Raw genomic sequence first — 227243 nt, 5'->3', positions numbered from 1 at the left:
ACCACAGTAAATCTTTTAGCAATCACCAATCATTGGCGCCGCTCTGAAGAGCGCGCCTATTATGGAATGGGAATTTATTTTAGTTAGTGGTAGGAGCGGTTTTTAAGTTGATTGACAGTTGGGTTTTACTGTTATTTTATTATGATTAAAAAATGCAAATGGATGGCGATTGCATGGGTGTTAAAAATGCTATTTGTTGTTGAATAGATTGTCTTCAATTTATCTTCAAAACATTGTATTTGAAGAACGACAAATAAGTTTAATAACTGTTCCCGTTTCGTTTACGTTTTCCGATTGGTTAACTGTAATATCATGTGCCGGAAATGTAAATATTCGGAGGAGTTCCGAATGAAATGTAAAATGTGTGGACCGGTAATTATGTGAATGGGAATAATTATGTTTTATGTTGTTTTGTTATGTTTACTGCATTAATAAACAATGAGGTAAGCTGTTTTCTTTAATTTAATCGATATTGGATTAAATGTTCACCTAACGTTATTTTTTAATGTGTTGAATGTGACATTAGTAAAATTGTATTACGATTGCCCCCGAGTTGTTTTATTTTTAGAACACTACACATATCCGGATATTGCTATTTTTAGAACCAGAAGGTATTTCCCCGCTATTCATAGGTCAATAATGGAATTTCTACATCGTCGATTAATAGTTGGAAACTCGGTTTTGTCATGAATATACGTTTAAAATAAGTAAACACTAAAAGTGCACACTGACAGTTGATTACGATACATCTAACAATTTGAGTCATTACAGTAAAACATGGATTATAAGTGAATTATACGCGTAAGAGAAGATTTTCTGTCGAAAAAACTAATGTCAACAATCAGCATGGAATTGGGATATTCCTATCAAAGGGCTATTCATGTAAGTATCCTTGAGTAGTTGTGTAAGTTTATGTGTTCAAAAATGTTTGTTTTTTAATTTCTTTGGAATTCTTAAATCATTTTTATTTGCTAAACGTTAAGACAGCGTTTTAATATTTCTACATGTACTATAAATATACATGTTACATACTTTACATCTACTTATAATGCATCAGTCAATTGTAACCAAAGCCCCACCAGGTCCGAGGAATAGCTGAGACTTTGACTTTCTGTCCAGCCAACCCCGGGTGAAATCCTCGTCCTGCGGGGACGAACTGATGGTCAAATCCTCGCCATATGCCCCGTACCCCAGGGAGCCTAGGTAAGGCATATTCCCTGCTATATCTGGCTCAAAGACAAAACCACCGTATTCACCCGGCACTGCGAGGCCACCTGAAAGTTAAAAACACAGCCCATTTCCCCGGCATATCCCCAGACCTGGAGGGCCGTGGTTACAATTGACTGTTGCATTATGTACATGTTACATATTTTTAAATGTACTTATGTACATCATTTATGTATATGATATGAGTATGTAATCTTTTATTTGATTGTTTTATCTTAGAAAAATATTAGACTTAAAAATACCCATTATTTGTTTACAAACTGCATATTTTCAAAATAAACCTGTATTAAAAGATGTACATGGTTTCGGGCTGGAAGCCACAACAGCTTGGACACAAGCGACATTCATTTGCTTGGTGTAGGTCTCGTTGAACGCCATACTGTTGTGAATCATTATCAATTATATGCACAACATCTACACATTTGTGCCTACCAACCCTTACTCTTGGCTAAAACGGATATTAGTGCAGAATGTATAATTAATACATGTGCATTTGTATTTTACGGTTGTAGTTTCTGTTGGTTGATAATCAGAAGTCTAATTTCTTTCAGGCAGGAAAAGGGCTGAATATTACTATTATATGAAGAATTCCAGCCTGCATTAAATACTTTGTTGGATCAATGAGACAGATTTGACATCCATGTCTATCCACATCTGATAGAGATGATGTGAGTATTTCATATAAAACATATTTGAGTTGGTGTTTGTTGTTTTATAAACTCACTGTTTTCAATAATCCAGTGGTTGTGGTGGTGGTGATGAATTTTATTGATAAATTTAGTAATTTTCTTTATATTATATACATGTATGTATCAGCTTATTGTTGTTGTTTTTAAATAATGTTGAGAAATATTAAACTGTTTATATTTTATTTTGTATATGTATGGCAGTATTATTATCTATACAAATTAGTTAGAAAGTACTTTTTTTCTTTTACAGCACTAAACATTCTAGATGGGTAAAGACCTGTTAAATCAGCATTGACTCAGCATTGAGTAATTTTCATCTGTGCAGACACTACAAGTACAAACGCATGAGAACAAACCAAACTTCAAATGTTGAAGAGTGAAGAATTAGTGTGAAAAGTTCTAAATGTTAGAATACCATTGACTAAATAAAACAAATATACATCGATTACCAGCAGAGACTGTTTACATGTTATAATATTAAAAAGACATTAGTTGAGAACTTTCACTCTGACATTTTTGGAGGGGCATTACCGCCTACTTAGTGTTCTTGTTTCTTTACATATTTTAATTTTAAAGTACATTCATTGTTTTTAAATCTGAATTCTGAGTTAGTATCATAAGTGAAATTCATTTATTTGAATGATTACATTTTATGAATAAGTCCAATTGAGCTTTTTACAAGAAAAAGGTTGATTTTTACCGTTAGCATTTTATTAGTTATAAAAATGTATAGTTACATGACATTATGTATATTTTCTTCAAAACTGAACGGTAAACTATCATAAATTGTCTTTTGAATTGTTCATTAGACATCATAGAAAATATTTAAATTATTTCAGCAGGTTGTCTTATTATTAACTATTTTTTATGAATTTATAAAACTGCTATATATTTTCAAACATCGAAATACTGCTCTGTTCCGAAGACTCACAAGATCAATCAAAATGATTTTTTTCCATGTGTATCAATAATATGTTCGGTTGAACATAATTTTTCTGTTAACTGAAGTTTATTTTACCAGAAACTGTTGTGTTTATTTCATAATCTCTGATAATGTGAAAAAAAATCAAATAAAGACAAAATATTTTTAATTAACAGTAAAAAATCTTCAAAATTTGGATAAAAGTCCCATAGTGTACCATGATAATAACTATGTTGTCCGTAAAAGCTTTATAAAAGTGTGTATTACTTATACCTTAATTCAGTTCAAATAATTATGGCCTTTAAGGATTTGTGTTTTCATAATATAGATTTCCTGTTATATTGAGCTTTGTCAATTTGTGTTGATGTTTTGTTTTATGTACAATTACTACTTCTATTTCCTAACTTTTGTCTCATTTGTTACATATTTAAGTGAAAAAACACACACACTATTTTTAAAGATGCACTCTTACTCCCCAATAAGACTTATGATAATTAATATTATTGTTTTCATTTTTCAAAATGGGTTGATAGATGTCAACAACAATGTTTGAGGAGTTCAATTTGCTAATAAGAATGAACTTAAAACATGGTATTTCTGCCTTGTGATACTGTAGTAGACCACAGTAAATCTTTTAGCAATCACCAATTGATCATTTAATATTTGTCATGCATTCTGCTATTATAAACAGGGCGACAAGCTTGTTATCAGTAAACGATATTTCAGTAAATGCATTATTTAGTAAGTAGTTATTGTTTTTTCACTCAATTTGATGTGTGTTATATATACAATTATATGTATTGATTTCAAATAAGAGTTTCACTTTAAAGATGCTCATTTTAAGATAATGAACAGACACACAAAACTAGACACATTTGATACTAATTATACGAATGATTATTGTTTTATATATAGGTGACCTCTGATTTGTTTTGGAGATATTCATAAATGGGTGTTATTCTTTATTGTCTTCAGTTTCTTATACATTTAAGGATTTTTATAATTGCTTTTCTGGTATATATTACAATGTAATTTAATGCAAATGAAAACACACTTTAAACTGGACACATTTGATACTAATGATATAAATGATTATTGTTTACATGTACTCTGATTTGTTATGAAGATATTCATAAAGGGGTGTTCTTCATGTTATTATACATTTTGGACTTGATTTAGTATTGCTTTTCTGGTATATATTCATTTAATGCACAAAGAAATTATTTTAAGTGTTCAGTATCACTTTCACACATTGTTTACTATTTTTTTTGCATATTTGGCCTATTTATGCTTATATGTGCATTGTTGTATTTCAAAACCTTTGTGAAAATAAAAACAGTATTATTTCTTTCATGCATAGTCTGATACATATTCAGTTTGTATGCATTATTTTTATCATATTTGAAAAATTTGCCATTGTCCTATAAGGCACATGCTATTTTTGTGTTAACATCACTATCAACTAAAGACATCCATTTTCAACTCTTCTTTTAATACCATGTAAATGGAGAAGTTAACATTATAACTCCTGTAACGTGCCGGCTGTATGTGAGTTAAACATAATCAACCAAATTATCAGGGTTCAAAGATTATGCATTGGTTTATATAAAGTTCAGTCACTTCCAAGTCGATCACTCTCATCTTTGGTTTTCCATCTTTCATTTTTATTCGCTTCCACTCTTGATAGCGCACAGTGGTATCCTGTATCTTGTCCAGAGTCTTTTCGAGTTCTTCATTGTTATGCATTTGCATAAATCTATCAGGACTGGTGATTGTTGTTACTTTATAATTCTTCAAGCACCTCAACTTTAACGCAAAGTTTTGGTGCTTTTGGCATAAACAAACGCTCCTAGATGAGAAATTCACATGTGCTATTGATCTAGGTTTCTTATTGTAGAATGCAGAAAGTGATATTTTGTATGTTGATTCAGCAAGAAATTTTGTGTGTAGATTATACATATAATCGTTTAATACACGTTTCTGTGCTTTTTCTGCCCCTACTTTGATTGCATCAGCTTTGCCTGGTAATAGTCTAGAGTTGTCATCTCTTGACAGGAATTCGTGTATTTCTCTTGTTACAGTGTTATTTATCATTGCGTTTCTTGTGCAACAGATTTTGATATGTTGTTTAGTCTTCTACGATCAAGAAGTGTACTTGTTCCAAGTGCTCTCTTCATTTTGTATTTCTTGATAATCTCGCCTGACACGACTCTCATCACTACATTTTGGTTGTTGGCTTTCTTTGCCTCCTTGATTTCTTCGCTCAAACACTCAGCAAATAATATCTTTTTTCGGATATCTGGAACATGTTTGGGTTCTAATCCAGCATCTTTCAAAAGCTTGTCGGATTTACTTCTTGGTGTTAATGGCGCCTTTTTCTGTTTGCTTTCTAATCGATTCAACCGTTTGCGCACAGTATTGAGCTTTCTCTTCAATGATTCATTTTCGTCTTGTAGTGTCTCATTTTTTCGATACTGCTTGGCCAGCGCTCTAGACACTCTTTTTCGCCCGCGTGACTGTCTACTTGATTCTTTTGGCATCCCAAAATTCATCTTGACTGTTAAAGACTGTTCATTTGCTGTACTGACAGTACTGCTTGAAACACCATTTTCATCTTCAAGTGAATCAATATTCTGACTGCTTTCTCCAACCTCCTGTGTGTTTTCCTCGTGGGCAATTATCTTACGTTTCTTTCTATACGTTTCACAATGCTTCCTGTTTAATTGTCTTTTATGAGCCTGCTTCTCTTCTGATATTGATACAAAATATCGCTTTACTCGTTGGTTTTCTCGCTTAAACCACTCTTTGCCCAATTCAGCCTTTTTTCTTGCTCGATATTCCTTCATTCTTTGGGCCTTTGACTTCGCCATTCTACAATTGAAATATATTTTTTAGTTGTCATTTGCGAACATTTTTGTTATAAATGCACAAGCTTGTAAAAATATAATGGTGTATCATTGCTATACTATTATTCTTTACCCCTTGGAATAAAAGATAACGACCAAAAACTCTTTTTTAAACCAACAATGCCCAGTAGAAACATGAATTTAAAATATGACCAGTTACGGGACGAAACGACCATTTACGGGACACAACTTAACCAGCATTCATTTCATACAGTTCATAATTTTTCTAAGTTTTTTTACTTAGTAAAAAATATTTAGAGTTTAATTTGAAAATTGTCTTATAAATTCCATAATTAAAAATAAAAAAATAAAAACATGATACAAAGAAAGACACTTACCTTTCGCTTTTTTGTTATCGTGAAAATCCACTTCCAGAAAATGGCGGATCCAAAGTTATGACATCATGCACAACTCATACATGACGTCATTACACAAAAAAACCCAAACAGAATGTTTTAAGCAGAAAGAAACAATTTAGAACCAACATAATTGTTTTACTTGACTCGTAACTGGTGGCTCGTAAATGGTTTTGAAATAACATTTAATTGCTTTAGTGGCAAATTATATAACCTAAAGATGATAAAAGTAGTATTTTTATTTAAAAACAACCCCTATTAAGTGCTATCAGTGATATGCGTTCTTGTCCAACACTAGCAAGTGTACTTGTTTCTGAATTATATGATTGTCTCGTAAATGGTTTTTGAATTGTTACGCCAATAAATTTAAAATTTGATAACAATTCTTGAATTTAAAATCAAAGTGTTATCGGAAAAGTGTTGTTATAACTTTATTGTGATATAAAAGGTTTATTTTAAATGTATCTAACAAACAATTAAAACAATCTTGCATTCATACAGGCATTCTAAACAACAGGACTCGTAACTGGTTTCAATTTTGAAGACATCCAGATATCAGCTATTTTTAGAGAACTGATGTACGCTACCTTCACAATGTTTTCTTTTCAAAGTATATCAATGCATTTACGATTTTTAAAAGGTAAGCAATCTTAAAAACCTTATATCCTTCAAAAAAATAAACGCAGTATAAGAAAACAAATTTTGGCGAAGACACACAATTTTTGTTAACATCCAAATTTCAGACTATATTTATGTAACAAGTAACAATATATACCTGTTCATGTTGCATATCGTTTTTTTCTAGTCAGTTTACTTAACCTGAATTTGCCCGTTAAAATTCGATTAGGTGCCAATATTTTAGTGTGTGCTGTTTTAAACCCTGAAGACATCAAATGTCGCACTTTAGCTGGAATGAGTGTTTAATGATGAATGGCTTTATCTTACGGGAGCTTGTTTATTGGCGATGCAAAATACCTTAACCTTTGTCAACGCGCAGACCGCAATGCTCTGTGGCCAACGCAGTTGTCAGGTATGAGGCTAATTAGAGTTTCTAGCCACCAGCTCCGTTCACCAGACCACACGCATCTGAATCATTGTTTGTCACTAAAATGTTGTTTAAAACCATTTTGGGTACATACAATGAGATAAACAACACATCTGAAGATATTTGAAGCATAAAATAACTTCAATAGGTCTGTTTTTAGTACTGTTTACACGGGGAAAATTGACGATCTGAATTTGCTTGTTTATCTAAAGACAATATAGTTATACCAACATATCGCACACCATTTTAAAGGTAATTGACTCTTCTTTCCATGTCACTTATTTAAAAATGGATTGTTTTTATGTTGGTTGAGAAATTTGCATAAAACTGGACTCTACCGTGAAATCGGGTAAGTTTGAGTTACATACCGTGTTTCTTTTTTGTATATCAAAGACACTAAATAGGTACTGTTCCGATTTACGTAGGTACTTGCCCAGTAAAGAGGCAAAGGGAGGTAATAACAATGAAAATGTAAATATTTATTACAATGATGAATTGATAGAAAACGTTCAATCTTTTAAATATCTTGGCATTGTTTTGTCAAGTGGGGGATCATTTATGAATGCTACACAGACATTAGCAGATAAAGGACTTAAGGCTATGGTAAAAATGATATAAACTCATTAAGTTCACTAGTGTTATACAGAGAACAAAATGCACTATACATATGTCATCGTATATAGATAAATTGTATAGCTATAGACTTAGGAATATTATTGCTAGATTAAGATTGTCCTCTTATATGTTAAATGTTGAAAGAGGAAGATATGTTAATATTGAAAGAAATCAACGTAAATGTGTTTTATGTGTTCATAATGATATCGAAGATGAATATCACTTTGTTTTGATTTGTCCGAAATATAATGACATTAGGAAAAAATGCATAACCAAATTTTACTATGCAAGACCAAGCATGTTTAAATTCATTCAATTATTAAACTCGGAAAATGCTGCATGTCTACGAAAACTAGCATTGTATTGCAAACATGCTTTTAAGCTACGATATACTGCTTTCAATAATAATGCTTAACTTTTAACATGTTGAAATCATTGTTATATATGTATAATGCACTCTCGCATTTATCAACTATTGCCATGCCATGTGTTATGTTATTGTAACAACGATGAACTGTATATGTTCAAGTTAACAATAAATTTTCTGTTCTGTTCTGTTCTATAATTATGGGTCATTGTCATTAACTTAATCCGCTTAATGACAAACAAGTGTGTATAAACGCTTTGATGTTGCACATTTCGGAAGGAGGTGTGATCAACAGAAACATGTCAAAATACTATCAATAATCATTGTTCAATTTTCTTAAAAACACAATTGTTTCGAAACACTAATGCACCTGTCATATGTGTTATGTAGACCGAATAAAAGTTTTTTTTTAATATTTTGGATTAAAAATTGTCATTTACGGCAACAGAAGAATGTATTTTCCCCATTTTTTTTAAAATCTTATTTTCGCGAAAAGAACTTTATTTTTGCCAAAAACTAACCACATAGTTGTCAAAAATGTTATTTTCACCAAAACTAACATCAAAATCTGATTTTCGCAAAAATAACTTTATTTTTGACCAAAACTTATTATATTTTGGTCATTTTTTTTATTTTCGCCAATACTTACTCTATTTTCATATTTCTTTCAAAATATTATTTTCGCGAAATAACTTTATTTTTGCCCAAAACTTACTATATTTTGGTCAAAAATGTTATTTTCGCCAAAACTAATTCTATTTTCATATTTCTTTCAAAATCTTATTTTCGCGAAAATAACTTTATTTTTGACCAAAACTTATTATATTTTGGTCAAAAATGTTATTTTCGCCAAAACTAACTCTATTTTCATATTTCTTTCAAATCTTATTTTCGCGAAAATAACTTTATTTTTGACCAAAACTTACTATATTTTGGTCAACATTTTTATTTTCGCCAAAACTTATTCTAATTTCATATTTCTTTCAAAATATTATTTTCGCGAAAATAACTTTATTTTTGCCCCAAACTTACTATATTTTGGTTAAAAATGTTATTTTCGCCAAAACTAACTCTATTTTCATATATCTTTCGAAATCTTATTTTCGCGAAATTAACTATTTTTACCCAAAACTTATTATATTTTTGTCAAAAATCTTATTTTCGCCAAAACTAACTCTAATATTTCTTTCAAAATCTTATTTTCATCAAAAATAACCTTATTTTCGTATTTTAGTCAAAAAAGCTATTTTCGCGAAAATATGTTATTTTCGTATTTTAGTCATACCGGCCCAGTACGCATTCGGAGCTCCTCGGCCATTTTTTTCAAAAACAGTTGTTTTTTTTAAAAATGGCCGAGGAGTTCCGAATGGCCCAGTACGATGTTCAAGTCTACCATGGTCAATATTAAAACTGTTGTCTGCTCCATATTTTTCTTATGGTTAATTTGGCTTTGGGTTTGCAGGAACATTTTACAGAGATTTTGTTTAATAAAACACCGATGTAACGGGCAAGACCAAAGACGAAGAACTTTCCGGAAAGAATTTACTTAACAAATGGCGCTTTTACATTGTTACAACAAAGGATGTGCGTCAAAATTTGATCCAGCAAACAATCCAGCAGGTAAATTTGTGTGTTGTATAGGCTCCGTTTTCTCGAAAATTCGTAAGCATAACAAGCTTAAGTAGCTTATTTCATTTGCAGGGTGATCCATTTGCAGGCGACCCATTTGCAGGCGACATGACCCACCGTATGGCCACACCCCCCTCCTTAATAAAAATCAGGCATTTTTTTTTTCAACACCAAAATTATTTTGAACATGATCATCTATCACAAAACCCTAAATATCAAACAAAACTACCAAGAAAAAAATCCCCAAAATACTAATAATTTTAATTAAACTTTGACATATTAATACCCTTGTTTGGATAATGGTGTTTACATAAAGATCCTATCTAACTTATTTTTAACCAATTGTTTTGAAACAACTCGCACTGACTCTTCATAAGAACATAATAAAGTTCCAGGAAAACCCTAGGTAATAAGGCAATATCTAATCACCATCAGAATCTGTGTTTTCAACAAAATTTGCTTGTTTCATCAAGGAGGGGGTGTGGCCATTGGGTGAGTCTTGTCAACGCAACATTCATCTGTGATTTCAGCTAAATCTTGAATTTACAAAAAAAATCCAAAAAAAACCTGATTATCATGGAGATTTAGGATTCGGGTAATCATTTTTGCGGACACAAAAAAGAAAATCAATTATTTGTGAAATAAAGCAAGTATTCGTCCATAAAAAATCATAGGCCATTGAACTCCGCGAAACTCTGCGGACACTTGATAAGAATCTACACTAAAGTTATTTTCTGTTAAAAAATTCAACCGATTATGACGGCTCCAGTAAATTGCTATTATTCTTTTTCCTCTGCCTGTTTTGCATGAAGTTAGCTTACCACAAGAATGCAGTCATATTTCAATATTTGCACATGCATCTTATAAACATGTTTTTTGCTAATGACTGCATACATTGATAAACACATTTCCTTAAATTTAGGAGTCAGAACTCACAATATACAGCAATTAACTTTATGACATGATAATTTTAACTTTATGACATGATAATTTGTGTTTTGTCATTTTGCAAGAATTCACGAAGCCACTTAAAAGATATGCAAGTGCCTTATAAAGTTCAATTCAAACCTACAGTACACTCCACGCGGAACTACCACTTTCCGTTTTCCTCGTCGGATTTTGGTCATCGCGGACACGACATCCAATTGATCATAATCCTCTTTCCTCGGCGTTTTTACTCGTTCACCCGTCGAGGCTGATCAGTGGACCGTATAATTACAATCGCCGCGTTACTTGGAGGTAAAAACACTGCGAAACTCGGAGGAAAACTGATAAGAATCTCCCACTGTATCTAATTTTGTTTAATTTATTTGATAATTTTTGCTACACCCGTAATTGTTTATAATTTTTTTTTATTTCGCGTACCTAATTTTCGGACACCCAAAGGACATCAAACGTAACTTTCACACTTACCAAGTTTCACAGACGAAGATTATTGATTTTCATCTTTTATCCTGGCTAGATTGCCTAAGCCTATGTACACCACTGTGACAAGTTAATTAGTAAATACCCATCCTAAACGATGTATTGCATGTAGAAAGAGGAAGTGTGAAATATTTATTGGAGGATTAAATAAACAACTAGGGCAATCAAGGGATTAAGAAAACAAAGACATGACATTTTTGTAAAACGATCTGCCAATAAACTTTAAAACTTGTACCACACTTATAGACTGTAAGAAGCAATTATACATGTACAGTTATACTTATTGAATCATCAATAAAAGTCAACACATTCAATGATATAGGTAACTAATTAATGTGATGAATTAAAGTTGGAAATGCAATACTTCAGTTACATTCGAAAACACCACTCAGACACATTAATCCTGCATAACAATATACATGCTCTCCATGAGATCCTCGTGGGTAAAACTGTGAGTTATGTGACGTCACACAGTGTGACTGTTTGATCTGAGCCGATAGAATGTGTTATTCATTTCAATGCATGTATAAAATGGTGTTTAATGGGATTTTTATTAACTTGATGAAGAATTTACACTTATATGCGTAATAAATAAGTTTAGAACCATTGATAAAAACAGATTAATTAATAAGTCAGGTAAAATGCAAATCAGGAAAAAAAGACCGAAAAATATTCACACTTACAAAGTTTTCAACACCTTCATTATTCCAATCTAATTAAGTTCTCAACACCTTAGTATAGTAAGAGAAAGATGACAATAACAAACACAAACACACGCTATGGTATATCTTTTAATTACAAATTGTGAAAAACAACAGTTGTTAGACGATGCTGATGAAAATTGATATGGAAATTTTCGATAATTATTTTTAAAAAGAAACTTACTGTACTTTGAAAAATTAATTATCTAATTATTCAATACTGTTTTAACAGAAGTAATGTACTGTAGTAGCTATGCACAAAACGTGGAGTTCCGCGATTAGGTCAATAAATCGATACGATTCAACTAAGACAAGTCAACAAACACAAACAATGAGAAAACTGTTGCAGCTATTTTTCTGGCATAGAGAAAGAAATAGTGTTGAGACATTTGGCCTCCTTAAAAATCACAAGGGCTGATTCTAAATCAATTTTCATAGAATTTGAAAGCCTGTTTGAGAGACTTGAACTGCCATGGGACAATCTAGTTTGTGTGCTACTGGACTCATGTAACACCATGAAGAGAAAAAAATCTGGCTTGGGGACCAGAATACGTCAAAGTCCACCATGTCCACAATGGCTACGCTGCCAAAGCATTTAAGTCCCGTTTGGATATTACTTGTAATAATATATATAATAATTAATAACATTATATTCTCATCAAATGTGCAGAAAATGGAATAAATACTTTTATGATACATAAAAATTGAATAAATAACACTTTTACAATAAACATTTGCAAGCATGATAATTGATATGTTGTTCATTATTATAAATCAAACATCCCACAGTATCGACTGTTCATACGCAGGCATTTGATCATAGCCAGTTGTGTTTTATGGAAAGTGGACAACTGAACCAAAATGTAATGTACATGTCTAATGCCTGTGACTTCAGGTAAAAAATAAGTAAATTTAACTTTGTTTAAAGACAAAGGTGTTAAACTTCTCTGCTAAGATTCCTGATAATTTTTCTGATTGTGAATGTCTCGTGTTGAACATAATTATATCTACCAAACCGAAAGGTGTACTCCTTGAACACTATTCTAAGGCAAAAAAGGGTATTAGAATCCCTGAAATATGGAAAGCTTCGGGGGCTTCACCCCCCTTGTCCCCCCACCAGGGCTTTGCCCTGGACCCATCGGGGGCTTTGAGCCGCCCCCTGAACCCCACGCAGACATTTTCAGGATTGGCAACTTGGCTCTGTTATCATCCCTGAAATATACTCTAAACTAGTATAAAAGCCCATTAATCTACAAGATAGCGGTCATAAAGCTCACTCTCTCTTCGGCTAAGTGCGACTATTCTCGTCGCTGTCGGTTGAGGTTACATACCACTATTTACCGTGACAGCTGTCACAACACTCCCCACGACTTAATTTGAAAAGCTTTGACCTTGGGGGGAAAACCTTGACTACCTTAAGACATAACCCCTTTTTAACAAAGTTACCGACATTCTAGCTATGACCAAATCTCAACCAAAGTTCAAACTAACCTTAACTTGAAGACTTTGACCTTGGGACCTTTAACCCAAACACAGTTCGAGATCAAACCAACGTTAACTTTAAGACCATGACCTTGGGACCTTTAACCCAAAAAGATACTTTTAACACCTTAAATGGTCCGTTGAATTGCCTGTTGATTAGCCCCTCAAAACAGATAAGTTTGAACTTTGGTGTCTCCTCCTCAACCTGGATCGAAACGTCCCACAATTTTCATTGAAGATAGGTCCAAACGACCATCCAAAGTTGCACTTCCATTTAGCTAACAATCCCCTTCAAGCTGATACAGCTGCTTTGAGCTTCTTCACCTTTACTGAGGACACTGAAACTGGTCCTCTGCATTCATTGCCGCCTGGTGCATCAAAATCCAATGGGTGCCGTTGGACGCACTCGCAAGCTTTCTGGTGTGTTCAGCAAAGATGAACTTGGCGATGAAGTATCGCTAAGACTGATACCCGGGTCCGCAGCCTTTGAGATCTGCAAAGGGATGTCTGGATTGTATTGAAGACGGTAGTCCCGGGTACACTTTTCTGGCTCATACACCTGTTCAGAGGTCTTGCGTTTAGGTGGAAGTTTATCAATGTGCTCTTCAATCTACCTCTCTTCTACTATTTCAATATCGTACGTGCATTTGGCCATGCGATGAAGGTATTTGGTCATCCGTTGCTTGTCCTTTCCACATGCCTTTGATATCGGCACGTTGGCCATACCTTGGAACAGGCTTTTTTGTACTTCATCATCTGCTGGCCGACACACTGCCTTGGACAACTCAATAACAAAGTCCTCTGGGGGTTGAAACAACTCCTTCTTTCTGGTCATATCCTTCACCCTCTTAACGAACTTCCCTTCTGCCATCTGAAACAACAAATAAGTATTTCACACTTATCCTTTACGTGCCCTACACCTGTATTTATCAATGTTCCAATGCATCACTAGCTGTTACATTGACACAAGAACCATGATACCACTCAGTACAGTAATCACATTGTATCATGAATCAATTGTCCCATGGCTTCCTACAGTAACAATACTCATCCGTGGTTGAGCCTGCATCCACAATCTGTATGGCTGTATCACCTTTCTTTTGGTAATCTTTAATCCAGTTTGGTTTATTCCGGTCTTTGCATGGCATGAGCCTATCATGGTTCAGCACACACACTGCATTCCTGAGTTTCACTCGATACAAATAACTTGACAATTTCTCTACAATCAAGGCCGGTCCTTTCCATGGGGAACAAAGTTTTCTACAGTTGCCTTTGATCACTGCAGTATCTAAAAGATACACCATATCACCTTTCTGGTAGGGCCGTATCAATATCTTCAGATCCTAGTCCCGTTTTGATCTTTTCAAAGAGTTCTTGAGGGTTTCTCTTGCCACTTTATGTGCATCTTGAATGCCCTTCACAAGGTTAGCCACATACTCATTTGGCTCTTGTTGTTTTCCCTGTGGCAACGGAAACATGAGCTGTGCCAGAGTACTAACTTCCCTCCCCAACATCAGCTTATTGGGTGTGAACCCTGTGCTTCTATTCACAGATGATCTTATTGCACCCGCTATCTGCTGTACATTCTTGTCCCACTGATTTTGCGATTTGTTTAAAAAACAGCGCACTGAATCCATCAAGGTCCTGTTGTACCTTTCCACTTGGCCATTAGCAGATGGCCTATATGGAGTGGTCCTCGCTTTGTGGATTTGCAATATCTCAGTCAGTGCCGTGAACAGCTTGCTCTCAAAAATTTCGCCCTGATCAGAAAATAACTGTAAGGGATACCCAAAACGGGTAAAGAACTGGTCTACATCTGTCCTAGCAGTTACTTCTGCCTTTTGAGAAGGTAATGGCACACATTCCACCCACTTTGTGAACTAGTCCACCATCATCAAGCAATACTCATTTCCATTAGCTGTTTTAGGCATTGGACCTAAGAAATCAATATGCACTCTTTCCATAGGTGCTCCAGCGTGATACTCCGTCATCGGTACCCTCCCATAAGCAGCCCTTTTCTTATTTCGGCTACACACATCACACAAGAGTATGTATCGTTCAATATCCGCACTCATACTAACCCAGACGAACTTTTCGTTTATTTCTGCTTTTGTCCTCGCCACACCTTGATGTCCAGCTGATGGTATATCATGGTGCTACAAAATTGCCTGCTCTTTTAAACTTTCCCAATCTCCAGTGTCTGTCCTTTTACGAAGCAACACCCAATCTTTTAGCACAAACAGTTCTTTGTTAACCCAAAAATGCTTAGCAGTTGGGCCCCTCAAAAATAATTCTCCCTCACTTGGTACCTGACCAGTTGCAATGTAATCAAGTATTACTTTGAAAGAATCATACTTTTCCTGTGCAGCCTTGAGATCAGCTATAGAGAAACCCCGATATAACCAGTAGAACCAGTAAAACCTTCCCGAGACAACGCATCTTAAGACCCTTCCCGACATGGCCCGCCGGTAAAACCTGCCTGGTTAATTGAACCAGTAAACCCTTCAAGATACGTAGCAACGGTAATCCCATCTTCCTTTGAATTGGATCAAATCCCCGTATTTCTGTTTGAATTACATCCAACCCCCTGATCTCTGTCTAGCCTTTCCTGAACCTTGGTTATTGTAACCCCAGTGTCTTTTTTGAACAGCTTTAATCTCTGGCAAGGTTGATAGATTAACAGCATCATCCACTGTTCTTTTGAATTCTCCCCAGCATTCATCTGCATGTGTTCAATATACGCATCCACCACATGGCAACTTTTTTGGTGATATACCAGCTACATACTCAGAAGAAAGCACCAGATTGTCCCCAGAAAGTCTTGATAATGCATCCGCATTCTGGTGTTTTCTTCCAGCTCTATGTTTCACCACCATGTGATACTGTGAAAACTCCTCAATCCATCTAGCCAGCTGCCCTTGAGGTTCTTTAAACCGTAGCAACCAGGTCAAGCTGGAGTGATCTGTTCTCACCGTAAACACTCTACCTAAAAGGTAATGTCTATATTGTCTTGTGATACGGACAATGGCTAAAAGTTCTTTTCTAGTAGTGCAGTAATTCTTTTGTTCCGTTGTTAGCGAAAAGCTACAATAAGAAATAACTTTTTCAACACTTCCCTGCACTTGACTCAACACTCTTCCTATTGCAAAGTCTGAAGCATCTGTGTCAAGAATAAAATATCCATCTTTACTTGGCAGCCCTAGTATGGGTAGTGTGGTCAGAGCTAACTTCAACTGAACATTGGTATTGTTAAACACAATATTATTTATCTCAGCATCGTCTTGAGCGTTGTCCTCTTGCAAGACATCCTCCACTTCATGTGCATTAGCGACAAATTTTCCTCTCTTGAATGTGCAGTATTTATCACCTACATTGACAAGAGACACCACTGGTTTTATTCCACTCTCTCATAAAACGCGGGGGATTTCATATTTTCAACCGGTTCAACCACATTATCACCTAACTGTTGATCTACATCACAAACCACTCTCACTACTGAATTAGGGTGTACCACAACCCTCTTAAAAATTGTAACCCGTGCAATTGTTGGCTTATCATCTTTAAACCGGGTTCTTAAAGGAATGACTTCGCCAATGTCTCTGCAGACCAGTCTACCTTTACGCCCAAATGATGTTATAAATCATGTCCAATTAATAGATCATCACTAATTGGCGCCACGTATACACGTTCCTTAAATGACTGGGTTCATATCTGCATTCAAACAGGTTGTGTTACAAACCCCTTTAGTTCAGAGTCTTTATCTGCCATCTGCATTATAGCATCTTTCACCTTCTTTGGCTTCTTCACTAATTTGTCATAAACACGTTTCGACAGAATGGTTACCGTAAATGACTGGGTATAAGACGATAGGGGGTATTAGACGCAGGGAAAAAAATCTGTGAAAAATCCGAGAAAAAAACTTTTAATCTATGTTTTGGGTTAAAAGACGCATAGAAAAAATGTCAAAATCGTCCGGCATTTTCAGCCACCATGTTTGTTGACAGTGACAAAAAATTTTTTTTCGTGAAAATGGCGATGGTTATCTTTAAAACCATACAACCATACTGTCGAGAATGAAAAGTTATGTTATGCAGAAAATATTTTGACAGTGCCTAACTTTGTTTTTTATATGTAAGTTTGATTATTGTTTAATTCAATTTATTATTCAAAATACCGTAATTCACAAGAGTTCGGACACCATAAATTAATTATTTTTTTCGCTCTCCAAATACATAGAAAATTATCATTTTTACATTTTATTTACATGTTTGTTTAACCTGCCTTTTTTCTTCATGTTTGGTTTTTACCACTTATTAATTTATCCGTAGTAATCAATGGTCATAAACTTATTTATTACGCCTATAAGTGTAAATCCTCCATGAAGTTAATTAAAACACCATTTTATACATGCACTGAACTGAATAAACACATTCTATCGGCTTCAGATCAAAGAGTCACACTGTGTGACGTCACATAACTTACAGTTATACCCACGAGGATCTCGTGGAGAGCATGGACATTGCTATGCAGGATTAATGTACGATTATTGCTTCATATAGTCTTTAAGTGTGGTACAAGTTTGAAAGCTTATTGGCAGATCGTTTTACAAACATGCCATGTCGATGTTTTCTTAATCCCTTGATTGCCCTTGTTGTTTGTTTAATCCTCAAATAAATATATCACACTTCCTTTTCAACAGGCAATAAATCGTTTAGGATGGGTAGTAACTAATTAAATTGTCACAGTGGTGTATACGGTTAGGTAATCTAGCCAGGCATTGTAAAGATAAAAATCAATAATCTTCGTCTGTGAAACTTGGTAACTATGAAAGTTATGATTGATGTATTTGGGAAATAATTATGAGTGTCCAAATATTTAGAGTGTACGAACTCTTAGGTGAATTATCGTAACTTTAATCGAAAAATATTTTTGTTGAAATTATAAACGTCTTACGATATACCGTATCCCGATCTTCAAGTGCCGTTTTAACCCGTATATACTCGATCAATATGACGCGAGTAACATCCCTTTCTACATAAATCTCAAACTCTCGGCTAGACATCAGAAAAAAAAGTTCAAAAAATTGTTACTGGGTATTATACGCAGGCATTTTTTTGCATCAAAATCTGAGGGAAAAAAGTGCGTCTAATACCCAGTCATTTACGGTATCTCGGCTCCAGATTCTAAACATGCTGTCACTTGTTCGTCACAACTTGTCATTACCACTGACAATACTCCAGCACTTACCCGAGTTATTCTACACATTCCACAGGAGCCTCCTGATCTTCCACTTTTATAGTAGATCCCTTTATGTGGTCTACTATTTTTTTGGGTCAAGGGTCCGGGGCAAAGGTCCCTGTCCCCTTGTCGTTTAAAAAACGTTCTGAAGATTTCTCTGTTGGTTGCTTCTTCTTCAACCACTGTTTTTATTTTGAACAATCTTTTTAAAGTGACCTCCTTGGTTACAAAACCAACAGCTCTTACCGCTACTATCCATTCTTCTTAATTTAAAGTCTGGTTTAGACTCTGGTACAAAACTTGTTCGACCTGAGGTTAACTGCTGCACCTGTTTGGTGAGCTCCTCTAATTTCCTTACCATTGCAGATTGTTCCGTTGCTACTAAATTTACCTGACCATCATCCCTTCTTTTATGTTTCCTACCATCAATTGATCTGGTCACATATTGAAAATCCTTCACAATATTAAGAGCTTGCTCTATTGTGGTTGGATGTTTCAAAACCATATACTTTCTGGCCTCCTTATCACTTAAGCCATGACAAAAATGCTTGACTGCCTCTTTTTGCATGTGCATTTCAGGGTAGTCGCTAAAAGCTTCAGTACCCAAGGATAAAATCCTATCAGCCCAGAGCTTCAAACTTACATTCCCACCCTGCAACGCTTGTTCAAATTGAGACCGCAGAGTATCTGGTACCTCATTATTACCGAAATGGTACTTCAGCTTTTTAAACACTCCCTGTAAGACAGCTGCTTGGTACGAGTTATAATTAGGGATGGCAACGAGTACCCGAGTACTAGAGCACTCGATCAAACATCCGAGTGCTCGAGTACCAAATCACTACTCCGAGTACTCTGAAAAAATCTATAAAAATCACAAAATACAAGATTTACAGACGAAGTAACGGATCTGGTTAGTTGCCAAGAGGACAATTAATGATCCCTCTAATCCGCACTGTGTGACACAATTGACCCTAATAAATTAGTATAGAGTTGCAAACTGTCAGCTAAGGGCCCCTATTTCCAATTAGCACTGATGTCAATTAGCGAAGTTTTGATAGCGGAACTTTCACCTACACAATTCTATTGTTTACAAATAAGAGTCATTTCACCAAACAATGTACGCTAACGAGCGAATGAGTAGCGACCGTTACGAGCATTGATTTCTTAATGGGCGTATTTTAACTATTTTTGTAATGATTATCACAATTGATTGGTTGATATCTTAAATCAAGAATTATGAATATTAATGAGATAAACAACAATAATACAGTACGAAGTAACAGGGGTCGACACTAACCATTTTTCCAAGGGATCCCGAAGGGACACCAACATTTGAAATCAGGTGTCCCTTCCTGAAATTAGGAGTCCCTTCCACTTTTTACATTTTTTTCATTGTTGAGCCTGTTTTAATATTAAATTCAACATCCTTTTACTTTTCGATTTGTAATGCATGTATACACCACCATATTATACATGTTTTCAGCAGCATGTAATGACAGGTTAGTAGCACTGAATGGCGGTGAGGTATATTTTGGTCTCTAAAGTTGGTAGATTGGGTTCAAAAGCGGGAGAATGTCTAAGTCCCTTTTGTTTTCAGTCAAAAACAGAGATGGATACAATGTAAACAAAAACTTGATGTTGTTACTATTTTTAGATTTTTGGAAAATACGCATAAAATAAATCATGGTTCAGAGTCTTGTCAAATGTCGGTGCTTTTCATTAAGAAACTGTAGGAATATTACATCTGGCTTGTGAAAACTCCAATCAATATTTAGTACAGCTGTTGATAAATCAATCAGACTGCCCAACAGACGTAGTGCATACTGGAAGAGCAGACGACCAAAAATTGTGTATACATGTTAATTTTCGCGCCAAAAAGCCATAAAATTTTATAAATTAATGAATAAAACCCTGCAAATTTTATTTCATTATTTTTTTTATCAAAGCGTAAAATATATGTCTTTAAAATTAACAAAAAATATTGATAAGTTGAATGCTGAATGTAGGATGCTGTTCTTTTGTGTCGTAAATGTTACTGTAAATACTCAAAGGTCGTATCATATTATATAAAAGGTATCACAAGAGTTGGCATCTTTTTGGGCGGTTCTGACACATGAGCAAAACAATTCCACATAAGTATTTTACCGATAATAAATCTCTGTCAGCTCTGACCTTGTTTAAAATGTAAACAACAAAACGAAAGCGTTAACCTGCATGCGCCTTGTGAAATGACCTGTTTATTTATAGATTCATGACGTAACTATAGTCAAATTAAGTCACCTATACTTTCGCTTTGATGAGTCTGATAATGATAATTAATAAGATCGTTTTGACATGTGCTGTCAAGAAATTTAGGGGAGCCCGAATTTAGGTAATAAATTAATTAAATGCTACTTATTTATTGATATTTAACGTTTATCAGTCAAAAATTTAAGTGTCCCGACGGAATACCGGACTTCGAAGTTCAGGTGTCCCTCCTGAAAAATTGGTGTCCTCGGGATCCCGGGACCCCGTTAGTGTCGAACACTGGGAGTAATTCTTTCTTTATTTTTATGTAAGCTATTAATTTACGTTTATTGTAATTCTGATTGATGTTCATTATAAATCGCGACTATCTAGACGCTGGAATAAAATCCGGGTTTAACTTTCAAGCTTTATTTTAGCTTATTTGCAGTGCATTCTTCAATGTAAAATCATTAAAGTGAAATGAAAAAAGACATGTAACAGCATTTGTTTTCCTTTTATTTGATTTTCTGTTAAAGTAAATAAAGGAAGTCTAATTAAAAGATGAAAATGACCAATAATATGACCAACGCATGATATACGCCATAGCGATACATGTATACATGATCTTGTCTTTCCCAAAAACAAATTAAATTTTCCGAGTACCCGAGTAATCGATCGAAAGATTGTCCGAGTACTCGAGTACCAATTTTACTACTTGTTGCCATCCCTAGTTATAATGGTAAAATAATCAAGAGAGCTACCCTGCAAGCTTCAAGCAAGATCGTCAAAACTTTCTTCTTCTGTCCACTTAAGAGCTCTATAATGAATGCTCTTGAAGGGCCGCTCAAATGAAGCCCATTACGTATCACCTTTGAACGTTAAGTTATTTGGCAGTTTACGAGGATCGCCCTGAACTGAACCAGAATCAGAAGAATCATTTGAAACAGATGACAACCTGTGCCGCTGTGCACGTCTTGACCTTGACCGTGAGCTAGAGGTCGCCGAACTATCTGAAGAATATTTTCTACTTTTGTGATGCTTGCTCTTCTTTTTGGAATGCTTTGACCTTCGTGTCGACCTGGACCTGGACCGCGAGTCTGAGGTAGAGCTTGAATAATGTGTCCTGTGAGACTTGTGCTTTCTTGCCTTCCCGTGTGCCGGTGACCTTGACATTGAATCCTTGTCCTTGACCTCTTTGGGTGTCGGTCCCATTGTTTGCTTATGAAAATGTGTATCAAGGTTTACCAAACCAGATGCAGATCGCACCTCTTTTTGCAGAGTCAGTTTTGGTTTAACATCCCCCGGTGGAACCGGCAACTGCTGCTCACCAAACTTTATATATTCTTTTTTTTTTCACATTCGCCTTCAGAGCCCTCACTTGCACCATCTACTGTTCATCTTCATCTGGCTCAGCAAAATCAACCAGTTTCTCCAACTTAATGGCTAACACTGTGCCTACTATTTGTTTAAAAACCCAAAAAGTAATATAACCTTCTGACTCCCTGTGCGCCACCAGTGCTCCTGCCCTAGTTTCCCCTATTCCGGGTAAAACCCTTTTAATTTCCTCTTCAGTAGCTGTATTAATCTTAAGCGCCATATCTGCAACTTAATAACACAACATCAGGAAAGAAATCAGAATACTAGCGACGTAATTGCATTTGGGATCTTTACCACAACTATAGGTGAAGCAGCCAAACCGACTTTACCTTCTCATTAATCAGATTGCTGAAACAGCACTCTACTACATTCCAAATACAGGTGCAAGGTCTTTATACATGCCTATGCTGAAACAGCACTGCATGAAGCAAATCAAAAATTCAAGCACGAATTTCTGTTTACAATACAATGTTACATTTAAATAAAATCTAAAACATTGCGCATATGCATTATTTAACCAAAAACTGGATAAAATACAGTAAAAGAAGGAATTATCTTTTAGCAATACAATGTTACATTTAGATCAAATCTAAAACATTGTGCTTATGCAGGGACCTTTACTCCAGACTCGCTTAATCATTAAAATGTGGGCATACGTGTAGATAAAGTTCTACAAATCTCTACTAATATTTATCAGGCCTTTTACTTATTTGGGACTCGAACTTCTCTTGTTGGGTCTGTTCATCTGTTGAGGTCTAACAATGTTAGCAGTCAACTGTTCATGTACACAATCTGCCAAAAACACTAAAGCTATGCAGTTCATCGGTCACGAAATCACATGACCCGATCCTTCACTTCCCTCCAAACGTATGTTCGTTTAAGATCTGACACCACTAATGTAATTTTATATATACATCATTAACTCATATACATAAATCAGCACCTTTAGTTAACCTATACACTAAATATACTCTAAACTAGTCTAAAAGCCCATTAATCTACAAGATGGCGGTCATAAAGCGCACTCTCTCTTTGGCTAAGTGCGACTATACATACCACTATTTACCGTGGCAGCAAATTATTAGACTAATATTAAAATATGACAGCGTTGGTGAATTGTTGATGTGAAATATTTAGACGTGTGGAGTAATACTCAAATGCTTGAAAAATTTATCTGTAACTCTGGATTTCAATGTCGACTACACGTTACCAACATGCTGCATCATTCAGTTTACATGCAGTGAAAATAAACTTGGGTAATCCAGTTATGGCCTGGACATGGAATTGCTAACGTTCCCCCCCATGGTGATTCTAGTGTTTGAGGTATGGACCTGGAAATTGCGCACGACACATCCTTTTAATGTAATGATGCTTTGTATAAAGTTATTTGAAAATGACTTTATTAGTGACCAAGTTGTGGTCCGGACACGGAATTGCTAACGCCCCCCAGTGAAATTAGCCTTTGAGGTACGGACCTGGAAAGCATGCTTGACAAATCCTTTTAATGTAGAGATGATTTGTATAAAGTTATTTGAAAATTGCTTTAGTAGTAACCCAGTTATGGCCTGGACATGGAATTGCTAACCTTCCCCCCCCCCCCCCCATGGTGATTCTAGTGTTTGGGGTATGGACCTGGAAATTGCGGGCAACACATCCTTTTAATGTAATGATGCTTTGTATAAAGTTATTTGAAAATGACTTTATTAGTGACCAAGTTATGGCCCGGACACGGAATTGCTAACGGACGGACAGACAGATGGACAGACGATGGAGGCCATAACATAATACGACCCTTCGGGCGTATGAAAATTGTGTCAGAGACCGGGTTCGAACCGGTGTCGCCAAAATTGCAGTCCAGCGTTGTATCCACTGTGCTACGAAACAGTTGGAATATTTAAGCTATATACCTAACTTGGTAATATCACGTGATAACATCGACTAGCCAATAACGCATAAGGAATGAATTATCACCTCAAACTGATGTCTGCATGCTATCACCGTATAGTGCGAAAACTATGAGATGACCGTGTATGAAAGAATGATAAAAAGGCGTGAAATTCCAATTTGGGACTGTTATTTTAACCTCCAAATAGCGACAGTTACAAAAAAGCGATTTCGGACTATTGATGAAATTTTAAATTAAAAAAGAAGAAATAAAATTGGGACCAAAAAGTAAATTAAATATAGCGATAATTTCGGATAAATAGTGTTCAGATTAACAGTGTTAAAATGTATTTGCATCGTTACTCCTTTGACTTTAAACATACCATACCTTTGAAATGAACCCTCTGTCAAATATGCTGTGATGGCTCTAGTTATCTAATAGAAGTTCCACCAATGTAACCATTATGATTGGTTGCATGATCAATGTAAGTGTTGTTTGTTTTGTGCAGATGGCTGCAAGTTCCATCCTGGGGTTCCTGTGTTCCACGACGCCATGAAGGGATGGTCTTGTTGTAAAAAACGTAGCACTGACTTCACTGAGTTTCTCAACACACCTGTAAGTGGACAAGTTGTTTGGACATAATTTCTTTAATTCACCTTTTGTTGTTGTAGAATTTTATACGATCATCACAATATGGACATGTACACATGTAACTATGTTTCTGATTTTTAGCTCGACTATTCGAAGAATGAGGAGAGCTATACTACTCACCCAAGTGTCGGTGTCACACCTTGGTTAAGGTTATGCATGTAAGCACCTTTATGTTATTATCTCGGCAAATGCATCATGTATTGCATTGAAACTTTAGATATGTATTCCCAACTATCCAACCTATTTAATTAATCAAGTTAGATAACACTTGGCCTGTATCATTTGACTTAAAAATTCTGGTTAAGGTTTTGCATGTAAGCGCTATAGGTTAATATCTCAGCAACTACTTGATGTATTGCATTAAGACTTAATACAGTGATCCATGCATGTTTCGCCAAAACTATTCAATTCTTACAATGAAAAGCGGCGGAATAGTTGAGCACGCTGTCTCTGTGGCAGCTTTTGTTGGAATCGGGCCAATATAATGAAGTGTGTAATATTGCCACAGTAGACAACAAGTTGCTGGACTAAAAAATAAATTAGTATGATGTTGTATACTTAACCCTTTACTTCATGTAAAACCAAGCCATATCAGGCTGCCAGTGTATGGCTTATCAGTTCATATCAGTACCCCTTCTTCATAGGAGATTATTGGTTATTATTGGAATTTTGACCCTCATGTATTTTTATAGTATTTCTTTTTGTTAAATCAATAAGTCATCAATGTAAAGTTTTTAGAGAATTTAATTTTCCAATCTAGTCATATAAATTTTATTTTGTTTTCTAAATTATTTCCGCATGATATTCATAATCAAACAGAGAAATATGTCAAATTTAATGAAAAGTAAATTTTATTACACTTTTATTTATCAATCTTAATACAAAATATTATATAAACAACATGATTTTATAATTCATTTAACGCGACCTGAATTGAAACAGATGGACAGAATTAAGAAATAATTCATAACAAAGAAACATGGCATGTTATATATGAAACAGAAGCAATAAAAATAAAAGTTGAACCACAGTCACAGTAGGTATTACAAACTACAATGAACAAATAAAGTTATTATTCAACTCCTAACTGAGGCCTAGATGTTGCTGTTTACTAAATTTATATCGTTTATTGCATTTCCAGGTATTGTCATACTTGTGTGCGTGACGCCGAGGTCTGAATTCGCCATCTCAATGTCATACTTAAACTCACTTTAATCGAAGCCAAAATATTCAGATTTGTCAAAATCACTGAAATATAAATGACATTATTCAGCAATGCTGTTTTAAAGCGAAGTAAACAAAGGCAGAAGTTATTTCTACATTGCATTCCTGTTTATTCGAAAACATGTATCAACAGCTGATCGATGTTAAATTGGGTCATGTCAAAGTTTAACAATAGGGATAGTCATTATTTTATATCATATTTGTACAAGTTTACTTTCAATTTGTAGAAGCAGATGTGCATTTTTATGACCGGATTAGCGAAACAGAAGTGACACATATGTCCCATATAATGATTTATGGCCTTTGTTTATACATTTTTTAAAGAGGTTTTCACATAGTGAAACCTGGTTATTAGAATGGCGAACGTCGTTGTTCGGGCGGGCGGGCCGGCGGCCGGGCGGCGTCAAACTCACCTATGAAACTGAATAACTTTAGTAAGGATTGACATATCTTGACCAGACTTGGCCTATAGATAGAGTGTATGGGTACCTTTCATGGGATTGCGTTTGGGGTTCCTAGGGTCAAGGTCAAGGTCACTGTTACTAAAAATAGAAAAACGGTTGAAACTTAATTACTTTAGTTAGGGATGACATTACTTGACTTAACTTGGTCTATAGGAAGAGTTTATGAGTACCTTTCATGGGATTGCGTTTGGGGTCCCTAGTTTCAAGGTCAAGGTCACTGTTACTAAAAATAGAAAAACGGTTGAAACTGAATAACTTTAGTTAGGGATGACATATCTTGACTTAACTTGGTCAATAGGAAGAGTTTATGGATACCTTTCATGGGATTGCGTTTGGGGTCCCTAGGGTCAAGGTCAAGGTCACTGTTACTAAAAATAGAAAAACGGTTGAAACTGAATAACTTTAATTAGGGATGACATATCTTGACTAAACTTGGTCTATAGGAAGAGTTTATGGAGACCTTTCATGGGATTGTGTTTGGGGTCCCTAGGGTCAAGGTCAAAGTCACTGTTACTAAAAATAGAAAAACGGTTGAAACTGAATAACTTTAGTTAGGGATGACATATCTTGACTAAACTTGGTCAATAGGAAGTGTTTATGGATACCTTTCTTGGGATTGGGTTTTGGGTCCCTAGGGTCAAGGTCAAGGTCACTGTTACTAAAAATAGAAAAACAGTTGAAACTGAATAACTTTAATTACCGTAAATGACTGGGTATAAGACGATAGGGGGTATTAGACGCAGGGAAAAAAATCTGTGAAAAATCCGAGAAAAAAACTTTTAATCTATGTTTTTGGTTAAAAGACGCATAGAAAAAATGTCAAAATCGTCCGGCATTTTCAGCCACTATGTTTGTTGACAGTGACAAAAAAATTTTTTTTCGTGAAAATGGCGATTTTATACATGCACTGAACTGAATAAACACATTCTATCGGCTTCAGATCAAAGAGTCACACTGTGTGACGTCACATAACTTACAGTTATACCCACGAGGATCTCGTGGAGAGCATGGACATTGCTATGCAGGATTAATGTACGATTATTGCTTCATATAGTCTATATAAGTGTGGTACAAGTTTGAAAGCTTATTGGCAGATCGTTTTACAAACATGCCATGTCGATGTTTTCTTAATTCCTTGATTGCCCGTGTTGTTTGTTTAATCCTCAAATAAATATATCACACTTCCTTTTCAACAGGCAATAAATCGTTTAGGATGGGTAGTAACTAATTAAATTGTCACAGTGGTGTATACGGTTAGGTAATCTAGCCAGGCATTGTAAAGATAAAAATCAATAATCTTCGTCTGTGAAACCTGGTAACTATGAAAGTTATGATTGATGTATTTGGGAAATAATTATGGGTGTCCAAATATTTAGAGTGTACGAACTCTTAGGTGAATTATCGTAACTTTAATCGAAAAATATTTTTGTTGAAATTATAAACGTCTTACGATATACCGTATCCCGATCTTCAAGTGCCGTTTTAACCCGTATATACTCGATCAATATGACGCGAGTAACATCCCTTTCTACATAAATCTAAACAAACTCTCGGCTAGAAATTGACCTCAGAAAAAAAGTTCAAAAAATTGTTACTGGGTATTATACGCAGGCATTTTTTTGCATCAAAATCTGAGGGAAAAAAGTGCGTCTAATACCCAGTCATTTACGGTAGGGATGACATATCTTGACTAAAATTGGTCTAAAATAACTTAAGTTAGGGTTGACATATCCTGACACAACTTGGTATAAAGGAAGAGTTTATGGATACCTTTCAATGGATTGCATTTGGGGTCCCTATGTTCAAGGTCACTGTTACTAAAAATAGAAAAACAGACACAGGTTGAAGTTCTTCTGTCAATCATTAAAAACCTGGTTTCGTTGCATTGCGGCGTTTCTTTTTTGTTTATCCAACATGGCCGACATTTTGACACAATTCTGAACCATGACCTGTGACGTCAGGCGCGTGATCAATAAATTATATTTGTATTATTGGTAGTTAATTATAAGTTGCAGTATTGTGTAAATTTCCACGAGGAAAACAAGACAGGAATGCCCACAAACCTGCCCAGTCAACGTTAAACGCATCTTTGATACCAATGAACTTATTTCACGATTTTTCGAAATTCTTTAAATAGTAACATAGTGTTTTTTTTAGTGCATTGTATATGGACGGATAAGTAAAATTGCTTTTCTATGAAGTAAAGGGTTAAAATGCAGTGAGTTTAACTGTGAGATTGCTGTATACTGACAGTGTTTTGCAGGGCTGTACCACAGGGCCACACAGCAATGAGAAGCCAGCAGAACCAGAGAAGATAACGCCAGTTGTTGACATACCAGACACACAGGTATGCTACGTACCATTGACTTATCATAATCATATAACGGATTATAGCACAATACCATAATTCAACCTCTTTTTTTAAGAGTGTGAGAGAGGAAAGGTAAGCTTGTTCCACTCCCCACAGCTTAGCTGTAGGTTTAAAACGTTTTTGGTAAAGTCTGGTTATTATGCCCCCCTTGAAGAAGAGGGTTATATTGCTTTGCACATGTCGGTCGGTCAGTCGGTCCGTACGTCGGTAGACCAAAGCTTGTCCGAGTAATAACTCTACAATTCCTGGACGTATGATCATCAAACTTGACATGAAGGTTGGGCCTGACCAGTAGATGACCCCTATTGATTTTAGGGCTCATCGGGTCAAAGGTCAAGTCACAGTGACCTTTAATGATAAAAGAATTTTAAAGCTTGTCCGAGTGATAACTCAACAATGCCTAGACCTATGGTCATCAAACTTGATATGGAAGTTGGGCCTGACCAGTAGATGACCCCTGTTGTTTTTGTGGGTCATCGGGCCAAAGGTCAAGGTCACAGTGACCTTGAATGGTAAAAGGTTGTCCGAGTGATAACTAGACAATGCCTGCACCAATGGCCCTCAAACTTGACTTGAAGGTTGGGCCTGACCAGTAAATGACCCCTATTGATTGATGGGGTCATTGGGCCAAAGGTCAAGGTTACAGTGACCTTGAATGATAAGAGGTTGTCCTGGTGATAACTCAACAATGCTTGCACCGATGGCCCTCAAACTTGACTCTGAGGCTGGGCCTGACCAGTAGATGACCCCTATTGATTTAGGGGTCAAATCTCAAGGTCAAAGTGACCTTGAATGCGAAAATTTGTTTGAGTGATAACTCGACAATGCCTGCACCCATGGCCCTCAAACTTGACTTAGGGTTGTGTCTGCCCTGTAGATGACCCCTTATGGCTTTAGGGGTCATTGGGTCAAAGTTTACGGTCACTGTGGTCTTGAACGAAAAAAGCTTGTTTGAGTGATAACTCAACAATGCCTGCACCCATGGCCCTCAAACTTGACTTGGAGGTTGAGCCTGACCAGTAGATGACCCCTATTGATATAGGGTTCAAAGCTCAATGTCACAGTGACCTTGAATGCGAAAATTTGTTGGAGTGATAACTCGACAATGCCGACACCTTTGGCCCTCAAACTTGACTTGGGGTTGCGTCTGACCTGTAGATGACCCCTTATGATTTTAGGGATCATTGGGTTAAAGGTCAAGGTCACAGTGACCTTGAACGAAAAAAGCTTGTCTGTGTGATAACTTGATAATGCCTGCACCGAGGGCCCTCAAACTTGACATTTAGGTTTTTGGTGACCTGCTGATGACTCCTATGGATTTTGAGGTCAAAGGTCATGGTCATAACACACTCTATCCTCACACTTTGAATGGTCATAATCTTAAACAGCCTCAACAGCATCCAATGTCAGTGACAAATCAGCTGTCATTTCGGTCCATGCATATTTCATTCTATTGTGCATATAATCCTGACAACATGGCGCTCAGGGGGGGGGGGGGGGGGGGGCATAATGTTTGACAAACATCTCTTGTTTACTTAGTAACTGAAAGTTCCATTAATATTGTCTCTAAATTTCAACATCATAATACTTCTGGATATTATCTTAGAGGAGTGCGAGTTGTTTCATCATGAACCCTAGGAGCAATTTTGTACCTCGAAAGTGCTATTCTGTCATCATAAAAAAGTTTTCAAGCACCTTTCAAGAAATAATGCTTCACTCTCCTAAGAACTATTTAAAGACCGATTTGACTATTAACAATATCTGAATCACTGCGCACATATCCATGACGACCACAAAATATTGCATATCCATTCGCAATTATTTTCACTACGCACAAAAGAGTTTAGCAAAAAATAAATATTTTTACTTAATTTTAAAAAGCATCTACCATAGCCACTCGTGTAAGATAGGTTTATCCCAACCCTATGCTCGGGTCGGAATGAACCTATCTTACACTCTCCGCCATGGAAAATACTTGTAATCTCATTCATAGACTAAATTGTTAAATTGTGGAACTGATTTATTTAGTTAAAAACAGTATATATTTTACAACGATTGTGAAGAAAGTTATGATAACTTATACTGAGTCACTTTTGTTGACACGATGTTGCACGAGAGTGTGGTCTTGTGTTGTGGGGGAAACCGGAGTGCCCGGAGAAAACCCACTTGTCGGACTTGGTGACCACAAACCAAACTCACCTGCGCCCAGGCCGGGAATCCGGAGTGCGCTAACCACTGCTCTAACCGGACAACTGATTTATTTAATGATACATAATGAAGGTGGGAAGACCAATATGAAGAAGTTTAAGCCACACCAATTTAAGTTTTGTTCTACGGATTTCAACTGAGAAAAATCGCTATATAAAGACATTTGCATTTAGTTGCGACAGGAGAGGAGATCAGCTAAACTTATATTTCTTATATGTTATAATAATTAATAATAAGAATGACAATCCTGATGAAATACAACAGTATTTACCCTTAAAGTGTAATTTAAAGGAAATACCCCACACCATATTTATTATAAACCTGTTTAAGTCTTCTGGAAGTTGTCACAGACATTATATTACATGATTGCTTTATGCAACATGACTTCAGAGGAAAAGCCTGGTTTGGCATTCTTAAACAGAACATTAATTTGTTGTGGCCTTATATTTAGATAATACAATAAAACTGTGATCGCTCAGGGACGCTGGGGTCCGAGCTGAAACCTCGAGGGAACGATGTTTCGAACGACCCGAGTTTCAATTTTCCTTTTAACTGTCATTGCAATTTTTACAACTTGCGAAAACACCTAGCATTTGTTTGTTTATTTTGGAACACATGTTTGGGATAAAGTGTGAAATTATGACCTCGAGGGAGCCATAAGGTTTTGTGCATGATTTGTGTATTTGGGACCAGCTATAGCGCTCGACTCCTCGACTTATTTATGTTTCGATGCACCGTCAGTATATTTTATCTGAAAATAGAAGGAAATATGTTCGGAACCAAGCTCGGACCTCGAGGGACCGCAGGTTCTCAAACAACCGCCTGTTCGAACTCGAACGACCACAATTTTACTGTATGATGAATAAGTTGAATAAGTAAAGTATTGCACTAAACACATTGTATAAGCAGGAAGAAAAGGAGAAAGAAGGGAAACCTCAGATGATGAAGCAGAAGATTGAGGTGGGTGAGGTGGAACGACCCCCTGTGGACGAACCAATTACACGCCTTCCTGTCTCTGTCGCACCCTCCCTGGAGAAGGCCTTCGAGAAGGCTCTTCAGCAAATGACCCTACAGGCTGCAGATACCACAAGTAGGCTACTATACAACTCACTGGCTTCTCTACAACTCACTGACTCATGTCACTGGTCTGTTTTTTAAAGAAACATGTTAACAGTGTCTATTGGCTTCAGTCAAATCTGGTGTAGGTTAAGCAAACTGGAATACTTGCATCATTTTTATCATAACACTCATCATCTTCATAACTAGACTAGCAAAGAATAGGGATGGGGAAAAATGTTATTGTGCCTAAAAGTAATATATATCTGTCTGTCCAAACTCACAAACTTTAATTTGCCTTTAAGTTTATTAATTACGTGAATATTTTGGTTGAAGATGTATGGACTGAACACTTAACTTACAGTTTTTTTCTAGCCGAAATGAGATATACTATAAAATCATTTATATTCATGGGCTTGAAATTTCGTGGTTTTTAAAAAAAAAAAAAAGACAATTTCGGGGGTATTTTAATTCGTAGATTTTCAAATTTTTGGAAAATTAGATTATCGAAACTGTCATCCTACCTAAAATCTTGTCTACAAATTCTCAATGTGCCGATCTTGTGCCATGTATCATCTATGTCATGCAATAAAGGACAAAACAATGGGATTATGTCTATTAGCGCAGATACGCATGCCAATTACAGTTTGATCGGTAATTCAAATATCATGAATAAAGATGCACCCACATCAAGGATATAAAATAGTGAAGTGGATGTCAATTAAGTATATTTGCACACTGTGAAAACACATGAGGTTGATACTCAGCTTGTTTTAATGTTCCGGCAATGTCATACAAAAACACTATAATACAAGTACTAATGGTTGACTTTAATTTGTTATCATTGAGGTTAAATAATATATAGTACAAAACATATAAATAGTAAAATAAACAATGATTAAGGTACTTATCATTGTATACCCTGACCATGTATGTTCATGTGAATACATGTATACCATTTTACATAGACATACGATTTCAGAGTTAAAGGTAAAAATTTTGTTGGGATCTTGAATTTTGTGGATAAGCTAACCCACAAAATCCACAAAAAATAAAGTCCCATGAATATTTATGATTTTACAGTATACATGTAAGAGGGAGAAAAACACATAAATCAATGAATATCAGGAGTGTTAAATTTGTCATCATTTTGAAGTCTGCAAGATTTATACAAGGTTTGTGTGCAAGGGTTGCATTGCAGTGTGCCTACATATCATTGCTGGTGTGTCAGTGTTGCATTGTTATGTTACTCTATTTTAGTCAATTACAGAGTTATTGCCCTTTGTTTCTGTTTTAAGCCTGAGCATAACCTGAAAACTAATGGATGGAATTTAAATTAACTTAATTCAATTGTGAAGCGCAATGAGAGAAAGTGCAATGTACAAGAACTATAACTCCACATCATTGTCAATTTAAGGTTGGATTTGTAAATATTTAACTGCGATTTGTTACGAGGGCAGGGTTTAGGGGTATTAATATCAATCAGTGACAGCTCTAGTTGACAATTTGATAAAGAATAGCTGTAATAATGATGCCAACTGTGTGTTTTCAGACACTGGTAATGGGGAAACAGAAGTGAAAGTTGGGACCCAATGTAAAAATACCGGCTGTCAGGCGGTAAGTAGAAATTCATGTAGCTTTTAACGCCTATTTAAAAAGTCTTACCTGTATTTTACGAGCAGTCTGGCTGAGCTGGGTCAAGTATGTCATGCCTCATTCAGATTATTACCATGTTTGGTCAGAAAGTGTATTGGCACATCTTGAATAAGTTTGATAATAATAATAATATCTTTATTTAGAAAAGGTATATACACATTATGACATAATTACAGGTTCAACCATAACAACAACATATTTAGAATGTGGCCTTTTAGGAAGAAAAACAAGCAAACAAAAACAGAATGATATTGGTAATCATAAAACATCTGCATCACACTTATACATTCGTATACAAGAACTATTGATGTTTTGAATATAATTATTCTATACAAATCATGTTTTATTAACATAACATTCTAAGTCATTTCAGTATACATCATGTACACACCGACAGACACTCAATAAAACATAATTTATAAAACAACAGTTATTTCAATCTTTAACATAATGAGCAGATAATATACCTTTTTGTAACAAATGATATGCACATTTCAAGATGTGCACTTCGTATTTATGCTTAAATGTGTTTAACTTTCTTGCATTTCATCGGGAGTAGTATATAGCTCTAGTCACTCAGTTATCACTTTTTAATTATAGAAATTATCCAAATTGGTATAAGCTCAATAACTATTTAAGCCTTTGTCCATGTGTATTGGCATAATATCTCGGACAATTCAGTAACCAGCCACATGGCTGTAGTCACTAGAGAGTTATCGCCCTGTAATAATAGAAATTACCTCGAATTGGTCTTGTCTGATCAATTACTTCTGAAGCCCATTTCGAATCATCAGCAAATTTGATCAGAATGTGTATGAGCAGAATATCTTTGTCCGCAATGATAACCAGCAATGTCACCTTAGTCACTCAATAGTTATCACCCTTGAATTGGCAAGTGTTTGCTCTCTAAATTTGGCTTAAAGTACAACCACTTATCATGAAACATTGTTTCTTTGGATGGATGTATTTTGTGACAGTTGGCGGTCTTGTTATAACTTGCTTTCTACCCAATTGACACTTCTGCAGACTCTTTCAAATGTGTATAAATAACTATTAATTTCACAATTTATTTTGCAATAGAGCTAAAAGTTTAAATGTCCAAATGTTTTATTATAATCATTTACTTATTTTGAATTTGAATTACATTGCAGATTTATAAAGCACCAGAGAGTAACTCAGAGAAGTGTGAATATCACCCTGGAACAGCCATCTTTCATGAAGGGTGAGTTTACACACACTTCTGAAATGTCACAAATCCATCACCTCTCAGAAAGCAGACTTCTGTTACTAGTTAGGCATATAAATTTGTACTGAACAAGTATTGTATTCATGCTTAAACTTTTAAGATATTATAGTTGTGGTAGACTAGTGATATTCAGCATTATGCAACAAGGGGAAATGATGTAAATGGACTTTCTCAACGTTTGCTGGCAGTTTATCAAGCATTGTTTCCCTTTTCATGTTTTACATGGTTTGTAAATATTTCAAAATTATGTGGTCATTAAATATCACCAAGAGTACCAAATTATTTGAAATTTATATTATGTACTCAGATATGTTGAATTGTTATATTTGCAAATACACTATAATAAGTATCACATAATTTTAAAATATTTACACCACATCGGTTATGAAATGAACTATTTTAAAAGAAAAATATAATACTTCTAAAAAAGTATACCGGGTAATACAAACTATTTACTGAATATGCAAGTTCCTGGAAATAATTATAAAATAATTAAAGTTTATGAATACACAAAAACAGATTTCTCAGACTTCTTCATATCCTTAAAAAGGTGAATTTTCAAAGTTGCTTAAAAACATATTTTGATTTTGCCTCTTTGTTACTATTTGAAAGCATGGTCCAATCCTTAATACTGTTGTCATAAAAGGTAGATGCTGTAAAACCATCAGCAGTTGCGGGACATAAATTTTTTAGCTAGATCTACTGCCATATGATTGAATTTCAGTACATTTGTCACAATTATCCTTCATATAACTTGGGACACTTGTCATAAAATATTTCATGAACAAGATTTAAAAATAAGTTTTCTACACCTCTGTTTGGCATTGAAAGATCTGTAAAATTTGCCATTGAGAGTGAGGACCCAATTTACTTTGCGCCACCTGAAATTGATTTTCTAACTTTAAGAAGTGGTACAACAAATGAATATACACTTATCAATGTAAAGCCTGTTGGTTGATGTGTACTCACACAATATGCATTTTTAGCTCGATTATTCGAAGAATAGGTGGGCTATACTACTCGCCCCAGCGTCGGCGTCGGAGTCTGGTTAAAGTTTTAGGGCAAGTTGGGATTTTCACTTATAAGTCCAATACCCTTCATTCAATTGACTTAATACTTCACGCAGTTGTTCAGGGCCATCACATGATGAGGTTAGATAACTCCATATTATTCTTTACACAGATTATGGCCCCTGATTGACTATGGAACTTAGGTTAAAGTTTTAGGGCAAGTTGGAATATTTATTAATAACTTCTATATCCTTTGTTCAATTGACTTAATACTTCACACAGTTGTTCAGGACCATCACACAATGAGGTTACATAACTCCATATTATCCTAAATACAAGTTATGGCCCCTGATTGACTTAGGTTAAAGTTTTAGGGCAGGTTAAAGTTTTAGGGCAAGTTGTGATTTTCACTTAAAACTCCAATACCATTCATTCAATTGACTAAATACTTCACACAGATGTTTAGAGCCATCACATAATGAGGTTAGATAACTCCATATCATTCTTTACACAGATTATGGCCCCTGATTGACTATGGAACTTAGGTTAAAGTTTTAGGGCAGGTTGGGATTTTGTTTAATAACTTCTATACCCTTCATTCAATTGATTTAATACTTCACACAATTGTTCAGGACCATCACCCAATAAGGTTACATAACTCCATATCCTTAATACAAGTTATGGCCCCTGATTGACTGAGGTTAAAGTTTTAGGCAAGTAAAAGTTAAGGGCAAGTTGGGATTTTAATAAAAAAAACTTCTATACCATTCATTAAATACACTTGATAAAATTCAAAATTATTTATGACCATATTACAACAAGAAACATAACTCCGTTTTAAGCCTAAATACAAATTATGGCCCTTGATTTTTTTATTTATTTTTTATTTCCTTTGAAAGGCATATTTTTATATTCTTAACCACATTTTCATAATGGGAAATCAAGTTATTTGAATGACTTGCGTCATTGTTTGGGCGGGCTGGTTGGAGGGCAGCATCAAAGTCACCTTATGTATCGAATAATTTTAGTTAGGTTTGACATAAAGAGACCAAACTTGGTATTATTACATCGTTATTGTATTCTAAGTCAAAGTGGCGTAGTTGAGTCGTAGTCTTACGAGGGTGATTGTTTTTTTTTGATGTTTGTCATAACTTTTTCAGAATGAAATACTGGTCGTGTTGTCAAAGGAAGACTTCAGATTTCACAAACTTTCTGGCCCAGGAAGGCTGTGCCTCGGGAAAACATCTCTGGATCAAACCAGAGGTACACAGTTTATTGCTTGTACTCACATTTAACTTAGTATTTGGTGAACATAATGAAGCCAACATTTGGTAGTCAAATGGCCACATACATTCCCAAATATAGAAAATATTGGATGGAATATAAATATACAATTTAATTTACATAAGCGCGAATGATACATCATTGCGAAGTTTTCTATATAAATACTTATTAAGAATAATACACACAAATACATATTTGCATAGATGCAAAATAAAAAATTCTAACTTATGTGATTTTTGTAACATACAAATCAAGACAATAAACCACTTCTTTTGGAACTGTCAGAAAGTTAAACCACTATGGAATACCTTAAATGACTTTATTTAACAACTATCAATAAATATCATTATAACGAAAGAAATAGCATTTTTTCGGTATCCATAATGTAAACACACATCAATATGTAATTTCTTATCTTATTAATGAAATTTTATATATTCTCAATGAAATACTGAAACACTATCCCAGCATTCAATGCATATTTACAATTATTAACTCCGAGACATGCCTCTTTAATTGACTAACTCTGTGTTTTTATGCCGACATTTACTTAATCTGTGTGGGTATTTCCTCTGTAAATTACAATTGTATTGTATTTGGTTTCACAAAGGTGAAACATTTAATTCAGGGAGAAGTTATTTTATTTTGGGGTATTTTAACATTCATCCTTTGTACACCTGTACAACTTTATAAAACATATGCATTTTTCTCTCCTTAAACCCATGGCAATTTTAGCAGGGAAAAGTTACAACGGTTTTTAGTCGTAGGCATTTTATCTCAAAACTTAAAAAAAACTTTGTTAACCCTTTAGCACATAGACAAGTGGCCAGATTACACCTCCCAGTCAATAGCCATCTTACTGATAAGCAGTCCTTATCTGTATAGGTACTTTTCAGGATATTCGAAAATGAGCAAATGAATACAGCAGTATGACCTTAAAATCAATATTACTCCAAATAATTGTTTCCAAATCTTTTTTATGTGAATACATTTTTTATAGGTATTAAAAAATTAATTTATCTAATAAATGGTGTTAATGATGAAATATAAAATTCTTTTATTTCATCTGTGAATGCATTTCCAAGATGGAATTGCAACATTTCTTTGAAATGTCATAATTGCATTAAATCAAAGGGTAATAATATGCTGGGATCGATCTAAATTTTATTACCCCTATCATAAAAAAGACACATCTGGATTAAAAAGCCGACAATTGATGTTCTTGTGTATGATACACAGAAATGTGGCAGGAATATCCGGTGTCATCCAGCTGAGAGATCCAGTCCAGAGTGTCTGTTTAACTTTATTACCCCCTCATAAAATTCTTTACAAAAAGAAAGCCGATAAATGTTTTCCAAGTAATGAATAAAAAGATCTAAATCATCAAAGCTTGCACAAATGTTGTTTACTTGACCTATTTTACGACGGAACCATGCTGGCCATTGATTAGCTCAGCAGAAAATTTACTCATTATTTTCTCAGCTACTTATTGTTTCTATTGTTTGTAACACAAAATATTATCTACAAATAATTATTATCTTTATTGATTTCAATGGTAAATCAAACTGACAATAATTTCATTGATTTACGCATCAATGTTTTGGGGGAAATTCCATACTGTACAGTACTGCCATTCCTTGAGGTTTTATTACGTCACAGTAGGATCTCACACCTGTGATTGGCAGTATAAATAATGACCTTCAAGTTTTAGCAGACGTCATTTTCGAGGGAAAATCAATACACAAAAGGTTAATCTTCAGCTTTATAAACATCCGGGATATTGTTTACAAAAAGAAAGATGCAATATTGAAGTATTGAAATGACCCTATTGAAATATGCGGGAGATGGGTTTACATCCAGTAGTGTATAGGGTCGGCCAGATGCGTTTACATCTGCTAATGAGCTATGTCGGCCTATCTCGTATACATGCGCTAAAGGGTTAATGAAAGAGTTATATGTACAATATTACAAAAGACATTTTCGTAAATTTATAAGATCAAAATAAACATCAAAGACAAATTCATGCAGCATATTAATATTTGTTAACCTAATATACACAAATGGTAATCAAAGCGTTGAATGGCTTAGTGCCTGCTACATTTTGTGAGTATAGTCATGTAATTGTAAGACAAATTAACATCAACATCTAAAGATGGTATATTCATGTTCATGAATTCCTTCGCATATACTTTTAGATTTTTATGTTGATACTCAATTAAATCAAAAGCACTGAGTATCAGTCACTTAAAATACTCATTTATTATGTAGAATATTCAAATAATTACTTAAAAGTATGGAGTAAAACTCAATAACAAATGAAACCTTTTCTGGAGCTTTGGTTTAATAAACAATGCACTGCCACAGATAAAACATTTAAGTACTTTTTAGTAAAATCTACTCAACACTTCCAGCATAACTGAGTCGTATTTAATTTAGGGTATGACAGCTAAACCAAATGCATCCAACAAAATACGTTGGACATTACGGTCTTTTTCTCCCATGACAGGATCCTCGCGCAAAATTCCTCTTGATGGATTCACCCACATACTCATTATTCCAAGTATGTATTGATGTATCTTTATATTGCCCTCAACCTATGTCACTCGTGGAAAAAATAAACAGATTTATATTAGAAATATATTATAAATATGTATATGCAACATCCTCAAGACTCTGGCTGAAATTCCTGAGACAAACTGAGAAATCTTGCCACATATTCTGTCCCATTGGGCATTAAAATAACTATACTCACAAATCTTAGCAGGTTTAAAGCCTGTCAACGCTTAAAGTGCTTTATTTTAATTTTAAAAGTGTATTATATGCATTAAGTAATGGTTCAAGGTTGTAAGTATGTACTTACATTTATAAGTTAATGGTTTGATGCGACACAGTCGCATTACCATTTATTTTGTGTATGTACACACAATCTTAGTAAAAAAATTGTCATGTAAGAGCTAATTTAGGCTATTTCAAACGTAGAAAAACACTAATGAAGTAATTAAAATCACCAAGAGAACTGATTATAGAATAAAACAACAACAAAATGGTCGACTTTTTGTGTTGCTTTAAAAAGCATCTCCTTTGAAACTACCAGTCCAAATTCAATGAAACTGTTCAGGAAGCCTCCTTGGGTGACCATCTACAAAAAACAACAAGGAGTCACGATTGATCAACAACAACAACAGCAGCAACAACAAAATGGGTGACTTCCTGTTTTGCTTTAAAAAAACATCTCCTCTGAAACTACCAGTTTAAATTCAATAAAACTTTACAGGAAGCTTCCTTGGGTGGCCCTCTACAAAAATACAACAAGGGGTCATGATTGATTAACAACAACAACAGCAACAACAACAAAATGACTGTCTTCCTGTTTTGCTTTAAAAAAACATCTCTGAAACTACCTCTCCAAATTCAATGAAACTTTACAGGAAGCTTCCTTGGGTGACCCTCTACAAAAATACAACAAGGGGTCACGATTGATCAACAGCAACAACAAGAAAATGGCCAACTTCCTGTTTTGCTTTAAAATAAAAACATCTCCTCTACAACTACTTGTCCAAATTCACTGAAACTTCACAGGAAGCTTCATAGCATGTCCCTCTACAAAAATACAACAAGAGGTCATAATTGATAAACAACAACAACAACAACATATTGGCCGACTTCCTGTTTTGCTATGAAAAAAAATGTTTTTCTACTTGTGGACAATAATGCTACAACTGTTCATATTCTTACTGCACATTGTTTTCCAATTTCTGCCTTTTCATTGAAAATGGGCATAAGGTCACTTAAAGTGATACTCAAGTTACTTCAAGTGATCAAAAGGTAGTCACTATGTACTGACTGTAGACAAAACTTTGCATATTTTTCAGACAGCTACGGTATACGCAAAGATAAATAGGTTAAAACTATTCAAAACCATTTGTACTACTCATAATGCATAAAACATGCAATAAATGCATTGACATGCATTATTTTCTTAATTGCCCTAAATGTTTTGATTATGTTTTAAATACTTTGTATGTGAGACACTTGACAACTAAGCTAAAAGTGTGTTTTGGCCCACTAAGTGTATCTTTCACCCTAGAGGTAGGGACATGGGTCTTGCACACGACATTTTGTCTTGGTATGTCGAACACATGTGGCAAGTTGTTTTAAAATCTGTCCATACAAGTGTAAGTAACAGCCTGGACACGATAACCTATACTCTATGTCCTTATATGCAGCATTCCATTGTGTGACCTTGACCTTAGAGGTAGGAACACGGGTCTTGCACATGACACATTGTCTTGGTATATTGAACACATGTTGCAAGTCAATTTAAAATTTGTCCATACAAGAGAAAGTTACAGGTACAAATTATAGACACACAAACGAACGGACAGACGGACAGTGCGATTTTAATATGGCCACCTTCGGGGGCATAATTAAAAATCATTAAATGTCAGGGTTGAATTACAGTGGGAACAAGGAACATCATTTGAAACATATATTATCTCCAGTGATCGCTCTTATCATTAAGTTTGTTCTGTTTGTATAGACTGAAGACACCAAGAAGAACTGCAGAATGGACTGGTTTCAGACAGGACCAAATATCAACATCTCCGTTTTCTCCAAACTTCCGGCCCCCGATCAGACGTATGTGGAGGTGAACCGTATCACTTGTCATATACACATCACATTTGAGGGCGGCAAGAGCATCTTCAATCAGACTCTTATTCTCAGAAATGTGAGCTTTTTTAGACATTGGTTATTCATTTATTGAGTCGTTCCTGGTTGCTCCTTTCACTACAGGTTGTCTATCTTAAACATGATGATGCACCATGATTTAAAATCTTACAAGTCTTTATCCTAAGATAAAGATCATGAATAACATTGACTAAATAAAATTCCTATAAGACCATCAGCCTATTGCATACAGAGTTACACACTGTAATTATACAACATTTTGTGGGCAACAGTAACAGCCTCATCCTGACTCATTCACACATACAAGGGAGTACACAGGAGAACATGATGAAATGAGATTGAGAAATGTGACAAACAAAATAGAGCCTCCCAACATTCCCCGATACATGTATCCATTAATTATAAGAGTTGTGTGCATTTCAGGCCATCATTCCTGGGCAGAGCAGTGTTAAGCTTCTGGGTACAAAGGTTGAAATCATGTTGCGGAAAGCTGAGGCCTTCAGCTGGCCTTCTTTGGAATACAAGGAACCCTCTAGTTGACACCTTGGCATTTGTAAAACTTCACCATGGTTTTGTCTTTCTTTTTTGTATACTACATGTTTTTGCCCGAAGATAAGCCAGACATTAGCAATACATGCCTTGTGTTACATTAATGTTTTGTCTTTCCAGTAATATTTCCATGAGTAATACCTAATAATACCTAATCACATGATTAACACCGTTACTGGAAATAAACTATCCACATTGTGCCCAGGATCACCTACAGCTGCTGTGTCTTCATATAGGCAACCAATGATGCAGTCATTCTGTCTAAATGCTTTTGATTCAGTATCTAATAGCAGCTTATGTTTCCTATAACAGTATTATATTTTGATACAAAAATAAGTGCAGGTGATCCTTGGCAAAATAAGAGTAGTTTACCTGCCAGATATCAAAAGTTTTAATCTTGTGTTTCAAGTACAATCAGTGATATACATATGTCAGAAGAACTTAGTCTCAAGTAAAATCCAGAGTATAGTGTCCTTTACCAGAAAAGTTTCAATGTTAATTTAGAAAATAATTGGACATAATTCATAGTAAATAAAATCATTGATAGATTTTTCATACAGGAATACATGATTGTATATGATTAGATACATTTTTGTCAATAAAAATGTGATGCACGAGTTATTTATATTACTTTTTTGTAAACATCCAATATTCTGACTTAAAACTCTCATATATACTTGGTGGAAAGGTCTGTACTGAAAAAAACAGAATGCATGAATTTTGTAGTTTGATTTCTTTTTGTATTATGATTGATAAATGTTTTGAAATACCAATATTTAAACGACTTGTCACAATTCTTTGCCGGGTATATTACAAACCAGTATAATAAACTTTGTCCTTTAATCTTTTTAACTAGTGAATGATATTATGAAAGAAAACATTTAATTTTATTAAACCTCATACAATGGTTTAACACAATAAGAGTGCAGTGTACATTTACCATAACTCTATCCACAGCAGTGTCAATTTTAGGCGAGTTTTTGAATGAATTTTATGAATATTAGTAGAGCAATGTGAATGTTTGTGTCAAAAAGAACCATTATTACTCAGTGACCCACTGTTAAAAAATTGCTTCTCTTGATGGCAAAAAAATGCCATAAAATAATGAAATGAAAAAAGTACAGTCAAACCTGTATTCAGTAGCCACCTTTGAGAAAAGGTCAAAGTGGATGCTTAGGACAGGTGACCACTAAACCACGTTGAACATTTTAACCACTTCAGTATCTTAACCACCACCTCACACCACCATTAGTATCAGCAGTACCATTATCATTAAAGAAGGTTAAATACAAATGTAGATAAAATAACTTTATTGCATTTATGGTCCAATCCGAGGATTTCGTACTTTTCCTTAAACTTTAGTACACAAAGCTGTGTATTTGAAAAATTTATTAGCAAAAGCGTATAGGGATTAGTGGCCGCTAATTAGTGTTTATATGGCTTCATGGGGTAAATAATTAGTGGTCGTGGAAGCATTAGCAGTTGGCCACTTAATGCATGTACTTAATATAGTTAACTCAAGAGGGCCCAGATTACCCTTAAATGCTCCCCTGAGAAGAATTTTCAAATTGTAAGATTGAAAACAAGAGGCTCATTAGGGCTTATGCTCCATGGCTCTTCTGGTCATTTTCAATTCATAGGCAACATACTGATAGTTCACAAAGGCAAGGGAGAGGACCAAAAGACAATGCTACACACCAATTATCTAAGCTTGATATTTGTTCTCAAAATTACACATGGTCCAAGATTCATTGCTGAAGTTTCGAAAAATAAGAAAGAAGGTAAAAAACTTTGAGGTCACCTGTCAATATCAATTTCTTTATTTTTAGCTCGACTATTCGAAGAATCAGGAGAGCTATCTTAGTTACCCGAGCGTCGGCATCGGCGTAGCCACTTATGTTAAAGTTTGCGTACCATCCAAATATTTTCAATGTCCATTGACATATGTCTTACAGAAGGAGGTAACTCTATCAAGATTTAGACAAAATATTGCCCCTTTTTCTACTTAGAATTTACGTTAAAGTTTGCATACCACCTCAAATATTTTCAAAGTCCATTGACATATGGCTTTGAAACTTTGCATACTTGTTCACCATCATGCCCTCAACCTATACACAGGAGGAGGTAACTCTATCAAGCATTTTGACAGAATTATGCCCCTTTTTCGACTTATAATTTACATTAAAGTTTGTGTACCACCTCAGATATTTTCAAAATCCATTGACATCCAGTTTTTGAAACTTTGTACACTTGTTCACCATCATGCCCCCAACCTGTACACAGGAGGAGGTAACTCTATCAAGCATTTTGACAGAATTATGCCCCTTTTTCGACTTATAATTTACATTAAAGTTTGTGTACCACCTCAAATATTTTCCTATTCAATTTATGTAAATATCTCAGCACATCATGTATTGCATTGAAATCTAATCTAACAGTGATCCATGCATGTTTCGCCAAAACTTTTCAATCCATACACCGAAAAGCGGCGGAATAGTCGAGCGCGCTGTCTCTGTGATAGCTCTTGTTTGCAAACCTGTACACATGGTCCAAATTTCATTGCATTAGCTTCAAACATAAGAAAGATCACGGTCAATGTCATCCGAGGGGAAATTAGATATTTGTGCACATGGTCCAAATTTCATTGCTGTAGCTTCAAAAATAAGAATGTTGGTGATAATGTCACAGCCAAGGTGACCAAAGCACAACATAGATATATGTTTTCAAAATTGTACACATGGCCAAAATTTCCTTTCGGTTGCTTGAAAAATAAGAAATAAGGTCAATAGGTCACAGTCAAGGTCAGTCAAGGAAACATTAATATTTGTTTTCAAAAATGTACACATGGTCCAAATGTCATTGCTGTAGCTTCAAAAATAAGAAAGTAGGTCAAAAGGTCAAGCCGAGGACAACATTAATATTTGTTTTCAAATCTATGTATGGTCCAAATGTCATTGCTGTAGCTTCAAAAATAAGAAAGTAGGTCAAAAGGTCAAGCCAAGGTCATCCAAGGACAACATTATTATTTGTTTTCAAAATGTGCATATGGTCCATATTTTATTGCTGTAGCTTCAAAAATAAGAAAGTAGGTCAAAAGGTCATCAAGCACAACATTGATATTTGTTTTCAAAACTGCAGACATAGTCCAAATTTCATTGCTTAAAAATTTCGAAAGTAGGTCAAAAGGGGCAGAGCCATTTTTGACCTCAGGGGCATAATTTGAACAAACTTGATAAAGGGCCGTCATATGATGCTACATGATAACTATCAAAGGTCTTTGCTTAGTGGTTTCAGACAGGAATATTAACACTGCGCCATCACAAAAGCTCTTCTTGCCTTTGGTCATTAGAGTTAATAATCAACCAACCCTCTTTAACTGTAATTATCACCTTTGTAACAAAGGCATGGGAGAGTAAAGTGAAACGACCCTCTTAAAACAGGTTGTCTCTCTTAGACTGTATTTTTTTACTTAGTTACAGAAGCAATTTTGATAATTTCAAGGGTTATTATCCAGTCATGTGGGTGGATCTGGCTCGTTTTCAAAAGGAATTGAGTTCTCATTGATATTTAACTACTGTATAAGTTTGATTAAGATACAATCAAAACTGAAGACTGTATCGCATTCACAAGCAATTGTTTACGGATGAGTGGACCAGTAGATCTAAATATCTGAAATAATAAACCTTTAGATAAACAAATCGTTAATGTGGTGATTGTGCTCAAGCTGAGCTGTTGTGATAGATCCATGTCTGTAGTCAACAATTGCTGGCCAATTTTGATGACACTTAACAGGGATGTTCTGTGGGTGGTGCCATGCAGTTACCATGAATAGAAAAATTTAAAATCTTAACACTGGCGTGTGACAAATTTCATTAATACTTATACAGAGCAATCTTTGAAAATCTTCCTGTCTGAAACCACTGGGCCCAGACCATTGATATTATGTATGTAGCATCATGTAGTAGTCCTCCACCATTTTTTTTTCAAATTATGTCCCTGGGGACAACTGGCCACGCCCTGGGCCAATTTCTTGTTTTTCTTAAAAAAAACATTTCCTCAAAAACTACCGAGTCAAACTTATTGAAATTTCACAGGAGACTTCTTTGGGTGACCATCTACAAAAATACAACAAGGTGTGAGCATGTGTACTCTGACCTTTAAATGTCTCGTGTGACCTTGGTCTTTGTGGTAGGGACCCAGGTCAAGGTCACAGAACACCATCTTGATGAGGACAACATTTGTTCCAAGTTATATGGTAATCCATCAATGCATAAGTTAGTTATAGCGCAGAGACAAGCATGTGTACTCTGACCTTTAAATGTCTCGTGTGACCTTGACCTTTGAGGTATGGACCCGGGTAATGGTCACAGAACATGTTTTCAATTAGGACAACATTTATACCAAGTTATATGGTAATCCATCAATGCATAAGTTCGTTATAGCGCAGAGACGAGCATGTGTACTCTGACCTTTAAATGTCTCGTGTGACCTTGACCTTTGAGGTATGGACCCGGGTAATGGTCACAGAACATGTTTTCAATTAGGACAACATTTGTACCAAGTTATATGGTAATCCATCCATGCATAAGTTAGTTATAGCCCGAAAACTAGCATGACTTGTGTACTCTCACCTTTAAATGTCACGTCTGACCTTGACCTTTGAGGTATGGATCCGGGTAATGGTCACAGAACATGTTTTCAATTAGGACAACATTTGTACCAAGTATATGGTAATCCAACCATGCATAAGTTAGTTATAGTCCAAAGTGCATTCCTATTATCCCCTGCCCTTTCTGTGGCGGCGGATTAACAAAGGTTGATAACTAAAAAAATACTGCAACCAGAGTTCCTGTGCAGTGCACTTCTCCTCACTGTGATCTTCCTGTCTATGAAATTTGAGGTAAATACCTCACAGGCTTTTAAAGGCACTATAATTATGCTACGGAGAAGATTGCCAAGACACACACACAGTCTACCATTATTACTATATCCCTTTTGCCTTTCGGTGGGAGATAATAAAATTACTTGTAAATACAGGAGATAATTACTGCAATATACCTTTGGAATATCAACCTGCTGGGGCCATGAAATTTTAGTGGTAGGTTGTATTGTTATTGAGGGTGTGCATTACATCAAAAGGCATGATCGGTTAATTTTGATTTGAAAACTGTCTGTAAAAGAAGTTTGACCTATAACCAGGACACTGCAGAGGTAATTTTCCCTTTACCAGTGTTTTGTTGTCAATATGACAAAGTCAAAGCCAACAATTGCTATGAAGTTGACATAATAACAGTAGATGAACAATATTGTAGTGTCAGTAGGTTATGTTCATTGTCAATGCTATCTTTCATGTTTCAAATAAAGTGGCGCTTGAGGGGACATTAAGTTCTACAAACAACTTTTGCTAACACCTCATGGAAACAAATGAAACAACCATTCAGTTTTCATTGATTAGATTTATTAAATAATATGATTTTCAGAGTATTAAAGTTGGCATTATGCAAAATGTAAAAGAAAATATATAATACTTTATCACAGAAATGATTGCCGGGTGTGTCATTGAATAAACATGTTTATAACTACATGTATGATGGCTCCAGAAAGTTTTGAGACTCACCCAATCATTATAAACTTGTCAGAATTAAAAAGTTATGTTTGTCTTTACATTATAAATAATTCACATATTTGATCATAAATATGTCTTTTATAATAGAAAATTATTGATATGACAACCTTTGTGATGGAGCAGTTTAAAATATACTCAATATTTTGACGTCATTTGATCAAAACAACTTTGAAATTGGATGGTAAAGTGGGCAGTAATATATCCTGCACAGAGCAGCCTGTGGTAATAAAACAACTGCAACATAAGAATGACATGGATGGAAACATACCTGTTTATTTCTCACAATAACTCCAGCATGTACAGGAGCATTGGTATTTCAGTTGCAAAGGCGATTAATGATAGTTGCGAGAATATTTTTGATAAAGAGCAATGCTCTATGCAAGATTTTTCTGAAGTACAGAAGGCAGACCTAGATTCAAAATAATATGTGAGTTAATGAAGGAAAACATTCTGATGAAGTTTCATGAATATTGTACCAAATATAATGTCTCAAGTGTGTTCAAAAGGTATTCCAAAGGTTTCCTAGTGACCTAGTTTTGACACCACATGACCAAATTTCAAATTAATCCTAGAGCTGATGAAGGAAATCATTGATAAATTTTCATTGATATTGGAAAAAAAATATGATGCCTCTAGTGTGTTCCAAAGATTTTCCTAAGATTTGACTTAGTGACCTAGTTTTGACCCCTTTCGACCAAAATTAACAAGCAGTCAATATTTTATCAAGGGGGGACTTTCTGGCCAAGTTTGAACATTATCTGACCAATCTGTACCAATTTATTATTCTGCACAGAAAAAAAGTGCCTCTTGACTGTTTTTCTAATATTTGAACTAGTGACCTAGTTTTTTTACCTTATGGGAACCACATTTATGCGCATTATAAGTTTTATCAAGGAAAACATTCTGATAAAGTTTTACAAATATAGGACAAGATATACTGCCTCTTGAATGGTTTTTAGATTTTTTTCTAAGATTTGATCCAGTGTCGTTGTTTTTGACACCGCACAACCTAATTTCCAATTAATCTTATAGTTCATAAAAGAAAACAAAAACATTCTGATAAAGTCTCATCAATATTGTACCAATATAATGTCTGTAGTGTGTTCAAAGAATTTCCGAAGATTTGACCAAGTGACCTAGTTTTTGACCCCATGTGACCCACATTAACAAGCGGTCAAGATTTTATCAAGGGGGACTTTCTGGCCAAGTTTGAACATTATCTAACCAATCTGTACCAATTCATTGTTCCGCACAGAAAAAAAGTGCCTCTTGACTGTTTTTCTAATATTTGACCTAGTGACCTAGTTTTTTTACCTTATGGGAATCACATTTATGCGCATTATAGGTTTTATCAAGGAAAACATTCTGATAAAGTTTCACAAATATAGAACACGACTTTTTCCGAACATTTGACCAAGTGACCTAGTTTTGACCCCATGTGACCCCATTATAACTTTGAATTATAAGATTATAAATTTATCAAGGAAAACATTCTGATTAAGTTTCATATTTATAGGACAAGACTTATTGACATGGCATTATTGACCTTAAATTTTACCCATTGACCTCAAAATCAATTGAGTTCATTTACTAGTCAATAAACAACTTTTCTACCAATTCAAAGGTTCCGGACACCGAATTTTCTTCAGTTATTGATCAGAAACAAATTTTCAACTCAAAGTCACCACAACTTTGACCCACTGCCCTAAAATTCTTAAGGGTTTATCTGGTCAAAACTAACCTGCCTACCAAGTTTCAGGTCTTGGGACCACGCCATTTCCAGATCTTGAAAGAGAAACAGATTTTCAGCTCAAGATCACCATGACCTTGAACTTTGACCTCAAAGTCAATAAGGTTCATCCACGGGTCATGACCAACCTCTCTGCCAAGTTTGAGATACCTGGGCCTGAACCTAATTCAGTTATTGATTGGAAACTGTTGGGATGGACAGACAGACAGATTGTTTGATTACTATATGCTCCACTTTGAAGGCATAACAACCACCAATACAGATGAGACAATAATCAATGGTTTGGAAACCCATCTATGCTCCTACCAGTACTGGCAAATACATGAAAATCGACATCCCCATTCATTCTTCATGGATTTCAAAGGAATGCCCTTCAACATGTCATACATGTATCCAATGCAAAAACTATCAGGAGGTAACCTCTGTTATTTAAATCAATCATAAAAGCTTTTTCTGAAAGTTTGGTTTAGATTTGTGTCTTGTTCTTACATTTTACCAATAATGTGCATGTTGCATTCAGTCTCAACGTGTGGTAGCATTATATGCACACATGTTTAATCACTAAGTCATTAATACATCCCCTTTTTTAACCGTTTGCTCCTTCATAGTATTTTATAGTTAAAACAATCAACAAACACCTAAATCTCAATGAATTTTGTTTAGTTTTCTTGTACTTTAACAGAATACACATATATGTAAACATCAAAAGCTTCAAAAGTTATTATGAAATTTTCGTATATTTTTTAATGGCCCTGATATATATATATATGAATACAATTTAGCAATTATCCTTTTAAGTTGAATGAAAATTCAAATGTAAAATACATCAGCGGTTTCAGTCTATGACATAGAAATTTTGTAGATATTAAAAACTTTTTATGCACAGTTTTTATTAACTATACATACCATATTTCTGGAAATCATTCCAGGGGATTGTGACATTTTTTTTCTAAAATTCCTGAAGGTTTTAACGTTAGACCAGGGGATTTTGATCAATCAATGCATAGCTACTGCGAGACCATCTAATTACCTTTCTGTACATCCAAAGTATTTCATTTATGCTTCTAAACCATATTCTTATGAGACTGTGATGTCATATGCAAATACTGTATACTGTTATGCATTTGTAGAACAAAATAGTTATGTCATTGAAAAAAATGTATGTAGGAGACAATTTAATTGGTTTACCTTCCTCCTAAGTCAATTAAAAAAATCTGCTTACAATCAGAAATGATGACTTAGACTAATGGGGAATGGAATAAATATTACACATATTATTTGTTTCTTGCATTTTTCAAAAAGTAATATTTGTTTGCCATTGATCAATACTCAAAAATAAATGTATCACTTCTTGTTATAGTTAATAATCATGTATCCTTTTGGCATTTATCAAAAAAAATAAATATACATTTTGATTCCTAGTAATTCCTGGAGTTGTTTGTTTGTTAAAGTTCAGTCCTGTTGTAAAATATTTGTTCATTAAAGCACACGAATAAACCCGTCTTAATTTGTTTGTTTGTGTTTAAATTCCAAGGGATATACGTCCCCCGCCAGGAGACCAGGGAAAAAATGAAAATTCTGCAGGATTTTTCCCCCGCAAGCGATTCGGCATGTATGATTAACAGTGGATACAGCATACTGGATATGCATTGGAGAAAGTGGATAGTCTTTTTACAAAATGTGAGCATGTGATGTTTTGAAATGCTGCTATTGTAACAATTACTTGCAAAATTTCAAACTTCTTTAAAAAAAAAAATTCATTTCGATATGAAAACCTGGTAAAGAACCTAAAAGTAGTTTTCCATTTATAAGCACATTCTCAAAAATATCAGACAGTCCTCTATATGCATATAAAATAAGAAGAAATAATGTAAAATATTACAAGCATATACAAAATATGAAATTGTATTATAACAAAATCTTTAAATATATCTTAGATAATCTAGTTATGAAGTTTTTGGACCTGCCAAAACAATAACGCAACAAAAACATGTCAGAACTTCTCCTGTTACCCTTCCTGGGTAAATTACAGACCAAAAGTGGTCAGATAGGATATTTTCCTTTTGTCAGAAGGAAACTTAAATGATAACTGTCATCATCTTATATCCATATCCTAGCTATAACATAGATGCACAATGTTGTTGAGTGGCAAAGAAATTAATGATAACTTTAGAAACAATACATGTACATGTAATTCAATAAACATTGAACACAGAAACTTGAGCATTAAATATTTAACATTTGGAAGACTAGATATCTATAGAACAGTATAAAACAGTATATAGCCAGAGTATTTTATATCAAAATAAACTATATGAATGACTTTCTCTCTGATATGTAGTACAGAAACCATTCTTATCATTTTAGATTTTTTTTACTTCCAGAGTGAACTTTTTCTGACATCTATTTACTCAGGGTCATAAAAGGACTGAGAAAATGAAAGTCAGTGGTTCATTAACTTTACATCATATCAAATTATATTATTTTCAGCAGTTCAAAAATGGTCAAAAAATTAATATAAATGTGGGAATAAGTAAAAGTTGATCTGTGATATCCATGTATCTAAAAGTTTTCCTTGTTGTAGTAAAACCTTGCTCCCTCTTTTGACGAGTGTTGGTTACATGCTTTATGGAGAGTACTTGAAAGAACTTTTGGCCCACAGAAAAACACTCCAATCTTTGTCCTGTAAGAAAAATAAACCCTTTTCATTACTCTGCATTTTTAAGTTAAAAAAGTTATAGATCAATTTAAGAACAACTTCTTCCTAAACTTGTAGTGTTTTACCATGGTTTTTCTTTGTTAATTCTGTTTACCAAAGTTTGTGTTGAACCGAACGGTTGTTAAGGGATAGCTGTAAAAAGTACAAGATGTCCAGTTTTTGAAGTTTATTCGAAGAAGTTAAAGGTAGCAGTATGATAAGGTTGTTGTTGAGTTTATAAAGGTTTGCCCGCGCCCTATACTGGCTGCATTATGGCTTGACCCGGTCACATCCCCAAGTGTGACTTAAACAGAATATTGAAGCCAAAGGGGGTGTTCTACTCCCATCGTTTGATGGGATATTCCACAAGATTGTTCCCTTATATACTGCTTGGTTGCCATAAAACAGTGTCCATGACACATCAACAACTGACCCATCTTGATGGTACATGTTCTGTTGCTTATGTAGTTAACATAGCAAGTTGAAACGAAAATGTCGTAAAAATCTCTTATAAATTGTATTTCAAAGGATGCTAGCCATGATTTTTTTCTTAGGTTTTATTGTAAAAACTTTAGTATTTGTTTATTACTTGACAGTGACAAAGGTAGTCTAATGTTGATTATTGATAGCTGTTTTATAACAGTTTACCTTGTATACAAACAGCTAAAGATGATATACAACAATGAAAATCGGTTACATTATCAAATTTGGTTAAAATAAAATGTGCATTAGTAATATGTACAGATATTATTGATAATCAAAGAACATATCAAATATACTAAAATGTAGTAAAACAAACAGACATAAACATGAAACAAAACTTACTCTAACCTTAAGTAAAAACACACACACATATAACTTGAAACAAATATTATGTGACAAAACCTTGTCACAGTTTATAGTTTAGTTTAAGTATAGTGTCCATGTATCATAATTAAATTGAACAGATGCATACAACCTAGAGCTGTAAAATGTAGTGTTGTGCCCATGATCGATTAAATTTGACAATTGATCGGAAAGGCCTATGTCGGCGACAATCGATAGTGAAATTTGAACAATCAATTATAGAAACAAGGGACCGTAACCGCTACCGATACCAGTAAAGATTTTGTCATAAAAATATGTTTTGGTTCTGGTTAAAGGTAGTTAATGTTGAAATGTTATGGTGTTACTATATTATCTAGTCATATTCTTATCAAGTCAGTAAGTCACTACAGCACCTTATTACAAATTTTCTTTGTAATTTAACTGCTAGAGGATTGGTTCTCAACTTCTCATGTTTGTGGTTTAAAAGTGATTTCTTAAAACATGTTACCTCATGTAAGAATTTAGTTTTCTCAGTTTTCTAAAAGAAAATGTTCTTGTAAAACATATAGAAAATTCAACTGCTTGTTGTACTTGTTACTGACTGATTATTAAAAAGAAATTGATATCTTTCTTTGTGTTAATTTTACACATGTATACAATACTAAATGTTAGACAAAAATTAGAGCCTGTGGTCTCATGTTCTGTAAAAGTAACTTTGTAAACACTAAAGGATAGTTGCGTTCTGAATGAATAATGTAATTTATACAAAGAAATGTACAAACACTATTTTAAGGGAACATTGGTGCTTAAAACTTGTGCGTGTACTGTATCTGTATGCCTTAAATATGATGACCAAAGATACTTAAATAATGATTAAATTGATTATTGGTCGGTTTCATAAACCAATTATCAATAGTAACTCTTTTGTCCCGATTGCCAACACAAGTGAAATGTTTACTATAAAACAGCAGTAGTGATGTCTGATCAAGGGGTGTCCTGTCCTATTTGTTCCTGGTTTTATGTTGGCCGCGCCAGGGCCATGGTATTAAAGGCTACATTTTCTATTTGGTATTTATTGACATCTTATTGAAAAAACTGCAACATAACTCAAAAAATTGCTATGGTCTATAATGTGGGAGACCTAGCTACTTCATCATAGGATATGGCAGCCCAGCAGGCACACAACGTTGTTTCAACGGTGAAATATAGTTGAATATTGGTCACAACGTCGATCAACAATATTTCAACGTTGAAACAACGTTGAAGCTTCAACGTTGAAAAATTGTCGACATTTCAACGTTGAAACGACGTTGAAATACGGTTGATACCTCAACATTGATGATGGTTAAAAAATGGTTGTCATATTGATGTTGTAATGACATTCGAATATAGATCGATATTCTGCTCTGATTATATTAATATTTCCACATTCAATTTTTTATAGAGAGCCATTCATGCTTGATGAGTAGACTTCTTTTTTTTAGGCTGAATGGCCATCTACCGCAATATAGAGTTATTCCGATTGGAAAGTTCGAAACGAGTTGCGCCCCTAGCGTATTGCGTAGTTCCGGTCAGTTTTCAAAAAATATCAATTGTGCAGATCATCAGTAACAGCAGAGCTTTAAAATTATCGTAAATTCCATTAGTTCAAGCTAACAACGTGTGGGAAGTGACAGTCGGTTCCATTCGAGTAAGTACGTTTGGTATTTATTTACCAAATGTCAAAAAATTATGTTTTTAAAAATTATTTGTTGAAAATCATGCATTTCGGATACGACAGGATTTCGGATACGATTTCCATTTTTCAAATTATGGTGAAAAATGTTCATATCAAGCGGTGATCTTGCATTGTTATTAACAATACTCTTCTTTGCATCTATTATGTTTATAAAGGATGGTTTATTTACATTTTTTGTTTTAATCTTTAACATTTCAGCATGGATGAAGAAGAGGTGGCACATTGCATTGTTGATGGGGCAGTTTTTAGCTCTACTGACCAAAGGCCAGAAGAGCTTATGCGATGGTAATGTGTACGTAGTATGTGCATCCGTGCGTCTGTAAACAATTGGTTGTGAACACGATACAGTCATCAGTTTTGATTGTATCTCGATGAAACTTGTACAGTATCTAGATATCCATTAGAGCTCGGTTCCTTTCGAAAACCAGCCAGATCCGCCCATAAATGCCTAGATTATGGGCCATGAAAGTTTTAAAGAAATGCTTTCTATTTTTAGCCAGGTCTGCATGAGCGAATTCTATTTTTAGCCAAGTTTACATGTACATGTAAATTCAAGTCTAGAGTTAAGGGAGACAATTTACAAGTCTAGGATTTTGAGAGACAATTTGCTTTTTGCTCCTGCAGTTGATTTTGTGAATTACTCTGCCTTGTTCTTGTTGAAAGCCCAAAGGCCATTTTTTAGCTTTAAGTTCTGTAGTTTGCGCATTCATCTTAACAAAATTGGTTGTGAATGTTTAAGTTATGCACCTGGTGTCATTACTGGCCACACCCAGGGTTCACAGGTTTGGTAAACATAAATCTGGAAAGGTTTGAAAATCTTTTTGTGTGTTTGTGCATCCATCTCAGCACAATTGATTGTGAATGTTTGTTCAAATTGATTAATGTTGTCCTAGGATGCCTTGACTTTGACATTTTGACCAACTTTTTTTAACTTTTAAAACTACGGAAATTTTTACTATGAGTACAGTTTTGAAAGCATTTTTTTTTTTGTCAGATGACTTTTACTTGGCACATATTAAAATAGTTCATGCAACTAATCTGCTTACAATACTTTCTGGGCTCAGATGTTGAACGTGCTACGTTTTCAGGTAACCCAAACACAAAACATAAACTATATGTCTGTTGCCTTTTACCCATACATACACGCTGTAGATTGATATGACCACAAAAGCCATGCCAGTAGAGCATAGGCCCTTTTGGGCCTCTTGTTACCATTAACATGTACATTCTGTATAAATGTAATCCAAACAAAACTGTGTTCTTTATAGTTTTCACCTTACCTTAACCCTTCAGCGGTTTAACTGCAACGTCTATTCAATGTTGAAACTGCAACTCTGGTTCAACCTCATTTCAACGTTGTTTCAACCTCATTTCAACGTTGTTTCAACATTAAACCACAACGTTGTTTCAACGTTGAAATCACAACGTCAATACAACTTTCAAATACAACCATATTTCAACCTTTTCAGGATGACTGTTGTTTCAACGTTGCTTCAACGTTGTTGTGCCTGCTGGGAGTCTTATTGTATATAAAAGACGGTCTATAAAACTTAATGAACATTTGGTATAAAAATTCTGATAAAGAACAATATCTTTATAACTTCAAAATCCAAACCAATATGTTTAATGGAAGTAAATAATGAACTAGATCTACCAATATATGCCAGTGTGGCTCCATGTTATTAAAACTTTTTTTCAGTCTAATGAACTGTGGTTTTTTAAAATACGGAATCCACCCTTTGACCACCAGGAAACTTTCTTTCATTATAGTGCATCAGAGGGCCTTAAACAGAATGAAATGTGGGGAGAAATAAATCAACAAATCATATCCCAGAAAAGAGTAATAGTTCAGTTACAGTTTCAAAGATACGATATATATATAGATTGGTTTTTATTCAAGTTAATTTTGTTCCCCCTGTGCATCAAGAAAATCTTTTATAATATGTTGTGTTATATTAACACTTATTTTGTAAACTATTTTGTTGATGCAAGGAGGGAAAGATACTTTAAATCTGTAAAATGGTATACATGTATCTCTACTCAGTTGCATTAACCCACTGAGTAAAAGTTAAACCAGATTGAAGACAGTTATCAAACATTGAGAATTAACAAATGCTCTTGTAGCTCTATAGCATACATGACAGACCTCTGTTATAAACAAGTAGAATGGTTAGTCAGATTTCAGCTGACTAACCCAAAGCACTTAATTACAAGGTATTGAACACAAAATTGCATGCATTTCCTGTGGCGTGATTAAGCCTTCCTAGCTCAGTTTTATTGGTCCAGGGTTGTTACAAAAAGCAGTACTGCCCATTTGCGGGCAAAGTTCCATCATCTACACAACTTGCCCTTCATATACATACCCAGGATGTTTGTCAGCAATGGTTGGCATTATCTGGTCCCAGTTAGGTCGGCCATAGTGGGTCTTCTGTTGTAAACCAGTGATGGGATCGTATATTTCCTCATCATGTAGAACAATTGTTTTTGCCTGAAATTATTGATTCAATACTTAACACAAAGTTTGATCCTTTTTGCAAATCTATTACAATTTTTGTGATTTCTTTCTGTTTAATATTTAAAAAAAAAGAGGGCCATGATGACCCTGAGTTGCTCACCTCACCTTGCTTGACAGGCCCAGACTGACTGATGTTACAACCTTCTAGAAGCCCTGCCAATTGACATGTAGTAGGTCATAAGTCTTTGTCCAAATTTAATATTGTCAAAGATATAGCTAAACTTAGTGACCAGAAAATATATTCCTGAAGAATGCTGGTGAAATTTTCCATGTTGCAAGATAAAATGTGAAAGACTGTGTGTTCTAAATGTATAACTTAACTGATAACAAAGACTAATATTATATTATATTGTTTTTTGAAAATATTAATCTGAAGACGATTTTTTGCAGATGCATTACAATTACACAAGAGATTGACAGCTGTACAATTACTGAATTCAATTTTGGCAAAACAATGTAATTCTAAGAATCTAAGAAATAAAGATAATTATTTAACCTTCAAGTCATTGAAAAGAATAATAATTACCTTAGATGTGACTTATTTGAAGAAATAAATTCATAAAGTATAAAATATATTCCCTTTTTACTAAAAGTATACAATAATTCCAATAGTAATCTACTAGTGCAAGAGAGACAATGCAGCAGGATATGCTGCCCTTGCTTGTAAAGTCAAGTTTACAAAATATTTTTTAACTATTTGAAATTTACATTCTGCATAAAAATTTTTTATAACAAAACCATAAACATCTAGTGGAAAAGATTCTCAGAATTTCTGGAAGTTTAAGCGGGAATGAAGGATTCTACTGTATCTTAAATACAGCTGGAGAAAAAGGATTTTTTCAATAGATTTTTAAAAAGTAAAACAGAAATTCTGCCTTTTTTTTGTTGATGTTGTCGGTCAATAGACACACCTTGTGGTAGATGGTCATGCAATAAAGCTTCCGGTGAAGATTCAATAAATTTGACTGTATGGTTTCAGAGATGTTTTTAAAAAAAAAAAACAACAGGAAGTCAGCCATTTTGATGTTGATGTTGTCGCTCAATGTTTAGTAGATTGTGACCCTAGAAACTTTCCTGTAAAGTTTTGGCCAGATTGTTTCAGAGAAGATGTCTTCCAAGAAATTGTTGTTGAACATACACATATTAACAGACAGATGGACGAAAGGAGGAACCAATCCTAATAGCTTAATATAAGAAAGTAGGTCAAAAAGGGTTGGGGCCAGTTTTGACCCCAGGGGGCAAATTTTGAATGAACTTGGTAGAGAGCCCAAAGGTCTAGGCCATGTGCTTTGAGAAAATTAATTTTCAATAGGAAACTTGTGAACCCTAGGGGCATAATTTGAAGACAACTTGGTGGAGAACCACTGTATGATACTTCATACAAAATATCAAGAGTCTCAGCTTTAGGCCTCACGGTTTTCGTCAAGAAGATTTTTAAAGGTTTTTCTTTTGGATGCCATAGAAACCAGAGTTCTGCATGGAACTCATTTCTTTGAACCTTTTTTAAGGGCGCCATCCATAAAACATCCCAGTGAAGGTTCATCTAAATTGGCCAGGAGGTTCAAGAGGAGATGTCGTTCGAAGCAATTGCTGACAGACAACAGATGGAAGATAGACAGAGGGACGATAGACAGAGGGACAATAGACAGTGTTTTTTTCATTATATTTTCTTAAAATGACGTAAGTGGGAACTTAGAGGTCAGTCTATGCAGTTAATCAAGCATGTCACTGTTGATATCTATAGAGTAAGGGTACAACTACACTAATTAATTCCAAATTATATGGCTTTTGCAGATTAAAAATTACATCCTTTAATGATAATGGCTCTTCATAGCAAATGTGACAATTGTTAACATGAGAAAAAACAGCGTATATATATATATATATACCGGTACCAGTTACATATATTACAATTTTTTAACTGACTTAGCCGTTTTGGACCGAAAATGAACATTAAAAATTAACAAATTTCAGACCACATTTTAAGACTTCTTCTGTTACTGAAATCAGTCTGTCAAGGTGGAAATCAGTCTGTCAAGGTGGAAATCAGTCCAGACAGGCAAATTGTCAGTCTTTAGAACGACATCTCCTCTTGAACCTCCTGGTCTTTAGAAGACCTGCACATATTTAAAGGTAAATCAGTGGGGTATGCATTTGTTGCCTCTCAACCAGTTATAAAAGGTTCATCTGAGTACCCTAAAATTGTAATTACTAATTAATAAGTGTTTCACCAGGTTTCTGTCCCAGCCTCGTGTCAGGTACACATAGTAAGTGAGGAAATCATTCATTCCAGAGTCCGCCATCTGTCGATCATAGTACTTCAACAGGTCATGGAGCCATTCAAAAGCATTCATGTCAGGGCAGATCCAGAAAAAGTAGACCTTCTTCAGCTTGAAGTCCCTTCCTGCAACCTGCTTCCGGTACCTACAAACACAAAAGGGGTGGTCTATTCTGAGGTTGCAAAGACATAAGTCTGTCCTTTATGGTGCTACCATAGCTACTGGTTGAGTTTCTAAACACTTTTATAGGCTAAACAGTTTAAAGGTTTTTAACAATTACTTTACAGAGTTTTTGGCATAGTTATATTGTTCAAATTTTGTTTGTTGACCCAAACCTTGACCTTCAACTTAATGATGCGAAATTCAATGGGGTTCATTTATTGTCATAACCAGCCTACCGTACATTCCAATCTTGATGTCCCTGGGCCCCAATGATCTTCATTTATTTATCAGAAAAAGGTTTTCAGCTCAGAGTTATCATGACCTTAAACTTTGACTCACTGACCTCTAAGCAATAGAGTTCATCTACTGAACATAATTAACCTTCCTCCCGAGGTCACTGGGCTCAAACTTTCTTTTGAATTTTAACCTCAATGTCACCACTAGTTGACTGCAAAATCTCTTGGGCATTATTGAACATGTATAGATTTGAATGTTTTACATATTGTAGAGACATTTTTGCCAGAATTTAAGTTTTTAATGAAAAAAAAAAATGTTAAAAAGAATGAAGAAACAAATAAACCAATCACTGGTTAATTCTTAAATGAATGGCTTGAGCATGTTAACTGTAAACTGGATTGTAATCATAGCATCCATTATCAATCTATTAAGGGTCAATTGAAGATAGTATTTAACCTGCTTACCACGTATGAGGTTAATAGGCCCTAGTATACAGCAGTTAATGAACTTCACCTTTGACTCACTGACCTCAAAACCAATCAGATTTATCTGCTGGTCATGATCAACCTGCCTACCAAGTTTGAGGTCCCGGGACCTATTATTGTTCACAAATTAGTGATCCGAAACCATTGGGACAGACAGTCTGATTACTATATGCCGCCCATAGGGAGCATAAAAATTAATCTAAAATGTCAGCACAATTCCAAAATCATTTTGCTAACGTTTTTATTTAGATGAAGACCCTGAAATGAAATGATATGAATTTCAATAAATAATTAATAATGACTCTTACGAAAATACAAGAACATCAAATTATGTTTATGATCATATGATTATCTTAATTTACCACATACCTGCAAAGTTATATTTTCTTTTCAAAAGTTCAAAGCTGACTTTCGAAACCCATTAATCGCAAATATAAAGAGTGATGTATATCTATAAAGTATAGTTAGGACATTTCAGCTTGGAAAAAACAATTCATTAGATTTGTAGGAAAATCCAGACAGACAGATTTCCAGGCAGGCTCAGTAAGTCTTATATGCCAAATCCTTACTAGCATAAAACCTACTGTTTGAAATAATTGTTTTCACAAAATTTTACATGTATATTAAAATGATACTACTTGTTATTTTACTTTAATTTTTATTTTTTATTTAAAAGGCTTGTTCAGGGAATTTGCACAAAAAAATAACATAAAATTACAAATTCTTTTGAAAATGTTTGTTAACCGATAAATAAAATGTTCAATGCAATCTTCATTGATGGTAGATTTTGTTTTTCAAAAGCTATCTATAGAGTTCTCTCACCCATGAAAATACACAAGCATTTGATGTTATCATATCTTGAAAATTGAAGACATCTTCAGCAATAACTTGTAAACATTTGGTTTCAGCTAAGAGAATCTGACCCCTCAATAGACCATACAATGTTTCTACTGAACAACACCCCATAATTTAGCATTGCCACTTTACAACCAAAAAGTAATGTTGAGAAGTGACATGCCACATATCTTAGCTCAAAATTATTTTGTCCAAATATGGTGTTATCATATGTAATATGGAAAGCATATATAGATGATAATTGTTTGCTTCAGTGTATGATCATAATATATTTCACCAAGTGAGCAACAAAAGGTATATTTCACGAGTTTGAAACAGTGAAATATCAATTTTATTTCACTGAAAAATCTCTATAAACTACTGGAAAGCATATTATAAAGGACCATTATTCAAACATTTTCAGTAAGATTTGTTAGTTTTATTTTTTTAACTTCCTGAACAAACCTCGACATTGTATTGTAAGTCAAGAGGTTCAAGATAAAGAAATAATTTGTAGAGTAAACAACTGAACAACTAAACATTGAGCGTAATTAAAAATGCCGCCCGCAAAGTCCACAGCGTGGAATTACTTCAAACAAGCAGCCGACAGCAAGTCGATTAAATTGCTAAGACAAATTAAAGCCTGAAACAACTTTTTTATTTTTTTATTTGGTATTCTGTTAAAGAACATAATGGAAGTTTACTTTAAAGATAACAAGAGGCACATCAGTGCCTGTGCTCCACTGGCCAAAAGGTTCAAGCAAAGACCACCTAACGAACATTTTCGTCAAGTTTCATAGAAAAAAAATCATCAATTTTTGAGGAGAGGTTATTTAAAAAATTTTTTTACTTTAATAGCTCTGGCTGCCATGTTGTGCAGTGGACCGAAATGATTTGGGCAATTTGAGTAAAGGAGCACCAAACAAACATTTCTGTCAAGTTTTATCGAAAAAAGGTCATCGGTTTCGACGACAAGTCGTATAAAGTTTTTTTTATTTTTTAGCTCTGGCAGCCATGGTGTGCAGTGGACTGGAACCATTTAACAAATTTTGGTTAATGACCACCCAAGGAACATTTCTGTCAAGTTTCATCAAAATCTGATCATCGGTTAACATTTAATCTGAATAGATTATGAAGCAAATATCTAACCTGAACAAGAACTGACGAGATAGAATCGACTTGGTGTTTCACTTACACTTTTCGGCCATTTAAGTTACTAAAAATAGCTGTTTCATAAACTTTCAGAATGTCACTTAAACGAAAATTAATGTTCAGTCTATATATACTTTCCTATGTATAAATGTAAGGTTTTTAAATTGATCTTTTTGTGAGAACTTTATGCTTATATGTTTACTCATAAATTATTATTGTTTAAAAATTATTTAAAGATGCTATACGTGAAAAATTAAAACATTATTTTTTTTTCTATTAAAGGGAGGTAATTCAGTAGTAAAATGTAATCAAAGCTATTAAAGCATGGCATTTCTTTTCTAACCATGTTGATATTATTACAGTCTATTCAAGCAAGATGCCTTTTGTTTTTACATAGTACCCATAGGTTCTGAAAAACAAGGAGCACTATTCCCAACAGAAGGATGTCACTCCCTATCACTGCATGAGCTTCATAATAAAGAAATGTTTACTCAAACTGCAAGCTGCTCAATTGAAATAGGTATTTACCTCAAGCATACAGTTTTATAATGTGGCAAAATAGTCGGACTACTAGATTGTCATTCGGACTAGTAAAATATGCCATTATGCTAGTCCAACTGTCTAGTAGGTTAAAATGTTTTTCGTGAAGACTGCGGACGAGAAGTCCTTAAAGGTTTTTCTATTTTTAACTCTCGCAGCCATGTTGTGCAGCGGACCGGAACCATTTGGGCAATTTTGGTTAAAGGGCATCCCGATGAACATTTATGTAAAGTTTCATCAAAATCTGATAATCGGTTTCTGAGAAGATGTAGTTTAACGTTTTTTTCTATTCTTAGCTCTGGTGCCCATGTTGTGCAGCAGACCAGAACTGTTTGGGGTATTTTGGTTAAGGACTACCCAAGTAACATTTCTGTCAAGTTTCATTGCAATACGATCATCGGTTTCTGAGGAGAAGTCGTTTAAAGGTTTTTCTATTTTTACCTCTGGGGGCCATCTTGTGCAGTGGACCGAAACCATTGAAGCAAATTTGATAAAGGACCATCCAAGGAACATTTCTGTTAAGTTTCATCAAAATCTGATCATCGGTTTCTGAGAAGATGTTCTTTAAAGGTTTTTCTATTTTTTTGCCCTGGCAGCCATGTTGTGCAGCGGACCGGAACCATTTGAGCAATTTTGGTTAAGGACCACCCAAGGAACAATTCTGTCAAGTTTCATCAAAATCTGCCTATCCGTTTCAGAGGAGATGTCGTTTAAAGATTTTGCTATTTTTAGCTGTGGCGGCCATATTGTGCAATGGACCAGAACCATTTGAGCAATTTTAATAAAGGACCACCCAAGGAACATTACTGTCAAGTTTCATCAAAATCTGCCGAACTGTTTCAGAGGAGATGTCGTTTAAAGATTTTGCTATTTTTAGCTCTGGCGGCCATATTGTGCAATGGACCGGAACCATTTGAGCAATTTTGGTAAAGGACCACCAAAGGAACATTCCTGTGAAGTTTTGTCAAAATCCGCTTATCAGTTTCAGAGGAGATGTCGTTTAAAGTAAAAGTTTACGCACGCACGCACGCACTCACGACGGACAATCTGTGACGACATAAGCTCCATGGCCTTCGGCCAGTGGAGCTAAAAATGACCAAAAATACGAACAACGCACAATATACGCCATGAACGGTACATGTATACATGATCTTGTCTTTCCCAACAACAAATTAAATTTTCCGAGTAATCGAGTACCCGAGTACTCGATCGAAAGATTGTCCGAGTACTCGAGTACCAATTTTACTACTCGTTGCCATCCCTAGTTTTAACAGTTTCAAATAATACACCAGTAAATAGTTCAGTTATTTCTTTGATATTTATACATGAAAACTGATCCAAGGTAAAAAAATATGCATTGAAAATAAGCACAAAAACTGAGGAATACCCCTATGGTTAGGATAATTTTCTGTAAATATAAAGTCAATACATAATAATTTTTGACATGTCGCAAGTCTTATGTCTTAAGACATACGTCTGTCTTATTTTCATGACACCTAGTTTGGTTGTTCATGGGAAAATAAAGAGAACAGACACTGTAAATACAGTTTTTGCCAATTCTAAGGTCATAACTCTAGGGTGACTAAGATGACATTGCTGGGTGTTGAACCTGACCTGATATTTTGCCCATGAATATATTGTTTAAATTTGGTGATACTTGTACAATAGATTCTAAAGTTCTTGATCTGACAAGACTGAGTTTTAGGTAATTTCTATAAAGGGCAATAAACTTTCGAGTGACTCAAGGGATATGGCTAGTTATCAAGCTAATGTCCAAGATTTTATGCCCTTACACATTCTGACCAAATTTTGTGACGATTGGACAAATGCTTCTAAAGTCTTTCATCAGACAACATACTGGGAACTGCTCCCCTGCCTGTATGCCACAAAGTCATTCATCAGACAACATACTGGGAACTGCCCCCCTGCCTGTATGCCACAAAGTCATTCATCAGACAACATAACATACTGGGAATTGCCCCCCTGCCTGTATGCCATAAAGTCATTCATCAGACAACATACTGGGAACTGCCCCCCTGCCTGTATGCCACAAAGTCATTCATCAGACAACATACTGGGAATTGCCCCCCTGCCTGTATGCCACAAAGTCATTCATCAGACAACATACTGGGAACTGCCCCCCTGCCTGTATGCCACAAAGTCATTCATCAGACAACCTACTGGGAACTTCCCCCCTGCCTGTATGCCACAGCTGAAACTATACTGGGAACTGCCCCCCCTGCCTGTATGCCACAGTTGAAACTATACTGGGAACTGCCCCCCCCTGCCTGTATGCCACAGTTGAAACTATACTGGGAACTGCCCCCTGCCTGTGTGCCACAGTTGAAACTATACTGGGAACTGCCCCACCTGCCTGTATGCCACAAAGTTATTCATCAGACAACAAACTGGGAACTGCCCCACTGCCTGTATGCCACAGTTGAAACTATACTGGGAACTGCCCCCCTGCCTGTGTGCCACAGTTGAAACTATACTGGGAACTGCCCCCCTGCCTGTATGCCACAAAGTAATTCATCAGACAAGATACTGGGAACTGCCCCTCTGCCTGTATGCCATAGTTGAAACTATACTGAGAACTGCCCCCCTGCCTGTATGCCACAGTTGAAACTATACTGGGAACTGCCCCACCTGCCTGTATGCCACAAAGTTATTCATCAGACAACAAACTGGGAACTGCCCCACTGCCTGTATGCCAAAGTTGAAACTATACTGGGAACTGCCCCCCTGCCTGTGTGCCACAGTTGAAACTATACTGGGAACTGCCCCCCTGCCTGTATGCCACAAAGTAATTCATCAGACAACATACTGGGAACTGCCCCTCTGCCTGTATGCCACAGTTGAAACTATAATTTGTCCTGTTCTATGAACAGGCGTGTAAATCCCAGCCTTTAAGATGTCGAATTCAAGAAATTTCAGTCTTAAAATACATGAGTTAATATCAACTGAAATGTTCTCATTCATTTAAAGAAAAGAATACAAGAATACCATTGAATAAAAGATCAACAGTTTCATCATATATCATTCATTCAAGACCCTGAAACAAGACAGTCACAGACAGACATAAATCCAGAGCATTTTATTCAAGCTGAAGTCTATGTTCACTTACCTGCGATTTGTCAGCCTATGCCTACATTTACATTTAAAGAAGATGAATCTATTTTTAAACAGTTTAACTTACATTTTAAATACCTGCAAACTAAAACTTCCTTTATAATTTAATTAATTACTTATAACTGCTTACATTCGTTTTATAAGGTATGCGTTCAATTACTAAATATATGATTTTGATCAATATTTTCTTACTTTCAAAATCATTAAATACAATCAGAGGAACAATAAGGCAAGTTCTATGTTAAAATTACAAGTTAAAGGATTGGTTCTCTATCTAAGTAATAGCAACTGAATTATATACAATGAGTGCAAAGTGCATGGAACATGGAATTACTGTTGTAATATATATCTGCAAGCTACTCATTGCAAACTAAGAGCTCTGCCTGCTTGTTATTGTTTTAATATGAAAATAAATGATTTAATAAAAACAAAGAAAACATTGTCCATTGTGGTCAACCAAGTCTTTGGTGGAAGTATTTTAAGGTTGAAAAAATAATCAATTATAATTTTTCTACGCTAGGTTAAGTGTTTTTGTAAAATGAAGCTACCGATGTGTGGTGTTTTATACTGTATATCTATCGGTTTAGCAATAGTTTCAATAAATTCAATGAGCGTAAATAAGCAAGGGTTGGTTTGTCAGCATTTATAGGTTTGTAATGTGTGAATGAGCAATAGTTGGTTTGTCGGCATTGATAGGTTTGTAATGTGTAAATGAGCAAGGGTTGGTTTGTCGGCATTTATAGTTATAGGTTTGTAATGCTAAATGAGCAATGGATGGTTTGTCGGCATTTTTAGGTTTGTAATGTGTAAATGAGCAAGGGATAGTTTGTTGGCACAGATAGGTTTGCCATTGCGTAAATAAGCAAGCGTTGGTTTGTTGGCACTTATAGGTTTGTAATGCGTAAATGAGCAAGGGTTGGTTTGTCAGCATTTATAGGTTTGTCATTGCGTAAATAAGCAAGCTTGGTTTGTCAGCACTTATAGGTTTGTAATGCGTTAATGAGCAAGGGTCAATTTGTCGGCATTTATAGGTTTGTCATTGCGTAAATAAGCAAGCGTTGGTTTGTCGGCACTTATAGGTTTGTAATGCGTAAATGAGCAAGGGTTGGTTTGTCAGCATTTATAGGTTTGTCATTGCGTAAATAAGCAAGCGTTGGTTTGTCGGCACTTATAGGTTTGTTATGTGTAAATGAGAAAGGGTTGGTTTGTCGGCACTGATAGGTTTGTAATGCGTAAATGAGCAAGGGTTGGTTTATCAGCATTTATAGGTTTGTCATTGCATAAATAAGCAAGCGTTGGTTTGTCGGCACTTATAGGTTTGTTATGTGTAAATGAGAAAGGGTTGGTTTGTCAGCATTTATAGGTTTGTCATTGCGTAAATGAGCAAGGGTTGGTTTGTCGGCACTTATAGGTTTGTTATGTGTAAATGAGAAAGGGTTGGTTTGTCGGCACTGATAGGTTTGTAATGCGTAAATGAGCAAGGGTTGGTTTATCAGCATTTATAGGTTTGTCATTGCGTAAATGAGCAAGGGTTGGTTTATCAGCATTTATAGGTTTGTCATTGCATAAATAAGCAAGCGTTGGTTTGTCGGCACTTATAGGTTTGTTATGTGTAAATGAGAAAGGGTTGGTTTGTCAGCATTTATAGGTTTGTCATTGCGTAAATGAGCAAGGGTTGGTTTGTCGGCACTTATAGGTTTGTTATGTGTAAATGAGAAAGGGTTGGTTTGTCGGCACTGATAGGTTTGTAATGCGTAAATGAGCAAGGGTTGGTTTATCAGCATTTATAGGTTTGCCATTGCATAAATAAGCAAGCGTTGGTTTGTCGGCACTTATAGGTTTGTAATGCGTAAATGAGCAAGGGTTGGTTTGTCAGCATTTATAGGTTTGTCATTGCGTAAATAAGCAAGCGTTGGTTTGTCGGCACTTATAGGTTTGTTATGTGTAAATGAGAAAGGGTTGGTTTGTCGGCACTGATAGGTTTGTAATGCGTTAATGAGCAAGGGTTGGTTTATCAGCATTTATAGGTTTGTCATTGCATAAATAAGCAAGCGTTGGTTTGTCGGCACTTATAGGTTTGTTATGTGTAAATGAGAAAGGGTTGGTTTGTCGGCACTGATAGGTTTGTAATGCGTAAATGAACAAGGGATGGTTTGTCAGCATTTATAGTTATAGGTTTGTAATGTGTAAATAAGCAAGGGTTGGTTTGTCGGCACTGGTATGTAATGTGTAAATGAGCAATGGATGGTTTGTCGGCATTTTTAGGTTTGTAATGTGTAAATGAGCAAGGGATGGTTTGTTGGCACAGATAGGTTTGTCATTGCGTAAATAAGCAAGCGTTGGTTTGTCGGCACTTATAGGTTTGTAATGTGTAAATGAGCAAGGGTTGGTTTGTCAGCATTTATAGGTTTGTCATTGCGTAAATAAGCAAGCTTGGTTTGTCAGCACTTATAGGTTTGTAATGCGTTAATGAGCAAGGGTCAATTTGTCGGCACTGATAGGTTTGTAATGCTTAATGAGCAAGGGTTGGTTTGTCGGCATTCATAGGTTTGTAATGTGTGAATGAGCAATGGTTGCTTTGTCGACACTGATAGGTTTGTAATGTGTAAATGAGCAAGGGTTGGTTTGTCAGCATTTATAGTTATAGGTTTGTAATGTGTAAATAAGCAAGGGTTGGTTTGTCGGCACTGGTATGTAATGTGTAAATGAGCAAGGGATGGTTTGTTGGCACAGATAGGTTTGTCACTGCGTAAATAAGCAAGCGTTGGTTTGTCGGCACTTATAGGTTTGTAATGTGTAAATGAGCAAGGGTTGGTTTATCAGCATTTATAGGTTTGTCATTGCGTAAATAAGCAAGCTTGGTTTGTCGGCACTTATAGGTTTGTAATGCGTTAATGAGCAAGGGTTGATTTGTCGGCACTGATAGGTTTGTAATACTTAATGAGCAAGGGTTGGTTTGTCAGCATTTATAGGTTTGTAATGTGTGAATGAGCAATGGTTGGTTTGTCCGCATTGATAGGTTTGTAATGTGTAAATGAGCAAGGGTTGGTTTGTCGGCATTTATAGTTATAGGTTTATAATGTGTAAATAAGCAAGGGTTGGTTTGTCGGCACTGATAGGTTTGTAATGTGTAAATGACCAATGGATGGTTTGTCGGCATTTATAAGTTTGTAATGTGTACATGAGCAAGGAATGGTTTGTTGGCACAGATAGGTTTGTCATTGTGCAAATTAGCAAGCGTTGGTTTGTCGGCACTTATAGGTTTGTAATGCGTAAATGAGCAAGCGTTGGTTTGTCGGCATTTATAGGTTTGTCATTGCGTAAATAAGCAAGCGTTGGTTTGTCTGCACTTATAGGTTTGTAATGCGTAAATGACGATGGGTTGGTTTGTTGGCATTTATAGGTTTGTAATGTGTAAATGAGCAATGGATGGTTTGTCAGCATTTAAAGATTTGTAATGTCCAAATGAGCAAGGGTTGGTTTGACGGCATTTATAGGTTTATCATCGCGTAAATAAGTAAGCGTTGGTTTGTCGGCATTTATAGGTTTGTAATGTGTAAATGAGCAATAGATGGTTTGTTGGCATTTATAGGTTTGTAATGTCCAAATGAGCAAGGGATGGTTTGTTGGCTCAGATAGGTTTGTCATTGCGTAAATAAGCAAGGGTTGGTTTGACGGCATTTATAGGTTTGTCATTGCATAAATAAGCAAGCGTTGGTTTGTCGGCACTTTTAGGTTTGTAATGCGTAAATGAGCAAGGGTTGGTTTGTTGTCCTTTTTAGGTTTGTAATGTGTAAATGACCAAGGGTTGGTTTGTCGGCACTTATAGGTTTGAAATGTGTAAATTAGCAAGGGTTGGTTTGTCAGCACTGATAGGTTTGTAATGCGTAAATGAGCAAGGGTTGGTTTGTCGGCATTTATAGGTTTGTCATTGCATTAATGAGCAAGGGTTGGGTTGTCGGCACTGATAGGTTTGTAATGTGCAGGCCGTCAACCAAGTTTTAATGAAAATATAGGAAAAAATATAGGAAGGTTTTGGACTTTTCTGGGCAAAATATAGGAATTTTAGGGTTGAAAAATCGACATTAAGAGGTATTTAAGTGGACGTTTACTTACTTGTTTATTGGCTATAATCATAAAATTGGTGTTTCACTTAACCCACATTCCTTAAAGGGACTGTACACCAGATTGAGACCAAAATAGCATTTTTCTGTAACGAATCTTAGGACAAATATTTAAAAAAAAATATTTTACTCTTTGATATCATAATTGTAAAAAAATACCAAAATGTAAAAAAAAATCTAGTCGGAAACTGGGTCCTTTTTAATGGAAAAATAAAAAAAAAACTGTGGAAAAATAAATTGATTGTAAACTATGTGGTACTTCAGTTAATAAGTTTCAATGCATTGTACACATGTTTTTTTTCGCTATTTCATCATACGGAGTACAGCCCCTTTAAACCTCTCCATAAAGGCAGACTATGGCTGCAGCAACATGACTGTGGTCATCAAAGTGGACACCTTTCAGATTTGATGTTAGGCATACTCTTCATCAAAGGTGTCCAGATGGATAACCAAGGGTGTTAAACAGCAATTCTGAATGATGGTGATGGTTTGGAGGATAAAGACAGTCTTAAACTGTAAATAAACAATATCTAAAGGCAGTATCAATTCTTTGAATGATTTGAAACATATCCCAGCACCACTTTTTTAAGAAAATATAGGAAAAAAATCCAAAATATAGGGAAATATAGGAAATATAGGTTTTGAAAAATATACGAAATTTCTCAAAACTATAGGAAAATATAGGAATTGGTTGACGGCCTGAATGTGTAAATGAGCAAGGTTTGGTTTCTCGGCATTTATAGGTTTGTAATGTGTAAATGAGCAAGGGTTGGTTTCTCGGCATTTATAGGTTTGTAATGTGTAAATGAGCATGGGTTGGTTGTCGGCACTTATAGGTTTGTAATGTGTAAATGAGAAAGGGTTGGGTTTTCGGCACTTAGGCCATACCAAATTGATATTTTGTTCCGGGGATTTACCGCTGCTATTTTTTTGAAAATGTAAAAAAAAAAAAAAAAAAAAATTGTGCGCCCCCACCTCCATTTCGATCGCCAAGCAGATTTTTTCAGGTAATAATTTATTAAAAGACTAAAAATAATCAAGTATAATTTTTCTAGGCTAGTTTTCGTGTTTTTGTAAAGGGAAGTTACCGATGCGTAGTGTGAAAGAAGGAAAGAGGAGCGAGCGAGTGAAAAAAAAGAAAAAAGTTTTTTTTTAAATTTAAGGCAATTCAGAGGCGAGTGCAAAGCGAAAAATAAAAATAAAAATTCTTTCCAAATTCATCATACAATTATGTCAAGAAATGCTTTTTAATTGCAAACATAGGTTCTCAGTTATAAATGAAAAGGTTTTGATTGTATCACATGAAAATATTTAACAAATGGCAATGAGATCCAGTGCTTTACTATTAACTTTAATTTAAACGTGGATAAATTGTAGACAACATTCATATTGAAAATAGTCGGGAATGGGCCTCACATAGGTATTCGGGGTTGCGGGGCCATTTGGCAGGGATTTTACCAGCAGTGTGTCCCTGCAGGTCGGGTATTTTACCCAAGTTTTGAGAGACCGGAAGTCAAAGTCCCCCCTATTCCGAACTTGGGGAGGGGGGGGGGGGGGGGGGGCATATACAATTGGCTGGTGCATAAAAACATCTAAATAACCAAAAAAAGTACTCTGAAAAATACCCTTGTTCTTTTTGTTTTAATAAGCACATGTCATTGCATTTCCTGTGATAATAAAAACAAAATTTAGTCTATGTTATATGGAGTCTGATGTTTGATGATGCCTGTGTAAGTGATCATTTTTTACAAATCCAAAATCAATCCTAAGTTATGTCTAAATACAGTTGCATATAATGTTAAACTGATTCAGGTAGATTTATATAAGTCGTTCAAACTTTTTACTAAAAGCAGGGTTATTTATTATTATGAATGATCGTCATATTAAAGTACGTTTTAGTTATATAAAAAATTAGATTTAACCATATAATGTTTGTACTAAACATGGATGAATAAATAGTATGTATTCCAACATTTTCCCAATGTCCATTAGAGGTTCAGTTCAAGATGGCATGAAAATGGGTTTAAGGGCAATTATTTTGAACAATCTTTCTTATTTATATTGAATATAAGGAAAAATATATTTTTCGATCTTCACTCGCTTCGGTTTTTATGAAAACTGACAAATTTTATTTATTTTTTTCGCTCGCTAGCTCCTATTTTTTTTGGCAAAAATCTGAGGAACTAAACATTAATTTGGTGTGGCCTTATAGGTTTGTAATGTGTAAATGAGCAAGGGTTGGTTGTTGGCACTGATAGGTTTGTCATTGCGTAAATAAGCAGGCTTTGGTTGTCGGCACAGCTGATAGGTTAGTCATTGTGTTAATAATGTTGCAATTTTAGATTTACCTATTATATGATTGTCTTAATTAAGTTACAAGTAAAAGACTAGTTTTAAAACTGTTAACGTATTGTTTTAGATGCTGAATTTGAAGGTTAATCTTTGTTTACTAATTTCTTCAGGTACCTTCTATATCAATTGATCATAACAGTAAAACCTGAGATTTCGGGGTACATTGCATAACTGTAACTGTATCCAGCAATTGTTTAGTAATTAGTTACATCTGTATGGAACAAATTGAAAACCAGAGGCTATATAATAATGTCTCTTGACTGACCTGAAACTTCAGGTACCTTCAGGTTCATCTCGGGTTAATCTTACATTTCCTGTTAATTATATAATACTTTAGTATATATAGTTGGGGTTCTTAAAAAGACGGGAGTGGAATTTAGGCTAAGACTGAGTAGTTCGCACCAGTATATCCTGTTGAAAGTTACATCTCATTATCATTGACTGTTTGTGTTTGCATTTCAAATACTATACTTATTCATATCTTACATTTTATTATACATTGTATTCTGGACTTTGTAAAAATGTGTGACTGTGCAGAGTGACTGTAAATAAAAACTATTATTAGAAGTAACAGGTTTTGCTTATTTTAGTACTAAATAAGTTTCCAAGTTATCTTTAATGGTGGCAGCGAATTAGTAATAAGATGTTTAAGGGCAGAAGAGATTCTACCAACTACTAGCTATATCAGGTGAAAAGAAGATCTGGTTACAATAAGCAAGCGTTAGTTTGTTGGCACTGATAGGTTTGTCATTGTGTCAATAAGCAAGGGTTGGTTTGTCGGCACAGCTGATAGGTTAGTCATTGTGTAAATAAGCAAGCGTTGGTTTGTTGGCACAGATAGGTTACTCATTGTGTAAATAAGCAAGGGTTGGTTTGAGGGCATTTATAGGTTTGTCATTGTGTAAATAAGCAAGGGTTGGTTTGTTGGCACAGATAGGTTACTCATTGTGTAAAAAAGCAAGGGTTGGTTTGTCGGCACTGATAGGTTTGTCATTGTGTAAATAAGCAAGGGTTGGTTTGTTGGCACAGATAGGTTACTCATTGTGTAAAAAAGCAAGGGTGGGTTTGTCGGCACTGATAGGTTTGTCATTGTGTAAATAAGCAAGGGTTGGTTTGTCGGCACTGATAGGTTTGTCATTGCGTAAATAAGCAAGGGTTAGTTTGTCGGCACTGATAGGTTAGTCATTGTGTTAATAAGCAAGCTTTGGTTGTCGGCACTGATAGGTTTGTCATTGTGTAAATAAGCAAGCGTTGGTTTGTTGGCAAAGATAGGTTACTGATTGTGTAAATGAGCGAGGGTTGGTTTGTCAGCACCGATAGGTTTGTCATTGTGTAAAAAGCAAAGGTTGGTTTGTCGGCATTTATAGTTATAGGTTTGTAATAAGTAAATGAGCAAGGGTTGGTTTGTTGGCACAGATAGGTTATTCATTGTGTAAATAAGCAAGCTGTTTGTTGGCACATAAAGGTTACTCATTGTGTAAATAAGCAAGCTTTGGTTTGTTGGCACAGATAGTTTTCTTATTGTGTAAATAAGAGAGGGTTGGTTTTTTAGCACTGATAGGTTTGTCATTGTGTAAATAAGCAAGCATTGGTTTCTCGGCACTTATAGGTTTGTAATTCGTAAATGAGCAATGGTTTGTTTGTGGGCACAGACACCTTTACCTCACAATTTTATCACTTCTGTTCCTACGTGTGTGTTTAGAAAAGCAATCTTCTCATTTTCATTAGATTGTTGATTATTTTGCATCAATCTGCTTTAGGAATTAATTTTGTATGAAAATACCCACCATGTATGTTTGAGGACTGAAGCAAATGGAGTGACTCCAATCCCCGCAGCAACAAAAATGTCCACCTCATATGTAAAAATGTCCTCAGTAGCTGTTCCAAATGGTCCATCAACTGCTACTCTGCAGTAAGACATTCACAATTTGTTAGGTATAATTTTAAAGTGGAACAGAAAAAAAATATATGGCAATCTTATAATTATACAAGTCATACACTGCATTGATCATTAGTGTTGTCTCATAAGATATAGAATTACCAATACATTAAAGATCATTTTAATTTAAAATACCCTCTATTTAGCACTATGATGGTAAAATTGATGCACATATTTGAAATTAACATAGTTTAGTATAAAGAAGTACATGTAGGTAACCAGTTAATTTTCCTAAAAAAAAATGGTATTGTGGTGTTTGATACATAATTATGATAAAAAAAGAAATGCCACACTGCGACGAAATGATCAATTATTGACAGAAGACCTTCAGTCTGTGTTGTGAGGATTGTAACTAAGCTGATTTGTTGCGTGTTGCCTGTAAGCTGATAACAAGGCTTTCTGAGTTACCCACCATGCAGCGTGCCTGAAGGTCGGTTTGTATCTAGACAGATAGCTGCTTATAGACAATTCAAGCAGTAAAAAATATGTTTATACTAACACGGCAATGGTCAATTTCTTGCTGATACTTCTTTTAAAATACCTGTCTTGAAAAACTACCATGCTCTGGCCCACCTTGACTTTAATTCTGATGATCTTCATTGATAGGGTTCTACTGGCAATGATCAACTTCCCAACTAAATTTGTCGGCCGTAGGCCCAAGCATATTCTAGATATCAATCGGACAAGCTTTCTATGTTCAAAGTTTTTTGATAAGTCCACAGAAAACCTCATGACATAGCAAGTTTTGACCCCAGAGGCATACTTTGATTTTCACAAGCAATAGTGTAAAACACAGGAACGATGGACAGCGCACCATCCAATAAAATATATAACTACTATAAACTATGAGGATTTGATAAAACTACTTTATGAAGAGCCTACAGTAACGTTGTCTCGATTTCAATCCAACACAACATGGCTTCCCATCTATGTATGAGAGTTACAGTCTTGTTTATATAAGGTGTATTCACTAACCACGAATAAGATAAGATTGTAAATTACATTATGGTCTACATGTAGTTCAATGGAAAAGTCTGATTATTTTATTCATCATTGGGTTAAAATGAAATTCTTCTAGAAACTAGAGATTGCTTTTTTTAAAAAGCGCTTGTCTCCCCTATTGTGTGGTCGTATCTGAGAATAAATAAATGATGGACCTGAAATTTGTAATTTTGGACTGGATACGAACAAAAACAGTGAAGTTTGGTTTATTCACCCATATTAAATAGTGAATATTTACTGCGACCTTGACCTTTGACCTAGTGACCTCAAAATCAATAGGGGTCATCTACTAGTCATGACCAACTAGCATACCAAGTATGAAGTTCCTTGGTGCAAGCGTTCTTTAATTATTGAGCGGAAACAAAGTGTGACGTACGCACTGACGGACAGGGCAAAAACAATATGTCTCCACATTAATGGGGGAGACATAAATAAAGAGATATAATATTTCCTTACATATAAACCTATGAAAAAAACAATTCTTACCTTAAAAGTGACTCAAAGAATCAAAAAATATAACATATAATTCCTTGTTGCAAAAAATATAAAAAATAAAAATTGACAATGCACTGTTCAACAGAAAGGGTGACCATAGAGCAAGATTTGCTGCCCTTGCTTCAAGAGTAAACTTTAAATAACTATCAAAATTTTAACAGAATGTATTTATAGTGAACTGGTTACCCACAAGGTGGGGCTTATTTTGACCCCAGGGGCATAATTTGAACAAACTTGGTAGACAACTACTAGACAATGTCACATACCAAGTATCTAAGCTATAGGCCTCATGGTTTTTGTCAAGAAAAGTTATGAAGTTTTTCCATAATGTTGCCATAGCAACCACTGTTCTGCATGGAATTCATTTCTTTGAACAATCTTGAAAGAGCACCAACGAAGGATCATTCCTGTAAAGTTTCATTAAGATTGTCCAAGTGGTTTAGGAGAAGTTGACATTTATAAGCAATTGTTGATGCTGGATGACGGAAGATCGATCACAATAGCTCACCTTGAGCACTATGTGCTCAGGTGAGCTAAAATGCATCATATTAATATCTTATTAATTGGTAAAGTAGCAGGACTGAAAAAAAGCCTTTGTGAACTTACATCTTTGAATTTAAAACTCAAATTCTTGTCTGTAGTGCCTTTCATATTTCTAGTAAAGTGCACCATGACTTTGACACTTTACCTATTTACCCCAAAGTCTACTGGCCAAGTGCATAAGTTAAAAGACTCAACCAAATGGTTAAAATTTTATTGATTGCAAACAAAAATGAGATGCCACTGACACCAGACAGAGTAATCTCTATTCACAGGCACCAGAACAGGGAATAATTTCTAGACAGAGAAGACATACTTGGGAAGTTTCCAGTTCTCCTTGAACTCAACCTCGTCAACGTGACACGCTTTGGCCAGTGCCTCTGTCCAGTTGCCCACACGCCGGATGTGCACCGAGAAATACTCATCCTCAGGCGCCTAAATTCATAAACACCAGAATATATCATTCATGCATCTCAAGACATATTACACCAGAAGTAGGATTAACAAGCAAATTCGTTGAATTGATATCCCCCACCTGATTAGGCAAAGTTCATGGTTTGGAATTGAAAAGTAGGTGGAATTTTCCTATATTAACATGTAATTTGGCTGCAGAGAAATGGACCGTTATGAACGTTGGATATAAGTTTGAGTTTGTTTGGAATTATTTGAAATAAAAGTTTTGTATATAGAGTAACATTTGTAATAGTTTCTATGAATTTGAATGATTTCAAAGTGGAAGTTCAAATAATGTCTTAAGTGATAACAATAAATAGTGGAAAATGTCCCCTCATCCAAGCTTTAAAGCAGGATGAAGGGCATTATTGGAATTAAGCCGGAGGCTGAGCATGTATACATAGCATATCATTCTGTACGTTCAACCAGACCGCTCTTTAAAAAGACGTTTAAAATAACCCGCCTTATCACTGCGCATATCCACAACCGGAAGACAAAACCATGCCGTGTCACTCTTAAAAGAATTAGTTTTAGTTGCATCTCCAAGGGGATGAGTATATGATAACCAATGAACGGCGGGTGCATACATGCTCAGCCTCCGGCTTAATTCCAATAATGCTCTTCATCCTGCACTAAAGCTTGGAGAGGGGACATTATTTTCATTAAGCCTTCGGCTTTCACATGTATACATAGCATCTTCAAAGGTAGCTAAAACTATAATCAACAAAGTAAACAAAAACACCTTTCAATATTTATAAAGTAAATAATGCATTACTGAATGAAATATCCTGCTTCCTTAAAGACTGTCTATAATAAAATTTTCTGAAGTTCTTACCAGATTTCAAATGAGCAGTTTTCAAAATATACTTCAATGAACAACCTCTATTAAATGCAGCAGAAGTAGCTGCACCTCTAAATGAATGTGCCTTGAACACTTCCGTGTCTATTCCTGCTAAACTTAAAGACAATTTCAACCATCTAGCTATGGTACTAGTAGTAACCTTCTTCAATGTTACATAAGAAATAAAGAGGGAATTTGACAATCTCACTTTCTTATTGGCTTCAATATAGTCAAGTAATGTGTGCATAGCACATAAAGATTCATTTCTGAAATGTTCAATCCTAACTGAAAATGAATCACCATGAGCAGTAGTCTTCAATATATCTGAAATCATAAACACTATAGCATCCTTTTCCACAATCATATTATTCAAACACAATGATATTAAACCAAGATATTCCCAAGAGCCACTAAAGCAACAGTCTTAAAAGTTAGAATTTTCAATGAAAGATCAGAGTTCTTGCCCAAAAACTCCAAAAATCTTAACACAATTGACACATCCCACATAGCAATATATCGAGGTTTCGGAGATTTACTAATGAAAACACTTCTCATAAATCTTCTCAAAATGGAAATATTATGATACACTTATCTACCTCATCTTGTATGATCATGTTTATCACTTTCCCAACAATATCAAAAGGGGGGAAAACATAGGGTGACATGTTTTGCCACGAGACAATGAAAGCATCAGTAAAGCTAGCGCCAGGTTCTGGAAACCACGAAACAAACTTGTTTAGTCTTTTGTTCAATCGAGAGGCAAATAAATCAACGTCAGGCCTGAAAAAATGCAAACATATCCTTTCAAATATGTCCATTTTTAGCATCCACTCAGTTGATGAGGAAAAAATTCTTGAATAATAATCTGCGGTATTACTTTTACCAGGTATATGAGTAGCTGACAAATGAATATTCCTTTCTATGTACCACATCCAAATGTTCTTTGGTAAAACATCCATATCAGAGGAAGCCATACCCCCAAATTCAGATATATAAGAAACTGCTGTTGTATTGTCAGACTGAATTTCTATATGTGTATTTTGTACATGATAATACAATGCTTGTAATGCATAAAATATTGCCAACAATTCCAAGTAATTTATCGATTTGTTATGCTTTTCTTCAGATGCCCATCTACCATTTGTATGTATTTCACTTGATAAATCAATACCTCCATAACCCAGAAACGATGCATCGGTTCTACAAATCACATGTACGGGCATGGGTCTTATCAATTTCCCATGCTTGGTTTCTATATTATTGAGCCACCACTTTAGTTCCTAGATACTAGAATCCGACAACTGAACCTTTTTATCAAAATCCATTGATCCTTCTAACCCTTTTATCTTGTTTCGTTCAAGATCTCTAAAGTGTAATTTTGCCTCAAACACAGCATAGAAGGCATTGACAATTAGACCAATAAAAGAGGCCAAATCTCAAATGGCAACAACCCCTTCTGATAATAATATTTTGGCCTTTATCAAAATCTTTTGAATCTTTTGTACAGTCAAATATACTTTAAATTCTACTGAATCCAGGATAAAACCAAAAGAGGATTCGTTGGCATGGTTTCAGAACAGACTTTTCTCTCTTATTTGTGTTACAAACCCCAAGGATTCTAACGTGTCTGTCATAATTTCTGTATTTCTAGAGCAGATTAACTATCTTTGTAATGGAACATCGGACACTCTGTTTCCTGAACCAGGCATAAATAGGCTTCAAAATCTTAGTGAACAGGAGTGGCGCAATAGCCAAACCAAACGGTAAACAAATAAACTTGTATAATTGACAATTCCAAGAAAATTTCAGATACTTAGTGGAATCATCATGAATAGGCACTGAAAAATAGGCTGAAAGATCCATTTTAGTGAAAAAATCATTTCTTTGCACTAAATCCAAAACAACATTAAATGTCTCCTGTTTGAAATGATTATAACAAACAAATTTGTTTAGAAATCTAAGATTAATGACAGGTCTAAATTTGTTGTTTGGTTTTGGAACAATGAATAGAGTTGCTATAAACTCTTCTGATTCATGAACAGTTTCAACAATTGCAACCTTATCTAACAGAGAATTTACCTCATCATTAACAATTTTCCATTTTTCCCCATCAAAAAGTATCTCATTTGGGACTTTTCCTTTATATTGTTGTTTGACAAAATCAATTTAATAGCCCGAAACAGCATTAATAATCCAAGGATCATTGGTGTAATTTTTCCATTGATCAACATACAATTTTAGTTTACCTACCAAACTCTCTATTGATCATTTGGGGCTGTGGCCGTAGCATTTCGGGAATGCCGCCTAGACCTCAAACCCCTCCAAGAGCCAGTGCCTCTTGGCCTGTACTGCTCATATGGCTGGTACCTTGGCTGATAAAAACTTCCATAACCACCTAGCCTTTGCTGATATCTTAAATGACCACGAGCAAAGTTACCACGCTGTGGGTATGAATCCTTCCCAATGGAAGACAAAGTTTCACAACTTTTTATCTCTAACAATATGGTCACCAAACAATTACTTTGTAACTTCTGTTGACAGATTACATAGACCAGCATATTTTTACTTCAAGGCAGGCCTAATGATGTACCTCCTTCTCATAGAAAGATTGTATTGTGTTTGGCCAAGTATAGTCTAAGTGTCTGACAAAACACCCTTAGCCTCAGTGCCTCAACTCTGATCCTTTAAAAGGTTCACCAATTTCAAAACTGAACCAATGCCAGCAGCCACCAAGTTTTGAATATCCACCATCAACTTATCATTTAGATGTCCACCTTTATTCATAATCTTCCAAATTTCCTGATTAACTGAAGGTGGTGTTGCTAAATCACAGTTGGATGGAACTTTGTATTTAGTCACCACCCCATCCATTTCACATTGCTTAGAACTAGCAACATTCACAAGTTTAGGTAATGGATCACTAACTGGCTCGCCCATCTCTGGGGCTTTCAGCTTTAGCATTCACCACCCAAATTTCGAGGAAACTTGGTTATTGTTACTGTCTGTATCAAACACACTTGTAAAATCCGGAGGAGGCAACACATTTTCTTCAGCTAGTTCCGTATCTGAAATGTCATTAGCATCAATCTGAATTTGCATCCTGGGATAATCTTGTGGAGAAAATTGTTCAAAATCATTAAATGATGAACTGTCTATCCCTAACAAACCCCGAAGGGAGTCATTATTTTTGGGAGTAAGTTTTGAAATATCAATTCCATTATTGTCCGAAGACTGCTTATCCAAATTTTTATTCTTGTCCGAAGACACTTTTTTCTTGTCCAAAGACTTTTTTGGTTTTTTATTCAACGGTTTCTTAGTCTAACTTGTAGAAATTGGAGTTTTTACCAAAGTCTTTGACTTTTTTGGAACAACAACAGATATAACAACTGTCTTTGTTGTCGTTTTTTTCCGAACCATCCGAAGAATGGTTCTTGTTATTTCCAAAAAAGAAAACACACTGAAAGACTTATCAGTATGGTCCGAAGACAAACTTACGTTGTCCTCTAATTCTAGCAAGTCCATGATACTTCTTTCTTCTAAAATGCGACCGGTCTGGTCCACGCCAAAATAAAAAGTGACTCGGCATGGTTTTGTCTTCCAGTTGTGGATATGCACATGCGCAGTGATAAGGCGGGTTATTTAAAACGTCTTTTTAAAGAGCGGTCTGGTTGAAACGTACAGAATTATATGCTAGGTATACATGTGAAAGCCGAAGGCTTAATGAAAATAATGACGTTTTAAGGTACCTGTTGATCATGTTCACTGTGTGTTATTTTCAAGCTCATCGAGTTTCACTGCTATGATACTTATAATCATGTGTTCAGTCATACATGTATGAACATAATCCCACCAATCACTACAATGAAATGGTTTTGGACAAGATTTTTGTAAGATTTGACCTAGTGACCTAAATTTGTATCACATGTGACCCAGTTTTATAATTTTTTATCACATGTGACCCAGTTTTAAACATGTCAAATAGTTTATCAAGGAAAACATTTTGATCAAGTTTCATGAATATTAGACCATACATAATGCCTCTAATGTGTTCCAAAGATTTTTCTAAGATTTAAGCTAGTGACCTAGTTTTTGAACCCATGTGACCCACTTTTACAAGTGGTCCATATTTTATCAAGGGGTACATCCTGACCAAGTTTATAAATAATCTGAACAATCATTACCATTATAAGGTTCCTGACAAGAATTTTCTAAGATTTGACCTAGTGACCTAATTATTGATCATATGTGATACAGTTGTATATATATGACCAAGAGTTCATCAAGGAAAACATTTTGATTAAGTTCATAAATATTTGACCATGTATACTCCTCTAGTTTGTTCCAAAGATTTTTCTAAGATTTTCTGACCAATGCCTACCAAGATAAGGTTCCGGACGGACGAATGGAATGACGGACAACGACAAAACAATATCCCCCTCCCGAAACCTTCGATTCGGCGGGGGATAATAAAAGGGTAAAATTATTTCTGACATTTAAGTTACTTTCGGTCTTCAAAGCTTGTGAGAACTAGAGCACCACAGAGCTTATATCAACACTTGTCTGCTTCTTTTCAGTCTAAACAGGGAGCTCAATTCAACAATAGTCAGAGTTATGGTCCTTGCCTTACATGTGTGTTTTGTTTCTGGCAGCATGTGTACTAAGCTTCATTTGAATATCTTACACCGGTTTTGAGTTATGGCCAAGGTTAATGTTTATGTACGACAATGCCAACAAGGACACTTCCTCCACAGTTACTGTTTTCTTGGAAAACAGACAAGCTTAAAATGGCCTTGACAAAACATTAATGATCAAGAACACAATAACTCACTTCACACATGCCCCCAATTTGGCTTTGTCAGATTGATAACCATTTGTATAATATAAAGGAATTTATGGACAGTTGTAGCTGACATATGAACCTGAACTTGATGACTTATAGGGGATATTATGATAGGACGTTTCTCCAGTGACCTGTTTTACGTCGAGTTTGGTGTGATAACACGAATCCGATGAATTCGCAGCTCTCGACGAATACATGATTACTCAATGAATGAGATATGATGCAAGTCACCAGGAAAGTGTTCTATCATAACAGTCCATTTATATATACCTTACTATTTATTCCTTTTTATTTTTTTATTTCAATTTGATTTAAATTTACCGCTGTTTGTCAAATGTTCAAATATGAAGTGGCTTGCGCATATGAATATGTTACGTACATTTGTGTATTGAAGTCCAGGGAGGCTACTCCAGCGAAACAAGTCAAAAGTTACAGAATTCACTTTATTGAGCAAAATAATAAGAAAATGTTTCATAACTTAGCAAAATAAACTAATTGCTAATATGAAAACTATTATGAAATGTTGCAGCACAAACAAAAACAAACAAAGATAAATGGTATTTATTTTACGGGTATAAACTAATAGTCATTCCCTGAAGAAGAAACATAGCCATTTTAACAAAAGTGAATGGTCGTGGGATTTTTTGACAATCATTATATGCAGAACTGAGAGAAGCTCATGTTAATGATAATGCTACAATCTATGATTTTTGAATTGGCTGCGACCATTAACAATCATGCTCACTGGAATTGGCAATGCTACAATCTATGATTTTTGAATTGGCTGCGACCATTAACAATCATGCTCACTGGAATTGGCAATGCTACAATCTATGATTTTTGAATTGGCTGCGACCATTAACAATCATGCTCACTGGAATTGGCAATGCTACAATCTATGATTTTTGAATTGGCTGCGACCATTAACAATCATGCTCACTGGAATTGGCAAACAACTAGTTGTCTAGATAGATCTGAAGTGTTCTCTGCCTTGTGCATATCCTCATGTTTCTTTGGATATAATTTTCTTGAACATTTAGAGGTTACTGGTGGTGTGAGTAAAATAAGATAATGTTATTTATCTAAAATTTGACAGGTTTTATCAGTTATTTTTGTCATGCTATTTTCAGAGACGTAAAAGTAGTTCCTATAGACTACACACCGTACTAGCATGATACAGAATCAGAAAAAGACAGTATGGTCACATTTTTCAATATGGAGTGCTGTAATTTCACTGGTGGATATGGAAAAGGAAATTAATTGGCATATAATAAATTCTGTTATCAAAACATATCTTGACAGATATTCTGTTACAAACTTACAACTGAGCCTAAAATGATTGCTTTGAAATCCCAATCAATATTGCACAATAACAACCTCCAAGTGTGACTTTCCCCCTTAAAGCATAAATATTTTGCGCAGCACACATTCCCATGGTTCTCTACAAATGGAAACTGATTGAATTCCCATCAGTAGTTATGGCTGGGAATCAAATAATTGCTATGAATTCTAAACACTGCAGGAACATGTTCTTTACTGGCGCCATGCTGAACCCCTTCTTATACTTACAGATATAAAGGTGAAGGGGTGCCACTCAAAATAAGATCTTCAGACACTGCAGGAAGACATACTGTCCTGGTCTGATACTGAACCCTTCTTGTACTTACAGATGTAAGGGTGATGGGGTGCCACTCAAGATGAGAGATCTTCAGACACTGCAGGAAGACATACTGTCCTGGTCCCATACTGAACCCTTCTTGTACTTACAGATGTAAGGGTGATGGGGTGCAACTCAAGATGAGAGATCTTCAGACACTGCAGGAAGACATACTGTCCTGGCCCCATACTGAACCCTTCTTGTACTTACAGATGTAAGGGTGATGGGGTGCAACTCAAGATGAGAGATCTTCAGACACTGCAGGAAGACATACTGTCCTGGTCTGATACTGAACCCTTCTTGTACTTACAGATGTAAGGGTGAAGGGATGCCACTCAAGATGAGAGATCTTCAGACACTGCAGGAAGACATACTGTCCTGGCCCCATACTGAACCCTTCTTGTACTTACAGATGTAAGGGTGAAGGGATGCCACTCAAGATGAGAGATCTTCGGACACTGCAGGAAGACATACTGTCCTGGCCCCATACTGAACACTTCTTGTACTTACAGATGTAAGGGTGAAGGGATGCCACTCAAGATGAGAGATCTTCGGACACTGCAGGAAGATGTAATGTCCTGGCCCCATACTGAACACTTCTTGTACTTACAGATGTAAGGGTGAAGGGATGCCACTCAAGATGGGAGATCTTCGGACACTGCAGGAAGACATACTGTCCTGGCCCCATACTGAACCCTTCTTGTACTTACAGATGTAAGGGTGAAGGGATGCCACTCAAGATGAGAGATCTTCGGACACTGCAGGAAGATGTAATGTCCTGGCCCCATACTGAACCCTTCTTGTACTTACAGATGTAAGGGTGAAGGGATGCCACTCAAGATGAGAGATCTTCGGACACTGCAGGAAGATGGAATGTCCTGGCCCCATACTGAACACTTCTTGTACTTACAGATGTAAGGGTGAAGGGATGCCACTCAAGATGGGAGATCTTCGGACACTGCAGGAAGACATACTGTCCTGGCCCCATACTGAACCCTTCTTGTACTTACAGATGTAAGGGTGAAGGGATGCCACTCAAGATGAGAGATCTTCGGACACTGCAGGAAGACATACTGTCCTGGTCTGATACTGAACCCTTCTTGTACTTACAGATGTAAGGGTGAAGGGATGCCACTCAAGATGAGAGATCTTCGGACACTGCAGGAAGATGTAATGTCCTGGCCTCATACTGAACCCTTCTTGTACTTACAGATGTAAGGGTGAAGGGATGCCACTCAAGATGAGAGATCTTCGGACACTGCAGGAAGATGCAATGTCCTGGCCCCATACAGAACCCTTTTTGTACTTACAGATGTAAGGGTGAAGGGATGCCACTCAAGATGAGAGATCTTCAGACACTGCAGGAAGACATACTGTCCTGGCCCCATACTGAACCCTTCTTGTACTTACAGATGTAAGGGTGAAGGGATGCCACTCAAGATGAGAGATCTTCGGACACTGCAGGAAGACATACTGTCCTGGCCCCATACTGAACACTTCTTGTACTTACAGATGTAAGGGTGAAGGGATGCCACTCAAGATGAGAGATCTTCGGACACTGCAGGAAGATGTAATGTCCTGGCCCCATACTGAACCCTTCTTGTACTTACAGATGTAAGGGTGAAGGGATGCCACTCAAGATGAGAGATCTTCGGACACTGCAGGAAGATGTAATGTCCTGGCCCCATACTGAACCCTTCTTGTACTTACAGATGTAAGGGTGAAGGGATGCCACTCAAGATGAGAGATCTTCGGACACTGCAGGAAGATGGAATGTCCTGGCCCCATACTGAACACTTCTTGTACTTACAGATGTAAGGGTGAAGGGATGCCACTCAAGATGGGAGATCTTCGGACACTGCAGGAAGACATACTGTCCTGGCCCCATACTGAACCCTTCTTGTACTTACAGATGTAAGGGTGAAGGGATGCCACTCAAGATGAGAGATCTTCGGACACTGCAGGAAGACATACTGTCCTGGTCTGATACTGAACCCTTCTTGTACTTACAGATGTAAGGGTGAAGGGATGCCACTCAAGATGAGAGATCTTCGGACACTGCAGGAAGATGTAATGTCCTGGCCTCATACTGAACCCTTCTTGTACTTACAGATGTAAGGGTGAAGGGTTGCCACTCAAGATGAGAGATCTTCGGACACTGCAGGAAGATGCAATGTCCTGGCCCCATACAGAACCCTTTTTGTACTTACAGATGTAAGGGTGAAGGGATGCCACTCAAGATGAGAGATCTTCAGACACTGCAGGAAGATGTAATGTCCTGGCCTCATACTGAACACTTCTTGTACTTACAGATGTAAGGGTGAAGGGATGCCACTCAAGATGAGAGATCTTCAGACACTGCAGGAAGATGTAATGTCCTGGCCCCATACAGAACCCTTTTTGTACTTACAGATGTAAGGGTGAAGGGATGCCACTCAAGATGAGAGATCTTCGGACACTGCAGGAAGATGTACTGTCCTGGCCCCATACTGAACCCCTTCTTTCTCATCTGCAGCTCAAACACCTTCGAAGGATGCTTCACCACCTGCATTCATGGATAAAGATTTCTATTATAAATTTTAGTAAAAAATGTTGAATCAAAGAGGCTTACAAGGTTATTTAATAGGGACCAAACATGAATTCCATAGTGCAAGCTCAGATATTAAAGTCACATATTCTGACCAAGTTCCATCAAGGTTGGATATAAATCATGGCCTCTTGAATGTTCACTAGGATTTTAATAACTCACCATGTTTTCAAATCAGCAGGGCATATAAACAAACTTCTTACTTCAAACAGCTTTCATAAAAAGGTTTGTAAAGAGAAATTAAAATTCACAGGAGTTATGTGACTATCATATGCACCCTGCCTTGACACATGATGATACTTAACGATTATGGGAGGTATTTACAAACTAGAGATTGCTTTTGTCAAAAAGCGCTCGTCTCCCCTATTGTGTGGTCGTAGGTGAGAAAAAATAAATGATGGACATGAAATTTGTGATTTTTGACTGGAGACGAACCAACAGTGATGTTTGGTTTATATCACAGTGACCTTGACCTTTGACCTACTGATCTCAAAATCTATAGAAGTCATTTACTAGTCATGACCAACTAGCATACCAAGTATGAAGTTCCGTGGAACAAGCATTCTTTAGTTATTGAGCAGAAACCATTTTTAAGCTTAAGGTCACCGCCAACATATCGTATTTTACCTGAACCTTGACCTTTGACCTTTTGATCTCAAAATCGATAGGGGTCATCTACTAGTCATGAACAACTAGCATACCAAGTTCCTAGACCTAAATGATCATTAGTTATTGAGCAAAAACTGTTTCTTCACCTCAAGGTCACGGCGACCTTAACCTCTGACCTAGTGATCTAAAAATCTTTAGGGGTCATCTACTAGTCATGACCAACTAGCATACCAAGTATGAAGTTCCTGGGTGCAAGCGTTCTTTAGTATTGAGCGGAAACTGTTTCTTCAACACAAGGTCATGGTGACCTTGACCTTTGACCTACTGATCTAGAAATCAATAGGGGTAATCTACTTGTCATGACCAATTGGCATACCAAGTATGTGGTTCCTGGGTGCAAGCATTCTTTAGTCATTGAATGGCAACGAGGTGTGACGTACGGACTGACAGACAGGGCTAAAACAATAAGTCTCCCCATGAATGGGGGAGACATAATGAAATACATTGCTAGTACTATTGAAAGTGATGCAAACCCCACACAAATCTTGTGGATTTCCTTGCAGATCCAGTTACGGTTGGCAGAGATGAAGTGCACACAAGAATCTTAAAGTACACTATAGTGTAAAAGAACAAAGGGCTATAACTCGTATGAAAATGTCTGAACAAGCATTGGGGACAGCATGCATCTCTTGACTTGATACATATATATCACACCTGTAAAGTTTGATCTTTATCCAGCAAGTGGTTTTAGTGATATGAGTGAACAAGTGCGCTTGTATGTTTTGCAAAATGAACAACCTTAATCAAGTACACATCCCCTGCCCCTTCATATGGATTACAAGTATTTTTTATATATTTGGACCTTGTGATTTCCTAGACACTCATATTCCGACCAGATTTCATCAACATTTGGAAGCACTTGTGAGTTTTGTCACAATGTTCTCAGCTTTATGTAAATGAGGGGTGATGCATTACAAATTACCGATCGTAACAGCTATCTTTTTCTTAAAATACAAGAAATGTCTCTTATATGCAGATGATATTGTATTTTATTTTTTACTGATACATGTGCAATAATGAATATATACATTAAAAAAAATAATATTCAATCGAGATCATGCCTATTACCACTTACCTTTGAAATGACGACCTGTTGATTGGAGCGGAAGAATCGCACAAATCGTTCCAACACATACAACACCACAGGACCAACAATCCACTGCCAGGTCTGTACAAAACCAAGTACAAATATCACCATACAGGAAATGCATTACAATTACCCAGTAAAAACATCATCATATACGAAATACAGTTGAACACCGCTATTCTGAACACCGTTTATCCGAAATAATCGCTATTTCGAAATTATTTTTCGGTTCCAATTTTACTGCTTGTTTATTTAACTAAATTTTGAATCTTTAATCCGAAATCGCTAGTCCGAAATAATCGCTATTCCGAAAGTAAAAATTACGGTCCAGATTTTGTATTTCACACATATTTATCAATTTTTATTTCAAACTGGATCATGTCATTGTTTTTCACACCATTCTGCAAATGCACTCGGGCATCGACTTGAATTGACAATGGAGCACAATTAGCACTTGTTAAAGAATGGCATTGAGCATTCGTATGTTACAAACATTGATGTCAGAGCGATTCATTTTGGTGATGTAGTGTGTATATAATTGCTGGTTAACACAACCTGAATACATCCGAAAATATCCATCTCATCAGATTCAATGAGATTGCTCACTTGACCCACTACCAAACAGTCCGTGCTATGTTCCGAATGCGTATGTGTGTTGTCAGTTTGTTTTAAATGTTTTATGTTGTTTTAATCAAGAAGTATAATAATGAATTATTTGTCATTTATTAAACAATACATCAACAAATATTTTTATATACGAAAGATCACTCAAACCGAATGTATTTTATTGGTAACGTGTGACCGACATTGCAATCTTCACTATTGTGTATTTCAGGTCATCTATAATTCGAAATATGGCTATTCCAAAATAATTAAGGGTCCCTACGATTTCCAATTAACAGCGTTTAACTGTACATTTAATAACCGAGTACAAACATAACTGTTCATGAAATACATTAAATAACTTAGTACAAACATCACCATACAGGAAATACATTAAGTAACTCAATACAAACATCATCATACAGGAAATACATTACATAACCTGGCACAAACATCACCATACAGGAAATACATTACATAACCCAGTGCAAACATAACTGTACAGGAAATACATTAAATAACCCAGCACAAACATCACAATACAGGAAATATATTTAATAACTGAGTACAAACATAACTGTACAGTAAATACATTAAATAACCCAGTTCAAACATCACCGTACAGGAAATACATTAAATAACTGAGTACAAACATCACCATACAGGAAATATATTAAATAACCCAGCACAAACATCACCATACAGGAAACATTTAAATAACCCAGCACAAACATCACTGTACCGGAAAAACATTAAATTACACAAAACAAACATCACCATACAGGAAATATATTTAATAACTGAGTACAAACATAACTGTACAGTAAATACATTAAATAACCCAGTTCAAACATCACCGTACAGGAAATACATTAAATAACTGAGTACAAACATCACCATACAGGAAATATATTAAATAACCCAGCACAAACATCACCATTACAGGAAATACATTAAATTACCTAGAACAAACAAACATCTCCATACAGGAAATACATTAAATAACTGAGTACAAACATCACCATACAGGAAATACATTAAATAACTGAGTACAAACATTACCATACAGGAAATACATTAAATTACCCAGAGCAAACATCAACATTCAGGAAATATATTTAATAACTGAGTACAAACATTACCATACAGGAAATACATTAAATAACCCAGTGCAAACATAACCATACAGGAAAAACATTATATAACCTGGCACAAACATCACCATACAGGAAATAAGTTACATTTACAGGTACAACCATCACTTTTTAGGAAATAAATCACACAACCAGATTTCAACAACACCATCCAAGAAATACTTCACATCGGCATACAGGAAATGCATGACAGAACCTTGTACAAACATACATAACCATAAAGAAAATAAAACCATGTAAAATACACTATTACACCATACAGGACACATTTAATTACCAAGTACAAACATCACCATACAGGAAATACATTACATTAAGCATACAAACATTACCATACAGAAAATAATGACATTACCCATACAAACATCTTCAAACAGGAAACACATTACATAATCTGGTACAAACATTACCATACAGAAAATACATTAAATAACCCAGTACAAACATCACCATACAGGAAATACATTACATTACCCATACAAACATCACCATACTAAAAATACATTACATAACCCGGCACAAACATCAACATACAGGAAATACATAACATTCCCCATACAAACATAACCATACTAGAAATTCATTACATATCCCATACAAACAAAACATTACAGGAAATACATCACATAACCTGGTACAAACATCACCATACAGGAAATACATTCAATAACCAAGTACAAAACTCACCATACAGGAAATACATTACATTAACAATAGAAACATCACTATACAGGAAATATTTCACACAACCAGATTTCAACAATTCCCCCCCCCCCCCCCCCCCCCCCGAGCGCCATGTTGTCAGGATTATATGGGCAATTGAATGAAATATGCGTGGACCGAAATGACAGCTGATTTGTCGCAGACATTGGATGCCGTTGAGGCAGTTTTAAGATTATGATCATTCAAAGTTTGAGGATAGAGGGTGTTACGACCAAGACCTTTGACTCTATGACCTCAAAATCCATAGGAGTCTTCAGCTGGTCACCAAAATTCTAAATGTTAAGTTTGAGGGCAATGGGTGCATTGACAAGTTATCACACAGACAAGCTTTTTTCATTCAAGGTCACTGTTACCTTGACCTTTGACCTGATGACCCCTAAAATCAATAGGGGTCATCCACTAGTCAGGCCCAACCTCCAAGTCAAGTTTGAGGGCCATGGGTGCAGGCATTGTCGAGTTATCACTCGGACAACCTTTTACCATTCAAGGTCACTGTGACCTTGACCTTTGGCCTGATGACCCCCAAAAACAATAGGGGTCATATACTGGTCAGGCCCAACCTGAAAGTCAAGTTTGAGGGCCATAGGTGCAGGCATTGTCGAGTTATCACATGGACAACCTTTTACCATTCAAGGTCACTGTGACCTTGACCTTTGGCCCGATGACCCCCAAAAACAATAGGGGTCATCTACTGGTCAGGCGCAACCTCCAAGTCAATTATGAGGGCCATGAGTGCAGGCATTGTTGAGTTATCACTCGGACAACCTTTTACCATTCAAGGTCACTGTGACCTTGATCTTTGACCTGATGAGCCTCAAAAACAATAGTGGTCAGCTACTGGTCAGGCCCAACCTCCAAGTCAAGAATGAGGGCCATGGGTGCAGGCATTGTTGAGTTATCATTCGGACAACCTTTTACCATTCAAGGTCACTGTGACCTTGACCTTTGGCCCGATGACCCCCAAAAACAAAAGGGGTCATCTACTGGTCAGGCTCAATTTCCATATCAAGTTTGATGACCATATGTCTAGGCATTGTTGAGTTATCACTCCGACAAGCTTTAAAATTATTTTAACATTAAAGGTCACTGTGACCCCATGAGCCCTAAAATCAATAGGGGTCATCTACTGGTCAGGCCCAACCTTCATGTCAAGTTTGATGACCATACGTCCAGGAATTGCTGAGTTATCACTCGGACAAACTTTGGTCTACCGACGGACCGCCTGACCGACCGACATGCCTCTGCAAAGCAATATACCCCTCTTCTTAGAAGGGGGGCATAAATATAACCATGTAAAATACACCATACAGGATACATTGCATTACCAACCCACACACCACATTACAGGAAATACATTACAGATTCTCAGCCCAATAACCACACAATATTTTTATTTTTTTTTCGTTAGTTATTATTACCTTGAGGTTAGAAAAATGAATATAAAAGGGAACTTTTAAAATTATTAAAATCTGCCTGTTTTATAAAACATTTAATAAAAATTGGCAAAGCAATATTGATAAAATATGGAAGATTCCAAAGTCAGAATGAATAATACCTTTAGTATGAAATAAAGATAAAAGAACACCATGCAAAGGCTTGCCCGTTTTCCTCAGTGATGAAGGGACATAACATGACAAATAGAATCGAGACTGAGAAACTATCAAGAATGATCCATCAGTGAAAATGATGGGAATGGGACTGAGAAACCAGTCAGAATGATGGGAATTGGGACTAAATGAGACGAGTCAGAATGATGGGAATTAGTACTAAGAGACCAGTCAGAATGCTGGGAATTGGCACTGAGAAACCAGTCAGAATGCTGGGAATTGGAACTGAAAAACAAGTCAGAATGATGGAAATGGGACTGAGAAACAAGTCAGAATGATGGGAATTGGGACTGAAAACCAGTCAGAATGATGGAAATGGGACTGAGAAACAAGTCAGAATGCTGGAAATTGGAACTGAAAAACCAGTCAGAATGATGGAAATGGGACTGAGAAACAAGTCAGAATGATGGGAATTGGGACTGAGAAACAAGTCAGAATGATGGGAATAAGGACTGAGAAACAAGTCAGAATGATGGGAATAAGGACTGAGAAACAAGTCAGAATGATGGGAATAAGGACTGAGAAACAAGTCAGAATTGATGGGAATTGGGACTGAGAAACAAGTCAGAATTGATGGGAATTGGGACTGAGAAACAAATCAGAATGATGGGAATAAGGACTGAGAAACAAGTCAGAATTGATGGGAATTGGGACTGAGAAACAAGTCAGAATGATGGAAATTGGCACTGAGAAACAAGTCAGAATGATTGAAATTGGGACTGAGAAACAAGTCATCTGATGGAAATTGGGACTGAGGAACCAGTCAGAATGATGGGAATTGGGTCTGAGAAACAAGTCAGAATAATGGGAATTGGGACTGTGAAGCCAGTCAGAATGATGGGAATTGGGACTGAGAAACCAGTCAGAATGATGGGAATCGGGACTGAGAAACCAAAACTTTGCAAGACTACAGCTGTATGACAGTATTCTGTTTTTCTCAGAAGGATAGATAATTTCACATAATGCTCTTACAGATGGACTACTCCCTGTAAACTGTGGTAGGGGACATTTAGGCTCAGCTGGAGAACCCCACTGCTCATACTTGTCTACACAATACTCTGGATCATGGTCTCCAATATTGGACTGGCCTCGAACTATCTTACTGAAACATGGAAACCATATATTGCTACAATTGGAAATGGAGATAAATGATAAATTGACAAGCATTAATTACATATCTTACATGATCAAACATCACATTCTCCTGTTAATAATATTTATATTGTATACATATTGTTCATAAAACTAGTTTTCACATTATTATTATTTATTTTTATTTTTTGCACCTGAAAAGGTCCATCTTGTAAATGCTCAATGTGCAATCTTTTATAACTTAAACAAGAGGGCCATGATGGCCCTAAATCGCTCACCTGAGTAAAAGAGTTTAACCTCTGTTATCAATATAGCTTGTTTCTCAAAGAATAATGAACAAGAGCTGTCACAGTATGTGACGAATGCCCCGGAATGTGACATTGACCTATGAACAAGTACATGAAAAGTTGATCTTGCCTTTACGTGTCAAGTAATTTTGAATTGCCTCTGAACATAAAAAAATACCACCCATACTTGACAGACTACACTCTTATGTCCTCATATTCAGCATTCCATTGTAAATAAACACTTAGTGTATCTTTCACCTTAGAGGTAGGGACATGGGTCTTGCACACGACATGTCGTCTTGGTATGTCGAACATGTGGCAAGTCATTTTAAAACCTGTCCATACAAGAGAAAGTTACAGCCCGGACATGGCAGCCTATACTCCATATTCTTATATGCAGCATTCCATTGTGAATAAACACTAAGTGTGACCTTTAACTTAGAGGTAAGGACATGGGTCTTGCACGTGACCTGTCGTCTTGGTATGTTGAACACATGTGGCAACCTATACTCTACGTCCTTATATATACAGCATTCCATTGTGAAAACACTTAGTGTGACCTTGACCTTAGAGGTAGGGACACAAATTCCAGACTTTCTCTCAACCTTTTTCACAGTTATTACAACGATACATTTCAGTAAAATATTGTTAACATTTTCACATGCTAAAAATAAACTTATTTGCCATTTTTAACATTTATTAAACAACTTATTTAATAACATTAAATGTCATTTTCAAAGGGTTTTATTCTCAAAAACAAAACCTTTCACCTTCTGAACTTCTTAGACATTTATTAAACAACATAATTAACCTTTAGCATGCTGAATACTGTTGGCCTCTGTGAACAGTGAAGACACGGATCAGCTGGCATGATCAGGGTCTAGGCTATTTGTATAAAATTTGCTACTTGGAAACTTAAAGGCTAACCTACTATCTGTGCATAGAACAGTGTGGACCCTGATCAGCCAGCATGGTTTGGTGTCGATTGATCTCCGTATACATTACCAATTTTCCTAATTGGTGAATAATTGCATGCTTCAGGTAAATATAATCAAATATCACATTAAAAAAAAGTTTTACTCTCTGAACAAAAACTTACTTTCTGAACATTTTTCAAAGCTGCACTCTCATAGATATACTATTTTAACAACTATCATTTTTTGTCTTAGATAGATAAACTTTTGACGTAAATATCTGCAAACCAACAATAAAAGATTGCCGACAAAAGATCAGATCGCTGATTTTCATATTCCCGTTCGAAAATTTATGTTTTATGGTTTATTAACGTTTTAAGAAATATGCATAAAACACCAATTTTTGATCTTAAATATAAATATCCATGATCTATCTTTTTGACAGCCGACTTCAAATTACTTGGTTTTCATGGATTTTTGCCAAAATCGTTCCAAGACAAAAGTAAAAAAGTTGTCAAATTGTTCAATCCGTGAGAGGGAAGCTTTAAACATTTATTGAACAACTTGAACTCATAACATCCAGTGACAATTTAAAAGTGTTCAACTCTCTTTAAAAAAATCTACTTGCATCAGTGAGCATGCAATTCAGCTATATCTGAACATCAATCTTCATGAATCCATGTTCTTTGCTTCAACCATGGGTGAAAATGCAAAATAAGTGACTTTTTTGCACAAGTTTAAAACTATTATGATGTCTACTGGCCAAAGAACTGTGGTCTTCTCAAAGTCTATAAATACGAGCAAGATCAGTCTAAAGGCATCATTCATATATCCACACTTGAATAATAAATATTTGTCAGGCTGTGTAGCACTTCGCAGACTAGTGAGATCATTGCAATTAGCATTCATGTATGGTATTGACAGCGTATCTCAAGTTTATTTTAATGAACTAGGGCCAATTTCACAAATTAAAATATCTTACGATGAATGCAGAGATCGCTAATATCCATGATAATTAGCATACTGTAGATTAAAAAGATGGTTGCATATAGCACTCACGATTATTTCTGACAGCGTATATAAAGCGAATCCCGACAAACTGCAGCCAATTTCTTGTTTAAATTAACTTTTAAATACAGACGGCAGTGCAGACACAGCTACTATGACAAATAAACGCTTGCATGTGGTAACGGAAACCGTCTTAGTCTCATTCAGCCGCTCTGATCAGAGTCAATTCAATACAGAACAGTGTCAGATGCAAGCGTTTTGATGATGGAGAGTACTTACTTCTACTAGTTTCGTACCCAAAACGGTTCGAACTTTAGTACTTTTCCCGGCTTTTTCCCGATTTTAACCTACAATCGCAAAATTCAAGGCATTTTCACGACCGGGAACAGACTTTTCGATATTCCCGACTTTTTCCCATTTTCCCGGGAGCGTGGGAACCCTGCATACAAGAGAAAGTTACAGCCCGGACAGGAAAACCTATACTCTATGTCCTTATATGCAGCATTCCCTTGTGAATAAACACCCAGGTGTGACCTTGACCTTAGAGGGAGGGACATAGGTCTTGCACGCGACATGTCGTCTTGGTATGTCAAACACACATGGCAAGTTATTTTAAAGTATGTCCATACAAGAGAAAGTTACAGCCCGGACATGACAACTTATACTCTTATTATCTTATATGCAGCATTCCATTGTGAATAAACACCAAGCCTGGCCTTGACCTAAGAGGTATGGACACGGGTCTTGCACACGACACATCGTCTTGGTATGTCGAACACATGTGGCAGGTTATATTAATATCTGTCCATACAAGAGAAAGTTACAGCACGGACACGAGTTATTGAGCCAGACACACGGACGGAAGGATGGAAGGGCAGACAGACGGACAGACAGACAGTGCGATTTTAATATGCCCACCATCGGGGGCATATAAACGTACTGGTCAAACATGTTGCCTGGATAATCACTGACAGGACATGTCACAGTTGCCTGCACACTGACAGGACTTGTCACAGTTTCCTGCACACTGACAGGAATTGGTGATTGACTGCACACTGACAGGATTTTGTTCAGTTTGTTCAACAAACAGTGCATAAGGCCATCATTTTTTTATTATCTGATTTACAAGATTTTTTTCAAAAATGTTGAGTCGAGGGGGCGAAATAAAAATAAAAATAAAAGCTGAAAAAGTGAGCAGTAGTACAAAAAAATAAAAATAAAAGTACCGAGAGGGAGCATAAATTTTATTTTCATTTATATCATTTTAAGCCCAAAATGCCTGTTTATAGAGCTATATATCATGTATATGCATGTTTTGTGTCCATAATAACCACAGAAATGTATAATAAAACACTATTTTACTTCACAACACAAATTTGCTCAATATATGCTTTATTTTCAAGTCTTGTAGATTGAAGCCAGATTAAGATTTGGAATGGATTAACAATTGAATTGTACAAAATAAATTGAATGAAGAAACATGTTTTGGCTTATTGTAACATGAACTTGTAAAACAAGAATGACATTTCAGATGAAATACTCGCTAACATCAAGTTAAACAGCAGTCAAACAAATATTGCAAACTATTTGATTTTACTTAGGTTGTAATGCACTATTACCAATAGTGAATGGTAAACTTTCTCTTATTCATAACAACTCAAAATTAATGTTCTATGTAGCAGTTCAAGGTGACATAAAACATCAGCTATTTCAGATACAGTAAAACCTCCCTTAAAGACCACTTCAATAATAAGACCACCTCAAAATTAAGAACACAATGTTCAAGTCCATTTTCCAAATTTTGCTCTTTCATTTAAGGTCGTTATTTAGGCCACCTCAATAATAAGATCAGTTGTAAAGGATCCCCAGGGTGGTCGCAAAGTGAGGTATACTGTATATTGTAAGTATTGTAGCAGTATAACTACAGACTTTGTGAAATAACTGAACATAATGACATCAAGTTCTCACAAAGTGGTCTACAATATCAACCAACAGATTGGTCTTAAATGTTGACCACACATTCAATACATGCACAGTAAAGTATTTGACTTCACTTCAGATATGTTAGTGTACACAGAATGAAACAGAAAACTGTACACTGAGAAAGTTTGACAGCATTTAGGTAAAAAGCTGCTGAATAAGAGACAAAAAGGTCTGCATTATCTGAAGTGCATTGTTAAGTACTTGTCATACTTACTGAGTCATAAGAACATTTTAATAGACTGTCTAGATGGTAAACGGTTTTTAAACCTATTGAAACAAATATTGACGTCCAGATTTCAGCACTGTTGGCACAATTCATATACAAGTCCACCTTCCACAGTCTAATCTCTTATTACATGTTATAGAACTTACTACATGTGCTTGCAAAATAAAAATCTTCACAAACAAACTAGTGTTTGTTAATATTTTAACTCAGACAAGCTAAAATGATGTTAGAAAATTATGTAGTCATAACAAGTGATGTACCAAAGCCTTACTATTGGTATTTTGACTAGAATAAACATTGTAACATATACATTTTGTCATTTTTTCAACATATTAACAAGATTCCCCTTGTATACTGAGGATATAACATTAAATGCTATCAGCAAAAATAATATATTCTCATTTTATATATACATGCATGCATATATATATATATTTATTTATTGTGCTAATGGCCACCGGCCTATACACAAACATATGTACATATACAAAGAATCATGGTAGTGTTTATACTAATATACATACATTGTACAACAAAAGCTTTTCACAAAAGAAGTTTGTAAAAACAATATTCATATGACACATGACTAAACATTATCAAATTCTAATATGGCAATTACCGTACATGTACCATAAGTTTACATTACTGTTGCATTGTCATATTCAAACCTTCGTTCTAAGTATTTGTCAGATTACTATATCACACATCCAACATACAAAAATTTAATTATTTGATGTCTTGTCCAAATATTGTTACTATGAGAGGATTAGCTATTCACTCAATATAATGGGATTAATTCTGTTAAAACGGTAAAGAATAGCTAATTTAGGTTATGTGGACAAATAAAAATGAGTCTATGTCACCACAGTGGGCACGACAGATTCTGCTCTAGCTTGACAAATACTTGGTTCGATTACGTGCCTGGAAATAATTTTTAAAATATACAATAATACATTATAGATCAATATAATAATTATAATCAGTTACATTTACATGAAAATGACATGGCAATCAGTAGACCCATGCTCAATTCCCGGTAGCGCCATTGACGGATTTTTTTGCGGTCTTCAAAAAATGACTTTTCCAAAAACATTCAATCATTGTTAAGTTGGAAAATCTTTCAGTTGAGAAGAAACCTAAACATTCTGTGGTTGCTTCAATTCTGTATGAATTGTGGATTGGTTTTGTTTGAAATGTAATGCAATGCCATGCATCCCATTGATCAGTTGTTTCAATTACTCGTGATACCAAGCTCCAAAGTCACCAAGTGAAATGTACCAAAAAGAAGAGACAATATGTTAACAAACGTCTCTAGACTGCCTGCATGGTGCACTTAACTGTACAGTACAGTTGATATAAATTTATTATTGTAACTGCGCCACCATCTTTTGCTTGTGGTCTAGACAGCATTAATTGCACGTGACCCAAAAAGTGGGAAAGTAATGATGTCATCACAGTTAGTGTGTAAATCCAAATCACAAGTCAAAATCTGTCATGAAGTTTGATAAACATGTAAATAGAAACAGTTTTACATCAAATGGCTCCATCATCTTCTTTGATATGTTTTTTTTTTAATTAAAAATGAATCCATTCAAATGTCCGTAAACTCGTCATTTTAAATAATGTTATTCATAGCCCATCGGTATTCAGGGTCATCAGTACCGTATATTCATCTCACTCTCAGCCTAACTCGCATTAATTTGGGGAAATATTAACTTGTAGTCGTTGCATCATTGTTAATCCAGATAATAAATTGCGTTTTGTAAAAAGTTTCAACTGGAATATTTCTCTAAATGAAAAGGCGTGTATTTTTTAAATTCAATTACCCGAAATCATTCAGAACCCAAAACGGCGTGTTTAAATCCGTGTCCGCATCATCCCCGGCCACACGCTCGATATGGACGTCTTTGTCTACTAAATAAGCAGATGCGAACTCCGACAACGATTGGTTAAGGTTGATGGCCTGGATTGTCGATGTTTCTCTTTTGTTGAGGATTGTTTTCACTTTAAAATAACAAGTAGCTGACGATGCCGCCATTGCAGACAATATTCAGAGTCACCTCCCTTGATGGTTATACTAAAACACGGCATCGATGCTCGAAATGCGGATATGTTTTGCGAATTCGTTAAAACTAGTCGAAGAATGCATTTTTTCTTTCTTTTGAAGCACAGTTGATAGACGAAAAACTTAACGTGTAATTGGCAGACAATCAAGTTAGAATTTTTGCAACATTATGCACAGGGCCTATGTTTAGCACAGAGCGTTGTGGAATAGACGAGTTCAGGCTCCGGGCTTTACCACATCCTCACCGCAATCGAATCTCCTCGGCCAACAAGCTGCAATGTTATCTGTGTAACGGAGTCGTTCGGAAATTTCCGAGGGTTGTCGACAATGACGTCGCCGTAGCAGCTCGGCGATCACAAAGCTGTAGAGAATGTCGATGGATAGCCGAATGTCAGCTTCCAATCACCAGTGAAACCTGTGATATAGGTTTAATACTCGGAAATGAAGTCTGCGAGTTGTTTTTAATGATCATGTAAAGCTAATTTAATTTTTCCAAGAAGTTATTTTATTTTATTTGCTCCCAATTTTTCGGGTCGGCGGGCAAAGTAAAAATAAAACGGTTGATGATCTCTTTTATTTTTATTTCATTCTAGCAAAAACTTGGGTCGGCGGGTTTGTAAATCAGATTATTAAAAAATGATGGCCTAATCCAATAAAACCAATAAACTGCCTGAAGCTCTAAAAATAAAATATCAGAACACATTCAGCACCTATCCATTGCTTCTTCCATCTATGTCAACATCACATTCCTTCACCTTTTTAAAATCTTTTTTTTTTTCTTTAAATCCATAAAAGCTCAGAAGATCAGATTGTAATAATCTACATGAAGTTCAATGGAAAAGTCTGATTATTAAATTTATTATAAAGTAAAAATGAAATTTCTTCTAAAGAATTGTGTATCATAATTATTTGAATCTATGAACCCAAAAAATGAACAATAATTACCTTTAAGTGACTATGTTGAAGACTTAATAAAATTTAAAATATATTCCCTTGTTACTAAAACTAGAAAGTAGTGAAATCTCCAACAGAAAGGGAGACCATATAGCAAGACTTGCTGCCCTTGCTTCAAGAGTAAACTTTACATAACTATTAGATTTTAACATTTTGGCCATTTTGTTGCTGTTGTTGATCAATCATGACCTTTGGTGTATTTTTGTACAGGGTCACCCAAGTAAGCTTTCTGTAAAGTTTAATTGAATTTGGACTGGTAGTTTTAGAGCAGATGTTTTATTAAAGCAAATAGAGGGTTGGCCATTTTGTTGTTGTTGCTGTTGTTGTTGTTGTTGATCAATCGTGACCCCTTGTTGTATTTTTGTAGAAGACCATCCAAGGCAGCTTCCTGTAAAGTTTCATTGAATTTGGAGAGGTAGTTTTAGAGGAGATGTTTTATTAAAGCAAAACATGATGACAGCCATTTTGTTGCTGTTGCTGTTGTTGTTGTTGTTGATCATTCGTGACTCCTTGTTGTATTTTTGTAGATGATTACCCAAGGAAGCTTCCTGTAAAGTTTCATTGAATTTGGACTGGTAGTTTCAGAGGAGATGTTTTTTTAAAGCAAAACAGGAAGTCGGCCATTTTGTTGTTGTTGTTGCTGTTGATCAATCGTGACCCCTTGTTAAATTTTTGTAGATGGTCACCTAAGGAAGCTTCCTGTGAAGTTTCATTGAATTTGGCCTGGTAGTTTCAGAGGAGAAGTTTTTTAAGCAATTGTTGACGGACTGAAGGACGGACGGACGTGTGTGCGGAAGGACTGACGGACGGACAGACGCTAGACAAAGACGATAATAATAGCTCACCTTGAGCACTTCGTGCTCTGGTGAGCTAAAAAGTAGGTCAAAAGGTCACAATCAAGGTCATCAAAGGACAACATTGATATCAGTTCAAAAAAGTGTACACATGGTCCAAATTTCATTGTAATATCTTGATATATGGGACTGACTTTGACCCCAGGGGCATAATTTGCATATTTTGTTAGAGGACCACTATATGATGCTAGTTACAAATTATTAAAGGACTGATCTCAGCGGCTTCAGACAAGAACATTAAATTTTTCAAGAATTGCCCTCATAAGTCCACTAAACACCTTTGGGGCATGGCCAGTCTATAGACCACAGGGGCATAATTTGATGTTCACAAGCAATTGAGTTAAGAACAGACACACAAGTCACGGACAGTGCACCATCTGATAAAATCAACACACTGCCTTAGAACTTATATGAACTACCCACAGGACAGATCTGACTCCAACATACCTGAGTTTTCCTTCATTATACATGAATTAAATTCTTGATTATATAAGATGTATTAACTATCCACCCAAATTATTAGATTGTAGCTAACAATGCATTATGGTCTTGTTAAATGGAAATGTCTGATTATTAAATTCATTATTGGGTAGGAAAAAAAAATCTTCTAGAAAATAAAGAAATATAATAATTATTTCAACCTATTAACCTATAAAAAGGAAAATAATTACCTCAAAAGTGACTATTTTGAAGAATTCATAAAATATATAATCTTATCCCTTGTTTCTAAAAGTAGACAATAATTCAATCTCCAACAGAAAGGGAGACAATATAGCTAGATTTGATGCCCTTACTTCAAGAGTAAACTTTACATAACTATCAGATTTTATGTTTAAACCCACGAGTTGAGGCCAATTTTGACCCCAGGGGCATAATTTGAACAGACAACCACTTCACAATGTTACACACCAAATATCTAAGCTCTAGGCCATGGCAACAGAGTTATGCATGGAATTCATTTCTTTGAACAATTTTGAAAGAGAACCACCACAGGAACATTCCTATAAAGTTTCATTAAAATTTTACACTGCGAAAATGTGTGACAAAATTATTCAGTCATTTGTAGTTTGTTTGTTTGTTGTTTTTTTGGGGTTTTTTTTTTTTTGGGGGGGGGGGGGTTCTTGGAGGGGTGTCAGCAGGCCCAGACGGATTAAGATTTCAGGAGACCTGCTATTGATATATATGTAAACCTAACCCACGACTATGATATTCACCAAGAAGTTCATTATTTTTTCCACTGTTAATTCCCACACTTTTTCATCTTAGTGAACTTATTTTCTTGCAAGTTTGCAACAATTTTTCCTTCTTTCAAAACTTTAAGTTTATTGCTTTCAATGTGTAATGAATTAAATCATTCAATTGTTCAGGTATTCATATGCATCTGAAACATCATACCATTGTTATGCATTCAATGATGTTATTGTGTCTAATTGTACTTGAACACAAGTTATCAGCATTACTGGTATACGAATTGTTACAAAGCTTTATATTTATGATAATGAAAGTGCTTTTGTTTAATACACATTGAATACAATTACGGAAAATGTATATATGTGAGAAAAACATATTTCATTTTATTCCAGGCCATTCTGCAAAACCCAAAACTAATTTGGGTAATTGTACTTTTCCAAACAGAACAGAACCAAATAGTTAAAGAGCAGTGTTCGACACTAACGGGGTCCCGGGATCCCGAGGACACCAATTTTTCAGGAGGGACACCTGAACATCGAAGTCCGGTATTCCGTCGGGACACTTAAATTTTTGACTGATAAAGGCTAAATATCAATAAATAAGTAGCATTTAATTAATTTATTACCTAAATTCGGGCTCCCCTTAATTTCTTGACAGCACATGTCAAAACGATATTATTAACTATCATTATCGGACTCATCAAAGCGAAAGAATAGCTGACTATTTGACTATAGTTACGTCATCAATCTACAAATAAACAGGTCATTTCACAAGGCGCATGCAGTTTAACGCTTCCGTTTTGTTGTTTACATTTTAAACAAGGTCAGAGCTGACAGAGATTTATTATCGGTAAAATACTTATGTGGAATTGTTTTGCTTATGTGTCAGAACCGCCCAAAAAGATTCCAACTCTGGTGATACCTTTTATATAATCGAGTATTTACAGTAACATTTACGACACAAAAGAACAGCATCATACATTCAGCATTCTTTGTTAATTGGCATTCAACTTATCAATATTCTTTGTTCATTTTAAAGACATGTATTTTATGCTTTGATAAAAAAAAAATAGAAATAAAATTTGCAGGGTTTTATTCATTAATTCAATCAATTTATAAAATTTTATGACTTTTTGGCGCGAAAATTAACATGTATACACAATTTTTGGTCGTCTGCTCTTCCAGTATGCACTACAACTATTGGGCAGTCTGATTGATTTATCAACAGCTCTACTAAATATTGATTGGAGTTTTCACAAGCCAGATGTAATATTCCTACTGTTTCTTAATGAAAAGCACCGACATTTGACAAGACTCTGAACCATGATTTATTTTATGCGTATTTTCCAAAAATCTAAAAATAGTAACAACATCAAGTTTTTGTTTACATTGTATCCATCTCTGTTTTTGACTGAAAACAAAAGGGACTTAAACATTCTCCCGCTTTTGAACCCAATCTACCAACTTAGAGACCAAAATATACCTCACTGCCATTCAGTGCTACTAACCTGTCATTACATGCTGCTGAAAACATGTATAATATGGTGGTGTATACTTGCATCACAAATTGAAAAGTAAAAGGATGTTGAATTTAATATTAAAACAGGCTCAACAATGAAAAAAATGTAAAAAGTGGAAGGGACTCCTAATTTCAGGAAGGGACACCTGATTTCAAATGTTGGTGTCCCTTCGGGATCCCTTGGAAAAATGGTTAGTGTCGACCCCTGCAAAGAGTTTTATAGGACATTATTCTGTTAAAAACAAAATGAATGGCAGGGCTAATAACAGGACGAAACGAGAGATAACGCAATATCAGGTTCACCACGGATTATCCTAGCATGTTTTAGGTACGTATAAATATGTGTTCTGTGACATAAATATCTTTTATATTACCTTGTAATTCTTAGAAGGGGAATCCATATGCATCTTAAACATCATTCAATTAGTATGTATGTTATGACTTTATATTGATTATATTTGCACTACACTTTATAACATCAACTTTAATATGTGTTTTAGTACTTTTTTTAGTACTACAGCATGTGCAATGATTTCCCGCATTTCTTGTGTAGGTGAGTAATGCTAATTTTAGGGTCCCCCTGCAAGATTAACCATTTACAGCACAACTGCCCAAAAATGGATTATCTTTTTTATTGTAATAGTTTTATACTAGATGAAGCACATAAATTAAGACTGCATTTAATTTTAAAATGCCATTTTCCTCTTTAAGTAATAAAAAGTTTCCACAGTAGTGTACCCAAAAGGAAGAAGTGTGCAATCGCTGTTGCTTGTCTTCTCATCTTTATAAGCAAACAGCCTTAGTCAGAAGTATATCAAGATAACAAACTATGACCTGTCACATATTTCTACTGAAATATCTTCCTTTCTAACACAATTCATTTGGTCACTTCTAAAGCAAATTTTCATTGATTGGGAGTAAATTCTGTTGTTACAACAATTAATATAACAAAATCAAACCTATGTTATCTAATTAATTAAGGATGTTGGATAGTTTGGAATAACTGACAAAAGTTTCAGTGCAATACATGAAATACTTGCTGTCAGATATTGATTTAAATCTGATGACATGCAAAACCTTTATCAAATGTTGTAAAATGGGCCATCATTTGCATTATTTATTTTTTTTTTAGAGTTATCTAACTTGATTATTTAAGTAGGATTAATAGATGAGTAAGTGTTTAAAGTTTCAAAGCAATGCAACAAATAGTTGCTGAGATATAAGTTCTGTGTGGTTACATGCAAAACCTTAACTGGAATTTTTAAGTTAAATAAAAAAGGGCAATAAATAACATTTTATACACAATCTAACTTGCTTAATGACCTTATTATACTATGCATAGGAGGCTAGCATAGATAGGACGCAGGCATAAAAATTGGGTAAAACCCGTTAATATATAAGATAGGACGCAACTGAAAAATGTCAAAATTGGAGTCGAAAAATTTAGGTTGGTAAACTATATATAACATATATTAAAGTAAAAACAATAAAAACTAGAAGCGCCGCAATGCGACGAAACCAGGTTCTTGTTTTGGGCAATCAGAAATTATAGCCAATTAATTTGTTGTATGACTTTATCTTTACTTTTATCAAAAAGAGAGGTAACTGAAAATTACTCTAATTAAGTTTTTTATGTGTAAAGAGACGTAACAGAAAATTACTCTAAGTATCTTATGTGTTTAGTTTCGCTGCAACATTCATACTAAGTCTCATCTTTTACCTATTTTTTTGCATATGACAATGATTTAACTTTCTGCAAGCCAACATCACTGAATACCAATGACAATTTATTTTTACAAAGCAAAATGTTTAATCTGATTATTAACACTTTTATAAAATGCAAATGTCAATTTTAATGTAAATTGTTTGCTGAGCAATATTTGAGAAAATGGCTTTACATATTTAAAATCATATTCAATGATAACACACTCTTATTTTGTCAAGCTGATTATATTAAAGATGTTATATAACATTTCAAAATTGCCTTTTCTGAGTCTGAGTCTAAAACTCAGAGTCATGACGATAGTGAACACAGACCCTGCTTCACTTCAAAGGCATGCATGTTCTTGTAAAATATTCTCAAAAAATCAGTTGTCTGCTTTTTGAAAAAAAACTTAAGTTTTTAACTTACACTCAACAAATCAAGTACCTTGACCTTCTTCCCCACCCTTAAAAGCAAGTTTAATCTGCAGCTTCATATAAGCTATATTCACACTAAGATGCATCACTATCCATCAATTCTAACTAAGTTGTTGGCCAGAAAAAACATTTTTCTATTTTTAGGAACAGTGACCTTGACCCCACCTCCCAAGCTAGCTCTTCATATAAGCTCCCTTCGCTCTAAGTTTCATCAATATCTATCAATGTTAACTAAAGTTATTGGGCAGAAACCATTTTTTTATTTTTAGTAACAGTGACCTTGACCTTAGCTCCAACCCCCTCAAAAGCAATCCCAAGCTAGCTCTGTACATAAGCTACCTACACACCAAGTTTTATCAATATCTATCAATGCTAACTAAAGTTATTGGGCGGACAACATTTTAAAATTTTTAGTAACAGTGACCTTGACCTTAGCCCCACCCCCCTCAAAAGCAATCCCAAGCTAACTCTTCACATAAGCTACCTACACACTAAGTTTCATCAATATCTATCAATGCTAACTTATGTTATTGGGCAGAAACAATTCTTCTACTTTTAGTAACAGGCGACCTTGACCGTAGCCCCACCCCCCTCAAAAGCAATCCCAAGCTAGCTCTGTACATAAGCTACCTACACACCAAGATTCATCAATATCGGTCAATGCTTACTAAAGTTATTGGGCAGAAACCATTTTTCTATTTTAAGTAACAGTGACCTTGACCATTTTTCTATTTTAAGTAATAGTGACCTTGACCTTAGCCCCTCCCCACTCAAAAGCAATCCCAAGCTAGCTCTTCACATAAGCAACTTACACACCAAGTTTTATCAATATCGGTCAATGCTAACTAAAGTTATTGGGCAGAAACCATTTTTCTATTTTAAGTAACAGTGACCTTGACCTTAGCCCCTCCCCCCTTAATAGCAATCCCAAGCTAGCTCTTCACATAAGCTACAAACACACCAACTTTCGTCAATATCTATCAATTCTAACTAAAGTTATTGAGCAGAAACCATTTTTCTATTTTAGTATATTTTGTTTTTCTCGCAACCTGACTGGTACGTCGAATCGGACCAAAATTGTACACAACCACTGGTCAAGGGTGGGAATATAGGAAATACAAGTTGTTTGATCGGTAACGTAAATATTCTTGGATATTTAAATGTCAGATGTGACCTTGACCATTGAGGTATGTTCCCGGGTCAAGGTCACTGCACACTGTCTCAATGAGGACAACATTTGTACCACGTAATATGGTAATCCATCAATGCATAAATAAGTTATAGTGCGGACACGAAATGTAACAGACAGACAGACTGACGGACGGACTGATGAACAGACGGACGGAGGGACTGACAGAAGAACAAAGTGCACCACTCCGTGGTGGGGAATTAAAAAGTAAACAAGAATCACTGCAATGTGAAGAAATCAGGTTTTCAATGATTTACAAAAGAACTTCAGCCTTCATTGTGGGATTCAGTTTCAAAGTTTCAATTTTTTTTTTCTATTTTCAGTAACTGTGACATTGAGGGGTGAGAGTGGTCTAGTGGTACAGGTGTCCGCCTCTCACCCAAGAGGTTGTGGGTTCGATCCCCACTAGGGGTACTTTCTCATGGCCTCTCAAAAAGGACACAGTACTGGTTTCTGCCCAGGAAACGGACTCGAGAGTGATCTTAAAAGCTATCAGCTTTCGTCTCAATCGAGCTAAAATAAATTAGTATAAACCAACTGTGACATTGACCTTGAACCTAGGGGCCCCAAATGCTAACCCGTGTAATTCTTCCATAATCTCTTCCTACATACACCATGCACCAAGTTTGGTCACAATATGTCAAAAAGTTATATATTATAGTAACAGTGACATTGACTTTGACCCTAGAGGCCCCAAACACAGAGCCTTTTAAGGTCTCAATAAACTTCATCAATATCGGTCAATGCTAACTAAAGTTATTGGGCAGAAACCATTTTTCTATTTTAAGTAACAGTGACCTTGACCATAGCCCCTCCCCCCTCAATAGCAATCCCAAGCTAGCTCTTCACATAAGCTACATACACACCAACTTTCGTCAATATCTATCAATTCTAACTAAAGTAATTGGGCAGAAACCATTTTTCTATTTTTAGTAACAGGCGACCTTGACCTTAGCCCCACCCCCCTCAAAAGCAATCCCAAGCTAGCTCTTCACATAAGCTACCTACACACCAAGTTTCATCAATATCTGTCAATGCTAACTAAAGTTATTGGGCAGAAACCATTTTTCTATTTTAAGTAACAGTGACCTTGACCATTTTTCTATTTTAAGTAATAGTGACCTTAACCTTAGCCCCTCCCCACTCAAAAGCAATCCCAAGCTAGCTCTTCACATAAGCAACTTACACACCAAGTTTCGTCAATATCTATCAATCCTAACTAAAGTTATTGGGCAGAAACCATTTTTCTATTTTTAGTAACAGTGACCTTGACCTTACCTCCACCCCCCTCAAAAGCAATCCTAAGCTAGCTCTTCCCATAAGCTACCTACACACCAAGTTTCATCAATATCTATCAATGCTAACTAAAGTTATTGAACAGAAACCAATGTTTGACGCACGCCCGCACGCCCAACGACAACCTCATTCTTATAACCTGGTTTTCGTTGAAAACCTGGATAAAAATTGTATATAAGGCATATTTTGGTAACTGTCTTGTGTATTTTGGGAATTATCGTCGTAGTTTGGCAATTTAGCGTTATTCGGTAAGTCCAGTATCTGCCATATTTGTTTTGACGATTTATTTTTTGGGATCGTGAAAATGGCAAAGGTCAATATAGACCATGCGATATTAAATTTTATAGCAATCTGATATGTACTTCTTTGTTTATTTCAAGTAAATTTATACATTAGATACGCAAGAAAAGTAACAGTAGCAGAGGTAATAATACAGTTTTATTCTGTCAACCTGATGACGCTTTTCTTCTATTCGCCTTCATCGTCTTCTGACGGTGTATCGTAAACAACATATAAGTCTTATAGTATGCGTGAATGTTCTCAAAATGTCAAAACCCTCAGTTAAGAATTAAAACATGTGGTAAAATGCGACTAAACAACCATACAGTATTACCATCGCAATAGTTTGTTCCATTGATGTTTTTCTAATGACAGACAGCAGGTGTTTTTCACACCTTCACACATTTGAAAAGATTTGATAGTGACAATAATGCTACTCTGCGGTATGCACATTCCTTCATTATTATTATTATTTTAAAACAGTAACATACAACAAAATGTTTTGTAAAATATCGGAACACTTAAATCGTGAACAATGTTTAATTGACATTTACCTAATATCCCGATTTTCTGTAGCCGTTTTAACTCAATAAGTTAAAGCGCAGACTCACATCGAGTTTTGCAGATACAATTGACTCACCCAATACCATGAATGCCAACACAGACAAAGAACACAACGAACAGATGATGAGTGAACCAAAACACCTCGAAGTATGACCTCCTGAAAAGAAAATACATACAATTAATTGCAACAGATTTTCAGCCAGTTGAAAAATAGAACAACTACCCTCCTGTTGTAGGACAGCATGCTACACACTATAACTACACACTTCTACACACCTTCGTTTTAGAAATGAATACAATAATGATGAAACATGTGGCTGTCCAAAAGCAATTCAAACAAGGCAGTCCAAAGTACGGCTATATCCCCCGCCATTGGTTTTTTAGTATATCTTGTTTTTCTCGCAACCTGACTGGTACGTCGAATCCGACCAAAATTGTACACAACCACTGGTCAAGGGTGGGAATATAGGAAATACAAGTTGTTTGATCGGTAACTTAAACATTCTTGGATATTTAAATGTCAGATGTTACCTTGACCATTGAGGTATGTTCCCGGGTCAAGGTCACTGCACACTGTCTCAATGAGGACAACATTTGTACCACGTAATATGGTAATCCATCAATGCATAAATAAGTTATAGTGCGGACACGAAATGTAACAGACAGACAGACTGACGGACGGACTGATGGACGGACGGACGGACTGACAGAAGGACAAAGTGCACCACTCCGTGGTGGGGAATTAAAAAGTAAACAAAAATCGCTGCAATGTGAAGAAATCAGGTTTTCAATGATTTACAGAAGAACTTCAGCCTTCATTGTGGGATCCAGTTTTAAAGTTTCAACTGTTTTTTTCTATTTTCAGTAACTGTGACATTGACCTTGAACCTAGGGGTCCCAAATGCTATCCCGTGTAATTCTTCCATTATCTATTCCTACATACACCATGCACCAAGTTTGGTCACAATATGTCAAAAAGTTATCTATTATAGTAACAGTGACATTGACTTTGACCCTAGAGGCCCCAAACACAGAGCCTTTTAAGGTCTCAATAAACTCTCCCTATATACCAAGTTTGGTCGCATTATGTCAACCCAAACTAAAGTTAATTGATACCATAGCTGAGTTTGATGCGGCGCCGCCCTTCTGCCAAAACACAGCCATACATCATTATAATAAACCAGGTTTCACATGATGAAAACCTAGTTAAAAATATAACAAGAAACGCTGCAATGCGACGAAAACAAGTTTTCAATGATTGACAGAAGAACTTCAGTCTGTGTCTGTTTTTCTATTTTTAGTAACAGTGACCTTGACCATAGCGACTCCAAACGCAATCCCATGAAAGGTATCCATAAACTGTTCCTTTATACCAAGTTGGGTCAAGATATGTGAACCCTGACTAAAGTTATACTGTTTCAACCGTTTTTCAATTTTCAGTAACAGTGACCTTGACCTTGACCATAGGGACCCCAAACGCAATCCCATGAAAAGTATAAACTCTTCCTTTATACCAAGTTGGGTCAAGATATGTCAACCATAACTAAAGTTATTCAGTTTCAACCGTTTTTTTTATTTTAAGTAACAGTGACCTTGACCTTTACTCTAGGGACCCCAAACACAATCCCATGAAAGGTATCCATAAACCCTTCCTATAGACCAAATTTGGTCAAGATATGTAAGCCCTGACTTTAGTTATTCAGTTTCAACCATTCTTCAATTATAAGTAACAGTGACCTTGACCCTAGGGTCCCCAAATGCAATCCCATGAAAGGTCTCCATAAACTCTTCCTTTATACAAAGATTGGTCAATATATTTGGACATTGACTAAAATTATTCTGTTTCAACTGCTTTTCTATTTTTGGTAACAGTGACCTTGACCTTGACCCTAGGGACCCCAAACGCAATCCCATGAAAGATATCCATAAACTCTTCTTTTATACCAAGTTTGGTCATGATATGTGGACCCTAACTAAAGTTATTCAGTTTCAACTCTTTTTCTATTTTTAGTAACAGTGACCCTGACCTTGACCCTAGGGACCCAAACACAATCCCATAAAAGGTATCCATAAACTCTTCCTTTATACCAAGATGGGTCAAGATATGTCAACCCTAACTGAAGTCATTCAGTTTTAACCGTTTTTTCTATTTTAAGTAACAGTGACCTTGAGCTTGACTCTAGGGATCCCAAATGCAATCCCATGAAAGGTATCTATAAACTCTTTCTATAGACCAAGTTTGGTCAAGATATGTCAACCCTTACTAAAGTTATTCAGTTTCATAGGTGAGTTTGACGCCGCCTGGCCGCATGCCCGCCCTACCGCCCACCTGCCCGAACAAAGATGATCGTCATTCTAATAACCAGGTTTCACTATGTGAAAACCTGATTAACAAGAGCTGTCGTAAGACAGCGCGCTCCACTATGCTGCTTTGACTTAGAAGTGAATACAATAAAGATGTAATATGTGCCTGTCAACTGCTTTCTTCTATTTTTTGTAAAAGTGAACTAGATCCTAAGGGCCCCAAACACAATCCCATGGAAGTTCTCCATAAACTCTTCCTACATATCAAGTTTGGTCAGAGTATGTCAACCATAACTGAAACAGTAATTTATTTTTAGTAACAGTGACTATGAACCTAGGGGGCCAAAAGGCAATCTATGACAGGTCTGCATAAACTTGTCCTATATACCAAGCTTGGTCACACTATGTCAACCCTTACTTGAATTATTCAGTACTTACCATATTTCTATTTTTAGCAACAGTGACCCTGACCTAGACCATAACTCTCGGGGCCCAAAACACAATCTTAGGAAAGGTCTCTATAAACTCTTCCTATATACCAAGTTTGGTCACAATATGTAGACCCTTACTTGAATTATTTATGAAAATGTGGTTAAGCATATAAAAATGTGCCTTTCAAAAGAAATTAAAATAAAAATAAAAAAAATCATTCAAGGGCCATAATTTGTATTTAAGGTTAAAATGGAATGTTTCTTGTTGAAATATGGTCGTCAATAATTCTTCGAAGAATTTAGTGCATTGAATGAAGGTTTTTTTTACAATCCCAACTTGCCCTAAAACTTTTACCTGCCCTAAAACTTTATCCTAAGTCAATCAGGAGCCATAACTTTTATTAAGGATAATTTGGAGTTATGTTACCTCATTTTGTGATGGTCCTGTACAATTGTGTGAAGTATTAAGTCAAAAGAATAAAGGATATAGAAGTTATCAAAAGTTATCAATAAATATTCCAACCTGCCTAAGTTCCATTGTTAATCAGGGGCCATAATTTGTATAAAAGATAATATGGAGTTATCTTACCTCATTATGTGATGGCTCTGAAAAACTCTATGAAGTATTAAGTCAATTAAATGAAGGGTATTTGACTTATAAGTGAAAATCTCAACATGCCCTAAAACTTTTACCTGCCCTAAAACTTTAACCTAAGTCAAAAAGGGGCCATAACTTGTATTAAGGATAGTATGGAGTTATGTAACCTTATTGTGTGATAGTCCTGAACAACTGTGTGAAGTATTTAGTCAATTGAATGAAGGGTATAGAAGTTATTAACAAGAGATGTTTGTCAAACATAATGCCTAAAATCAATAGGGGTCGTCTACTGGTCAGGCCCAACCTCGAAGTCAAGTTTGAGGGCCATGAGTGCAGGCATTGTTGAGATATCACTCAGACAACCTTTTATCATTCAAGGTCACTGTGACCTTGACCTTTGGCCCAATGACCCCTAAAATCAATTGGGGCCACCTACTGGCCAGGCCCAACCTCCAAGTCAAGATTGAGGGCCATGGGTGCAAGCATTGTCAAGTTATCATTTTGACAACCTTTTACCATTCCAGTTCACTGTGTCCTTGACCTTTGGCCCGATGACCCCCCCAAAAAATATGTGTCATCTACTGGTCAGGCCCAACCTCCAAGTCAAGTTTGAGGGCCATGGGTGAAGGCATTGTCGAGTTATCACTGGGACAACCTTTTATCATTCAAGGTCATTGTGACCTTGACCTTTGGCCCGATGACCCCCCAAAAAACAATAGGGGTCATCTACGGGTCAGCCCCAATCTCCAAGTCAAGAATGAGGGCCATGGGTGCAGGCATTGGCAAGTCATCACTCGGACAACCTTTTACCATTCAAGGTCACTGTGACCTTGACCTTTGGCCTGATGACCCCCCAAAACAATAGGGGTCATCTACTGGTCAGGCCCAACTTCCATATCAAGTTTGATAACCATAGGTTTAGGCATTGTTGAGATATCACTTGGACAAGCTTTAAAATTCTTTTACCATTAAAGATCACTGTGACCTTGACCTTTGACCCGATGAGCCCTAAAATCATAACGGGTCATCTACAGGTCAGCTGCAACTCCAAGTCAAGTTTGAGGGCCATGGGTGCAGGCATTGTCGAGCTATCACTCGAAACATTTTCGCATTCATGGTCACTATGAACTTGACCTTTGACCCGATAACTCCTAAAATCAATAAAGGTCATCTACTGGTCAGGCCAAACTTCCATGTCAAGTTTGATGATCATAGGTTCAGGCATTGTTAAGATATCACTGGGAGAAGATTTGTTAACTTTTTTTGTGTTAAATGTTACTGTTACCTTGACTTTGGCCCAATTACCCCCAAAGTCAAGAGGGGTCATCTACTGGTCAGGCCCAACCTTCATGTCAAGTTTGATGATCAAAGGTCCAGGAATTGTTGAGTTTGCTCTCAAGGTCACTGTGACCTTGAACTTTGACCCTAAAATTAAAAGGGTCCATCTACTGGTCAGGCCCAACCTCCAAGTCAAGTTAAGGGCCATGGGTGCAGGCATTGTCGAGTTATCACTCGGACAACCTTTTACTATTCATGGTCATTGTGACCTTGACCTTTGGCCCAATGACCCTCAAAAACAATAGGGGTCATCTACTGGTCAGGCCCAACCTTCATGTCAAGTATGAGGGCCACAGGTGGAGGCATTGTTGAGTTATCACTCGGAAAACCTTTTGCCATTCAAGGTCACTGTGACCTTGACCTTTGGTCAGATGACCCCCAAAAACAATAGGGGTCATCTACCGGTCAGGCCCAACTTCTATATTAAGTTTGATGACCATAGGTCTAGGCATTGTTGAGTTATCACTCGGACGAACTTTAAAATTATTTTACCATTAAAGGTCACTGTGACCTTGACCTTTGACCCCCATGAGCCCTAAAATCAATAGGGGTCATCTACTGGTCTAGCTCAACCTTCACCGACTGACATGTGCAAAGCAATATATCCCTCTTCTTCGAAGGGGGGGGGGGGGGGGGGCAGAATAAAAGTCAATCAAGAGCCATGTATATGTATTTAAGGTTAATATACAGTTATTTAAACTTATTTGTGTAACGGCTTCTGTTTAAAGTATGTGACTATTGATTTAGGATAATGTAGAGTTATTTAACCTTATTGTATTCTGGACATAGATTACTATGACGTATTAAGTCAATTGAATGAAGCGTATTGAAATCATTAGCAAAAGTCCCGACTTGCAAACTTGCCCTTGAACTTTAACCAGCCACAATGTGCCCTAAAACTTCCACCTAAGGTCCTAAGCCTATCAGGGGCCATTATATGTATTTAGGATGAAATGGTGTTATGTAATCTCACTGTAAAACGTTCCTCAATATTTGTGTGAATTTGTAAGTGTATTGATTGAAGGGTATAGAAGCTAAAGTAAAAATCCCAACTTGCCCTAAAATCTGAACCTTACACAATGTGCCCTAAAACTTTAATCTTAGATTATAAGTCAATCAGGGGACATACTTGGTGTTATGTTACCTCATTGTTTGATTGTCCTGAACAACTGTGTGAAATATTGAGTGAATTGAATGAAAGGTATTGGAGTTATAAGTGAATATGACAACTAGCCCTAAAACCATAACCAGATGCCGACACCGGACCATTAGAAGTAAAGCCTCCTTATTCTTCAAGTAGTTGAGCTAAAAGACATAAAATTCTGAATCCAGGGATAGAGTGGTGGACATCAGCTAGACATGGCTCATATATAAACCATATATGAAAGCTAAAAACATTGGATATGAGCTAGGCACTGACCTGATTGTCTCCGTGGCAGAACTGACCATCAGGATAAGGGCTAAGGTGGCAAGTACTCCTGTGATACCTGGTATAGATGTCATTGCAAACAGAGTTGGATCCTGAAATAATACCAATATACATGTAGCTTAATACATAACTTTAAAATACTTGTAAATTTAAGTTTTATAAGTTAAAATATCAAAACTATATGGATTTCATTTTCGAGTACAAGTTTAAAGCTGCATTTTCACAGATATACAATTTTAAGTAATTTATCCTAAGAGCCTGGGGTGCGTTTCAGAGACGATCGTTAAGGCGATCGTTAGCTGATTTTGGTAGTTCAACCAAAAATACCGATCCGCACCGTTTCAGAGACGCAACGTGCACCTGCTTTATTGTTAATTTTGCTCGTAAACCTACGACCGGTAAGAGGCACTCATTAACTTAACGATCAAGATGGCGAATGAAGATTTTCTCCATATCAAAGTATATTTTTACTTTTTTACTTTAACAACATGTGAGAGTTTAATATTGTGTGTAGCATGTTTGCTGGTGTGGAATTTTCAAACTTATGTCTAAAAATAGCTGAAAACAGAACGAAAATGTTCTATTTCCGCCGTTCTGTCAAAAAAGGATTTTAACTGTAGAAGATGTAAGTTTTTTGTTATATTTAGTTAATGTGCTGATATTGTGTACATCTAAAACAGGGAATATGATGCTGAATTTGATTTGGTTTCATTGCTGTTTAATATGTCATGTAAAACATTTTCTTGAAATTCTTCTATTTCGGATGGTTTTTAATTCGGATAAATAAATGCCTGTACATATTTTGTTGTAATATTCCGGTCTTTGTGGCATGCAGTCAGTGAATTGTTAAACAGTGTTACCATTTTATCATGTCATGATATAACATAATTATTTTTCTTATATTTACTCATCTAAAACTGATGCTAAATATGTAATTATAGATACTGTACTGTAATGTAAACAACACTGTCACAACAAATAAGTTGATTATTGGCTACTTTAATACCATGGACACTATCAGGTGACAATGTAATCATTTTAGTTCACCTTTACTTGTAATTGAAATTTGTTTTAGTAAGGTATCATATGGTTTATGTAGAACTTTGTAGTATATGTACATATGTGAGTTTTCAACTGACAAAGGTGAGTTTTCAACTGACAAAGGTTAAATCTTGTCTTTTTCAGTCATACCATTTGATGCCAAGAAGTGTCATGGTCTTGGTGGAAAATGCTGTGCTTTTCATTGACCTCTGTTTAATAATGCTATGGAAAAGGGAATTAAATTCTAATGTTGGTTTTATGAATAATAATGGAGGTATATTCAACAAATGAACACATTGTCATAAGGACTAATGTAGAAACTAAACTGCAAAACCATATTATGTAACCTGCAGTTAATACACAGGCTTTGTACAGATGCTTAATGATATTCTGTTTTATTTTTTTTAGTTTTTTTGCTTGTTAAATAATGTTTTAGTTAATTATTTCAGGCTTGTGATAGAAAACTATCAGGAATGCTTCAAGCTGGCAATGGAGGGAAATGTAAAAGTAGGTAGGAAACGATAAAATGCAATAGGATATAAACCAATTTTGTGAATAATACAATAAGATGAATTTTATATAATGATACAATGTTGGGCATCTTACTTTGAGCAGTTAAAATAATTAACTGGTATAACATAATTGTTATTTAACTTATATGAACATTAAACAAGAAATAAAATGTGACCAGAATGGCGTTTTTCATGTTTTCTTAATTACCCTACTTATATTTTTTAAAAAGACAATAATTTTCATGAAATATCTATTTCAGTTGAAAAATTGGAATGTAAATTATGTGTTTCTTGTAGTTTAACCATTAAAAGGCGTTTTCATATATGTATTATATTGTGCTGTATTAAACAATATTTTACAACTTTTTGTCTTTTTCAGGACACTGAAAAATCACAAGGTTTCAAACATTTAGAATATGCTCACAGTCAGTCTTCAAGTAATACTCACCTTAAAGGTTCCAGTGTGTTTTAGGAGACTTTGTCAGAATAGTACTTTATAGCTACATACACTGGAGATACCAGACCCAGCAGATAACTACAGATATATTAACACAGAACCTGAAATTAATTGCATATCCCAACACAACATAAAACTTTTAACTGTTAAATAGGCAGTGAGGCATTTGTGTGTAACCTTCATTATTTGAAATGAAATTTCTTATTTATTTTTTAAGTTTGACTTTGCATTTAAAAGCCATTGGCATTAGATTTTCCAAATATATATATATATATATATATATATATATATATATATTTATACAGTTTCAACTGTGATGTATATCCAGTTGTACATGTTTCCTCTAAGGATTAAAATACTTCTGAATTATATAGGAAAATCTAAATGATTCGTTATTCAAACTTATGATATTATAAAAAACTGTAACCAAATCTACTTTTCACTTGATTTAGCTAGTAGTTGGTAGAATCTCTTCTGCCCTTAAACATCTTATAACTTATTCGCTGCCACCATTAAAGATAACTTGGAAACTTATTTAGTAATAAAATAAGCAAAACCTGTTACTTCTAATACTAGTTTTTATTTACAGTCACTCTGCACAGTCACACATTTTTACAAAGTCCAGAATACAATGTATAATAAAATGTAAGATATGAATAAGTATAGTATTTTAAATGCAAACACAAACAGTCAATGATAATGAGATGTAACTTTCAACAGGATATACTGGTGCGAACTACTCAGTCTTAACCTAAATTCCACTCCCGTCTTTTTAAGAACCCCAACTATACGAGGGGGAGTCAATAAGTTCGTGAAAGACCCCTTTTTGTCGCTTATTGTACATCTTTTTTTTTCTTGAATTGTTTTTAACATCATATTTCACATGTGATTTAATAAATATGGAAATTAATTACTAACTTATTTCTTATTATAAATTATTATATGATTTATTATTATACACTGTCAACAACGTGGCGCACTTTGAAATGGCGCTGTATCTAACATAACAATGTTATATAAAGTACGTCATTTTTGCGGGAAAAGAGCGTGTGATTCAGGCGAGACTTTTACTGACGTCACTTTGACGTGTCGATCATGTAAATACGAAGTTTTGACGTCATACCATAAACAACAACTGTGCGCTAACCTTTTAAAATACCCACACTAGGATTATCTTCAAGTAAATGACGTCAATGGATAACGTTGAGAAGCGGGCTGTCATTAAGCATTGCTTTAGAGTCTGAATGACGCCCACCGACACGCTCAAGTTCATGAACCAGGGAAACACCGGACAATCATGTAAGTGAAGTTTAGTTTACAAGTGGCACGGGAGATTTTCAAATGGGAGAGAGGACATCAACGATGACAAACGAGCAGGAAGACCGGTAACCAGTGACTCATTGAAGCTAGCTGTTGCATCCCAGCTTTCTACCGACAGACGAAGAAGCATCGACGAACTTGCAGATATGTTTGATTTATCGCACGGCACAATGCATAAAATAATTACAAACGATCTGGGAATGAGGAAAGTCTCAGCACGATGGGTGCCGCGACTTTTGTTGGAAAATGAAAAAAACGTGCGCGTGGAAACGTCACAGTGCTTTCTGGCACGTCACGCCAGAGAAGGCGACCATTTCTTAAATAAAATTGACCCTGAAACAAAAGCTGAGTCAATGGTATGGAAACGACCCTCTTCACCGCCACCAAAGAAAGCAAAGGTCATCAAGTCAGCGAAAAAAGTGATGTTCCTCGTCTTCATGGATCACCAGGGCATACTCCTGTCACATGCCATCCCCACTGACAAGACCGTCAACGCGGGTTATTATCAGAAGGTTAACAGTATTAAAAGTCTAAAAATATTGTTTTATTAGTTGGATTTAAATATTATATTTTAAATAAATGCTTATTTACAAAAATAATAAAGTGTTTCATGTTTGCTTGTTTTATGATTAATTCCCTAATTTTATTTTAGTTTGTTCACAGGTTCTGCGCCGTGATCTCGTTCACGCCATCCAGAAGAAGCGCCCGGATGTTGAGATCGAGAATCTCATCTTTCACCAAGATAACGCCCCGGCCCACCGTGCACAGGAAACACTGATGACGATTGACTTTTTAGGATTTGAGCGTCTCAATCATTCGCCGTACTCACCTGACCTCGCCCCTATGGACTTCGCGATTTTTCCAAGACTGAAGGCGATCTTCGCAGGAGACGTTTCAAATGTCTGGCAGAGCTCCGCAGCGCAGTCCAGTCATCGTTCGCATCCCTGTCCGAGACATGGTTTACAGAGGTGTACCGGAAATGGGTCGTCCACCATCAGAAATGTGTCCAAGAGAGTGGAGAGTATTTTGAGAAACAGTAACGCCCATAACGTCAACGTCATGACATTGTTCCGAAGTGCGCCGCGGTATTGCAGATGGGTATTTTGTATTTTTTATTTATATTAGTAATTGTTATTGTATTCACATTTATTTTTTGTACATGTTTTGAAAACATATTTGTTATTGTGTATATTAAATTTCTTTACACACAAACGCGCATTTGTTTTTTTAAAACGGTCGTTCAAGAACTTATTGACTCCCCCTCGTATATACTAAAGTATTATATAATTAACAGGAAATGTAAGATTAACCCGAGATGAACCTGAAGGTACCTGAAGTTTCAGGTCAGTCAAGAGACATTATTATATAGCCTCTAGTTTTCCATACAGATGTAACTAATTACTAAACAATTGCTGGATACAGTTACAGTTATGCAATGTACCCCGAAATCTCAGGTTTTACTGTTATGATCAATTGATATAGAAGGTACCTGAAGAAATTAGTAAACAAAGATTAACCTTCAAATTCAGCATCTAAAACAATACGTTAACAGTTTTAAAACAAGTCTTTTACTTGATTAAGACAATCATATAATAGGTAAATCTAAAATTGCAACAAAACACACACTACCATGGTTGTTGATCATGTAAACATTCATACTATCTTTTTATAGAAATTAAGTGCATCTTTTGATATTTCTGAATACATTTATTTTTACTTTGACTGGCTCATATAAACACAGAACTACATAAAGTCTATACTCCAGTGTATATCATAACATGATTGAAATAGATAATAGATAATATTTGCATGAAACTCTGAACACTTAACCACTATGGCAATCTGCACCAGTTATGATACTTTTTGTTGAATGATGAGACAAGCTTGTAAAATAGCTGTATTTCTTTTGGTAATTTTGTGTATTTGAAGCATGTCTACAAATGTAGATTTTATCATGTATTTTGAATGGATCTGAAATGCTGTTTATTTAACTGTTATAACAAAGATTGACACAATAAAGATGGATTTATGAATTGTCTTCATACAAAAAATCCAACCAGTCAAAATTGTATTTTTGAACTATTTCCCAATACAATAACTCTCAGTCACAGTTTTGGTGCATAAACGTATGAACTTTACTCCTTATCCGAACTAAGGCCGGTTGTTAATGATTGGAATCAGTCATCATCATCATCATCATCATCATCATCATCATCATCATCATCATCATCATCATCATCATCATCATCATCTACCGCACCCACCACAACAACCACCACCACCAACTTTACCACCTACATCATCATCCACATCTACATATCATCATCTCGTCATGATCATTGTCTTCATCGTCACATCATAATTAGTATCATTGCCGTCGTAGCATCATCATTATTATTATCATCATCTTAGTCGTCGTCGTCGCATTATAATGATAATACTCATAATATTCGTCTTCGTCATCGCCGCATTATCACTATCGTCGTCATCGCATCATCATGATAGTTTCGTTGTCGCATTATTATTATTAAATTATCATTGCCGTTGTTGTCGCATCATCGTGACTATCATCATCAGCACCATTCTGCACGTTTGCATTTACTTTACAGACTGAAAAAACAATGTATTTTGTTGTTGTCCAATTTTCATTATAATTACACAAATTTTAAAATGAGCGTCGGAACCCGCCACTGCCTCCATCACAAACAAGAGCAGTCACAGACAGCTATATCCCCCGCCTTTTTTTGTAACGAAAGCCAATCAATGGTAAGGGTAGTTTCTCAGGAACATAAGAAATGCGTAAAATTAGTAAAGGGCAATAACTATTTCAAAAATGGTCGAATCGGGAAAGCCCGACAATATGCCCTGCTTCACTTCATGATCATCAATCTGTGAAAGTTTGGTAGAAATCGCATGAAAAACGTAAGAGGAGTTGCGAAGAAACCAATTTTAAATGTAAAATAAACAAAGGGCAATAACTCTTTCAAAATAGTTGAATCGGGAAAGCCCGACAATATGCGCTTTTTCACTTTATGATCTGTGAAAGTTTGGTAGAAATCGCTTGAAAAACGTAAGAGAAGTTGCGTAGAAACCAATTTTAAATGTAAAATAAGCAAAGGGCAATAACTCTTTCAAAAATGGTCAAATCAGGAAAGCCCGACAATATGCGCTGCTTCACTTTATGATCATCAATCTGTGAAAGTTTGGTAGAAACCGCATGAAAAACGTAAGAGGAGTTGCGAAGAAACCAATTTTAAATGTAAAATAAGCAAAGGGCAATAACTCTTTCAAAAATAGTTGAATCAGGAAAGCCCGATAATATGCGCTGCTTCACTTTATGATAATCAATCTGTGAAAGTTTGGTAGAAATTGCACGAAAAACTTAAGAGGGTTTGTGAAGAAACCAATTTTAAATGTAAAATAAGCAAAGGGCAATAACTCTTTCAAAAATGGTCAAATCAGGAAAGCCCGACAATATGCCCTGCTTCACTTTAAGATCATCAATCTGTAAAAGTTTGGTAGAAATCACATGAAAAACGTAAGAGCAGTTACAAAGAAACCAATTTTAAAGGTAAAAAAAGCAAAGAGCAAGAACTCTTTCAAAAATAGTCAAATCGGGAAAGCCCGACAATATGCGCTGCTTCACTTTATGATAATCAACCTGTGAAAGTTTGGTAGAAATCACTTGAAAAACGTAAGAGGAGTTGCGAAGAAACCAATTTTAAAGGTAAAAAAAGGAAAGAGCAATAACTCTTTCAAAAATAGTCAAATCGGGAAAGCCCGACAATATGAGCTGCTTCACTTTATGATAATCAACCTGTGAAAGTTTGGTAGAAATCGCTTGACAAACGTAAGAGGAGTTGCGAAGAAACCAATTTTAAATGTAAAATAAGCAAAGGGCAATAACTCTTTCAAAAATGGTCAAATCAGGAAAGCCCGACAATATGCCCTGCTTCATTTTAAGATCATTAATCTGTAAAAGTTTGGTAGAAATCACATGAAAAACGTAAGAGCAGTTACAAAGAAACCTATTTTAAAGGTAAAATAAGCAAAGAGCAATAACTATTTCAAAAATAGTCAAATCAGGAAAGACCGACAATATGCGCTGCTTCACTTTATGATAATCAATCTGTGAAAGTTTGGTAGAAATCGCTTGAAAAACGTAAGAGGAGTTGCGAAGAAACCAATTTTAAATGTAAAATAAGCAAAGGGCAATAACTCTTTCAAAAATGGTCAAAGCAGGAAAGCCCGACAATATGCGCTGCTTCACTTTATGATCATCAATCTGTGAAAGTTTGATAGAAAGTGCATGAAAAACGTAAGAGCAGTTGCGAAGAAACCAATTTTAAATGTAAAATAAGCAAAGGGCAATAACTCTTTCAAAAATGGTCAAATCAGGAAAGCCCGACAATATGCGCTGCTTCACTTTATGATCATCAATCTGTGAAAGTTTGGTAGAAACCGCATGAAAAACGTAAGAGGAGTTGCAAAGAAACCAATTTTAAATGTAAAATAAGCAAAGGGCAATAACTCTTTCAAAAATGGTCAAATCAGGAAAGCCCGACAATATGCCCTGCTTCACTTCATGATCATCAATCTGTGATAGTTTGGTAGAAATCGCATGAGAAATGTAAGAGGAGATGCAAAGAAATTAATGTGGGCCAGACGGACGGACGGACACACACACACACGGAATCGGGCCTACCATTACTATATCCCCTCGCCTTTTCAAGGCGGGGGATAAAAATCCCGGATGATGATGTATTTAAGGTACAAATGAAACATAAATAGCAGATGGTTAATCAGAATAGAGACCACGAGTTTGTATCATTTGTGTCAATCATTATAAAATGGAGAGTTACATTAATTGATTCCCTTCAAGAGATTATCATTATTATTATTATTATAATTATCATTAATAAAAAAGACAGGTGCGCTCATCAGGTTAATATGACATAACGTCATTTCACTTCAGACTGGGTCAATCGCTTTAACGCGGTGCTTTATCGTTATTTTTTTACGTACGACCGGAGAGTTTACGAGACGTTTCTGAAACGCCTTTATGATTATCGTTAAGTTAGTCGTTATTAAGATCGTAAATTTACGTTAATGGCAGATTGTAAAATCTATCTGAAACGCACCCCTGGTCCTGAAACTATACAATAAAGTCAAGTTTCAGATTTTTTCAAAAATCAAAAAAAAAAATTCAGGTCCACTGTGTTTCATTGTTAACCAAAACACTTGAAGATTAGGCAACAACATGTGGATGCAGCAGGATTATGACCAGTAGTTGATACAGGTAATGAGGTATATTGAGAACACTGACACCTGTGTGCCATCTCTGACTGGGTTTACATATCTCTGGTCTTGGTTACTAGTATATTGAGAACAACTATACCTTTGTGCCATCTATATCATGGTTTACATACTGTCTGGTCTTGGTTATGTGTAAATTGAGAACAATGTTACCTTTGTTCCATCTATATCATGGTTTATATACGTCTGGTCTTGGTTATGTGTAAATTGAGAACAATGTTACCTTTGTTCCATCTATATCATGGTTTATATACGTCTGGTCTTGGTTATGTGTAAATTGAGAACAATGTTACCTTTGTTCCATCTATATCATGGTTTATATACGTCTGGTCTTGGTTATGTGTAAATTGAGAACAATGTTACCTTTGTTCCATCTATATCATGGTTTATATACGTCTGGTCTTGGTTATGTGTAAATTGAGAACAATGTTGCCTTTGTTCCATCTATATCATGGTTTATATACGTCTGGTCTTGGTTATGTGTTAATTGAGAACAATGTTACCTTTGTTCCATCTATATCATGGTTTATATACGTCTGGTCTTGGTTATGTGTATATTGAGAACAATGATACCCTTGTGCCATCTATATCATGGTTTATATACATATGGTCTTGGTTATGTGTATATTGAGAACAATGATACCCTTGTGCCATCTATATCATGGTTTATATACATATGGTCTTGGTTATGTGTAAATTGAGAACAATGTTACCTTTGTTCCATCTATATCATGGTTTATATACGTCTGGTCTTGGTTATGTGTAAATTGAGAACAATGATACCTTTGTGCCATCTATATCATGGTTTATAAACATATGGTCTTGGTTATGTGTATATTGAGAACAATGATACCCTTGTGCCATCTATATCATGGTTTATATACATATTGGCTTGGTTATGTGTATATTGAGATCAGCTATACCTTTGCGCCATTTTTATCATGGTTTATATATGTCTGGTCTTGGTTATGTATATATTGATAACAACTATACCTTTGTGCCATATCTATATCAAAAAATTATAACTCCCCCCCAGCCCCTTGACATTTTGTGTATCATCATACAGTGGTCCTCAAGTTTGTTAAAACGTAGTACAGTGACAAAACTGGCCCCATCCAAGGGGTTACATGTTTTTAATAAACTTATATAAGAAAGACATTGTTTAAAAACTAATAGTTTTATGAAGTTGACTCTTGCAACAAAGGCAGCAAATCTTGATATAGTGTCTCCCTTGCTCTTGGAGATTACTTTTGGAATAATTGTCTATGTTCAGAAGTAAGGGAATAGATTTTATATTTAATGAATTCTTCAAAATAGTCACTTCTAAAGTAATTATTGTTCCTTTTAATGGGTTAAGATAATCATTATATATTATGTCTGTATTAATAAGACTTGTCCATTAAACTCGACTATTGTACAGAATTGTAGACAATCTTATATTTTGCTTGGATAGTGAATACATCATATTAACATGAATTTAATATATATAAGAAAAAATATGCTGTTCAAGGAAAACTACTCTGTAGGGATGGTTTGTTTGTTTATTTGAGTTTATCAAGGTCTGCCCGCGCCCATTGACTGCATTATGGCTTGACCCCGCCGTGACGCCATCACGACTTAAATTGTGTTTAAATGCCGTAAGTGACATGAGATAGAAGTGACAGCAATTCGCAGTCAAATCCAGACATTGGAAGACTTGAAGAAACAGAGTGAGATACAAGAAATCCGGGTGCGATACCCTAGCTCTTTGCGAAGAGACCTCTTGGTTCTTTAACGTGCTCGGTGTAAAGCACCGATACACGGGATACAACTTTCCTGGGTAGAACCAGTACTGAGTACACCACTTTCCCAAGAACTACCCTTTAAATGCCAAGCGCCAGGCAAGGGAGCTACTTGTACCAGCTTTTAACGTCTTTCGGTATGACGCGGCCCGGGATCGAACCCACGACCTCCCGCTCCGTAGGCGGACGCTTAACCACAAGGCCACGGAGACGGTTTCTGTAGGGATGGTGCAGTGTCCCCCATTTAAGTGTCTATGTACACAAATGCAAATATCAATGATGTACTAGGGTGACCTTGACTGTGACCATCTGACCTACTTTTTATTTTTGAAGCTGCAGCAATGATAATATGAGGTATTGACAAAGCCTTGGTGTCATTTATACAACTACACCACCAACACTGCAAACAAAAAAACCAATAACAACATTGGCAACATTTCCACCAACAACACCACCAACATTATTACCAACAACACCATCAACATTGCCATCAAAACCACAAACATCACCGCCAACAACAACGCCCACATCACCACCACCAACACACCAAAAAAAACAACAACAACACAGCCAACATCACTTCCAGTATCACCATCACCAACAACGCAAACATTTCCGCCACAAACACCATCAACACAACCAACAACAACACCGCTAACATCACCACCATACCAACACCATCAACACTGCCAACAACACCATAAAGAACACCACCCAATAACACCATCAACATAACAAATAACTCAGCAGACAACTGAGTTAGCAGCACAGAGAACACTAATACACACAAAACAAACAGCACTCAGCTCACTGTTGAGCATCCATCAGATCAACACATAACATATCAAGAAACATCTGAAGAACTGTTGTGGATAACACCAGGCTACATGTCTTCACTTCAGGACTCCTACCCACCACAAAACCACTGGAGTGCAGTTGTGCCTACCAGACCTTATATGGAAGGCAATTTCATCCAGCTGCAGCCAAGTTTTCCTAAAATCAACAGTTGACCATCTTCTGAGATAAAAGGTATCAATGTAGCCTTGACTGATAAATACCTGTTTCAGAATCCAAGCCTGGTTATTTTTTATTCAATTTGAAGTAGATAGTAAATATTGTGTTTAAAATTCAGATTTTTCAAATGGAGCCAAATAAGTGAAGGAAAAACTCGTTATCTCGAGGTCGTTGGGACCTAGGAAAAAAGTTGGAGATAACAAACAATCAACACATCCGAAATACAAAAATATACCGGTAGCACCAAATCCATCACATTTGTGTCCGAATTATGTCTTATTTTTATATCTGCAAATGTGAAATTCGACCACAGGGACTAAAATATGACTTTGACATAGCGAAAAAATCAAATAGAAAATTTGACATATGCTGAATCATTTTATACAGAAAAAGAAGGAATAAATTCCGGTCAGGGATAAAGTTTGACACAACAGGAAAATCGAGATATTAGAGATCGACATAGTTAGTTTGCACTGTATTGCCAATAAGGAAACCTTTTAAATATGCTACAATCTGAATTTGTCTGTTCCATTGTAATTCATATAAAATTACAGAAAGCAATGAAATACGCACTTATGAAAAAGCAGTATATCAAACATTTGCACTGCAGTATATATTTCTTTAGAAGCATATCACTGTATACCCTAATATACCGTTACACCATTACAGCTCTACTGAATCGTGTCAGAGATGATCCGTATAATTCTGGTCAAAATAACTTTGAACATCCTTTATGTACTCACAGTGCTCATAAGCTTTAGCTTTCTAAACAAGAGGACCCTGAAGGCCCTGTATCGCTCACCTGATCCAATTCAAGTGTAAAATAAGTGTTTTCAGGGTGAGGGCAATTGTGACAAAACTGTTCCCTACCAGCCTTAGACCACAATTTGGAGGGTCATCTTCATTTCAGCTACTTTAGATCATATAAGGTAATGTAAGATGGTGAATTGGTTATACGGGCTTTACCGCATACCAATTCAGGTTATATATATGGTGCAAAACAGGACTAAAGATTTGGGTTTCACATTTTATTCACATCCAAATATAATCATGAGATATGGAATCAAAACATTTATACCTGCTGGAATTAAAAAATATATTTCTTAGATCCTTCCTAGTGACCAAGTTTTTTTTTAAACTTATGCTGTAATAAGTACATTCTGATCAGGTTTCATATAGATAAAGTAGAAAATATGGCCTCAACAAGGTTTTAACAATGTTTTCTATGATTTGACTACGTAACCTAGTTTTTGAACTCAGGTTATATCCAGTTTCAAACTTGACATAGACTTCATAAACGCAAACATTCTGACATAGTTTCATGGTGATTAAAGAGAGAATGCAACCTCTACAGTGTTTATTAAGTTTTTCTATGATTTAACTTAGTGGCCTGGTTTTTTACCTCTGATTACCCAGTTTCAAACTCTACCTAATGATCATCATAAATAACATTCTGATCAAGTTCCATGAACATATATGGTCATAAATGTGACCTCTAGAGTGTTAACAAGCTTTTCCTTCAATTTGACCTGGTGACCTAGTTTTTCACCGCACATGACTAAGATTAAAACATGGCCTAGAGCTAATCAATATATACATTCTGACTAAGTTTCATGAACATACAGTCATAAATGTGACCTCTAGAGTGCTAACAAGCTTTTCCTATGATTTGACCTGGTGACCTAGTTTTTGACCGCACATGACCCAGATTTAAACTCGACTTGAAGATTATTAATATAAACATTCTGAACAACTTTTATGAAGATACAGTCATAAATGTGACCTCTAAGAGTGTTGATAAGCTTTTCCTTCAATTTGATCTGGTGACCTAGTTTTTGACCGCATATAACCCAGATTCGAACTTGACCTAGAGATCATTAATATTAACATTCTGACCAAGTTTCCTGAAGATACAGTCATAAATGTGACCTCTAGAGTGTAAGCTTTTCCTTTAATTTGACCTGGTGACCTAGTTTTTAACCCCAGATGACCCAATATCAAACTCGTCCAAGATTTTATTGAGGGTAACATTCTGACCAAGTTTCATTAAGATTGTGCCAAAATTGTGACCTCTTTAGAGTGTTAACAGTGAAATTGTTGACGACGGCCGACGACGACCAACACAGGGCAATCACAATAGCTCACCTTGAGCACTTTGTGCTCAGGTGAACTAAAAAATCACAATGATGTAAATAATTTTTACATTTGATTTTTTTATACATTTTTTCTGAGAATTACAAATGGTCATAGTGAATATTTTCAATCTGTTTAATAGTAACATGATTGGCTGCATTTAAATTTATTCATGGCACTGAAATAAGAAATAAAATTGAGTTGCTTAAAATATCAAATTATGACTGTCACAGACCGACAGAGTAGAAGTGAAGAAATTGTTTGTCATCTTCTAAGACACTGGAGAGCTTATTGATTCTTCAGTGATGGGGATCATGAATCATTAATGCAACAAAAAAGCCCTGGAAGATGATTGCAAATAGGTTTGTGAATGTAAAATAAAAGTTTAAGCATTAATTCTTTAAAATTCAAGAAACCATTTTCATGTAGTTTAATATGTAGTTTAAAACCTGTGTTTTCAGTTATCACCATTTATTTATCTGCTTAATATGAATGTACACACATGCAATTTAAACAAAGAATCAAACCTTGTCACACTAGCGTTTGACCAACTGCTCTACCCAGGCCTATTTAAAGATATTATAAAATTTGAAAGAAAATTTCATGTTTTTAGTAGGGATGCAAACGAATGGCAAAATTCATATTCGAATATTCGGTAATTCTTACAATCAAATATTCGATTACCAAAATACATATTTCAGAAGAAATAGTAAACTAATTTTAATATTCGCTATAAGAAATAGCTGGGGCAATTTTACCCTACTTTGTTGTAGCCAGTACGTGCGGCGGACCCTGATTTCCCCAAATGAGCCTTTGAAATTTTCTATTTTCAGGAAGAAAAAAGCAATACATTATAAACAGACAAACAACAGAATCAAATAATTTCAATTCGCTGCTTTTATATTTGTAAACAATGTGAAATTAGATGGACTGCTAGTCAAATAGCCTTTTGCGCCAATGGAGGGTCTTTCCATAGGACGAGTAGCCTCATTCTGAGATTGTCGTCTAAAATGACTAAATATAACTATGGAAACCCCAAACCAACTCGGGAACTAGTAAAATAATTAAACGAAAACATAAGTGGATTTGACCCATCTATTGTTCAACAATAGAGGACATATATCCTAAAACGCTTCACTATACATTTACATTTCAAAGCACGAACATTATATCGAAACATGAAAACAGTCTGAAGCGCATATATAGCACAGTATTATTGTAGCACATGGCATTCATATCATCAAGGCAATTTGCATGTTGCACATAATTTGTAGCCAAGACAACACATTGGTGTTAAAGCCGATTCGTAGCCAGTTATTGTAAAAGTAGGGGGACTTTTTTTATAGTACACGACAATGTGTCCCTAAATGACATATGACGCCTGTTTAGTGTATTGTCATCACACATACATGCCATATCTCCCGGCGGGGGGAAAAATCCCCCGAAATTTCGATCCATCCCCCGGTCTCCCGGCGGGAGATAAAAATCCCCCGGAATTAAAAAAAAAAAAAAAAATTATTTTTTTTTTCTTAGAAATTTTACATCAGGCAATAATGACAAAGTGAAACCACAGTATGTGAGTGTAACTGAATGTACAAATCCACAAGGGTGAAATGCCAAAAGGAAACTTTTACAACAAGTGATCAATTACTTTGTAGTAATTATCAAAGGCAAAGAAATATTACTATTTTGGAAGGAAGAAATTAATAATATTAATTCTATTCTCTTATTGTCTGAGCTGATAGAATTAAGCACAATTTTTTAAAAGGCTTTGGAGGAAGGTAAATTTAATTTAATTGTCTCGAAAACATATTTTTGCAATGACATATTTTGTTCTGCAAGTGCATTACAGTATGACATGACAGTGTATCATAAGAATATGATAAATCATGACATAAAATAATTCAGTATACCGTAATGAAAAAGTTAGGAGGTTTTCAAAGCAAACTATATGTGAATACATTTTTTCATACTTGCGTCTAAAAATAATTTAATATTTCGCCAACTTAGACCTGCTAAAAAAATCCCCCTGAATACAACCAAAATCCCCCTGAATTTTCAGCCTTTTGAACAAATCCCCCTGAATGGTCTCCAGAAAATATGGCATGTATGATCACATTCACACCTCTTGTACTAGGGGCCAGCCGTTGTAAAAACAAGACAAACAATCTTTATAAACAAGTACATTGTTGAAGGCAAAAAAAATTTTATTATCTTTATTGAGAATTAGTATTTTTTATTTTTTTTCGAATATTCGATTGCATCCCTCATTTTAGACGTGTTCCATAAAAGGTTCAGTGTGAAAACAACTGTAATCCAAAATGCAATGTGAAACAGGCTTAAGAACATAGGCCAAAGGAATTTACCCAGAATATAAGAAAATTGACAATCCCCATTTATCGTTTGTTTGTAAATAGATAATTGATAAGAAGTGAAATGAAATTAATGTGGTGTTTTACTTTTTTACTCTTACTAGGTAAAATATCTTACCTAACTAACCTTAAGTATGCCTTTCTAATAGGGCCACCTGCTCTGAGTTTCACATAATGTTGTATTTACGACTGGCAATCATTGTCAACTTTCAAAAGTAAAACAATATATTGAAACAATAGATAAAATATGGTTCTGAATATTTATGACAGGGACATAATTAACCTTCTGAAAGAAAATCCTGGTCTCAAGAAATTCTCAGAAATTTTCTGAGATTACAATCCTGGAATTCCTGATAATTTCATGTTCCAATCTGCGCCTAGTATATCCTGGAAACAAGGAATTTTCTCATGATTTTTTCTCAGAAATGTAATTTCTGCACTGGTGATACCTGTATGCCATTTTTAAAATGGTTTATTTACATCTGGTCGGGGTCATATGTGATATGAGAACACTGATTCCTGTGTGCCATCTCTGACTTGGTTTATATACATATGGTCCAGATACTGATACCTGTGTGCCATCTCTGACTGGGTTGATATACATATGGTCCAGGTACTATACCTGTGTGCCATCTCTGACTGGGTTGATATACATATGGTCCAAGTACTATACCTGTGTGCCATCTCTGACTGGGTTGATATACATATGGTCCAGGTACTATACCTGTGTGCCATCTCTGACTGGGTTGATATACATATGGTCCAAGTACTATACCTGTGTGCCATCTCTGACTGGGTTGATATACATATGGTTCGGGTACTATACCTGTGTGCCATCTCTGACTGGGTTGATTTACAAATGGTCCAGGTACTATACCTGTGTGCCATCTCTGACTGGGTTGATATACATATGGTTCGGGTACTATACCTGTGTGCCATCTCTGACTGGGTTGATTTACAAATGGTCCAGGTACTATACCTGTGTGCCATCTCTGACTGGGTTGATATACATATGGTTCGGGTACTATACCTGTGTGCCATCTCTGACTGGGTTGATATACATATGGTCCAAGTACTTATCTGTGTGCCATCTCTGACTTGGTTTATATACATATGGTCCAGATACTGATACCTGTGTGCCATCTCTGACTGGGTTGATATACATATGGTTCGGGTACTATACCTGTGTGCCATCTCTGACTGGGTTGATATACATATGGTCCTGATGACATGTTTAATGAGAACACTGACCTGTGTGCCATCTCTGACTGGGTTGATAAACATTTGGTCCAGGTGACATGTTTAATGAGAACACTGATACCTGTGTGCCATCTCTGACTGGGTTGATATACATATGGTCCAAGTACTATACCTGTGTGCCATCTCTGACTGGGTTGATTTACAAATGGTCCAGGTACTATACCTGTGTGCCATCTCTGACTGGGTTGATTTACAAATGGTCCAGGTACTATACCTGTGTGCCATCTCTGACTGGGTTGATTTACAAATGGTCCAGGTACTATACCTGTGTGCCATCTCTGACTGGGTTGATTTACAAATGGTCCAGGTACTATACCTGTGTGCCATCTCTGACTGGGTTGATATACATATGGTTCGGGTACTATACCTGTGTGCCATCTCTGACTGGGTTGATATACATATGGTTCGAGTACTATACCTGTGTGCCATCTCTGACTGGGTTGATATACATATGGTCCAGATTACATGTTTAATGAGAACACTGATACCTGTGTGCCATCTCTGACTGGGTTTATATAGGTCTGTCCAGGGTTGTTATCATCCAAGTTACTGAGCAGGGACAGCAGAAGTTCAGAGCCATCATGAGCAACCACCATACGTTCAACATTAAACACATGGGCACCAATATGAACAGCTGAAAAATACAGATCATTTCATTGAACAATTGGTAAAAATTAAGATCCCAGAGAAAGATTGTTTTAAAAACTCAAGTGTGAATTTGACCTTTGAGATAAGAGCACAATTTTATGAAGGACACACCATACCATAGTACTGTAGATATGATGCTTAAATGAAATCCCCATAATTAAGAAATATAACACACCACTGAGGGTCATATGACATTATAAGGACCAGCCAGTCAGCCATTGAAAGTGTATATGGACCGAGGCGTAAGCTGAGGTCCATTCACTTTTGGGGGCTGACTGGCCGGTCCTTATAATGCCATATGGCCCGAAGTGGTGTGTAAATATTTCTTATATTATACTGAACATTTTATATGACCAAATGTTTTAATGCGCTTTTTAATAGATGTGTTTAATTAAACTAAGTTAAAATGTTTACTTGTGACAATTTTTTTGCCGTTGTGAAAATAGGAAGCTGCACTTACCAGTTTTATGAAGTCAGCTGTCCATATTTCATTTTTGGCAAAAAAATAATATGGACTGCTGACTTCATTAAACTGGATTTGTATCAAAATACAGTGAAATACGGACCGATCGACTTCATATATACAAAGAAGGGACACATTTATGTAAGGTATAATATATTATTATACCTCACGTGACCTGCCCATGTTAATTTCTCATATACCCATCATGGGCAATTTCGTACTGTCACACACTGAGAGTACTGATTTGACTGGTTGACATGATACTGTCATATAGCGCGCGAGTCTAAAAATAGTCATTTTTTGGTTTCCCAAGTCTGAGGTGGTAAGCACTTATTAAAATGTGTTGTAAATCTGGTTACAACCGGTGTTTGCATTATTTCTAAACGACATTTGCTTCAAAATGACAGCTAATGTAAACAAACAATAATTACAGAATAAATTTGAAACTTGAAAGTTGTGTAATGGTGAAAAAACTTTATATATGTATATAAATGTAACTGTGTTCGGTATAATATAATAAACATTGCATGGCTTCCAGTGTGACAGTACATAACGTCAACATTCGGGTAAATACTGTTAAAAATATAATATGGACCACTGACGTCATCAAACTGGATTTTCATCAAAATACAGTGATATACGGACCGATCAAGTTTATATATACAAAGAAGGGACACATTTATGTGAGGTATAATATATAATAATAAAGTTATACATGGTTGTTGTGTAGGGATGTACATACAGAAAATGGATGGTGTAAATACTTAAATTATGCATGCTTTGTTGACATAAGAAGTCATGGACATTTATGTGCATAATAAAAATGTATGCTATACTCAAAATGGATAAAATATATTTAGTTTTCTATGTAATATCTAATATGTCAACTCGGCTTATAACATATTCCTCGGGACATATATTATATAGTGAACATAAGCAATTTGGTGCTTGCATTTTGGTGTATGACATTAGAGGAATTTTTAAAATTTCTATAAATTAATTGTACGTGGATCAATTTTGACTAATGCAACAACAAACACGATAGAGTTCAAATTAGGCAATCTCAAGATATACAATCAAGGTGTGCCCACTCTTTTTTCTGTAGATCACCAGAGGTACACCCATTCTATTTTCTTCAGATCACAAAAATTGAAGTCTTATATTATATACATGGAGTATTCAGTAAGAATATTTGGGTATTTAGAGTGTTCATTTTTCACTCTTATTTATTTATCTATTTATTAGTTTATTCGTAAAAAAACATTTATGTTCTACATTACCACTACAAATGACTCATTTATAAGCAAAAAAGATTATATACATGTATACAAGCAATGCATTTATATATACATGTGATGACGCCATTGTCACGTATGAAGGGTACAAAGTGGGCAAAGTCAAGTGGAAACTCTTGCTGGTGATTTTTTTGTATTTTATGTTAATTGCAAACAAATATGAACAATATTCATTAAATATAGAATTTAAAAAAGTTTTTACAATTTTTATTAAAATTGTGTCTACAAACACAAAATATTCATCTGTGTAAGTACATACTTACATCCTTTAACCTTTACTACATGCATATTATAAATTTTTACAATTAAAATCAAAGTGCATTAAGCTTTGAGTATAGTTTTATGCCGAATGGAATGGAAACTGTATGAAGATTATTGAGTTAGTCTCAGTAATTTTAGTCCAGAGTCTTGAGCTATTTGCATATGCATATTCAATCATTTACAAACCACTGATATAAATCTGTTCATTTTTTTTCCATAAGGCCAGAGTTTTTTTAATTTTCGTTTTACGGGAGCGCCGTACCTAAATATTGCAAAACCCAAAAAAGAAAATGATTCAAATTCCTAACTTTATTTTTATTTATTCCGCCGCCCGTTTCTTTGATCTCCGATAGAAAATAAAATTTAGTGCCGCCCCTTTCTTCGATCTCCAATAGAAAATAAAATTTAGTGTTATTTAACCTAACGCTAATTTCACAACAACAAAAAATAATCGCGCACAGTTTCCAAGATGGCAGAAGCCGGCGATTATTGCTTATAAAGTTAACTGAAATATGTTTCATTGTTTTGTGATATCACATGCATATTATATGCCATGATGAAAATAAAACTTGAAATTTGCTTAATATCATCATCTAAGCGCTTGTAAGGAATATGGCTGCCTTTTACGAAATTTTAAAGTGGATTTAGTTTGAAGTTTGATACTGTTGTTAATAAAATCGTGGCGTTTTTTTGTGAATTGTATTTTCTTTATATCGAAGCATAAAATCACTTAAATATTTCTGTGTGTAGACCTGTTTACACAGGGACACACTAAAAATTGGAATTTGCTGTACAGTTTTTGACTATAGAAAAAGACGAGAATGTGACATTGGATTTGGCTTGTTTGTCTAAAAGACAATAAAGTTATACCAACATTTTGCATACCATTTTAATGGGCATTGACTCCTCTTTTCATGTCACCTATATTAAAATGGATTGTTTGTATGTTGATTAAGAAACTTAAAAAACTGGACTCGACGGTGAAAATTGAGTTACATACCTCGTTTGTTTCTTGTATATATTAGACATTAAATTTCCTCAGATGTGTTGTTTATCTGATTATACCCAAAATGATATTAATCAACATTTTAGACACAAACAATGAGCCAGATGTCTTTGGTTTTGCCAGTGCAAGTTTCAGTGACTATTAAAAACACTACAAAAGTGTAGAAGCACATATTAAAATCATGCACATATATATACAGAATTGATTTAATTATTATCATGTAAAAATGACAGCTTGTTTTGCCTTTATAATACAGACTATTGTTGCATCATTTAATCGATTACCAGTTATTTGCAAATATTTAGGTCCTGAGTGAGAATTGTTTATATGTTAAATCTGCGTTAAGAAGTCTGGATTTTATCACTAAACATTTTTTTTTCATATATATCCAATATTGCTGCTGCTGTGTCTGCTACAGCGGGGTTGGCCACCAAGGAATAAACAGTATGTGGATGATTTGATCCAGATGAATGTTTGTGCGAGGATCCTTTCTTATAGAAAAAAATGCATCCAACAAAATGCATTGGACAATAAGAGACCTTATTGTCCAATGCATTCTGTTGGCTGCATTTTGATGTGTAGAGAAGATTTTTCTAAAAAATGCCTAAATGCTTTATCTGTTGCTGTGCATTGTTTATGAAACAAAAGCTCCAGATAAGGTTTTATATAATTATGTAATTGAGCATTACTCCATACCTTAGTAATTATTTGAGTCTTTCGCATATTAAATGAGTATTTCAATTGACTGATACTCCATGGTTTTGTTTTTAATTGAGTATCAGCATAAAAATCTAAAAGTATTTGCGAAGGAATTAATGAGCAAGCATATACTATCTAGATGTTGATGTTTATTTGTTTTTCAATAACATGACTATACTCACAAAATGTAGCAGGCACAAAGCCTTTCAACGCTTTAAGCGCTTTCGTTCATTCATACAGATACAATTATGAATAAACATGGTTATACATGTAAAGAAATGTAAATTTATGTATAATATTGACATTTAATCCAGTTTACCCATTTCACGTACAATTTTTCTACTGCAGGCACTTTTTGAAAACTTATGATCATTTTTTCTTTTTGTGAAAAAATGAATTTATCAACAAATAAGTTTATGAAATAAACAGTGAACAACAATTTAATTACCGTAAATGACTGGGTATTAGACGCACTTTTTTCCCTCAGATTTTGATGCAAAAAAATGCCTGCGTATAATACCCAGTAACAATTTTTTGAACTTTTTTTCTGAGGTCAATTTCAAGCCGAGAGTTTGTTTAGATTTATGTAGAAAGGGATGTTACTCGCGTCATATTGATCGAGTATATACGGGTTAAAACGGTAGTTGAAGATCGGGATACGGTATATCGTAAGACATTTATAATTTCAACAAAAATAAAAAATAAAATAATTACTTCCCAAAATAATTTATTTTGCGTACCTAATTTTCGGGCACCCAAAGGACATCAATCATAACTTTCATAGTTACCAAGTTTCACAGACGAAGATTATTGATTTTTATCTTTACAATGCCTGGCTAGATTACCTAACCGTATACACCACTGAGACAATTTAATTAGTTACTACCCATCCTAAACGATTTATTGCCTGTTGAAAAGGAAGTGTGATATATTTATTTGAGGATTAAACAAACAACAAGGGCAATCAAGGGATTAAGAAAACATCGACATGGCATGTTTGTAAAACGATCTGCCAATAAGCTTTTAAACTTGTACCACACTTATAGACTATATGAAGCAATAATCGTACAGTTATACATTAATCCTGCATAGCAATGTCCATGCTCTCCACGAGATCCTCGTGGGTATAACTGTAAGTTATGTGACGTCACACAGTGTGACTCTTTGATCTGAAGCCGATAGAATGTGTTTATTTAGTTCAGTGCATGTATAAAATGGTGTTTTAATTAACTTCATGAAGGATTTACACTTATAGGCGTAATAAATAAGTTTATGACCATTGATTACTACGGATAAATTAATAAGTGGTAAAAAGCAAACATGAAGAAAAAAGGCAGGTTAAACAAACATGTAAATAAAATGTAAAAATGATAATTTTCTATGTATTCGGAGAGCGAAAAAAATAATTAATTTATGGTGTCCGAACTCTTTCTTGTGAATTACGGTATTCAATATTATTTTGAATAATAAATTGAATTAAACAATAATCAAACTTACATATAAAAAAACAAAGTTGGGCACTGTCAAAATATTTTTTGCATAACATAACTTTTCATTCTCGACAGTATGGTTGTATGGTTTTAAAGATAACCATCGCCATTTTCACGAAAAAAATAATTTTGTCACTGTCAACAAACATGGTGGCTGAAAATGCCGGACGATTTTGACATTTTTTCTATGCGTCTTTTAACCAAAAACATAGATTAAAAGTTTTTTTCTCGGATTTTTCACAGATTTTTTTCCCTGCGTCTAATACCCCCTATCGTCTTATACCCAGTCATTTACGGTACTGAAAATAATTTAAACCGTCAAATGAACAAGTGGCACAGTGGTACATTCGTCAGGGTTTTAATAATAGCAGAATGGTATATCAATTTCAATATTAAGAAATGATATCATGTCATCGTGTTGAAAAGTAATTAGGTCATAGGTCAGCAAATCATTGCAAAGTTCATACATCGTTCAAAAAATAACTTTGAGAATTTGTTAAATAGATCATACATATACATCAAAGTTCACATCACCTTTAAATACTGGTGACAGTGAGCAGAGGAAATCTTTAAGAAAAGCCCAAAGTGAGAATTACAAAATATTCTGTGCAATAAAACTATAAACTCGGAGAATAAGAAACAATTATGTGAAAATCTTATTCCTTAGTTTCTAGTCAAAAGCAGTGAACCATCCAATACATAATTTATTTTGCTGGGATTTGATACTGATGATGACAGTAATACCGTTCACATTGTGAAGGTGCAATCAAACTTTTGTCTTCAGTTGCAAAGCAATGATCAGTTTTATTCAGTTTATGTTTTTGTGGTTGTATTGAATTTTGAAATTAACAACTGCAACACCGACAAATCTGGATGGTTTTGCAACAAACAACATCATTTTATAATCTTGCCATGGTAATGATACTTGCCATGATTACTAAGATTCCATTTTTTACCCGAGACAGTTTAATGCTATATTTTGTTCCTACATTTGACATTCAGGATTCAAGATATGCTATGGCTGTGGCATAATACATTCAATATGTTTCAATACTGTTACCATGGCAACAAAAGTACACTTTAAAACAAAAACAAAATAATACAAAAAGTTTGTTGAAACAGCTGCAAAAAACATAAATTCACAAAGCATACTTGTGTTTAAAAAGTATCTGTATGCAAGAACAGTGTCACAACAATGCAAAGTACAACATTTACTTTACATTGTAAATGTTACAATGGCAGCTTTTTGATATCTTGAAAAGTTTAAAGAAATTTGAGTATGGGCACACACTAATTTTAAGTTCTTTGAACTAAGTAACAGTTATAAGTAAAATACACTCTGTTCTTTCTGCTATAGTTTTCCAGCAAAAATACTTTTAGTTGTTTTAGAATGGTTTTAGAAATCAATTGCCATAGTAACATATTTTCATTGATGAATATTTTTGTTGTTGTCATGACACTTTTTTGTCTTATTTTCCTTCAAAAGTGTGAGTGTCACAGTTTTTAAATTATTTGTAATAAAGTAAGAAACATCATTTGACATTTTTTTTAAATGCTTAGTTTGCTAGTAATTTCATACTATTTCCCATATACCAGTTGAGCCAAAAATTGCCATAGCAATTTCAGTAATCCACCTTTGGTCCCTTTTTACACCTATAGGCTATGGTCCCTTTTTACAGACATTGTCACATAATTATGTATATCTGTTTCTTTTACCCATAGGATTGTTCAAATTGATAGCCACTATATACAGTCAAACCTGCATTATGTAGCCACATATCAGAAATTAAGTTCCAAGTGGCTGCTTTATAGTGGTAACTAAATAATCAAGGTGGGAAATTTCTGCCACTTAACTTTTGTTTAAGGAGGGGTTGTCATTTTGATAACATTTGTCATCCTTTCCTTGTAGCTTTCAGAACAACATTTGGATCTCAAACTACCCTGTTAAGGCTGATGGAAGACTGGAAAAACACACTTAATGAGAACAATTATGTAGGTGCAGTTCTAATGGACCTCACAGAAGCATTCAACTGCCTGCCCCATGATCTCATCTTAGACAAGCTTAATGCATATGGTCTCTCAGCCCCAGCATGTAAACTTGTGCACAGCTATCTAACAAACAGAAAACAACAGGTCAAATTTTATCAAATTGCCAGTGAGTAGGACTCCATCCTAAAAGGTGTGCCACAAGGATCAATATTAGGGCCTCTAGTCTTCAACATCATTCTCCATGATGTCTTTATCAATAAGGCAGACCTGTATAATTATGCAGATGACAATACTCTTTCTGTGTGTGATAAAATTCTTAATATCCTTAAGACCGTCTCCGTGGCCTAGTGGTTAAGCATCCGCCTACAGAGCGGGAGGTCGTGGGTTCGATCCCTGGCCGCGTCATACCAAAAGACGTTAAAAGTTGCTCCCTTGCCTGGCGCTCAGCATTTAAAGGGTAGTGCTTGGAAAAGTGGTGTAATCAGTACTGGTTTAACCGAGGAAAGTTGTACCCCGTGTATCGGTGCTTTACACTGAGCACGTAAAAGAACCAAGGGGTCTCTTTGAAAAAGAGCTAGGGTATCGCATCCGGACTTCCTTGAATCCCACCACTGTCTCTTCAGCCTCCTGTCCCTTCAGCAAAAACAAAGGACCCCGTTGGAAGTAAGTGCTTGCATTTCCACAAGTTATCCTTGACCGCATGGCGTAAAGAAATACATACATACATACATACAAGACCACTCTTGATTAAATTTTGATGCCTAGATTTCTAAAATGTGCAAAAAAGCAGCTAAGCAACTGAATATCCTTCAAAGACTTAGCAAATTTTTACCAATCAATATTATATATTATCTTTAAATATTTTATCAGATCAAGTTTCCACTACTGTCCTGTCGTTTGGCATTTTTGTAGCAATAACAACACAGAAAAATTTGAAAAGATTCAATACAGAGCTTTAAAAATTGTTTTTAATGATTACACCTCAACCTACAAAAATCTTCTTCAACATAACATCTGAACAGGGTAAGATTCATTGCTATTGAAATTTACAAATGTCTGTACTGTATCTCAACAGAATATGATCAAAACCTTGTAGCTTTTAAGACATGTAATTTTAATCTCATGAGATATGAAAATTGTGTAGATGTGCCATCAGTTAGAACAACTAAATATGGGAAGAACTTATTCAACTTTGAAGCCTGAGTCAGGTATTAAACAGCCTCCCAAAGGAAATAATGTGCTCTCAAAACTACCTGTTCTTTAGAAGCCTGATCTGCACCTGGACAGGTCCCTCTTGCAAATGCTCAATGTGCAAATAATCTTTTATGACTTAAAATAAGAAGAAATTGAGAATTATAATGATTAAGTAGAGATTGACCCAATCATAGGAGCAACCATGCCATTGTGCCCTTCTGTTTCTGATAATATCAGCAAAATCTAGAAGTATTTAAATTACATGATAAATTAGGTATCTCCCCATAGCAATACTTTTGAAAGATCTTTTCTTAGAAGCAAGCTAAATTAATTTTAACATTTTCCCCAACTAAACATCACTGTACCATGCTGTAATTCCTATGTACATAGTGCTACTTACAATTTTGCTGTTATCATTGTAAAGTTAAACCCTTGAAAGAACTAACCATTTTACAGTGGTATGTCAACAAGACAAACTTCGGACTGGATGTACAGCCGTAAAAAACGGTTGATATTATCATTGTATTCAGTGCTCTATCCATCTAACAATTACCATCATGAAGGAGATGCTGTGTATATACAATTCATGAAGAAGATGCAAGTTACCTGTGTGTATACCAATCATGAAGGTGATGCACAGTTAGTGTGTAAACCAATCATGAAGGTGATGCACAGTTACCTGTGTGTATACCAATCATGAAGGTGATGCACAGTTACCTTTGTGTATACCAATCATGAAGGTGATGCACAGTTACCTGTGTAAACCAATCATGAAGGTGATGCACAGTTACCTGTGTGTATACCAATCATGAAGGTGATGCACAATTACCAGTGTGTAAACCAATCATGAAGGTGATGCACAGTTACCAGTGTGTATACCAATCATGAAGGTGATGCACAGTTACCTGTGTGTAAACCAATCATGAAGGTGATGCACAGTTACCTGTGTGTATACCAATCATGAAGGTGATGCACAGTTACCAGTGTGTATACCAATCATGAAGGTGATGCACAGTTACCAGTGTGTATACCAATCACGAAGGTGATGCAAGCTACCTGTGTGTATACCAATCATGAAGGTGATGCAAGTTACCAGTGTGTATACCAATCATGAAGGTGGTGCACAGTTACCTGTGTGTATACCAATCATGAAGGTGGTGCACATTTACCAGTGTGTATACCAATCATGAAGGTGATGCACAGTTACCAGTGTGTAAACCAATCATGAAGGTGATGCACAGTTACCAGTGTGTATACCAATCATGAAGGTGATGCAAGTAACCTGTGTGTATACCAACCATAAAGGTGATGCACAGTTACCGTTGTGTATACCAATCATGAAGGTGATGCACAGTTACCTGTGTGTAAACCAATCATGAAAGTGATGCAAATCATAAAGGTGATGCAAAGTTACCTGTGTGTATACCAATCATGAAGGAAATGCTGTGGGTATACAAATCATGAAGCTGGGATGGAAACTAACGGTTGCCTGTTCCCCTGAGGCGAGTTATTTTCAGAATTGGCGAGTTAATTGTCTCAGATGGTAGTCCGGCTGGGAGATAAGTTTTTTTGGAAACACGTTTTCTTTTTCATTTTGCAATTATTCCTGTCGTAAAAATGACAGATCAAAACAAACGGCAGACGCTTGTTTTTGCTTCGAGCAAATGATCAATACATTCACCCCTATCGGCGCTATTGTTATATCCAATGAAATCGCTCAATACTTATGCTCTGGCCCGAACAGCCAATGAAAGCAGTCGTTTTAGTTTTATTATTTACCGTAATGGCGGCGCCCTAGTTGACCGTTGTTGTGACATTTCATAAATAATGTGGCATTTCCTAGATGGCGGGAGTCCTCCTAATAAACGTCAACCGCAAACAGAAAATGATAAAAAAATCTACAATCATGAATACGATCAATCAAAACGTAAACGTGAATTCCAAAACACCTGGAAGGAAAACAGACAATGGCTTCTTAACTCGCAAGAAAAAAGTATGCAGTGTGAATACTGTATTGCAAAAGGATGTACAAACTCTTTTGTTTCGGGGTGTTCTTCTCTGAAAGTTGATAGTATCAAAAAGCATGAAGCATCTGATAGCCATAAGAGGGCTGCATCTATTGAAGTTGCAAAATCTAAGCCTAAATTGGAATCTACAGCTGCAAAAACTTTGCAACCTTTGAATGCATCTGTATTTAAAAAGCTTTCACATATGTTCAGAACATGCCATGCATTGGTTATCAACAGCCGCCCATTGACTGATTTCTTATGGATGTGTGATTTAGACTGTGTTAAAGGGTTAGACATTGGAAAAACATACAGGAATCATAAATCTGCCTAAGTATTTGTCAATGCTATTGGTGATACAGAATTTAACAAAGTGGCAACTGAAATCTCAAAATGTGGCTTTGTTTGCTTGATAGGCAATTCTTTATTGGGGTTCATAAACCAGAAAAAGCAGATGCTCAAGGTCTTGTCAATGGAATCAAAAAAATTGTATCCGAAAACTTGCATTTGCAGTGGAATGAATTTTTGTTGAAGTTAATTGGCCTAGCATGTGACGGGTCAAGTGTCATTGTAGAGCTGGTGTGCGTGCTCTACTAGAAAAGGATCAGCCTTCATTGAAGTCACTGAAGAGGACAACCAAGTCCATTGTGAAACACCAGTCAGTGGTGCTGCCACTGAACAAGTGACTGTTCAACAGAAAGAACATGATTTCTGTTGCTCAGACTCAGATACTGATAGTGACTTCTCAAAGACTGAAGACAACTGTGCAGTTTTTAAAAGACTACTTTTTTCAGTCGTGAATGATTAGTTATATGGTTTTAAGGAGGAAATAAAATTTAACATTGTTCTTTTCTTGCTAAAAAATATGGGCTCATAGATTTTAAGACGGGCAACCAAAACCCAGAGGTTGCCATGCTGGCAAAGTTAGTTTCCATCCCTGTGAAGACGATGCAAGTTACCGCTGAGTATACCAAATATGAAAGAGATGAAAGTTACCTGTGTGTATACAAATCATGTAGGCGATGTACCGATGAAAAGTTATGTGTTTGTCTAACTGTCGCCGGATTGTTTTTTTACAGCAATTCTGAAAGAATTGGAAATTACGTAGGTCTCACTCAAGTTCAAGGCTGAAACCAAAATATCTGCCCACGTTCAAATGGCATGACATTACTACTCCTTCAATTTTTATTTTTCAATTATTCTTTAATGTGAAGGTTAGGTATGATAAAAAAAATCTATTTAGTGATACATTATATAAGCATAGGAATTAAACATGTATGTTCCATGATATTACTTTTTTATGGGAAAAGATTTGAGATTCCTGCTGACTTTGAGCAATCCCCAAGGAAATGAAATGGAAATGAAAAGAGTTTCCTTCTTACCTTTAGAGATCCCCTTAAAAATGAAATGAGATTCCTGCATACTGGAATAAGTATCAACATGCAGTTGAGGTTGAGGCAAGCCGCACTTGCTCGCGCCACTGGCAAAGCCGCCTACAAAAAGTAAAAACAAATTAAAATAATCTACTGATTAATAAATAAAGATGATAAACACATGTACTTGGTGTAGTGGTTCAGGTGTCCACCTCAAATACACTGCTCATTGTTAATTTGATCCCAAGCAGGGATTCATTTTTTTTTTTTTAAATGAATACTCAGTTCATACTTATTATAGCTTGGTTCTAAAGAAATGCTTCCTTTGATTCGGGATTTTTTCCTTTGCTTTAAGGGCCAATTCCAGTTTGTGTCAGCCAGTTTTTGGACTAGGGCACTTGTGGCCTAGTTCATAGATGTAATCGTCTGCATTTTCAAGCCGAATCTGGGGGTTCACTGACGTAATGTATTCATACGCTGTATTTTGATTGGATTGCCGTTAGCAAATTTGAATAATCAAAGTAGTACCAGAACTGATTACAATGAAAACATCCAATAAAAAATAGTTCTCCTAACAAGACAAGCTAATCGTATGTTCTTTTAATGAAGCACAAGAAATGGGTACGTAGCGAGTGAGTTAATCGGGTTAACTACATGAATGTTCTTGCATACGGTCAGATTATATGCAATAAGAATATGAACATATTGGAAAAGTACGCATCGACATTTTCCGTTCAAAGCTCTTGATTGATAGACTGGTAGCAGCTTTCTCTTTTATCCGAAAAGAGACCAGTATCAGCTAACCACGGTGCCCGTCGCGCATTCGAAATGTCTTGTGGGTACGAAAAACGAATCAAGCTTGCGGTCTAAATAGTAAACAACCAAGATATTTGTTTTGTTTTTTAAAAAAAGTATTGTTATCCTTTGTATAGAATGTTGGTATTAATTTATTAACAGGGCTGTTCTTTTTTTCCACATAATTTGCATGTTGCCGTGACATTTTCTTTTTAAATACACAGTTTATTTTTTAACTAATCATTGCATGTCACTCAGCACTTTTTTTAATACAGCATGATTTTTGGTATTGATTGTTTTAATACTATTAATGTAAAATAAAAATAAAAACATATGCCGCGTACCTGTATAACGTTATAACTTGTGTTCTTGAGGAAAAGTAAATTCGGGTACCAGTCTACTGTATTGACTCATTCAATCTGATCAGAGCGGTCGAATGATTCAGACATGTACATGTTATCACTACTTCGGGATGCTGATGATGTGAATTTTATACGTGTTATATTGAAGAAATTTATCAATAAAGTCGCCATTGAATGATTACCACCATCAAACGGATTTATTGTCATCTTACCGTGGATAGCATGTTTAATTTGACACGCAGAATTTCAAGCAATACAAGTTCGTTTGATAAAATCATGTGATTTAAATTTTGCAAAATGGAGATAAAGAAATATCAAATATGCGCATACTTATTTATAAAGTTTCATTTTAAATGAAGCCAAATGTATGAATATGTGCATAGCATCTGGCTTATGAATATGATGAGTATTTACCTATGTGCATGGAAATGTCTTGGAGCCATTTTCAGTGTAAGTACATTTTGTTCAATGGCATTGTGTGATAAACCATCGCCATTTGCCTGCTCACTTTTGATTTCTACTCTTATTATGCACCAGTCAATTGTTACCACCCTCTCGGGGTATACTAGGGAAAAGGGCAGTGTATTCACCTTTCAGCGGTGTCCTCGCAGTGACTGATGATTGTGGTGGTTTTTCTCTTCCCGCAAAATAAAGCGGGGAATTACCCTTACCTAAGATCCTTGGGGTGCGAGGTTATTTGGCAGGGATTTTACCACCAGTTCGTTCCCGCAGGGTAGGGCAGGGCTTTTATAGGGGATTGGTTGGACTGAAAGTCAAAGTATTCCCCAGACCTGGAGGGGGGGCGGGCGTGGTTACATTTGACTGGTGCATAAAGTTCTTTTTCTGAAGACCCTTAGCTCACTTTTTGTTTCCTCGTCATAAATGAAAATCAGTAACCACCCAATGTTGTGGCATAGTGAAGTAATGAAGATTTAACCTCACAACAGTCTTTCTCAAATGCTGTCCAGACTTTTTTATGCTTAAGAATAACTTACCTGGAGATGTCAGACCAGAAATCGTCTTGGTATGAGATTGGATTACTATGGATCAGCATGCACCAGTCAATTGTAACCAGGGCCCCCACATCCGGGGGTATACCGGGGAAATGGGCCGTGTTTTTACCTTTCAGGTGGCCCCACAGTATCGGGTCTTCGTGGAAAATACAGTGCGGATGTGGCTTAACCTAATGTCCCTTGGGTGCTGGGGGGGATTTGGTGGGGACTTTGCCATCAGATCATCCCTGCAGGGCGGGGATTTTAGCTTGGGTTGGCTGGACCGAAAGTAAAAGTCCTCGCTATTCCCTGGACCAGGGGTGGGGGGGGGGGGGGGGGGGGGGGGGGGTGCATGGTTACAATTAATTGACTGATGCATTTGCTTGCGTATACATACAGATTCAGTGTTTTGGTGCGCAGTTGACAAATTAACTAATTACTTATTAGAAGTTAAGAATACATATTTATTTATATAAGTTATACTTTGCAATCTAAATCATAGATTTGAAAAAGGTAACCTGCAGGGCTTCTAAAACTTTGGAACCTCAATCGGTCCGGACCCGGCGACGACCCCCCCCCCCAAAATTTTTTTTTAAAAAAAATCCCCCCCCCCCCAAAAAAAAGATTTGGTGATATGTACATAATATATGTGATATGTATATAAAAGATATATACAAGGGAATGCTTTTTTTTGTGATTTCTAGCATTTAAATTGTCTGAATCGCATGAAAATTTATAAATTATGTAAGGTACCGGGTATTCTCAAATTGGTCACACTTTTTGAACTTTGTACTGTCTTCCTTTTGTTTGTCTCAAATTTAATACAACATTAGCTTCACTTGTTGTTTATTAAATGGACTGTACAGGCAAGCTTATGCATCAGTCAATTGTAACCATGCACCCCCCCCCCCCCCCCCGGTCCAGGGAATAGCGGGGACTTTTACTTTCGGTTCAGCCAACCCAAGCTAAAATCCCCATAGTAATCCAATCTCATGCCAAGACAATTTTTGGTCTGACATCTCCAGGTAAGTTATTCTTAAGCATAAAAAAGCCTGGACAGCATTTGAGAAAGACTGTTGTGAAGTTAAATCTACATTACTTCACTATGCCACAACATTGGGTGATTACTGATTTTCATTCTTGGCTAGGAAACAAAAAGTGAGCACAAAGCGTCTTCAGAAAAAGAACTTTATGCACCAGTCAAATGTAACCACGCCCGCACCCCCTCCCCTCCTCCAGGTCTGGGGAATACTTTGACTTTCAGTCCAACCAATCCCCTATAAAATCCCTGCCCTACCCTGCGGGTACGAACTGGTGGTAAAATCCCTGCCAAATAACCTCGGAACCCCATGGATCTTAGGTACGGGTAATTCCCCGCTTTATTTTGCTTGAAGACAAAACCACCGCAATCATCAGGCACTGCGAGGACACCTGAAAGGTGAAAACACTGCCCTTTTCCCTAGTATGAGTAGAAATCAAAAGTGAGCAGGCAAATGCCGATGGTTTATCACACAATGTCATTGAACAAAATGTACTTACACTGAGAATGGCTCCAGGACATTTCTATGCACATAGGTAAACACTCGTCATATTCATAAGCCAGATGCTGTGCGCATATTCATACATTTGGCTTCATTTAAAATGAAACTTCATAAATAAGTATGCGCATATTTGATATTTCTTTATCTCCATTTTGCAAAATTGAAATCACATGATTTTATCAAACGAACTTGTATTGCTTGAAATTCTACGTGTCAAATTAAACATGCTATCCACGGTAAGATGACAATAAATCCGTTTGATGGTGGTTATCATTCAATGGCGACTTTATTGATAAATTTCTTCAATATAACACGTAAAAAATTCACATCATCAGCATCCGGAAGTAGTGATAACATGTACATGTGTGAATCATTCGGCCGCTCTGATCAGAGTAAATGAGTCAATACAGTAGAATGGTACCCGAATTTACTTTTCCTCAAAAACACAAGTTATAACGTTATACAGATACGCGGCATATGGTTTTTATTTTACATTAATAGTATTTAAACATTCAATACCAAAAATCATGCTGTATTTAAAAGTGCTGAGTGCCATGCAATGATTAGTTAAATAAACTTTGGATTTAAAAAGAAAATGTCACAGAAACATGCAAATTATGTCGAAAAAAAGAACAGCCCTGTTAATAAATTAATACCAACATTCTATACAAAGGATAACAATACTTTTTAAAAAAACAAACAACAAATATCCTGGTTGTTTACTACTTAGACCGCACGCTTGATGCGGTTTACGGACCCACAAGACATTTCGAATGCGCGACGGGCACCGTGGTTAGCTGATACTGGTCTCTTTTCGAATAAAAGAGAAAGCGGCTACCAGTCTATCAATCAAGAGCTTTGAACGGAAAATGTCGATGCGTACTTTTCCAATATGTTCATATTCTTATTGCATTTAATCTGACCGTATGCAAGAACATTCATGTAGTTAACCCGATTAACTCACTCGCTACGTACCCATTTCTTGTGCTTCATTAAAAGAACATACAATTAGCTTGTCTTGTTAGGAGAACTATTGTTATTGGATGTTTTCATTGTAATCTGTTCTGGTACTACTTTGATTATTCAAATTCGCTAACGGCAATCCAATCAAAATACAGCGTATGAATACATTACGTCAGTGAACCCCCAGATGCGGCTTGAAAATGCAGACATCGCGGTTACGGCTATGAACTAGGCCACAAGTGCCCTAGTCCAAAAACTAGCTGATGCTCTAGCTGATCTCTTCTGGAATAAGACATCTAGAGCATTCACAAGCTTTTCTTCCAACACGATCATCATCAAATTTTACAAGTACATATTTGGGCTTGAATGCATCCTTATCCATCTGGGAATAAATCCCGGGACTGTTCCTGTAGCCGAATTAACAAGTCCATCTGACAGGTCAATATTTGTAGTAAGCACTACTGTGGCAAATATGCCATACTTAAGTTCTGCTGGTATTCCACTGGCATCTGGTTCAAATGAAGCATGCTGGATTTGTTTTGTCTGTTCAACTTTCCAAGTGTCAATTACTTTTAAGGTAAATATTTGCTCATTTAGTTTTTGAAGGATCTATCGAACTTGACCTGTATCTTCTGATGCTACACCTGTGTACCAAACTAGAACTCCGCGAGTCGGATGTGTCGCCTGACGAATTATTTACTGTCGACATTATAGCTGTTAGATTGGCATTTTATTCATTTATAGACAATGATGTTGCCATTTAACTTTCAAGTGTAGGTGGCATTTGAACCCTCAATCAGATATACCTACGGAATAAGTTTCAGGTTGAAACCTCCTATAGTTTACGAGATATGCCACGGACAAAACCTAAGCAAGAAAATTAACTAAGGGCAATAACTCTAAAAATATGGCAGCAAGAGTAACGGTTCTTATGCACTGCACTTGCCCTCAATGAGATCTATCTAGCTATGAAGTTTCAAGTTGATACCTCTTATATTCTTCAAGATATGCCCCGGACAAAACTTTAAGCATGAAAATTAACAAAGGGCAATAACTTTAAAACTAAGAAAGCAAGAGTTACTGTTATTATATCTAGCTATGAAGTTTCAAGTTGATACCTCTTATATTCTTCAAGATATGCCCCGGACAAAACTTTAAGCATGAAAATTAACAAAGGGCAATAACTTTAAAACTAAGAAAGCAAGAGTTACTGTTATTGTGCACTGCACTTGCCCTCAATGAGATCTGTCTAGCTATGAAGTTTCAAGTTGATACCTCTTATATTCTTCAAGATATGCCCCGGACAAAACTTTAAGCATGAAAATTAACAAAGGGCAATAACTTTAAAACTAAGAAAGCAAGAGTTACTGTTATTATATCTAGCTATGAAGTTTCAAGTTGATACCTCTTATATTCTTCAAGATATGCCCCGGACAAAACTTTAAGCATGAAAATTAACAAAGGGCAATAACTTTAAAACTAAGAAAGCAAGAGTTACTGTTATTGTGCACTGCACTTGCCCTCAATGAGATCTGTCTAGCTATGACGTTTCAAGTTGATACCTCTTATATTCTTCAAGATATGCCCCGGACAAAACTTTAAGCATGAAAATTAACAAAGGGCAATAATTTTAAAACTAAGAAAGCAAGAGTTACTGTTATTGTGCACTGCACTTGCCCTCCATGAGATCTATCTACATATGAAGTTTCAAGTTGATAACTCTTATATTCTACAAGATATGCCCCGGACAAAACTTTAAGCATGAAAAATAACAAAGGGCAAAACTCTAAAAATATGGAAGCAAGAGTAACAGTTCTTGTGCACTGCACTTGGCCTCAATGAGATCTATCTAGCTATGAAGTTTCAAGTTGATACCTCTTATATTCTTCAAGATATGCCCCGGACAAAACTTTAAGCATAAAATTAACAAAGGGCAATAACTTTAAAACTAAGAAAGCAAGAGTTACTGTTATTGTGCACTGCACTTGCCCTCAATGAGATATATCTAGCTATGAAGTTTCAAGTTGATACCTCTTATATTCTTCAAGATATGCCCCGGACAAAACTTTAAGCATGAAAATTAACAAAGGGCAATAACTTTAAAACTAAGAAAGCAAGAGTTACTGTTATTGTGCACTGCACTTGCCCTCCATGAGATCTATCTACATATGAAGTTTCAAGTTGATAACTCTTATATTCTACAAGATATGCCCCGGACAAAACTTTAAGCATGAAAAATAACAAAGGGCAAAACTCTAAAAATATGGAAGCAAGAGTAACAGTTCTTGTGCACTGCACTTGCCCTCAATTAGATCTATGTACATATGAAGTTTCAAGTTGATACCACTAATAGTGTAGGAGATATACCCCGGACAAGCGAAAATGGGACGCGGACGCCGCCGCCGCCGACAAAAGTAACCCCTATATGTCGTCTTTTCAGGCGACACAAAAATGTTCAAATCTGTCAAGCTTTTCATGAGTTATCGTCTGGAAACAGTTTTACTATTTTTAGTAACAGTGAAATTGACCTTGGCCCCACCAGCCCCAATATCGAACTTGACCTGTATCTTCTGATGTTACACCTGTGTACCAAAACATTTCCAAATCTGTCAAGCCTTTCATGAGTTATCGTCCGGAAACTGTTTTTCTATTTTTAGTAACAGTGACCTTGACCTTGGCCCCACCAGCCCCAATATCGAACTTGACCTGTATCTTCTTATGTTACACCTGTGTACCAAAAAAATTTCTAATCTGTCTAGTCTTTCATGAGTTATCGTCCGGAAACCATGAAAACCGACAAGACCGACCGACAGACAGACAGACCGACTGACAAGTTCACTCCTATATACTCCCTCAAACTTCGTTTGTGGGGGTATAATAAGGTTCATCTACTGTTCATTACCAACTTGCCAAGCAAGTTTAGTCCCTCAGACATAGAGTTCTTCATAACAGATTTGCAGCTCAAGGTCACCACCACCTAGACCATTTACCCACTGATCTCAAAATAATAGTGTTTCACCGCTGGTCATTTCCAGCCTGCCTTCCAGTTTGAGGTCTATCTGCTCAAGCAATCTTCAGTTATTGATCAAAAGCCAACGGGACGGACAGACAGTCATGGAAATGCACATGTCTGGCTAAGTAACCAATCAACCACTTAACTCACATGCTGTGAATCCAAACCTAGATGCGTTCAAAGTGACAATGCAAATCTGATATGGTTTTCATAATTTTCAGAGCAGTTTTATAATTGATTATGACAAAACAGCTGCCAATAGGACTTTAAATCCGATTTCACATCAAATATGGAAATACAAACAAAGAGCATTTATACATTAATCATAATGTATTACATTATACATGTATCATACATTTGTAATTATAGTTTGATCATAAAACCTCTAGTTTTAACAGATTGTCAAAATCAAACATGTTTATGTATATACAATGTATATATAAACATGTTGTAATATGTTGTAAATTAATAAATATATATATATATATATATATATATATATATATTTGTGTACTCACCACTTTAAATACTCTCCTTTAAAGGCATGATCATTTGAATTGGATTTATTTTAAAATAACACATCATGCTGATAATGAACTATGATACTAACCCCAACAATTTTCCTGAGGTAGAAAAACTCTGCAGAATTTTTGTACACGAAATATTCATACAGGAACATTGCTATGTTTCCCAAAATCCAAATTCCCTGAAAGTTAATACAATAATAAATTGTCAATATGATTGTCATACAAGTAAGGTACATGATTTACTGTTACTTAATAAACAGTAGACCAGCCTGAGTTATAAAAGTCAGTGGCAAATATTCAAGTAAAATAGCAATGAATTTGCTGAGGGCTATGAATGTTGAAATGCTCCTATTCTTCTACATTATAAAATTTGAAAGTTAAAGAAATATATATTTTTAATAATATTCATACAAGTTAAACAAGAGGGCAATGATGACACTAGAAGGCTCACCTAAGCAAAGGGCCACAACTCTGTGATAAAGCATTATTAAAAATGTTGCAATTTAAACATATCTTTAACTGATGACGATAGCTTGTTTTATATTTGTAAAGGGTCATGCAATGAAGCTACCTGTAAAGTTTCCTTGAATTTGTCATTATAGTTTCAGAGTAGATTTTTTTAAAGCTAAACAGGAAGTTGGTCATTTCGTTGTTATTGTTGTTGTTGTTGTTATTGATCAATCGTGACCCCTTGTTGTATTTTTGTAGAGGGTCACCCAAGGAAGCTTCCCGTAATGTTTCACTGAATTAGAAGCGTAAGTTTCACAGGAGATGGGGTTTTTAAAGCAATCAGGAAAAGTCAGCCATTGTGTTGTTGTTGCTGTTGTTGTTGATCAATGGTGACCCCTCGGTGTATTTTTGTAGAGGGTCACCCAAGGAAGCTTCCTGTTAAGTTTCATTGAATTTGGACTAGTAGTTTCAGAGGTGATGTTTTTAAAGCAAAACAGGAAGTCGGCCATTTTGTTGTTGTTGTTGTTGATCAATCGTGACCCCTTGTTGTATTTTTGTAGACGGTCACCCAAGAAAGCTTCCTGTAAAGTTTCATTGAATTTGGACTGGCAGTTTCAGAGGAGATGTGTTTTAAAGCAAAACAGGAAGTCAGCCATTTTGTTGTTGTTGTTGTTGATCAATCCTGACCCCTTGTTGTATTTTTGTAGAGGGTCACCCAAGAAAGCTTATGTAAAGTTTCATTGAATTTGGGGTGGTAGTTTCAGAGGTGATGGGTTTTTTTAAAGCAAAACAGGAAGTCAGTCATTTTGCTATTGTTGCTGTTGTTGTTGAGCAATCGTGACCCCTTGTTGTATTTTCATAGAGGGTCACCCAAGGAAGCTTCCTGTAAAGTTTCATTGAATTTGGACTGGTAGTTTCAGAGGAAATGTGTTTTAAAGCAAAACAGGAAGACGGCCATTTTGTTTTTGTTGCTGTTGATCAATCATGACCCCTTGTTGTATTTTTGTAGAGGGTCACCCACGAAAGATTCCTGTACAGTTTCATTGAATTTGGACCGGTAGTTTAAGAGGAGATGTTTTTTAAAGCAAAACAGGAAGTCAGCCATTTTGTTGTTGTTGTTGTTGATAAATCGTGACCCCTTGTTGTATATTTGTAGAGGGTCACCCAAGGAAGCTTCCATGTAAAGTTTCATTGAGTGGTAGTATCAGAGGAGATGTGTTTTTAAAGCAAAACAGGAAGTCAGCCATTTTGTTGTTGTTGCTGTTGTTGTTGTTGTTGTCGTTCAATCCTGACCCCTTGTTGTATTTTTGTAGAGGATCTCCCAAGGAAGCTTCCTGTAAACTTTCATTGAATTTGGACTGGTAGTTTCAGAGGAGATGCTTTTTAAAGCAAAACAGGAAGTTGGTCATTTCGTTGTTATTGTTGTTGTTGTTGTTATTGATCAATCGTGACCCCTTGTTGTATTTTTGTAGAGGGTCACCCAAGGAAGCTTCCCGTAATGTTTCACTGAATTAGAAGCGTAAGTTTCACAGGAGATGGGGTTTTTTAAAGCAATCAGGAAAAGTCAGCCATTGTGTTGTTGTTGCTGTTGTTGTTGATCAATGGTGACCCCTCGGTGTATTTTTGTAGAGGGTCACCCAAGGAAGCTTCCTGTTAAGTTTCATTGAATTTGGACTAGTAGTTTCAGAGGTGATGTTTTTAAAGCAAAACAGGAAGTCGGCCATTTTGTTGTTGTTGTTGTTGATCAATCGTGACCCCTTGTTGTATTTTTGTAGACGGTCACCCAAGGAAGCTTCCTGTAAAGTTTCATTGAATTTGGACTGGCAGTTTCAGAGGAGATGTGTTTTAAAGCAAAACAGGAAGTCAGCCATTTTGTTGTTGTTGTTGTTGATCAATCCTGACCCCTTGTTGTATTTTTGTAGAGGGTCACCCAAGAAAGCTTCCTGTAAAGTTTCATTGAATTTGGGGTGGTAGTTTCAGAGGTGATGGGTTTTTTTAAAGCAAAACAGGAAGTCAGTCATTTTGCTATTGTTGCTGTTGTTGTTGAGCAATCGTGACCCCTTGTTGTATTTTCATAGAGGGTCACCCAAGGAAGCTTCCTGTAAAGTTTCATTGAATTTGGACTGGTAGTTTCAGAGGAAATGTGTTTTAAAGCAAAACAGGAAGACGGCCATTTTGTTTTTGTTGCTGTTGATCAATCATGACCCCTTGTTGTATTTTTGTAGAGGGTCACCCACGAAAGATTCCTGTACAGTTTCATTGAATTTGGACTGGTAGTTTAAGAGGAGATGTTTTTTAAAGCAAAACAGGAAGTCAGCCATTTTGTTGTTGTTGTTGTTGATAAATCGTGACCCCTTGTTGTATATTTGTAGAGGGTCACCCAAGGAAGCTTCCATGTAAAGTTTCATTGAGTGGTAGTATCAGAGGAGATGTGTTTTTAAAGCAAAACAGGAAGTCAGCCATTTTGTTGTTGTTGCTGTTGTTGTTGTTGTTGTCGTTCAATCCTGACCCCTTGTTGTATTTTTGTAGAGGATCTCCCAAGGAAGCTTCCTGTAAACTTTCATTGAATTTGGACTGGTAGTTTCAGAGGAGATGCTTTTAAAAGCAAAACATGTAGTCAGCCATTTTGTTGTTGTTAATGTTGTTAATCAATCGTGACTCCTTGTTGTATTTTTGTAGAGGGACACCCAAGGAAGCTTCCTGTCAAGTTTCATTGAATTTGGCCAGGTAATATCAGAGGAGATGTTTTTTAAGCAATTTTTGATGGACGGACTGACAGACGGACAACGGTCAAAGACCGATCACGATAGCTCACCTTGAGCACTTCATGCTCTGGTGAGCTAAAAATATAATATTCTATTCCTAAAAGTTAAAAAGGTATGTTATATGTTTTCTGTCTTTACTCAAACTTCTCCTTTCCCTCATATTTCAAAACCATATCCAGCACATGAATAGAACTGAATTAAGGAAACAACACTGAATTTAATATGACAAAGCAGACCATCTAAAAACAAGAGGGCCCTGAGGGCCCTGTATCGCTCACCTGATCCAATTCAAGGGTGAAATAAGTGTTTTCAGGGTGAGGCCAATTGTGACAGGGGGAGGGAATAAGTGTTTTTCAGGGCAATGGAAAGTGCAACTAGAGGGAGGACTTAATTAAAACAAATTTAGGACTAGTTTTCAATGCTGCATATTAAATATTAAAAGTGAGGGTATTACAGTTTTAGAAAATTTGAAATGTCAGTCTGGTGGTCTGCTACCTTAGAAAGGATGCGTACTTGTCTTTGTTTGTACATTTTATTTTCTGTTCATGTTATGGTAATTTAGAATGTATTTTAGCAGTGAGTGTGATTAAACCACTTGCTCTACATGAAAATGCACGAAACATTGAAAACTTATAATACATACTTATGACTACATCATGGAAGGACTTTTTTATTAAATTAAATAAATATTTGATTGGTGCATCCTTTATTTTTTACATGTACTTAAATGGATGATCCCAGTCTCCTAAATATTGTCTGGGAACGAGAATGTCCCTTATTTGTTCCAAATATCTGATATATTTTATCTTTTCTACTTGTCATGTACTTTTATCACTCACACTCATTCAATTCGTATTCACAACCAATCCTCGAGGGCGGTTCAAGTGGCCTAGCCGAGCACTCAGAAATGTCGCACTCATGCAAAACACTTGTGAACACGGATATACCTTTTACTCGAAAATATATCGACCGTTATGTGATTACAGAGGATAAACTCATTGAGTGTGAATGAGAGTGATTGTTCTGAATTCGGCACTTAGTATCACAGTTTTTGTTTTTTTCAAAAATTGAAAATCCACGAATTTAATAACCCACGAATATGAATTATTTCACAGTATATTGGAAGCATATTCAAAGTGCTGTTCCACATTTTTTGGTGAAACACATGGCAGCATTTCCATTCTATATATCTATTTTCTGATATTCTATATATTAATGTTGATTTCTAATTTCACATAATACACTGTTAATAGAAATGACCTAAAGAACCATTCATTTCATGGAAATCAAAAATACATCTTAGTCATAGTGTCTAAGTTACAGATAGCACTAGGTGAAGGCAAACAATTACAATAAAGATCCATCGTGGAACATCATTCAGGTGTCTTGCCATGCTTTCAGCCCGGAACAACTCCGATAACGTCACCTGAAACAATCATTTTGTTTAATTAAATATTAAGAAGCCACTTATTAACAGTATTTTCAACTTCAACTTTTTGGGTAATTCATACTCAGGGGATAACACTAACTTTATTTCCCAGGGATCCAGAAGGGACACCTCCAGCTGAAGTAAAGAGTCCCTTCATAATAATTTCGTCCCTAGGAAAATATCTCTTTGTTCAATGTGTTAGAATGGGCAGTTTATGTGCATATTTGACAAATAATTTCACATGACATTGAGTGTAGAAGGGCTCTTAAATTCTGATTGGGACTGTCAATTTTTTACTATAGACAAATAGATGAGATTTCAGGTGGTAAAAGCTGAAAGTATTTCACAAAGTCAAGAGCATGGGTCCATGGCACGTATGCCTGTGTAGGAGCATGTATGTGAGAGTGTGTGTGTGTCTGAGATTGAGAGGATTTCATTCAAATACTTGATATGTTGAGAGGATTATTAATATTAGAAAACTGATTTTGAAGAATCTTTAAAGAAATGTCCACTAATTTATACTAGACCAAGGAGGCAAATTTAACCACAATATAAGGCATTCAGTAATCTAAAAGATTTCTTGAAAGTTCATTAAGTAAATTACTGTTTAGTAACTGAGTATCAGAATAATAATAAGAAATATTAAGGATAGATTCTCCTTTCATGAATCTTGGACCTTACAGTCACAGTCACTTTGAACTTGCAGGCAACAAGGAAGTGACTTTGAACTTGAAGGCAACAAGGAAGTCACTTTAAACTTGCAGGCAACAAGGAAGTCACTTTGAACTTGCAGGCAACAAGGAAGTCACTTTGAACTTGCAGGCAACAAAAAAGTCACTTTGAACTTGCAGGCACCAAAAAAGTCACTTTGAACTTGCAGGCAACAAGGAAGTCACTTTGAACTTGAAGGCAACAAGGAAGTCACTTTGAACTTGCAGGCAACAAAAAAGTCACTTTGAACTTGCAGGCAACAAGGAAGTCACTTTGAACTTGAAGGCAACAAGGACGTCACTTTGAACTTGAAGGCAACAAAAAAGTGACTTTGAACTTGAAGGCAACAAGGAAGTGACTTTGAACTTGAAGGCAACAAGAAAGTGACTTTGAACTTGAAGGCAACAAGGAAGTCACTTTGAACTTGAAGGCAACAAGGAGGTCACTTTGAACTTGAAGGCAACAAGGAAGTCACTTTGAACTTGCAGGCAACAAGGAAGTCACTTTGAACTTGCAGGCAACAAGGAAGTCTCTTTGAACTTGCAGGCAACAAGGAAGTCACTTTAAACTTGCAGGCAACAAGGAAGTTACTTTGAACTTGAAGGCAACAAGAAAGTGACTTTGAACTTGAAGGCAACAAGGAAGTGACTTTGAACTTGAAGGCAACAAGGAAGTCACTTTGAACTTGAAGGCAACAAAAAAGTCACTTTGAACTTGCAGGCAACAAGGAAGTCACTTTGAACTTGCAGGCAACAAGGAAGTCACTTTGAACTTGCAGGCAACAAGGAAGTCACTTTGAACTTGAAGGCAACAAGGAAGTCACTTTGAACTAGAAGGCAACAAACAAGGAAGTGACTTTGAACTTGAAGGCAACAAGGAAGTGACTTTGAACTTGAAAGCAACAAGGAAGTGACTTTAAACTTGAAGGCAACAAGGAAGTGACTTAAAACTTGAAGGCAACAAGGAAGTGACTTTGAACTTGCAGGCAACAAGGAATTGACTTTGAACTTGAAGGTAACAAGGAAGTCACTTTGAACTAGAAGGCAACAAGAAAGTGACTTTGAACTTGAAGGCAACAAGAAAGTCACTTTGAACTTGCAGGCAACAAGAAAGTCACTTTGAACTTGCAGGAAACAAGAAAGTTACTTTGAACTTGCAGGCAACAAGAAATTCACTTTGAACTTGCAGGAAACAAGAAAGTCACTTTGAACTTGCAGGAAACAAGAAAGTCACTTTGAACTTGAAGGCAACAAGAAAGTTACTTTGAACTTGAAGGCAACAAGAAAGTTACTTTGAACTTGAAGGCAACAAGGAAGTTACTTTGAACTTGAATGCAACAAGGAAGTTACTTTGAACCTGCACCCAACAACAGAGTAACTTTGAACATGCAGGCAACAAGAAAGTCACTTTGAACTTGCAGGCAACAAGGAAGTTACTTTGAACTTGAAGGCAACAAGGAAGTTACTTTGAACGTGTAGGCAACAAGGACGTTACTTTGAACCTGCACCAAACAACACAGTGACTTTGAACTTGACAACAAGGAGGTCACTTTGAACTTGCAGGCAACAAGTAAGTCACTTTGAACTTGCAGGCAAGAATGTCAAGACACTTTGAACTTGCATTATTTTATAACTTAACAAGAGGCCCAAGAGAGCCCATGCTCTCCTGGCATGGCTCTTGTGGTCATTTTTAATCCAGAGCATGTACATATGAGTAATAGGCAACAAATATATAGTTCCCTTTTTGTGTTTGGGTAAGCTAAAAAATGCTGCATGTTCAACATCTGAGGACAGAAAGTGTTGTAAGCAGATTAATTGCATGAACTATTTTAATATGTGCCAAATAAAGGTTATCTGAGGGTAAAAAATATTTGCTTTAAAAACTGTACTCATGGTCAAAATTTCATTTCTGTAGCTTTAAAAATTAAAAAGTAAGTCAAAAAAGGTGGGGCCAGCTTTTGCCCAAGGGGCATAATTTCAAATGTTTTGCTAGACGGTCATCATATGATGCTCCACAACAAGTATTAATGTATGGGTCTTGTGGTTTGAACAAGAAGATTTTGAAAATATTTCTTAAAATAAGTCTCTAGAAAACTTTTGACCCCGAGGCAGTGCCAGTTTTGACCCCAGGGGCATAATTTGAACAACCATGGTGGTGGACCAGGATCTGCATAGCCTTTTCAGACAAAAAGGTTTTTAACATTTCCCAATTTAAGTATACCAAACCTGTGAAATGCTGGGCGTGGCCAATTAGGACCCCAGGGGCATAATTTGAACAAACATTTACAAGCAATTGTGACTTTACATGTAAACTTGGCTAAAAATAGACTTCGCTCATGTAGGCTTGGTTAAAAAATAGACTTAGCTAAAAAAAGCATTTTTTATACTTTCAAGACCCATAATCTAGGCATGCATGGGCGGATCTGGCTGGTTTTCGAAAGGAACCGAGCTCTAATTGATATCTAGATACTGCACTAGTTTCATCGAGATACAATCAAAACTGAAGACTATATCGTGTTCACAAGCATATGTTTACAGACGCACTGATTTTTTATACTTTCAAGGCCCATAATCTAGGCATTCATGGGCAGATCTGGCTGGTTTTCGAAAGGAACCGAGCTCTAATGGATATCTAAATACTGTACAAGTTTCATCGAGATACAAGGAAAACTGAAGACTGTATCGTGTTCACAAGCAATTGTTTACAGACGCACGGACGCACATACTACCTACACATTACCATCGCATAAGCTCTTCTGGCCTTTGGCCAGTAGAGCTAAAAATAGCTCTACCTTCATAAATTTAAAAAATAATTTATTCTGTAAAAAACAACAACAACAAATCCATAATGAGCTATCAAGGTGTAATCTAAATTCACCACTGTAATATAATATTTGGCATGTTTAGAAGGCCAGAAAAGCAATTTATTTGTGAAAAAAAATGTTGAGAATAGTTTATTTGTACATCCACTGTCCATGATAAATTTTGTACTTGTAGGCAGAGTCTAGATGTGCCTGTGCATATAATTGAACAGACTACACCAGAACCATTGGCATCACAAGAGGTTGTCACCCTGTTCAACACTGAAAAAGTCTCTAGCGTTTCTGAGCAGGGATTCCAGCAGGATATAAAAGACCTTGCCACCGGGCTGAGAACTTTTACCTGTGTCTGATACTGAAATAATACAGGATTCTGTAAATCATGTGTTTGAAAGTCCTCTTGAAATGGAGATTTAACACTCTTCGTGACAAACAGGACATTAACCTCAATGTTGATGAGGAGTGTTTTGAATATCAAGATGAACTTTTGAATTTTGACAGACTGATGATGTTTCATAAGAGAAATACCATAAAGCCTTTATTTAGAATAAACTGCTATTGATGAATAAAGCAATGATATTACTTTGTTTTTGTTCCTTTTGTTTCGGTCTGACAGATTTTGTTTCAGTCTGACAGATTTTTATGTCTTGTCAGACCAAATGTCTGCCACTATTTTCAACTTTCGGGATGTCTGGTATACCCTCACAATCCACGCCACTTAACTACTGCCGAAAGTATCCAATTACAAACACTTAAAGGTCTATCATCCGTTCCAAACAATCCCTCCCCCACACTCTCACCAAATACACCAAGCGCCCAAACGCCACCACCTTTGACAACATAATAAACAACACATCTGAAGAAATTTAATGTCTTTGATATACAAGAAAAGAAACAAGGTATGTAACTCAAGCTTACCAGATTTCACAGTAGAGTCCATTTTTTTTTTAGTTTCTTAATCAACATACAAACAATCCATTTTAAAATGGGTGACATGAAAAGAGGAGTCAATGCCCATTAAAATGGTATGCAATATGTTGGTATAACTTTATTGTCTTTAGACAAACAAGCCAAATCATACATGTGTATGTCACGTTTTCGTCTTTTTCTGTAGTTGGAAACTGTACAGCAAATTCCAATTCTCAGTGTGTCCCCGTGTAAACAGGTCTACACACAGAAATTCCGTTCCGAAATATCACAAAAAGACAAAGCCAAGATTTTATGAACAACAGTATCAGTCTAAATCCACTTAAAAATTTCGTAAAAGGCTGTATGACTAAAATACGAATATAGGCTATTTTCGCTCATTATTCAGTCCATATAAATTTAACAGCCGCTTTGGAGTCTTTGACAATTTTTGTTTGGGCGACTCTAAGCGTCCTTATCCCACTTGTTGTTTTCCTAGCCAAGAATGACAGATCCCAGCGTTAAGTATATTGAGTCGAAAGATAACGGGCACATGCTAGATGGTTTAAAATGGCGATGCTGTTTTGACAGATCTATCTAAATTTGTGTTTCAAAAACACATACAGACAATGCGAATGTCCGTCGGACATGTCCGGTATATTTCAATTTTGACCGACGAAACTTTTGTTTTGGTCGGTCACAATGTCCGGTGAAAAATTAAAGTCAGCACCGTTTAATTTTCGGAAAATTTACTTTCAGTTTCTAAATAAATGTTCAGAGTTATTTTTATATCATGATTATTCAGCGTGTTAATCCGTGTTTCACTATTTGTAAACCCCGTTTCGACATGTTTCCGTAAAAGCCGATAAAAGGCTTAAGGTTCCGATTTCAGCTCGTACTCTTATACTTTTATTTTACGGAAATGTTCGGAAATTACAAAATTCCGTATGTAGTGGTTCCCTGCAATCATGTTAATTTAAATATGATGATTAATATACCGAGCTGACTTTCTTTCCGCTCTGTTTAACATTGCCAATAACAAGAACTCTACTTTCGTTTTTGCATAAATGTTGTGCCTGAGTTTGACTAGTAGTACAATTCATTACATTTTTTAACCGTATTGTATCTTTAATTTAAAGATGAATAAAAAGAGTAAGATCTAGCTGTTCCATGGGTAGACGAACCAGATGAGGTTTTTTTGGAAGAAAAAAATTATGACATTTATAAGATCCGAATATTGATTTTTTTACATTATGTTTGGCTTTTTTTTTGTAATTTATTATTGTACTGTAAGACAAATCTAACCAAAATTATCTAAACCTGTTATAATGGGAAATTACAAAACTTATTTAACAAAGAGGCTTAAAATCAAGGTTTAGGCTGATGTAACTGAATACTGTTTGTAACATTGCGACAGGTAAAAATTTGGTGCGACAGGTAAACTTTCAGTGTTTACCTGTCGCAATGTCCTGTGAAGAAGAAAAAGTTTTCGCGTTGTCTGCACATAAGTGTAATAAGAGAAAGGTATTGGCTTAAAATAATTCATCTTTAACTTTTGTGTTTTTATTTAACAATGCAGTGTTAAATATTGTGGAGTTACAGTTGAAGAATATATTTTACATTGGTATGAAACAGTCGGCGTTTAGGGAACAAAATGAATATCCAAATGTTAAAAAAAGTTCCCTATATGCACATTATTGTGGCTAGCTCATTGTTATGTTTTTGATATGTTATGTTTGTTTGTTCTTCAAATGTTGTTTGGAAAATAGCTCATTGAGCTAATGTTTCTTGCTAATTTATACCCAACTTTAGATAAAGATTCTTGTATAGGGTGTGGCATAATACTGCACCCTACCCCTGTGGTATTGAACTTCTATTATTTTAGACTTAAGCGTCAAGCCATGCTTGGGCACACAATGATAACCTTAGATATAAAGAATGCTGTGAGGGCCATCGCCTATGAATGTGTTGATCTGAAAAGCGATACTCGAAAGTACAATGATGAATACGCGAAATCACGAAACTACGATGGTAAAAACGCAACAATCAATGATGAAAACACGACAGTACGATAACGAAAACACGATAATACGACAGTATGATAATGATAATGCGATAAACTATCATGTTTTCACCATGGTACTTTAGAGTTTTCACCATCATAAAGTAGTGATTTAGCGTTTTCATCATCTTACTATTGCGTTTTCATCATCGTGACTTTCGTGCTGTCGCGCTTTTATCATCGTACTGTTGTGTTTTCATCATCGTACTATCGCGGTTTCATCATCTTACAGTGCGCATGTGCATAGAAGAATGGATGATACTTTTTCCCGGTCTCTTACTGTATTATCCGGTCTCCTTATTCCCGGTTCCTTGGTATTGAAATAACTTTTGGCTTCAGGCAATGGATTGTGTTGCCGATGTTTGGTAGAGAAAATCAACAATTTTGTTGCTTTTAAAAGGAGTAAAAAAAGATATTAAGACATACATGCCATATTTCTGAGAGGCTTCCCAGGGCATTTTGATATTACACCAGGGGATTTTTACCCAATATCAACATTTATAATATAAGAAGAAATACAGAAATTCACTCTACTGGTTGACATCACAAATTCGAACACTTTTTGAGGTTTTTCACAATTATCTTGGACAGTTTTTGTTGTAGTAAGTTAAAATTGCGTATGAAACATCTTTGGTTAATGTGACAACATCTGTCAAAGTACAGATTCACAATCTCATCATTTTTATGTCGAAAATCGTTCATTTTATAGACAGTAAATCACCCTTAAATTTATGCTATGGAGGGAACAAATACCGAACACTTGAAAAGCGAAAATACATGGTCATACAATAATAATTAATAAGTATGCTATTTTAGATAAAAACTTAGCTGCAAAGTTATTTATTGTTTCAGATGTTTTTCAAAACATGAAATTCAAATGTAAAGCGTGATTTCTGTTTATAAATATCTTGAATGAAGGTCAACATAACTGCAAAACCTAAAGGTGCGTGTGCGCCCTCTGACGTCATTCCCCAGTGTGCTACATTTTTATCTTAAAGCGTATAAACATTGAATGTCATTTTTTGGAAAGATACTCAACAAAACAAGATGAAACTTCGCAAGTGTAACCAAGGCAAGCCTTTGTATTGATCTAGATCATCGAATAATCGATCACGGTATACAAACCCATGTTTTAGCTAGTGTTTGGGATTTGTGCCCTGTTCGGAAATGTACCGTCAACCAGTAATTACAATAATTTTTGGAGTCATCTTGGTCCTCCATGAAATTTCACACTCATAATATCATGGATGCTTTCCACTTTCAACCACAAGCAAGTTTTAAAAAAAAATCCAGGGGAAATGGATCCCTGGCAGGGGACCAGGGGATGGGTTAGAATTCTGGGGGATTTTTCCCCCCTCCTGAGGATATGGCATGTTTCATTAAGATGATATTAAATGATTTTTTTAAGACTTGCTAGTTTCATTACTATTTTTGGCGAATATAAAAGTTGTTTGAGCTAAAATAAGCAAAAGCATATGTTTTTATATTTACACTTCATACGTAATTGAACTGCAAACTCTACAGTTCAAATTGCTCATTTGAATCAAGCAAATAAGGCGATAATATTTTTTAGCAAAAAATAAGATACTGCAGTGAATACAGTACGTTAAGATAAGAGGAGAAAATAAAATGTTTTACATATAATTAGGAAAACATTATAATAAATAGAGAATAGAGAAGTGCTTGGTTCGAAATTAAATTGCTTTTAGTAAAAATTATTGAAATTCTGTAATAAGTTTACACAATAATATCGACTTAATTCGAAAATGATACATGTATATTTCGGTTTTTTAGCATTCAACCACTTAATTATTTTCTTCTGTTGGAATGACTTACCTCAAAATCAGCTGAGCATAAAAATGCCCTGGAGAATGGAACTTAAATTACTTAAAATGTTTGCAAACATGAATGTTTTCTTTTCCTATAAACCGGGACATTTCCGGGGTGATACTAAAACCCGGCATCTGTTACCCAGTATTCCCCGGTATTGGATATCACGATATTATATGGTGTAATAATAATAATCAAAGTGCTGAAAGCACTGATGGACTAGAGCTTTATTTAGGGACAAGTTGACAACTGTGTTATAAACCTATAAACCTATTAATTTACACGTCTGACGTCTGATATCCAAAGTTCATGCTGTTTATTTCCAGACAACAATTATGTATGTTATTGCAAGTGAATTAGTTTTACATATCTCAAAACAGATTCATATATCAAAGCACCGAGAATGCTGAATGCCTCTATGCCTTTATTATATTTATTGAATAAAAAAATGTAATGAAACTTATAACCTCGAAAGTTAACATTAACAATGAAGTTTGTAAGGAAATCATAATTTCAAAGGGCGTCTTTGAATGCTAAGAAGTTATTATAGGTTAATATGAAAGGAATGTAGTTGCTTAGGTTGTTACCAGGGAAGACATAGGTTGCTGGGAAAATCATGGTTGCTCAGGTAGTCCGTGATTGGTTGCTATGAATGTAAGTTGCCGCTTAGGAAGTAAATGGTTGCTAAGAAATGTGTTGGTTCTAAAAAGGTATTGGTTGCTTAAGAAGAAAGTGGTCGCTATCAGTAAGTGGTCGAATTGTTGCAATGCAGGTCATCGGTCGGGAGAGGGCCGTAACTGATGTTGGCATAACTCGTGGCCCAATCCCTTTGCATGCTTGATTTTATAATGTCGGTCTTAATATTGTGATGAATTTTGTATTGATATTGTCATTGTGAAATGTGTTCTCATGCAATAAAATATTATTAAATTAAATCGGTTGCGAAAAAGTAAGTCATTGGTTGCTATGGATGTACGTAGAAGCTGAAAAGGTAGGTGGTTGCAGTCATTGGTTGCTAAAGAAGTAATTAGTTTGTAAGTCACTAGGAAGTCATTAGTTGCTTGGAGGTAAGTGGTTTCTAAGGAAGTCATTTGTTGGTAAGGAAGTCATTGGTTGCTATGGGAGAACATGGTTGCGAAGGAAGTCGTTAATCTCTAAAGAAATCATTGATTGCATAGTGATTCGACGTTGACCTTCTAGGGAGCTGGACAAGTCGTCTATTTACTTTGAAAACATACATTATCTGACCAAGACCAAAGTGTGAAACACATAATATCATACAAAGAAAGATTAAAATCTATACAAAGTCATTCTCACATAAACTTTACCAAATTTTAGTCAACATATGTTAAACATTATTTTAACAAAAACATAGCAATAAACTATGATTACTGTAGGCCTAGAAATGCGATTATAACATTTTCCTGACGTACAATAACAAATTATATTATTTAAACGAGCAATTTAATCAAATTTCTAATGTATTGATTGTTCCACAAACTGGAAAGTGATCTTTAGTGGTAACACTGTATGTATTTCATGTAAAGGTAGCTTTCATGTTCAAACTTACATTTCTCGCGTTGTTTTATTTCATTATACAATAATGCCGTGAACATTCACAAAATGATAGTTGAAATGTAGAAATAAAAATGTCCATCATGCCTACCATAAGCATAACTAGAGTGTTTATTGACATGACAAGGCCTTCCCTGCCAGTCAAGCCAGCGGATCCATTACCGACTAACCAATCATTGACCAAATTCGGCGTGGCTTATCAGGCGCCCTTTGCAATAAACCATTATCTGCCTAATCTGCATTTATCAACTGCAGTGTAATACCTTGTTTTCTATGAACTTATCTTCTTAACCTTAGAAAGGCAATGGCATAAAAATAAAATATATTCCTCATGTGAGAAAGTTTAGACAAATAAGAAAAGCCGAAATACAGTGAGTGACAATTTCCCTTAATGTTGCTTTGTTTATGCATTTTTAGTATATTTTTATACAAAAGTTACCTTTAGTAGACTGTCTTAACCGTAAACATCATTGTATGTAACCGTCTATAGTATAAGAATAATGTTTAATAGACATAAATTAGGATAAATCATTATTTGTACATCAAAGAACAATTGAGTGTATAACTTTGATGACATTTTGAGATTCACTTATATTTCGATTTGTATCCCTTTTATGCGTAAAGTGTTAACTCCCAAGCACATATACTTGTTCACATACTTTAAGGGGAAAGGAAAATCAGTTAACATTTAATTGAATCACAAATGTTTGATATTTAGATACATGATATAATTTGTTATAATGTTAGGTCACAAGAACAGGGGGCCCAACGTGTTTTGTGTTTGCCGAATTTTAAGTGAGAGAATTGTGTGAAGCGGAATAAAATGGCGGTGTTCGAAGATATTTTGGTGTTTAGGGAGAATATTTTCACCAGTAAGTAAGTGTTATCACTTTTCTCACAATATAAATACGCCTAACCGGAGGCCACACGTGTAAGCTTCTCTCAGTTTTTAAACCTATCTTTCTTTTAAAAGGCATTACAAAAGTTATTGAATGTACAAGCTGAGCGATTAGTTGTTTACAAAGTGAAAACAGAAAAATGCGTCACTTGAAACTTTGCTTTTCATTCAAAGTGCAACTTTTTTGTACCTATTTTAGCTATTTTTCGCTGAATATTTGCATTTTTTTCGACGGTAAGTGCACTTACATGGGCACTAAACGGCCGATTTTTCTATGTTTAAACACCTTTTATGTTGGGCGAGAAAGTATAATGCAGGTTTTGTTTTGAGAATACAGTCGCTCCTGAAAGATCTGGTAATATTGCCTTCAGTATGGTTAGTCCTGTGTTATGTTCTGTGTTATGTATTATAAGAACATAAAAGAACATATCCATGTGTGTATAAAGGGGTCAGACCAGAAACGGGATTTCTATAAAAGGTTTATTCTGTACAAGAGTTTAAGAACAACTAACTATGATTCTTGAAATACATGAATATAATGCAGTGAATATTATTCGCTGACTACTAGTTGGAAGGCGGAGCTTATCAGATCCTGCATGTCAGAAACCACTACATCCTGTACTTTCATTAATAGGTTTTTCTCGGATCTTTGATGACTTAACTCCGAAAACAATATAGTCTAGCACCATTTCGTCGACGACTGCTTCACTGTATGCACAATCCTTGATCAGAATTTGAGATCAGTAACAAAGTGTTCAAAACTCTCATCTGGGCTTTGAATGTGTGAATTGAACAGGAATCGGTTGTATGTTGTGTTTGTCATTGGTTTGCAAAATGCTTCAAACTTTTGGTAGTATGTCTAGATTAGCCTTCGCTCATCGTCTGTTAATGTACAAGTTGAGTATATTTGACGACCTTTGTCCCCAGTCCAAAGCATTAGATAGTTACACTTCATCTGCTCCTCCAGATCATGGAGTGGTTCTTTGAACATAAAGTCACAGTGTGCCTTGAAGGTTTTGAAATCAAGTACTAGATCTCTATCATCCAAGTTCATGCGCGGGTGTGGTCCTTGGATTTGCATATATACATGTCAAATAAATCCGGTACTAAATATAATTTATTGTCACTATTGAATACTAATACTTATAATATCCATGTGTCACTTCTAGATTTTAACTGCTTCTGACACCATGTTGTATTCCTTGGAATGGGTGTGAGATGTACATAGTTTTGGTTACATGTTTACTGAATGAAGACCGATTAATAAGTGGTATTAAAGTGTATGACATTAGTATATAATAAACAATACATGCAATAGAGTTTATGATTAGAGACATGCAATTAAACTCATTGTCTATTGAAGCGTTTGAGTAGTGTATATTATAATTCAACATATACATTTTAATTACAATAAAATAGGATTCAATAAAATATAGTATATAGTATATAGACTGTGTAATGACTGCAGTTAAATGCTATTTGATTTTGTTAATCAACGCATTGTTTGTTGTACGCTTGCATTGTTTTATGCTGTTGTTTTTTTCTGATCCCTGATGTGCATCCCAGCAGTTTTTAAACATCTTTTAGCAATATATTAAATGCCCATGATACAGGAGCCAGCATTGTGGCGCTTGCGACTATATTAAAAAAGAAGTTTAGATTACTGGAAAAGTCTGACTGTATTAGAAATTGTTGATATCGTTCTATGGTATCGTAATTGCTGAAAAAACAAACACATTTTAGTATAAAAAAAAATATTCGTTTAATTAGGATGTGAACCCACGCCAGTATCATGAGTGTAGTCAAGGACAAATAGAAAGTCGACGCATTAACCAATAAACCACAAGGAAAATAACAAAAACTATATTTTGACCTTTTTACAATACATTGATCACGTGATAATGTCAATCGTTAAAAATCGTCATTTCTTTTTGCTTTTACGAATCATGACTGAGCGAGTTACTTTAAAGGCCCAGTAATGTGTGGATCCGTGGTAACAAACTTGGCTGTCAATCCAGCGGTCGCACGTTCGATTCCCCGCTGCACCAGTAAAATAATCTTCCCTGACGTTAAATGCGGGTGCTGTGTGTCAGTGCTATACACTGTGGCACGTTAAAGAGCAAGGGTTAATGTATCCTAAGTAAATGTGGGTTAAAGAATATATTGGGATATATAACACCTTTTTTAAAGCAAAAGAAGGCAACAGCTAAGCACAAGTTGAACGATCTTTTTTTTTTTAAAGGTCTAGTCTAACTGAAAACATCTAATAATGCAACCTTTTACAGATTATTTAAAACAAAATTCGGCACTGCTGTGACATTTATCATAAATCAACATACGACAACTTTTGTAGTTAAAAATTAGGCGATGAATTCCATAATCTTATCGACTGAAATATTTTTTACGAAGAAGGGAAGTAATATTTGAAACCATACTTATGCAGATTCTGTAATGTATTTAAACTAGAGATATTAATGAAAACCCAGAATAATGGTCCGATGTTTGACCTTATCTTGCTTGTTAAAACAATTATTTAAACACAATAAAGATATATGACATGCCTGTTGACATATGCAGAACAGGTGCCATTTTTGTTTCTTACTATAATGATATTTTATTGACTCTCCATTTATTTACATTTGTATTTATATTTCTGTGACAAGAAATAAACGAAATTTATTTCCCTACTACAATTTGTTATTTATAAAGTATATTATCAAAAATGTGTTTTGTAATGTATTAAAGAAATCAAATCTATAACTGTATGCAATTCACTCGTTCGCCTCTATGTGGTATTTGCCATTTGATGTTACCTCATTTATCCATTGAATTATTTGAATTAGTAAATAAAGGAAACTGAACTTGACTTAAATTAAAATAAAATAATTGATTTTAGATATATTGATATTTGATAACATTATAATAACAACTAATGCGCTTCATCCTTGATTTTGACAGAGAATTTTGACATTTTTTGCATCAATTCGTTCAGTTTTTTGTTTGTTTTTGTTTTATAATTTATCATTGTTTCTATACATCTTTAAACGACATTATTCGACATGCTTGCAAACAGTTTATGGTGTATAGGATTATCAAATGCTTTACCAACATATTAAACATACAGTCTTCCACGGCTTTTTTTTGTTAAATACTTCTGTGTTAAAGCGCTTCAGGTAAAATCGTTATCGATTGTCGAGTACCCAACCCGGAAGCCAGTTTGTGCTTCGTCTATTTTGCTGTACATTTCAGCCCAATTATATAAACGATGATTTAGAACTGAAAATATATACTTTACATAAAATATAAATCAAAGAAATCCCTTAATAATTACAAGGGTCCTCCTTAGAACCAGTTTAATGTAATGGACATATTTCGCTTTCGGGCCACTCTTTCGGAAACTGACATGTATTAAATATATGATTAAACATTCGCGTAAGAAATGGCACTGTAACATGTTTTGTTGTAGTTATGAATTCTATAAGGATAATATCTGGTCCAGGAGCATTGCCTGATTTTAACTTATTTATCGCGAACAGCATTTCGTCTTCCGTAATGACAGAGCTGAACTGCTCGTCAACTGGCGAATCATTATCACATATATATTCCGCTCATCGTTTACATATTCTGTATTAAAATGGTCATCTACACGAAACAAGTTTGCGAAGTATTTATACCAAGCATCGCAATATATGTGCTATACTTAATACGTGGTTGTAATGTTGTCAGTGTAATGTATATAACAGACCCAAAACGGGATGGTTTAATATAGCTTTATTGCATTCATACTCATACGCACACGATCTTGAATCTAATCAATAACTGAACTATCAACATACATGCAACTGTTAGCCAGAGGCGGGCTTATCATACACAGAGGCGGGTTTATCAATACTGGGCTCTGATTGGCCACTACAGTGGTGAGTAAAAGGTTTATGGAGACTTAGAACTTGGTTGAAAATATGCGTCTCTTTTTCCTAAAAAAATCAAGTACTTTTGAGCTGAAAATGTAGACACAGTCAATTTTTCTCTTGAATACATGAGTTGTCGTTCTTACCATAATGATAGGCTCGTCATTAAATAAACGGTGTTACTTTTAACATAATAGTGTAGACACAGTTTTTACAGAGTTGTCTTTCGTACGTTTATTTTCGCAACGTTTCTCGTTTCTGGGCACGTACTAAAGTGCTGACGAGTTAGCTGACGATATAGAAATAGAGTAGAGTTGCTGACCAATTGCTGACCATTTAGACAAAGAAGGAAAAAATAAGTTTTGAAATTAAAGATTTTTTAAGACTTATTTTGTTTAATTTATTTTATATACTCCTTAAAGTGTACGTAAAGACGGATGTTTGTGTATTTTTATTGAAAATGGCAGTTCATTGAAATGAATTGAGTATATATTTTTTTCTGGTTTGGTGAAAAGATGAGAAGATATCACGGATTTAATTACTTTTTTAGGTGTTTCATTTACAATTGTTTGAACTAATTATTTTAATTGTAAATGTAGCTTTAAATGTTAGCCTCACAACTTGTGGAAATTTATCTGCACTACATTCAAAGAACGATCAAAAGAATGTTGTTTGCCAATCCATTATTGATCATTTTAAATAAGAAATGATTTCTCTTTTATCTGTTGTATTTTAGAAGTTGTTTTGTGGAAAACAAGGCAAAATGTTGCTAATAAAAAGTGACTTGTTTGCATAGTGAAAACAGGTTTATCATACTCAAACAAAGTTGCAATATTAAAAACCAGTGACATCAATATCTGAGTTGTTGTTCTTTTGCTTTCAATGGTGTATACAAATTAACTAGTTCATGTATATATGGAAAGGAATTATACTTTAAACCCATTGGCAGCTGTGCTTGTGCAAGAACTGTAACTTTGGTGTGCCTTATTTATGTCTTTTCCCGAGTAAGCAAAAGACATATTGATTAAGTGCTGTCTGTCTGTCACAAAACTTTGTCCCCTGTAACACTTATAGTTGTACTGAAACCTGGAATAAGTGTTTAATATAAACTGTAGTTGTGCATAGACTAATGTTTTACCAAAACAGGTCTCTTTGAATTCCTTCATAGCCTTGACTCGACATCAGCCATCACCAACTTCAAAATATTTACATGGTAGATCTGTTTTTGGGCTCGCTGTGATACTTTGTATCACAGTTTTTGGACTAGGGCACTTGTGGCCTAGTTCATAGTCATAACCGCGATATCTGCATTTTCAAGCCGCATCTGGGGGTTCACTGACGTAATGTATTCATACGCTGTATTTTGATTGGATTGCCGTTAGCGAATTTGAATAATCAAAGTAGTACCGGAACTGATTACAATGAAAACATCCAATAAAATATAGTTCTCCTAACAATTCAAGCTAACTGTATGTTCTTTTAATGAAGCACAATAAATTCATACGTAGCGAGTGAGTAAATCGGGTTAACTACATGAATATTCTTGCATACGGTCAGATTATATGCAATAAGAATATGAACATATTGGAAAAGTACGCAGCGAAATTTTTCCGTTCAATGCTCTGTATTGATAGACTGGTACCCTCTTTCTCTTTTATCCGAAAATAAACCAGTATCAGCTAACCGCGGTGCCCGTCGCGCATTCGAAATGTCTTGTGAATTCATACGTAAAGCGAATAAAGCGTGCGGTCTAAGAAGAAAACAACCAGGAAATTTGGTTTAAAAAAAGTATTGTTATCCTTTGCATACAATGTTGGTATTCCGAAGTCGGTCCCTGTTGTTTTTTTCAACATAATTTGCATGTTTCCGTGATATTTTCTTTTCGATACAAAGTTTTTTTTTAACTAATCATCGCATGGCACTTAACACATTTTTAAATACAACACGATATTTGGTATATATTGTTCAAATACTATTAATGTTTACTAAAAACCATATGCCCCGTACCTGTATAACTTAATATTTTTTAGGAAAAGTAAATCAGGGTACCAGTCTACTTATTGACCTCAAAATTTACTCTGATCAGAGCGGCCGAATGATTCAGACATACATGTATGTTATGCTACTTCCGGATGCTGATGATGTGAATTTCATAGTGTTTTATTGAGGAAATTTACCAATAAAGCCGCCATTGAATGATTACCACCATCAAACGGATTTATTTTCATCTTACCGTGGGTAGCCTTTTTAATTTGACACGTAAATTTTCAAGCAATACAAGTTCGTTTGAAATCATGTGATTTCAATTTTGCAAAATGGAGATAAAAAAAATCAAATATGCGCATACTTATTTATGAAGTTTCATTCTAAATGAAGTCAAATGTATGAATATGTGCACAGCATCTATGAATAAGATGATTGTTTACCTATGTGCATAGAATGAGGCCACTCTCAGTGTAAGTACATGACATTGTGATAAACCATCGCCATTGATAAAACAATTTTGCATGCTCAATTTTGATATCCTCTCTTACCACAGGGGCAGGTTGCGTTGTTTTGACATAAAAGTTTTGATAAAGTTATGGCTTCTTAAACAAGGTCATGTCAGCAAATATATGGAAATTCAGGGTAAAAAACAACAACAAAACAGGGGCTGGTGTGTCAAAACAACACAACCTGTCCCTGTGAAATGCACCAGTCAAAAACAAATATCAACATTAAAGTTATGGAAGCCAGAACTAGTGTCCTCGCAATGCCGGGTGATTGCGGTGGTTTTGTCTTCCCTCGAAATATATCGGGGAATTGCTCTTATCTTAGATGCCTTGGGTGCGGGGGGGGGGGGGGGGTATTCACGGAATTTTACCATTAGTTCGTTTTCGCAGGGCAGGAATTTTACCGGGGATTGGCTGGACCGAAAGTCAAAGTACCTGCTATTCCCTGGGGGGGGGACGTGGTTCGTGGTTACAATTGACTGGTGCATACTTTACAAGTTCTTTTTCTGAAGACGCATTGTGCTCACTTTTTGTTTTCTAGCCAAGAATGAATAACAAAAATCAGTCAAAGATACTGTATGGTGATGTATTGTTGTTGATAGATCAATATAAATTTGTGAAATATTTGAGGGAAAGGTACTTGGTTAAATAATTTACAAGTGTAACTTTATTTAACAATGCAGTGCCGAATATTGTGGAGATAGAATTGAATTTGTATTAATTAATCAGTTGACTTGTTGCGTTTAGGGAACAAAATTAAAATCAAAATATTCAATAAAGTTCCATTATCACCCAATGTTGTGGAATAGTGAAGTAATGAAGATTTAACCTCACAAGAGTCTTTCTCAAATGCTGTCCAGGCTTTTTTATGCTTAAGAATAACTAACCTCGCGATGTCAGACCAGAAATCATCTTGGCATGAGATTGGATCACTATGGATCATTATGCACCAGTCAATTGTAACCACGGCTCCCACATCCGGGGTATACCGGGGATAGCCGGCGAAATGGGCCATGTTTTTACCTTTCAGGTGGCCCCGCAGTGCATTGTCTTCCCGGAAAATACAGTGTGGATGGGGCTTAACATAATGTCCATTTGGTGGGGACTTTACCATCAGATTATCCCTGCAGGCGGGGATTTTAGCTGGGGTTGGCTAGACCGAAAGTAAAAGTCCCCTTTATTCCGGGACCGGGGGGGGGGGATGGTTACAATTGACTGATGCATTAGCTTGTGTATTCAGATAAAGTTAAGAATATATATTTATTTATATAAGTTATACTTAGCAATCTAATTCAAAGATTTGAAAAAGGTATCCTTTATCAATAAATGGAAGTATACATAAATGACTGTGCAAATCTTTATGTATCATCCAAATATGAGTACTTTGCAGGGTGAATGTTATTTGTAAAAATTATACCAAGTGAGCTTTCAAGATTACCTTTCCAATCGCATACACAATGCAGTTTGAAACCTGGATAATTAAAACAAATCTTGGTTGTAGACCATTACTATTAAATATTTGATAAGTCACATACATTATAAGGTACAGTTTAAAGGGGCTGTACTCAGTTAATGATGAAAAAGCAAAAATTTAAAGAAAACTGTAGAAAATTGGCATAAACTTGGTATCGATGTGTACAATTAATGCATTGAAACTTACTAACTGATGACCTCCATAGTTTACAAATGATTTATTAATAGCAGTTATTTCGTGTGTTTTTTTATTTAAAAAAGATTACTAGGCATGTCTACCGAGTAGAATTCATTCCTTATGCGTGATCTGCCGTTGATGTTATTACATGATATTAGCGAGTTAGGTATACATCTGGAAAATTCCACCCAGTAAAAGTAAGTCTTCATAGCATAGTGGATACGACACTTCACTGCATTTTTTTTTGTATTTTATTTACAACAACGATATCAAAGAGTAAAATTTTATATTAAAAAAGTGTCCTTAGATTCGTTACAGGAAATAAAACAACTTTTTTGGTGCCAATCTGGTGTACAGTCCCTTTCATAAACAACAAGTGAAGCCAATGCTGTATTAATTTGAGACAAACAAAAAGAAGACAGCACAAAGTTCAAAAAGTGTGACCAATGTGAGAATACCTTACATAGTTTATAAATTTTCATACAATATTAATGCTAGAATTCACAAAAAATCATTCCCTTGAATTATTCCTGTCATAGTTTAAAGATGCACTCTCACAGATTTACCGTTTTTACAACTTTTTTTGTCTTGGAAAGAGCAAATTTTTGCGTAAACATCTTAAAACCAATGATATCAGATTGCTGACAAACAATCAGCTCGTAGTTTGTCATATTTCCGTTCGAAAATTAATGTTTTATGGCTTAAACCGTTACTAACAGTTTAAGAATAATGCTTAAAACATAAAAAAATAACTTTAATATAAAAATCTGCCATCTAAATTTTGGTCAGCAGTCTTATATAACTGGTTCCAAGACAAAAAATAAAAAATGTCAAAATGAGAGTGCAGCTTTAAACTTATAATAAAATTTCAATGCACTACATTTGACATAATTTTAAACAGATGAAAAAATGTTATTTTTAAAACGCACAATATATCCTTTATGTGACCTTACATTATAATGAATTTATTCAGATCATTATTAAGTGGCTTTTCTTGCAATTAAATGTGAACAAGAAAGCTTGGGATTGAACACTAAATGAAACAAGAATGAAATTAAATGAATCACAAAATATCATCAAAATTATACACACAAATGTTCTTTGATATACAAAAAAAAATAAAACTTTTTAGACTTTCAAAAATTTAACATTTACTATATACGGCGCATTTGTAGGATTTGATATCCTACTAGATGTAACTCGGCTTCGTTCATTTTTCTGATTTTTCTCTCAGTGATGAGGAATAAATTTTATTCACTGCAGTTGTTTTATAACTTTATGAAAATAAGAACAATTGAAACAACTCATTAACTACTGTTGATCAGTGCAGATTGTGGGAGGTCATGATTGATTTCAATGAACCACCAATAAGCCCTGCCTAAATGGGATACTGATTGGTCAGTCAGGTGCTTTTGGTAGGCATGATTAGCATGAATGCTAATTTTAACCATCATTTATGAATGTTTACAAAATCATTGAATATTGAAATAACGAGCGAAATGTTAGTTTGAATGATGAAAGCCATGAAATATGTGAAGTATTCAAAAAGAGACCATTTTTTCAGCTTGTGTAAATAATGAGAAAATTGTTAAGTAAATGTTTTTATTGTTTATCAGGAAATGTTGAAATCTCATGTTTAGGCCTATAGTGATCATACTTGATTCCTATGTTATTGGCACTTATTGCAATATGTTTTATTCATTGCAATATTTATGTAAAACATTAATTATTATGTTGACTTAAGTTTGCAGATAAGAACTAATGGTATAGGTGATGTGAGAATGATCTCGTAAGTCTTTAAAACCCCTTTTGGTATTGTGAGTTTTTTGCTCCAGTCTTGTTCAGTTTAGCTTTTGAAGATTTTTAAAGTAAATGCAAAACAAGTCCAGCACGCTGTCTAGAAAGACTATGTCAAACCCTGACCAGATATAATTTCTTGTCTTTTCAAATTACCACCTTGGCAATGGTTTTATCATAACATAGGATATTGGTTTTAAAGAACATGTTAGTGTTTTTGTATGTGGAATGAAATATCATAAGTGACACTAAATTGAACATAATTTATAGTTCTCATTGATATTACACATAGCCCCAAGTACATGTTGATCTAAGATTTAAGGCTTGGATGGAGTCAGGGCAAGAAAAATGCATATTAATACATTGTACTTTCCAACGCAAGAACTGTTTGTTTATTAAAGTAAATAAAGCAATCCCCACACCAAGGAACTGCAGTATTGCTTAACCAGCTTAATTGACATTATGAGTTGAATTCAAATTAATGCAACTCTGATTTAGCAACCTTAATATAGTTATATGAACTACTTTTGCGAAATGAAAGCTTTTTTAGATTTACAAGGACGGGTGAGTATTTGCCAAATGTACTGCAACACCTGATACCTGTTGCCTAGGAATCCAACAAATTCTTGGCACTTCAAATGTTACAGTACTATTCAATTTGGAGTGCCTGAAAAGAAAGCTTCTTGATTCTACATTCAACATCTTCTTTCTGTATGACATATTGGACCAGGAGAATCATGAACATACAACCTTTTGCATCTATTGAGATAGGGAGCTATCAGGACAGTGACAGATAACAATACAAGAATGGCCAACTGCTGCAAGTATTGAGTTATCTAATGCATACAAATTAAGATGGAGAAAATAATTCTTAATTTTTCCAAACTACTTCCTTAAGCATCTTGTATGTAGTTGTCTTTTACAATGATTGTTCAAAGTTACAATGGCCCTGTGGGTTAAAGATGCTCTGTCCACGGGGTAACAGGCTTTGTTGTTCCTGCGTTTTGATCCAGGAGGTTGTATTTAACTCAAGAAGATTTTTGCAGATTCGGATTTCACAAGGCACAAGCCGAGTAAAATCAAATTTACAAAAAACTACCAGAATCAAATATGACATTCCGCCATATCCGGATCAAAACGCAGTACTAATAACCCTTTTATTATATACATTACTGATTAGATCACTTAGAAGCCACATCTTTGCATAATAAATTTCATTTTAAGAATGCACTCATTGGTTTAATGACGTCAATTTAATATTGCGCAACATACTTGTTATGACGTGACGTCACAAGAGTGGTATATGGCCGTATTGCACTGGAGCGGAATATGGGTTAAATTATTTTGTGATATGTATTGCATGTGGATTGATGATGGGTATATAATAAAGAATAAAATTACTTTGGTATTCCATTCTCACTAGCAGTGTGATAAACAGCTGACACCATGTTATGAAATTTGATGGTCGAAGTATTTAAAAGACATTTCAATATTTCATACTTTAAAAACGATATGCATCTCATCGTAGTCTACTCAACTTGCTTTGCTATGTACAAAAGTCTGCAGCAGTAATATGAATAGCATTAGACAGAAGGCAGTGCCTAATATTTATCAACAGCACTAAGTTATCATGGTAATATGTTATATATGAATTGAATACCAATCACAAATCAAGAGGGAGAAAATTATTCTTCTCTTTTTAAACAAAACCTACTTCCTATAAATAGCATTGTGCATGCAGTCTGACATAGGTGTACAATGTAGATGTCTTTTACAAAGATTGTTCAAAGCCCTGTGGTTTAAAGCTCCACTGAAAAATAGGCGACAGGTTTTCTATATAGTATATAATTACATCATTGAAAATCTTTTCTGAAACTGCAAATAACAGACCTGTGATATAAAAGGATTTGATCAAATTAAAGAAGTATGTGTGCCCCTACCCCCCTCACTTTACACACGCTTAACTAGATTTTTCAAATTTCCTTTGCAGCTTGCAAGCAGTTTTAGTCTAATGTTTAAGCTAGCCCATTTAACAGTGACCCCTTGTGATCTGAGCCGATTTTTTCAATGCTTTGAATATGGTTGTCAACATTCCCCTGAATGAAGCCCTAGTCCGTCAGTGCTTTCAGCACTTTGATTCTTGTATTATTTACCGCAGCTCTTTTCCCCGAGCTTCGCAGAACGTTCCAAATTTCTGTAGGATTGCTCCGGGTTTCTATAAGCTCATTTCTTTTTGTCGATTGGTATCACCGCTTTCTACTCAACAGGCGTGAGGCCACAGTTATTTTTACTATATGTTTCATATAGACACTAACCTGGCTTTTCACTTCAATTGAAAAACAAGTAACTGGCTGTTGTAGAACAATTCAAGACACAAAATTTAATCACAAGAAAACATAGCGTTGGCCAATGCGTTGTCTCACAAAATTAAGTAGTAATACATGACCCTGAGGTCAAGACGGAATAAGGCTACAAACAACCAATTTACATAGTTCCACAGGCTATGATTTTACAAATTTTTACACTGAAAACTATCAGTTTTTGCAAAACAGTGTCAAAATATGTTAAGCTATATATGCAAAAAGGCCACCTGTTTCTTCTCTTTCATTCAACTTTATTAAACTATTGATTCTTGAACACAGGCACTCTTTTTTCTGTATTCACATCCGGATCTTTGTCAACGGGGGTGGGGGACAGATAACTGTGGTCTTGCGCAAACACATATGTCTACTAAACTTTTTGAAGCACGAAACTTCCTAAGAGAACTCCATTTAGCCAACTTTTTTCGTCGCATTTATCTCCCCACCATTGTTGTTGTGACACCATGTGCACCTTCTGACCCACCTCAGCGCACTCTCTATGCAGTATATAACTTATATGTATATGTTTAATGTTGTCTTTTAAAGAGGCCGCATTCTAATGCGCTTGCTTTAAACATTCCAACTAGCAGGCACACTGCGTTATAAATATAATTGCGTATCGCCGTTATGATGTCATCATAAGCCAGATTAAATTTAAGTGTAAATGAGCTTACAAATGCATGACATTTATGGTCATCCCATTTAAATAGCTTTGTTGATGTCCTATAGTTAGTTACGGTACTATATGGATTATTTGCATATTTACGTTTGAACTAATAACTAATCGGTAAAGTAAATTTACAATTTACGGGAGAGTGGTCCGATTCATCCCTGTCCAAGTCTTTATATGATGTGAAACATATTAAAACAATTCGGTTGAAAAAGTGTTATAATCGACGACCGACGCCCCGTTCCCTGATGTACAAGTAATATTACCCTCTACAGCGTCAAATAATCTTCCATTTAGAATATGGGCTCCGAATATACAACACAATTCCATTATATCAATGCCATAATTGCTATGCTTAACATCTCTATTGCTGCTAGGTATTTCATGTCATGTGACAACGTTGACCTTGCACCCGAAGGGTGTTTTGCCTATCCGCAATACTGCCAAATCTGACAATAATAGTGGGTGTACCGGCTTCTGACCCACCTCTGCGCACTCTATGCAAATGTCATCGACGTTTGGCATAAAAGGGTGTCACTTAGAAAATGCTTGACTTTATTTTGAGTCACTCTTGGCGACTCGTATTTCTCGCCCTGACATCCATCAATCAATAAATTGTTTATGCGTGACTGACCATCCATTCTGTCAACAATGAATTCAAGCCTCTTATAATTTAGTTTGCAGCTGAATATTATTATCCTTCAAAATGCCATTCTCTGCTTTTAAGTCTATGCAAACTAGAGATACTTCATTAATTTTTAAGTTAATGGAATCGAGAGAAGTGTTTATATCGTTCATACCTTTGTTAGGTCAGAGTTCAGTGACATCACTCACCCCAAAATATCCTTATCGCCGCCATTGGTAGCATGTCCACTGGTCGATACACGGATAAACCCACTTACATTTGTCGATAATCGAGCTTGTCGGCTGTTTCTTGTTGAGCTGCGGGAGCCCCTCCCTTGGAACGACTACGACGAGTCGCTAGGAGAGCCTCTACCCAGCCCGGGGTTTGTTTCTGTAGTCCCACACGTGACCACCAGCATGGACAAAACAATCGCGAGCCTCAAACACAAAGACACACAACGTTTCTGCACTATAAATTCATGCATACACAACTTGGAATGGAATGTCATCCTTAAAGCCCCTATATACGCATCCTATACACGGATAAATCCACTCCATTTCAATTTAGCAGCATCTCAACATTTTGAGTAATTGATAGCAGGTTTGTATGTGATAAAAGGTTGTTGGATGACGCTTATTTCATCGAAATGCACTTCGTGACATGTGACTTTCTTTTTGTTTTCCTTAATTCAACCTGAAGAAGGCAACAGCCCGTAGTTGTTATTCTCACACATTGTCACTTAAAATATGATGGTTGTGAGTCAATTTTTAAATCCAAGGCAGACTTGAGGTGGAAATATCATTCAACTTATTGGTGAACATTTTACTTTGAATACTTATGAATTAGGCCATATTATCTTTTTGAAAATGCACAATACTCATCGAATGCATAAAACAACTTTATTGCCAAAATGTATTCGAGACAGAAAGCTTTGAAGCCAATGTGTCCACTGCATTGGGAATCAATTTGGTCAAGCTGACTCCCAGATGGACGTTATTAGGAACTAGGTGACAACCCTCGATGTATGTGTCCCCTACATACCATTGTCTGGGCACACTTTCCCTCCAATCTTGTGTACTCATTCTCGTTTGTATTAAAAAACTGAGTAAATCTATGATATAGTAAATTAGTTTACAAACATTTTATTAATGCGAGCCGCATTGAACTACACAAATAGGTCTACAGTATGGCCGAATTGTATCGAATTGAGTTTTAATTTGTCTTAGGCAGGGCTGTATAAAAAGGAGAGGTTTTGAGGCTATTTTACATTATATATAAGGTTGTTCAGGATGTATGTGCAACGCTATTTATTAACAAAATTGCAATTTCACATGCATCATTCAATTTATGAAAATTGATTATTTGATGAATTAAAGATCAATCTAATGCATGAAAATATGATTTAATCTCAATTGACATCATAAATGGACAAATTTATAAGTTTCAATATAATCGCATCCTTTCATTATAAAAATATTCATAAACGAGATAACTATTAGTATAGAGCGGTATTTGGTTCAAAAAATTTATATGCTTTATTAATAATTTGCCGTTACAATTCATTCCATTCATGTATTGTTTCATTCGTTGTAATAGTGTTAAATCGTAATTTACATTTCGTTTTCCATGTTTCTTGAATAGGCATTGTCTGTATCTGGCTAGCAAATTTCATGATGTTACAAACCGCTATGTGTCTAACGCCAAACGCCAAACCGCAATACGCTTAAAACTCGATTTCGATTACATGCCAAGAAATCCTATCCAATTTTCGGAGGAAACCCATGTATGCCAGCATATACCTGGATTTAAGCAGCATGTGCATTATGTTCCATTCAGTGGTTTTGTGCTAAGGGTTAAAGGGCTGACTTGGTTCTCCATGTAATTTTTATCAGTCATCTGCTGTAACAGCTAATTCATTTCATTTAATGGCCATTACGACCAGCATGAAATTCAGGGGAGCAATGATTTTGGTCATTTTTCAGAAAAATCTTTCTATAGTGCATGTTTCTTAGGTTTAACGCTTCATCGCATTTTGTTTATTATGACACTTGTCAAAAATAAAACAAAAATTTCAATAATAGTTTATTATTAAGTATTGACATGATTTTCTTAACTATAAAAAAGTATAATTATTAACTAACTAAGCTAAGCATTACATCTTTGATATTGTTTTTGAACAATCTCCTTGATAACAATATTTAACTATCCAAACCACACTCTTGAATTGTGTTTAAAGATTGAAAACATCAAGTACAAATGTACTAACTATATTTCTTAAATCCCCAACAGCTAAATATTTTCCTCACGCTGGCCCAATTCTAATAGCCTCTTAAGAACAATACCGTAATCAAGTCGCTTAATTTAACAACTTGATTACGGTATTGTTCTATAAGAGGCTATTAGGATTTGGCCGGCGTGAGGATGTATTTTGACCCAAATAGAATCACGAACCCCAGTCAAACTTATCGACTACCGGCTGAAAATGTTATGACTCATGTATATTTAATAAAATGATACCGGGGAGTCGTTTATCTGTGGATGTCGAAAATCTGCTTAAATGGGCTATACTCCGTATGATAAAATAGCGAAAAAAAAAGAAAATTGTCGAAAACTGACATAGACTTGGCATCGATGTGTACAATGCATTGAAATTTACTAACTGAAGTACCACATAGTTTGCAATTTATTTAAGTTTAGCAGTTATTTCGTATTTTTCCATTAAAAAGATTACTGGGTATGTACACCAGGTAGAATTCATTCCCTATGCGTGATTGGTTAGTCGGTGTTATCACGGGATATTACCGAGGTACATGTATAGCCTAATTATGTAACTATTAGAGTAAGCCGTCGTAGCTCAGTGGATACGACGCTGGACTGCAATTTTGGCAACACGGGTTCGAACCCGGTCTCCGACACAATTTTTTTTTTTACATTTCGGTACTTTTTTTTACAGTTATGATATCAAAACGTAACACATTCCATTAGATAATTGTCCTGAGATTCCTTACAGAAAAAAACTTTTTTTGGTGCGTAAAGGGTTCATTGTACTTTGCGCTCATTATAAATAGATAAATGAAGGGTTCGCATTGATACAAAAAGCTTAGTTCCTTCATTCACAGCAACATATAGTTGATTAATGCGAGATTAGCAGCATCAGTAGTAGTTAAATGATAGTTAGAAGAAGGAATAGTAGTAGCTGTTGTTGTAGAAGTGTCAACAACAACAACAACAACAATTCAGCAGGAGCGGCAGTAGTTTTAGGGGTATCATCATCATCATCATCGGTGGTTGTGGTGGTGTTGTGGCGGTGGTGTTGACAGTGGCAATAGCAGAAGCAGTAGTGGTAGTATCAACAGCAATAGCTGCAGCATTACAACCAGTATAACTAAGACTTAAGAGCACACGTATTAAATGACCAACATAGTCAGTTCTGTTCGGTGGGGTTAAATACCTATTTACAGTAACGATTGTTGGGAGTCATGTTATTATTTGGGGTGTGGTGGGGGGGGGGGGGGGGTCAATATTTTAAAGAAAAGGAGTCACTTAAGGACAGCGACCATTGTCAAGATTTTATGTGGGTCAAAATATGTTCTTTCACCGGTCATGGTATGAAGACAATGCCAGATGAACACAAACCTAAGCAATTTTCTAGATTGAAACATTGCAAAAACAAATCGCAATCAGTTATACGAAAATGCATTTTAAACTCCTCAGAATGTGTTCATGATGATATGAACAAAATTTAACATTTGGAGATTCAGTTTCACCAATGTGATGTATTTTTCAAGTTTCGTTTGTATTTTCCATGGTGTATACGTATACTTATGAACTTAATATTTTTACAGTGAAAAAAAACAACAACAAAGCTTTAAAAATGAATAATAAGAGTGTGTGTTTTTGTTAAAAAATGCGAACCCAATAAATCTGACACTTTAAAATCAATATCCATACGCTAAGTAAAGCATACCCTTAAATATAATTCGACCTATGAGACGGCCAGATTCATAATGTAATAAAGGTGTCATATGTCTAAAAAAATAATGTTACTCATTAAAAACAACATATTTTTGTTTACGAATAAGTCAATAATAAGTTTTACTAAATTAAGTACTCAGTAATTATGTCCAACACTTGATACTTCTTCACCGTCTTTCTGGGCAAAATTAAATACTTTCTTCCAAATCTTGACCCGAACTACAGCAACTCCCTAGATATGATAACACGATTCAACACATGGTCAGATTCTCGGTCAATAAAGGGTTAATGTGTAGCTAAAATTGATTCTCGTGCAGAAATGAAAAGTGGAAAAATTGGCTGGTATTTCTTGGCATGCGAAACTAAACATGTAAATGTCAACTTATCACTGAAATGTTACTTTGTTTGATTCGAAATTGTCTTCATATATTGCAAATCGGAATGTGTATCGGGGTATATTGCTCAAGTTCAAACCGCGATATGATAAAACTAGAATTTGATTAATATGAAACTGAAGATGAGCTTGTCAATGCTAGCTTTAACTAATCATGTTTTTTTTATTAAATTGTTTGAATGTTTTTGATATGCACAAAACAATGATGATGACACTATGCTTTGCCAAAACCTCAACACATTTTCTTCAAACAAAAACAAGGAAATTCAGAATAACTTTTATTACACCATTTACTGATTTTAGAAAATACACCCATAAAATCAATGAAATAACAAGAGGACCATGATGGCCCTAAATCGCTCACCTGAGTAAAAGAGTTTAACCTTTGTAATCAATATAGCTTGATATTTGTTCTCAAAGAATATTGAAAAAGATACTGATCAAACATGTTGCCTGGATAATCAATGACAGGACTTGTCACAGTTGTCTGCACACTGACAGGACTTGTCACAGTGTCATGCACACTGACAGGACTTGGTGATTGACTTCACACTGACAGGATTTCATTCAGTTGCTTGCACACTGACAGGACTTGATGATTGACTACACACTGACAGAATTTGGTTCTCATATCTGCATTCTGACAGGATTTTGTTCAGTTGCCTGCACACTGACAGGACTTGATAATTGACTGCACAATGACAGCACTTGGTACAGATACCTGCACACTGACAGGACTTTTTTCAGTTTCCTGCACACTGACAGGACTTTGTTCAATTGCCTGCACACACACAGGACTTCGTTCAATTGCCTGCACACTAACACAACTATGTTAATTTGCTTGCACACTGAGATTTTAGAATAGATACACAAACAACAAACAGTGCACCATCCAATAAATTCAATAAACTGCCTTAAGCTCTAATAAACAAATATCAGAACCCATTCAGCACCTTCCACTAATAGCAATGTTTTTTCCATTTATGTCAACATCACCTTCTTTCACATGTTCTAAACCAAATTTTCCTTAAGTACATAAAAGGCTTATTAACTATCCACAGAGAAGATAAGATTGAAGCTTAGAATAATCTACATGAAGTTCAATGGGAAAGTCTGATTTTTAAATTTATTATTAAGTAAAAATGAAATTCCTTCTAAAGAATAAAGTTTATAATAATTATTTGAATCTATGAACCTAAAAAATGAGCAATAATAAGACTTAATAAAAATTAAAATCTATTCCCTTGTAACTAAAATAGAAAGTAGTGGAATCTCCATAAAAAAGGGAGACCATATAGCAAGACTTGTTGCCCGTGCTTCAAAAGTAAACATTTTGGCCTTTTTTGTTGTTGTTGTTCAATCATGACCTTTGGTGTATTTTTGTAGAGGGTCACTTAAGGAAGCTTTCTGTAAAGTTTAATTGAATTTGGACTGGTAGTTTTAGAGGAGATGTTTTTTTTAAAGCAAAATAGGAAGTTAGCCATTTTGTTGTTGTTGTTGTTGATCAATCGTGACCCCTTGTTGTATTTTTGTAGAAGGTCACCCAAGGAAGCTTCCTGTAAAGTTTCATTAAATATGGAATGGTAGTTTCAGAGGTGATTTTTAAAGCAAAAAAAAGTCAGCCATTTTGTTGTTGTTGATGTTGTTGTTGTTGTTGATCAATCGTGACTACTTGTTGTATTTTTTAAGAGGGTCAACCAAGGAAGCTTCTTGTAAAGTGTCATTGAATTTGGAGCGGTAGTTTCAGAGGAGATGTTTTTTAAGCAAAACAGGAAGTCGGCCATTTTGTTGTTGTTGTTGTAGATCAATCGTGACCTCTTGTTGAATTTTTGTAGAGGGTCACCTAAGGAGGCTTCCTGTGAAGTTTCATTGAATTTGGAAAGGTAGTTTCAGAAGAGATGTTTAAAAGTAAAAGAGAAAGTCAGCCATTTTGTTGTTGTTACTGTTGTTGTTGTTGTTATTGCTGATCAATCATGACCCCTTTTGTATTTTGTAGAAGGTTTCTGTAAAGTTTCATTGAATTGGACTGGTAGTTTCAGAGTAGCTGTTTTTTTAAAGCAAAACAGGAAGTAGGCCATTTTGTTGTTGTTGTTGTTGTTGTTGTTAATCAGTCGTGACCCTTTGTTGTATTTTTGTAGAGGGACACCCAAGGAAGCTTCCTGTGAAGTTTCATTGAATTTGGCCATGTATTTTCAGAGGAGATGTTTGTTAAGCAATTGTTGACGGACGGACGATGGACTAAGACCGATCACAATAGCTCACCTTGAGCATATGGTGCTCTGGTGAGCTAAAATTGTATCAGTAAAATCACAAGTCATGTTATGTGCGTTAAATTCAACTTAATAAAGAAAATAAATATTACATGTAGTTGCAGTAAGCAATGCTTATCACTTCTAATAAACATTCTGACAGACTGATAAACAAATCAACACAAATGGAAAAAACTGTTTGTAAGTCAGCAAATATCTTATTTTAAACCTAATCATTTCAGCTAGATTGCTACGCAAGTTGAAAGCTTGCATAATCACTCTCAAGTCTGTTGCCTTAGTAGACACTAGTACGTACATCCTTTTTCTGAGGCCATCAGAAAGTATCTCGGTGGGGCTTGAACTGTCAACCCACAACCTTGGATTTGAGGCTGACGCCTAGACTTATCCTCTAGACCACATTCACCTTTTCACATTTTAAAGAGCCCAATTTACAATATGGCATGTGCCCTATAAGGACTTTCTGAAATATTTTAAATTGAACTTAACAAAATCATTCTTTATTTGGTCTGCCAATTCCATCTGTTTCTGTTTCTGTAGTTATCTTCCCTCCTTCTTATGAAAACCGTTTTAAGTGTAGATGAATCCTTTACCACACAGTTGAATAAATATATATATAAATATGCACTTTCCGTTGTTCCACAGAGAAGAAATATGTGTCCGGATTAAATGTAAAGTTCACTCAAATACTCTGAAAAATATATTTAAAAAAGTTGACTGCAAGAGGGTTACCACTGAGTAGCACTACCAAGCATAATTAAGGAGTCTGGCTCTATCTAGGAGTCTAGGTTGTAAAGTAAATGTCCAGCTTCGGATTGTATTGCTTCAGGCATCGAGGGCTTAATGATACTTTTTGTATTTACTAATCACGGGCCAACAGTTGACTACTATCTGCAACTCTATACATCAGTATGTAAGTCATCAATTACTTATTTTTCCCTTCCAGGTTGGCTTTGCAGTTGTGTTACATGTTTTCCATGTATTGCAGGTCAATCCACAGTACAATTGTAACGTTATTGGCTATTTATAACTTGTTAATGTGCTAAACGGCACACACTGTATTTTTGTATTATCAACGTTGTAAGCATCTGTGACGTAATAAAAGATGAATGCTCACTACCATTGATATTGTTACATGGTGTCAGAAATCAGGAAATATCCGCGTCCACAACCATAAATAATCGTTAAAAACAGGTGAAACATGGCATTGAACATTCCATTTGACCATCCCAGGCTGGATTGGGGTGCGCGTGACCTGTATAGCGAATTTCATTTTACGTGTCAGGGCCCTCTCGCCGGGACGGAAAAAAAGTCCTCGCCGGCTGGGTAGGCATGTGGATCGGCCAGGAAGGTAGGGAGATCTACAAGACACTCGACTGGAAAGAGGGAGAAAAGGATGACAATACTAAGATCCTTAATAAGTTTGAGGAATACGTGAGCCCGAAGAAAAACAAAAGGATCGCACGTTTCAAGGCTCAACAAAGGAAACAAAAGGAAAGTGAGCCGTTTGACTCTTACATAAAAGACCTGAAATTGCTTGTGATGGATTGTGAATATACAGATTCGAGTGACATTCTAATCGATCTCATAATAAACGGTGTCAGGCAACCCAAAGTGCAAGAACGAATGTTAAACAAAGGCAAAGACTTGACTCTCAATGATGCCATTGACATTGGACATCAATTTGAACTCGCACAGACACAACTCAAACTCATGCGTGGGGAAGATGTTCTCCAGGTCAAATCCAAGACCCACAGTCCCAAACTAAAATTTAAATCCAAAGCCAAGCCTTGGACCAAAGGGAAACCATCAGCCAACCAACCAAATAAATTCAACTGCACTAGGTGTGGCAAGCTGCATGAGGCGGGCAGTTGTCCTGCTAAGGGTACTACATGTAGTTACTGTCACCTGCAAGACCATTGGGCAAAAGTATGTAGAAAAAGACTTGGGCAGAAAAAAGTGTATGTGGTACAAGGTACAGATTCCGATCACGACACAGATTCTGATCACGACACGGAAGACGCACATAGACGTATGTACTGACGTATGCACCGCAGTAATCAGTGACAAATGGGACACAGAGCTAGTGATCCAGGGTAAAAACATACAATTTAAAATAGACACTGGTGCAAAATGCAACATTATAACCAAAAATGCACTCAATGACCTGCCAGTCAAACCTATGCTGGGCCGATCAGCAAGAACATTAAAGTCGTTTACCAACCACATTATCAAGCCAGTTGGAACAGTAGACATGCAAGTGCGTCACAAAGGAGCCAGGCACCAGTTTCAATTTGAAGTCGTTGACATTAACAATGAAAATATTCTAAGTGGAAACACGGCTAAACAAATAGGCTTAATACAACGTACTCTAGGAATTCAAGAAACTCAGGTTCCGCAACCTGATCATGAACTATTTCGCGAGTTTCCGGAACTTGTCAAAACAACAGGTACTTTACCAGGGGAGTATAGTATTGAGATAGACGAATCAATCTCAGGAGTTGTACATCCGGTGCGCAAACTTCCGGCTGCGATTAAGCCAAAAGCCATCGAGGCACTACGCGAGATGGAGCAAAACGAGTATATCACGCGAGTGGACGAGCCTACAGAACGGGTAAGCTCAATGGTAGTTTCGCTCAGGAAGGACAAAGTCAGGATTTGCTTGGATCCTAAAGATCTTAACAAAGCGGTAAAACGCGCCCATCACCCTATGAAAACAGTTGAGGAAGTGGTACAAAACATTCCAGGCGCAAAAGTGTTTTCAGTGCTCGACGCGAAATCTGGCTTCCTGCAAATTAAGCTCGACCAGAAGTCCTCTTACCTAACGACTTTCAACACACCTTTAGGCAGATTCCGATGGTTACGTCTACCATTCGGTATCAAGTGTGCTCCAGAAATATATCAGAAAATCATGGATCAGATGATTACGGGAATCGATGGAGCTTTCGCGATTATAGATGACATACTCATAGCGGGAAAAGATGTAACAGAGCATGACAGAATACTTAAGGAAGAAGTGTCTAGAGCGACGAGCTACAACCTTAAACTCAATTTCAATAAATGTTTGGTCCGTCAACCGTCCGTTTGGTACATGGGTCATCTTGTGACGGAGCATGGGCTGATGGCGGATCAAGACAAAGTGTTCGCGATTGTCAATATGCCCGCGCCAACAGACAAAGAAGGAGTCCGAAGACTTCTCGGTCTAGTGCAGTATCTCGCGAAATTCATACCGAACATGAGTGAAGTTGACGCCCCAATCAGAACGCTACTCAAAAGTGACATTGAGTTTGAGTGGGGGCATACACAAGAAAAGAGCTTCGAAAAGCTCAAAAAGCTTTGCAGCTCACCACCGGTACTTGCGTACTATGACGTCAGCAAAGAAGTTCAAATCGAGTGCGATGCCAGCAAAAATGGGCTCGGAGCCGTCATAATGCAGAGTGACAAAGTAATCGCGTACGCTTCGCGAGCTCTAACAGAGACGGAACAACGGTATGCGCAAATCGAAAAAGAAATGTTGTCGATCGTTTATAGTTGTCAAAAGTTTCACAGTTACATCTTTGGCAAATCGGTGACAGTGTACAATGATCACAAACCACTGGAACAATTATTTGCCAAACCACTACTCTCGGCACCCATGCGTATCCAGAAAATGATGCTACGCCTACAGTGGTACGACATTGATGTGAAATACCGCAAAGGAAAGGAAATGCATGTGTCGGACGCGCTATCGAGAGCATTTCCATAGGCAAACGCGAAAGACAGTGACATTGCTGAAATGATTCAGTTGATATCGGTTAGCTCTGCGAAATACTCAGAAATCAAACTGGCCACGAAGGAGGAACTCGGAATCCTTCATGACATTATAGTGAAAGGCTGGCCCGATACGCGATCTGAAACGCCGTTCGAAACGAGACCGTACTGGGACTCGAGGGATCAGCTATCCGTGCTGGACAGTATCGTTTACAAGGGACTACGAATCGTTATCCCGCCAAGTCTACGCGACAACATGTTGAGTCTCGTACACAAAACTCACCTCGGGCTCGGTAAAAGCAAGCAGAGAGCTCGCCAGTTATGTACTGGCCAGGGATGAACAGTGACATTGACACTATGGTAAGCAACTGCTCAATGTGTGCAGAACAACAGAATCAGCAACCAGCAGAGCCACTGAAGCCGACACTGACGCCAGATCTGCCATACGACATGGTCGGTTGTGACGTTTTTCAGTTTCGGTCAGAGAAATACTTGGTAATTGTTATTGTTGACTACTATTCTAAGTATATTGACACTGAAAAGCTAGAATCGGAGACAACTTCAGATATAACCAGTGCACTCATGAAAGTGTTCAGCTCACACGGTATTCCGAACACTCTCATATCTGACAACGGACCGCAATTTAGTTCGTCAGAGTTCAAGACTTTCTGTGAGGAGCATGGAATCATTCATCTAACTTCCAGCCCACACTTTCAAAGCTCGAACGGGGAAGCGGAAAGAGCTGTACAGACTGTGAAACGCATGTGGAGCAAGTCTCTGAACAAAAACTTGGCTCTGCTGGACTACAGGACAACCCCTCTGGATGGAGTGAATCTATCACCAGCACAGGTTCTTATGGGAAGGAGGCCCAGAAACTTGTTACCTGCCTCCAAAGCAGTGCTTAAGCCAAGCTCAGTTGATCCTAATACAGATAAAACGCATTTAGATCACCAAAAACAACGCCAAAAGCTGTATTACGACCAGCGCAGAGGGGCAAAAGAACTCGTGCTTCTCCAAAATGGACAAAATGTGAGAATAAGTCCAAATCCAAACTCACAAAACCCAGGAAAGTGGACACCAGGTATTGTCGTAGAAAAACACGACAAGCCCAGATCTTTCGTAGTGCAGAGTGGAAACCGCCTGTACCGACGTAACCGAAAACACCTACGACTAGCTACTGAAGGTGCAAACAACACGGCACAGTGGTCCGGACCAGACGACACACCAACGCAGACAACTGCGGAAACGCCATCTTCTGCTCCGAACAGCCCAGCGCCAAATCCCAAAGTGCCAGACGAACCAACGTGTACTAGTGAATACCGTACCCGCTCTGGCAGATCAGTGAACAAACCTCAAAAGCTTGATTTATAGGCAAAGTTGACATTTCAACAGCATTGTGTCATTAATGTGCCAGTCAGGTCTAATAATTACATCCTGTTAGATCACACAAGTGTCATAGTGTTAAGGGGCAGAATAATCCCCAGTGTGACACAAAGTTAGATTTACATATGTTTAATTACTTTTTAGTTTAAAAAAAAATGAGGCCAAGAAAGACAAAAACTTATAACAGATCATTTGAGACATTTAGCAAAAAGAGTTGCTTCCCTTAGACTAGCATATCATCATACATCTACAGTGAAATCAAATAGACAATGCTTGCAAAGCAAAAGTTGAACATTCACATGTGTGTATCATTTAGGAAACTTGAGACACTTACTAGCTTTAGTTAAAGAAACCTAAATATAAAATTGGATCTAGTCAGTCAAATTCAAATATATATGTCATACCATCTAGTCATACTTAATAATGTTTATAGACAGTTTCTACATTTCTTATTTGTAAAGAAAGAGGGATGTAACGTTATTGGCTATTTATAACTTGTTAATGTGCTAAACGGCACACACTGTATTTTTGTATTATCAACGTTGTAAGCATCTGTGACGTAATAAAAGATGAATGCTCACTACCATTGATATTGTTACAACAATGGCATATTTGATTACATTCCAGTGCCTGAAATAAAAATCATAAAAAGCAACAGAAATAATAGGAATGAGATTTTCAAATCAATTATTTTAAAAGCCTGTACAATAACATAGAAATTGTTCACAAAATATTAAGTGCCACACCATTTTAAGGCTGCATCCTCACAGATTTACTGTTCTGATACCTTTTTTATTTTTGTCTTTCAACAAGCAAATTGGCAATTATTGTGCAAATGTCTAGAAAGTTATATTAGACTGCTGACATAATATCAGATCACAGCCTTTTATAATCAAGTTTGAAAATTTGGCATAAATCCTTCAATTCAGTCATATAAGGTCACGCATAATAAAACAGATTGCAATTGTTTGGAAAACTGCCAAAAAAATCATTTTTCCATATTGCTTTAAGCCATATATTTGTATACATTTAATTTAAATACTCACCTCCATTACTACTTTGATATCAATTAAAAGGCTTTTGAGATACGACCAAGAAGAACTGCCAATCTGTGAGAGAGCAGCTTTAAAGCTGCACTCTCACAGATATACCATTTTGTACAACTTTTTTTATTTTTTTGTCATGGAAAGAGCAATTCTTTGCGTGAACATCTGCAAACCATTTGTATATTATTGCTGACAAAATTTCAGATCGTAGATTTTTATATTTCCATTCAAAAATTAATGTTTTATGGCTTAAACCGTTTAAGAAAAATGCATTAAACATCAATTTTTTAACTTATATATAAATATCTGCAATCTAATTTTTTTGTCAGCAGTCTTTTATAACTGGTTTCCATGGATTTTCGCAAAAATTGGCTCGTTCCAAGACAAACAAATAAAAAGTTCTCAAAACATTCAATCTGTGAGAGCGCAGCTTTAAGCTTTGGACCAAATTTAAGAATTGATGTAAATGGAAATTGTTATCATGTTGAAATTCCAATACAATGTTGATATTACCATCATTCTTTGTTGATTAATTGTACAAACATGCAAGTACATTTTGGTTAAAATCAGTAGGGTACTTAATTGTTGAATTATTGTCCGAATTTTGAAAAAAGCACAACCATTACCCCATCTGCCATTTTTCATCAGAACAAGCCAGGAATTCAGAGCCGGTCACACCACTGGTACCATACTGCCCTTTGAAAATAACGATAAGATTGATGTAGACGTGTGGATACAATACTTCGACCCAACACTTCTCAGGATTCAATATATTTATTTCTCAATGGTCGTATAGAAAAACCTATAAATATAATAACATTATGACAGAAACAATAATCATTTATAAGACACAATACAAAACATACAAGATAAAAGCAAGTGCCACGCCCTTCATGAAATTCAGTAAATACAATTAAGCAGGTTATCTCTAATTACAGCTTTTCGGATTAAATACAAATAAATACTAATATGAATGTAATAAAGAAATACACTCACCAGACTGTGAAACAGTACACTATTAAATATGAATATATAAACTATAAAGTTTTGTAACAATAAAGAAATGACTTTGAAGGAGAAGCGGACCTCGCAGTCCGACTTCTAGAAAACAAGTGATAGCCAAAATGAAGGAAATTAGTAAGGGCGGTGAGATAAAAATAGGAGAGCCAATGAAACTGTTAGTTAAATATAAATATACCCGTTTGACCACTTTCATACATAACCTCATACACTCATTTACATAAACATGAGAATCACATGGACAAACAAGTGACAATAACAAACAGGACAGTTGGGGTGGTGTTATAGTTGAAATTGGCCTATTCTACATTGAAATTTAAATGTCTGCAATATTCATTGACACAGCAAAAATGTCAGGATCTTTCAATGTTTCTGCATCACCACCACCGGTTGATATTATAGAATTTAACTTTGAAAGAAATGTGTACTGGTTTTTGTGTTCAAACCCATTTTGCTAGACCACTAGCATGATTTAATTTATTTTGAGAGCTATATTAGTGAACAGGCATCCAATTGTGCCATTACATTGAGCTCTGGATTATCAACACACTGTACAACTTTGATGAATAAATGTATTTAACTATGTCACTAACAGTCAAAGATTATATTTCAGTTATAAAAATAACACTTACACACAAATAAGTGGTAATAGTTCTCCCCTCATCCGGTCTTTGGTCTAACATATCGCTTGGTTGTTTGAACATCTCCTTGGTCGGCCATGATGGACTATTTTCTAATAACCCGTATTATTTCCGAGGCCAATTCCTGTTTGATACTTGCCGAGGTATTTTAGGAACACAATGAGCCAGATGCCTGTGATTTCCACCATAGGAAAAATGGCAATTTTAAAGTCAGGGGATGTAACTTTTCGGTGATTAGTTGGAGCTAGCATTGACAAGCTCATCTTCAGTTTCGTAATCAAATTCTAGTTATATCGAATCACGGTTTGAACTTAAGCAATAGACACATTCCGATTTGCAATATATGAAGACAATTTCAAATCAAACGAAGTAACATTTCAGTGATAAGTTGACATTTACATGTTTAGTTTCGTAATCGAAAATCGAGTTAAAGCGTATTGCATTCGGAGCTCCTCGGCCATTTTTTTCAAAAACAACCTCGGTTGTTTTCGATAAAAATGGCCGAGGAGTTCCGAATGAGCGTATTGCGGTTTGGCGTTTGGCGTTAGACACATATATATAGCGGTTTGTAACATCATGAAATTTGCTAGCCAGATACAGACAATGCCTTTTCAAGAAACATGGAAAACGAAATGTAAATTACGATTTAACTCTTTATTACAACGAATTAAACAATACATGAATGGAATGTATTGTAACAGATTATTAATAAAACATATAAATGTAAACAAATTGCCAATTTAGTTTTTGAACCAAATAACGCTCCATTTGAGGCACTTTGTTCGTTATTTCAGTCAGGATATCCTACCAGAGTAAGGCGGTGAGGAATCTGGGGTTTCCACACTGTCTGACTTTAGAACACAAGTAAGGTACAGCTCGGTTTACCTAGAACTCTGCTAATCTGCTCAACACATCAGACATAAATGAAATATCTGGCAGAATGCTTTCAACATGTGTGTCTTTACTTAAAAAAGTGTACACAGTGAACTCGCAGAAATGGCATCAAGTTATCATCAGTTGACCTTGAATCTGGGCATTTCTTTTAAACTTGAGAATGAAATTGTTAAGTAGAAATCTGAAATTTCATTACATAACTCATCTATGTTTATATTTCTTTAACTATTTGCCATGTTTTTTTTTACATAATCTAAAGATTTTGCATAAAGTTTATGTTTAGGAATTGCTCTTCGGTAAGCTGGCAAACGATTTTCACTTTATCGATGTCATATATATCATTTGACGCTTGGATGCAGGTCTGTAGTTCAAGATCGATAGGATCTTTGCATTGCATGTTACAGGCGCGTAGGAGCTGGGGCCGCAGGGGCCGCGACCGCGGCCCCAATATTCTGGCTAGTAACGGCAATGGGGCCGCGAATATTTGATACCGATTTTCTTAATAATGGTATTAAATAAAGCTACGCGCATATAGATCAATACCAGTCTGACACGATATTGAATAAACAGGTTACCATGTCATAATTAAACCTGTGACTATTTAGCTAATTGGCGTGTGAATGGCGTGAAAACAGTCGGCAGATTATTAAAGACGGGTAAGTGGAACAAGACAATAATAATTTGTATCGTTCTTGATGTTTCAAAAACTGTAGTTGATTGTGATAATTGCAATTACTCGTTAAAATAGAATTGTCATTAAACAGTCAGCAATATGTATTATAAACCTGTCACAATAAAGTTTGACTTTAAAATGGACGTTCCAAATCAGCCTAAAAGTTTAAAATTTCCAAAGAGATCTTTTGGCACTAAAAAAAACTGAACACAGGGCATTCAACTCGCAATGGTTCCAAAGTCACGCGTGGCTTCACTATGAAGAGGTAAACTGCCCTTTTTTTTAACATACATTGTGAGACTGCGCAAATATGAATATTTATAAGTAAATAAATACTGTTGTTTATAATAATTAATAATTTAACAGTCATCATTGATATGTTTGATCTACAATAAATACCCGGAACTATGTATTCATGTAATTATTGATTTGCACAGAAAAGGCAATCGAAGTACATGGCAGTATTACAGAATAATAGTTTTATTTCCTATTAACTTAATGAATAGTACAGTCATTACCGCATTTAATTCCATTTATTCAGTAATTAGTCAGTGGTTTACAGATAAAATAATTCCGTGCAACATGGGCGGTTTGACAAACTCGTACTATTGAAAGGATGCAGAGGATTGTTTGCAGTTTCACCAAAATGTAGGTTATGTGCTTTTAATAAACCAAAATCGGGTAATCACTAAGACACACAAAATCGGCTAGAAAACGTGAGTAACAACCATTAAGTTTTGAAAATAGGAACAACATGCAAAGAAAAGGCTTATTTGCCAAGAAAATACGTTAAATTGTGAATATAACTATGTCCATTTGAAAAAAACATTGCTATGTAATCGCCCACAATCTGTTCAATATGTTTGATTAGTGTTACCACCACATGTTATGATACCAAATAAAATGCCGATCGTAGAATATGCTTTTCGCCACCTAATGGACGCCCCCATTTTTTGCAAAATTTAAAGGAAAAGAACACTTTCAATGCAAAAATTGGTATCAGAATCGGTACTTTTCCATACATATAAGTCATTTTGTTTGCAACCGAACATATTCTTCATATAATAAACGCCCATCCCCTCACCCCCCCCCCCCCCCCCCCCCTAAATAATACGCAGTTAGAATTCATATTAGCGATGCAATCATAAACGACTTGTATTTGTTTATAATAAACCTTACAGGCAGTAATGAAGTGCACTTCATCCTTAATTTCCCCATGAACAAATCTTATATACTCTTCTTTCCACCCAAAAGTGATTTAACAATTGTAGAAATTAACAAATATACAACAATACGAACAATCGAAAAATACGTCTGAAAGAAGTTAAGAAGATAAGTAAAATAGTGTTTACAATCGAGCTTATTTAAAAATGGTATGGTGGCATATTACTGCCTGATAGGGTTCATGAATTGTTAACCGCTTTTCGCGACAATTATCTAGCTATCTAGATAATATTCGCAAAACTATTTCGGTAAGATAAATATTATAAGACTTAAAACTGGCTTGAAAGCGCCCAGAACTCCCCAACTGTTAATCTTTTTAGATGTACAACATTAACAGCTTAACTAGTTATGGTTTGCGAATACCACTAAATAAGTAACATAATATCTGGTTAACTACATATACGATTCGTGTTGAGAGCAGTAAAACACACATATGTTTTTTAATTCAAGGATGCTTGGATATAAAAGTGCACACGTTAATTTTCGAATCTTTAACAGTAAGGTGTAAATGGGAAAAACTGATGTTGTTTTATTGATGTAAGATACGTATGTTTATGTATGGTCTAGTTATGTTAAAGGGGCTGTCTCACGTATGATTAAATAGCGAAAAAAGAGAAAATTGTCGAAAACTGACATAAACTTGGCATCGATGTGTACAATGCATTGAAACTTACTAATTGAAGTACCACATAGTTTACAATTTATTTAAGTTTAGCAGTTATTTCGTATTTTTCCATTAAAAAAGATTACTGGGTATGTCTACCAGGTAGAATTCATTCCTTATGCGTGATTGGCTAGTCGGTGTTATCACGTGATTTTACCGAGGTAGGTGTATAGCTTAATTATGTCACCCGATTAGTATACGCCTTTGTAGCTCAGTGAGTAAGACGATGGACTTCAATTTTGGCGACGCGGCTTCGAACCCGGTCTCCGACACATTTTTTTTTTACATTTCGGTACCTTTTTTACAATTATGATATCAAAGCATAACACATTCTATTAGATAATTGTCCTGAGATTCGTTACAGAAAAAAAAAATTTGGTGCCAATCTGTGACACAGTCCCTTTAAGTTACAAAGCAACATGAACAATGAGAGAAATATTATCAAGGATAGTGAAGTGAATCATCATTTCGAGTATAGATACTTGTTATGGCCACAGATTATAATAGTATTTAATACATCATGCATTATTAACAGTGATTGTTCATAACATAGTTATGAGTTAATATACAGTTCTGGCTACGATTTAATGAAAATAGTTACAATATGCTATTACCCAACTGTTTAGATTATTCCGATCGACTGTACGTATTGTATCATGATATAGCAAAAGTTTCAGAATATCATCGGTATCATGGTTTTGCGCTATGGATAGCATGTCTAGCAAATGTCGCCTGTCATGCATAAATGCAGCACATCGCCAATGCATGCCTCACGATGTCATTACTACGTTCACCACAATGTCGGCGTAAAGCGTCGTCGATAGGCGGTCTGGTATCAACGATAAGTCGGACAACTGTAGAGGCATTGCGGATTTGGTCTCTCGAGGTGACACCCAACCATAAAACGGATGGACGTATCTAAGGATAAAAATATATCAATCGATTGAATTCTGGTGACTTTAGTTCGCACGATACGTTTCCATGTAGACTTAGATGGGATGCACATCATAGCTCTGTACTCATGGAGGTTCTAAACCGTATTTTGTTAATATAGTATGTATGCCGGGTACGAATCCACTTTGTACTAGTTTTCTTTTTATGTGATGAAGTTCAAGTCTTTAATCAAATACTTCTTCATAACCCCAGGTGTTTGCATAATTGGTGAATTGTTGTAGCTGCGATTGGAGGACGGCTTTGTGTGACATTATTAATGTGAGGTCATCAGCAAGCGTCGGATTCCATGTTTTAAGAGTTCTTAACACACAGTGGGTTGTCTATAAATAATAGAGCCATGTGGATAATATATCACCCCGACGGACCCTCTGAAGAACCGGGAATGGCGCTAATGAAACTCCGTTCACGAGTGCGTAGCTATGGATGTCCGTGTATCAGCTAATATTTACACCTCAACTTCCATTCCTGAAATGAACTGCCTTTCGCCAATTGCGCTCATCAATCGCAACATCTTCGGATATGTTCGGATCGCAATTCATCGCATAACAATATACATGAAAACTATTTATCTTGCTATTGTTTGTATTGTGTCAGCAGTAAAATATAAATCAACATTTTAGAAAGTGCTAAGTTATTATATTTTACAAGTTTTGTTGCCAAAAGTGTTTTAATTTAACGTTTAATAGTGATTTCAAGCGGTTGATCTTTTCCCGCGTTATTGTGACGTCATTTAAAAAAAAATGTTTCCGGTAACAGTCGGGACGTCCTATTTACAGAATGGGTAAGAAAGGATTACTGAAAGGTAATCCGAAATGACATGAAGTATTTTTTTAACGTTTCTTGAATAAAATCATGAACTATTGGTATAAATATAAGGAATGAAAAAAGTACGCGTGGAGTCATTCGGACCGCTTAGACTAGCCCAATTGCGTTCATACCCCGATAATGACATCAACCCCGCAATTCATTCCTTAAATGAGTGTTGCCCCGCGTATTCCAACGTTCCTATGATAAATAGTGTGGGGTAAAGCACATTGTCGAAGGAACCGGAAGTGTCAAGCATTGCAACATATGACTTCGAGCCGTATTTATAGTTGGTTGCAATAGTTTCCTGTAGTTTAAATGATGCTGTAAGTGATATCCGTTTTGCTGTTTATTTGGATATTCTTTGTTAGGTTCAGTCGACCAAAGTATGAGGCGTTCATGAAATATTCTTTCATATAATTTGTAGATGACAGATAGTAGCGTGATTGGTCTGTAGCTCTTACAAACATTCCTTGGTTTAGTTTTTAAATGGTTTAACTTGATTTTAAATTTTTAAGCCTTTTATATGTATGTTGAAGGAGCTAGAACTTATACCTTTTATGATGTTTGTGTTTGGGCAAAGGCACATATTTGCTGATATTGTCAATAAGCTGAAAGTTAAAATGGTAAAAATATATGAAGGTGTTTAACGTTTAGGCTCATTGTTTCCGAACTCTTATGATAAACATAAACAGTGTTTGGAGGAAAAAGGTAAAGGCCCAAAAGACACTGTTCGACACAAAGACCACACAGACCACACAGACCACACAGACACACAGACACACAGACACACAGACACACAGACCTCAAAGACACACAGACCACACAGACCACACAGACCACACAGACCACACAGACACACAGACACACAGACACACAGACACACAGACCTCAAAGACACAAAGACCACACAGACCACACAGACCACACAGACCACACAGACACACAGACACACAGACCTCAAAGACACACAGACCACACAGACACACAGACCTCAAAGACACACAGACCACACAGACCACACAGACCACACAGACACACAGACCACACAGACCACACAGACCACACAGACACACAGACCTCAAAGACACACAGACCACACAGACCACACAGACCACACAGACCACACAGACCACACAGACCACACACGGACCACACAGACCACACACAGACACACAGACCAAACACAGACCACACAGACACACAGACCACACAGACCACACAGACCACACACAGACCACACACAGACCACACAGACACACAGAGCACACAGACACACAGACCACACAGACACACATACCACACAGACTACACAGACACACAGACCACACAGACACACAGACCACACAGACTACACAGACCACACAAACACACAGACCACACAGACCACAAAGACACACAGACCACACAGACCACACACAGACCACACAGACCACACACAGACACACAGACCAAACACAGACACACAGACACACAGACCACACAGACACACATATCACACAGACCACACAGACACACAGACACACAGACCACACAGACCACACACAGACCACACAGACACACAGACCACACAGACACACAGACCACACACGTATCAACAAATGATGGGATTATACCGCTTTGGAACTGGCAATGAAACACGATTTCATTGGGTGGTTACACTAGCTTATATGCACATAATCTCACACTAGATTTTTCAAATAGTATCAGATAATATATCACGTATAATACTACCGTTAATAACCCCGTTTCAAATACGTATTTAGAAGATCAAGGGGCCGATCAGTATATGTATTTGGAGAAAGCAATATAAGTTTACGTAACGTTTTGATAATATCATTGATCAATTCCATAGATCATTAACGATCAGAGATTTAAGACTGTAAATGTATTCAGGGAGAATGTCACAATGCTTAATAAGACATTTTGAGAACGTTGTCTCAATTTATGATATCTAAATATGCTTAATCTGTTAAGCAATCATCAATTAATTTACTTTTGGAAAAAAACCCATCCACGTCCGAACATTGTCTAGCGAATCTACCCAAGTGGGAAATGAATACAACGTGTGACTAGAGGACATTTAACCATTGCCGCCCAAAGGAGGAAACTAATCAACTTTAAAGTTAAAATATCATCTGCATGTCATAATTTTGAAGGGTATTCATTTGATAATTTCAGTAAATGAGGGAATATGCATACCTAAAATGTCATCGTGTATTTAAAAGTTACATTTTCTAGACAGGCGCAATATCTCAGAAGCTGTGATGCTGTGCATAGTTTCACTCCCGCAGCAATATCAAAACAAGTCTGCATGTAAGGTATACCTACTGTTTGCCTATAAAACCCATGCCCTAACACATTTTTGGCAACAATTTATTATGTTTAGTGGTACATTTATAATGTTTTGTGATGATACCTTAAGCCATTAAGTCTTATTGATTCAGAAATATGCAAAAATCGAAAATATCCATTCAGAAGGCAGACGCTTATTGATTGCAGGCTTTCTATTAAAGGAAATACTAATACCGCATCCAATATCGCCCCGCCATGTCTTGACTCGATGAACAGTTGTATTGATTTATATCCATGTTCAATCATATTCAATTAAAAGTTTATTACTATATTTGCAATAGTATTACCTTTTTGATAGAAAACAGCAAATTGATACACAGATACATACGTATCCCCACTATTGCATAAGGGTGAAATTGGATTACAGTTACCAAAGAGATCCCGCCATGCTAAATAGGTAAGTCGTGATTTATATGAAAATTCCCTCCTATTTAATATTTGACGATTTGAATTTTCCACCAATTAGTTAGAATTAAGTTTATTATCACTTGATGTATTAATTTCGCTTTGGTTGGTTAAACCGTGATAACGCACAACTATGAATGACCGGTATATCATTGTGGGTGAACGGACACCGGACATAGCTCAAAAAGTGATAAATCGATAAGCGTTTGATTTTGACGCATGGAAAGTTTTTTTATCATTTTTTTTTTGTATTTTATGGTTATATTTATCAAAATCGAAGAGTTTCGAATAACTTGATCCTGTGCAATATACGACTATGATGGAAATGTGTCTCCTCTTTTGTATTATAGCCCAATTCTCGTCGAAAGTTGCATGATCGCTTACAAATGTTCAGTAATGTGGTACGATTTCAAACATAAATCAACATTGAAAATAAGAATAGAAACTGAATCGAGCGATTTAGTTGCTACTACATTATCTAGTATTGTGTAAGATATCAAAACGATACGTTTTGTTGTTACGGAGATATTCATACTTTTTGATGCCCTGGCGGTGTACTGGGGATAGATGAAGTAAATAAATACTTGCACAGGGGATAGCTTTTAAGTGGACTGAGGATAGTCACAATGCATTTAGAATAACGAGACTGGAAATTGTTTGAAGTTGTCCATATCGAGGGATGAGAGCAAAAAAAGATGCTGTTTTTTGTATCTGTATGTACTTGAAACTGTTTCATTTATATAGATTAGTTAACCATGATGTGTTTTTCACAAGCATTGACGTTCGAGTCACAAATATTTAAATATTTGAAATACGCCGGTAATCTGATTAATTGAGGAACACAAAACATATGGCCGGAGAATTTATGTGGTGTTTGCTAATCATATATAGTATTGCTTTGTAAATCAAGTAGGGAATGAGATATTGTGATTAAATTTGGAACACGTGAAGCTTTTTTCTAAGCTTGGGTCGATGATGATATTACCTAGAACAGAATAATGGTCTCTGCTCGATGTCAGTGAGAAAGTATGTATTGTGACCAACCTTGATATTTAAGCAGCTTGTATATATACGTTAATTTAGGAGAGCATGGATCAAACTCATTGTTAACTAAAGTTTACTCAATATTTTCTTATTAAATTGCACTTTCATTATTTGTAAGTTCGAAATAGACATACATGTGTTTTGTATATTAACAGTGTTACTATTAATTTTTGTCCCATTTTATATGTTGTCACCAGGACACATTTCTCAGCTTTGAAACTTTCCTCAGTACATAATACGGCTATCCCCAGTACAGTATTTTGAACATTTCTAAGGGCATATCTTTAACAGTTTAAAAGTAACATTGCCAGTTCTTACAATAAAAATAGTTGAGTTTATGCTTGTAAAATCTTTCGATTCAGATTTTTTATTTATTCGATATATTTCCTAAAAATAACAATACTTGTCGAAATTCTGTAAGTTTTGAGGTGATCATCTCAGATTTGAAGAAACATTTTTCGAGGTCTGCTAAATCGTAAGCACTTAAGAGTATACCATAGGCCAAATTTAGCATTCAGCTATTAGTTCAAACACCTGTTTCATTTGTGGATACGGTAGATAAGCAGCAAGATCTTACCTCTGGTAAAGAAAAACAACTGCATATGTGTCTGTTTACTTATCATTTTTTGAGCTATATCCGGTGTCCGTTCCCATACAGTGTATATATCACCTGTCAGTGAGGATATACAAGTGCTCTTCTTAAGCTTTTATTTTTCTTAAAATAATATTATATCGTGTATAGTTATAATTTTGTATATGCTTATTAGCAGCAGAACACAAAATGAACGGTATTTCGACAGTCGAACACTTTCCCACTCTTCATCGCCAACAATTTTGCTTCATGCATTGTAGTGAAAATGGCAAAATACGATCAATTTATCAACTTTCGAATATGTTTTATTTTGTTTTACCGCCGCTTTAGCTTTCTATTACGAACCACAGGAAAGTAACGTCGATTTAACTTAAATAGAAAATATTGCACGCAATAATTTACGGTCGACTGATTTCATGGAAGGATTTTGAAGCAAAAAATGCATCTTGCGTTCTGATTTGTACATTTTGCTTTCAGACATTTACACATTCCTTTCTGACTTGTACATCTTGCCTTATTGCATCCCCAATTCGTCATCTGAGCATCTTTAGGATTAATGAATATATTGTTCATTTTAATTGATGCCATATTCTGTTCAGATAATACCGATTTTTCTTAACATAAGCTGCATGGTGCTTTTTTAGGAATATACAAATCACTAAGAAACTTCACTTGCTCATAATGACTGAAGAGCACATATAAGCAAGCACGTTGAAACATGCCACAAAGCAGAACGTAAAACAGCCACGTCTTTCGACACCAGAGGGCGCAAGTTCGGAAAGTCATACGGAACCGCACGGAAACTCTCGGACGTAACTTGAAATTTGTATAAAGCAGCCGGTCGCCGTCCTGTATATAAAATCTGTTTTTAGAAACTTACGGATATAAGCGACATTATTACCACAGAGCCACTTGGTGTAATAATGTGAAACACTCGTATTATATTATGACTGATTGTATCATGCTTGCTATATTCGGCTATGCAGTATTTGTCCTGATGCTTGCTGACATTCGCCATCCATTTTGTGTATATATACATTGGAAAACAAAGCAAGGGTAGAAAGTAAGTTAGAAAGTAAGCTATAAAGCTAGCTGAAGTAAGAAGATAGCTAAAATAAGAATATTTAACTTCGGCCTCCTTTTTACGAACAAATAATAAAATGAAACGCAAAAAACATGGTCGTAGAGCAAAACATGTGGAGAATGAAATTGCTTTATACAGAGGCGGTAATCACGTGGTATATTGTTTTGATACCAAGCATTAAAAAATGGCAGCGCCCAGTGAGACGGTATGTATTTTTGTTTAGTTTCTCTCAATAATTAAACAATTAAATTCCGTAACATCGACCATGTTCCAGCGCCCAATTTCCCCCGTTATTTGGTACCTTTATTTTGTTAGACAGTTCTGTAGTTTATTTGGAATGCGTGTCACAAATTTTCAATCGAGGCGAAATGTGCTTCGGAAATCTTAGAACCAAGCATGAACTGTCATTTATTTTTAAATGTTGTCCTTAATATACGCAATTTTGTTTACAGAGCTATTTAAAAACATTGCATGAACACCTATCGGTATGCCCTAAGTTTTGTTTCCACAGCAACGTACGTATGTTTCCGAAATAATGTTACAATCATTTTTAGAACCAAGCACTTACGAAATTCTATTAGAACCAAGCACTACGTAATCTTAAAAGTGTTTTGAATTTGTTTTTCAGGCTGATAAACTAGTCGTTGAACAGCTGAAAATGCATACTACTTCTGCAGCATAGTACTATACAGGTTGTGTATCTATTCTAATATAAATTATTATATTGTTTTAGTATAAATAAGAATTCTATTGAACAGTCCGGGCATTCGTTATTTTGTATCGAAGTAAAATTTATTTAAAAAATGTATAAACCGATTCTCCGCCCATAGTTATGATAACCATTTCCATTTCCTACTATTTGGTTGTTATCATTTATATGAACTCATAACTAAACACATATTTTTGCTTTTTACAGGGACCATGCATTTGATTCATCAAGACGGAAAATGTTACCTGGTCGGAAGAAATATGCGACTGTCTCGACAGAAAGAAAAGCCTCGCTAAAGGGAACTCTGGGTGTGCGGTGGGAGAAAGCCCGTAGAAATGATTCAAAAATGCTTACGACAAAACGGATGGGCTAAGAATAATAACAATAAACCAGATTTTATTTGCGAACACATGGAATACAGTTTCCGTTTTGTAATTAACATGTTAACACCTATGCAGAACACGGAAACGGATAGCGTGTGCATGAAATACCGCCCTTACATTCAATACAAGATCTCTTGCGTTTAAACGAGTAAATACTCCAGTGTTTCAGGCGCTGAGAGCTGCACTCTCACAAATTGGACGTTTTGACGACTTTTTCAGTTATATGTTGTCTTGAAACGATTTGCAAAAAATCATGGAAACCAGTTAAATAAGCCTGCTGACAAAAATTAGATCACAGATTTTTATATTTAAGTTAAAAAAATGATGTTTTATGCATTTTTTCTTAAGCCGTTAGTTACGGCTTAAACCATAAAACATTTATTTTCGAACGGAGATATGAAAATCTACGATCTGATTTTTGTCTGCAACCTTATATCATTGGTTTACAGATATTTACACAAATTTTGCTCTTTCCAAGACCAACAATAAAAAAGTTGTAAATGGTATATCTGTGAGAGTGCAACTTTAAATTAATGATAGCTGCCTTGTGTTTTCCAGAAATGGTGTGAATCTTTGTCACATATAAATATTGTGTTTAGAGTTTAGGGTGAAGGAGGCACTCTTTCAAATGTATGACACGAACGGCACGTGTCTTTGTCGGGTCTGTTTTAGTATCTGCATGATACTCGGATGAGATATCAAACTAATGCTCAATTAAAGTGTAAACAACAAATTGTTAGTGCTTAACTATTTGAAACATAAACCTTCTCCGAATTAATCGAACTCACCTTACAAATGGATCGATTTCCTCGCAGTGCAAATATTAAATATTGGAAAAGTAGCTTAAAATTGAGAAACTTAGACTGCGTAATTGACTTCAGTGTGGTTAACAAAGTGACTTAAAACGGTACTAAGAGAGTATTTCATTAAGTTTGAGGTAAATATCCATTTTTAGAATTTTCCGTTTACCTAAAAAGTATACGTATAATGATATTCTTGTTCTTAATTTAACATTATACATTGCAATGTTACAAGGATCATTAACAATAATGGTTCTAACATATTGTTAAAGTTTTTATGAAAGAATATGGCCGTAATTTCAGTGCCACAACCCATGTCGCAGGGCCGCCAGAGTTTATCTGAGCGGATCAGCCAAAGTCGAGCCTCACAGATCGAAGGCGGCGCCAAAGAGAACACAAGCCGCCATTCTTCCAATCAAACAGTCCTTAAATTCGTATCACCAGCTCCGACAGGGCCGTTGGTCCCAAACAGCAGTATGTCCAACAGAAGTCGCGCGCAAAGTCTGCGGACTCCAAGTGCGGATCGGGAGCTGCTTCGGACTCTCACCGTCTCACCGAATCAGGGAAACGCGGAGGCCACTCCGACACCAGATCCGGATGTGACCGTTAACTCAGCATTAAAAAAATCTCACAGTCGGAGGTCTGGACCGGAAACAGACGCCACTCAGGGAACACCGGTGTCTCACGGATCGCAGGCGTCACAGATGCGTCAGTCGTTTATCACACCCACGTGTTCCGAGACCGGTAGCCCTAACCAAACATGGCAGGACGGCGAAAGTACGAGAGGGGACTCAAGCCAGTCGGGCACTGAGAGCAGAAGAACTGTTGTCCGTTTGCCGACACCGCCGAATGACATCCGAGGGGTGAGTGTACATAGTAGCATTAATGAGTCTATAAGGGTGTCATTCTTAACATGTAATTGATAGTCTCTGTTTTAAATCAAAGTACTGCAGGTGACGGTTGGCAAGGGAATACTGTTCTCCGCCATGTTGCATTGAGAGGATGATTGGCATGTCCCATGGTAAAGAGACTATTTAAGATATAATGAAATGCCCATTGTATGCTAAACAGCTGATGTTCCACCGTTAAGGGGATAAAGTTTGTTGCCGTCTATGCTATAGGTCGGTATAAGACGAGGGCACTTACGGTACAATTATAGAAATGAAAAGAAAACGGGTATCGAATGAAGCAGCATTATTGAAGCGTTATTGGTGGCGAATACGATAATAAGATGTGAATCAATATCTGCTTGTCGACGGTGTAGATATAGAGTGGACATGAAAGAAGGTTTGAAGAAAGTAACAATTATAGGATTTACAAAAATGATCATAAAGTCGAAGAATCATTGAATTCAATTCCAGACATGTTAATCCAGCCTCAAATAAACTTCAGATTATGAAATAACCATTTACCGGCTGTAAAGGGCCGATGGCATGATATTGAAAGAAATGAATGAACTTGCAATGTAAGTAACCAAAACGAAAGTGGCAATGAACTCCATTATATTTTAAACTGTTACTTCTTTGAAAATGAAAGAACCATAATCACTTATAGTCTTCATCATCATTACAAACATTTGAAACAGTATTTTGTACACTTAAATTGTCATAATTATCAACAATTTTACATTTTTAACTCTACATCAATATTAATATTCTCATACTTTGGGAGTAAAGGAACAGAGCTGTGAAGCAGCATGGTATTCCTTTCATACATGAATAATGACGAAATTTGACAATATCTTGGAAGAGAGTGTTGGTAGTTACTTGAAGTAATCAATTTTGGGGTGTCATTTTCTCTGCACGGTTCTGGGCAGTTACACGGGCAGTTCTAAATCGAAACTGTTGACAACAAATGTGTCAAAGTCAATGTTCATCATTCCATCAACAACTTGCTCATTAATTATGCAATATAATATGTGTACCTGATACTTGTAGCTATAATATTGCGTAATAATATATTATTTTGTGGGTGGACATTGGAATGAAGAGCAATGGCTTCACACTGGGACTAATCCTACTCCCAGTTGTCAATAATAACTTTTGATTTCCTAGAGGAAGAGCCACTGTTGGAAAACAGACGAGGTGAAATGTTGTTTTCTCGCTGGAATAAAAACTTAACTTTGATTTTTTTTTCAAAAAGCATCATTTGACTGTGAAGCTGTCGAAGACAGCTTAACTCAACAGAAATATGTCTGGGCCAAAATGATGTTTCAAATTCTTTTTTTTACCTAAAACTGACCAAAAAACATCAAATGCGAACAAATATCTGGTCACATATAACGATCAAAATAGAAAAGAAAATTGGTTTAGACAGACCAAAACATAGGTAAGCCTAACTCAAGCTGATAACCTTGACTTCTTTTTTTTCTTTAAAGCATAAAATGGTATGCATAAAACAACTCCTTGACCGTAATAGTATTCTGAACAAATATTTAAGCTGTTCATTTCGGTAAGCACATGATATTGCATTTACTGTGATATTTATAACAAAATTAGATAAAGAAATTAAAATATGTATGAAGTCCTGAATTGTTTGAGGCTGCCAGTGTCAAACATGCTAACCGGTCATTTTTTAAATATCCAAAATCAATCACAATAAATTTATATTTACAGCTTCAAATGACTTTAAAGTGATTCAGGTAGATAAGTTGTAAAAGCATCTTCCTCCTTAATATTGATTTTTAGGAAAAATATTTTTCGCTCACTTTGGGATCACTAACATCATTTAAATAACCAACACTTTTGAAATAGTAATGTTCATACAAGATACAAGACTCTTTATTTAAAGTCGAGAAACATTAGCTAATTGCTATTTTCCGACATAAATAGCAGACAAACATAACATTAAAACATAACAGAGCGCTGGTTACCTGAAAATAAAAGCCTGTAGTTTTAGATAGGTACAATATTGGAACAATTATTGACAGCAGATGTTTCTTATTATATTAATGCATAAAATTACAAAAAGTAAGATCTATAAGAGCACTGTATACAGTGATAACTAGTTTTCCCGGCTGTTTTCTAGTTGACATACACAACTGTAAAATGGCTAGTTCTTTCAAGAGTATGTATTAAGCAGGGGGATACACGTATTCCGAATCTGCAAGGGTTTAAGTGAGGTTTTGGAGTTTGATATGCAAGATGGCGGCGAAACCATGACGAAATAGGATTTTTGGAACCTGTTTTCGCCTGGTAAGTGGTATAAAGTATATATTTCAAAAATATCATGACGCGCATTCGGCTCTACAATTACCATGCCTCACTCGGCTTTTTATTTCATGCGTCTAGGTTACGGAATAAAGAAGTTATTGAATGAAAACCTTCGGCCAGTCTGTTGTTTACAAATGTGGGAAGCGAGAATTTTAAACTTTTTAGGACGTTTAAGTTTCAAAAACATATTTTTGCAATGGTTTCTGCTTTAACATTATTTAAATGTGGTATTTTAATTTACTGACAATTCCTTTGCTGTACAAGAGCCTTCATGGTAATTTTATTTTGGTTTAACCACCTAAATGTGTGCTGAAAATAGTTCAGCCTTTTGGCATCTGCACTGAAAGACACTTTTATAAATGAAAACAAACTGTGGGACAAATTAAACTTGTGACAAACATAACGTAATGAAATGAAGTGAACGTCACGATATGATTTGAATGAGATTGCCTCAAAATTGACCCCAAACCGCGACAAAACTCGTGTTTCGACTGGAACTGGTATTCACTTGAATGAAGTTCGCGGTCCTCACTGTGGAAAAACTCGTTTTAATAACTCATTGAAAAAAACTCGCAAAGTTGGCCCCAAATCGCCACAAAACCCGTTTTCTGGAGGTAATCACTATAGTGAAGTAAGCGTAGTATTATTTCGTAGCCATTAAAGGAGAGACGCCCACCTACCATTAAATAGGTCACTACGCCGCGAAAATTCGCCAACTCGTTCAAAGCACTCGCAATGTTTACCAAAGCTCACTACAACCCCCCCCCCCTTTCAGGCTGAGCCTGGAACTCACTACAATGATGTAGGCGGAGTACCACGTAGAAGGCGTTGGTAGCGACCTCGCACACGTACGCTTACTCCTTTGCACCCGCAAATTTTCCCAAGAATGCCAAAAATCTGTTGTGTGTATGAAATGCATGGTAACAGATTTTACAAATAAATGACCCAAAATAATTGACGGGTGGGTTGGACATAAATGATGACTTGTAGCGTTTTGGGACCAACTTTGCGAGTGCTTTGAACGCATTAACGAGTCTTCCCAGAGTGGTGACCAATATGTTGTGGGCTTGCCCCCTACCACACTTCTTTGTCGTACTCCACCATCTTCACTCTAGTGAGAACCAGACCCAACCGAAAAACAGGGTTTTCTTGCGATTTTAGGACCAACTTTGCGATTGCTTAGAACCTAGTGGTGACCTAAATGGTCGTGTCCCCTGCAACGCCTACTTGGTTTACTACTGCATGTTCACGTTGTCAAACTGTAAATTAGAGAACTCTAAATACATGTATAGGATAGACAACGAGTGGACTTATCTATGGCATATATACCCGAGCGTACCGAGGGTATATTTGTCATAGATACGTCCACGAAGTGTCTATCCGACTGAGACCACATGTACTAAAGCAAGGAGATTTGGTTCTTGTTCTTCAATCTAAAGACTCATAAAATCCAAATACCATTTAACATTGTATACCGCAGGCAGCAGGGTGAGGAATCACGTGACTTCAAGGGTTCTCACATGTGTCACTACGGTTCAAAACCGATGTAAACAAGCCAGACAGTGACAGTAATTTCTAAGTAACTTTTTTTAGAGAAAAGATAGGAAAATATTTCTTAGTCTATAAAAGACTATGCTATTTTCTGCTTCAACAAGTGTGAAATAGTTTGGATTTGCTTGTATATTAACGATGGAATATTTGGCCAAAATTTCGATTCGACGAGATTTTGTAGAACGATGCAACGCTGTGTGCGCCGTGAGTCTTTGTTTTGTATACATTTCTTAGTAATTAGTAATATTTAAAAACTCATACATGTGCTAAAATGTTAATTTTACTCATTGTTGAAGTCACGTGATTTCTCACCCTGGACAATGCGTATTCTGGTTTGGCCCAATCACGAATTTTCTATGGTTAGATAATAAATGTTAACCGTACACATTGCAAGGCAAGGAGTTAAACCTATTTGCCATAACTGGAATTGCCATATCGGAATTCCGTTACGAGTCCAAGGGCGGAATGGTTTTGAAACGGGTGGTCGAAAAACTGAATTGAATATTATTTTCTGCATTAATGTAATTGATGATCGACATGAAAAGTATCTGGTTTTTTTTTGTTTTACATAAAAAAGGTTCATGTTTTGACGTTTTATCTCATTAACGCCTTCAAAGATTTTCAGATATTTGAATAAAGCTAACTGAAAAAGTAATTTGGTATGGCCTAACAAAAAATGCACTTTAAGTTTGATTTGTAACTTGTGGGAAAAGATGTAATGTTTTTTCAGTATTATTAACTGTTGTTTGATGATATTTATTGCCATTGAATTACTGTTACCAACGCTACTGTCTGCTAATAGAGATAAGTCAAAAAAATTCTAAAATGAGAACAGCATCAAGCACAATATTGTTTTTCGTAAATATGGCACAGTGGTTGGTGCAGGGGGAGGGGCTCTTTCGGTGATAAAGTTGACTTGGTATTTATACATCGGAAGATACATCACAGTCGAGGTTTAGAACGCCATCCTTGGACTTTCTGTATGCTTAGACGTTTTTACGCAATTATCAGGTTGTCTAAATATTCTATGAGTTCCAGCCAAACACACCATGCCCCGACCCCTACCTGGTGGGGTAAACCTTCTATAGGTGCATTCCTTACTCTTAAATAATAGTTTTGAGTAAGGGTTTAGATAACTATACTTGTGTGATTATACTTTTCATATTACACTTTTAGTCGGAATTCACCACCATCAATTTAATTAATTTGTAACTGGCGCTGGATCGTTTTTCATTGTTCTTTATCTTATATACCCGCTGTTGACAGTATTAAGGTTTCATTGAGACGAACCAGATAACTACAACCAAAACATGCTTTTAAAGTATATTCAATGATTATTATTAAACCATGAAAGACGATTTAAAAAAGGTGCCAAATTAATTACAGATTAATTTTCTTGGCCTATGAATACAGTTTCATGCTGTTCATCAAATGTGATCCATTTTGCCTCGAGAAAATCGTGTTTTAGGAGTTGTATATATACTTCTGACGGTACAGCGTGTATATGATAAATGGGGCAATGAAATAGCGAATTCCGATTGGTTGGATTAGTGTGAGCGTGGTCTAATTACTGAATATTATTTAGTCTATTGGCCAATTTACACACAAAATAGCACGGATTTCTGGTGTTTCATAACCCCATGGTACTCTCCCATTATACTTGACCTATTTTATAATTCGTACGTACATTAGTTGATATAGTCGATAACACTGCTTGATTCAATAAATCCAATGATCTATGTGCACTATTCATTCTTACATTTAATTATGAAAAAACAACAACTCGGGAACTAGTAAAATAACAAAAGCTGACGTAAGACACCGCGCTCGACTATGCCGCTTTGACTAAGAAGTGAATACAATAATGATGTATGTGCCTGTCAAAAGCAATAAAAAATCAAAAAAAAAATCTGACCATAACTCTCAGGGACCCAAAACACAATCTCATGAAAAGCTTGCTCGCAATTTGTCGACTTACTTAAGTTATTCAATACCAACCATTTTTCTAAAAGTAACTTTGACCTTGACCTAGTTCCTAGGGGCCTCAAACGCAATTCCATGAAAGGTCTCCATAAACTATTCCTATATACCAAGTTTGGTGAATTTGTGTCAAACCTAGCTAAAATTATTCGATACATAAGGTGACTTAGACGCTGTCCGTCCAAACGATGACACTAGTCATTCTAAAAACTCGTTTTTCCTTTGTAAAATCCTGTTTAAAAATATAAAAATGTGCCTATCGAAAGAAATTTAAAGAAAAAAGTCAATCAATGGCCATAATTTGTATGTAGGTTTTAAATGGAGTTATGTAACTTTATTGTAAGATGGTCGTCATTAATTGCGCGAAGTATTTAGTCAATTGAATGAAGGGTATAGAAGTGTTTTTTATTAACATCCAAACTTGCCCTACAACTTCAGCCTGTTCTTAAACTTTAACCTAAGTTCCAAAGCAATCAGGGGCCATAACTTGCATTACGGATAATATGGAGTTATGTAACCTCATTGTGTGGTGTTCCTGGACAACTGTATGACGTGTTAAGTCAATTGAATGAAGGGTATAGAAGTTATTGATAAATATCCCAACTTGCCCGAAAACTTTAACCTAAGTACCAAAGTCAATCAGGGGCTACAATTTGTATAAAGGATAATATGGAGTTATCTCACCTCATTATGTGATGGCCCTGAACAACTGTGTGAAGTATTAAGCAAATTGAATGAAGGGTATTGGACCTATATAATAAGTGAAAATCCCAACTTGCCCTAAAACTTTAACCGGACGCCGACACCGACACCGACGCTGGGGCGAGTAGTATAGCCCCCCTTATTCTTCGAATAGTCAAGCTAATAAAATGAAAACAAACGTGGGTTTTGACTTATCTATTGCACAACAATGCAGGAAATGTATCCTAAATCCCTATACTAATATAGTAATACATTTCTAAGTAATAGTTATACCAAAACATTGAAAAGACTTATACCAAAACATTGAAGAGTTTATAGCACATTGTGCACAGCTAAATTGGCAGCCAAGACAACACTTTGGTGTGAAGGCCGATTCCTTTAATCATCAATTGGCATTTGATCATTTAAATAATTAATAATTAATTGAAACTTGTCACTCTTGTTTAATAGCGAGTTATTGTAAAATTCAACCACGCTTGCTGTAGTCTTTTATTGAAATTATTTGATTGACATGCAAATACTTTAGATGTCGATCAATATGTTATATGATTTGAAAGAAAATCCCATTGATTCATAAATGAGTTTAACCATCATTAAACGATATATTTCGATAAATGCAAACAACCGCATTCATAAAAGTGATAAACTCGGAATGTTCTGATCGGTGGAATCACCAGATTGCTGGGTAAATGTAATGCCCCATACACCTTGGTTCTAATACATGTATCTCTCCGTGATATGAATCTGAATCATGGTGATTGTTTAGTGGTCTGATATGACAATGTGCTCACTGTTTTGGTAACGGATCCATTATTAATAAGTATCGATCCGTGTTTGCTTTTCAACCTGGATAGGAAAGGTATTTGATTTAGGAGAGATTGAGCAATGCTTAGTAGTGCAAGTCTGTGATTCTTGAAAAGGATGGACAGGAAAACGGTTTGTGTACACTATCAATAGTTTAACTTGCATTATATTGACAGTCACTTACAATTATACTACGTCGTAAATGATTGATTTTTAAACATTTTTTATGAATCCACGTACTGACAAACTTATTGACAAACGTAGCTATTGAAGATAGTTTGGCTAAATACATGTTGATTCACGTGCTTGTATCGTTTAATGCATGCCAAAAAGACATTAACGTCCTGTATTTCAAACAAATGCGTTTTAAACAATGGATAATCAGTATTATAAGTTGTAAAGTTTTGGTAATGTTATATTTTTTTTTTAATTCAACTTAGTGATTCATTAATATTTTCTGATCGCATTTTTGTTAGGTAAGGGCGAATGAAAATCGAGGATTTTTCATTTTTGCTGTTCAACATGTTTACGTAGATCGGCTCGACGAATGCATAAAAAAATGAGTATAATTATTTCAGTCAGTAGTAAAAGGTAGCAAAATTAAACTTGGTGTTTGTATTTAGAGATGGTCAATGACAATCGAGTAGTTTTCAAATTGTCTGTTCATTAATTTTACGTTGATCAAATCTGACAAATGTAACAAATAATAAGAGTCGAGTTTTGAAAATGTACAGTAAATAGAGCGTGCTACATCAACCGCAGGCTCTATTTTCCGTAGTTCGCAAAAAATGAACTCTTGCATATGGCAGATTTCACGTTTTGGTGACCAAAAAGTTCCCGGCGAATATTGATTTTTAAAATTTATTGCAGATTTGTGATTTCAACATAATCTTTTACAGCAATATCTTATCTATCATATTTTAGAACATTTGCAATGATTTATTCATGCATTTTTATAAAAAAAAGAATTTTGTATCACCATACCATTTGTGCTAGTGTTACAATATTGCCGGTAAAAACTTGTTTTTTTTTAATATTTTGATCCAAAGAAGTATTTTGTCTTGCACTAAATGGTTCATTTATCTATAAAACAGATTGTACAGACAAAAAATAAAGATTGTTTCGTTTTTCTCAAATAAATTTATTGAAACAAACCCTAATTGGACAACAAGACAGAAAATGCTTTCTGCAAACATAGGTTTTCTTTTTATATCAGATCAGATAAGCTATAAACATAAATGTTTTGTTGTGGTAATATAAATGTCTCTAGTATGGTGCAATTATCATTACCTTTGATATTAAACATATATATTATAAATTGCTAATTGCAGTATGTGCTAGTGTTACCACAAAACAGAATGAGTAACATTAGCAGTATGTCACATTAGCAGTTGGACAGAATGTTTCACAACAAATTAAAATACAGACCTACCACAGACTGTTTGAGCTTGATACAGTATAAAACAAACTATATAAATGATTGATAAACACGGTCAATTGATAATCACAAAAATTCTTAATTCTGTCCAATAAATAACGATATCAAACACAAAAGCGGTATGAATTCAATATAAACTACGTACCTAATGAATGAATACTTACAAACGATAGTTTACAGACACCATTGTTATGTTCGAATAATTGACTCTGGGAAAGTCATCAAATTTCAACGATTTTCTTGCTTTATTAAGCGCTTGTCTTAATGCTAGTGTGACATAATGTTAACGTTACATCGAAGGACAGAATGAGCCAAACTTGGATTAAGTTTTTATCAACGGTATTCACCACTATTTTTATCATTTCAATGTCAACTGTGAACCAGTCCAATATAAAAGTAATCGCTACCCGGATGTTAACCCTCAGTCGGTGTAAATTATTCACGAATAGAAAAGGTGCTATCGTCATGCTAAAATGGGACAGAATCGATTTTGAGTAACATTAACACATTTTTAGACCTAAAAAACTTTATGATCGGGAATGACCAATTTCTTGTTACATGCAATACTGTTTTTATCCGACACGTAGTCTTTGTTTTCAGTGATTTAATAAAGGTGTGTTTAGGCTTAAAACAGTTAGCAGTGGATCATGTCTGCTAATGTTACACAACAATTCGAGGACAGATTACCGTAACGTTATCACCATGCGCAATTACCGAAAATTTAAGTATATTACGAACGAAATGCAATCATTTTAGATATATTATTGTTTTAATTAACATTTCTTGCAAACATTATTCAACAGACAAGAATAAAATACTTACCAGATGTTATTGAAAAGCATCCTCAAAAAAGTGGTATATTGGTACCGGGAAGATTTTCTGTCTTTTTTGTCCTAAATATCGGCATATTTTTACATTTTTTTACCTTACTTAACACAATATTTTCATTATTTTAATACAAATCACTTCTATTAGGTGTTCTTATTGGGTTGGGAAAGGCAATTGCTGTATATATGACGTTGACATGCAATAACAATAAATGAAAGCAAATGGGCCAAATAATTGCCTTTTTTGTGAAATCTGCCATATACTAACTCATAAATGAATATTAACAATTTCTGAATGTTGTGCAGCACTGAATCACCGGAAATTTACCAAAGCGTGTTTAAAAGTGTTTCAATGTTAAAAATGTATACTCTTATATATTAATAACATTCATATCACAGTTTCATACGAATGCCCTGGGGTTTATGCAAGGTTAGGTGAATTGCGGATATAAAGTCTGCTACTTTGAGGACGTTTGTACCACTTGAATTCTTGGTATGGAGAAAAAACCCTGAAATGCGAAAATGAACCACGGCCACTAATACCACAGTGAAGCCTAGGCCTTGCCCTAGGTAATGGCAAAGGTCACTGGTCTGCGATTTTAGGTAGTCTGTTGGAAATTGGTTCATTTAAGTGGATACAAGGGCCGTTCTTACATTATTTCAACCATGTTTGGCGGTAATACCTTAAAAATGAAAGTGGGACCACTGTCACCTATACCACATCGTAGTTTAGTTTATTTGTCTGCGATTGTGGGCAGTCTGTGGGATTTTGGTTGAATTAAGTGAATATCAGCCCCGTTCTATATACAGATTTGAAGCGGTAATGCATTATACATGAGTAAGGGGACCACTGCCACATATACCACAGTGTAGCATAGGTCACTAGACTTCGGTTTTAGGTAGGCTGTATGGTTTTGATACTTATGGGCTAATACCGTAGGTATTTTCCATCAAAATTTTAAAAGTTTATAGCGGTGATTCATTAAAAAAGAGAAAGGGGACCACTGCCACCTGAATCACAGTGTAGTTTGCTCTAGGTCATGTTATAGGCCACTGGACTGCGATTTTAGACGGGCTCTATGTTTATGATACTTATATAACGCCCAATCCGAGAAGCCAACCCGTTGGGACGACTTGATGAGAAGCGACTGCGATAACCACTGCACCAGCCGGACCACCAATATTGAACTATACTATTATGGAATTATATTCATAAAATATATAATGGACTTTGTCCAGCTTAAAAAAGACTCGCTGGACAGTGAAAGTATCTAACAACTGTAGCAGTGTCAGCGTCATCATTATCATTATCACCGTCATCATCAATATTATCAATACAATTAGAACAACGTTATGTTCACAATCATAACTGTTAAGTACTAATGATAAACTAATATGGTTGTCTTTTTGCAGGATTCTTGGCAGTCGGACAAAAATGTGCCCGAGGCAAACAACTACATGCTCAAATACGAGGTAAGTGCGTTCAGACAAAGACAAACAGCAACATACTTACGTTCGAGGTACATGCTCATAAGAAATACATACAAACGTACAAGTTATGTTTTATACATATAGAAACATTTAGAAACAACTACATGCTCAAGTACGAGGTTCGTGCTTATAAGCAAACATATAAATGCTAGCTTCCAAGGAATATGCTCATACACAAACAACTTCATGTACAATTACGAGTAATATGCTCATACACAAACAACTACATGCAAAATTACCAGGAATATGCTCATACACAAACAACTACATGCAAACTTACGAGAAATGTGCTCAAACACAAACAACTACATGCAGATTTTCGAGGAATGTGCTCATACACAAACAACTACATGCAAATTTCCGATGAATGTGCTCATACACAAACAACTACATGCTAAACTACGAAGAATATGCTCCGAAACAAACAACTACATGCAGATTTCCGAGAAATGTGCTCATACACAAACAACTACATGCAAATTTCCGAAGAATGTGGCCATACACAAACAACTACATGCAGATTTCCGAAGAATGTGCCCATACACAAACAACTACATGCAGATTTCCGAAGAATGTGCCCATACACAAACAACTACATGCAGATTTCCGAGGAATGTGCCCATACACAAACAACTACATGCAGATTTCCGAGGAAAATGCTCATACACAAACAACTACATGCACAATTACAAGTAATATGCTCATACACAAACAACTACATGCAGATTTCCGAGGAATGTGCCCATACACAAACAACTACATGCAAATTTCCGAGGAATGTGCTCATACACAAACAACTACATGCTCAATTACGAGAAATGTGCTCATACACAAACAACTACATGCTCAATTACGAGAAATGTGCTCAAACACAAACAACTACATGCTTAATTACGAGAAATGTGCTCAAACACAAACAACTACATGCTTTACTTCGAGGAATTTGCTCAAACACAAACAACTACATGCTAAACTACGAGGAATATGCTCATACACACAACTACGAGTATATGCTAAATTAGGAGGAATGTGCGCATACACAAACAACTACATGCAAATTTCCGAGGAATGTGCTCATACACAAACAACTACATACTCAATTACGAGAAATGTGCTCAAACACAAACAACTACATGCAGATTTCCGAGGAATGTGCCCATACACAAACAACTACATGCACATTTCCGAGGAATGTGCTCATACACAAACAACTACATACTCAATTACGAGAAATGTGCTCATACACAAACAACTACATACTCAATTACGAGAAATGTGCCCATACACAAACAACTACATGCAAATTTCCGAGGAATGTGCTCATACACAAACAACTACATGCTCAATTACGAGAAATGTGCTCATACACAAACAACTACATGCTCAATTACGAGAAATGTGCTCAAACACAAACAACTACATGCTTAATTACGAGAAATGTGCTCAAACACAAACAACTACATGCTTTACTTCGAGGAATTTGCTCAAACACAAACAACTACATGCTAAACTACGAGGAATATGCTCATACACACAACTACGAGTATATGCTAAATTAGGAGGAATGTGCGCATACACAAACAACTACATGCTCGAGGACGAGGTTCGTTCACAATTACAAACAACTACATGCTGCTCAGATATGAGGTATATAAATATAGTCAAACACCTGCACATTCTGCCATATACACAGGTACGAGATGCGTGCATATACACAGATAACTACATGATGGTGTATAAAGTCCGTTTCCATACACACAAAAACACTACATACTTGGAACGTGGAACGGGCACATACACAAACAACTTCATTCGCAAGTACGTTCTGTTCGCAAGTACATGCTGAAGTGCAAGGTACGTGGTTATACACATAAAACCACACGCTCACGGACGCGATACATGTACATAGAAAAATAACACATATACAAAGACTACATTCACAAGTACAAGTTTCGTGAACATATACAAAGACTACAATCACAAGTACAAGTTACGTGAACATATACAAAGACTACATTCACAAGTACAAGTTACGTGAACATGTACAAAGACTACAATCACAAGTACAAGTTACGTGAACATATACAAAGACTACATTCACAAGTACAAGTTTCGTGAACATATACAAAGACTACAATCACAAGTACAAGTTACGTGAACATATACAAAGACTACATTCACAAGTACAAGTTACGTGAACATATACAAAGACTACAATCACAAGTACAAGTTACGTGAACATGTACAAAGACTACATTCACAAGTACAAGTTACGTGAACATATACAAAGACTACATTCACAAGTACAAGTTACGTGAACATATACAAAGACTACAATCACAAGTACAAGTTACGTGAACATATACAAAGACTACATTCACAAGTACAAGTTACGTGAACATATACAAAGACTACATTCACAAGTACAAGTTTCGTGAACATATACAAAGACTACATTCACAAGTACAAGTTTCGTGAACATGTACAAAGACTACAATCACAAGTACAAGTTACGTGAACATGTACAAAGACTACAATCACAAGTATAAGTTACGTGAACATGTACAAAGACTACATTCACAAGTACAAGTTACGTGAACATATACAAAGACTACAATCACAAGTACAAGTTACGTGAACATGTACAAAGACTACAATCACAAGTACAAGTTACGTGAACATGTACAAAGACTACATTCACAAGTACAAGTTTCGTGAACATATACAAAGACTACAATCACAAGTACAAGTTACGTGAACATGTACAAAGACTACATTCACAAGTACAAGTTACGTGAACATATACAAAGACTACAATCACAAGTACAAGTTACGTGAACATATACAAAGACTTCATTCACAAGTACAAGTTACGTGAACATAATTATACAAACAACTACAATCACAAGTACAAGTTACGTGAACATATACAAAGACTACATTCACAAGTACAAGTTTCGTGAACATATACAAAGACTACAATCACAAGTACAAGTTACGTGAACATATACAAAGACTACATTCACAAGTACAAGTTACGTGAACATATACAAAGACTACATTCACAAGTACAAGTTACGTGAACATGTACAAAGACTACATTCACAAGTACAAGTTACGTGAACATGTACAAAGACTACAATCACAAGTACAAGTTACGTGAACATATACAAAGTTTACATTCACAAGTACAAGTTACGTGAACATATACAAAGTTTACATTCACAAGTACAAGTTACGTGAACATGTACAAAGACTTCATTCACAAGTACAAGTTACGTGAACATATACAAAGACTACATTCACAAGTACAAGTTACGTGAACATAATTATACAAACAACTACAATCACAAGTACAAGTTACGTGAACATATACAAAGACTACATTCACAAGTACAAGTTTCGTGAACATATACAAAGACTTCATTCACAAGTACAAGTTACGTGAACATGTACAAAGACTACATTCACAAGTACAAGTTACGTGAACATATACAAAGACTACATTCACAAGTACAAGTTTCGTGAACATATACAAAGACTTCATTCACAAGTACAAGTTACGTGAACATATACAAAGACTACATTCACAAGTACAAGTTACGTGAACATATACAAAGACTACATTCACAAGTACAAGTTACGTGAACATATACAAAGACTACATTCACAAGTACAAGTTACGTGAACATATACAAAGACTACATTCACAAGTACAAGTTACGTGAACATATACAAAGACTACATTCACAAGTACAAGTTACGTGAACATGTACAAAGACTACATTCACAAGTACAAGTTACGTGAACATGTACAAAGACTACATTCACAAGTACAAGTTTCGTGAACATATACAATGACTTCATTCACAAGTACAAGTTTCGTGAACATATACAAAGACTACATTCACAAGTACAAGTTACGTGAACATGTACAAAGTTTACATTCACAAGTACAAGTTTCGTGAACATGTACAAAGACTTCATTCACAAGTACAAGTTACGTGAACATATACAAAGACTACATTCACAAGTACAAGTTACGTGAACATGTACAAAGACTACAATCACAAGTACAAGTTACGTGAACATGTACAAAGACTACATTCACAAGTACAAGTTACGTGAACATGTACAAAGACTACATTCACAAGTACAAGTTACGTGAACATGTACAAACAACAACATGACCAATCCTTGACCCTCGAACACTTCCGAAACAGGACAGGAGTAGAATGCCCAAACAGGGCATGAGTAGAATGAACCGCAAAGGGATAGGTGTTAAATGCGACGACACATGACAGGAGTGGAATGTCCCGCCACAAGACTGAAGTGGAATGCCCCGCCACAGGACAGGAGTGGAATGCCTCGAATCCATTACATGAGTGGAATGCCTCGCCATGGGACAGGAATGAAATGCCCCGCCACAGGACAGGAGTGGAATGTCCCACCTCAGGACAAGAGTGGAATGCCCCCGAAACAGGACTGAAGTTGAATGCCCCGCAACAGAATAGGAGTGGAATGCCCCGCCACATGACAGGAGTGGAATGACCCGCAAGAATAGGTGTTCAATGCGACGATACAGGCCAGGACAGGAATGTGCCGCAAAAATACTGCAGTGG

At 35.7% G+C, this 227243-nt stretch overlaps 4 protein-coding genes across 7 annotated transcripts in view; 3 read left to right on the top strand and 1 right to left on the bottom strand.

Annotated features, from left to right (window-relative positions):
* The first annotated feature begins 9557 nt into the window (after positions 1 to 9557).
* On the top strand, positions 9558 to 43115 carry LOC128238406 (cysteine and histidine-rich domain-containing protein 1-like). Of its 2 annotated transcripts, none has more exons than XM_052954312.1 (9): positions 9558 to 9747; positions 24599 to 24705; positions 28693 to 28776; positions 31915 to 32098; positions 33617 to 33681; positions 34872 to 34942; positions 37137 to 37239; positions 41801 to 41989; positions 42373 to 43115. In XM_052954312.1, the coding sequence occupies exons 1-9, from the start codon at positions 9681 to 9683 to the stop codon at positions 42487 to 42489; spliced, it is 987 nt and encodes a 328-aa protein (XP_052810272.1). In that variant the 5' UTR covers positions 9558 to 9680; the 3' UTR covers positions 42490 to 43115. The 2 variants fall into 2 exon arrangements, with proteins under 2 accessions (XP_052810272.1, XP_052810273.1); XM_052954313.1 differs by having other exon boundaries at positions 9559 to 9747; positions 31918 to 32098.
* Positions 43116 to 47788: 4673 nt separating this feature from the next.
* LOC128237339 (cytochrome b-245 heavy chain-like) lies at positions 47789 to 167716 on the bottom strand. Of its 2 annotated transcripts, XM_052952758.1 has the most exons (17): positions 167586 to 167716; positions 159175 to 159249; positions 154692 to 154787; positions 146425 to 146535; positions 146039 to 146126; positions 134480 to 134625; positions 116777 to 116877; positions 110762 to 110842; positions 94099 to 94228; positions 89028 to 89120; positions 87107 to 87241; positions 77222 to 77340; positions 74717 to 74836; positions 66449 to 66469; positions 59864 to 60056; positions 57481 to 57605; positions 47789 to 52557 (listed from the first exon to the last, which is right to left on the bottom strand). In XM_052952758.1, exons 2-17 carry the CDS (start codon positions 159214 to 159216, stop codon positions 52437 to 52439), a joined length of 1722 nt encoding a protein of 573 aa, XP_052808718.1. In that variant the 5' UTR covers positions 159217 to 159249; positions 167586 to 167716; the 3' UTR covers positions 47789 to 52436. The 2 variants fall into 2 exon arrangements, with proteins under 2 accessions (XP_052808718.1, XP_052808719.1); XM_052952759.1 differs by lacking the exon at positions 66449 to 66469 and having other exon boundaries at positions 47793 to 52557.
* Positions 167717 to 194298: 26582 nt separating this feature from the next.
* On the top strand, positions 194299 to 195312 carry LOC128237838 (uncharacterized protein K02A2.6-like). The gene has a single exon (XM_052953419.1). It carries the CDS (start codon positions 194299 to 194301, stop codon positions 195310 to 195312), a length of 1014 nt encoding a protein of 337 aa, XP_052809379.1.
* Positions 195313 to 205809: 10497 nt separating this feature from the next.
* Positions 205810 to 227243, top strand: part of LOC128236964 (BTB/POZ domain-containing protein 6-B-like) — a 26197-nt gene continuing 4763 nt past the window's right edge. Inside the window, exons 1-3 of one of the 2 annotated variants that reach the window (XM_052952106.1) lie at positions 205810 to 205996; positions 210920 to 211479; positions 222544 to 222603. In XM_052952106.1, the coding sequence (XP_052808066.1) occupies positions 210931 to 211479; positions 222544 to 222603 (609 nt within the window). In that variant the 5' untranslated portion in view covers positions 205810 to 205996; positions 210920 to 210930. Of the gene's footprint in view, positions 205997 to 210631; positions 210754 to 210919; positions 211480 to 222543; positions 222604 to 227243 lie in introns of those variants that run through there. The other variant, XM_052952108.1, reaches the window with a different exon arrangement.

This window comes from Mya arenaria, chromosome 6, assembly GCF_026914265.1.
Source record: "Mya arenaria isolate MELC-2E11 chromosome 6, ASM2691426v1".
Lineage (NCBI taxonomy): Eukaryota > Metazoa > Mollusca > Bivalvia > Myida > Myidae > Mya > Mya arenaria.
Note: the sequence above shows the minus strand (reverse complement) of the source record. Positions and strands in the feature narration are given on the sequence as shown.

Excerpts from the sequence above, each read along its gene's own strand:
- LOC128238406 (XM_052954312.1), top strand. The coding sequence starts at position 9,681 with ATGGCGCTTTTACATTGTTACAACAAAGGATGTGCGTCAAAATTTGAT. Across the intron at positions 24,706-28,692 it reads CTGAGTTTCTCAACACACCT|GGCTGTACCACAGGGCCACA; the intron begins GTAAGTGGACAA and ends AGTGTTTTGCAG. Across the intron at positions 37,240-41,800 it reads ATCTCTGGATCAAACCAGAG|ACTGAAGACACCAAGAAGAA; the intron begins GTACACAGTTTA and ends CTGTTTGTATAG.
- LOC128237339 (XM_052952758.1), bottom strand. The coding sequence starts at position 159,216 with ATGGCAAGACACCTGAATGATGTTCCACGATGGATCTTTATT. Across the intron at positions 66,470-74,716 it reads TCAGTCCTCAAACATACATG|GCATAGGCTGACAAATCGCA; the intron begins GTGGGTATTTTC and ends ATGTAAATGTAG. Across the intron at positions 52,558-57,480 it reads ATTGCTGACAAACATCCTGG|GACAAAGATTGGAGTGTTTT; the intron begins GTATGTATATGA and ends TTTTTCTTACAG.
- LOC128237838 (XM_052953419.1), top strand. The coding sequence starts at position 194,299 with ATGGTAAGCAACTGCTCAATGTGTGCAGAACAACAGAATCAGCAACCA.